This window comes from Maylandia zebra, linkage group LG3, assembly GCF_041146795.1.
Source record: "Maylandia zebra isolate NMK-2024a linkage group LG3, Mzebra_GT3a, whole genome shotgun sequence".
Lineage (NCBI taxonomy): Eukaryota > Metazoa > Chordata > Actinopteri > Cichliformes > Cichlidae > Maylandia > Maylandia zebra.
Window position 1 is genome coordinate 46,069,169 of NC_135169.1, and position 244,173 is coordinate 46,313,341.

Consider the following 244,173-nt stretch of genomic DNA (forward strand, 5'->3'; position numbering starts at 1 on the left):
AGAGGTGATAGATGGGAGATAGGGGAGGAGGCGACGGTGAATCTCAGACGTAGAAGGAGAGATCTGAATGACAGAGGGGGAGGAGAAAAGGGAGGGAAGAAGAGGAGCAAAGGGGAGGGTTTAGGGAAATAGATTTGAGAAAGAGTGAGGGAGGGAGTGTCTGTGTGTGTGTGTGTGTGTGTGTGTGTGTGTGTGTGAGAGAGAGCGAGAGACAGACAGAGCGAGAGGAGGGAGGGATTGAGCGTGTGAAGCACGCTGCCAGCACACGCTCGGTGAATGCACTGTGAACGGGAACATGCCGGAAAGCGAGTCACACATGCACACTCACACTTACACGACATGCTGGTCATCTGTGTCACACACCCTCGCACCCGTACACCTTCACAGTGTATACACATGCACACACACCCATCTCCCATATTCACTCCCTTGCACGTGTGCAATCGGGCTGAGAGAAGCCTTATACCGGAGACACAGACTTTCCTCTCACACGGACGCGGACTGTGCAGGTGGACTCGGCAGAACCACACCACACTGCTGTCACCCACCAGTAGACACTTTTGCATGCGCACCGGCAACACAGCACCCACCGTAAGGCAGAGCTACCTGCTTGCACACCCCCCCTTCCTCTGTCACTCCCTTCTCCTCATCACCTCTCCCTCCCACCGTCTCTCTCTGTCTCCCTCTATTCATTCATCTCTCTTCCCCCCCGCTGTGAAGTGGCATGAGTTTCTGAAGGACACAGCGCTCCGCTCTGCTGTGGTGTAGTGCACTGCTGTTAGAGTTGGAGAGCCTGATCCGACAGGAGGGATAGATAGACTCACTGCACTCCCTCCCTCTCTTTCTTTCCCTCCCTCTCTCTCTCTCTCTCCCCCCCTCTGTGTCGCTGTCTGTCTCTCTGTCCCCGCGCTCTCTCGTTCATGAATGTCACCTCTATCTCTGGGAAATGCTGGATTTGTCAAGTCTCCGTCTTTTTCCCTGTCTTCTCTCAGGGCGCGGGTGAACGTGACGGGGATTCCAGGGGAGCCTGAAAGATGCTGAGGAAACAAGCCGCGCTCCGTTCAGCAGAAGCCGCATCCCTTCATCAGCTTGCAGAGCTGATACCTCAGGTCGGACAGTCACTACTTCTTCCTCTACTTCTCTTGCTCTGACTGTGTTCGAGGTGGAGAATTTTTACAGGTGAAGGCAAAGAAAGGACGGGAGTCACAGGCTGTCCCAACAGTGATACTCCTGTCATTTTGGAGAGTTAATGTGTGGACCCCTTTTTTGTCCCAGTGAACAGCATCAGGCTTCTTATTTTTGGGACTGAGCAGGTGAAGAGGACTAAATTTCATTGTTTTTTTAATGGTTCTGGTTTTATAATGCGACGAGTCCCGTTTTGAGACAAACTTCATTTGTGCTTGGAGTACTCTTAGACTGGGACAGAGGTGTCAGAGGGATAGCGGCTACACTGCACTGGAATTTGGGTGGATAACAACATGACTCGTCCTGGCAGAGGTAGAGTGACATGTGAAAGCTTTACTTGAATCGGTCTCCCAACCACAACACACAAATCCCAGAAGGACATATAAAGGCAAACGACCACTCATCCAAACCTCCGTGAGCAGTGGTTGTCAGACTTGGGAGGGCTTTTAAAGGATCCACCCTTCTCTTTCCTCCACCTCCAACTCTTCCTCCCTTCCTCTCCTTCTTTTTCTGTTCCCTCCCAGTTGATTCGTCCTAGGAAGCCCCCTCCTCCGCTCTGCACCCCTCCCTCAGTGGTGCTCCGTCGCCCTGGGTGAGTGGGCAGGGGGGTGGCCCACGGTACCCCCCGACACCTGGGTGCCACCGAGCCGCCAGAGGCTGGTGAGGGGGCAGCTGGGTCAGCACTGGGAAGATGGCCGCTCTTGCCAGTTCCCTCATCCGCCAGCGCAGGGAGGTCAAGGACCCCCAGGCAAACCGGCAGATCGCCAGCAAGCGAAAGCCCTGCCCGAAGAGCAACAAGTCACTTTGCCAGAAGCAAATCCTCATATTAATATCAAAAGTTCGATTATGTGGCAGTCGAGGGAGAAAAATGGAGAAAAGACCAGGTGAGTTTGTAAAGGCCTTCCTCATTCAAATCCCCTTTTCCAGTTTGGCACTTCCCCTCTGTAACCCCCACCCAATCCCCTCTTTTTCTTTGCTCTGTTTGCTGGATAACTGAATTTTAGTTGACTTGCCAGACGACAGATTAATCCTCAGCTGTAAAGCCTGTAATTTCACAGTTCAGGACTTAATCTGAATCTGGGAAACATTCCAGCCCATCTTCCTGGTAGCTGTACCCAACATGTCCTGTGTTTATTGTAACAGGGCTCGTACAGGAAATGGACAGAGTAAATTCCAGCTAATACACTCAGCTCTGTAACACTCACCACAGGCATCAGCCAACCTGTGCTGTGACTTTAGTGATGACTTTGTCAGGGTGCATGTGGACACATTCACACTCATACACTGACACAGACACGCACACACACTCTGGTAATCTGCAAGCCTACGGTAAATGTGGCCCATGCATGCAGTGATTTACTGGGAAGTAAAAATGTCAAGAGGTCTCTCATTTGTAATTCTGACAGCCATTACTCTCCCTGTGCTTCCTTCAAAACAGGCTATACACACTTTGGACTAACATGTCTTGTTTGCAAGTTTTTTTTTTCACACTGAACTAAACAGTTGATTTGTTTGATTAGGGTGACCTTGCTGCACAAGTTGCACAAGAGGGTTTGTGCCCCTGATATAAACCTTTGGGGTCTGTTAGAAAATACTTTTCTAAATTTAGATAAAGAGAGGCAGGACTTGGTCGTGAAACACAGGCACACATACAAGTGGAGTGGACTTGGTCACTGGCAGTGTTGCCAACTCCTCAGTAAGGAAAATCGCTATTGGCTGTCCTAAAAGTCGCTAGAAGTCACTAAATGACGTCATCACCTAATTTGCATAATTGGTCATGCTAATGTAATTGTAACCTACGTTGTTGGAGACAGAAATGACATCGTGGAAGAGACATAAAGTGAGTAAAAAATGTCCTAAATGCACTTAGAATTTATTTAGAACTACAAATAAAATTTCTTTTAGCAGTTATTGTTTTTTTAATGTCACAATTCCAACCCTGCTCCTTTATCCGGGCTTGGACTGGCAGAAGTGACCCGAAATAGGCACTCTGGTAGAGTTACTTTGTGTGTGTTTATAAGTAGTTTTAAACCTTGTGATCCACATAACAGCAAAAGAAGAACTGACTGTGTTACAGTCAGTGCGCGATTCATTTGCAGTTTGGATGCATTGGTGTGAACATCTCCTGCCCTGATAGCGCTTTGGCACAGGCAAGGTGCCCACGGCAGTACCCGCCGCTTGTTGACTGTAAGAGTGATACGCGCTTTCACATCAAAAAGTCGTCATAAATAAGTCTCCAATAACACCAGAAAAAGTCGCCAGATTTGTTGCTAGTCACTTTTTAGAAAAAAAGTCGCTAAGGTGGCAACACTGGTCAACTGGTCGACTGACTTACTTGAGCCTTGAGCCTCACTGAATTAACAAAGGATTAGGAATAGGTGTAACTCTGAGGTTAGAGCTAGCCATATATGCTTTAGAGACAGGGGAAAAAACCAAAATAGATGAAGCACATCATTTTTCAGGTATGTCATTTTATTATATTTGTGCCTTGATTTTTTTTTTTCAGATTTAACCCTACCATCAGATTAGTATGGAATTAAAAACGTATCGATAACTCGAATTTCGAGTTATCTTTCTCGAAATTTTGACTTATTAACTCAAAATTTCAAGTTACTTTTCATTTTGAGAAAAGTAACTTGAAAATTTGAGTTAGCTCTGCCAGTCAGTAATCTACATGGAATGCCCCCTCAAAACCGGATCACAACAAATTGGTGCTTTCGAGAGTATGTTTGCTGATAGTAACGCCATTTAATTCAGCTAATAACACAAGGATTTCATCACTTGTGAAGCCACGCTGAAGATAATCAGCAATTTGTGCTTTCATGACTGGCTCTAATACTGATAGCTTAGCTGTAGTATTTGCAGCTGAGGGCTTCAGCTTCCGGGTAATAAGGAAATGACATCATTCACGTAATTACTGATTGGCAGTGCTAACTCAAAATTTTGAGTTATTAACTCGAAATTTTGAGAAAAGTAAGTCAAAATTTCAAGAAAATAACTTGAAATTTTGAGTTATAAATACTTTTTTTTTTAGTGGCAGAAATGGGCTTCCATAGATTAGGGATTTGGGGATCATAAAACTTAATTGTATATTTAATTATTTGTCTTTCTTATATTTTTTAAGCATCTAATTGAACTCAGATGATTGGGAACTACATTGAGGAATATCAACATTCTGCTGTCATTACTATGTTTCACATTATTAATAAAAGTTTTGACAATCTGAACAGGTGTGTGACCGGATGTGATAGTCGACTGACCAGTTTGGACATTGCCTTTTCCCGTCTACTTGCCCTCCGCTGTCCTTTATTGCTACTCTGTGCAAAGTATGCATGTTCCTGTGCACCTGTGTGATATTTATTAGCGGTATGCCGAGTTCTTTGTGATAATTACGTAGGGAAACCTCTGGCGTGTGAAGCAGCATCTGCCATAGAGGCAGCTGCTCTCTATATTATAATTATGGTTGTAAAATATGTTGGACAGGCCGTGGCAGTGCCAGCTCCTTGGGAAAAGGCCACGTGCGCTACCATTCCCATTGTTTAAAGCCATTTACATCCTGCTGGCTTCACTGCTTCTCACACTCCTGTGGATTTATTATCGTAATCACGGGCACGTATGGAGGCTGTGGTTTGAGACACATTACCAGCTTCTCCATTTCAAGTTATGATCTACAGAAGGCAGGTAGAGAAACACTGATCAACCCCAGAGCACCATTAACTCACTCAAGTTACACGTTAGTCCACAACTCACCAGAAAGCAGCAGTGAATCTTTAACTCCGAGCCAACGTTGTAACATCAGACCACTTGCAATGTGATCTGTGCTGCTTTTTCTCCTTGTTTTTTCCATTGTTCATTAAAAATCGGTCTCTGTCATCCTTACTTGTTTCCATCTGAAGTAACTGGACCTTTTTAGTCGCAGGAAGTCTAAAATGTTTGATGGGTCTTGTTGTGTGTTTAAAAATAAAGCCAATATTACTAGTCTGCTGGTTATTGAAGAGATTGCAGGGTTAAAGTGCTTCTACATTGACTTTACCTTTAAGAACCTGGAAGTTAATCTATCTTTGCTTCCTACTCTATAGCGAATGTTACACAGCTTGAGTTATTGTTGAATGTTCTGATACAACCTATTGGAGAAAAATGTGGAAAGGTTGGTAGTTTTGATACCACTTATGATGTGCTGCAGGTCTTTTCCAGGGAACCCCAAAGGAGATTACACAGCTTGGTGCAAATTTAGGTGGGGATTCAATCCTTTGACGAAGCACACAAAATGCCATATCCTATAAGTAAGCAGAAAGCATTAGTGAAATGATTTATTCAGCCTACCAGAGCTCATTTAATTATGTAATCTTGTAGTGCCATTTTGAATACATTAACCGATGGAAAACTTCAAATCTAGAGAGTTGTGTGGCATGAGTCAGCACAGATGAGCTGCTGTGTGCCAGTTTAACAATCTGCCCACCGTATTTACAGACCAGTGTGTCAGGGACTCTCCACAGACACCTCAAACGTGCACCTCAGTCTTTCCGTATGCCTGTAAGCGTGCGTGTTTACGCTATCGTGTGTCAACCGCTCTCTGCTAGTACGTCACTACATTGTGACTGGATACTTCAGGTTCCCTTTGTTGAAGACCATTTGAGGCTATTGCAGGAGAGGAGGAGGTGTACTCTGAAACAATTGTGTGTGCGTGCGCACGTATGTGTCCTCAAACATTCGCTTTGTACCTGTGCTGTAGTGACGGCCGGAGTGACGTGTGTTTGTGTGTCCTGGCCCGACCCACATACATCTCCCCCTTACCTTCCCTCTTCTACTGTCACCACATTTCTCCCGCTATCTCACTCCTGCACCTCCACACACACACACACACACACACCCTCTAACCCTCACCTAAACCATACTAATGATGCCCCAGCACTACAGCCCACTCAGCTTATAACAAGGTCATCTTGCCCCACACAAACACACACACTTACACACACACAAACCACCCTGAGCAGAGACACAATTTCAAGTACAAACATACAAACCCACACACTCATACAGGGACAAACACAAACAAATGATGAGATTTTATGATAATTTAGGTAGAGTGTGTAGGAGAGAGATAATTTCACCCCGGCTTTGTGCTTGTGTGTGTAAGCAGGGTTGATATGATCTAATGAGGATGTTAAGCCGCCTATTGGATATCAAAGCGAAACCAGTATAGCTTGTCTTGTCCTCTGACTGCCGGCTGGAGCTGCTGTGGAAACCTTCCTCTCTTCTGTTAACAGGATAGAATAACACTCGGAGTTGTTTCTGCAGCACGGGGGCCAAGTGTTCATCCAGCAACGGCAAATTGGTGTGTGTGTGTGTGTGCAGCACAGAGAGAAAATCTGCGTGCATTTGTATCAGAGACAAAAGAGGAATGACAGTGTGACAATAGTGGGCATGCACACTTCAGCCTGACTCTGTGTGTGTGCGTGTGAGTGTGTCCGAGGCTCATTGTTGTGTCGTGATACATCAGGGCACATCAGCTCCTCTCATTAACACACACTGATTTATCAATAACGTGCGGCAGCGTTTGGAGAGCACACATTGAACCGGGGCGATTTACTGCCTCGTAGACCGGACACTCTGGACAGGCCACACGAGGGAGGACTATATTTCTTTCTCTGCCTCTCTGTTTGTCTCTCTCTTTATCAGCGTTCTCCCTCTCTCCTCCTGCTGGTCAATCCATCAGCTTTCTCCTTCTCTCTCTATCTCACCTCTCTTTTTTTCTCTTTTCGCCCATAGCTTTGATCACCCCGATCTTCCTCCACACACACATACACTTATCTTTTCAAGGACATCTTGCTTTCTTATAACTGTCCGTCTCTCAGTGTCTTCCTGTGTCTAATCATCTTTTCTTTGGTCCTTTCTTTGTTTATTCACTGGACACTAGAGAGACTCTTGTTATTGTGAATCCATGTGATGTAACATGTGGTTGAGTTGTTAACTGATCACCAGTGGGTGTGATGCATGCCCTATACCAGCTTTATCTTCTAAAATTATACCGGTGTACTAATTTTCAGCAGATGATACATTCTAGGAAAAGTTCAACCCACCATAGACTGTATGGATGTGATAGACCTTGCCACTGTGACATCACTCATTGGTGCGCCACCGCAAGGTTGCATTTATCACTATCAGAAAACAAACTTATTATCCACAAAGACCAAAAATGTTGTTTTTACAAGGTTGTAAACTGGATTTTAACTGCAATGTTATTGGGCATTACAGATAAAGTGACTGGAAAGACAACATGTCTATTTAATTAACCCTTTAATGCATCAATTATGACAACAACAATCAGAATTTCATGCATGAAAGGGTTAAATAACAATAATTACAATGAAACACGTCATACATCTATAGTAACATTAAACGACCAGTGGGTGGCAGGATATGGAGTGACAGATCATTGCCCAATGTAATGGTTTATGTGCAAGTGCACCATCAACACTGACACAAATAGGAGAAAACAGCCTTTGAATAGCTGTCCACTGTAGTGACAACAATGCGTGAAAGGGTTAAAACCACAGTCCTTACCCAACATTAGAAAATGGCCCATGTTTATTAAAATGCAACTATAGACAGGAGTTTAAAAGACAACACTTCAAATATTTGTAGCTCTTTCAAGGGTCCCAAAAACACACTCTGATATCACTTGAATTAATTGCATGTTAAAGAAAAATGGATGGATGGATTTAATGGAGACATTGTTACCAGAAAAATCTCTGATTCAGCTTTTCATGTGGTGCGAGTTCACAGGAGCCATCGTAAAGCACTTTTTGTGTACCACATTTTTATTTTCAGTTTCTCTGTTACTGACAGTTAGTTAGAGATAACCAGCCTTCAATCTGCTGTCAGCCAAACTACTACTACCACATGCTTCATGCAGTGCATTAGTAGCTGATTACTAACCGGTTCTGCTCTCCGTCTTTGCCAGTGCGGCAGATGTTGTGTATGAAATGGGGCCCAGAATAAATGATTCAGAGATGCTAACATTTGCCCTGTGTGATGATCAATGTGGGCTTTCAGTCCCGCCCCTCCCAAACAATTGATTTATGGAGACAACCGGCGTTTGTTTTTGCTGCAGAGTTTTTTTGGATCAGCATCAATCATCATTATCAAACAAAATCGAATATTTCTGGTGGAAGTGCCCGTATCTGGGTGTGTGTGTGTTGTATTTTATCTGGCATCTGTCTGAACTGTGGGTGAGCGCTGATTGGAACACGTTTGGTTTATGAAGTCTAGTAGTTCCTACCCTAGTAGGAATAAAGCGAGCTGCTTGTATGGCATTTTGTTGGCACGACACGGCACAGCGAGGCACTGAGTGCGTCAAAGTGTAATTAGAGCAGGGCAACGAGTGCCACGATGAGTTTCAGATCTGAAGACGTTGCTCTTCAAATGACCTCCAGTTGAGATCGTATCACACACAACTGAAACTCAGTGTTTGTGTGTGCATGGGAAGACGTTTGAGTTCATCAATCCTAATACTCAACATCCTGCTTTGGCATCAGACACTGTGATTTACCATCTTGAGAGCCCGAGTAACAAATAACAAATAACGTCAAGCCAACGCTACCACCATCACCACCAACCCAACATCGCCTTTCTCAATGTCACAAACCCCTACAGGAAGACTGTCCCTTTAATCAATGCTTGTAGTTTAACCCATTATATTAACATGCTGAGGGCAGCGAAGCCATCATTTGCATTTGATATGCAATCAATTTGCCGCATGGTCTCTGTGCGGAGCCGGGCGAAACGTGCATCACATGGCGATGACAGTTTAGGGGTACAGGGAACACAGACAGACGTACGACTGCAGCAACAATCAAGCGGCACGAGACCCTTCTGTCTAACATGATGACACACAGCAGTGCAGGGAGATCCACATAAGCACACAACACACACGCACGTACATGTCGTGGTCACGCGTTCGGAGTCTGATCTCTCTTTCAGCTCCACCACACAGTGTCCCTGACCGAAGTGAGGCTCTCCAAAAGAAAACTCATGAAATCAGATGCCATTTTTATCTCCCTTTCTTACTCTCTCTGTGTGTGTTTGTGTGTATAAACCTCTCATTCTAACACATACGCACCACATCAAAAGTGCTGTCGAGTGATGTGCAAAGATAAGCTGGCCTTATGGGAAAAGTCTCTGTGTGCATGCTTTTCTGCTTGCGTCTGTATCTGATTACGTGTTAATGTACTCTGATCACAGGGTGGTGGTGTAGGATTTACTAACAGGTGCTCTGGCCCGTGGCAGATCAGCACACAGCACACACGAGCAACCCTTTTCTTTATAGCTTCTTTATATAATTCTTTTAAAATGTTGCTAACATGGGGTTAGACTTGTTATGTTTTCTTCTATAACTGGTCATAAGAAGTAGATCTCCAGGCTTTCTGAAGGTCTTTTAGAGTTTTTCTTTGGACATTTCTTTTCACTTATATCAGTCCAGTCCTTGCACATGATCATTTTCAGAGGAATAACTAAAAGGACGAACCAGTGTTGTGTTGCACTGACAACAAATAATTTTAAATTATTTTTTTGGGCACTTTGTTACTAATAACCTGTCATAAAAATATAATTTGTTCGATTTTCCTTTAATTGAATCAACAACAAAAAAATACCACTACCAACAAGATGATTCTTAAAGAGCTCTTAGCAGATTAGCAAAACATGCTAATCTGCTAGTAGTTTAGCATGTTTTGCTAATTGGCTAATGTCCCTACAAAATTTGAGAAACTGGTTAAGTGAAGGACAAAAGAAGAAGTGGCAGGCCTAAGAACTATCTGCGGCACATGAACAGCATAGAAAGTCGTGTCTTTAAGAAATAGGACAAAAGATCCAGCAAAGACCTGACACAGGGCTTGAATAGCTTCATTTATTAGCATGACAATCCCAAACACGCTGCCAGTTAAAGCATACCTGAAGAGGAAAACATACCATTGATCACTGAGAGCCTGGACATCAACATTAATAAAGCAGTGTGGGATTATCTTGACAAAGAATGAAAGAAAAGAAGAGCTTTGAATACCCTTTAAGAAGCCTGGAGAACTATTATTGAACACCACTTAAAAAAATTACAAGAAAACCTGTCTAGAAGAGTTCAAGCTGTGTTGTTCAGGTTTTTTTTTTAGTTTTTTTAGTTTTTTTTTTTACCTTTTTTATTATAGGTTAGCATGTTTTTCAACAAATCCCTGCACCTACCTCCTGTTTTCCTAGAAAAATATAAAGAGTGTGGTTCAAGACTTTTGCAATCTACTATATACCAACCAAAGTGTGATCTAGTTTCCAGTCCATAAACTTCAGCTTGCACAAGTCATTCAAAGTAAATTTATAACAGAAAACCTGCCCAATGAGCTGGGTTTGGACTTTAACAGCCAGGGGCTTCTAAGACTGCTATGAATGATATTAACCTAAATTACAAGATCCAGAGCTTCTGGCATATGATCCATCCAAAGAACTCAGTGTGGCAAGTGGACTACTGCTGCTTTCATTCCAATTTTAACTAAATTCCTCATGGAAGTGTAATACTGAATCAAGTGTCCCTTTTATTGATGTCTGAGCAAGAGCGGCTATATGGCAGCATACTGTATGATAAACAGGGCTGCTTCCAATATATTTGTATTTTGCAGTGAAGAGAAACGTATTCAGCCACAAACACAGGGAGACACAAGCACACGCAGGACCAAATCCCAGGACCCCCACAGATATTTACCACTTGTCCTGTACTGTATTTACAGTGCTGTTTCCAAGTCACTGCACGAATAATCCTGCATTACGCCTCTTACGAGTGTCTATAGAGAGGAAGCAGAGGCAAATGTCTTCCTTATATAATCATAATTGATTGTGTTAGTGTACAGACATTGAACAGGTACAGCTTTTCAGACAACTCTCCAACGGATACGCACACAATGTGTGCACAGTAACACAAACACTACTGTACTTGTTTTGGAAAGAAATGTGGCAAATTGCATAGACAGACTTGCAGTTTACATTTGCAGTACACACACACACACACACACACACACATACACACAGGTGATAAAAGAGCTGCAGTCTACACTGTATCACCCTCTTTAGGCAGGTCTGTAGTTTTAATACTGTGTAAATCTTAAACTGGAACCTACAGCACACACGTTTCTTATGTAAAGGATTTTCTGTTAATTTCTTTTATATGTCACACACATAATTCATATGTATATGCATGTGTTTGTGTGTGTGTGAGTCATCTTGCTGATTGCAGCATCCTGTCTACCTGTGTGTTGTTCCCCAGCGGTACACAAGCACAGGTGCATAACGTGCCCTTCACTTTAATGTGCCATCAATCTGGAAAGCTGGAGGCAAGCCAAAGTGCAACCTTCCCAAGCCACTGCACACATCACGTATGGACACACGCAGCCATACGTGTGTGTGCGGTTAATGTATGGTGGAAATGCTTGCCTTAACATGAGAGTTTGCATAGAATCGAGAGGAGAATTTCTTCTAATCCCGGGGCTTTCCCTGTGCCATTAAATTATCCATCATGCAATTAGGTTGTCATTCATCAGAAATGGGCAGAGACGGATCGAGAGTGATAGAAGGTCCTCTTCACCATTTATTAAGTCTGCACTGAGCATTAAAATCTTATAAGTCAAATGAAAAATTTCAATTTGTAGATCTTTGATCAGCCTACTCTGTTATTGTCCTTAAACCAAGCAGAAATATCACAAAAATGTCATCTCTCAATTTTTAGCAAAGATGAATTGGCATAATAATCTGCAACCAAATTTTTTAAGGTGTAAATTGGACACGAATAAATGCTACACTATATGGTTGAATTTTTGTGTGTATAAGCTGCAATAATTAGCACTCTTACACCAACTATGTTCTTAAGCATCTAAATCAGTGGTCACCGAATGGTGCACCGAAGCCAAGTGATTATATCATAATTATTATTATAAGTCATGGTCCTTGAGATTTGTTCTGAAGTGGTGTAATTGAAATCAAACTGAAACTGGTTCTTTGCTAATTAGCATACAAGATGCTTGCAGCTACAATAACATCAAATGTTTGTTTGGAAAAACCCGTTTTGAAACTGTGAAATGCCAAAATCCAAATACATGTATGCAATGTACGTTTATATGTAGTCTAATAATTTGCCTCAGCTGCTTTAGCCTACTTCCTTTTCACAAAATAAAAGGAAATACTTAGCTTATCCTTTACATCTTACAGGGCAAAGCTAGCACAGTGGGCTACTTCTATTTACTATTTCTCTTACTTCATCATGCAGCACATCTTGGCGAGCACAAGCTCTCTACAGGAGTGCAGGTGTGTTGCTTGAGTGGAACAGCTCGGTTATTAGTTCTTAATTTGCATACTTAACATTAAGACAAATGCATCAGTGGCAGCTGTCGTCGCGGGCCGCCTAACGGGTATTAGCGGTGTAGAAACTATTGGCGTTGCAACTGCTGTGTTTACACAACTCTGCTAGCCAGCAAGACAGCGGCTGGTCTAGCTGTACACTAACTGCACCTTGGGCCTGTTCTTCGTACCGCGCTAAGTGAGTTAGCTGGATGAGATTGTTGACGATTTCGCGTGATCCTGGATCGTTCGGTTCCCCGAAGCCCATCCGGGACTTGCTGTCATAGCAACAGAGCCGTAAGCGTAAACCTGCTGGGGAGCAGGTTTACTTTATGTAAACAGGATTAGATCGCGGCCACGCAGGTATGTCCGCGTCATTCATACGAAAGCAACAGCGATATTCCACCACTGTTTCACCATAAATAAATAACATCAATGTAACTAAAGATAATGCAGCACTTGATCCTTTTATTGATTTCACACAGATACATACAGGTCATTCCCTAAAAAAGGGAAATGTACTATTAACATTCTATTACATGTATGTGATTATTACAGATGTAATTCATATTTCAGAGTAGTAATTGTAAATTACTTCGTGTAATCAAGATGAGAGACCACGGCTATAAAAGCGAAGGTGGATTTGGGAAGTCTGTCGCAGTCATATCCTGTCCGTTTACGCGAGCAACCCATTGCGGAAGGTGCAAGATTGATAAGGAGAGTCCTCAGAATTCAGCGTATATTGCGGGACAGACAGGATCCTTTAGCTCAGCGCGACAGTGTGCTCATAGAGAGATATCGATTTTCCCGTGAGGGTATTAGTCACTTAACCAACTTGTTGACGAGGGGGTGCAGGACCACCACCTGTCTTCTTCTGCTCTGCCCTTTTCTTGGTTGCTGTTATGAACAAACAAACAGAGTATTCCAGGGTCTCTTTCCAAGAGACGACAAGCAATATAAGTGATAAATATTACCATTCTGTAGAATATTCTTATATTTCACTTTTACTTGTTCCCATGTTCTAGTGGGTCCTGTTGTGGCTCTAATGTGAAAGGGGATATAATATAACATATTATAATATAATATAATGTAATATAATATTGGATAATATGGTGTGATATGATAAATCTACCCTACCGCCTACTGGTGTTGGCCAGAGGGGCCGATGGCGCAATATGGCAGCCTGGCTTCTGTCAGTCTGCCCCAGGGCAGCTGTGGCTACAACCGTAGCTGCCTCCACCAGTGTGTGAATGTGAGAGTGAATGAATAGTGGCATTGTAAAGCGCTTTGGGTGCCTTGAAAAGCGCTATATCAATCCACTCCATTATTATTGTTATTATTGAATTACTTACGAGTTTGATTTGTCAGCAACTTTCTGCCAGCCCTCTCTCCTTGCTTTTGCAGCCTTTGCAGTGTTCCCTTGCGTTTTAATTAAACTCTGAAACTCCTGAAATCCCTCACTCAAGAGTTCTTGCTCTGCTGCCAAAAAATACCGAGCGCGCTCCTTCGACATTTTCGCCGACCAATCAAAGGGTTGCCGATCAATGTTTCTACTATCGATGCGTAGCCCCTGTTGGGCCACCCAGTGATCTCACATTACTTCATCCAGCTATACTAATCGTCAACAACAGGTGTGTTCGGGGAACCGGAATAGCGAGCTCAGAGTTAGCGCGATGATTTGGTCTTGGATGTTTCATTTAATCTTGGATGTAGTAAGCGACGTACGAAGCACAGGGCCCTTATCCGGTCTTTAAGTCTGACATCATTAGCCTTGTCTGGGCTCAAACTCCGCTGCAGGTCCATAAGTCAAACAATCACTGCGGCATCACTGAGAGTTGAAAACTGTCTAAATTCTTTCATCTGTGATAAAATGATCAGTGTGGCTGCTTTACCAGGTGTAACAATTACGTTTAACATCCAGGCATCCATGAAAACGGAATTTATGACATTTAACGGAGTTAGAAATTAGCAGGAAGTTAGCTCGCTACCTTCCATCATACATAAATACAATATAGCATGTCCTGACTGAGGGATTTTGGAAACAAATTAAAACGTACAGCTCTGCTATCACTTCCGACATAAATGAAGACAGAAAACTAAACAGCAGTGACGTTTGTAGGGTTACTGAAGTTTGGCTAGCTGGTATATAATGATGTGCTACGTGACCGCTAGTGACACAGCTATGTTAGCACGCAAACTTTTTTCCACTCAATAGTTAACATGAGGATTCTCAATGGTCAGCGACAAATGTAATCGCATGGCAGGATGCTGTAAACAGACCAAACTTCAGCCAGGAGAACAACTGAGAGAATCCATCCACAATATGAGGTTAGTCATTCATATAGTGCTGCATGAGCTGTAGTTACATCCAGAGATGGGCAGTAACGCGTTACTTGTAATCTGATTACTTTTTTCAGGTAACGAGTAAAGTAAGGAAATACTATTGCAAAAATGGTAATTAGATTACCATTACTTTCCTGCAGGAACGCTGCGTTACTGCGTTACGAAAACCGTGATTTTTTTGCGAGAATGTCTCATGACAGTGACGTAAGCGAGTGCGACGTTCGTGACAACAGCTGTGTGCAGATCAACAATGGATCATATATCGAGTGCGGGAGAGAGTATGAGCGTGCAGCGTTTAAACCGTGGAAGTACTGACTTTATTTTGAGTTTGATTCCATAAAAAGTGACAAAACATTAGCGTCCGTTGTGCGTGGGAAGAAAACTTCTTTTTACAGCGAAAAAAACCCCCTAAACTTCCAAGCAAGCACCGAGTGCGCAACGGCGTAATGGGAAACTCACAGAGAAACTCGCGGATTCTTCAACTGACCGCGGCACACCTGCACCAGGGTAAACATCCGCCTAACCCACTCCTGCTTTACAGGTGAAAATAGAGCAACAGGATCGCTAGTCTTTGATGTTATTTATTTTCAGCTGTGTTTTACTTGCATCTATTTGAAAGACTGAGTGTAAACACAAAAAAATATTTTATTTTATGTGCTGGAATGTGCAGAAAATAGGTTTAAATGTTAAACAAATTTCTTCCAGTCAGAGAATGGCGCATATAATTAAATTTTTGCTTGATGCATAAAGTTAAAAGGTTAAAACTAATAAAACAATTTTTAAAAAGTGTCACGGCTGGCGGAGTGAGCCGTGTGGAGTGGAGGAAAAGGAGGACCCAAAATGCAGCAACTGATGATACGAGTGAAGTTTATTTACACGGTGGCAGTGGCAAAAACAGGCAATGAAGCATGAGTAATGACAAACCTAAACTGGGAGAAACTAAAGAGCAAACCTGAAATCTACAAAACTGAGAGCGGAGCAGAGAGACGCAGACTAAGGAACAAGATACCAAGAAACACAGACGAGCCGACAACGAACAAAGACCGACACACACACACACACACACACACACACACACACACACACACACACACACACACAAGGTAATCGGGTAATCGCACACAGGAGGGAAGAACAGCTGATCTGAATACACATGATGACTGGAGGACACAAGCTGAACACAATGACAACAGACACAGACCTTCAGAATAGAACAGGAAATCTAGGGCACGAGCCTTCAAAGTAAAGCAGGGAACACAGACTGATTTACAACACGACACGGGGACATGAACAGAGCACCAAGGACAGACACAGGTAGGGCTGAATACACACCAAACTTCAGGTTCAACCCTAAACTAATACAAAATCAGAATAAACACGAGGCACAAAAATGACTTCAAAGAAACACAAAACTCTGGGTCAAAATGACCCAGGACCATGACAGTACCCCCCCACCAAGGGCTGGCTCCAGACAGCCCAAAACAAAAACAGATGACCAACCCAGGGCGGGCGGCGGGGGTCCAGGACGGAGGGACCACCACCGAACAAAAACAAGCTCCAGCGAACCAAGTGACTCGTCCAAAACAAACACACATGCTGGAGCACAAGAACAACAACACAGTTCAGGAGGCCGGCCCAGAGGCTGACAGCTCAGAAGTCCAGGACAGTTCATCTTCTGAGGCCGGCCACGTCGGCGACACAGCTCCGAAAGCCGACCGAGCGGAAGGCAGCGGTGGCGGAGCGGAGGCAGTTCAGGCGGCTGACCGTGCGGACAGCAACGGCGGCGATGACACAAGTCTGGAGGCCGACCGCGCGGAAGGCAGCGGCGGCGTCTAGGAGGTCGTCCATATTGACGATGACGCTCCACCAGCGGCCTGGCAGATGACCGCCGATGTCGAGGCGGCAGTTCGGAACTCGAAGGTGGCGTGGCCGTCGCAGCACCAGACGAGACCGAAGCAGAGGCTGGACCAGACGAGGCCGAAGCAGAGGCTGGGCCAGACGAGGCTGAAGCAGAAGCCGGACCAGGCGAAGCTGAAGCCGATGAGGAGACTGGACCAGACGAGACCGAAGCTGAAGCAGAGGCTGGACCAGACGAGGCTGAAGCAGAGGCTGGACCAGATGAGGCTGAAGCGGAGGCCGGACCAGGCGAAGCTGAAGCCGATGAGGAGACTGGACCAGGCGAGGCAGATGATGATGCTGAAGCCGGGCCAGGCGAGGCAGATGATGATGCTGCAGCAGGGGGCTGGACGGGCTCCTCGGGCCCCCCAGCGAAAACAGTCTCTGGACCAGTGGGCACCGGGGCCCCTGGAACACACAGGTCAGAACCAGTAGGCGCACGGGCCTCTGGCAGGCACAGTTCAGAACCAGCAGGCGCACGGGCCTCTGGCAAACACAAGGCAGACTGCAGCTGCACGGAGCATTGACTCAGCTCAGGCAGCGACAGCCGAATGCAGTCCTCAGCTGGCTTCTTAACCTCCAGGGGTCCAGAGTTGGCTGGGGGCTGGAACCCAGCCTCTGGGGAGGCCCTGGAGTGCGTCACAGTCTCTGTACTGGCCAGCTGTTGCGGACTGACTACTGCATTATGTGGTGTGTCTCTCTGCTTGACATGAACAGGTGAAAAATAGTTCTTTCTGGGTTGGATGGACTTAACTTGTTGTGCAGGAGGAGTTGGTGAAGATGATGGCTGAATAGGTGATAATAAGGCTGATGAGTCTCTTGCCAACTGAGCTATTGACTGAGCCATGGATTGTAACCAAGTGTCTAATAGGTCTGGCTGTGACTGTAATGGAGGTGACGGTTGAGTGGCTAACTGAGGTAGCGGCTGCAGGGCAGCTAACCGAGCTACCGGCTGGGCAGCTGGCTCAACAAACACAGCCCCGGAATAAACAGTCACACGAGCTGCCAAAACAGACGGAGTGTCTTTTTCACTCACCACAGCCGGCAGTTCCGAAGTCCTAATCTCCGGCTGTGGGGCGACGTGCCGACGGCGCGATCATCGCTTCCTCCCGGGCAAAACCTCCGGCGGGCCGGGCAAAACCTCCGGCGGGCCGGGAAAAACCTCCGGCGGGCCGGGCAAAATCTTCACCGCCGGGCTGGGTTGGGAAGCGGTAGCGGCTGGAGGGCGAAGGTGCAGCTCATGAAGGAGGAAGTCCTGTGCCAGCGGGTGAAGCGAGTCTAGCAGCCAGGAGTGTGCAGAGAGTAGCTGCTGTAGCCTGGCTTCTACAGCGCGGTGGAACTCTTCTCCCTCCTGCTCGAGCCACAGGTTTACCAACCTTGCGACCGTGTCGGTTACCTCCTCCCGAAACTCCTGGGTAGGTGCGAATGCTGCTGGGTCCATGTTTGGTCGGCTCGTACTGTCACGGCTGGCGGAGTGAGCCGTGTGGAGTGGAGGAAAAGGAGGACCCAAAATGCAGCAACTGATGATACGAGTGAAGTTTATTTACACGGTGGCAGTGGCAAAAACAGGCAATGAAGCATGAGTAATGACAAACCTAAACTGGGAGAAACTAAAGAGCAAACCTGAAATCTACAAAACTGAGAGCGGAGCAGAGAGACGTAGACTAAGGAACAAGATACCAAGAAACACAGACGAGCCGACAACGAACAAAGACCGACACCCACTATATATATACACACACACACACACACACACACACACACACACACACACACACACACACACACACACACACACACACACACAAGGTAATCGGGTAATCGCACACAGGAGGGAAGAACAGCTGATCTGAATACACATGATGACTGGAGGACACAAGCTGAACACAATGACAACAGACACAGACCTTCAGAATAGAACAGGAAATCTAGGGCACGAGCCTTCAAAGTAAAGCAGGGAACACAGACTGATTTACAACACGACACGGGGACATGAACAGAGCACCAAGGACAGACACAGGTAGGGCTGAATACACACCAAACTTCAGGTTCAACCCTAAACTAATACAAAATCAGAATAAACACGAGGCACAAAAATGACTTCAAAGAAACACAAAACGCTGGGTCAAAATGACCCAGGACCATGACAAAAAGAGACTTTTCCATTTGATTACATTTTGTATGATGAATTATGCAGAAAAAGTAGAATTGGGCTGAAAGATCTATTGCTTTATCACCTATTCAGGTTGTAAATCGTATTTTTAAAAAGTAACTAAGTAACTAAGTAATTAATTACTTTTGAAAATAAGTAATCAGTAAACTAACGGGATTACTTTTTTGGGGAAGTAATCGGTAATTAGTTACTGATTACTTTTTTCAAGTAACTTGACCAACACTGGTTACATCGTACAGTTTTAAAAACTGAGCTTTAAAATGATTAGCAGTAATAAAAGTTTTTAGGGGCTTTTTGAGAATAAATAGAAGAAAATACAAAACATTAAACATGTTAAAAACAGTAAAGCCATATTAAACGAGACTACTTTGGGCCCGGAAGCAGGATTTGTCACGTCATCACTTAAAGACCGGATACTGACAGACGATGTGCTTTGCTTTCATAGCTAGGGATTCCATGCCTTTTACCGTCTCAGTAAACTACGACCCATAGTGGTCAAGCAATACTAACTTAATTCTACTAATCTGAGTTTGACATACTTGCCTTGCAGCACTGAGTGGATGATCTTTCACCAACCTCTCTCTTCCACCGCGCTTTCCAAAAGCCATACCCGCAACCTTGTGGTTGTTAGTTCAAATTCATTGGCCAATGTTTAGCGTCATTTCGTTATGTGTCCCAACATCCAATGGCATGTCACATTGTTTTCATGACCGTGCCCTCGCCCCAGGTGCAGAGGCCTATTTCTGTTCAGGAATGTTGCAGTTCCTACCTCTACATTTATTTTTTAAAATATATAATTAGCACAGCGTGGCCGTGCAATGTTTAATGTTTTTTTTTTTAAGTTTTTATTCATATTAATTATATTTTCACTTATTACCTCTGAATTATTGAAACAGACCAAGATGACATAAAATTTTCAGCAAAATTATCATTCAAATACTCCTTTAATTATTAATTGTTCTCATTAATTTTTGATCATTTTATATATTTTTCCATAGTATTACATTTGAATTTAACAGTTCACAGTTAACAATGTAACTATGCATATGTATAAAAATATATTTAAAAAATAAGAAAATATGTTTTATTACATTTACAGTGATTTTATGTTATTTTACATTTGACATGTAAAATCAGTTTATTTATGTAAATTTAATGATATTCTAGAAAAACAGTAAAAAAAACTGTGAACTACACAGTAAAATAGAGAAGGTCTCTCCTTCCCTTCCCCCCCAACCAGTCACTACAGATGCCTGCCCCTTCCTGAAGCTGGTTCTGGTGTAGGTTACTTCCTGTTAAAAGGGAGTTTGCCTTTCCCCACTGTCACCAAGTGCTTGCTGTTAGGGGGTTGTTTGATTGTTGGGGTTTTCTCTGTGTTATTGTAGGGTCTTTACCTTGCAATATAAAGCTTGAACAGGTGACTATTGTTGTGATCTGGTGGTATTTAAATAAAACTTAGTTGAAGAAGCAGAAGAAAATGGATGGATTGACTTGATGTTTTATTCTGTATGACCAAAAGCAAGTGAATGGGCCCAAAACTCATCAGCAAAGTATTTACTGAGGTCAGGACCCTTTTTCCCCATTAGACTTCTATAGGACCAGAAGTGTTTGTGCAGTCACAGTTCAAGTCAGGTTTGACTTATTTAGGAGTTACTTAAAGAATCTTTACGCAAAAAAGCTAACGCAGTCTGCTTTAGTCTGATTCCGTCATTGATATGGTTAAAATATTTACCTGTTCTAAATTTGTATACAGATATAGAAATGAAAATTATACCCAGCTCAATGAGCTGCTACTGTTATGTGTGGTTATGTGTTTATGAAAGGCAGCCAGGGTACCTAGCTGTTTTTAATCCTTAACCTCCTAAGACCCGAACTCTTCCATGGCATGCATTTTTAATTTCTCTTTGATATTTGGGCATATTGAATGTAAAAACAAAGAATTACAGATTTGTTTTTTTTTTTTTACCTAATTTTTGTTTCCAAGAAAAACGAGAGCTACATATGAGGATATTTGTTTAAAATTTTGATAGAACAGTAGCAGTATAATGTCCTCATAAGTGGATATCAGGTGCTTGTAGAGCAAAATTGAGAATTTTGGTCTAAAAACCCAAAATGTGATGTCCACATATGTGGACGCCATATGCTGTAAGCCACCCAAGGCCTTTGCGCCATGAAGACAGCCATTCAAAGATATTTATCATCATTATTTTTAAACCATTTGAGTTTCATTAGACATGCTGAAGTGGTAAATGATGGGAGTGTCGGGTGCTGACATTCAGTAAGGTCACAATGCAGATTTAGACTCATGACGTTTTCTTCCATAATGACTCAAATCTCTAGAACATCAATCACGTCTTTAATAACTAATAAGTTAACCCATGTTTTCATGCAGGCATAGGTGGTGAAGCATTGAATACTTACATAACTTATAACTTATTTAACCCCTTTTTCATCACAAATTTATGTCCGTCTTCTCTTAAATGTAACCTCATCATTTCAACACACCTTATTGCAGATCTGCAATCAGTTGTAGGTTCATTGCACATTCATACAGGCTGAGGTATTTCACATATGTAGGCTTGTATGTTTATGACAGACTAACAAGCTAATGCCTAGTGCCTAATGCAGAGCTGAGGAAATTCCAGTGTTGTGTACCAACTCTACCCATTCACATAAGGCTATGCCAGCGTCTTATATGCTTTCTCTTGAGTGCAAGGACGTTTCTTGGTTGATTCTAATTGAAAAAACAAAACTGAAAAAAGACCTTGTGATTAGGGTTGGAAGACCTCTCAAACGATCAATTCTCAAAAAAGTGCTCCAGCTTACTACACATAAGTTCTTGTACAACTATAATCCAAGTGAAAATGAACTTTATTTGACTTTTTAAAATTGTATTTGTATAGCTCTCTGCCACACCTTTCAGATGCCGGTAGGTGCTGTTGTTACTTTGCTGTGTTTGGCTAAGTTTTGTACTTCTTCTAACAAAATGCAGAGAGCGTAGCTGAGCGGTGTATCGTGTGTCCGAAAGGTTTTCTTTGTGATACCTGGTTCAACAAAACCTAAGATCTCAAACAAAGATAATGGCTATCATGGCAGAAAAAAACCCTTTTCCGTTAAGCTACGATTTCTGCTTCAGGCTCAGTGCACAGAGCCTTAAACATGTCTGACACTAGGACTGACACTTGACTCTTCTTTTACACAAAACAAACCTATCAGGAAGAAACCAGAGATAAAACTTATTCTTGCATTATCTAAATTCCTGAAACAGAATTCATGTAAATTCCTTTGTGCTTACAGTTTGTGCTTCTTTAATGCGACTGCATGGGGCCATCTGGGTGTATCAGCCCCACAGGTTTCATGTATAATGTGTTCTGTGATCTTTTAGTGTCACTTTGGTGCTTTTTATAAAAGATTTTTTCCATGACTCTGAACACAACCTGGTCCACAGCTTGTTATATGTTCAGCATAAGTTACCACGGCAATTCTAGTGCCAGAGTTAGATGCCCCTCCCACTGTCATGGAGGAGATCTTTGCCTAATCTGGCAGATGATTGGCTGACAGATGTAAGGAAGCTCACAGGGGCGTACAAAACTACAGAACGTTTCTCAGATGTTCTCTGGTCGCTCCTTCCTTTCACCTTACGTCAACCTTCTTTGATCTTTATGTTAGTTCATGTTTAATAAATTATATTTTCTTAGAGTAGTTCTCTTGTGTTGGCTCCTTCTCTGTCATTTACCTCGAGCCATTTCCTGACAAATGGGGGTTCTCGTCATCTTGGGTGCAAGAGATCCAAGGCGGTGATGCTGGATGATTCTCCTATTTGACACAAATTTGCATGAGGACATAGACAAGTGAGAAGAAGTGATTGGACACAAGACAATTTCTTAAATAAAAATAAATAACCATAAACATAGAATGTGGGTTAATCCCCAGCGATACAGTTTCCTAATAGCTTGGAAAAATGTATTCTCCAGGGTCACATGCTTGCTTGTATGTGATTTGTTAGCACAGCTCCTTTCTCCAGTTGGAGAAATGATTGACCAGTTTACTATGGAGCCAGAATTTTAAACAGGGGAAACTACCCATCTGTATTCATTAGAAACTGCAACAGGGTAATGACCACAAAGATTGCATGTAGCAGATGGACAAAGCTGTCTGCCGGTTTATTGCATGCACTGGCAACACAGAGAAAACAATTTAAATTCAGAATATGTGTAAATAACATGAACAGCTGAAATCAGCAAACATGAACACAATGTTGGGCTGAATGAAGGAAGGGAAACACCAGGGCCCGACTGCACACAGGGCTGTCTCACAGAAGGCTGTGTCTCTGTCCATATATGCTACCATAAAATAAGTGTGATCCATGCGAATTACACTATCAGTACAGCTTCCTCAGAGTTCCTGGCAGGCGCATCGACACAAACATTTGCTGTTTTTCTAAGTGTGAAATGAGGAAGCCGCTGATTTTACTATAAAACTGTGCAAATGCTGTTTTTAAAAAAACAGGAATGTGGGCTATGAAGTGAAGCATCCGCTGCTTCCTCTTGCTCTCTCTTAGACTAAAATTGAGATGGGAGATGGTGTGATTAGAGCAGACGAGGACAGACTGAAGTTTGACCTCTAGCTGAGGATATGGAGAGAGTGGATGAGGAGGAGGAGGAGGAAGGAGAGATAAAGAGAGATGTAAGTGGGATCCCACAGGTCAGAGGTCCAGCCGAAAGAGAAACGATGATAGTTGTGTTTTTAATGTGATCAGAATTCAGATGGAGGGATTTTTCTTGTGCTGTGCTTTTCTGAGTATTGCTTCGTTGAGCATGAATTGGACAGAAAGGTCTATTTTAGTAGCTGCTTGTCATGTCTGGGTGCAGTAGGTGCGATTATTCTTACAAAGGTGGAGGCTGATGGAGGGTATTGACTTTTTGTCAGCTCTCGTTGAACTAGAGACTTTTTGGAGGGCTTTAACTTTGAAGAGCTGCGAAATGAAGACATTTCTGTTTGGACCTGGAGATAAAATAAAAAAAACCACCCTGACAAAGAGGGAGTGTTTGTTCACGCCAAATCTACTTGAATCTTTGAGCACACACACACACACAGGTCCTTTTTCATATACTGCTGCTTAACCTACACACTGTGCTGGCTGCTCTGCCATCAGAGGTAGAAGTAGAAAAAGAAAGTCTTAATCCAAGAAATTCAGCTTCATACGGACCATTACTCATTCCTGTGTTAATGGGCTAATAACTGAAAGCTTTAAGTTAAGACAGAATGATCCAAAACATGGCACCTCTACAGGTTTAGTAAGCTAGTTAAAACAATTTGATTTCTCTTGAACCCCAACACTGCTGTGACTGAGGGCAGGAGTGGGAACATTTGGTTTTCCAGGCTCTGACGCCTGTGCGTTAGCCCCAGAAATGACAAGATCTCAGCTAAAAGCTCATACAAACCATTTCTACGACCAACAAACGCAGCTAAACAGCAAACTATTAAGAGCGCAGGTAGGCACATTTTGCGAAATGATGCAAACACAAAGCTCCAAACACCCATTCACTCGACAGCACATAACGCAAATTAACTGGACCAGCCACAAAGACCAAAGTCACGCTTCTTGTTTGAAAAACAGTAGCATGAATTGAGCTTTCATTCCAAAACTTAAAAATTTGCGGTTATGTCTCATTCCCTGAATAACTCCATTTCCCACAATGCCTCAGAGCTGTTTCTCATCAAAACACAACACCAGTTTTCTGCCCAGTTACAGCGATTTAATTGGATGACAGCGAGTGTCTCGAATTTTGCGTCACATGGAATTCTCGCCTTGCAATCGGTGATTTATGGGATTGATATAAACGCAGGGATCTTACTGTAATTCTATTGGCTCATTTAATCAAGATCACGATTGGCTCAATCATGCTAATAGAAGCCAAAGTTACTGCCCCTCAGAATTTAAAGTCCCGGAAATTATTTTCACTGTGCAAATTACATTCATGCAAGCCACATTACGAACATGTGTGGGCAATTCTTTACAAAATATTCAAAGACAAGCATGTTTCAAGCAGGTAAATAAAGTAAAATAATTTCTGCTGTTCAATAACTACAACATTTCAGCTCTCACAGACTGAGCCAAATGTGCCAAACTGCAAAATGACTGGCTATGTCTTCACTAAAACCTCTGTAACTTCAGCCTCAGCCTTTGCATAGATAATTTCCACACATTGATTCATGATTTTCTGGAGTTTGTTGTCTACTACAGCATATTTTCAAAGGGGTTATATGCTATGAAATAAAATAAATAAATAAGCAAGCAAATCTTATTTTTCTGTGATCCATCCTCAGTTACCTTTATGTCTGTGAAGGTTCTCAGTCATCCAGGTCATCGTAGTCAAAGGAGCTTGCAAAGAAAAGCGTCTGGACTTCTTTAAGTTGCTTGAAGACGTTTCACCTCTCATCCGAGAAGCTTCTTCAGTTCTTAGGGTCAAATGGTGGAGAGTCCCAGATTTAAACCCAGTGGGAGTTTCCCCCCAAAGAGGGACAAAGGACCCCCTGATGATCCTCGACCTAATCACATGAGCCAAGGTGTGAAAATGGGTGTGGGTCACAGTCAGCCAGGGTTTCGGGTGAGCTCATTGTGAAACCTAGCCCCACCCTACACAGCCAAATCTCCAGTGTTAAATTAACACTAGAGAGTGTCTATATGGGTCCACACCTCTGAGTGTTAAATACAACACTGTTGAGTGTTAAATTAACACTTTTGACAGTGTTATATGTTTAAAAGTAACCTAGTCAGTTTTGAAGATTAACAATGGCTAACACTGAGCAGTGGTGATTTTCTAACACTGGAAAATAACTCAAAATGTTAGAAATATTCCAGTGTTAGAAAATCAGCAGTGGCTGTGGAAGTGGCTGTTTGGTCTCTCCAATGTAGAGGTCTGAGCATTCCTCGCTGCACTGTACAGCATACACCACATTGTTAAGTCTGTGTTTTGGAGTTATGTCTTTCGGGTGAACCAGTTTTTGTCTGAGCGTGTTGCTGGGTCTGAAGTACACTGGGATGTCGTGCTTGGAGAAAACTCTCCTGAGTTTTTCTGATACACCGGCTACATAGGGGATGACAATGTTGTTGCGTCTGTCCTTCTTATCCTCCCTCGCTGGTGTCTGATCTTCTTTTCTGTGCCTCTTTGCTGACTTATGAACGCCCAATTAGGATAACTGCATGTTTTGAGTGCTTCCTTTACATGTGTGTGTTCCTTCTTTTTCCCTTCAGGCTTAGAGGGAACATGTTCTGCCCGGTGGTGTAGGGTCCTAATTACTCCAAGTTTAAATTCCACTGGGTTTAAATCTGGGACTCTCCGCCATTTGACCTTAGAACTGAAGAAGCTTCTCGGATGAGAGGTGAAAGGTCTTCAAGCAACTTAAAGAAGTCCAGACGCTTTTCTTTGCAAGCTCTTTTGACCAGCTACCTTTACAAAATACCATCTTCTGTAATATTTACACCTCTGATGAAGTCTCACAAGCATTAGCTTTATTTTGATACCAAGATTGTTTATACAGAGTTTGTAATTGCAGACAAGTTGAGCAGGAACTTAAGAAAAAAAAAACCCTTGGGGTTTAAGAGGTTTAAAGAAAAGGGGTGAAAAAAAGCTTCAAGGACTTAAATTTTTCAGGAGCTAAGGAGATAATAAGGGTATAGGAGGAAAGGAAGCAGGAGGCAAAAGCCATATATCTTGGAAAGCCAGAGAGATACAAAGATAGGGAAGAGGAAGTAAGAACTAAAAGCACTCTAAAACAGTGAGGAGGAGATAGTGAGATAAGGATAAAGAAGGACAGAGATAGGCAGGTGGAAGCAAGGAGGGAGGTAAGAAGAGGAGGGGATGTAGGGATAGGAGGAGGTTTAAGGATGGAGAGGAGGAGAGAAGAAGGGAGGAAAATTGGGAAGGTGTAAGAAGGAGGAAAAGGTTCGAAAACTGTGGATTGAGAGAAGAAGGCAAGGCTGGGAATAGTGGTGGTGGTTAAAGGTAAACAAATTAGGCTGGAGTCAGTACATGACGCTCTGAGGAACTTTTATCAGATAGATTATCTGAAAAATACCCGTGTGTGTGCGTTTGTGTGTATTAATGAAGGTTTCAGCAGTGAGCAGGAGAGACCTACATGGATAAGAAACAGAACATGTGAGAAAGACTGGATGTAAATATGAACATGCCGTGTGTGTGCGAGCGCTGTCGTGTAGCTGAGATTAGAGTCCGGGGGCAGGGTCCTTTCTTTAGGAGAAGATAAGCAGACATAATTAAGAGGCCATCAATAAACTTGCTAATAAGCACTCCACGTAACAGACAGACGGAGTGAGCGAGGATCATGTGTCATCGTGCATGTGTGTAACGCAGGGAGGGAGGGAGCCGTGCTCACTTTGCGAGCGTCTTTCATTTTTCCTATCAGGCGTATCTGCTGGCTTAGATAACTTATCATTATGAGATATATCCTGCCTGTGACACATACACACTGTCGTCTCCACTCCATTTGCATAAAGAGGGCTTTTAGCGATGCCCTTGTACCCTCAATGACAGTATCTCTGCATTAGTCAGTGTTCACACACAGATATCCTCACGCAGAAGCATTGCGTATTAATTGCTTAACATTCTGCCACATTTCAGTGAAAGGATGCTAACGAGCGAAGCGTAATGTTTACCATGAAACGCAGAATTATTCAGCGGGACAACAGCTTCACAGACGGCCTCTCAGTGAGGTCCAGAAAGCCCAAAGAAGCTGAGGGCAGATAAAGAGAGTGGATATTTGGTAATGAGCCTTTTTAAGTTTTTTTTTTTAGCAAAGAAATAACATCAGTGGACGTTTGGTGCTTTGCACTGAAAATGAAAGTCAACAGAAGTATGACTGATTTATGTGGATGATAAAGAACAACCGTCGGTGGCATTTGTGAAACTTTAGATTTCAGTTTAGAGCGACAGGTTTAATAAAATGCATACAGACAGAAGAGTTTCTCTAAATACTGAATGAGAGTTACGTACCATTATTCAGCAGGATATACTGGATTTAATTCACACTAACTGAATCCTCTTCCTTCTTCTACATGTGAGCTCTCGAGCATCAGCGGCAAATATTCTAACCCCCTCCCACACACTCACCTCGTGGAGCGTGTTTTGCTACGTGTGACTTTCAGCAGAAGTCTAGATGTTAAGATTAATGTCAGTCAGGGAGCTGGGGAGTGCTTGTGTCGGAGAAGTAAACAACATGTTGAAGTGCATGTGTGTGCACGAATCACGGTTTACATTTGATCGTGTGTGAAGTTCAGGTTGCGTGCGGGGAACCATCCTGGGAAACACTGACTGGGCTGCAAAAAACGAAAACAGGAGGAGCATTGATTCTTCCTCCGCAGAGATCCGATCTGATACCGAGCTTGTGCCACGTGCACCGCTGAGCTGGAACTCTCAATGCATTTCATTCTTTTAGTTCTTTTAGTTTGAAAATCCAAAAAATGTCTGTCTATTAAAAGGCTCAGCCTGACATGCGAGTCAAAACCCTGCTGTGGAAATGCAGCTAATGCTCACATTACTGTATATTTTATTCTGTGAATGCAATTTCCAAAAGATTGGCATTCAATTTAAGAATGTGCACACGTTATACTTACACACTTGGACACTTGGGCAACTGCTTTATTGAAGCCTGACGTTGCAGCGCTCAGACTGTAATGTGTAGTGTCAGCATGATGTACAGCCTAGAGGTTGTCCACTGACAGTGATTTTGTGGACTTCCATGTGTTTCTGAATTTATAAAATCAAACTGGCTGTAATATTGTAATCAGTCCAAAAGGAAAAGCACTACTGAGAGCTCCTGTCCAGTGTCTGGTAGAGCTGAATGATTAAACATAAGCTGATAATGCTAAATGCAGCTTGGCAAAGTCCCAGCCCTAAAAGTCCCTTATGAATCCAGTATATTACGTACATTCATCTATTCATTTGTCACAGTTGTTTTTATAGGGTGTAATTATAGGAAAAACAAAATTAGCTGATTTGTGCGGTGCCCAGCAAATAAAGACTTCTGTCTACTTGCTGTGTAGTAATAAAGCTTTATGGTGACTGAGCACTATTTATTCAAAACAGACGGTGGGATAAGAACGTGGTTAAAGGAAAATTGAAGTTTATATATGTCAATTATTATAAAACTGCACTTAACAAAGGTATTTGCTGACGTTGCCAAACTCTGTCACTGCCCTTAACCTGCCAGGCAACCAGATTGTTTTTATGCATACATGAATGAATGTGCAGTGTTACTTACAAATTTCACAATATATATGTATTTGTTTCTCTGAAGACATATCCACATTTCTGTATATATTTTTTTAAATCCACAATTTTTTTTATAAAGATTCGTCTTCTTTAGAAATGTATGAAAATACATAATGACAATATATATTAATAAAATAGAGTGAATTTTAAAAATGTTGCCAACATTATAATACACTGACAATTTAAGTCAACTAATTTAAGTTTTTTCTACTTTACACAGCAAAATAGGAATATATTTTTATTTGATGATCGAAAATATAATTGTCTACCTACTAACTAGTAAAAGCAAAAGATTAGAAAGAGTAGAACACCAGGGTGAAAACAACATCCAGATAAAGGGGAAAAATGAATGTGATAGCAATAATATAATATTCTATCAATCATTTTTAAAATACTATTTTTAATAGTGTTGAACAAGCTATTCATTAGCTCACTGCTAACAAATGATTAGCTAAATGTCCATTTGAAACATGATGTCTGTGAAGTAAGATTTTGTTGCAAAGTTCTATTTTACATAATGGTTACACAGTTTATTTACAACGAAATCTGAATAGCACATTGATAGCTGTGGTCAGGGGTGGGCAACTCCAGGCATCAAGGGCCGGTGTCCTGCAGGTTTTAGAGATCACCCTGGGTCAGCACACCCGAATCAAATGATTAGTTCATTTTAAGGTATGTTGAGGAGGTAATTTAGCCATTTAAATCAGCTGTGTTGAGGCCTGGAGTTCCCCCAACCCCTGGCTTAGGTAAAGCTCAGATCAACACTGATAGTTCTGATAACCTCTTTACACAGCTGGTTTCTCATCACGCCCATATTACTGGTGAATTTAGCTAGTGAGATGTCATGTCTGACATTAAATGGCTGCTATTTTAGCCAGTTTACATTAATGTTCTGGTTGTAGTAATATAACTGTTTTACTCAAGGAACATAATTATTAGTTTAAATTAGTGCTGTCAGCGTTAATCTCGTTAAAATGACGTTAACGCCATAACTGCATTAACGCAGCAAATCTCCGTTAGCGCGTTAGCGTGGATCGCCCCTTGCGTGGGGCTGGATGGCACTAAGGCGTTAACAAGCTAACCGCGCTAACATGTTGATGCTGTGCAGCCCCACGCACAGGGCGATCCGCACTAACTCGCTAACGGAGATTTGCCGCGTTATTGCGGTTATGGCGTTAACGTCATTTTAACGACATTAATGCTGACAGCACGAATTTAAATTATTATTAGTATTAGCACTAATCAGTGTTGGGTAAGTTACTTTAAAAAAGTAATTAATTACTAATTACTTAATCAATATTGTATTTAAAATACTTATCTAATTACTGTGTCAGAAAAGTAACTTAATTACTCAATAAGTAATTTAACTAAATACTTCTCAAAATCCCTATAAACCTTGAGTGGACAAACAATAGAAATTAAACTCTTTAAATAATAAATATATTTTTTTAAAGACGGAGACTCTACAGTACGCAGTGGTAGCATCTCTTCCACAATGTAGCCTGCAATCATTTTTTAAGCTCACCTTTTTAAGCACCTTCCGTGCTGCTGAAGTAAAATCAAGTTTTGCCTGCTTAGCAGGAGTTGCCGCGGTGTTATCCATGGATGATGAACAAGGATCACTCAGAAGTGTTCGTCCATGCTCTCGTGTCAGGCGCTTCAGTAATTACTCGTGCTATTAACAGCGGCCGATAGTTTTTTTCTCCCCAGGACATAGCTTACATACAGTATTACTGTAATATTCTTGTCTGCTTGTTTCAGAAAAGTGAAGAGACGGGAATATGTCCATTTCATAAAACAGCCACTCGCTTCAGCCGAGTCCGACATACCTAAAAATGAACAGTAATCAGTTACTCTACTTTTTCAGTGGAAAAGTAATTTAATTACAGTAGTAACGTGTTACACCCAACACTGGCACTAATAACAGTACTACTCATGTTAGATTCTTGTTTTTTGCTCATAATTGTAAAACCAACATGTCACATCTTTAAAATAACAAACAAAAAAACTTTCTACACCTCAGCATCTTTTACTGACAATGCAAAAAGTGTCTCAAATCACAGTTTACTAGAACTGCTTTGTAAACAAGAGGTGAACAAGAGAGTGGTTTCAGATAAAACATATGCTTTCATACGTCCATGGATTGACAGTGTTTGCCGTGATGTTTGACTTTACTGCAAAGCTTGTGTTCCTCTTTAAGCGAAAGCATTTTGCTCTCCTCCCCCATTTCCACCTTTCCCAGCCTCTCCGCTCTCAGTCCTCCTGGCTTTTGGCTTAAATGTAATTACAAAACTCTACTCCCACACCTGCAGCAATTAGACCGACAAAATGGCTGAGGATCTGCTGCCTCCCACTCCCCACGCCTTACCAACAATTAAACTACAGAGACAGAGAGAGGAAAAATGAGTAAAGCAACACGGGAAAGTTGATCATGTTATTGAAAACCCGCCTCTCGCCTCTTTACTTCTCCATGAGCCATCATTTATGCACAAATTATTCCTGTTTTTCTGTGCTGTTGCATGACAGTAATGACTGGGCTAATGATAGCAAATATGGCTTTACATGTTGTGCCACTGTACAAACTTGCTGCCGGATCCTTTGCATTTTCATCCTTGGCCTTAAAAAGATATTATAATATTCATTGTCAATAGTTATAATGGCCTTTTGCATTCCTGATCCTGCAGTCCTCAAATACTCTGCGAATAATGTATGAATTTGACACAGCTTTAAACATTATTTAAAATTTCTCTCCACACTTAAAAACAGATTGTCATAATTGTCATTCTGTTATTATCAGTTCTATGCAGTGGCCCTGAAACACAACAAAAATAGAAATAAGTACTGTAAAAGCTTGTAAAGAAAACACAATCAGGGTACTTTCTGGTGAGACAACGGACCAACTGCAGAAATGACAAGCTAACAGTAAAGCTAAAAGCGAGCATGTATCTGCATTTTATATGAATAATGTGAATAAAAAACACATTACTTTAAGCTTTTTTTTACCTCACAACATCGATGAATCTTCCACTTCTTTTAAATTCTCGGTTTATTCAGCTGTTTTTTGTCTATTCACGTTGTGTTTTATTCAACATCCAATGTGGTTCTTGTGTTTCTGCAGCATTTTATTACTGGCTGGTATTTTCTTATGTCATAGAAAATTTGACCTCACAGGGCCACCATAGTTCTAACGTTTTACTTTCTCAGAGGCAGAATAAGTGCCTCTCTGCACTTATCATGCATAAGCAATTATCATGCATAAGCACTGTTACTACAGTAGCTGTAAGGGTGCTAAATTCCTAATATTTTGTCCAGCCAATGCACCTTTATTACTTCATGCATATAGTGCTGATTTTAAATTTCTTTTGTCAAAACTAGTTGAAAGTAATGAAAACATTTTGGCAAAAAGGCTTTAAAAATATCATAAAAGGTAGAATGTGCAGTGTCCATCGACTGTGTACATTAAAACCAACTTTTAATACTGTATAAGGTCGTGCTTCTGATTCTTGTCAAATGTGCGCACTGGCCTGTGTCCAACTGCCTCAGCCAACGGGCTCAGACATTATTTAGAGCACCGCTGATGGTGACTCAGGTTGATCGTCAGACTTTAACATAGACGCAATGAAGTGTGAGCAAGCCTGAGTGGGTTTTCTGTTTTCCTCGTGTGTGTGGGATATTTAATTTCATATTCACATGTGTCAGAAGACAAGTGTTATTTTCAGCACAATATGAAAAGTGGACAGAATTTAATTTAGACTCTGGCTTAATCTTGTAGTGCACCTGAACGCCTCATTAACTCACCCGCAGAAATACAGTCAGCCCTTCTGCGCAAGTACTTGGTTACTGCTGGATAACGCAGAGGACTAAAGCCAATATAAGCTGCGAGCTCTGAGGTGTATCACATGGATCTGTGGCCCCGTGGGCAGCCCTGCTCTGCTGCAGCCTTGTAGAGACACACGATTGCATGAAACGAATCACTAGCGGTGAGCCAGACAGACTGACCTACCAGCAAAAAGGAGGAAGAGATGTACTGAGGGGACGACTGGGAGAAGATAAGCGACAGATGAACAGGCGAACAGATGTAGGAGGACATCACCGGCTGGACATGATGGGGTTGCCCGGTTGGGTTTTAAAGGGGAGGCCTGCCTCCTTACGCACAGAGGGAATTATCCACGTCCAGTACAATAAAGTATGGTGTATAATTACAGTGCAGTTTAGTAGCTGGAAGGAAATTGAATCCTTCAGAACCGGGACGAGAGCAGCGAGGGAAAGAGAGGGAGGTAGATAAGCAGGTGAACAAAGGGGAAAAGTCTAAAGAGAGGAAGCCTACTGTAGCTTCACTTTTTCTATTATCTTGGAGGAGCAAATTAGACTCCGAGGCACCGGAGCTACTGTACAAACTGTGCCTGTGTGCTCTCTCTAGTTTCCTGTGATTAGCTGTGGCCACTTTAAAAAAATAAGAACGCTGGTGCGCTGTGAGGATATCCCCATCTAGCTGCTTTCATTTTAGCTGACAAATGAACAGCAGCCTGTGACAATTTCCCCTGCTCCACCCACCCCGAGGTGTCACTCCAGGACACTTTGGGTGGCTGTTTGTTGTTGAGTCATCGCTGTTTGGCGTCACCAATCAAAGCGCGGTTGTACTGGATGGGAAACAGCTGCTTTGATGAGATCAGGAAATAATTAGGAGTAACATTTTGCGAACTGCGTGGCATTTCGGTTGATTGCAGAACTGCCAACGAGAACATAGTGGAACGAGCGTAAGTGTGCATGTGCTTTGGTATGAGGGCACGAATGAATTGAGGACAGACCAGAGGAGAGAGTCTCTGCAAATCAGTTTAATTAAAGAGTACCGATGCATGAGATTAGATTGGGAGCCTATGGTGTAAAAGATATGATTACACAGTGAGAGAGACACAGAATAGGAGATGGAGGGAGAGGGAGAGAGAGAAAGGACAGAGTTAAAGAGAGAGAGAGTGATGGTGAGAGCTTGGGAACAAACACAGCGGCACACTCCTGTGGTAGTTGTCGCCTGTGGTGATGCACAGCATGCCGGTCCCACGGTGCTCCTTAGGTTACCACAGCACCCGGGGTGTTTCCTGTCTTGACGATTTGGTACCTCCCGAGTCAGGAGGGGTGTGCGTGTGTGTGGCTGAAACTTCTCTGGCTGTGCGGACTGTCTGTCGCTGAGAGCCTAATTAGTAGTGTCGTTCAGAATCTGGTGACAAGATTCAGCACAAGTGCTGCAGGATGCACAGTCACCCACACACACATGCAATGTCCTTGTTCGTGAGAGAAGTGAATCCCACGTGCACTTTCTTGGATGAAATCCTCAGACCTAAGGCGACTCTTTTAATGTCATTAAATAGAGAGCTTTAGTCAGAAGTCATGTTTCAGCTACCGTTTTCTACAGTCTTTGTTACAAATTGTTACAATCATTGATGATTGCATAACCTGAAATTCAGGTCTGAGTAATACACTGGTGAGGTGTATGACCACTGACATGTGGAGTGAGTAACATAGTAGAGTAAAATTATGTCTTCATCACGGCACCTGTTGGTGGGTGGGATATGTTGGGGAGGAAGTGAACATTTTGTGTTTCGAGTTGATGTTTTAGAAGCAGGAAAAATGGGCAAGTGGAAGGATTTGAGGGAGTTTGCAAGGGCCAAAGTGTGATGGCTAGATGACTGGGTCAGAGCATCTCCAAAACACCAGTGACAGGGTCATGAGTGGCCAAGTGTCAATGAGTTTCAGTTTCAAGTTTCAAGTTTGATTGTCATGTACAGATAAACAGTGTAGCCACACATTTATCCAATGAAATTCTTTGGCTCGTGCTCCTTAGCTTTACATGAGCATGTAGAGAGTGTGCAGTTATATTAAGAAGAAAATAACAGAAATTAAAAGTAGTAATACAAATGGTGATGCACGTAATGTGGTCCGGTCCAACAGACGAGCTACTGTAGCTTAAATTGCTGCAAAAGATGAGGCTGGCTTTAATGGAAAGGTGTCAGAATATACATTGCATTGCAGTTTGCTGCCTATGGAGCTGCCTATCTTCAGTCTGGTCAGGGTGCTGATGCTGACCCCTATCCACTACCGGATGTGCCAACAATGGGCACATCTGTATCAGAACTGGACCATGGCAGCATGATGTGGATGACTGGGTAAAGTGTGCATCACTTACCTGGGGAATACCTGGCATCAGGATGCACTATGGGGATATGGCAAGCCGGCAGAGGCAGTGTGATGCTTTGGGCAATGTTCTGCTGGGAAACCTTGGTTCCATTGGTCTGATATGTTGACTTGGTCTCCAAATTAAATTAAATTAAATAAACCTATATAGCATTGATCATATAACACTGATCATATTCAGAACAAAGGTTCCCTCAAGGTGCTTTGTATTATAAAGCAAAGATGCTACAATAAAACAGAGAAAATAGAAAAAATCTGCAACTTTCATATGACCCCTAATGAGCAAGCACTTGGGAAGGAAAAACTCTCTTCTAAACAGGAAGAAACCTCCAATAAAAAAGGCTCAGGGAACGGCAGCCATCTGTCTGGGGGTTTTCTGAAACAAATGCATGTGTTTCTGTTGACAGTAAAACTGTTAAAACCTAGCATCTGCTTTCTTGCTACTCCTCTATGACATACATTAGCAGCTAGTTTTTCTGTTTTCTTCTTATTATTGATCTTCTTACCCACTTTAGATCATGGTGCAGTGCCTTTAAAAAACAATGACTATGGATAATAAAGCATACCCTGCACTAGGCCAAGTCAGTTTGGACCTTGGCCATTAGCTGTGAACTAGCCAATTCCAGAACCAACAGTATCAAGTAAACTCATAAAGCCTCTAAAAACAGACATGATAATTTAAATAATTTGTAGAATACATTTCACATTACTATTGACATTGACCACATGATCTCTGCCACACATTACACTCAAAAAGATTCATAAACACGAAGCTAGCAGTACCTAGCTTTGTGCTAGCAGTAGCTAGCTTCATGTTTATGAGCTTTCTGTCTCGCTAGCTACTGATAGTGAAGTGGGAAATGAACTTTTTCTACATACAAGCGACAGTATCTCCACATTGTTAGTTGAATAGCTTTGCCAGGCTACAGCACACCTGGTTGACATCACATCACAAGTCATCATTATCACATTTATTTACTTATTTATAAAAGGCGCTGACCATAACTCCTAGTTAGCTGACAGCACCTGTTGAATTGTAATATTTGTGTTCTTGAAATTAAAAAAATAGGTAACTGCATGTATGTCATATGTTAAGAAAAATGTTGTTATGCATTTATTACTTTTAAATTTGACAAGTGTAGGATGCAGCGTCTCCACGAAAGACAAGATTTTATTGGCATTTAATGGCCGATATCAGCCTGATTTAGCACCACTGTTGTTCTGCTTGGAGTTAGAAATATCACAGCCAGCATGACAGATGGCTGTGAAGGATTACGGGTATAACCTGAGGAAAAAAAAGGTATTATAGTGGTATTATGGTTACATGAGTGCCGATGGCCTCATTTGGGACCTGATAAAGGGATAAGCAAGACAGGGGGAGGAAAAGTGAGGCCGCTACACTGCGAGGCAAAGTTTGTTTCCCTTTTATGACTTCAGTCACTTGTTAAAAGGAGTTTTTCTAGCTTGTAGGAGTAGAGAGAAAGTGAGAGGGAGTGTATGAGGGGCTGATTAGCATTGTGCCCCATGTTCCACTGCTGCGGCTTGGAGAGAGAGAGGGAGAGAGCATGAGGAAGACTGAAAGAGAGAGAAGTGCTGGCTCAGCACCGTACCAAAGGAAGAAGGAGAAGACGAGAGGAGGAGAAGGAGAGGAGAAAGGAGATGAGAGGTGTTAGTTCCATATGTTTAAAGATGACTGAGAGCAGAAAACAGTGTGGGGCAAAAAGGAGAAGCAATTAACTGAGATAAGGTGCTCCCTCTCTCTCATTCTCCGTGCACTTCGTGGTTCTGGGCTGTCCCAGATGGAAGCCCGACAAACGTGGAGACTAACCCTTGTTCGAGCCAAGGGAGAACAAAGGCAACAAAGGCCGTCTATTTCAAAACTTGAAGACGCAATTATCACATCGAGATTGTTGCCACGATCGACATCGACAAAACAGCCAGTCACAATGCAGCGCAGCCACACCGTCTGCTAATAAGGTTAACTTCACAGGCATGTGCAGAACGATTGTGTGAGCTGGAGGCATGTCTGCAAGATTGCAGACCACAGTTGTTAGCTTGCGCTAAAATTCATTCTGCATGTTACAGCGTTTGCGATGTAACTACCGTACATGTGGAACACCTTTACCAGACATGCTCATCATAACAGAATCACCGCAAACACATGCAAGATCTACTCTGAGCTGAAACCTCATTTAGCAGCACGTCAGACTGATATCCAATATAGTTCAGTTTATGAAATCTATATTGCCTGTATGATTCTGAGTAGTAGAAGTGAGTCCGCTCTTAGCATGTGGGGCTTTCTCTCGCTGTGAATTGTCTTCCAGATGTTGGCAAATAATCTGCAAAGAAATACAAATGTGATGATATATTTTAGTGTACTGATTATTCTGTCTACAGATAGAGTGCTAAACCATAGGTGGTTAATGGTGATAATTAACAAATGCATAATAGGATAATAATAGAATGTAATATGTTACCGTAGGCACACTTTGTTTTACTTCAGATTCGTTTTTTTCTCACTGACACTCACACTGTCTGTCACTTAATTTTCAGCTGTCAGCCTGAGTTTCCTTTCTCCTGGTTTTTAAATGCTGCCTCTCGCGTTACATCGTGCCATCTATACTGTGTGTAAGACACCCTTTATCATTATATTAACAAGATGTGATGATAAAAAGCACAAATGTCATATTTATATGTCATGGTCCTTTCGATTATGTGACTCATTATGTTTGAGATTACATGATGATGATCACTGCGCTCTAAAAAGCTTGTTCAAAAATGCTCATAATCTAGTTTTTCCTTCCCCGTAAACTAGACATAGGAGAGCCTTCAGCTCAAACACTTTTGTGATTTGTCTTTGAGTTTATTTCATTTATTAGGGTTTGCTTGTTTCATCTTACTTTTTTATTCTTCAAAAAAAAAAAAAAAAAGTTTAAGCATAGTTTTATTGTTAGCTACAGTATTAATATTGTTGTATTTTTATTATTTCAATGTGGATTTATTAGCTTAAAAATCTAATGAGCTAATCGATGACATTTTTTTTAGGACAGTGGAGTCATGATTATGGCTCAGTGGTTGTGGCCCCATGCCCCCCTTTAGACTCACCCCTGCTTTTCACAGAGCTGCGCTAACAATGAACAGCTACAAAGTTTGGTTTGCTTCATGTTGGCCTTTGTTGAACAGGTGGTTTGATTCAGCATTCCCACAAACTTTTAATGGGGATAAAACTAACAAGTGCTACAAATTTCTTTCACTTACTGTTAGGCTCACAGTCTCAGTAAAGGCTCCACCTCTTTAGTCTTCGTCGGACTCCGCCCCTATGTTAAACTACGTAGAAAGTGACCGCCTAGTGCTACAGAGTCGAGGATTAAATAAAGCAATGAAACAAAAAAATTTGCATCAAGACTTTTTTAAAATTGAGTTATTTGATGCATCGCTGGAACCCTAAGCTATAATAATCGTGTAGAGAGCCACATAATCACACCAGGTGATATTTCACCAAGTTCTCGTTACCACACAGGTTTGTACTGTAATAACTCAATCCCACACCTCCCTGACATTGTTATTAGTGGATTTATTCTCAATCTGCTACTTAAAATATTCCCCAACAAATCATTATGTCCTTCTGTTTGAATAATATTTGCATAATCCTGCACAGCCCGTCTGTGTTTTATGTTTCAAGCCTTAAAATATGAGTAAAATAGCCACACATCTATGAAAGGATCATTTTAGTTTCTCTGACTGCAATCCTTTGACATCTATTCTTCACCTTTTTTTAGTGATAGTGTCGTGATCTTCTGAAACATTGAGTAAGCTGGTCTTTACATTGAGACAGTGCAGTTAATTTCTCCCTGATTTCCTGCTTTCGAGGACCAGCACATACCGAGCTGTCAAGTCTCTCATAACAATGTGAGCGCAAATTGATTTGTCCTCTTTCTCTCAGCGTCTCTGCATGAGATCCAAGTGAAGGACTGAGCAAAGAATCCTTCTGGGTTGTTTAAATTCGTCAAGTCATTGTCGATTCACCCTTTCCCGCAGCCCATTATCCGTCTGCTCCTACGCACTCACACTGCTGCTACTTGAGGATGAAAAACCCACCTGAGTGTGTGTGTGTGCATGCGCGTGTGTCGGAAGGCAGGAAATGGTCATTAACTAATGCACGGTGGGGAAGCATGTCCACCGTTGCTGGCCTAGCTGAGGCCGGAGGTCACTGACGCAAAAGCACACCAATCCCTTGCAGGGCTGACTCTGTCTCATCCATCTCTGTCAGAGTCTCAGCCAAGAACACACACACAGACACAGCCACACACACACACACACACGCACACACCAATGCACAGAGACACATATGTAGGTTATCCTCAAGTCCATGTGTGAACACGCGGGCTCGCATGTCAGACGTGCGCACAAACACGAGCGAGTAAACATACATGGCCTGCGATCTCACACACACAGTGAGCGCACAGAAACAGATGGAGCATCCGCAAAGCATCTGGCATCACTTCCACGTGCGATTTCGTTGCGCTCTCATGGGAAACGATTGTGAAGCAGAATGACAGCAGCAAGTGTCATGACCCATTTCTATTTATTTCTTAGTGTAACGGGATCTTCAGCTGTACACATTCATGAACCCAAAGATACTTGATGAACGTTCATGACGCACCATGAAGATATTGAGCTGGCTCTCAGGAACACGGAGGCCTGCGCTTACTCTGGAGCATGATAGCATTGCAGAGATCTTCGCTTAATGCCTTTATTAGCGTCATTTAAAGCTTTTTTGCTGTCTACTCTGACTCTTTTGTTGGGGACATATAGCAAAGCAGTGCACAAAACAAATGTAAAGAGTCCAAGGTGCTCTCATATTACGTGAACTCATCCTTGACCTTTTCTTTGTGCGTCTACTAAGGTGCCCTAGTTTATCGGCACAAAGACAGGCGACATTAAAGGAGCAAAGTACAAATTCAGTGTTCTATAGATTTCAGTGCTTCAGCTAAAACTACCATGACCTGGTCTCACAGCGGAGACAGTGTGAAAACACAAGTATTATTAACATGTGTGCACAGAAATACTTCAGAATTCTGCCTTATTGTGCCAAAACATGTAAGATGGTAAAGTAAGAAGATATTGTGTAAGAGCAAAGAGGGTGGCATTTTTAAACCGTTTTATCACACATTACTGGTGATTCTACAATCGTTTTTTTTTTATAAACCAGTAACAACTGAGGTGTTACTAAGGCGACTAACGAGGGTAGTCTTTTTTTTTCCAGATTTACAAAGTTTGACTTACAGCTACAAACTCAAATTATATGTCAGCATCAACATAATTTGCAGCTGTAGTGTACTGGCGTAGCTCAGGAGGTAGCTCAGGGAATTACTGATCGGATGGTTGGTGGTTCGATCCCTGGCTTGAACCACCAACTTAGGGTTAATATCCTTGGGCAAGGTATTAAGCACTTAAAAGCATAGAAGATGTTGTATGAAGTGCTTTGAGTGCTCCAGGAGACTAGAGTCCAATCAGTCCATTTACCGAAACAAAGAATTTGATTGGCTGGGGCACAATTTTGTTAACCAACCAACACAGGATGCTAAAGCACAATAGTATTAGCAAACTCTTAATATCACGTGTGACATGAAGAGATGCAAATGAAAAGTGAAAACAGGCCAAATAAAACCTTTTATTGCTGATGATTGATTAAAATGTGTGCTTTGCTTGGCATGAACCTTTCCTGTTTCTGAAGTTGGACGTGCAAACATAATTCATATCGAATCAGATAATTTAGGGATGACCCCACGCTTGCCCTCGTTTGGGTTTCTGATGTTTCTCTGCATTTGTTAGTGTGTTATTTCCATCAGGTTTGGTATTGATGTGACTGTAAGATAAATTTCGGTATGATGTGGGAATTAATTTTTCATTGCTGTGAACAGATGATGCAGATTAATCTCACAGTGTCTACAACAAAGATTTATACAAACAAGGAAAAGATTTTGTAATGCAGAAATGCACCAATATAACTGTCATCCTCTTCCAGGTGCTTTTCGGACTCGAAGAGCCCCAGCTTTACACTTTCATCGGTGGGAGTTATAAACTTCAGAAATTTGGCCAATTTGTGTCTTTAGGGCTGTTTCTCGCACATTTTCATGCGTGATATTTATTTCTTCCACTTGCGCGTTACTCTGAGTTATTGCATAATGTGGTTTAAGTGTCATCCAGAGAGCTCCTATAGACAGGAAATTGGCTCGGATTTACCTCTAATGGGTCCAAAGGGAATATTCCTATTTATCTCCGTGTAGGTCAGCACTTACCAGGAAAGAGCAGAAATATAGCGTGGTGTTAAAAGGCTGAGAGATGTAAGGTGTTGTTAAAGGGAGCGAGGAGGAAGAAAGCAATAAAGTGAGGAGGACAGAAACACGTTGAGAAGGTTTTCCAGAGAAGAAATAGAGAGATGCTGGCGACGAAGAGAGAAAAAGTGTGTGGGTGGAAAGTTTGGTTCCCGGCCATTGACTCTTTTCAGTGTTACAACACCAGGGCCACTGGTGATTGATCTCTCCACTCGCCTCCCACCCTGCTCTCTCCCTCTGTGATGGCCCTCTGCTCCTTTTTCTCTTGCTGATTCACTTCTCTCGCTTTCATCCCCTCCTTCTGCAGATGTTTTCACATAGTTTATCTCTATCCGTCGCCCTCTTTTTCTCCCTTGCTGTTTACCCTGATTCCTCATTCTTCACTGTCCTTCCTTCCTCCTCTGTTGTTCCACTTTGTATCATTAATTCTATTGTTCTCTCATTACTTGTCCCTCCTCTCCTCTTCTTCCTTTTCATGTTGCACTTCCTCGTGGTGCTCTTCCCTTCTTTTCTTTCTCCTCCTCATCGTTTTCCCCCCATTGATTCTTCTTGTGCTTTCAAACTGCTCTGCCTTCTCATTTTCCTTCTCATTTTCCTTCCCAAGTCCATTGCACACGTTTGCAGTGTTTCTCCACAATAGTCCGCCCATCAGTCATTGTCACCCTCTTCTCTCGCTCCTTTCCCACTTCTCTCCTTCCTAACTGCTTAATTTTCTCCCCCTTGTTTCCTTCCTTGTCGATTGCCTCCTTTTCTTCCTCGCCCTTGTCTCTTTGTCCTTTCTCCTTCCCCCTCAGGTGATATTGGGTCCTGGCCTGGGTGGGCACAGTCTTCCTCCTGATCGTTACTCTAATTAACATCAGTAAAGAAGGGTCCTGGGATACTGAAAACCTCTGCACTGGCTGACTCACATTGCTCTCTATCTCTGTGTTGTCTTCGATCAGGCCTCTAGCGCAGGCATTTACAATAAAGACATAGTATTGGGAGACTGACTCATTTTAATCTTGCCGTTTTTATTTGATTTTATTCAAGAAATGCTGGTTTCCCTATAAATAGCAAAAGTCCTCAGTGTTGTGCAAGTTTCTGTAGCTCTAGTTTGGTTCATTAGTAGGTCTGGAGAAGAAAAAATGACGTTTTTCAGGAAATCCTCCAACACAACCAATCATCCAACATCTAAACTCAGCCATTCAGTAAAATCCTCAGTTTTACAATATTTAAGCACAGCAACCATTTTCTTAAAAGAGACCAGTTATGCTCATCTGAGGCTATTATTTGTTATTCTTGGACTCTAGAGCAGCTTGGCCTGGTTAATAGTTCAAACAATCCGGATTTATCTTGGACTACAGTTTGCATAAGATGATCATTCCGACATCATCTTATGTTGGAAGCAGGCTATTTTAGCTCTCTTTCTCTTTGCAGGATTTTCCAAATCAATGTTGTGTGCTTGAAATGAACACATTAGAGATATCTGCTGTCGTAGAGCGCCAAGAGTAGAAAAAACCCTGTCTAACGTTGAGTGTTTGCAGCAGTCATATGTCTGAGCTTTTGGGTCACATAGGTTACGTGCCCATTATGAACACCAACCCAGAACAGAACAGGATATTAGGATGTGTTAAAAGCCCATACACTACTCCACCACCAGCATTATTTCTATCTACTTAGCATTAGGCACAATTCCGGCTGTTGAACTGGACAGCACGTTGCTCCTGGTGTCCATGCTGGGATACAAGCACCAAATTAGTTAAATGAAATATTGAAAACCAGAGTCAACAATGAAGGAACCAATCATAAAATACCTTAAATGACCTGCAACTGCCTACTGAAAACCCAAGCTGTTGGGGCTCATTTACACCTCGTGAATATGGGACAGAACAGAAATAGCAGTGGCACTAAAACTCGATTTTCACACTTTAGTTTTAGAACCTGTAAACAGGACCTTGAGATCAGGTAATAAAACCGGAACCACCGTTTTAGTAGTTGGAGTGCTTTAATGTCCACTGCCAAGTTTTCACTTACTAATTAGAAACAATTTAAGTGCAGAACTTTTGAGCTTCTTGACTTTTGATTCGTGGGGTTATTGCCTGCTTTGCACACATGCTAATTAGCATTACCTAGCGTTTACTATCTATAGCTATATTTATTCATTCACATTTGTCGGTGGCACATTTTCATAATTTTGCCTCTGCATTGCACTGCAGTGGATTTAAGATGAATCAGTGGGACATGCAGCTGTTTGTCTTTAATCCAAAAGGGATTAACAAACATGTTATATCTACAGCCAACATATTTTACTCATTTTCGGAGGCCATCTACTGAGGATTTCTCAGTAGCAGATAATGGCCATTTAATCAACATTTTGAGTTTCAGATTCACCAAACATTGATCGCAGAATTGATCAGTCAGGATTTTCAACTCATTCTTGTTGTGTTTCACTGCCAGCCATTTGAAAATGGCTGGCAGTGAAACACAACAAGAATTGCACGACATTTTTGTCTCACTGCGCAATCCCTTACGTGCGCAAACCCTGCACCTCCTTGCAGGTCTACTTTTACTGCTGGTGGGCTTCAGTTCAACTTACGTTGACTGCCATTGACGTCAATGGCAGTCAACGTAAGTTTTTCAATTGACGTCTATAGACGTCAATGGCAGTGAATGAGTTAAGACACTGACAATTGACACATGAATTTTACTCAGTGGAAGAGGCTTCCTGGCAATATAATCAATGGTGATTTCAAATGTCTACGCATGTAAAGCAGTGTGATGTAGCGGTTTAGTTTGAATTCAGTTCCATTTTCTTTATAAAGCTCCAAATCATAAGAACAGTCACCTCAAAGTGCTTTATATTGTAAAGTGAAGACTCTACAATAATACAGAGAACGCACCAGCAATCAGACGACCCGCTAATGGCTCCAAAGGGACCCAGCAAGTACTTGACGACAGTGGGAAGGAAAAACTCAGTGTTAACAGGAAGACAGCTCCGGCAGAATCAGGCTTAGGGACGGGAACTGCTGGGACTGGTTAGGGGTAAGGGGAGACAAAAGACACATTATGGAAAAGAACCAGAGATGAATAATAACAAATAAATGTAAAGTATCATATAAACACTTACTAAGACTTACTGGTAATGTTGTATGTTTCAGTGCTGGGTATTTGGTAGCTTTATTTCTCTTTTCACTTCCGACGGTTTTCCTCTCTGCACCCACCTGGGCCCCTAACTTCTCTTTAACTTTTATGTTTGCCTTTCTTGTACTCCCCACATCTTTGTGCATATTTTGCAAACGCACAGACAGTGCCCTCCCCCTTCCTCCTCCTTCATCTTTGCTCTTTTCTTGATTTATGCCCACCGTCTTTGTCCCACTCTTTCTCCTTTTCATCCCATTTTCTACCTTGTTCTTTATCCCCTTTCCTTATCTTCCTCTCCATATACTCTGCCTCACTCATTTTCTGAGACAGCTGCTTTTGTTTCTGTCTCGTCTCGTCTCTCTCTCTCTCTCTCTCTGACTTAATCATTAGGCCATTCATTTAAGCTTTAAATCATTAAGCTTTGGAGTGCAGACTGAAAAAGTTCACCCATTGCTTTTCTAATTAATCCACAATGTCTCGCTCTCTCTGCCCTATAAATGTGTGTATTGTGTCGCTCTCTGTTCAAGTAGTTCCTAGTTCCTGGTCACCGTTTTTCTTGTTGTGTGCGTTGGATCAATTTGTGCTTGTCCAGGTGTGGTTGCTTTGTCAATGTAGTGAATCATTTTTGTAATTACTGTAGAACACAGCCAGCATTCATAGCCATTATATTCATATTGGAAAATCCTGGAGGGCACAATTTATTCGCTGTCCCAGTGTTCAGTGTAACATATTTTCTCAAAATGATTCTTGCATACTAATAATTTGTTCAGAAGTACAAAAGCAAATGACTTTTTCTAAGGGTAGAGAGAGGTTTTAGTTCATAGTAAATATTGCAACATCTAAAATATTCTGTCCAGTGTGTCAGTTGTGTTTTTATAATCTAATATGACCCCAGAAGCAGCAGTTATTTCTTATTAGGACATATAGGAAAACAACTTAATTAAACCATTTTACAGAATTGCATGCTATCATGTTTTGCTCATTATGTTTTGATTTGGCAAATAAGTAGATACAAGCCACCACAGGCCACCACTCATGCTCAGCCACAATACCAACGGCTCATCTGACGTTAATGCCAGCTCGCGTCAGCTGCTTGCTCAACCGACACCTACCGACACCTTCTATGCATCAGAATGTTAAATCTCATATAGGGTACACTGTTTAAGCTGCTGTAGATTGCATAAAGTTGGATCTGCAAGCTGCTTTGCAACCCACCGATACCAAGTGCATCTTTTCATGCTGTGACTGCCTGATGCCCGTTCTGTACTGTGCTGGAGTCTTGCTGATGCTCTCCCTGCATTACATTTTCCACAGATAGGGTTAACAGACTTCTTTTGGCTGTACTGGTCCTGAGCAATGTTGGTCAAGTTACTTGAAAATAGTAATTAGTTACTAATTACTGATTACTTCTCCAAGAAAGTAATCCCGATACTTTACTGATGACTTATTTTCAAAAGTAATGAGTCTCTTTATTGCTTAGTTACTTTTTAAAAACATGATACACAACCTGAATATGTAATAAAGCAACAGACCTTTCAGCTCAATTCTATTTATTCTGCATAATCCGTCATATAAAATTGAATCAAATGAAAAAAGTGTTAGCATGCAGAGTGCACAGCGGACGCTAATGTTTTTGTCACTTTTTACAGAATCAAACTCAAAGTAATGTCAGTACTTCCAAGCTTTCAACACTGCATGGTCGTACTCTCTCCCGCTCTCCATATTATCCATTGTTGACCTACATGTTGCTGCCTCGGACATCAGACGTTCGTACGTCATCGTCATGAGACACTCCCACAAACAAAATCATGGTTTAGTAATGCAGTGGGCTTACTTTAATTTTTTTGCAACAGTAATCCCTTACTTTACTTGTTACTTGAAAAAAGTAATCAGATTACAGTAACGCAGAACTTTTAACGCGTTACTGCCCATCTCTGGTTCTGAATAAAATGTGATTTATAGGACACAGTTTTGCAGATTGTCTGTGAGGAGAGTAGTGTGATCTTTCTGAAGCCAGCGTGAGGAGTAGGAAAACTAGCATATACACGAGGGTACGCATCGGTCTAAACTGGTCATCCACCTCTGCTCATGTCAGAAGAGAAAACACGTTCTTACACCGTTTATAAATAGTGTGAAGTATTCCCCATAGCTTTTAGTATATTCTTCTAAAGCAGCTTCTCATGCTGTGTTTGCTCGATTTGACTGTTGACTTGTTTTGTGTCCGAAATGTAATGAGAAGACTATCTCACACACGAAAAAGTAAAATTCATGGCTTAATTGTAGCTTCACTCTCACTCCAAAAAGTCCACGCATTACAGTTTCACACGCTAACTGTCTATCTTCATATCACAGCTTCCAAAAGACACACACTTAAGGTATAATAACTGGCTCAATAATGAGCTAATAATGATGATAGCGGCCAGCTTTTCGAGCCAGCTGACATTCTGTTCTCCTCAGCTCTTTCTGCTGCTGTTTGTGTGGGGGCATTGATCTCTCCTCTGCAATACAGAGTCTGACACATCAGAATCAGATTTTCACACACACGTTAATTTAATCTTGCCTTCCTGAGCAGTTACTTTCCCTGCAGATTTACTGGGTACCCACTTCTTCTCCATTTCTCAGCTAGCCACTGTGCTTTCTTGGTTTTCTTTTCTTTTTTTTCTACTTCCTTTTAAATGGTGTTATTTTTGTAATTTTAATTACAACCAACAGCATGTCTTAAGTGCGGGCCTGGTAAACTTTAAGCAGGATCGCAATTCATCGGTTTTGTCAGTATTGATTTTCCTAAAAGCTGAAGTTGGACCGCAGTGGGAGAGAGAGAGAAAGAGAGAGAGATTGAAGGGGAAAGAGGGAGAAACAGTTTGCTTTGAAGGCATCCCGCCCCTTTCTCGCTCTCCATCCTATGAGGGATGAGGCGTCTGGCGGTTTGGAGATGATTGATGCTCCTTGTAAATATGGCCATTACCATATAGGCTCTCCCCACCTCTATCCCCATTATTCACTGTCAGCTGGGGCCACCGTGAACCCCCTAATTTTATGCAATTTAGCAACACTCTTAATGTGAATATGAAAACACAGGAACTCGTGTGGCACTTTCTCATCTGAATGTTTTTCAGCTTTCTGGAGGAGCATTAAAAAAAAGAAATAAAAAGGCTTTTATTGTGATTTGAAAAATCATACTCCACTTGTTCCTATTTCAATACAGGATGTGTTATTGCTTTTGCGGCTGCTGCCGAGCGTTTACCAATGGCTGCAATAAATGCTGGGAGATGAAATACTAGCAGTTGTAAAATCCATATGTCCATGGATTAATAGCATCAGGCTTTCATGCTAGTGGTGAGGAAGACAATATTAGAGTCAGTGGGGAGTTACAAGCTTATTATCTGAGGAGAAGCCGAGGAGTGTTTCGGGGACCAGTGTGCAGAAGCATGACGTGTTAAGTAGCGGTGACCAAGGACTGAATTACAGTACCCACAGAGCTGTACATGATGGAAGAGAGATAGGAGGAAGTGATCCTTGCACACTGGATGGGATAAACAGAGAAACTGATTTATGGCATGAAAGAACCGAACAAACCAAGTTTGCTGATGAAGATGTGAGATGCAGGGCCCTGGCTGCAAGAGGAGTTTGGTTCACTTGTCTTGGCGAGAAATTACAGGCGTGAAATGGAACTAGATAAGATATTATGTATGTGTCTCTTACTCCTTTACAAAGGTGCACTTAAAACAAAGGATGTGTGAGACATTGTTTTCTCCTAATGCATGATTACGGAGGCAGGAAGTCTGTCCACAAACAACTCGTCAAATTTCTAACTTCATTTTTGTGTCTTGGCCTCACTGCCCTATTTACAAAATCCCTGGAAAAGCCCCTGGTACTCTTGCCACTGCATGACACAATGGCAAGAGCAAGCGTGGACGGTAAAGACGACACTCTTTCACATGAACAGCATGCAGCTGTAAATTACTGCTGCACTGCTGCTCAGCCTCGAGGAGTAATTACCTGTTTTTTGTTTCCACCTGTCACGCGGCACAAAGAACAATCTGTCAGCCAGCTCACTGAGTTACAGTAGGTGTTTCAGAGGCAATGCGACTTTACAGTTGCACTTGGAGGCTATGGATAGAAACAGCCCCGACTTTTAATGCAGTTCATTTCCCCCACTAAACTTTTAGTCACATCTTAATAAAAAGATGCAACTAAATTAAAAATATAAAGCTTTAAATGACTGGTAGTAAGTGGAAAAGATTCACACACTTCCTGTCAGGATTTCTGTACGGAGCCCCGCAGGGGACATGGGAGAAAAAAAATAATTAAGATGGACTTTTGCGAGATCTTGCAAAACAAACTCGGGATCTCGCAAAAGTTTTGCGAGATCTCGCAAAAGTTTTAGCCGCATTCTTCGGAGGCCGCCAGCTCGAAGCTCGGGAGGTCGAGGCACGATGTGCCGGGAAAGCGGTGTTCCTCCCGGCTGTAGTAGGTCTCAACCTCCCGTTAGCTTCGAGCTAGTGGGTGTCAGATTTCCGAAAACGTCGGACCACTTTTGCAAATATGTGATGTCTTGTAAACCGAGCAGGTATCTGACGTTTACACAACTACATTCACTCCTCAAAATATCTTAAAAGTGTATTTTGTGACCCAGAAAGAGTAATATTACAACTAAGTAGCTGCCGCCATTGTTGGAATTCAACTTTTGCGAGATCTCGCAAAACAAACTCGGGATCTCGCAAAAGTCTGTCTTAATTTTTTTTCTCCCATGTCCCCTGCAGGGCTCCGTATTTCTGGTATTAGTGTTCAACTAGAACTGCTATTTTTCTGTTGCTCGTACATACCACCGCTTGTCCAGGTTTAGCTTGACAGGTGAAAAAATGACTCTAGGTTATTTGTACAAGCAACTAATTATGAACCTTTAAGTTTTATTCACTTAACAATAAAACTTAAAAGTTCATAATTTGTGCAAGACAGTAAAAAGATACAAAGGCATGTTATTAACGAAAGACAGGGATAATTTAATATTTTTTTCTATTCAGTTCATCTAATAGAATGAAGGTTTTATATTCCGCAGGGTAAATGAATCCACTGTTGCATTCATAACATAACATGACATAATGCAATGCAACAACACATATTAACAAACTTCATCCTTAAATTAAAGCCTTGTGCAACATTAAGACGTAGGTTCATCATAGATGGTTTTTGAGTGTGTCTTTTTGAATGTGATGTATAAAGCTGCGGATTTTCTCCCAGGGAAGGTTTTTCTTTTAATTGTTCCAAGAGTTAATGAACTACAATGACCATATTTCATAAGTGATGTTGCACATCTGTGCTCCCTGGAGTTTGACTGTGCCGCTGCTGACAGAGACGGAACAGAGAACGCGTAAGAAGACGACTCAACAAACAGATGGAAGTATAATCATCAGCTCTCGCCGCAGTGCCATCAGCTTCAAGAGCTTTGGCAGTCTTTAATGTGCCTAAAGGAAAAGAAAAGAGTTACAGTGGAAGGATAAATGAAACATCAGTATCTTTAATGTTTCCCAGTGAACTTACTACCTGTGGGGAACACATGAAAACACATTATGGTCCAATCATAGATATCTTTCTCGCTCTTTCTTCTTCGCCATGTCTGCCTTGCTACATCTAACTCCTCTTCCTGCCCGCTCCTCTTCCTCTGAGTGACAGTCTGTCATTCAGCACTCTCTGCTGCCGATAAAGTGCTGTCCCCCCTTTTCCTCACTGCTTCACTATTTAAAAACAGCAAAAGTAAGGATTTCCCTGCAGGCTAGGCATGCAGTTTTTGGGGATGAGATGAGTGAAGATAGAGAAAAGCAAAGATGCAGGAAAAAAAGGAGCGCTCAAAGAAGAGAGAAGAAAAAGAGGGGAAAGTTAGAAAGAAATCTTTGAATTGACCAATGTAGATTGCTGTGAGGACACTTAAGATGGGAAAGACAGTCAAGGAGAGAGAAATATTTCTACTGTGTGTGTCTGGTGTGTGTTTGATGACTGAAAGACAGACACGATCCTTGGCAGACCATCTCTGCTTCTTCAGCAAAGTCCATTCTGTTGGAGCTGTCAAAACACACACACACACACACACACACACACACACACACACACACACACACACACACACACACACACACACACACACACACACACACACAAACTTTAAGAATTGCAGTGTGTAATGGCCGTGAAAATAACACTAGCTATTGCCCAGTTGTCATCTGACTCGAGGCATCGGGCAGCTGGAGGGTTCAGGGTGACTTTGATGGTTGAAATTCTTAATAAGTGAAATTAATCCCGCTCTTTATTAAGGTCACTCCATAATTGGCGTTGAATGTCTGTGGGATTACGAGCACAAATCCTCGTCTGTATAAACACACGCACAGCCACATGCTCTTGCGTTGCAGGATATGATTCGCAAACTCTGTTATCTGTCGACTAATGCTGCGATTTTCCCGGGGATACATTCTGATGGGACAGAGTGACTGCTGTCCGCACAAGCGCGAATTTGTTTTAGCTGTAAGAGGCTTTTCCACACTGCCAATAGAAATCCAAGGGAAACTCAGCAGAGTTGTAATTAAAACAAAAACAAAAACAAGTAGATGTCAGTAGGAGCTTTAAAAATGTCTCCTTCAGTTAAACCCAAGCTTGATTCAGTCTTTGCCCTCAACTCACCAGGAGTCCTGGACAAGTGGTACCACTTACCGTAAGCAGGATTTGCCAAAGTGTTTGCTTGCAGTCCTACAAAACCCAAGTAGTAGCTTAACAGGGATGTTCTTAGGTTGAATGCTGATTGGTTAAAAAACTGGCCTGAACGGGAAAGGAACTGACATTGGAGTTCAACACAAAGAGGCAAAAGGGTGAAAAGACAACAATGGCTGCTGTGGATGATTTTTATTGATTTGAACACACTTCGCTCTTTATAGGTTATAACTTTTCTCTGTAACTGGAGGAAGGACAAACAATGGCTCACGCAAGAAGAGCCCACACCACTTGTTTTCATATTTCTGTGACCTGCGTGAAACATCTGCAATCAGCTGTGTATAGGCTCTGTGAAGATGTCCTGGGGGACAAAAAAATTCAAAAAGATAGTCTGCATTACAAAGGAAATGAATAAAGGGACTAGAAGATGCTATAAAGTGTGCGTTTTTAGAGCTTTGCAGATGACTAAAAGCATTTTCACACCTGACTGGTTTGTTTGGACAGGTGAGATAGCTACCAATTGGAACCTGGTGAGAAACAACTGGACTGAGACTATATTTCCAAATGTCATTTTGTTTACTGTGGTGCAGTCTAAAAGCAAAAAGAAAACCACGATGTTATGTGATAGCAGATGTGTGATTTTAGCATGAGTGGAAAGCACAGGAAGAGCAGCGTGATCCGCTGTGAGTCATGAGGGTCCTGATGAGGCATCGAGGATGAAGGATTACATCAAGAAAGCTGCATTACTTAATAACTTTGTTTATAAAACATCAGTGGGAATATGATTCATATCTTTATATCTTTCCTTTGGTCTGGGTTAAATGAAGCACACTGCACCAATGAGGACATGAAAGTTGTGATGCAAGCTTGTTTTTTTGTCCTAGCTTGATGGGAGCTCTGCTGAGAGACAGGAAATGAGGGAGAAAGCTGAGGACTGACATGAAAATGTTCTCATAAACAGACAAAAAGAAACTTTTTTAATAAGAAAACTAAACTCTTTATAATCATAGCTCCAGGATTATTCATTTTTCTCTTTTGACGTCAGAGGATTATTTCAGAGAACTGAAGTTACGTCTTTATTAGCTGACTTGTCTGTCTCATTTACTGTGCTCATTTCCGTTTCTATGTTTTCTTCTTGTGGGCCTTTGTGCAGGCCCTCAGTTCACTCATTGTCTGAACCAACTTCATATGATCTTCTCTGCTGGCTGAACTGTAGGTTGTGGGGCTGCGGTGGAAATGACCACGTTAGAGACAACCACCCCTTCTCGCTGATGTCACACAGATCCAAAAGTAGAAAAAACTTTCTGAAGCATGAGCTTTTGAATCATTGAGAGTACTTGTACATAGACTGACCTCATTATTTGAAGCTATCTTTAATATGAGCATGCAGAGCTATAGCAGTATATTTATGACAGAAACTAGGTCCCCTTTAATAACTTTACAGCCACTTGCTGATTAATCAGCTGCTTGGCTATCAGCTGAGTGTAATCTTTAAATACCCTCAGGCATGCAGTGCAGCCATTATAAGTGCGTGATACATTCCTCCTTCGACTCTTAACTCGATCCAAGACGAAGTGTTTCAAAAACTAAATGTGTGATTGCATAAACGGTTTCTTCAGTATCAGGGTGAATCTTTGAACTGCAAACAAATGCAGCTTCAGTGACTTCAATTTTATTTTAAAGAGAAAATGCAAACCCTAATTTCTAAATATTATAAAAAACGTGTCTGTATTTAGTTTGACTTTGTTGGTAATGTTCGCCTTTTTCTGCAGCATCACTCTGGATCTGTTTCTAAGTGTGTGTGTGTGTGTTTGTGTGTATTTAAACTCTCGGTTTAACTAACATCCTGCCTGAGGTATGACTCAAGGCAATTTCTCCTCATTTTAGCTCAAGCGATGCTCTACGTGTGTGTAAATACAATATCTCTGCTCTGCACATGCATCAGCAGTCTCCTTGTGTCCAAGCAGCACTTCCTATGTTTTGAAACACAGCATCATCACCAAATATCCACACGGAGGCAGAGTCACGCAAAAGGTCAGCGTCAGCATCCCACCTCGTGCCCGTTTGTCACCGGGCTCTGCCCTTCCTTGTAGCAGATGTGTTAAGCAGCACATGGCCTGGTGTGTGGGCTGAAGCTTAATTTGGGATTAACACTCAGGATATTATAGATTACCTCACTCTGCGTTTGACCTTCTGTGTTTAGTCAGCCAGCGTTGGATGGATGAGCTCTTATCTTTTAGTAGTTACAGCGACTCAATCTCGCCGCTGAGGCCGGAGCCTCTAATGAAAAGCTCCCAAACATGTTGTGTCACGCTGTCAGCATGAAAGCAAGGATTACACATCACAAGTCTTTTGACTAATTCACAGATATAGTGGGGGTTGAACATTTAAGAAGTAATCAGCTTCAATTCATAGATTTCCGGAAAGATGTTCGAGTCACAAAGCAAACAAATAATTTCAGTCGCACACGGCATCGGTTTTGATCGCAGATGTACTACAAGTGTCAAAATGCTCCAAGCGTTAGAGGATGTATCTAAGTCAGTTGTGTCAATATGACGCTTTCCTGTTTTTTTTAGGAATCCATTAGTGTTGGACCAAAAAGATTGTGCCTCTTTTCTTTATTCAGCTCTTACTTCAAAACGCTTTAGTGCTCTGTAACTGCAAACAGTAGTTATGACAGGCTGAAATATCTACTGAAATATAAAAAAACGACTTTTTTTGATTAGCGAGGTTTGTTTGTGTTACATCATTGTTTCCCATGTGCTTAAACACACACACACACACACACACACACACACACACACACACACACACACACACACACACACACACACACACACACACATACCCCTGCTGTCAACTGAGGACCAACTGCCAGCTGCCCCCATACTTCTCTGTCCTCATCTATATTTGATGCACCTCATTAAAAGTTGATTGTGGAAACACTTCAGCATTCCCGACATTCCTTTTGATCCACTATTTAGTCTCCCTCAGCACTTCGGACCGAAAAAGTCCCCTCAGTCATGCGTGAGTCAGTTAAAGGCAGGAAACAGAGCGCGTGAGGAGAGCTGAAGACATGCCAACTTATCTGTAGTGCGACAGCTGGTCCAATACAGCTCATAGTTGAGAGCAGGCTAAACAAATGTAGGGAGATTGTTCCTTGCCGACTGTCAGTCATGTTGCAAAAACCAGTGAATTTAAATTTCCAAAGCAATAAACGTTCAGAGGACGGAGAGGGAAAAACAGATATGGAATTTTTGGATGGATCTAGTAACTTGTGTTAGTATTTAGCCGTCTAATCCTACCCTGCACTTTGGGAGATCAGCACCAACCACTGCTAGCAAACAGTGCTTTCCAATATCAAACTAAAACAAATACCTTTGAGAGTTAAAGTAAATTTAATGGTAAGGTAAGTAAAGTGCACACATATCCACCGATTAATCAACAGACCAACAGCATACCAGGTGACATTTAACTTAATATGTGGGTCTGTGGGGATTAACTTGCTAGGAAGCAGTTTTGAGTGGCCACCCAAGGAGCTACAGCTTCTAGTCTACAACAAGATTAGTGTTTCGGGCTGATATACCACTAAGGCTTTACCTCAGTGAAATTTACTACACGTCTAAAACAAATCTTTTGACAAAAATACTAATAAAAAAATTAATAATCCTGCTCTCATAGATATGTTTTCCTTTAGTATTCCTCAAACAGCTGACCTTGAAGTTCTAACACTTTTCTACGCGTGTTAGAAGTGGTCACCTTTTGAAGTGACGTGCTGCTGCGAGGCCTCTCGTGCACGAATGCAAACACGCACACGGAATAAAGCATCTTAAACAGCTTGCCTCCCTCGCTTGAGCCTCTCTGTGAAAGATGCATGTTTTAACCCAACGCCGAGGTCCCATCAATCGTGTTGAAGGCCACAGTCACACACGCATATACGAGTACACACACTTCACTGTTTGACTGTTTCGCTGGGTAAATATTAAGACCTGCCTCTTAGGTAGCCGTGTGCATTAATATATGTCACCTGATGAGAGTGTATGTGTGTTCTCGGACGTTAGCGTGTTTAACATTGTGTTTGCTCTGCAGAGCCTCAGCTGAAGGGCATTGTCACGCGGCTCTACTGCAGACACGGCTTCTACCTCCAGATGCTGCCGGATGGCACCATGGAAGGCACAAAGGACGAAAGCAGCTCCTTCTGTAAGTAAAGGAGGACAGACTCTTAGATATTGTTGCTGTACAAGGGTTCTATTTCATGCCTGAGTCAGTACATGCACCTCTAGGAGTTTCCCCTGCTTCCATGTCAAAGTGTGTTTAAATGGGATCTTCCTGGTAAGACAGATTAACATCCTGAGAGCACGCAGAGGCACGACAACCCTGCCATGCTTTCTGGTTTGATTTGCACCAGGATCGATCAGGCTGAAAATGCATGCACACTTGGCGAGGTGGACTAGGGGAACGGCAGCCAAATGGGATTCATTCTCATTGCATAATATATCACAGAAGATCTCTGGCACTGATTAAGCTCTTCAAAGACATGCTTTTAATTGTTTTGCTTACAATCATTCTGACCTTCAGGTTGTAAGCCTTATGTGCCTATGAATAACTCATCTGTGAGTATACACACTGCACTGTAAGTGTGCATGTTGTGCTCTCAGTTTCAGGCACAACACCCTGAATTATTTAGGCATATGTCAGAGTGCAAGTTTCCAACAGAGTTCAATGAAACATTAAAGGGTCTTTAACCTGCTGGGTCCATGTGCTGTTGGAAGAATCCGTAGCAGCTAATATTCTGGTGTATTTATCACTAGTAAGTAGATGTCATGTGATGTCTCCTAAATGTTCTATCCAGGCAGTTCAATCACCACACAGACTTGATGTTACAGTGGTCACAGCTGTTCATTGGAACAACGTGTCAATGCTGCCGCCATATCGCTCAAGGGGAGACAGGCTGTCTAATGCATGCACGTCTGCAGAGGCTGATGTCTTTACACAATTAAAAATCCTCATTAATCACTGATTTTTCAAGTAGCTTTCAAGACAATTTTTTTGTTGTAAAAATGGTTTTTTAGCAACAACTCTTAAACCATTGGAAGTCATGTTTATTTCCTATTAAATGGTGACACTTGTGAGGAAAATACATTTGTTAGTTGAGCAGCAGAGTTGTTGGTTGAAAGATGTGGGTTGCACCTATTAAAAACTTCCCAAATCTTCTCTGCCAATGCCAAACAGCTTAATCTGCTACTCCCTCTTCTTTGGCGTCGTTCAGTTGATTGGATGGTTGAAGTATGAAGAAACAAGACATTTTGAAAATTTTGCAATAATTTTACAATATATTCCTTTAAAAAATTGGGGCCCTCTGTAGCATGTGGAAGAACTTCTGGTGATTTTCGTTGGTAAGTTAGCCATTGTTTGTTTCTGTCTATCTGCTGGTCTGACTTTTCTCAGCTTCAATCATGGTTTTTAAGAGAAACTTAACACCCTTTAAGGCACAAATACTGTAACTGAATTATCCTGTTAAATTAACACGCTCGATCTATGGAAAGGATATTTCCTACCTAACTCTAATGTTATAGTTTTATTGTTAGCAATAGCTGCTAACCGCTACCCAATGATAACTTAATAGATGGCTAATGTGGCTACTGGATAACTGCTAACAGTCTTTACTGGCTGGGTTAATGATTATGATAACTGTTTAATGCTTCAGTGTTGTTGAAATGGGAGATTCTCTGACCTCTCGAAATTCCTCATGAAACAGCGTTCAGTGTTGTGAACACTGACTATTGTTCATGTGTTCAGCTGCTAGCGATTCAATTTCTAACTATAGTATTTCAAAACTACTTAATGGTATCAAATAACCACTCTGAAGATTTTATTGAAGACCTACAGTTCTTAACAGTCACACAAAAACCTGCTGTCCTTCTTTGGTTGCTGAGTTTGTGATTGTGCACACACACCTAACCCTGCGAGGGGCATCGCCTAGAACAGGGGTGGCCAACCAGTCAGAGACCAAGAGCCACTTTTTTTTTACTGTGTTACCGCAAAGAGCCACATCCTACACATGGGCACACATGGTCTCTGCATTAAATGGGTCGACGAGGAACGTAATCTGTGGCCTTTTCAATTGTAGATCATGGAACCCGGTCACAAAGCTTTCGTGCAAGTTTTCAATCAGCGTTGCATATCTGGCTCTTTGCTTACTCAGGGCAGCGCTGGTGACTTGCCCGCTTGGCTTTTAGCAGAGTGGGAAAATGCGTTAAATCTCCCTTTTGAATATGTGTCTTGAACAGCTTCAGTTTGTTGACAAACGCAAACACACTTTGCACCAGGTCAGGCAGCATTTTTAACTTACCCTGCAGGGTCAGGTTATGTCTGTCCAAGTGACACAGCATGTCGACCAAAAAGGCCAGATCCATAATCCACTTGAGGTCCGAGAGCACGGGATAGTCCTTGTCCTTCTCTTCCATAAACGGTTTCATGGCATCCAAAAGCTCAAAGAAGTGAGAGAGTACCTGGCCTTTTGACAGCCACCTCGCAGTGCAGCGGCAGGTCACCTGGAAGCCCTTGGTCCAGCTCAGCAATGAGATTCTTGAATTGACTGTGGTTAAGCACATGTGTGCGGATATAGTTGACGATTTCCATCACAGGCTTCATGACGTTATCTAAATTCAATGATTTAGACACGAGTTGCTCCATGTGGATGATGCAGTGGAAATTCCAAAAGTCAGGAATAGTTCGGTCAGCTTTGCACAGCCCCACAAGCCTGTTCACAGATCCCATCATGGCTGGTGCTCCATCCGTGGCTATTGCAGTTCATTTCGTTATGGGCAGATTTGCTTTTTCTAATGCAGCCATCATGGTTTCTTTCACATCTGTGCCACGGGTTCTGTCTTTTAATGGCACAATATCCAGGAGTTCTTTGATCACACAATCGTTTGACACAGACTGTGCAAATATTGCCAACTGAGGCTTGTCTTGTATATCACAACTCTCATCCAATGCGACACTAAAATACTCACATGCTTGAAGGTCAGAGTGCAACTGTGTTTCAATAGCCGTGTTAATGTCCGATATTCTGTGTTCAACAGTGTGGTGGGACAGTTGGACGTCTGATACCATGCGTTTTAATTTGTCGTTTTCAGGAGACAAGATTTCAACAACGTCACTGAGGCATTTTTTAACGAACTCCCCTTCATCGTATGGCTTTTTAGCCCGTGCAATGTTCCAAGCCAGCTGATAGGATGCGAGTGTTAAGGTCTCTGACCGCTTCGTAAATTTTTGGAAAAACTGTATGTGCTGACTTTTCAAAGTGGCCAACTCGTGCTTGCGAAGTTCAGTCCCTTTTGGGTCGATGGTTCTGGTCGATATTAGCATGGAGTGAGCTGAAGTGGCGCTGAAGATTTGAAGCTTTGAAATGCGCTAATGACGTCTGACATATAAGGCAGAATGGCTTGCCATTGCGTTCAACAAAAAAATATAAACTCTCCCACTCTGTTAAAAACATCCTGTGTTCATCTTCATATTTTCTTTTTGCTGTGTATTTTTTCCTTGCCATTTTAAGGGCAAACTTGCTCCTACTGGGAAACTTTGCGGTATTTTCATCTCACACACATGGCCATTTAATGAAAATACCGTATTGAACTCAAGCGAAGCGAACGTGCACATTTTAAAACAACAACACAAAAAAACCCCAAAACACAAACTTTGATATGAACGTAAGAGCCGCATGAAACCAGGCAAAGAGCCGCATGCGGCTCGAGAGCCGCGGGTTGGCCACCCCTGGCCTAGAACATTAATGACTCAAAACATCCTATCCCATGATTCCCTAGAGTCTCTGGATGGACTCCAACCTTTCCAAAGAGATCAATATTATATTACAGGGAATCCCTGATGTGGCAACACGGCAGCTTTTTTCTGTCAAAACACCAGTTTGGGTGGGAAATATGAGCTTAGCACAATTTTGGATTTACACTCTACACAGGGAGGGGAGAAAATCACACGTTGACACTCAGCTGTGGTTCCCCTGTACAAGATTATATTTCAGCATTCTATTAAGACGTCAGAATCCTTGTGGCTGCAGGATTGTTACTGGGTTGGAATAACCTGGATCTAACCTTGAGGTGTTCGTTGTGAGGTTTTCCCCTGGCATTTGTCCTGGAGACTAGCTTATGTAACTTGGCAGGATGATATTTGCTGATGGGAAACATAGCAGCGCATAAAGTGTTTATTTAGTGAAATAAACAATGAGTGAAATATTTCAAGACAACTCTCCAGAAGACTGATTCTCCAGATTCTCACATAACAATCCCCGGGACTGTTATCCCTGAAAGCTGGTTTGGCACCGAGGTTATGAATCCTCTAGCCCAAGGAGGTTGGTTAAACACCTCCATAAAGTGATTAGATCTGCACTCACCTCTCCCTCTTATGTAACTGCACACCTACGCTGAGGCAAATGTCGGCTGAACATTCTGTCTGAAGTGATCACATAATACCGCTGGGCACATCTGAAGGCGAACAGGGCTCATGCCCAGACAGATGTAAAGACGAGCATTGTGTAACAGCACCCCTAGCGTGCAGTGGCAATAAACTTCAGTCGGCGGAGGTCAGACCGCAACTTGTTTGCAGGGGTTAATTTTTATAACAACACTAATTCCATCAATGCCAGTATCTGGTGCATGGCTTCCCTGAGCTGTTACATTTTCAAAGGCGGCATGTGATAAACTCTGCAAAACCCAAACTGTGCACTTACAGATTATTTATTAATTCAAGCAAACAGTCTTCTAGAGATTGACATCAGTGAAATAGAGTATCAATCAGAGACACAATCATCCACCTGGCTGCACAGAACATTGAATGAGCAGAAATTGCTGTGTGAGCATCAACTCTTATAAACTGTATGAGTGTGTGTGCATGAGAATGTGTGGAAATTCAGACCATAAAATGCAATGTGACCGACAAACAGACACCTTTTGCTTTAACTCAGTTTCACTCTTGCATATAGAATTCACCTGTTTTTTTTTTTTGCTTTCTTTTTTTTTTGGTGATACATTGGGCTGATCTGACCATCCAATGCAGAATCACGATACAGCCAGAGAGAATACTCTTGAAGTCACGTTGATAGAATCTCCTCAAACCTCCTCAGCAGCCGCAGAAGGAAGAGTTATTGTCTCACTGCTTTTGTGACCAGCTCAGATCCTCACTGACGTTGAGCCCCGGAAACTTATTCTCTCCTCCTGTGGAGAGAGTAACCCAGCAGTGTAACCTGCTTGGTTACACACTGAGCCCAAAAGCCATTCGATTCTACCAACTCTGTTCAGTCTGTCCGTTGTTACTTTCTCTCTTGGTGCTGCTAAAAATGAATTAGCTGTGACACTGGGACTTTCTGTGTGCTTGGCCTTCTCAGATCCTGTTCTCACTCCCGAGGTATCAAATGCTATAGATGGTAGAAGCTGCCAGAATCACAGAGATACACAGAAGGCATCCTTTAGTGTCAGTTCCATGAACCACTGGCTGTGGCAAGAGTAAGATAAATCTCAGCGTCCCAACTTGACACATACATTTTAAAAACAGCTGATATTTTTTTTTGTTTAGGAAAATTCCCAGTAGCTAACTGAAAACTAGGAAAGCATATGAGGAACTAACTTTCAGAATAAAACATGAAGTAAACACAAAGGACAATCCCCCCGTAGCAGGAGGAGGAAGAGGACAGAAACAGGTATTATTCCCAGTCTTTTTACTTTACATCTATCAACAGATACCCCTTATCCCAAACTCTACACAGGTTACAGGTGATCTATCTTAAGAAGTAAATGTATTTGGACTTTGGAAATAGACTAATCACTGCCTAACATTTAAAGAAAAAAAAATCCTTATTGATCATGGGGACAAAAGCAAACCTTAACCCAGGTTTAGGGGCAAGATTAGGGTGAATTGTTGGAAGTTAAAGTATTTGTAATTTTTTTCTTATATCTGAAACAGATCAACCCTTATATGTAACAATAGCCACCTTCTACCACTCATCAGCCTCAGTTTCAGCAGTGATTGTGCACCCCACTGAAGTGTATAACACAAAAGTGTGTAACACCAAAAAAGGCCAAATCAGCATCAAATGGGATAAATAATTAAGGGAGGAACAGGGAAGTTCATATCTGAGGCGCTGGCCCATGCAGCCAGCTGTGATACTCATCGGCTGATCTCCAGGATGAAACTTTCGCCTGTGACCTGCTGCAGTGAACGACCTCCAAGGGGCAGGAGGGAGCCCGGTCCATTGGCTCCCTCTTGTCACCTCTCTACCTGGGGTACCAGGCTTTACAGCAGCTACCTTAACCTCCTGTTTCTCCTGGACCCAAATGTGTCAGGAAGGCAGGACACTGAAAGGAAAGCCAAATGGAGGGAAAGAAAAAGCTGGGAAGAGGTACAGAAGCCCTGAGGGGATGTAATAGAACAAAAAGTGACAAGAGTGGCTTTTGTATGGCCTTGGAATACTTTTATCACTTTTTTAAAGCAAGCGGCTTCAGGGATTTCGTAACTAGGTGACAGAGGAAGCTGTCACCAAAGCACACTATATTTTTGCAAGTGAGAGATTGGTGGAAACAAAGAGGATCACAGAGGAGTGGAGAATGGGAAGACGGGCCAGAGCAAACTGAGCCAGTGAGACAAGATGGGCTGGCAGAGAAAGAGAGTAAGTGAGACGGAAGGAGGGGGGGGAGACGTGAGGATGACGGTGAAAAAGGCAGAGGGACAGGAGGGAGTGATGGGGAGCACGAGGAGCAGCTGGCATACAGCTGATGGCTCCTCAATCACTGTGTCTCCCCCCTTTGGTGGGAGGTCAGAGGAGCTGCCCCCCTCTGCTCCTCCTCTCCTCTCTCCTTGCCTGTTCTTGGCTCTTCCAGGCTGTTATATAATAAAGCTGGGAGAGGAAAGAGGGGAGGGAAGAGGAGCAACTTTAAGATTTACTTATCTTTTCAATGGAAATGAAGTTGCTGTACTGTGTGTTGCTCTGACATGTTTTAGCCACTTTAATAGAAATCAATTACACTTCATAGTTGGTTGAACATTTGTTTAAGTGCAACGCAGATTCTTGGGTTTTTAAACTTTCCATTCATTTGAAAAGTTCATGGAGACTCTGAATTTAGTTGAGATGACCATTAAAAAAAGTTTAATTATTTCTGTAATGATTAGAATTTTCTTCTAAGTTGTAAAGATATGGGAAATAATTCTACGTCTAGTAGGGCTGCCACAATTAGTTGAGTAGTCACGATTATGCCGACGATTTTGTCGACGACTTAATTAATAACCCTGTTACCGTCGTTTGAAGCTCTGTAAGATCCTGAAAGACACAGGAATAAGTAGTAAGATTTAAGAGTGTAATAATGGACTGAAACAGAAGATGGCAGCAATGCATCTACAAGGATGCCAGCTGCCATTAAACGCCAAAGAAGAAGAAGCATTCCCCGGTATCATAGCTATCCCAGAATTCATAGCGCGAATCAGCCAGTTCCAGTTTCAAACAATTGCGGCAGCTACTTATTTTTAATTTGACTCTTTCTGGGTCTCTTAAGTTATTTTCAGGTGAGAATGTAGCTGTGTAAACTTCAAATATCTGCTTGATTTATCAAAACATCACATATTTGTAAAAGTGCTCTGGCATTTTTGGAGAAGTCTGTTAAGATAGCTGACCGGGAGGTCAATGTTCACCAGAGCCAGCAAGAACACCGAACCCCGGGCACATAGTTTTCAGGCCCCCTGCAGTCTTTCGCTACTCAGTTTAAACATGATATATAATTCACTTAGATAACTTAAAAATGTTATTGTTTGGCTTTTTCCAGTGTTTTATTTGTTCCTGACCAACTGAAAGTACCACCAAAGGAGCAAAGAATGCTGGTAACCGACATGTGTCTGTGCTGGAAATGTCAGATGATTACCAATTTGTCCAAAGATGCTAAGGACTAAATCCAAATCAAGGGGTGATGACCAAATTGCTTTCTACGTAAACAGTGTTTAAGTTATGGATAAAATTGTAACTTGAATAATGTGCCTCTTCAGGAATTTGAGTGGTTTGACTGTACTGCTGCCAAACAACTGTGGCTACATTTAAGTTACATTGTGTTTTTATAAATGGCCTCGGGCCATTTCGAAAGTGTTTCAAAAGGTCACATGTACCTGATGTCAGTACTGGTAAAAAAAAATCTGAGACAGGTGACAGAGCAAAGGAAGATTTAAAATACCTTAAAAGAAAGAAGGGAGAGAATAAATTCTGTGGATAGGTCATGAGGGATTGATCTTGATTTCCTTCGGGGGACGAAGAAAGCAAAAATCCCAGAAGGAGACAGATTGATGGACACAGAGAAAATGGAAGAAAAATGGACACAAGAGAAAGATAGATGAAAGCTATTGACTCTCAGCGTGTACATCGGGAAGCCATGAGGAGGAACTTGATTCCCAGGCTTTTATCCACTGTAATTACCATCTCCCACAGTTGGAAGGAAATTTTACTTATCTCGCTTTGCACTCTGGAACAAGTCTGTTCTTTTTTTCTTTAACTTTCCCCCAGTGCTCGATAACGCTCCTGCGCAGAGGGCAGGGAGGCAAAAAGCTTGAAAGGCAGATGAGGGTAGCTCAGCTCTGTGTGAGAGCTGAAGCATCCAAGGAGGAAAAGATGTGAAATTTGAAAGCCAAAGCTCCATCTGACAGATGAGGAGAAAGGTGGAAAGAGTAGCAGAGCGGGCTCACAAGGATGAGAAGAAGAGCATGAAGAATACCAAACAAGAAGAAGTGAGGATACGAGGCAGAGAGAAGAAGAGAGAGCGATGAAGAGCCAGACAGATGAGGCTGCAGGGTAAAATAGGACAAAGATGAATGGGAGAGCATTGGTTTCACAGGATGGGGAGAATGACAAGAGGCAACAGGGGAACTGAAAGGGAACAAATAAGGAAGAAAAATGGAGAGATGTGTAAAAAAAACAATAAGATAAGAAAAAGGGACGTTAATTCATGACAAAGAGGGCTGAAAAGACAAAAAAAACACCAGGGAAAGAGAGGAGAGAGATGGATGGAAGTGAAAGGAAGACAGATAAAGGCACAGAGAAATCAGTTATGGAGAGGAAGGTCTAGAGGGAAGAGGTGGAAGTTAAATAACAGGACTGTGAAAGTAGTTGTCTTGTCATCAGAGCCATCGACCACTGGGGAAATCAGGCGTGAAGCTCAGCTGCAACTCATTTAATCTGCTCTTGAGCCATTAAAGCTCATTTCTTTCCAACACAAATGACAACGTGCGAAGAGGCTATTTCATTTGTTGCCAATGCAAATCCACTTTTCTGTAGCTTTATTAGTTCAAGTGTCACATTAATGATCCCAGTGCAGTGGGCTGTCGGGAAAAGACTCCATTTCATATTCTTGCGACTATGTTGGGATTTTGATTATTTAAGTACAATGTTATTAAACAATGTTGTAAATTAAATAAGATCATGACTATCATCCAGTAGCTTTCAGTGCAGCTTAACTTTTGATCATTCCAGATAATAAGGAATTATTCACGAATACGTTAGAGTTCACAGCTTGACGTTAACGCTGAGCAAAAATACACGTTATTTAAAGTCATGTTAACATATCCAGTTGTAATGTGGTAGGTTACCACTGCTAGATATCGTTACCTTTAAAACTTGTTACGTTAAAGGATTACGGTCAATAATAAAATTAAAATGAAATTTCTGGTTCAAATCCACGTCAGTAGGTACGGAGGAATTCAGCGTCTAGAGCCACCGCCACTGTAAAGCACAGTGGAGGCTGTGTCATGGTTTCAGGCTGCATCTCAGCCAGTGGTGTTGGAGATCTTGTTAAAACTGACAGAATTATAAACAGAAAAGCACTGAAATTCTTGGTCAGCAATGCTTTACCATCTGACGAGCTTCTAATTGTCAGCGGCCTGGACCTCAACTTTATCAGAGGACTGGGGATGATCTTAAGAGAAAAAAAAAAGAGACTTTAGGGATGATTCATCCCTAAAATAAGAGCCTTTGGGAACTGACTCGATTGTGTAACCAACCAAGAACTCCAGACTTGTCATGTAACCATTGGCTTCATCTTTCAGCTGAGGAGGTTACTACTTGGATTAAACCATCATGGGTCCTTTTTATGTCGAGTTTGCATGTTCCCCCTGTGCTCAGTGTGGGTTCTTAGCTGTCAATGTAAACACAAGTGGTTATGTAGCTCTGTGCTGTACCTCTCGGTTTTAACAAGATAGAACCTGGATTAATATTCCAGGCTATATTCCGGTTCTCACTTGTTGTGAGTGGGGAGAACCTTCAGCTCCTCTGTGACTCCTCCTCACGACCACACTGGTACTGGGAATTCCACCGTGCTTGTCCTTTTGCTTGTCCTTTAATAAACACACTCTCCACCGGCCTTACAAGGCCCGTTTGAACGGCTGCTGGCTTATCATACATGAAGCGAGCAGTATTCATACAACCTGTAACATTACTTTGAGTTAGGGAGTTAAAAATATGAGGTCCATGCGTCCATGTGCAAGAACGTTTCTCTCACACTCCACAGTTAGCAGTGGTGCACACCTGCGACATCACCAAACACTAAACTAGTTTTCCCAAGGAGACACCACACAATTCCGACTATTACAATAGGTAGCATAGCAAATGGACAAAAGCTATAGGCAGGCAGCAGTGTGTCTCTGTGATCCTCTTGCTCTACAGTGGTAACACTGTAAAGAAAAGAAGCTACAATAATCTAAAATCAGAGTAAAACTGAGTATTTTGTTTAGAAAATATTGTATAGCCAAGATAATTGGGTTAATTTAGTTACTTATCTGCGCTTATCTCTTATAGCACTGGTAAATTGAATGATTCTACTTAAAACCTCCTTCAGTTTAAAATGCCTGCCCTCTGGAAAATCTAGCACCATATGCAAAAGCTATTCATGTGAAAACTTCTAACTGCTGAACTTTAGATGTCACCTACATCACCGAAAAGTTGCATCTGAGCGTATGTATACCACATTACACCAATCCAAATCATATACTGAGCCGTGACTGGCTTCTCAACCAGTGGTGATGTCACAAAATCAATATCTATAGACACAGAGAAGGTCAAACATCTATGTGTGGCACATTTTTAAGAAGCAGGGAACTTTAAATAACTGCAAATAGTAAAGACAGATGTGAGGTGAAAAGGGGAATGTTAGAAAGCAACAGATGGGTGAAAATATTGAGAATTACTTACTGCTGAAGACAAATCATTTAATCTAGTTTTATCTTGCATGCTAACAGCAAGTTCATTTATATGTTTGCTTGAATGAGCCTATAGGATTTTAGCCTAGTTATGGAACAGTCTGGACGACTTACAGTATTTGAGATGCATGAATGATTTGAGCTCACATTGTGTGTCATCACTGACGAAAACTTATACTGTATCTGTAATTCCCTCGATTTACTCAGTGACCATCGACATAACTCATAACTGAAGGGTATGAGTGGAACATGTGCAGGAACATTATAATCTTAATAGTGTAGGAAACTCAAATGCAAGAACATAACTCGTTCACAGTAGCTCAGCTTCTCTGTAAGCCCTGTTACCGTTTATGCATTCTTTAGTCTGTTCAACATAAGTAAGAAATAGTTTAGACATAACCTTGGAATGAGTCAGTTTTAGATGCATCAGCATCTCGTGACAGTGCTCTTATCCAACCAGCTTCACTGAGACTGGAAACTAAATGAAGCGCAGCTGTCCATAAGTTAAACTCTGTGTGACTTCTCAAAGATGACTGTAATCCTCTTCTCATTCCTGTAGAGACCAACTGTGCTGCACAATGCAACACTGCAGAGCAGCAGCGCAGAGTGCAGGCCTGCAGAGGCCCTCCTTACAGCTTAACTCTATGACCTGCTTCCCAGTGCTGAGCCGCCCCTCCCTTTCCTCTTCCCATCTCTACTTTCTCCTTGTTTATTTATTGTGTAGATGATCTCAAGCCTCAAATTGACTGTGGGATTGATTTGGCAACGGCCTCCCCTTCATTTCCCTTCCCCTCTTCTTCTTTCCCCTCCCCCAAAAGACTTTTGATTAATCTAGCAGTGTCCTCTGTTCTACTAGAAGCGACTCAAATGTAACGACGGAGAGGAAGAGGGATGAAATGGGATGCCTCCGCTATCCATGCAAACAGTTATGTTATACATGCGATTAGCAAAGCTCTTTTTGATGGAGGATAAGAAGGAAATAAACAATCTGAAGTGTGAAAGCAGGAAAAAAGAGAGTGAGAGAAGGAATGAAGCAAAAGCTAAAGCCTGATTGTTTTGACCTTCTACTGGTGTTGTCCAAATACAGCTTATAATGATATCAGGGACATGCACACACAAATGTCTTTGTTATTTTGTTGAGGGCAGAATATTATTTTTAATGGCTACTATCAATTTTGAGCCTGTCTTATTCCCAGGATGTCAAAGTATTAAAAGAATCAGCAAAAACAAGGCAAGTGCAAACCAGCCGCTGGACTGCTACCAAAGAATATCTCGTGTTTCATAGAGGCAGCTTTTGAAGTAACAGGAAGTAATGTCTGACTTTTTAGATTCATAATTCTGGGAGTGAGCAGAAATTGCAATCTCATATATCGATTTTATCACTTATAAAATATTCTAAATATTTTTGTCTTTTAAATTTTTTCCCACCTGACTACCATTAAAACATAGATCATGAATGTTACTCAAAGAACACTTAATAATTATACACATGATATCTTGCTAGAGAAAGATACAAGCTTCATGCTAACAGCATCTTTGTTCCTGTTCTGCATGTAGAACAAAAAATATTGTCAGCAATGTGAACTGACACTTCTATCACACTTTTGCTGCTTAGCTACATGACGTTAATCTCCAAATCCAACAAAACAGGCTAATGTTAGCCAAAAACTCTTATGCTGTAGCTGTTGACATAGACTGATGACTTTTATATTGTCACAGCTATAACCCTTCAAAATATCCTGTATTTTTACAGAACATCTAGTTATTTCTGTAGGTTGTGTGCTAGCTACAAATGCTAACTATAAACGTTTTGTATCTTTATGTTTGTAAAATGTAATACTGTCATGCAGGGACTACGGCTCATTTCTGTCTTTATTATCTTGGACAGTGTAGTCCACCTGCATGTGTTGTGGTGGTTTTCTTCCTGTGTGTATAGATAACATGCAGTTATCGCCACAACAGTGCACCTAGCACTGTTAGGAAGTGAGAAGCAGGAGTAGGAGGGTGACAAGAAGGTGGGAGGCAATGTGTGTGCATGTGCCCAGCTCTATTTGTCATCCCAGCCATGCTCATTGGTGACACCTTGTTCATTTGCGAAACCAACTCTTTGAAATGCAGGAATCGATTGAGCAAATAGAAGCAACATGCTGAAGATGGAGAAAGGAAAGAGAGAGAGAGAGAGAGAGAAAGAGTAGGGTGGGCTGTCTTTATATTCAGTGCAGGTGGTAAAAACTGTACGTTACAGTGACTGTTCTGTGGAAAGTTGGAATATAATCTAAGTTTTTAAGTTTTCCTCAACAAAAAGTTAAAGAGCATAAATGCTGCTCGAAAAAGAAGGAATGTGTTTTGTTTTCCAAGTTGCCGTACTAGAAAGAAAATCTTAACTCTTAAGAGGTCAGAGCTTAATCTTCATCAGAAATAATACTGACAAGTTGTTAGTTTTTAATCACGGCCAGCATTGACTTTCTGACACCATCTGATAACTTAACTTCCATCCATTATGTTGGCAGAACTTTTGATTTGAAATTGATTTGTCTATTAGTGGCTAATGGCTTCATGAATCTAAAACATGCTCCTTAGACTTCATTTTTCATCCGTGTAAGAAATCTGTCACTTTGACAACTGGGCTCTGACTTTATAATGCACTCTTGCAATTTGCCAAAAGAAGACGAAATCACTCACACATACTGCATCCCAATTATGCTTCAGTTTTTTTATTCTCGACCAGAGTTTAAACGAAAAGCTTAGCAGTGTTGTCTGCTTTGGCCTTTAGGACTAATGGCAGTATGGGAATTTTGCCAAAGTCAAAATCAACTTGATTGTAACAGACATTGTGTAAAGAAATGAGTAGTTGCTGGTAACTATGTGATGGTGGAATGCTTCACAAGACAACAGCAAGTAGAAGCTGATACTCTAAAACACAAAATATGAGCACCTCTCCTTAGCGTAAGAACTAGAAAAGTGAGACACAATACGCTGGTAGGTGCATGAGTCCAGTCTCTAAAACCCAGTTATTAAAATGTTCTGTACTATTTCTCCAATCTTTATACAACGTCTGAGGTCGTGTTTGTTGTGTGCGGCAGGCAGAACTCGACTCAAAATTCAGCTTTATTGCTGGACTCCAAAAGAACAAACAAAAACTGGGATACACATGAACTAAGCAGGCAGGCAGGCAGAACAACAGCAGGGAATGAGGGAGAAAGTGACACTGGACAGACGGAAACAGGGGGCTTAAATACAAGAGGAATGACGAGGGAACAGGAAACACATGCATGAGGCAAATTAGACACAACGAGACAGCAGAAGCAAAACTAAACACACCGAACATGGAACGCAAGACTGTCAGAATAAAACAGGAAACACTAAGACGTAGACTAACTCACAACATGACATTTTTTGCTGAGAGGAAAGAACAGTCAGGGAAGCTAGATGGATTAAGGAGGCAACGGGAGGAGATAACGAAGGGGACGCAGGAACAGTTAACGGAGACAACACATAGGGAGAGAGCGAGGGAGAGAGCGAGAGAGCAATGATTCGAGACAGCACGAGAGAGCGAGAGGAGAGGCATGATATGACGGAAACATGGGATAAACATGACAGGCAGGGGAGGCATGGAATTAAACATAAGGAGGAGAACATGGAAACAGAAAAAGGAAAGAAGACACAAGGACACTCACATAAACAGACACACACAGAGAGTTCACAATTAGCATAATTTCTGACAGATTTCAAAGGGAGCCTTCAGAAGTTGTTGCTTCCAGACAGTAATCCCAGCCTAAACACTCTTACGGCCAAATGGGCTTTAACTGAGTGAGCAGTAATTGATGCAGACAGGAGATGTTAATATGTATACAACCTGTATCCATTTGGTAGATTATACCAACAAAACCTTTGGTTTCCTGTCGGTGGGTGATGGTAATATTACTAGCTGTTCTATTAAAATGTCATTTTTACTGTGGCGTAATTTCTTTTTCTAGCAAAACTCAGAAATGAAGCAGAGTAGTCGTATCTGACATTGTTGACTAAAAAACATTGTTGAATTTCAATAACTGAAAGACATTGTTGTCCAGCAGTGTGAACACAGACGTGACATTTCTATCCACACTCAAACAAGACACACATTACACATTACTGTGACATGACTTCAGACTGTCAAGGAAGAGAGACTCCTTGTAAGCCATACCACCCATATATATATATATATATATATATATATATATATATATATATATATATATATATATATATATATATATATATATATATATATATATATATATATATATATATAAAAATGCCATCAGGTCACTACTGACCTATCCAGAGTTAGGGTTATTGTAGAAGGTTAGTTTTATTTTAGAAACCTGATAAATCAGACATATTAGAAAGTAGAAGTTGCTACATTTTGAATGAAGTCTCATATAGTTTATCTACAGAAGCATTTGGGTGTAACGTTCTCCTAATCCTAGATGGGTCACCACTTATCTGGTAGATTTTATGAGCTTAAGTGTTTTTCATAGTTATATTGTTTTGTTTGATCTTTCAAAACTCATGTGTATTTTTTTTGGCTCAATCCATGTGATTCAGGGGCTTTAATCATCTCAGTAGCATTTGGTCATCATGACACTGTGACCACAGAGCAGCTGGCAGCCACAGGCTGCTTTGTCAGTACCGTTCAGCTTACCATGCCACATCATATAAGAAACTTTTTTAGACACTCAGACACGATCTACATTCATACCAGAAAAGCTTGTGCATCTACAGGAACAAAAATGAGAAGGAAACAGTGACTGTTGTTCTGGTGTCCAGGCTGAAGTTAGCTCTTATGCAGAGCTATGCATGTAGGAGATCCAAGGTTTCACAGGAGGACATTCAGCAAACTACATTACAAAGTGCTGTTTAGTGTGTCGGGATGCAGAAAATGAATTCACTTTCTAATGCACGCTATTCTTAAAACTCTCTGCTGAGCTACCTTCTCTCTCTCCTTCTCGCTGTGTCTCTATCTCTCTGTGGCATGAATCTAGATTTTAGGGAGAATCCAAAGGCCTGCCCGGCGACCACCACCACACTTAACCTCTTCACTAAAAGACTATAAATGTCAAACTATGGAAAATTCTTTATGCCCTTAATGAGTTTTTGGGGGATTGCATTCCTCGCATTTTTAGCCTAAGCTATGACCTGCATTACTTAATAATCCGGTTCACTTTCAAGCTATATACAGCCTTTAAAATGTGTGGCACACCTTGGGATGCAAGATTACAGAGCTTTGATTAAAATGAGCTAATGCTGATTTTTCTAATAAAATGTTCAGGGTTCATGCACACGTTCTCTGTGAAAATATCATTATGACTGTCAGAAATCCCATTGATTAAAAAAAAAATTCACAGCTGCATGTTTTTTCTTTTCTGAATTTACTTCATTGTAACTGCCACGTTCAATAATAGATTCGTGTATTGCAAATGAAAGTATTCCTATGGCATGTAGGGCAATGTTCTGTTTTTCTGATGTACACCTGGTGTATTCAAGAACAGATAAAAGAAAGCAAAGGAATTTGCCAGGTCTCTGTCCTAAACAAGGCACTCAAATGTATCTCGATATCAAGCATTAAACGTATTGAACTCTTACTCTCACCCCAAGAAAGGTAAACACAAAATTTCTGTCTCCAAATCCTTTCCGCCCTCTCTCTTTGCCTTTTTCACAAACTTGCTTTTCTCACCTTTGACAGATAAACTGTACAACAGGGAGTGTGAAACAGGAGACAGCTGGAAAGCAATTGTCTTTTTGTGCCACGAGAAAGCACTGTGAACGTTTAAGAGACAGAATGATTGCTCTAACATCACTCCTCCCTCTCTGTGTCTTGCAGTGCAGTTCAACTTGATTCCTGTGGGGCTCAGGATAGTGGCCATCCAGAGCACCAAGACAGGGCTCTACGTTGCCATGAACAGCGAGGGCTACCTCTACACTTCGGTATGAATAGCAAACACACTGTCATTCCATGTTTGTTTGCTCCGATAGAGCTAATACAGATATATGCCCAAAGTTTACAGGCTTATCAAGGTCATCTGTAATTGCAATCGCTTTTCTTAAATTGCTGAGTGACATGTGATAGCTTAGGCCTCAGTCACACAGGAGTACAGAGTGGTTGGAGACTGCTTTAGGGAAAAATCTCCATTTGCAAGTGGTCGCTGGCAGTCACCGGGTAAAATTGGTCTTCCAGCAACCACTTGCCAACTACTTGGGGAATACATATTTTCTTTAGCGTCTGCAGATTGCCAGATGTGAATGTGGTGACTACTCTTTAAGGCATAATTAACACAGTTCTGCTGATCTATGTGCCAGTTTCCATTATAGTGGACTGATAGCAGTGTATTACTTCAGTGAAACATGAATCTCCCTCCATACACACAACTTTTCTAAATAACCAGCTTTGCTCACAGTCAGTGAGGCAGAGGTGGAGACGTCTGAATCTGCGCAGCGCTTGTAAAGATCTGTACATTAAACAGTTTCCTGCTCTCGGTCACAGCAGCACTTGTATGCCACCATTTTTTGAAAAAGCACAAACGACGCTCCCGCTGAGGTTTCGTATTGATGTGAAGACAGAAGCAGCAGAGCCACAGATTTGGAATAACAGGTGATCCGAGTGCACTCTATCAGGATGCAGAGAAAAGCTTTTCTTTTTTTTTCCAGCTGTTTTTTCGTCCTCTTGGCAAAATGGCAAAGTGTGTGAGATCTTGTTTGAAGTGCATCGGTGCGCTCACTTCAAAGTCCATCCAACGCTGCCTGCGCACATACTGCCAGAAATGAGGAGGGGAGGTAAAGGGTTTCTGTCAGGAGCAACAATGCAAAAACAAGCCTGGAAAGAGCGCACACACAGAAATCATCCCCCTGTGCTGCCACACATACAGTATGTGAACAGCAGTTTGTCCTTAATTCTAGCAGCTTCTCACTTTGTCAAACACAAGCTGCACTGAGCATAAGACACTTCTTTCTTTACAGTCATCCTGGCCTAGAAATTACATAATATTAAGTAAAGTTAGTTAATAGGTTTGTTACCTCATGTTTGCATGTATAGATAAGTTGAATGTAGCCTCATTGATACTATCTATTGATCGCTGGACTCATTTTGAAGCTTCAACATTAGCATGTTGTCTTTTTGGTGTCAGGAGTGACAATATGTGGATGAGAACTTGTCCACAACCACAAGCAAACTTGGTAAGTGAGCCATGTCCACAGACAGTATGGGTGCAATGCGCAGATGGATGCCTGCTAATTAGTAACAGCTCAATAAATACTAGAAGAAAAAAAAATAGGACCACAAAATTATTGGATGAGCTGTAACATGCAGCAGGTGATATTCATTGCCAGATATCTCTTGTCAAACACCACAAATATGGTGAAGAGGTCCAGTTCACTTACTTTAACTTAGTTTATTTTAGGTTTAGCACTTTAATATTAAAACAAAAACAACTACAAACATATTATATCGTTGGCTGAATTTGGACATTTTAATATGGAAATTGAACGCTTTGGAGACTACCTCAAGTGTCAGAGGAACTGGCACATTAGCATTTACTTAAAGCTAAACCAAGCTAGCTGTTTTGCTAGGTGACTTTGCAAGCTAATGCTACATTAATATCATTATTCATAATAATAGAGACCAGCTGAAAGATGCAATTATAAGTAACTGTAAGTTACTTATAATTATAAGTAACTGTAATAACATTTGTTTACAGACTACTTATAATCAGGTGGTTTGATCACTTGTAGTCAGTTGTCAAACAGACTTTGGTTGCTAGCAGTGTGGGGGACACATGAGGGGTTTGTCTAAATGAATCAGTTTATCTGATAATTGACTTCATTATTTCTTTATTAATTTTGTTTTATTATTATTTTTAGAATTTACCTGAATTAACCTGTTTGATAAACAATAACCAGCAAATGGACCAAAAAAAATAAAAGACTGGATATCTTCATGCTACACTGGAAGTCCCTGAAGAAATATACCTTCCCCCCAATGAGACCCAGAAAATGGTCCTTGCATGACTTTTCCAGGGCTTGGAACCATTTCTCGATCATAAAAAACCTTGAATACACACACACACACACCTCCAAACACACAGATGCAGAGGTTATACTTACCCAAGCATTCTCCTGACAAAAAGAAAGGTGACCCATTTTCACTAAGGGAAATAACCACAGGGAAAGAGAGTGTTGAAAAAAAATGTTTAAGAAAATCCCTCTGAGATGGGAACAGACGGAGGACAAAGGAGTGGTGTTGGATTTTTTTTTTATTTTTTTGCTCTCCCTCACCTTAACTAGCTGCTCTGCTATTGTTCTGCACAAGTGAGCCCCAAAGACAGAGATGGGGAAGAAGACCCAAGGCAGGTTTTGTGCTCACCGGCCTCGGGGTCTGGAGAGAGGGAGAGTGGAGTCTTGACATCCTGTTATGCAACCATTAGTGTTTTAGGAGCCTGCATAATTTCTTGAAAGATAGGGGAATTTTAGGAAGTGGTCTCAGAGAGAGAGTTTAATATGAACATCTAGTGGAAACTGCTGTGCGACGTGGGAGAAGGAGAAATACTCAGTTGTTGTTTAATTTATCTGCATCCTTTAAAGTTTCATTGTTTTTGGAGGTAATGCCTGTTGGTGGTTGGTTTGTTTTACATTTGCCTTGGAGCTGAAGTTGGAGTTATCTGATAACTGGGTATGAAACATTGGTGTCTCAGTTAAAAGACAATAAGTTCAATGAAAAATGAGCCAATGTTATTTTAACTGGCTGTGTCTAATAGTTAATGAATAGTTAAGAAAAGGCAATATAGAAAACATAATGTAGTAAGTTGATAGTAAGTAGTATAGAAGCTCTGCTTAACATAAGGCAACTGACAGCCATACAGCAATTAGACAGTAACTCTGCTATCAGTGTGCAATTCAATGAGGTCAAGTTTGCAATCACATGCTATCAGTCAGTGATAAATGTGGGATCTGTTGCTATCAGCTGCAAGCGTTGACATCTACATACACAGAAATTCACGATAACTACTTACATTTGGAGTCCAGCCAGAACGGATCCATACCATGTTTTTAATATGTGCATTTAACCCCAAACCACAATATGCACATGTGAACCTCAACAAAGCAGTTTCTGTGCCTAAACCCACTTGCTTTGGTTCCTGTATCTTATCAAACACAGAGACACGGATTAAAAATGAATATAAACTGTGTCTGAAAGGAAAACCTACAAACTGAAAACTGTAGCTAAAACACATTAACTGAATATAAAAACAAAAAACTAGAGTTCAGAAACGACTGAGTGAGAGCACGGTTGCTACGTCCATCTTTTATGTACTGTTTGTGGTTACAACAACATCTGCTGTGAGTTCTGCTTACACCAATTTGTATCGTCCAGAATGAGTTTCTGGCTAAAAGCAAAAAGGATCAGTTGATGGAAGCACTACATTAATGTGAAGAATCAGTTGAAAAATAGCAACTGCACAACTAGGCAACCAAGATGCTTTACAGAAGTGTATACAATATATTTATACTTTGGTTATATTAGTGTTGACTGAAGTATTCTCCAGCGGGATTGTAACCAAGGGGTGTAAAGTTGTTCCCGTCCTTCTCCCTTTTGTAAAATAAGAAAAGCTCACATACACGACATCACTGCAGTGGCTACTCAGCATTAATCTTTCATTGGCCTCTGTGGTAGATGTCATGTGCTCTGCAACATGCACGGTAAATAATTCCAACAGTTGTTTGAAAGACATGAAAATGAAGCACGTTCTGGGTTTTTTAGGCAACGGCTCAGAGAAATGAGAAAAGTAGTTTTCTGTTTTCTGCCTTGGTCTTCCCCCAGAACTGTAATTTATCTTTATTCATCAGTTGCATCCTTCCCATTTGTTGCTCCTTTGTTGTAATTTTCCTCAGTATTCTCCATCTGATCTGTTCTCATTTTTAAACTCAGCACTCCTCTGCTGCCACAGCTCATTTTCCCCACGAGGATCACCGGGATTTAATATAATCACCTAATCTAATTTAATGATGACACCATTTAAATACTTCAAATATTTGTGATGACCTCAGTTTATCTTGCAAGCTGTGTAAACAGCCTCAAACAAAGATTTTGTTTAAGTCAGTGTACTTAATCATATATTTTGCATTTAATTTGTTGTTTTATCTTGCACGCCAAAAGAGAAAGGAGCCAGTGACAGAAAGGAAGCAAGGAAATAAGTAGATACAAAACGACTGAGTCTCTTAAGCAAATTTTTCTCTTTTCCACAAACAGAAAGGTCAAAGCTTCAGAGCTATCCTTCTCTGCTCTGTAACGCAACGTGGCTTGGAACCAGTATTAGAACCACACTTTTTTTGAAGTAGAACAAATGCAGCAGTCGACCAAGTTTGTTGATTTCTGCGAATAACTCGTTAAGGAGCAGCATCATAGATGAACTAACCAATCAAGGGGACAGTAAATGAAAAGCTTGAAGTGGAGCTAGTGGAGCGCATGGCTTTGCCTTCTTCCTGTCTGATGGCAAAGTGTTGAAAATGCTCTGACTCTAGCAGGCACTTAAACCAGTATTTCTCAGGTGGCTAAAATCTGTTTTGCTGCTGTTCATAGCAGCACATGGCTTCACTTTCTAAATCGCTCAATTTTCTGTCTGCTTGGGGGGGAAGTTGCCTAAAGACATCTATTACTGCTAACGCACTCACTGTGGAACAGACAGCACTTCAAAGAAAGTGAACTGAGTGAAGTATCCCAGCTGAGTGGACAGTTTATCCTGTGAAATGGGTATTATTTTAAAAATCAAAAAGAAATATGACTCATTTCATGGAAATCAGTCAGGGCCTCCCACCTGAGCCCCTCCAAATCTGCTTTGTTTTGTACAATAGCTGTAGAACATCTAATGAAGCCATGCAGAGTTTTGCTTTCATATTATGAAAATATCCCAGTTACAGGCCCTGAAAGTGCACAAGGGTGCACTGAAATGTGGCGCTTTTAAGTTACTTTCAGCCCTCATCACTTCCTAAGCACAGGAGCTAGCCAGCAATGACTCAAATACCAATATTTGCCATTAGAAAACAGTAAACGTCTATATACAGTACATGAGGTTGATTGCTTTAGATGGCACTGTGCTGTGACACACACACACACACACACACACACACACACACACACACACACACACACACACACACACACACACACACACACACACACACACACACACACACATCATGAATAATACATATTTTTCATTATACAATGAACACCCAATTCCACAGCTTGTTTTGTTTAAACAGTATAGACATTCTCTGACAACCACACACAGCATTAATGAAAGAACCTTCAAAGGAAAAATAAATAGAAATGATTGAAGAAGTATTTTTCTCTCTCGAGTGTTGACTTACCTGCCTCAGCAAGAATAGGCGGCCTTGAGAGATATTTAAAGACCACCAAACAACTTTGCCTTGCTTCTTGTAGCAGTTAGCGAGGCAGAAAAGGCTGGGACGTGTGCACGTTGCTGCAAAGTAATCTGTTGTAAAAAAAAAAAAATAACACGCTTGTAATACCTTAAAGCATAGGTCAGGAAGTTGTTGTGCACGAGATAAACAAGGCAGTGTGGGAGCGACAGGCTAAATGATGGAGCGAATGTCCTTTTGTCCCTACATGAGCCTCTTGTTTCGGGAGGATAAAGTGAGATGATAATAGAGGTGAGAAGGAGAGAAGAGGAGTGAGTCACTACAAAGTATTGTATTTTTTTTTTTTTTTGCATTTACATAAAAATATGCAGAAAGGAAATGGGCTTTGTTTAAAAATGAGATCCTGACTTAGAAATAAGCTTAGAGATTGAATTGAAAGATGAATTAAAAGCTGATACAGATGTAACATTTTCAGGATTTTCTTCCATGCTAGGTGGTTTTCATGAAAATCAGTATTCAAGGCGAGGGCCCCTTAAACTCCTTAAGAATAGAGTGGCCGGTGGGGCAGTTTGATTGACTGGAATGGCTGAATCTTAGCACCAGTAATAACAAACTGGGCTGACTGTTGAAAGGAAGGAAGACGAAAAGATCGGACGATGCTGGGGAGAGAGAAAGGGAGAAGGATGGCCTGACAGCCCCAGACTTGGACCGAACATAACGTCCCCTCTGGGAGCAACAACCACGGCCATGCTCATCTTTCTTCCCCCACCCTCCTCCTTCCTTAACCCCACCCCCCCATCTCACTTGTATAGCTTTTACTTGCCTGTCAGTCTGTCTTACTCTCCGTCTGAACATTTGTGTCTGTTGGCGTCTCTTGTGGTTTGTCCTTTTCCTGTTCCCTCCTTGCTTTTTGTCACTAGCATATCACTGTCTTGATGTGTCCCTTATCTGCAGTCCTCGTCCTTGCTGTGTCCTCTTTGTCCTCGTCTCTCCCTTTGTCCCATTCCACCTCATCCTGAAACCTTTCCTTTCTGCTGTCAACCCTCCCTTCTTATACTTTTATCCCCTCCAAAAAATGCTTTTTATGCTTTGCTGCAGACAAATGAGATTTATTTGTATTTATTCTAGCATACAAATGTTGATGTTGAAAATCACGCAAACATTAGATACCATCTACACACAAATGCAGCATCTTCACTCTTACAGTCACTAGACTGACTACTGTGTAGGTTTAATTGTTGATTAATTGAATGTGCCAGAATACTGTTCCTGATAGTCCCTGCCCACTTTAACCCACGGCCCTATGAAACCTACATTGATGCTTTATCTCAGTGATAGCTAAAGCTTGACTCCGTGATCATAACATGCACAAACATAAACTTCGTTCCTTCAAGAGACAGATAGTCCAGCTGTATGAGGAAAGAGGCCAGATGGTCTGTGTGTATCCATCTGTCTTTACACATCCCCAGCAATACACAATTCCTCTTTATCATCCTCCTGTCGCCTTCACCTCTGCAGTACCTTTATTCATCTGGCCACCATACATCTCTCTTTATTTCCCCATCTAGCACTTCTCTTTCAGTCTCGTCTGACTGCCTACAAATTTTAAATCATGCATACTGAGAAAGCACTTAAGAGCAAATGAGCATGTTGCAGTTATCTGCCCTTCATCCATTCTGATACCAAGTAGTTAGCAAAGGAATGTTTGTTTTAAGTTATTAATATTAATTCTGGGACAGAGAGCAGGCTTGTGCAGGTTTGTGGAGTTCTGTGCAGTGGCTGGGCACTGCTCTTGGAGAACTGGGGCATGTGGTTCAGCTCAGCAGAGGTTAATGGCGAGGGGAAACTCCTTGTCATGGTTCTATTGTCTGAGGCGGCTGGGACCCGCTTACCTGTGGGCACCTCCTGAAAATTGCTTTCTGATAAAAATAGTGCTCAGCCGTGGACCTGGCCCACTTTATTAGTCGTATGCTCTGGAAAAGCCTCCGGGGTAGAGAGATGGCAGCGGAGAGGGATGGAGGAGTGATGTGTGAAAGGGGTGCGGGTGGTGTTTTGAGATGCAGTCTCACACACAAAGCAACAAAATGAACCTGTACACCACACACCCACACTCCCTTGTGCAATTTAGCCACCCTCCACATCCCCACAAACACACATGTGCAACCAGGTATAAACAATCTGACAGAGGCAGGCAGACATAATTGGGCCGAACGCCGATACCCGGGACCGGCTCTGGCCAAGCTTTCCGCAGTTAACAGGGGAAAGTTGGACAAAGTAAAACTTTGCTCGAATGACATTGCGAATATACACCCTGAGGATAAACGAGCAGAGCCCCACTTCTGTCTTCTTTCACATGCGAAACATATTGTACTATCTGAATAAGCTGTTATTGCAGGATCACGATTACACATAAGGAAGTTAAAGACATTTTCCAACACAGAGGTTTTGAATTTCACATTTCACAGCTTAAATTTAAGCTTTAAATACTGTAGAAGAACTATATAAAAAACACTTGTAGTTATGGTTTGGGCTAATATGACCTTCTAAAGTAAAAAGACTATATTGAGAACCTCTGCTAGCATAGTCTAGTTGATAAAGGATAATGGATGGAAGCAGCTGCATAGACGATAAAACAGTAGGTGTTTAGCTAAGCTGTGGATCCACACTGACCTTCTTCTTGCTCAGACCTTGTAAAAGCAACATCTCGGGATTTCCTTCTTTCCTCCTGCTAATTGTTACAAATGCTAAAGGACTTAATCACATGGTATTAGTCTGAGGTTATTCTTGGTACCCTTAAAATAATACAAATACAGAAAACAAAGAATGCAGCATACAAACTGTTTGTATGTTGTAAATTGTGTTTGTATGTAAAAGTTTGTGGATTGCTGGGAGAAAGGAGTCATAGCAGTGAAAATGTTTGTCCTCTTAGCAGTCAAGCTAAGCTAAGCTAAGCTAACTGCCCAACATGCTGAAGATTTGCATTAGTTAGACTAGTTTACCAGCTAGCCTGCTAACTAGCCACTTCTACATGTGTTTTTTACACTATGAGTTGACTGTCCCTAGCTTTTTAGTTGGCTGCACTGTTATTATCACCAATTATTTTTGAGAGTAGTTACAGAAATGCAGTTTATTTCTCTCATGTTCTTGTTCCTTTGTTCCTTCGTTCGTGTTCTCTGCACTGTTTGTGACCTCCTCTAAGCTCTCCACTGGGAACTTCTTTTGAAATGCATTGAGGTACAGGTCACTAAATTGCCTTTGGTCACAAGACCAACCCGGGAGAGGAGGTAACGAGACGTGAATTAGAAAAAGGAGAGAGGGGTGGTGACGAATGCCTGCAGGTAGGCATGTGGAAGAAATGAGAAAGGGATGGCACAGGAAAACAGTAAAGGAAGATTTCATATCCGCTTTATAATGCTGCAGCTACAGCCAGAGCAGGCACAATGGCCTTGCTATGATTTGACAAGAGTTACGGCCGTCCCAGTGAGCTGAGAGGGTAAATCCAAGTTCTGCATTCTGATCAGTACCAGCAACTAGTAAACACGCGCACACACAAAGGGGGTAACATGCACACAAGCAGACAGCTATATTTGTAGACACATTTTATACAGTAATTTATAGGATACAAAACATAATTTAGAAAAGGTTCAAGTAGCAAAGCCTTTTACTGTAAATTAATTCCTGTAAGAGGGCTTTCCTTTATAAATCTCATGCTGTGGCATTTTGCTGTCATGTCTCACAAAACCAGTTAATTGGGATGGATGGTCTTTGGTGATATAGAAAGTTACCACATCCATCATTGCATTGTGTTCTATAAGAGCAAGCAGCTCCTTTCTCTGTAGAGACTGGCTACGAGGCAGCGTGTGTGTGTGTGTGTGTGTGTGTGTGTGTGTGTGTGTGTGTGTGTGTGTGTGTGTGTGTGTGTGTGTGTGTGTGTGTGTGTGTTTCCCCCCCAAGATATTTAGTTCACTTTGTTTTCCTGCAGAGATGTTGTGAAGACTTCTGTGCGGGGATAACAACACCAATAACTTCTATGTAGCTCATGAATGAAAAGATTATGTTTAATTCATATTATCAATTTAGCAGTGTGACAAAGTGGGTGAGAAGACCATTTGTCTACATTCTTAGTTAACATTCTTGTTTTGATTTAACCATATTTCACATGTAATCTGCAATAGGCAAACATCTACTATCCTGGGTTTGTTTATGTTTTGCACTTTTACAGATTATATAATATAACATCTTGGTTTAAATCAAATCATGCAAGTTTGTTAAGTTAACATGTTATTTATTTCAACTGTTAATTTGTATTGTTTGAACTTACCTTTACCTACCTGTCTTCCAGAAGCAAAAGGAGGAAATGTAGTTCTACTTCCTGCTTTATACCTTCTGGGTTCATCTGAGGTCACAGGAAGAGACCAAGGGCAGGAGGGGAAGAATTCTTATAATTTAATAAAGTTGATTTTAAAGGGTTTATAAAGAAATAGATTTAATGTTGTGATATGTATTGATTACACCAGAGTTTATGTTGCCAGTCAAGAGGAGTAGTAGAGGATGAATATAATCATGTTCATCTCACCTACCTACTGAATGGAATAGTCCAGAGGAGAAAGTGTTTGATTAAGGGGACTATTTAAGCAGACGAACTCAGGTGTTTCAGAAGAAGGGTTCAGGTCAGTGTAGCTGTGTGCAGTTTGACCTTAATTGCCGTTGATTTAAGTTCAGTTATGTTTATTTGAATTGAGTTTATTATAGAGTTGAGTTTCTTATTTGTTTCTTTGTAAATATTCTTGGGCCACAGAATGGTGAATAAATCACTTGCTACACTGGACAGCATCAGTCTCCTGCACTTCTTTGACCGCTTAAGTCGAGTCCTACCACATTTGGTGGCAGCAGCAGTGGGATTCCAGGCCAATTAAGGAGTGGAGAAGATGTCTACCCGAGCAAAGAGAGGGCATGTTCCAGAATGTGAAGCAGATGATTTACAAGATGGCAGCGACCAACAAGGGGCAATAAGTGGCCATATTTCTGGACAAGAGAATGTGGCTGAATTGTCCAAACTTTTGCAAACTCTGATGCAACAGCAGGCTGAACGCGATGCTAAACTGGAGCAAGAGCACAAGCGCCAGGATGATAGATGGAGGCAAATCCGGCATCAGTTTGCCCAGCTTCAACAGCAGATGCAGCATGGCAATCTAGAGCATCAGTTACTTGAAGTACAAGCGTCTACATCGGCTTCTTCGAGAGCACCTACTCCAGAACCATCTGCCAGCACACAAGAATCAAATAGGCTTGACTTGGAGCCGGCACATCAACGCAGTGAGGCACAGCTTTCAACACTGGTGAGACATTCAGGCTGGAAGGGGCCAAAAATGCAACCTTACAATGAAGGTGAGGACATTGAACATTATTTAATCACCTTTGAAAGAATTGCTCATGCTTGCCAGTGGCCGCGAGATGAGTGGGCTCTTCACCTAGCACCACTGCTAGCTGGTAAAGCACGTTCCGCTTATGTAGCCATGGATATTGATGACACTATGGACTATGCAAAAGTAAAGTGTGCTGTCTTGCAGAAATATGAAATAAGTGACACCTATCGAATGAGGTTTCGTTCTAGTACCTTTGGAGCAGAGGAAACACCAAGGGAGCTGCAGGTCCGCCTAAAGGAGTTGTACATCAAGTGGATGAATCCTGAAACAAAGACAAAGGATCAAATCGGAGACGCCATCATCATGGAACAGTTTCTCAAGGTTTTGAATCCTGATCTTCGGACGTGGGTTAAGGAACGTAACCCAAAGACTTCCAAGGAAGCAGCAGAACTGGCTGAAGCTTTCTTAGCAGCTCGTCGACCATCAAAAGACTTCACACCAGTTAAGTCAAATTCCAACGTGCCATTCAACAAGTTAGGTGGTGGCCCTGACTTGAAAGTTAAGCACACAAGACAGAACTGGTATAACTCAGATCCTGCCAGATCTGAGACAAAAAATAAAACCAATAAAGCATGTCATTTGTGTGGTCAGATAGGTCATCTTAAAGCTCAGTGTACAAAGATGTCTGTTAGTAAAAATTACATGTGTTCTGCTAGACAAACTGAAGTCAGTGAGAATCACAAAAATGAAATTGAATGTCAGCAACGTGAGCCATCAATTGGGGTATTTGTTGAAGACAAACCCTGTGTAGCTCTGTTAGATTCAGGAAGTAATCGCTCTCTGGTTAGACAAGACAGTCTTCCCAGGGATGTGATCTTTTCAGGAGCAACAGTGGATGTGTGCTGTATTCATGGTGATAAGGTATCATACCCAGTTGCTGAAGTTGCAATTGAAGTAGAAGGCCAGTGTTACTTTCAGTGGGAGTGCTGCAAACGCTGCCTTATCAAGTGGTGTTGGGCCGTGATCTCCCAATACTCACAGAGCTAATAGCCAAGCATCCCTGTCAGACTGAAACCGTTTGTTAGCGGTCACAAGGTCAAAAGCTAAGGAGCTACAGGTTAATGCTTTGGGTTGGGATGAATTACCTTTTGCAAATGAGGATGCCCCATTGGACGAGTCTAGCACTCGTTCTAAACCAAAAAAGAGCAAGAGACAGAGAAGACATGAAAAGGTGAAGGGAACAAGAGTAGCTGAACACATTTTAGATCCTTTAAAGACTGAGTCTCTCCCCAGTGCTAGTCAGGTTGCTAGGCTTCAGAAAGAGGATCTAACACTTAAACCATTGTTCTCTAAATGTGTTCCAGAGTCAACTACAGTTGAGGGAAGGCAGGAAGTGTTTGTGGTTAAGGGAGATTTGTTGCATCGCCGTAGCAAGATTGGTGACCAGTTGGTGATCCCCCAGAGTTTGAGATCTACCATTTTGAAAATGAGTCATTCCATTCCCTGGGCAGGACATTTGGGACAATCTAAAACATTTTCTAGAATGATTCCCAGATTTTACTGGCCCCAACAGTTCAGTGATACGGTACAATACTGTAAAGCTTGCCCACAGTGCCAGTTAACAGCTCCAGGCAGGAAAGCAGATAGAGCTCCGCTTATCAGTATGCCCATCATTGATACACCCTTTTCACGCATTGCCATGGACATTGTTGGCCCACTAGAACAGAGTAAAGCAGGTCATAAGTACATACTTGTAGTTTGTGACTATGCCACAAAATATCCTGAAGCCTTCCCCCTGAAGAAAATAAAGGCTCGTCAGATTGTTAACTGCCTGATTCAGTTGTTTTCCAGAGTAGGTATCCCAAAAGAAATCATCACAGATCAGGGGACCAATTTCACTTCTAAGATGCTTAAAGAAGTATATAGTTTGTTAGGGATCCAGGGTGTCAAGACCAGTCCCTATCACCCACAAACTGATGGCCTTGTGGAGCGATTTAACAAGACCTTAAAATCAATGCTCAGGAAATTTGTGAATGAAACAGGGTCAGATTGGGACCAATGGCTCCCATTTTTGTTATTTGCCTACCGAGAAGTTCCACAAAGTTCTACTGGGTTTTCACCATTCCAGCTACTTTATGGGCATCCTGTCAGAGGTCCAATGGATGTTCTGAAAGAAGCTTGGGAGGGTTCGATGTCAGAGCAGAGGTTTAGTGAACTCTCACATGTCCTCAAAATGAGAGACAAGCTAGAACATTTCCAAGAACTTGCTAATAACAATCTGGCCCATGCGCAACAGCGGCAAAAACAAAGATATGATAAAGTGTCAAGAAGAAGAGTCTTCCGTGAGGGACAGAAAGTTCTTCTACTTTTGCCAACTTCTGAGAGCAGTCTTCTTGCAAAGTGGCAGGGGCCATATGAAATCACAAAGAAGACAGGCCCAGTCACATATGAGCTTCATTTACCAAACCGTCGAAAGAATCATCAAGTGTTCCACGTCAATCTTTTGAAAGAGTGGACTGACCAGCCACAGGACTCAACATCCATGTGGGCACGTACAGTTGTGGATGAGGAAGAGCCTCAGGAGCAGTACTTCCCTTCTTCAGCTGTCAAAACTGTGTTTCCAGATTTAAACCATTTGCCTTTGGAAAGACGTCAGGAGGTGCAATCACTTATGACCAAAGAACTCTTCAGTCTAAAGCCAGGTCGTACACACCTCATTGAACACAAAATCACTTTGCATTCTCCAGACCAACGGCCAATTAGAGATACCACTTGCCGTATCCCAGCTAAGCTATTGCCTGAGTTGAAAAGTGAGCTGGAGGAGATGCTGGCTGCAGGAATCATTGAGCCATCGCACAGTGAGTGGTGTAGCCCTGTTGTGCTTGTACCAAAGAAAGATGATCCTAAGCTTAGATTTTGTGTAAACTTTTCTAAGTTAAATTCTGTGTCTGCTTTTGATCCTTATCCAATGCCGAGGGTTGATGAACTAATTGATCGTTTGGGAAATGCTAAATTTCTGACTACCCTTGACCTCTGTAAAGGTTATTGGCAGGTTCCCTTGACAGACTCATCTAAGGACTTAACAACATTCAGAGTGCCGAGTGGACTGTTTAGATTCACAGTGATGCCCTTTGGTTTGCATGGAGCACCAGCTACATTCCAAAGGTTGGTGGATCGAGTGTTGAAGGGTGCAGAACAATATGCAGCTGCCTACATTGATGATATTGTTGTTTATAGTGGTACATGGGAAGATCATCTGAAACATCTTGCTGATGTGTTTCGACGTATCGCAAATGCTGGACTTGTCATAAATGCCAAGAAATGTCACATCGCCAAGCCCGAGGTGCAGTACCTGGGTTATGTAATAGGGGGTGGAGGCATTCGCCCTCAGGTTGGAAAAGTGGATGCAGTTGCTGCAGCACTCTTGCCAAACACAAAGAAAAGGTTGAGATCATTTTTGGGATTAGTAGGTTGGTATCGTCGACTAATTCCAAATTTTTCCTCAAGAGCAGCTTTATTGACTGACATGACAAGATCTAGTCCTACAAGGATCAGGTGGACGAAAGATGCTGAGGATGCATTTAATGATTTGAAAGACTGTTTGTGTCAGAAACCTGTTTTGCAGTGTCCAGATTTTAACCTTCCATTCACAGTACAAACAGATGCCTCTGAGGTGGGTCTGGGAGCTGTTTTACTGCAAGGAGAGGAAGGGCAGCAGTTGCCTGTCCAGTACATCAGTCGAAAACTTTTTCCAAGGGAAATGAGGTATTCGACCATTGAAAAGGAGGCATTGGCGATTAAATGGGCTCTAGACACCTTGCGATATTATCTTGTTGGGAAAGAGTTTGTTCTTGAGACTGATCATCGTGCTTTGCAATGGATTCATAATATGAAAGACACTAATGCCAGGATAACAAGATGGTATTTATCTCTCCAGCCTTTTCGTTTCCAGGTCCAGTATAGACCTGGACATAAGAATGTCATTGCTGATTTCCTGTCCCGTGACTCAGAGGAGTAACGGTCTTAAGGGGGGGGGGAGTGTGACAAAGTGGGTGAGAAGACCATTTGTCTACATTCTTAGTTAACATTCTTGTTTTGATTTAACCATATTTCACATGTAATCTGCAATAGGCAAACATCTACTATCCCGGGTTTGTTTATGTTCTGCACTTTTACAAATTATATAATATAACATCTTGGTTTAAATCAATTCATGCAAGTTTGTTAAGTTAACATGTTATTTCTTTCAACTGTTAATTTGTATTGTTTGAACTTACCTTTACCTACCTGTCTTCCAGAAGCAAAAGGAGGAAATGTAGTTCTACTTCCTGCTTTATACCTTCTGGGTTCATCTGAGGTCACAGGAAGAGACCAAGGGCAGGAGGGGAAGAATTCTTATAATTTAATAAAGTTGATTTTAAAGGGTTTATAAAGAAATAGATTTAATGTTGTGATATGTATTGATTACACCAGAGTTTATGTTGCCAGTCAAGAGGAGTAGTAGAGGATGAATATAATCATGTTCATCTCACCTACCTACTGAATGGAATAGTCCAGAAGAGAAAGTGTTTGATTAAGGGGACTATTTAAGCAGACGAACTCAGGTGTTTCAGAAGAAGGGTTCAGGTCAGTGTAGCTGTGTGCAGTTTGACCTTAATTGCCGTTGATTTAAGTTCAGTTATGTTTATTTGAATTGAGTTTATTATAGAGTTGAGTTTCTTATTTGTTTCTTTGTAAATATTCTTGGGCCACAGAATGGTGAATAAATCACTTGCTACACTGGACAGCATCAGTCTCCTGCACTTCTTTGACCGCTTAAGTTGAGTCCTACCACAAGCAGTTAAATACTGTAGTTTCTATTTGTGACCCACATATTTATCCAGGAAACATCAATAAAATATTTTGTTATTTGGTTTGTTTGTTCCACCACCTTTATAAAGTTACATTTGTATTCGTGTGAGTGTGAAATTCATTGTCTTTTACCTCTGCTTTGCTCCTACCAATAGCTGTGGGAAATGTTTGGTTAACCAGCTGCTCTATACTCTGTTTATGAGCTCTGATACATTCGTCTGTATTGTATGAAATTAAAACAGTGAGCAGAAAGAGACTACAACATACTCATTCTGAACAGCATTTAGTGTATACAAGTCAGACATCAGGTTAAAGTTAGGCAGCAAAAAACACCCAGGATCAGGCTAAGATACCTCCCGCTTATTTCTGGCAACAGATTCAGCATCTTCTTGCTTGTGGCACTGTGTCCTGACAATTATAACTAAACATCTTCAATTTTTTTTTTTGTCAGAAGAAAGATTATTTTGTCATAGCAAAACTTCCATGTTATCATATGTTTATTTGACCTCTAACAAATACGCTGGCTTTTGTTCAGCTATTTTTCTTTATTTCCCTGCCCGTGTTGCACGTTCACATTTTTTTAAACTTACAGAGCGTTATTGCCATTTTCATGAGTGTTGCAGGGCTTGAATGCATTAAAGACTTTCATTTCCAAAGAGGACTTTCTATTGTATTAGTCATGCACTGTTACATCAAAATATCATCAAGCCAGGAATGTTTGACTTGAATAAAGTAGCTACAGTCTTTTATCCATCCATCCATCCTCTAGACACGGGGAGACTCCACATAAAAAGGACCCCATCAGGTGGAGTCAAACTCAGGATTTACCTTCAAACTGTAACGTAAAATTAGTGCGCAATGTTAAAGGTCTACTGCACTTGTTGTGAGAATGACCTATTAAAGATTGAAAGCAAGTTACATCTCATTGTTTTTGAGATGTAACTTAAACCTACACAGTAGTAAAAACTGAAAAAATATAACAACCCACCACCACCACCCACACGCACACACACACACACACACACACACACACACACACAAAAACCCACTACAGGCTGAGAGGACAGACAGTTAGCAATAACCTGTTAAATACCTTTGTATTTCTCCCAGGTTGCAGCAAAGAAACCCTACATATCTCCAACAGCTGTTTAGCAATATACACCTGTCTCCAAGAAAAGACCAAATGTCTGTGAAGGGAGGCTGGAGCTGATTAATGAATGAACACAGGGCTTTCATATGAGTAATTTATGCCACAAAACTGCATAGTTAGACTTAGGAAGCATGACACTTAAGGATATTTCACAGAATTAGCCATGTTGTAGAAAATCATCTCAGAAAATCTTTCTGTCGATCTGTGCATCAGTGGAAACAGTATCTCATATACCATGCTGTATACACCAGGTTCTAAATAGCTTCAAAGCTGCAGCTTGGGGACAAATGTAAGCTTGCTTGTTGGTAAAGTACTGCTAAACCTCATTAGGATGCCCAATATGTATGTAGCATGTAAAATCATCCGCCAGCTTCTCCTCAGCCCATACTAATACATGTCTATGTGCCCTGTCACGCACAAACTGATGCTCCTGACAGGTGGCAAACTGGCAATTAGTCAGTTCTCTCAAAAAAGTCTACTTAGAGTATGACCTGAAAGCTGCCTGCCCACACACACACAAACACACACAAAAACTCACACACACTCCCAGCTCCTGTCCTCTGACCTTCCTCACCCACCCATCGAATCAGAAAATGCTTATGTCTTTTTCTTTGAGTCAGCACTCTTTTTTACCTTTCCACCTTTCTCTCTTTCTTTCTCTCTTTCCCCTGGTCTTTTGCATTTTGACCCCCACCCCACAGCCCAAACTAAGTCTCATCTGGCAGCTAAGATGTGCAGACACGTGACAAAGAAGGAATGGGGTGAAATGTGAAACAAGGCAGGAATGATACTGAGATAAAGAGAGGATAACAGGATGGTCGGGGGGTAGAAGCCTAATATAAAAGGAGAGATGAAAAAGATATAAAAGGCAGTGTACAGGTAAAGACGGGTTATCTTTGGTTGCCTTTGGAAAATCCCCAAATGCACAGCGAGGGTCTGGCACTCAAGGTGAGAAGCAGAGGACATCCCTCCCTCCGTATCCCTCTGCTTCTTCCCCCTCCTACACCCGCCTGCACCCTCTCCAGCTGTTCTCATCACATTCGGCTTTTTTGTGTGCGCGGGGTTTTTTTCTGCTTATTACGAGTCTGCTTTCTGCTTCATGTGCACTTGTTTATTCATCTTTTGTGCAGACAAATATCATGAACATGTGTTTACAGACATTCATGCTGAATATATTTTGTTCCGGTATCTATGTGTGATGCCACAAATGTCTGTCTGGATATCATGACCATTCATGCCTGATCGAGCTCCTTATGCCGTCCCCTGTAAAAACCAAAATATTATCAACAAAAAGACATTGCCAAAAAAATGTTTCTACTCTCCGTAGGATGGCAACCCAGATGCACGAGAGGGTTCAGCGAGAGGCCAAAAGGTGGAAAACAGAGAAAAGACAGAGGACAGACTTTTAGAAAAAGCAGCTGGGTTGTTATTATCCTGTCAGATAACAAAAAATTCACTGTTCCTTAAAGAGAAATAAGCTCGTTGTATCTGAGAGCAATCTGGATCATGACTTGGATATCCAAATCTGTGGCAGCTGGTGTTCCCCGGTGTCATGTTATTTTATTTATGTTGTCAGATCTCAGTACTTTCCCATGGTTGAGAAAAGTTAACTTTAAACTCAGTGAAGCAATAGACAAGTTTTCTTAAAAATAATCACTGTGGGCTGTAGAGGGAAATGATCCTTAGTTTACTGTGTGGTCAGAAGCCTGTCAGCATCCAGTTGCTGTATTAATGGCTTGGATGAACTTGTGGCTCAGGAGGAACAGCAGGGCATCTACTAACTGGAAGGTTTGTGGTTTGATTCTCCAGTCTGCATGACAATGTATTCTGATTCCCAATACTTTTGTGTGAGTATGTAAATGTTAGGTAGGAAGAAGTGCTTGTGTGAATAATGTTGTATAAAGTCCTTTGAGTGTTCAAGTAGGGCAGAAAAGCGCTATATAAGAATCAGTCTATTTACAAGAACTACAGTTATTAATTTAGGCAATGTCTCAATGCCAATTGATAATTATGAATATTTCTTTAAGTTGCTGCTTTTGTGCTGTTCAATTCAATTCAATTTAATTTATACAGCGCCAACTGACAACAACAGTCGCCTCAAGGTGCTTTATATTGTAAGGTAGACCCTATAATAATACATAGGGTCAGAAGAACCCAACATAAAGAGAAAAACAACAATCTTATGACCCCCTATGAGCAATCAGTTTGGCGACAGTGGGAAGGAAATACTCCCTTTTAACAGGGAGAAACCTCCGGCAGAACCAGGCTCAGGGAGGGCTGGCTATCTGCCGTGACCATAACATACAACCATCTACAAAAGCATTGGACCACACTTCTTAATGTTTGCATTCACATGTCTTCAGTCTCATTGCAACAAATCTATATAGTCAAGTATGCAAACTGCCTTTAAAAACATCTGTGAAAGAATAGCTCATTCCAGGACCACGATACTGTAATGGGACGCCACTGTTACAACAGGTTAGATCAGGAAACGTCTTCCCTCCTACATGAACTGTAAGTGGTTTTACTGCAGAGTGGAAGCGTTCAGGAGCCACGGCAACTCAGCCACTTTAGGAGTTGTAAGTGAAAAGACAGCTTGGATGGACAGTTATTGACCTAAAAATGCATAAATAAAATTAAAAACTGTCACTCTTTATTAATACTTTGAGTTCCCTCTGTCTGTCTTAATAATTACAATAGATGCAGCCTCCTCAGCATCAGCCTCCTCTGATCCAAATGCACCTGAGAATGTTACTGAGAGGCTGTTCAGAAGCAGCTTACACAGTCTTTTGTGAATCCTGTTATTTTTTTGTAGCATACTGTCCTACAGCAATAGAGCATACTTACACAGCTACAATGAGGATGACACATCCTTTTTTCAGAGTGAAGCATCTTTTCGCCTCTGAAAAAAAGGTCCTAACAGCCCCGAGTACAGTGGCAGTCCAAGTCAAGCAGAAAAATGCTGCTTTTAAAACTCAAGCAAACAGGCTCTTTTCTGGTTTGACAAAATTGCTTTGAATGTCAGAGCTTGTTTTTCATTTAATAGCTGTGGATGTTGATGCTTTTTAGCACTCGAGCTGACTAGTTTATCCGCTAGAGAGTACAGCGCTCACTTGGAGATGGAACTTTCCTTACCTAAAAGCTGAGCAGCTGCTTAAATGCACAGTTTGAAAGAATGGCGCTGATGATAGTGCGAAAGAGCAAAGCAGCAGGGCTGTATGTTGTCCATAAACGATATAATAAATGATAATTATGCCTATCTTTAGAGAATTGTTTTTTCCAAGCTCCTGTGATGCTTCCTCAGCTGTTTGTCCTCAATTAAAGTTGTTTTTCTACTCATTTGCTCAGAGAATAATCGGCTTTTCTCTAAACAAGCATTTGTGAGGCTAACCTTGCTCTGTGTGCAGATTGTTATCCTCCTGACAAGAGTTGCATCTGTAGGTAAATATTCAACATGCACTTTACAGAGACACAGTCATTGTTGTTTTATTCCTCTGTCACGTATGTCCTCTGCCAAAATGCTGCACTTCCATGGCTTTATTTTGTTAATAAATATTTGAGATTTGAGGTTTTATTAATCAGTCATCTTCATTCATCTTCAGAATAACAACTAAAGTAGAAATATGCACAGAACCAAGAGCCTTTCAGGTGAAAGAAAACAATTCCTGTTCAATTCAGAATATTTTACAACCCAGCTATCTTTTTAAACTTTTGTGCCCTGCAGGATATTTTTATGACACTTCTTTTTTTTTTTTATTCGATTGTGAAGTGAAAAGACAAGATAGATGTGACAGAGAAACGAGGGCTGATAATTTCAGCTGACAGTCGTCTGATGGACTTAAAGTTGTGAAGCCAAATTTGGCCTGTAGACCTTTGTGATGACACGATGCACTCGTCTACATGAAACACAAAGGAGATTAAAATAACTCGGTGTCACTTTGACGCTGATGAAAATGTGCACAGTACAAAAGTTTTGACCAAATACGTTAATGTGCACTCATCTTATAGTAGTCACATCTACTAAATGTAATGTGAATGGAGACGAACCCACAAAGAATTATCAGCAGATTTCTGTAGAGTAGCATCTGTTTACCAAACGCTTGCATGACTGTCCCGCCCTTTTAATGAAATGATTGTGTGAATGTTGTGTTTACAGTTTTTTTCTGCTTGCCCCAAGTGGCTACAGACATTGGTAATCCGATTTTTTTTTAATTAAGTTTTCTCTTGTGTGTGTTACGAATACTTGAATGTGATCAACTTAGCAACTGTGACTTCACACTTTAGTTTCTGGACTCTGGATTTTGAAACCTCATGATTACCATTTTGGTCAACACCATGTTAGCTGCATAATTCCAGTCAATGCAATTCCGTTTATTTATGTTTTACATTGTAAAGTAAAGATTCTACAATGATATAGTGAAAACTCCAATAACCAAACGACCCCCTAAGGGCAAGCACTTGGAGACACTGGGAAGGAAAAACTCCCTTTTAACAGGAAGAAACTTCCAGAACCTCATGGTGGGGCAGCCATCTGCTGCAACTGGTTGGATGTGAGGGGAGGGACACAGGACAAACGACACTGTGGAATAGAACCAGCGTGTAACTAAGGGTCACCTAATCCAGCCCCAACTATCCGGTTGTTCAGTCTGACGTCACTAGCCGTGTCTGGGCCTAAACTCCGCTGCAGGTCCATATATCAAACAATCACTATGGCATTACTGAGAGTTGAAAAACTGTCTAAAGTCTTTCATCTTTAATAAAATGATCAGCGTTCTGCTCTACCAGGTGTAACAATTGAGTTTAACATCCAGGCATCCATGAAAACAGAATTTATGACATTTAACGGAGTTAGAAGTCAGAAGCTAGCGAGCTAACTTCCTGCTATCTAAATACAATATAGCATGTCCTGACTGCGGGGTTTTGGAAACAAATTAAAACGTACAGCTCTGTTATCACTTCCAACATAAATGAAGACAGAAAACTAAACAGCAGTGACGTTTGTAGGGTTACTGAAGTTGGGCTAGCTGGTATATAATGATGAGCTACGTGACCGCTAGCGCCACAGCTATGTTAGCATAATATAAACAAGATAACTTTTTTCCCCCTCGATAAAAGTTAACGTGATTGTTCTCGGTGGTCAGGAACAATTGTAATCGCATGGCAGGATGCTGTAAAAGGACCAAACTTCAGCCAGGAGAACAACTGAGATAATCCATCCACAATACGAGGTTAGTCATTCATATACTGCTGCATGGGCTGGGCTGTAGTTACATCCTAAGGTTTTAAAAACTGAGCTTAAATAAATGATTAGTGGTAATAAAAGCCGAGGGAGGTCAACAGTGATCACTGACTGTTTTAGGAGCTTTTTGAGATCAAATATAAGAAAATACAAAACATTAAACATGTTAACAACACAAAAGCCATATTAAACACAGACTACTTTAGGCCCGGAAGTAGGATTCGTCACATCATCACTTAACGACTGGATAAGATAGATGCTAGAAGTTATGCTAATGCTAATACGCTTGGTTAGCAAGCTGCACTGTTAAGCTGTACAGCCTAAAATGTACATACTAATTAGTGTAAAACCAAAGCACAAACTGTAATACACATCAGACCACATTATTTATCAGATAATTCAATTCAAATGCTCCCAAAGGTGCCAACACCACAACCAAAGTTCAGTTCAGTGATTTCAATGACCAGAGATAAGGCATAGAGCAGGGGTCCACGAGGGCCGGTGTCCCTGCAGGTTTTAGGTTTAGTGTCCTTGATCCATCACAGCTGATTTAAATGGATAAATTACCTTCTCAACATGTCTTGAAGTCCTCCAGAGGCCTAGCAATGAACTAATCATGTGATTCAGGTGTGTTGACCCAGGGTGAGATCTAAAACCTGCAGGGACACCGGCCCTCGTGGACTGCGATTGGGGACCCCTGGCATAGAGCCAAACCTTTTTATATTTTTAGGAATATTTATTTATATACATATAACATATGTTCAGAAATTGTCCAAAGCTAAAATAAAAAAACAACTCCCTTCAAGTAGAGGAGGAGATGGTCTGGGCAAGCTTCGCACATTTCACATAACTTACTGTACGGGCGCATGAGGCGTCCTGTACTGTAGCTCTTTCCTTAACAGTCGCTGCAATGTTCAAATGAGGTCGCATTAATGTAAAAGTCACCCATATGTGAATGGCAAAGCCATCACTTTAACTGCCTAATGAAGCCGGCAATGTTACATAGTTGATGTCTTAAAAGGACTTTACTGGGTCACAGGAATTAAACACCTCAGCACCTCATCTGATTGGTTTCACTCCACCAAAGCTGTTTTTTTGTTTGCATTTTGAAACTAAGCCAAATTTTTGCAAAACTTTGTAGAGGGATGGTTAACGAGCAGTGAAAGTATCCATTACATTTTTATGCAGTTTATTGTGCCTTTAAAAAAAACAAAACAAAAAAAAACGGAAACTGGATATGATCTGGATCTGCTGCTGGATTTAAATGTAACAATATTTTTTTTAAAGAGATACTAATTCTCATGACAAAGGTTGTAACAAAATATAAGATATAGATAGGAAGAGCACATAATGAGTTGTGTAAGGCAGTCAAACTGTTTGCCCTTGACTCCACAGCCGTGACTTACTCCTGTTGTTATCCAAATGAAGGCTCATTATTTTAGCCCATATTCAGATTATCACAATTTTTCCTTTTAATATGTTAAATAAAACATGTAACACGTATCTCCGACCAGCAGCATCCCCAGGACACAATCCCTAAGTGTCTGTGGCTTTGATTGAGGGCCACTGATTAACCTGCAGTGTCAGCTCAGCTTACAAATTGTTTTAAGTTATTCACGCTTGGTTGTGTTGCCCTGCCGTGTCACATGTCGTATATGGAACCCTAATCCAGGTTGTTGTCTTTTTTCTGCACCAGAGCTTGTTGTCTTTTTGCAAAGGTCTCACATAAAGTCCCCCATCTAAGTGAACGTGAGGTTCATTGTTTAATAGCAGCTGTGTTGCTGAGAACAGGGCTGAATGATGTTTTTGATGATAGTAAGAGAGTATTCCTAAAATACTTTCTCAGTTTCTCCTTCCTCAGCTGTCATGTTAATCCCCTCGTTTCCTTTATCCTCATTTGCTTTTTTAAAATTTATTTATTTTATTTTTTTTACCACACCTCCTCCCCCTGTCCCCCCCCTCCCATCACTCGCCCAGTGATCTGTCCATCCGTCACTATCGATGTCAGTGTGGTGTGTGTATTTGTGTGTGTCTATATGCATGTCATCTGGCACTGGGTGGCCTCCCACTGATGTAAGAGGGATCTGTCATGTCTCTCTGTCACAACAGCAGACACGCATGAGTAGATGTACACACACACACACACACACACACAAACACACACACACACCTAAATGCGCATGGTGGACTTGTCTCTACTCAGTCTGTTCTTAGTGAATGCATGAGCAATTTTTCCTCTTTTCCTTCCATCCTAACCCCTGAGATTTACTAGACATTTATATTTTTCTGCTAAAACAACCTTCAAGGCTGCCAGTAGGTTGTGGAGTTGTAGAAGTTATTATTTGTTAGGGTTATATCCACTTCTGCATCCAGAGGTATGAAATACAACATAATGGGACATTTCAACTAAACTCTCCTTAAAATGTGGTTTGTTAAAAAGCTGCAGAGAAAGAATCCCTGGGTGGATTCGTGGCTGTTCTCCAGCTCGAGTGGTTTTTAGCAGGCTAAACGAAGCCCTTCAGGGGGTTACAGAGTGACAAGTGGACACCGGTTAATTTTGTAGCATCAGGAGCTACAGCAGCAGCAGAAGCCCCGGCTGTGTGTTTGGAGCAGCACCTGCTGAACACAAGAGGAACTGCACTGGAGATGCTTTAATGTAGTTTGTCTCTTGGATGAGGGGAATGAGGGGTTATTGGGCTCAGGTGACAGATCGTATTCTCTGTTATTAGACTGAGGCTTGTTGGTGTCCTCGGTGAAGAGATACGAGGATGGCTGCCTTTCCTCAGCATTGATGAAGGGGAAATGATCAGTTAGAAAATCAGCCTGAAGTCCACTGAGAGCAAATCATGAAGACAGATGCTCATCTGTCCCCTGTGTGTATGCTGCTTGAATAATGTGTGTTAGTGTTTAATTTTGAAAAGTCTAAACTCTATAAAACAGCATTGCTGATCTCTCCCTGAGTGCATGCTTTTAACTACGTGCACAAAGCTTTCTTCTGCGTACAATTATATGATTTATTTGATATGTTCGATACAGTAGAAGTCATTTTAATCTTTTTTTAGTCACTAATGTGAGATGGAGAAAAATATCTGTTAATTAACTATTTAATAGGGCTGTGATAGACTGGCGACCTGTTGAGTGTGTACCCAGTCTCTTGCCTTAGTACAGCGAGGATAGGGTCCAGTCAACTTGAGACCCTGAACAGGACAATGAACTGAGAAAATGAATGGAATATATTGTAAATATCTAGACCACTGGTGTCACACATACTATGACCTTGGCCTTGATTTGGAAAGTGTGAAATTTGCAGTGAAGTCATGAATTACTCATTAAAAAGCATTTCTAGCATTTCTAGGCATTTCTAATAAAATATGTGGAAAGTTATCCGTATTTTAAGTCTGTATTTTAAATCATTTAACAGGAAATAAAACCCTCTGCTCTCTGTTTTTTAAAGGAGGGGCTGACAGGTATCACTTTGGTTAGTCTTGGATTGTCAGCTTTTTCTTTCTTGTTTCCTTTGTTAGGTTTAAATCTTGGCTGTTTGGCAGGTGAACATTGTCAGGATGTACTTTTTTACACTTGAAGTAACTTGTAATATTTTTTTAACCTGTTATTCAAGATTTTTACTGCTCTGACTGAGTTTAAATCATATACAGGCATGATTCAGACAATCCATCTAACTGAAAAAAGAGTCTTATATGTGCTCATGCATGCAGATATTCACTTTAGTGCCCCACTCCAGATAGTGTGTTAGTTTGAAGGCTTAGTACACTTTTGTGTAGTAATACTGTATATACCGATTGTGTGGTACTGTAGTTACACTTTGACAGCACAGTAAGTGACTCAAATCAAGCTGTTCTCTTTAAACCTGACATTCTTCTTACGCTTTGGGAATGGACTGGCTTTTATATAAGCCAGTTTTCTAGTTGGACTACACTTACTATACACTTTAAGCACTTTATCTACCTCCCATCTACAGCCAGTTTGAAATAAGTTGATCTAACATGCATGAAACCCATACAGGCACAGGTAGAACATGCTGACTCATCACACAGAGGCACCAGCTTTCAAACCAGAAGTCTTCTTGCTACTTGTTATACGTTTAATTCTTATTCGTTTTCAGTGTTACTTTAATATTTTATATTTCTGTATTATTTTTATTGTAGTCTCTGGATTTTGTTTTGTCTCTAAGTTGGGATAGCTATCATTAAGGAGCAGACTGTAGTAAGCCCAGAGTGCCTAAATTGCCAGTGTAAAATGTGGGCTGGCAGATGCAACAACAACTTGATTGTCTTAAAACCATACTTGACTGTGTACTGAATGGAGATCTTTTTCCTTAACTAAGATTTTTGAAACCCATGTTTAAGATGTCAACACTTATTTTAGAAGGAATTCAAAGCACTGGCTAACCATATATTTGGTCTTACCCACGTCGAACTCTTAGTTTGTTTTTATTTTCTGTCAGCATAGACACTGAGTCAAGATGACAGATGAGGGAGCAGCCTGCCCTTTAACATCAGTCTGCACCTCAGCTTTGAGTGGACTTGGCATTTTGTTGAGGCTGAGATGTTAAGAAGACACCAGACACTCACAAGCACATTTTGCACATCTAGCAAAAACACAGTAACTGTTATAAGAAATGGCCCAAGAAATTTAAAATGTGGGGGAAAGTAGCCCTGATATCTGGTTTGCTGCTGACATGACACATGCTTAACAGAAAAGTCACAATGATCTCACACACATAACTGCACCATTAAGTTACAGTGAAGGTTTACCTCAAAGCAAACTTAAAATAGTTCGAGTAAAGGTCAAAATTTGAAACAGCTAAAATATCCACAAACCACCAAAACAATCTCTTTTCATATACAATTAAAACGCTTATATTCTCTGGTGTGGTTATACTGTAGTGTATGGTTTCAACAGAGTTCAACACACTGAACAGGAATATGTCATGAGTCACTCTTGTATGCTTTTCATACAAGTTTCACACGAGACAGATACAAACTTCATAAGATTTATATATATCTTTTCCATATGGGTAGCAGCGGTCCCCAACCCCCGGGGCCGGTCCGTGAGTCGTTTGGTACCAGGCCACGAGAGTAGAGCCTCGGGTGTGAAATTTATAGTTTTTTCTCGTGTTGCAGTTGTGTCTTATTTTGAAAGAAATAATTACGTGTTACTATAGCGACCAGAGATTAATTAAGGGGCAGAGAGGAGGATGTTACTCTCAATGTTGTTGGCAGATTTCAGGAGGACGCTGCTAATAAAGTTACACAATTACACAGCGAATTTGCGTTTATTATTATATAATAAATACCACAGTTTTTGTCTTGGGCGTATCATTTTATTGTGTTGTATTTATCTGCAACACCTTAAAGGCCGGTCCATGAAAATATTGTCTTACATTTAACTGGTCCGTGGTGCTTAAAAGTTTGGGGACCGCTGAACTATAGTGATGCCGTGAGAATAAAGGCATGTTAATTGTACGTGAAGAGTGAGGGCCTTGGAGCTGTTTTATGTTTTACCTGATATAAAATGCACCACCAATCCAAGTGCTCCTTTTAAAACAGTTTAAAAATGACGTTTGTTAGAAAGCTGTAGGGAGCACTGCGTCAACACACTGGTCGCTCAAAATGATTTAGAACTTTTTGGAAGTGGAAAGACTGTCGGAGAGGCAATGAGTGAGGATTGCTTTGATGCACCTGAAGTCATCATATATGTCATCATATATCTTCAAATGTAGATGTGCCTGCACATGATGGCACTCTGGAGCAGTTCAAGTCATTTCCATCAAACGTTCTCCCCTGAGGAAACTGAGGACTTCACAGTAGGACCCTGTGTTGAAAACATGGTCCTTGTTGGAAACTGTGATGTGGGCCAGTTCCACTTTTCAAAAAATGTAATAAATGGGGTGTCCCAAGAAAATGAAAAAGTAAAGCAGAAGAGTTTCCATGTGAAAATTATACCAGGAAATTACATTGACAGGAGTGCAAGAACACTGGGTATTAGAATACAGTCAGTTTATACATCTGTGTTCACAACCCTGCAATAAAGTCTTTAAAGATCCTGCACAGAAAAAATGTCAAAACAGCAGAGCTGATGAAACATCCACTGAAAACTATAACAAGTTAAAATAAGCCAGGGTTATCTTTAAAATCCTTAAAGCACACAATTTAATGCAATGTGATCACTTTGTGTTACTTCTCCTAATCATGTGACCTTTTGTAGCCTGCAAAATAACAGAGCCTATCACAGAAAAGATGCTGCATCTTACCACACTTGCTTACTTTTGAGGATCTCCTAAATTTGCTTATCTGTTTCAGGTTCAGTTTAATTCACATAATTAATCAATTAATGGTCTTGAGCATGCATGTCTGATGATGGTGGTGGTGGGGTGGTAATGAGCTGCTGATCAGCTTTAAAGTTACCTTACAATCCTTTAAAGTTCCTACACACACACTGCACAGAGAAGATGAGACACATCACACTGCAGCGAAACGCAGTTAATGATAGCAATCTGATTACACCTTCAGAGACACTGCAGACCTTTGGATTTCACTCTGTGCTAATAGAGCTAAGGTAATGGGTGGGCAAGGGAATGAATGGCTGTCTAAGTGAATGGATGTGTAATTAAAGAATGGGCGATACAGTCGATGTAATTAGCTTGTTTATGTGTGGTACAATGGATATGGGCAGGCGTGAGGATCTGGGCCTGGAATGGCAGACGGAGAGAGGGAGACGAGATAGGAGACGGCGAGGAGGGGCGAGAGTGGGAAGGAGAGAAAGAGAGGGAGCAAACTCCTTATTCAGGCCTTTTCTGCTCACCCGTCACATCAAGGCTCGAAATCAATCCTGCAAATTGGTTTGTTCCTGGACAAGGTTACCAAATGACGGAGGGATGGAGAGAATGAAGTGGAGGAGACACGGAATATGAGATAGAGAAGGAATATGTGAGAGCTGTAACCAGAGATTGTGGGGAGGACGATGAAGGGGAGGAGGGTGGGGATGTCCCGCTGTTGACGTATTGCCTAATGCGGGGGCTCTGTGTGTGTATGTGTGTCTGAGTGTGTGTGTGAGCTGAAGGCCAACAGCGACGTCATTAAACTATGAAGGAGGTGAAGGATCCAGTTGATTGTTGTTTGTTACAGGTAAACCGTAGAGACTGAGTTATGACCTGCTGGCTCACAAAACACTTTGTCCGTGTGGCAAAGAGGCATGTACATGTTGGGACTGAGTTTGTCTGTGTGTGTGTGTTTGTGTGTCTGTGTGCATGCCACAGATGTTCCTGTAAACCTGTCACAATGAAATGTGGAACCCATTTCCTCCCATTCCCAGCTGAGCCAGTGGAACCGGAGAGTAAATATATAAATAATAGAACAGATAAAAAATGATGCAATCTCCAAATGTGTTATTCTTCTCCATTGACCTGACGTGTCTTTTTGTGTGTGTGTGTGTTGCTTACAGGAACACTTTACACCTGAGTGTAAGTTTAAGGAGTGTGTGTTTGAGAACTACTACGTCACCTACTCGTCCATCCTGTACAGACAGACCCAGTCAGGGCGGGCTTGGTACATCGGCATCAACCGGGACGGCCAAGTCATGAAGGGGAACCGCGTCAAGAAGACGAAGGGAGCTGCTCACTTCCTGCCCAAACTTATTGAAGGTAAGCTTGTACGGTATGTACATGTAAAGCATGTTGCTCTCTATCATAAAACAATAAAAATTTCAATTTCAACAAGGGGGCAAAGAAAAAGATCTAAAATAAAAAGACAAAAGGTCATACAGAAGGAAAACCAAGGATAACACAAAAAATAGCAACTGTAACAAAGGAAGCAAGAAATTTCATCAGTCCAGAAAACTTTTTACTTTCCTTAACCTTCATGCAGGATATGAAAATAATAAAGATACAGGATAAGTTATAGAGATTAAAAGTTACATTAAAATGATCAACGTGATCACTTCACGTTGATCATTTTTCAAACCCCCATGAATAAAGTAACACTCATAATCTACTCATGACCTCAATCCATTGTTGAAAAGTTTGAACACATCAGCATGTCAGGAAATTACTATATCATCATAATCTGAGTCACAAATGTGAATCATGTCTTTTCTGTAAATGAGTTTTAGTGCAGAACATTAGATGCATGTATTGAGATCATATCATCAATTATTAGAGAACATACCGCTGAAACTTGTTATCATCCTTTTCTTCTCTTTTATGCTTTATGAGTAGAATTTATAACAGCAACAATAAAAACCTACAACGTTTTTCAAAAGCCATTTAATAGTGCATGATATTTCCTCGTTGCCCGGCACAGAACAGGTGCTGCACCTGCAGATAGTGAGCATGGACCAGTGCACACTCAGCGATGGTGGGGTTTATAACCCATGCCCACTAAGGCTTTATTTGATGATTTTCAGTGTTTATTTACTCCTGATTTTCTAACTGTTGTGTGTAGTCTATATTTTGTATAACCTGTACAGCACTGTGGTCAGCTGAGATTGTTTTGAATGTGTTATGCTGTAGAAATAAACTTTGACTTGATTTGACCTAAGACAGTGCAACCTACAAGGAAAAACACCAGCAGAAGTGGCAAAAATGAATAATAGAGGATCTATTGCTGCTTTTCTATTATGTTATAATGTCCACTCCCTAAGCCAGGATCTGGTTTCTTCCTGTTAGAAGGGAGGTTTTCCTTCCCACTGTCGCCAAATGTTTGATCTTAAGCTAAATTTAGACTTCTGCAGGAAACCTACGTCCTAGCTGGTAACCAGAAACTGCTTTAATCCCTACACCACAACCTTCCATGCCTTTAGACTTGTTGTGGTATACGTCATCCCAGCGTGTAGTTACATTTCTCAGAAGAAGCACTCAAGGTTACGTAGAAGGTTGCAGCGTAGGGTTAAAATAGGGTTCTGGTTATGGCGTCAGTTACTCTATGCCGCATTAGTATTAGTATAATTCACGTGTTATGGGGTCATCTGATTGTGTGTTTATTCTCTGTATTATTGTAGGGTCTTATCGTAGGGTCTTTACTTCACACTATAAAGGACTTTGAGGCGACTCTTACTCGACTCGATTTTCTTATTGTGATTGTATAAATAAAATTAAATTGAATTAAAAGTAATCCATATTAGCCAGTATACTGTATATATTCAGTTCAATTTTATTTGTACAGCCCCAAATCACAACAACAGTCACCCCTAGGCTCTTTATATTGTACACTGTAAAAAAAAAAAGTAATATAAAAGTATTTTACTGTGTATTTTACAGTTTTGTACTGTTCTTCTAGATTATCATTAAATTTACATAAATAGACTGTGATTTTACATTTCAAATGTAAATTAACGTAAAATTACTGTAAATGTCATAAAACATAATTTTCTTGTTTTTTAAATGTATCTGTCTGTACATGTGCATATTTAGATTGTTAAAATACTTTCACAAATGTATCATAATTTCACAAATATGTGTAAGTTATTTGAAAGATTGAACTGTTAAATTCAAATGTAATGCTATGGAAAAATATATAAAATAATTCCTATAAACTTTTTTTTTACATCAAATAATTATTATTATTGTTGCGATTTAGGGTGATCGTGGCTCAAGAGTTGGCAATTCGCCTTGACACTCTCGGTCGTTGTGTCCTTGGGCAAGACACTTTACCTACCGCCTACTGGTGATGGCCAGAGGGGAATTGTAAAGCGCTATATCAATGCAATCCATTATTATTTAAACCAACTGTTAACTGTATATTTCTGTACATTTAAGTATTATTATTCATATTGCCACATTCATTGACCTTGTTTATGGGTAATTTCATTGTTTAATCACGTTAAAATGTTCCTAATTTAATGTTTAAAAGCACTTGAAAAAGGCAAAATCCCATGTAAAATTAGGGCAACAAACTGTATTGTCATTACTGAAAATAACCGTATTTTTATGGGAAAGTTATTTTCTGTTATTTTCTGGTATTATTTTGGCGCCCCAGCTGCTGGAATATTACTGATTTTTTAGGATTTTTTTTTACGTTGTAAGGTAGACCCTACAATAATACATACAGAGAAAAACCCAACAATCACATAACCCCCTATGAGCAAGCACTTGACAGTGGGAAGGAAAAAGTCCCTTTTAACAGGAAGAAACCTCCAGCTGAACCAGGCTCAGGGAGGGGCGGGGCCACCTGCCATTACCAGTTGGGGTGAGAGAAGGAAGACAAGATAAAAGACATGCTGTGGAAGAGAGCCAGAGACTGATATAATATACTGTATGCATTTATGTGTCCAATCTTTCTAATTTTTCTTTCTCCCTCCCCAAAATAAACTTGCCTTGCCCAGTGGCTATGTACAGGGAGCCCTCTCTACATGACGTTGGTGAACAGAGTCCGCCCAGAAAAACGCCCAAGACCTCCAGTGATTCGCCTGTGCTCCAGAACGGCAAGAAAGATCCTCAATCCAAAACCAAAACCTCCTCCTCCTAGCGCTCAGAGACACAGGAGAGAGGAGTGGTAGACAACACGTGGACAATGGGCACCAGCGGACACCTGAACAAGTTTGTTAGGGCTACCCTCCCCCCCACATGCTGCCTGTAATACTGATCCCATAATGCACTGGTGACAAACTGGGTAAAAAGCAGAAGCAAGTCCAGGCAGAGTGGAGTTGGCCAGTGGGAGGCCCCTTTTACCTTTACAGAAGCCCATTCACACCAGCCCACCATGTTCTTATTTAATGACCTTTATGATTAGCAGAGCCTGGGATCTAAAAGCAATAACTCCGCAAAGAGGTGAAAAGTGGCCTAACATTGTACAGCATGTCACCACAGCGTGTTCAACCAGCTGGAAGGGAAAACCCCCCACACCCTCTAGACATCATCATTGAGATCCTTCCAGTCAACCAAATATCCAAACAAAGTCTTCCTGGGTTTAACACAAAGAGTGCACTGGGTAAATCTGTCCCTCTGCTGCACATGCTCCACAATTGGGTTACGTCTTTATTCCCTTATGGGGTTTAATGCTAAGGTTAGCTTGACAAAGAGTCATGCTAATGTGAGGCTGTCACACAGACCCTTTGGTTCTAAAGCCATCTGCTCACTCCACATCTTCAGCGTGTGCGTCAGCAACTTTGTGAGATAGCCTGAATATGAGTCAGTCCTATATGCGTGTGTGTGTGTGTGTTCCCTTCTTCCATTCACCTTTGCTACGATTTTATTAGTTCGTGACATGGACTCAATTTTCCACTCTGCGGCACAAGAAAGCCCCTCCCTCCTCTGCGGCTCCGTTAATGGAGTCTGGGACTGATCAGAATCTTTCGACCCTTAAACGAGGGGTCAAAAGCTCCCCCGGCACATTGCGTAACCGCATAACCCACACTCATTTATACACTTACATCTACACATGCATGTTTGTGGTTTGTGCAGCACGTGCACACACTTTAGAGCCCAGATGTCCATGAGCATCGGCCGCTGAAAACCATCTCACACCTTAACACACTTAGCAAAGTGACACGCACGCTCGTGACTGCGCCCACTAACATGACACAGTGGTGAGTGTGTGTACGGGTTCTGGGAGATGATGAGGATATCATCAGCGAAATGGGTTGGTAATGGAGCCTGGCTGTGCGGTTTGTGATTGTGCTGCAATAGCTGTTTTCACTGTGGCCGGCCATGCATTGCACAAACCCTCAAGGGCCACACACTATCTGTGCAAATCATCTTTTGTTTCACTGCACACACACAAATACACACACACATATATATAGAAATGCCAATTTTGTATTTTTTCATCATACTCTGCCATCATGTTCAGGGGGTCTGACTTGAGATTTTGACCTAATTTTGTGTGAAATAGTCAATATTCACACATACACTGATATTCCAGTGAAAGGCTAAAACTAACAGAACAACCTTTCATTGGATATAAATCACAATCAGTAATCCTTTTAATTGGATTTAATGTCAAGTGGCTGTCTTGAAACTAAAGATAAATAATATATGACAGCTGGCTACGCAGCGCTGTGAGTAAAGTAGTCTGAAAGTGTCTGCATTTTCTGAGTTTTAAGCTGTTTCACTAATTTGTCATACACTAAGAGTTATCTTGCATCCGTATGAGAATTACACTTCCCCAAATTTTCGCGCTGCATAGCATTGTTCAAATAAACCGTGTTTATTCCTTAAAGATAAAGATAAAGTTAGAAGACATTATGGAAAGCAGCTCTGGTGGAAAAAGCTCAGTTCCCCCTGAGCAATGAGGCAGCAATACTCAAAAAATAAAAAAATGCCCAAAATGCTGACTTTAAGTAATTTGATTTAATGTAAGTTTCCATCTATTATTTATTTATTTTATCATGTAAGTACAATGTAAAAGGTTCACTTTAATGGTCAAATGAAATTTAGTTGATTGATATACCTTCGGTTTATACCAAGGTGATCCTTATTTGAATAAAAACCTTTGATTTTAGAAAGATTTAAAAATTTTAATTTTAATTTTTAAACTTGTAGTTTTCAGGTATAAGTTTGGGAGTTTCAAAAGTTACATTTTCAGAGACTTTATTTGCATGTATTCCCAGATATCAGTTTGGGAAGCAGATTGTACTTTGAAAGAGTACAATTAAATGAACTATGCCACCAAATTGCATTATGGGAAATGTAGTAACTAATGATCTGTTTTGCTGGAACCAAAGTCAGGATTTCTTCAGCTTCTTCTGCACTGATTTTTCATATAAAGTTCCCATACTTCATACATAAATTAGTGTAGGGTACTCAGTTAAATTACTGTAACATTAACTAAAGAAACTAATGCCGGGGAATCATTTGTTAATGTAATTTTTAACATTTTTAGAAATGAACTCTGCAGTTTTTTGGGGGTTTGGTTTTATAGTAAATCTCTCCCAGAGAGTTTGATTTTGATGCAAAGAGGAATTCAAGCCTTCTTTACTTGTCACGTCCTTACAGTTATTATTTAGAGCTTATATACTGTGATCCCATGATATGACTGAGGCAAAAATAATTAAAGTTGTATGAGCATAGATGATGGTACAAGAATGATGGCTCTGAAAAAAGGAAACTTAAGCGTCTCACATCTTTTTGCCAGTGTTTATTTGTTAGCCTGTCCTGGTAAAGAAAATCACTAGCATATTTAATATTTCACTCCTTTCTTTCCGGAGACCTTGTTTGGTGCATTTCCATTTGTTGTTTCCATTGAACACAAAAAGCAATCATTTTTCATATCAAACTTGCTACAATATGCCAGGCAGGGTAATTGTTTCTGCCTTATGTTTATGTACTGTGGGAAGCGAGGGAGTCCTTTGTGTTCGGGAGGTAAAGGCGAGGCGAGATTGATGATCAGGGCAGAGGGAGAGAGAGAGAGAAACAAAAGAAATGAGCGAGAGAAGAAGAGAAAATTTTAGGGAGGATAATTATGATGATGAGCACAACAAAAAGAGATTTAAAAGGGAATTATGCTAAGGTGGACACTCTTGCCTGAAGACACACATTTACTAGCGCTTCTCCTTATGCGCGTAATCCTCTGCCCCCATGCAACCTGTGGTTGTAAATAATAATAGCTGATAACCCAATCAGGATGGAGGCGAGGGTGCTGAGCAATGTAATCTTCTACCTGAGAATTGAAGCAAATTGTACCTCTGCTTTCCTGAAGGAAGAAAGGAAGGAAGGAAAGAGCAATCCAGTGAATACTTAAAGGAAAGGAAGTGGTCTGAGAGAGAGGAAATAAATAAAAGAGGGGGTGAAGGATATAAAGGAAGGTGATTCAATACATATATGATTTAAAATAATATATATTTTTTAATTTATTGTACTTAAGCTACTGTTAAAACCTCACTTTCACACTGAAGACCTTAATTAAACTGTTAAATAGACATTCAGGTTGATGTGTTTGACCAGACACCCTCCCTGGATCACACGATCCAGAACACAGTGTTTGACTATTATTTGCAGAGTAATTAGTGTTTAATTAAAAGAGGCTCCCTCCTCCCAGAACTGAAGCAAGTCTGTCTGAGACTGGATTCTCTTAGATGGAGAGAGGAGTAACTCAACAAACAGAGCTTTTGTAACATCTATATTATGTATTTTAAGGGCTGGGAAATCTATGTTCCAATATTTTTTTATGTATGTCTCATGACTGTTGTTTTTGGGTTTTAAATAGGGGTTAAGGGCTAAAGTTTTAGTTTAAATAATCTTTGTGGAAGAGTTTAAGGAGCACGGATTTCGCACAGATTATTTTTACCATATAGATAAACAAACGTTTGAAAGTGTGTTCAGACAGAGCACCACCAAAGGCATTGGTGTTACGATGATAAATGACAAACTTGGCTCGTGTGTGCAAAGTTAAGCCGCTGTAGGAGTGCTTTAATCCTGCATTCTCTCTAATGGCCAGCAGGGGGCGACTTATCTGGTTGCACGAAAACGTCAGATTCTATAAAAGCCTTTGGGACAATGACCCAAAACCTCACTCCATGACGGTCTCGTTTGCTAGTTCCAAGATTTAATCCCATGTAGAGAGAAAAAATGCTAAAGCTCAAATCAGTGGATAAGAAAAATGAAATAATCTTTTCTCAAGCATTTTACAAAACTAACTATAAAGCACTATTCTACAAACAAGTAAAAAGCATATACCAGTTAAGGGCAAGCCAGTGCATCTCTTTATGTTTATGTGAGAGCTCAGCCATTAGCTCATCTTGCCAGGAACTATGCGGTCACCCTCTATTCTAGAATACTGTTGATATTGCTACATTCATAAAGGTAATTATAAAAGTGGCTTTTTTTTTTTTTTTAGCCCACAGCTGTTTTCATTTGCTAAACCAGTCCTCATCTCATCAAAAAGGTGCCCCGTGTCCTGTCTGAACACACCTCTGAGGGTAAAGTGACTGTGATGAAGTCTTGATCCACATTTTTAGGTTTGTGGTCTTTTGACAGAAAACCTTCGATACAAAGCTAAAAAGAACGTAAGAAGCAATGAAAGTGGAGAGGTGTCAATATGGGAAATGTGGGGTCCTGCTAGTTTGGATCTTGTCTCGTGAGAGTGAGAATATCTTTTTTAGTCCCTTTGTAATCCTTTCCTGACTCTTAAATACAGAAAATCACTGGAGGGGCCCTTTAACTTTCAAAATAAAAGCTGCATGAGAGCAAATAAGGAAAAAAATATTAAATTTTTATGGAGTAAGTGTAGGGCTGTGAACATTTTGTGTCATGCCTCATGTCATGTCATACAGTGACTTTAAAGCCAAACTTTTGTTAAACCAGTCCATCTTTGTCACTTCACTGACCCCACGTCAGTCAACACTGACATCTAGTGAATGATGGATTCAAAGCTAACTAAACTTCGGTGTGTTTTGCATGTGTGTGTGTGTCGATTCAGCAATTAAATGCAATCCATTAGAAATGATCCATCAGCCACTTAAAGCTGGATCAGACATCTGAGTGTCCCACTGTAAAATATGTAGACACGTTTGATTTTTATCCGACTGTTATTTAAATACTAGGTGCAGCCTGATTACTGATGTTAGTACCCATATTTTTTAAGTAACAACTCAGATTTCCAGTTAATAATATCATCGTCATTATTGTGATTTTTTAAGCTCAACTGAGAAGTAATCAGATTAATCCTGGAAGGTTTTATCTGTTATTTTTAGTCTATTTCAAGCTATGGTGGTGATCTTAAAGAGGATGTTGCTTTGTTTGCAGTCTTATTGATTTTACTTTTGCGGTGGCAGAAAAGTAGAATTACTAAATCATTTATAGCGGGTGGAAGGTTTGTGTGGCCACACGTGTTTGCACCGGTTTGTGTGTGTGTGTTTTATGCTGTGTTCGTACACACCTTCTTTTCCCTCCGTCTCTGTCCTGCGAGTCTTTTGTGAAGCCTGAAATCAGCCCGTCCGCTCTCAGCCTTCAGGCTTCACTTCAAACGACTCTGCGTAAATTACAGGATGTAAAGTTTGCCATTTCTCTCGGCGGCCGTCTCTCTGAGCACATGTTTGATTAGTGGACACCCCACTCCCCTCTCGTGGCTGAATTTACTGCTTTTAACTGGCTGATGAATGTCTCCGGATTCAGCTCTAAGCGTTAAATATTGGCCCTTTGGTGAGCTCGGCGTCACTGCTTCTTTATATATGAAAGGGATGGGGAAGGTGTGCCAGCTTGCGCCTAGATATCGAAGGGAGCTAAATGATGTCTATCTGATGCAGCTGCACCCTTCACACACACACACACACACACATACGCACACACATACGCACACACCTCTCCCCCCAGGGACTCCCTTCCCTCCCATTTCTCCCGAGTCAGGGCCCTCCCTGCTTACTGAGCGAATTACAACTGCAGTGAGAGTGAGAGGGTCATCTGGGGTTGTGAAGGACTCAGAGAGAAAGAGAGAGGCATGTGTCACATACTGTAGAGTGGCTACCTCGCGCCTCAAAGCCTCTCTTTGAAGTTCCATTTCCTCTCGGTGAGCCTTTTTTGCATACAGCTAATATGACTTCCCTTTGACCTGGAGGCAGCGCGTTTGTGTGTGTGTGTGTGTGCAGATATCCCACCTGCCAATTCTGGTAATCGTATGTAATGTTTGTGTAGCTGTTACTGAATATTTCTGTGTGTCCTTTATGTGTATCCAAGCAGAGAGAGAATAAAGTACAGAGAGCGAGAGAGAATAAATCAAGAGGCCAAATCAATAAGCATGAGTCCTTGGGCAGAAAGCAATAAACTCTTATTAACAAGGTGCAGCCACATTATCTGGGAGGGTGTGGAAAAAAGGGGAGAAATATTGATATAGAGAAAACAACTGCGTGTTTTATTAGAGCTTTTATTTTTCTAACACTTTGCCCTCTTTTGTGTGTGTGTGTGTGTGTGTGTGTGTGTGTGTGTGTGTGTGTGTGTGTGTGTGTGTGTGTGAGCTAGCAGAGCTGTTTAAGCGTGCGTGCGTGCATTACTTCGAGGTGGAGTCCCCTCACATCTGCAATGCAGCAGAAAACACAAAAAAAAAGAGAAAGGGAGGAAGAGAGAGACTCACGTGCTCTGACAAAAGAGTGACGCCTTCCTCGGGTGGTTTTTTTTAATGAAAAAAAAAAAAGCTTTTAAATTTGAGAGCTGGAGTATTCAATGTCACACCCTGAGAAGCATTAATGAAACTTCAGCTATAAAAGTTTTGCATTTTTGTTGTTGCTTTTTTTTCTTTTTTTTTAAAGGCACACCCCACGATCTCTGAACACATCTGCATTGCACACACACACACACACACACACACACACACACACACACACACACACACACACACACACACACACACACGCACACACACACAACCCCCTGCATAGCCAGCGCAGATGTGGCTAAATCGGGTGACCTTTACAAGCAGATCATGGAAGGACTTCACCTCTTACAAGCTAATGCACCATCCACGCTTTAGTGGTGACTTTACTCTGTAGTGTTTCTTTACCTGTTTTCTAAAGTGTCATTTGTCAATCTAAGTACTTTGGGTGACTCTCGTGGAATTACTGTGATTTATAATGATATGATGTGAGGTCACATGTGATCCACGTAACTCCTGGTTAGTCACATTCACGTGTGTTTGCTGATTTGATGTGGTTTTGTTGCTGTTTAAATACATATCTGTGTCTTTTACTCTCATGTTGTGGAACTAAAAAGCTAGATCTGTAAAGAATGAGAATTGTGGGGTTTCAAACCCTCTCCTTCCGATCCCCCAGAATCCACCTGTCTGTCACGTACCGCCTGACTGACCAACCTCTGACCTTCACTGTCATCTGTCCTTCAAACATGCACACGGACACATTTCACATGTGTGTGTGTGCTTGTGTCTGTGTGTTATTCTCTGATCAATCTGTCACTCGTTTTTTTTCCGTTCTGTTGGTTTTTATGGACGATCCAACTTATTGTGAGTCTTCCAGAAAGAATTTTAAGGAAATCATCTTAACATTATTTTAATGTTAGACATATTCTTGTCTTCCAAATGCAAAAAGAGTGCTTCAGTCTTCCAGCTATCAAAGCCACAATGACACTATTTTTGTATTCAAAATGGGGCAAAAAATATATCTATATATCTCTCTATATAAATATATACACGCAAATGTGGTTGGGGTGCAGTAACTCCCCCTGTTGCTGGCAAGGTGGAACAACACAACATTGAAACACCATCCAAACCCATGGATCGCTTGGAGGAAGGAGCTGAAAAGGACTACAGAGAGCCCTGGGAGTTCGGAGACTCAGACTTGTGGGCTGAGATGGAGGATCACAGATGGGCTTGACTACAAGCATGCATGCGCCAATCATTTACTGGACACCTTCAAAGAAACAATCCTTCCCCAATATTTACTCTTTGACACCCTTTAACCCCTTGACCCTCCCCCTCTTCAACACTTCTACTATCCCAAACTCTTCTCTCTGCATTTGCTATATGATCTGTATTTATTTCTATAATAACTTACCCAAAGTCAAAGGAGACATATTATTGGATATAATTGAATAAAACAAACTAATATATTTGTATGATTGTAACACTGGTCTCTGGAGTTTTTTTCTCTTTTTAATCAGGTCTTCTGTATCATTACATCTGCTTATTAGCTCTATGTTTGATTTATTAAAAAAACATCTAAATATCTACATACATATACATTCAATACATGCAAACCAAGTCAATTTAATGTCCATTTAATGAGCAAGAAGATACTTTTGGATGTGCCCTTATTTCCCAAAGTGAGACTGCAGCAGATGGCTCCACTACAGTTTACAATATGATATAGTATGGAAGATGGATGTAAATGCCCCTTGGTTATGTAATCCACACGTTAAAACCTCAACATTAGCCATTTTTGGGAGCTAAATGTTACCATATTTGATGGAAGAGTAGAGTGTGAATTTATCAGCTTGGTTAGGAAGCTGTCTTCATAAACTCTAACACTCACAGTCACAGCCAGTTGAAGTAATAGACTAATAAAACACAAGAAGAACTCGGAAAGCACAAACCTCTGCCAAGGTAATACTTACTTTTATGGGAACAACATTTTATTTATGTAAATTTATTTTGTTGCTTTTAAAAATACTTTAAAATTTCAGTGCTGTAAAAATCAGATAAAAGGAGCATGACAAACTGTTACTTTGATTCCACAGACATTCTGTAGGAGTAGTAATGGATAACATGAATAACTTGCGCTTATTAAATATTATTCTAAAATATATTTCTAACTAACTGGGCACTCTTTCTTTTGACAATACTTTCTTTAAAGATATAAAGCATTTTGGGTTCAGCTTGAAAGAAAGCCAGATTTAAAACGCACAAGTGAGATCAAATGTGATATGATTTTTTGAATCTTTATGCAGCATATGTTGATAATACACACTACAGTTATTAAGACGCTAGCTATAGGTTATAAGGCTTTTTGTCTGTTTTTGACCAATACATCATTGCTTTGGATGACCTTAGTGGATGTAAGCCAAATTTTAATGGACTGTTAACATGACCCTACTCTAGACCCCTAAAAAGTTTCATCATAATTTATTCAACACTTTTCAGGCTATGGTATTTACAAACAGAATAATGAGACACATCAAATGCTACCAAAGAACATGACCTCCTTGGCAGAGGTAACTAGAATTTCACTCGAGCACAGAAAGTAAGTAGCAAAAAGATCTGCATTGGCTTCATTTTTCTTCTTCAAAGGTTGCAGCTTAGCTTCAACATGCCAAGAAAATCACATCGTGTACTTTGTTTGCACTGTAAAAAATTTCCAATGTTTTTACAGTGCACTTTTAGTTGACCTCGGTTGGCAGTTGGCAGACTTTTATTTTGAAACTCTAAGAAAATGCAAAAATTGAAAGGATAAAACAAGATAAAAAGAAAATGATTAAATTGATGCTTTTTAATATACATACAGATGAACAAAAAGGAGGAAAGTTGACACTTTCAGTGAATAAACTATAATGACTTCCCCAAACATTTAGAATAAAGTTACACAACACAGGTTAACACATAATCTCTTTTTACTCATATTTGTAGATAAACAATCAATGTAATTTAGCTTAACTACTTCAGAATTAAATAATCATCTCTCATGAAGTCCTAGTTTGAGTTACTGCCAAAAAAAGCTTTATGCACTCTCCCCTGACCGGTGACGTGATGTGTGACTTGACACCGGGCGCTAGCTGTTAATAGTTAGCTTCTATGGTAATTAAATTGGCAGCAGGCCAAATGGCAGTGACAGTGTGTCATAAATTATGGTGGCGTGGATGGTCGACGAATGTGTGCAAGAGCAGTTTGGCATGAAGAGATGAGAGGAGGGACATAAAGACGGGGATGTAGATGTTTTACTGCAGGGGCAAATCAGAAAATACAGCAGTGTCTGGAGTGTTTCATCAACTTGACTTTATACTGAGAGAATAACAGCTGCTAACGTCTGGTCTGTTGGTTCTGCATGTGTCCTGTAGAACCAAAACATACATCAGAACTGAATGCACAAAAAGTTGAAATATAGTTTAAATAGGATCATTTAACCCCTCAGTTGGGCAAATAGGTTAAGCAATTAAAGGAAGTGATCGCAGCATGTGGGTGTAGGCAAGAGGAAGCTGGGGAAGAAGACTCAGCTGGAGGTAATGTCTCAGTGACATATTACAAAATAGGATTTTAGGTCAAAGGGTCATGAGATTAGAAAAAGAAAAGAGAAAGTCATTAAATAGATCAAATGAGCTGATAGTGAAAACTCTTGAGAACAAGAAGTTATTATTATTAAGATGGCAGCTGCCAGCGTGTTTTTGCATTCAAGAGTTTTGGAGCTGAGGAGAGCACTTACTGAAACAGCTTTCAAATCCAAACGTTTTCCAATTAATGTCTGATATACTCCAGGATTTTAGCATCTCAAGAGTTTTGGGCCTAATATTTTAATTTCATAAAGCACGACATGTTTTTGTTAGGTGACAGGTCTGGTCAGCAGGCAGCTTAGTTTAGCACCTATTTCATCTTTATATAATAATACATGCAGAATGCGGTTTGACATTGTGTTTCATCGTGTCACCTTTGGACTGGATGTTGCTCTAAAACCTGTAAATATTGTTTAATATGAACTTTACAGGTACAAACGTTATCCATGCCATTTGGACTGATAATAACCTGATTGTTCCCTTTCCAAAAAAAATAATTTTAAATTATTATCCAATAGTCAGATTATTTCAGATTATTTGAGGCCCATGCAATTTTGGACCTTGTTTATGTATGTTTTTTGTTCCTCTGAATTATAGAGTTTTATCTTATAATGTGGCTACAGAACTGGCTTCATGGTTTTCTGAAGCAGAAAGCCAAAACAGCTGAACTGTCATTCTGTCAACTATCATTTCATAGGTTTTCTTTTTTCCCCCCAAAATTCTCAGAATCTCTTTTAGCTTCACAGTTACATAAACAGCAATCTAACTTTTTGGGGAGGGTTTTGGAAGAGGAAATATACCAGAAAAAATTACACAATTTTTTTGCATATAAAACCTCACAAGAATTTCTGCCAGTTTGATGCTTGTGTGTATCCCCAACCCCTTCACCAAAGCCCCACCCCTTCCTGGAGGTAATTGGAGTACACAGCAGCTGGCATGGCTGCCTGACTGACAGACAACAACAGTACAAACTGAGTACTGACCAAGTCAAAGTTTAGCTGTAGAGTTCCAGTGAGCTGAACTGGTAAAGAAAGCTAAGCAGGGAAGAAGTTTGATTCACTCATTCAAGATCTATTTCCGGGGAGGACAAGAGTTTGGTTTTGGGCCTCATCATGAAAAGCCTGGATCTGTTCCTGCTGGCATGTTGCTTATACAGCCTGAGCACATTGGGAGGTAAGTACAGGCTGACACAGTATACTCATGTAACAAAGCGTTAGTTGTCATGCAAGGCCAACATGAATACTCGTGTAGTATCTAATGTAGAATAAGATCATAGAATGGAAAGTACCAGAAAAGAACAAATTCATAATAGAAAACTTTACAGTAATACTTGAGAATATGATTTCTCTGACACGATGTCAGTTCCTATTGGAATACTGTACAATAAAAATGTTTTATTAGCACGTTTCGACGTAGGCTAGACATTAATACAGGCCCAGCAGTTTATGTGTTTTCTTCTGCTCATGTTTCTTTAGCTTATCAATCTGGTTTGAGTGTTTAATGTCTTTTCCCATTCGTATTCTATTTTTATCTTATTGTATATTTTTATTCTATTTTATTCTACTGTATATAGTATATTATTTTATTCTATTCTGTACAGCTGTGTACTGTATTTATTCTTATTGTATTCTAATTTTTGCGTCATAACTTTTGCACTGTCCACTTCCTGCTGTGACAAAACAAATTTCCCACGTGTGGGACTAATAAAGGTTATCTTATCTTATCTTATCTAATTTAGAAAATGGCAGAAATCACAGTGAGTCATTTATCAAGAGAGACATGTAGCATATCGTGCTGGTGTAACTGTGTAAAGAGCACAGAAAGAGCACAGAAACATGGTCATTAAACATAAAAATGAGAACCTTCAGTGGCTCTGTGAGGCTGTACCTCTTTGATCTGTTAACATTAGCATGCTAGCATTTGAAAAGCAGACAATATAAAAGATGGATGTGGCTATTGTGATGTCGCTCACTGGTTTCTGAAGTCCCAATTTGAAACATTGAGCTAAACATTACTTCCCTCTTGGTTGCAATAAATGTTAAAAGATGTAAGAGTTTATTTCCAGATTGACAACAGGAGGAGGCTAGTCTTTGGTTGATTGGTGAGGGAAGAAAACTGTGAGAAGTGTTGTGGAGCAGCATGTAATGGAATGTACTCAGATAGCAACAAACGTTTGCAAACCTCTTTGGGCCACAACAAGTCGTGAATGACGGCATTGGCTCATCGGGTAAGTCTGACTGCCTTTAGTCACAGGGTTACCTTTGGTGGGTCACATGCAGGTACTGTTGCAGGTATGTTGTAGCTTTTGGGCCACATTACACTTCTTGTAGCCCATGTTAGGTCCCTTCAAGAACTTTGGCTCATACGAGTTTACCATTACTGTACAGTAATCGTGCTGTGCGTTCTGGAAGTAGCCCTAATTAGGCCAAGACGTGTCTGCTATTGAGACAAGTGACAAACTTATTTCATTAGCAGACAGGAGCTGATGTACAGCTAAAGTTGATGAGTTTAGAGGATCGAGGTGCGGCATCCACACGAGCTCCAGAGTGACAAACGTGGCATACAGGGACAGTTAAGCACAGGGATTATATCACGTAGGGAGCCATGACAGATTTATGATATGTACCTCTCATTCAAATTGCATCTCATAGCATCAACAAACTAATAAAACTCACTAATGAATTTATGCCGAAGACATTTTTGAAAGATAACAAGAAATGATGAAATAGCGAAACAAAATACCTGTAACACAATGGCAGATTTCATCTTTAAGGACTTGTGTTCACAGCAGTTATAAACTAAAGAAAATACGATCAGAGACACGACAGTCGCAGAGAATCACAGCCAGTTAAGTTGAACACATTTCTTCAGAGAAATCAATAACTTCATTTTTTCATACAACTTATTTGGTAAGTTGCCCGGTGGTTACTGGACAGTGCGCTCAAACCACTCTGAGAAGGATGTAGTGTATACTGAACTTTATTGCAGTCAGTTTCAATTTTAAACCATGTTTATCACTGCTGAGCCACTACTCACTCGGTGAGTTTATGAGAAAAAAGCTGAATAACTGGGTCTTTTCAAGCAGATACTCACATATTCTCTCCATAAAAGAAAAATATAGTACAAAATCTTTTTAATTTTAACTGGTTATACAACCATCCAGTATTTTAGTTTTAGCTAATTCTTTAGTCAGTCTTGTTATTTACCAAGTGATCTCAGCTGGGTAGTGAGATAAAAAATGCTAAATTCTGGCCTTCGATAGTCACCTCCCGTTCCATCAGCAGCCATGCTTCCTTGTGCCTAGCTAATGGGGTGCCTTGCTGGGTGATCGTCATCATTTATTCCTGTCAGGTCAGATCCTGCTGGGGCCACAGCAATGCCAGACGTGATGAATGCTGCGTCACAAGAGCTGCTGATTATAAATGCTTCTAACCTTCCAACACCAAGGAGGAAAATGTTGCAAGTAAATCAGGGATTACGCATGAAAATGCAATGGAATGCAAGTGTTTGAGTAGGTTTGCGATTATGCAGACCTGAAGCGAAACATTTAGCATTGATATAAAAACAGGACCTTAGAACCTCAGGAACTTATTTGAAATACATGTCTTTTACTTGTTTTAATTAGAGAAAATAATGTGGGAATGCACTACTACTACTTCACATGGTAAGCCAATCCATCTGTCAATCCTGAATTCCACTTAAAGCAGTCTATCCACATCCAATAGCAGTACAGCTTTTCTGACTGAAAGGTCTGACTGATTGATTCTGGACTTGAAGGTGGTAATTGTCATCTAGTCACTTTTTTGGGGGGGTCATTGGTCAGTGAAGTCAACAGCATAGCATAATTTGCAAAAAGCAGAAAGACATAGAGCTGACCTTTCACCCCTTGGCTGGACCTAGGAAATTGGTCTGTAAAAGCAGTTAACAGAATTTTTGGTATTAAACAATCAGGAACTTTACATTGAAACATTATAGTAATCATCAAAATGAATAATCAATAAATTTTTTATCAAACATCCACTTGTTGCACACTATTGACTTCGGTATTGAGACAGTCGTCGATTGATTATATTTTGATGCACAGCACAGCTTGCTCGGCGACACAGTGTCACCAGTGTGTATCTAGTGAGTGAACTCCTTTATTAATTCAGTGCATCAATGCAGTCAGCAGCTGCTGAGGCTTTTGGAGGGACATATCTAGCTAAATCTGAGTGAATGACTAGCAATTATTAAAGGACTTCAGTTTGAAGCCTGCCATCACAACTGACCTCTGTCAATGTGTATTACAGGTGCAACTGAATCAGAGAATACTCTGATGAAGAGCCTCTTTTCCAAATACAACCTTAAGGTCCGACCAGCTCGTACCCCTGAAGAGAGGGTGGTGGTTCGCGTGGGCATGATCCTCACATCCTTCGTCGGACTGGTGAGGCCCAAAACCCCAACACAAAAGTACACACAGTAAACAGCAGGTCACTGCAGATTTAAAAAAAATCTAAATTCTAGCATAGTAGAATAAATTTAAACAAGGGCTGATTCTAATGGATTATAAGCCAGGTCTCCATCGACCCCTTTCGAGAACCCAGGACTGACTGTAACCCAGCATGATGTAACAGAAGTTTTGACCAGTTTAATGCTGATTCCCATCACCAAAATGTTTGCCATTAGCTGACAATTCACAAGAACAGTCGCCTTAAGGTGCTTTATGTTGTAAGGTAAAGACCCTACAGCATTTGGGAGAAAACCTCAACAAACTATGACTGCCTATGAACATCTGCTTTGTGACAGTGGTCAGAAAAAACTCCCTTTTAACAGGAAGAAACCACTCCCAACCACCTGTCCTTTAAGTAAGACTGCAGTCTGAACAAAATGAAGAGAGCAAAGCACTCCGTTGGCTAATACGTTATGAGGTCATGAAGATACAATGGAGCTTAATTATTTAAGGAACTATATATGAGAAGGATTTTACTTCTAGTCTGGATTTAGCAGAAATCCAGTGAAGAGAAGTTAATACTACTAGACGCTGTTACTGCTCTTTATGCAGTGTTCTGAATCGACTGACGGCTTTTCAGAGAGCTTGTAGAACAGCCTAATCATAAAGAACTGAAACTGTCTAGCCTAGAAGCTACATTCCTTTAATATCTTTTCCAAGATCTGAAAAGATGAATCTGTCATAATCGGACACATCAAAGTCTGTGACCATGCTACAGTAACTTCATGCTGGAACTCTTAGCCAGAGAGACGATGGTTTTTCTGTGGCTTTGCCTCTGAAATGTAAATGTAAAGCTTATCTTCCATATTCTCCACCATGAATGAATCCCAGTGCCATCTGAATTTAAATTCACAACCAGATGGCAAAAATGAGTACTACTACTGAGGTGTAGTGAAGTACTGTAGTTTTATTCATTCATGCTGGGAAATAGTGTTTAGTGGCATGCACTGATTGGGCTGCTGCCTGTGTGACTGCATTAAAGGATAAGCCGTACACACACACACACTCACACACGGTCACTTTATGAGCTTTTTATTTTCCCCTTTACTCTCTTCTCCTAGGCAATCAAAAACCAACACACATAGTGCATCCACACACCCACACTCCTTACACCTCCACTCAAGGTCACGCTCTCTCTTCCTCTCTCGTCACGTGGATCATCTTAAGCTGTGGAGTTGACCTGTCCTGAAAACTAACCCACTTGGATTCTTAGTTTGACAAGTAACTAGTCCAGCTGGGTAACTGCAGAGTTATTATTAACACTGGGCCTGATGGGTATTGATATGCAGGCAATGACATGTGTGAGGTAGCAAGATGTGTTTGCATGAGGAAGACATCCAACGTTTGCTGCCCCCACTCATGCTTTGGTCCCAGCTGTCCCAGTTGGGGTTTTAAATAGCAGGCCGAGGAGCAGAGAAGCTTAGCCAGAATTCATGACTTGACCTTCACATCATGGGTACAACAGTCCCACAATGCAATATGTCACATTTTGTACATGCAAAAATGCCACTCATGCAGCAAATCCCCTCATGTCTCTGCCTCTTAGTCCTTTTGTAAAAGAGTTGTTTAGAGACTACATGTGTCCCCTGCTTGTTAAGCTAAACTAATATCCCAGTGGTTCCAAAAATTCCCAAAACATTAAAAATTCCTCTGCAATAATGTTAACTAGTCCAATAAAAGAAAATTCCAATAAAGTCTTGCAAAAAAAAAAAAAAAAATCTGAGTAATATTGCGATTTAGTTAATAAGTCATTTAGACACCTTTGTAACAACAAGAGGTCGCGCCTAAACACAAACATAAACTACTCATTCAACCAATAGATTCAACTCCAAACCCTTCTTTCAATAAAGTGGTATTGCCTATCGCTGCAACATCATGTCCCCTGGCCTCAGGGCTGGACTGGGACAAAAAATCGGCCCAGGCATTTTGACTAGAGACGGGCCAACCAGGTATTACAGGAAAAGGCATAAAGCCTTTGAATGAAAACAGACGCTGTGATGTACACCCTCTTGTTGGTATATGTATGATTTCTATACATTTTACATCAGATAAAAACTTTGGTTGTAAGATTCAGATAATTATTTTTTAAAAGCGAGACATTTTAAATGAGAATAAGAAAGAAAAGTATTTCTTTGTGCCCCCCTTTCCCTGTTAATGCCCTACCTGGCCCCCTGGCAACACTTTGCTAGACCCACCCCTGCACAGTTACCAACTGTCAGCTACTTAGAAAAGGATCCTGGTGTTATTTGTCTCTCATAAACAGTTCATAACTTCCCTTCAACTCATTCATGTCACCTAAAAGGTAAACCTGTTTCTCCATCACCTGTTCAGCTCTGATGATTCAGTAAGGACATCTCCTGGTTTCATCTTCATGTTTCCCTCTCACCAGATAACCAAACCATATCATGACCAGCAGCTTTTACAGCTGTGGCTCCAGCAAACATCAGCTGATACTAGAAATTAATATTAAATAAATTCTAACAACAGCTGATCAAGCTTAAACGTGCTGCTGTTGTTTACCGCGACATCCGCTGGTTTCCTGTTTCTGGCGCAAAGTGAGCGATAAACAAACAAGACAGAAAAGCTGATCAGCTGATCATTGATCAGTTTCATGATTGAAGTAGCTGTGCAGCATAAACACACAGAATAAATCCAGCTTTGTGTGTTTTTCCATTATAGCTAAACTACGGGACAAACTGTGTTCCTTCTCAGCTCAATACGAAACGCATAATGTTTTCTCTGAATGAGGGACCATTCCATTTTTTAAAGGAGCGGTTGGCAACTCTACTAACTAACCTTATGAATAAAATAAAGTTCACTATCAGTAACATCAAAGCACCCACCCAGCTGTATAGAAACTCCGTCATGCTAGCTAGCACGCAGTACGAGTTATTGTAACTGACTGTAAAAAGTCAGCACAATGAAAATAAACTGCACCTAAACTTGGTTTATATCTGACCCAGATAGACTGCAGGTCATAACTTCTTACCTGAAGTTCAGTTCACCTGACACTCGGACCGGCGGCCGCCTCGGGTCTCTGCTCCTCCTGCCTCTCCTTCCCTCATCCACCTGTTGCCTCTGTGGAAGCTCTGCCACAGCCACCACCAAACAACTGAGTTATTTTTACACATCAGCCAGCATCTGGCCAATCCATCACCTCTCATTGTTCATGCCGTTACAAAAACAAAACAAAACAAAACAAAAAAAACATCGGCCCATAAAAACGAAAAATCAAACGCAAATGATGCCCGATGGCCAGTCCAGCTATGCCTGGCCTGTTGGAACAAATGGTTTTAACTATATAAAGGCGCTTACTACAAAGTTCACCACTGAGTGTATGTCATGGCTGTCTGATCACAGTGATGTAACAAACACATTTCCAGAGGCAAAAAATGACACAGGTATTAACATTAACAGTATGAACTACTAAAACTTAACTTTTAACCTGGTTTTAACTTTGAACTGTATGTATTATTTAGATATCTTTTAGACATCACACTGTACTTGCTGTCCTTCCATCAAAAGGTTAAGGCTGAAAGACGAACAAATAAAAAATTTTGAATCACATTGAGGTTCGATTAACCTCAGTAGAATGTATCCTGACTGTGGGGGGAAGTCCATGCAGTATGCACACTCCACACAGAAAGCCCTCAGCTGGCAGCATAGTCTAAACCAGGGGTGGGGGAAGTCCAGGCCTCAAGGGCCGGTGTCCTGCAGGTTTTAGATATCACCCTGTGTTAACACACCTAACTCAAATGATTAGTACATTACCAGGCCACTGGAGAACTTCAAGACATGTTGAGGAGGTCATTTTGCCATTTAAATAATCTTTGTTGGATCAAGGACGTATCTAAAAACTGCAGGACCCTTGAGGTCTGGAGATCCCCCACCCCTGGTCTAAACCAAAAACCTTCTTATTATGAGGCAACAGTGGTAACCAATTCTTGCAATTAAATGCTTGCAACAACCTAAAAACCTAACTTTTCATGCAAATGGAAGGCTTTTCATAGACTGATGATTGACTAACCGGATTTATTCCATTAAACTGATGGATGGTGTTTGGTGGGAATGGTACTTACAGCACTTTTCTGCTTTTGCTGAGCACTCAAAGTGCTTTCTTATTATAAGCCCCATTCACAAACCTATTTCTACACCTAAGAGCTGTTTTAAAACCTGTCTTTCACATTTCATTGAATGCTTTGCAGGCAAATTAGGATTCAGTATCTTAACCACAGATACGTTGACATGCACCTTAGAGAAACTGAGGATTGAACCACTGACCTTCTGATTAGTAGACAACCTGCTCTGCCTCCTGTACCACAGCTGCCCTGAATACCATTTTTCAAACTCTCACCACCACAAAACCTGTAATGCCATTAGGGTGTTCTTTGTGCATAACTCTGTATCTGTATCCCTACAAAATGAAAAACGATCTGAAGCAAACAGTTATGAAGTACATACTGAAATGCATATTTTCGCATTTTTATAACAGAATATGAAAAATGAAGAAATGAGCACCACTGTTGTCATGAATCTGGTGAGTCTATTTGCATGCCTGCTCGTCATACTTGCAAATTGAAGTAAATCTTAAGCCGATAGAATGAATTATCCAACAGCTTTCTGAGTGTACTCTAACTGAAAAACTCTTTCACATCACACTGAGCAGCTCATCCGTGACTCCTACTCCAGTGGCAGTATGTTTATTAACACAGGGCCTCGTCTTTCGAGTACAGCTCAGTGCCAATGCACACTGTGCATATAATCAGTAGAACAGTTGGAGTAGTCATAATAGCAGGCAAAATGAAAAAATATGCAAATTGTGTTTTGTTATGCAAGGACAAATGCACAGGGAAGCCATCCCTGTGGAATCTAATTACAGAAGTGGAGAAATGAAAGATAAAGTGATACAATGACAAATTGGTTGCATTTGTTAAAGCAAAGTTTCTGCTTGCTGTCATTTTCTGCTTTAATCCCAACTCTTTTCATGGACTTGTGGATAATAACATCCCTACGTATTAAAAAAAAAAAAAAAAACTTTTATAAAAATGTTCAAACAGGAATGGACAGATTATCGGTTGTCATGGAAACCGAAGGAGCACAATGGGATTCAGGTGCTACGCATCCCCTCTGGGAAGGTTTGGCTTCCTGACATCGTCCTCATCAATAAGTAAGTATCAGCATTGCAACTCGCATTAGCATTAGCATTAACGTTAACATTAACAAAGACTTGAAAGGAGAACGTTTTTGATCTCTTTGTTCCATTTTCGTATTTGTATGCAGTGTTTGCAACCTTTTGTACTTACTAATTTACCCCTACCTGAGTGAAATAAACAAGTGTTGCCATATAGTAAATATTTTCATATCAAATCCGTATCCATCGTACTATATTGTTTTGAAATTGGACAAATTGCATACCCCTGTAGCTTGTAGCTGCAGGCCACTGGAGACTAGGTGATGGGCCAGGTAAATTATAGTAGTGCTCATGTGTATTGGAAAAACTATATAACACAGCATTAAATTAAAGATTTAGATACTCAGAACAGCAAGTTTAGTCTTTTCCCCATATTGGCTCACGCAGACACGCTCCCATTAACACCACTGTAAATATCCCCACTGCTCCATTCATCAACACTTTATAGGCAATTAAGCAGCATGGCTCCCTAATAACTGAGCTGATAGCACCGCTCAGCTACTTCAGCTTGTGAGGCGTTCATTTGGAACCGCACGGATACACACAAATATGCACGTCCACACAAATGCAAATTTGCGCGTGCTTCTCTTGGGTTGTTCAATGCCGGCCATTTTAGCAGCAGCACTTTCACAGGGACAGATTTTTAGGAGGGCCCGGGGTAAAGACACAAGCTTCTCATTGTTCAATTATCAGAGACATAAAACTCAAACACTGTACACTGACAGAAGGCTAAATCTGTGTCTAATTGACTTGATGTCTTTGTTGTGCATTGTGTTATGAGCCCGACAGCTTAGTATAGGAACAACATTAGCGCTGCACTTACAGTCAAAGTGCTCCATAAAAAGTGTGCAAAGAATCTCCATTTAATGCCAATTACAATGTTTAGATGTGGGAGTGGAGCTAAATGTTCATATTCTACACAGCCGTGACTTTGCCTTGTCTGTCTCTTTCTAAGCTTTGTCAGAGGAACTGAGATGATAACAAAACAAAGACTACAACTGAGATGCAAACTTTGATTGCTGCTATTTTGCAACTTTATAACTTAAGTCAGCAGCATAGAGAGTTGTTATTGCTTCAGTACTCTAATAATGCCTTGGTGGTGCAGCTGCGGAACAGAGACACCTCACTGTTTGTCACATTTTAGTTTATGCTGCCTGGATTTCCTCACCAAGCCCTCTCAGCTATCTTTGTAAAAGCAAAGTCACAATAAACCATCCATCTCCAGCACAAAATAGATTACTTCCCATAGTACGGAGGGAGGGGGGGTGTCTCTGACCTTTACAGAAAAGTGAAACCAAAAAGTCATTTCTTGTTACAGTTTTACTCAATTGCTCTGTCACATTTTTGAAGTTTTCTTAAAAACACATTTTCCAAAGCAGATCATACATGGAGCAAAACACTGTATAAATACAGACCTCTGATAAAGAAAAGAAAAAGTTTTCACAGAACTTTGTGGAGTATGTTCTTAGTGCATCTATAGAAATTAAGACAGTAAATAGCAGCCAGATGTCACCAGCCTAATGCAATTGAGGAACTGATCATCAGCAAGTGTCACCGTGTCTCTAAAAAGTAGAAGTTTTGGCAGTTTGCAGGTCTGGAGCATTCAGCTGTGTGTTAACACAATGCCAAGGAGGTAAAACATCAGCAACGATCTTAGAGAAGCAATTGTTGCAACACATATAAGTGAAACTAATGACAAATGCAGGGACTTTTCGTCTAAGAAGAGTCTTATTTAACTGTTAGACAACAGAACAAATGCAATTCATTTGACACAATACAATTTGTGCTATGTTTCAAGATATGTTATGGAATTCTGTGATATGTCACCATCCATAACATACTACAGATTACCTCAACATATAACATGTGATATAGTTTGATTTATTAACCAAAACTGGCTAATTTGTATTTCATGTTTTGTTTTCAGTAATGATGGACAGTTTGATGTGGCCCTGCATGTCCATGTTCAGGTTTACAGTAATGGCAGGGTAACCTGGACTCCCCCTGCTCTGTACTGCAGTTCCTGTGGAGTCAAGGTAATTTACACAGATCTACTATGTATTTATCTTCCATCCAGTTTCGTCTAAGCTTGGACGTTGTTTCCAACTCGTTTAAATGCCAGTTTTTTGTGTCTAGGTAACATATTTCCCATTCGACTGGCAGAACTGCACCATGCAGTTTCGCTCTTACACATATGACTCAACAGAAATCGACCTGCAGTATGCCCTGAATTCAAAAGGCAAGGAGATTCGGGAGATCCAGCTGGACGAGTCTTTCAGTGGTGAGCACTCATGACGTGATACATATATTCTTAAGTAGAAGTACTTCAGATGTATTTTCATGTTACTGTATATTCAAAGCATCGCATTTTTGCATAACCCCTTCTTGTGGTTTGCAAATGTGTTGCTAGTGTAATACGATTACTAAATGCGCTAAAATTAATAGAAATCTAAGCTGTGGATGTTTCTCTAGAGAGTGGTGAGTGGTACGTAAGACACAAGCCAAGCAGGAAGAACACATTTGATGACGAATATGAGGAAATGACTTTTTACCTGATCATCGAGAGGAAGCCTCTGTACTACATCATCAACATCATCATCCCTTGCATCCTGATTACTATCATCGCCATCTTCAACTTCTATCTGCCTCCCGATGCAGGTAAACACTTTACAGAAATTGCTTTCAGATCACTTGATGACTATGAATTAAAGCTCTCTTTATGTGATCGTTATCGTTATGTTATCGTAAACAAGCTCCACCTTGATGTAAAACTGCTAATACCATTTCCCAATTGAGTTTGTGTGGTCGGTTTAAAATGGGCAATCAGGCATTTAGCTAATTATAAACGGATCCAATTTCAGATTAGATAGGTGCTTCGTGGAACACAGTTGAATTGATAACCTTTAAAATGAAGGAGGTAGAAAAACAGCTTAGAGCAATCGGCTTGACTCTGTCCTTTCCCTTATACGCTTACCTTTATGTTTGGACAAGCCTGCTCATTGGGTACATTGATTGATTAGGACACACATATGCAAAATACAACCTGAGATATTAAAGTTTGACTTAGTACAAAACCCACAGATGTGCAAATATGCATGAACCTCAATAAGGTACACAGATCGGAACATAACATACTGCATTCCTGCATAGCTGCATTAATATTCATTGACATGATACTGTCATTATGCATTGATGTAGGCATGTATTTTAGTATATAAATATATTAAACATTGATAAAGTTATTATTTTCTTGAACAATGATGTAGGCCTATTTTTAGGAGTTTAAAATAGCTATAAAAAGTCATTTTAACACTCTGTAATATTTTTATTTAAATTTTTTGGAACGTGTGGGAAAAAAGTATTGCAGAAAATGTCTGATTAGGATAACTGCTAAACGTATCATAGTTTACTGACCAGTGTGTGCCATCTGCTTTGTTCACTGAAAAAAGCAACCAGGCAAGTGACCTTTAAAAACAACCACTTAGAGTCTTATTGGGATGATCAAGCAAAAGCTTCTTTTTGCTGCTCCCGTATTCACAAGTGGTCGCCACCAGAGATGTATCTGCATATTTGATTGGCGGAACTTTCTGCTGAATCGCCTTCCTGATGCAACCCTCACAGGGATTTGTGTCTCCTACTAGTCTTGAACCAGGGTCATATGAAATGACTGATTTGAACACGCAGTAAAGGGACACATAAACAGCACAGGGAATCGTAGGGTTTGTTTTTTAATCTCCTCCAGTTTTACATTAATTTTCCAGTGATGCAGAAAGAGATGCTTTGCTTCTCAGTGAGAGGCCACAAACTGCTCTCTTAACCTACCAGCTCAACCCTTCTGGGCCCTGTACTATGAAGCAAGTTCAGCATACCCAGGATGCCTTTCTGTTATCTGGATTCATTTACCCCAACGCTGACAGTCAGGATAAGCCGTCACACGGAGTTGGTTAGCAACTTGCTAAATTAACCCTGGGTCTTGGTGTAAATCGTTTGCAGCCAACAGAAAGAAATCCATGCATCCATCCACTCGCTTCCGCTTGTCCTTTTCAGGGTCGCGGGGGGCGCTGGAGCCTATCCCAGCTGTCATAGGGTGAGAGGCGGGGTACACCCTGGACAGGTCGCCAGTCTGTCGCAGGGCCAACACACAGAAACGGAAATACATTAAATTTAAATAAAAAAGTTGTCTCTAAGAAACCAAGAGACATTAGATGCTACTGGAAAACCTTAAATCTTCCTATTGCATGTGCACAGAGGTCTGAGGGATCCACCAGGACTGGTAACGCAATTCTATTGGAGAACTAAGTTGATCTCTAATTTTGCAGGAGATTAGATAAGCATAAAGCATAAATTATCATGTGATGCACCCAGGTAAGACGTGAACCACTTTTGCAGTAGATAAAACTGCAGGTTAACCCCGAAGTTACCTTGGTGATGAAATCTGGCCTCGTAGTACAGGCCTGTGGTCATTTACAAACACAGTTCGTACACAGTTTGTACGTGACCACGGAATGAACTAAAGAGCCAATGCTGTGTCACCCAATCAGCCTCACTTAGAATGGGAGATGAATTTTTCATTAGCATCATTGCTAGTAAATTACATTCACCAGATGCTCCTCGAATCTCAGTGAGTTGAAAATGGAACAAACCTTGGCCCGGTAAAGCTTAATGAGTCGTAACACAGGAACAAGAAATGCGCTGTTTCTGACTTTCCTAAATAATTGTGTTTTTTTTTCTTTGCAAGGTGAGAAGATGGGTTTGTCAATCAATGTGCTGCTCACCCTCACCGTGTTCCTGCTGCTGCTGGCTGATAAGATCCCCGAGACCTCGCTGGGTGTTCCCATCATCGTCAACTACATCATGTTTACCATGGTCCTGGTCACATTCTCTGTCATCCTCAGCGTAGTTGTCCTCAACCTCCACCATCGCTCTCCCAACACCCACATGATGCCAATGTGGGTCCGCAAGGTGAGCGTACATTTCAGGGTCACACAAGCTTAATTTTTGCCTGCTTGGCACATCATCATACAAGACTTCTGAAAGGAAATAATATCTGTGTCTCTTAAGAAATAGTTTTTGTCTTTCTAGCATGTGTTGTTACAGTGTCTTGCATATATACTGTAGGTTGTTCATTTGTGCCAGAACAGCCCAGAAGCACAAGCAATCTTTCTTTCTGTTGTCAGAGGTTTTGTCAGAATACCACCTTTCATTTGCATTGTGAAAATACGTTAAGGCAAGTCATTAAGTGGCCAGCATGTCTGTGAGGAGAGCTGGAAAGGACAGGGGGATATTGGGAGGCTATGTGATAAATGAAAAAAACTTCTAAACATTGAATTATCTGTCAGCAAGGAAGTAGAGCAAGCGGTAGGTTAGGACCATCAACTCTAATTAGTGTGACCCAAGAGACCATCTATCTATCTATGCAACTCCAAGGTGAGTTGCATTTCCAACTTCAACAAGACTTCAATATGTTATATGTTTTGTTTAAATTACAGTTAAAAAACACCAGATAATTGCAACAAGACATTGCACGAATGCTAAAGAGACTTTAATGTAATGTCCATATTTTTAGACACACATTTTTCCATATTAGAAATTGGTTGAATGTAGTGAATCATATATACAACCAAGCTACACCTACCAACTTCCTTCAAGCATGACTACTCCTGATAGTCACAGGCCAAGCAATGATCTTTTTAGGACACTTTTATTACAAATCTTAGAAAGTAGATTCAGTCCATTTGCAGGTTGCGTCCAGATCAACAGAATTAACTTTCTGTGAATTAACTTTATTTTGTACTCAGTCAGATGGTCATGGAATATATGTCACGACTGGGGCAGCAGCCATGTGATGTGTGGAAGGAGGACTCAAATGCAGCACTTATTCAGATGTGAGGGTGATTTATTAAGAATACCGAACATAAAGTGGGGATGGCAAAACAGAACTAAGGATGACCTAAACTGGGAGAAACTGAACCAAAGAGCAACAAACCTGAACATGAAGGGAGGACAGCAGGGAGAGCACGCAGGGGATTCACAGAGTAATGCAGAGGCAAACACACACTATAAATACACAGAGGGACACTGGGAAATCACACACACAGGTGGGAGACACAGCTGGACCTGATTAACCTGACGAGACAGGGGAACACTAACACCAGGGACCAACAGGGGGAGCACAAACCCAGAAACCCACTATCTAAAACACAAAACACAAACCATTCAAAAACAGCCCACAAACAATAATGAAAATAATAACAATAAATACACCAAACACAAAATCACTGAGTCACGGACTCAGGATCATGACAATATAAAAGGCAGAATCTCCAGACTGATCAACAGCTTCCTCATACAAGCTGTTAAAATGTTGAACTCCTGATTAGGATATGTACAGTAAATGCACTACAAGTCAAAAGTTTGGACACATCTTCTCAGTTAATGGTTTTTCTTTATTTTTAACACTTTCTACATTGTAGATACAAACTGAATACATGAAAGATATGAAGCAAGATATATGGAATTATCTAACAAAGAAAAAAGTGATAAATAACAAAATGTGTTTTATAGTTTAGATTCCTGAAAGCAGCCACTCTTTGCTTTGTTGACAGCGCTGCAAACCCTTGGCCTCGTCTCAGTGAGCTTGATGATGAAGCTGAAATGGTTTTCGGGGTTCATTTGTGGAATTTGTTGGCTTCTTAATGTGTGACCTAAACCCAATGGAGATGGTTTGGGGTGAGATGGACCCCAGAGTGAAGGCAAAAGGACCAACAAGTGCTCAGCATCTCTGGGAACTCCTTCAAGACTGACGACCTCATGAAGCTCATTGAGAGAATGCCAAGAGTGTGCAAAGCAAAGGGTGGCTACAGGGTCAGGCTGAGTTCAGACACTAGATTGTACATGAAAAGACCAATCATGAGATGTGGCTCACAGAAAAAGTACTACCTCTACTCCATAGTACCTCTACTTCCCCTTTAGTAAATTAATTGGGGAAAAAAATTTACTAATTTGATACAAAGAAGCTTATGAGTAACCTGAGGGTTAGGAAGTATATTTCTACATTGTGAACATGCATGAAAACTAAAATCAAGACTCCACCTCAAAAAATTATATTTTACCAGCAGTTGTTAGCATCTTGAAAATGGTCACTGTCTTGTATATTCAAATGGCTAATGGGTCATCATGTTAAAGACTGTGCACCTGAAATACATGAATTAAACTTTGGCATTAATTTGGCTTTGAAAGCTGTGTTAGCGTGGGTCGAGGCAGACTACTCAATTAGGTCCACATAGTTCTCGACACTTTAAACGTCATGTTATACCATTAACCTCCATCAGTTGCTGTTGCCCCCAGTGTACATTGTGTGAAGCTAATTACAGGCGTAAGTAGCAGCTCTGTGCTTTGGTCCAAGTTCTGTCATGGTTTCAGGGTACATTCACCACAGAAAGGCTCCCACACACTGGGCAGATTGAACTGCTTGGCGCCGGATTGATGAGGAAAAGGAGGAGCATAGATTCTGTTTCACTCCTACTCGTGGGTAATTAAAGAAACAATAAAATGTGAAAGGAAGACATTTTTGGACGCAAAACATTAGAAAGAAACGAATGATTAATTTTGTATTTATTGTTTCTGTGTTTCAAAAGCCTAATTTAAGGCTGGTCAATCAGCCACTAAAAGAACAAATATTTAAGTTTAAGGAAAAAAACTTCCTGTAATGGCCACCAGTCCTAAAGTGAGTGTGTCTCAGAGAAAATGACCAAATTTATGTAGTAGGCTGTCTAGAGCCTGTTAAATGGTGTTTGTTTCCATATCTGATTTCAATATTAATCCCTATTAATGACTAGTATGAAATGTACTGGGGTAATTTTTTTATGGCCTAAAGTTATGTTTCTCCTTCAGCGTTTGCTTGTATTCAGACACAAAGCAGCTGGCTCTTCAGATTTCTGCTACGTATGCTTTTTGTTTAATCCCATTATTGCTTGCTAAAATTTGTTGCACATTTAATATCACAGTTAATTACTGATGCACCTGGTGACACAGCTAACAGTGACACTCCAAATATGGTCATATCCTATTTCAGCATTTCAGCCCATCTCTAGGTAGACATTAACTGTGCTGCTCTTTATTCCACCCCCATCTTGGTGGCTGAATTCAGTGTTTCGTTTTCTTTCTCCAGACAGTCACTACAGACGACTAGGACACCTCCTCCTTCTGTTCCATCACCAGGTGATGCTTTAGATGCTCTCGAGTGCAGAGCTTACGTCTCTCTGTGGTGTCTGCCCGAGCACCACACACACTCAACAGCAATACTATCAGAGTTTTAGCAGCCATTGTTGAGGAATACGGTCTTTGTAGATGAAGTGCTGCTCTCCGAGGTGCTGTTTCCTCTCTTATTTTCACTGCTCATTGTCAGCCAAGCTGTGGGAAATCAGACAGATGTCACACAGTATCAGTAAGGAAGACAGTTGAGAGACAATTGGGGATTTTCTGACATTTCTCTGCTTGATCTATGATAATTACTAACAATATTTTGAATGTCTAATTGATAGTGCCATTGTATCATTTCTATGGAAAATGTTCATAAATGTCCCAGTCAGTCCGTCTGTTTCTTTCGGCATTTCTGACTTGAAATCTCACACATTCCACTTCCACTCTGGCCTGAACAAACTCCTGAGAGAAAGATTTTCCTATAAATGCTCCATTTTCTTCACCAACGACTGTCTGTGACCATCTACTCTTTACTGCTGCTGTGGGAGTGAACAAAAATAGTAAAGTTTATTAAATTTTATTTAAATTACATTAAAAAAGGACCCTCCATCATGTCTCAGAGCTCTCAGTCAAGTCTATCAGGCTCCAGCGAGTGACTCACTGATGTGCTGCCTCGGACTGAGAGCTAGGAAACATGGCAGAAACAGCAGGTGAAACTGACGCATACTGGAAGTTGTATAAAGGCGTGGACGTTTGGTTGTAAATGAACTCAAAATCACTGTTAAATTCGCTATTGAGTTTTTGCCAGTTTATGTTCCTCGCCAGGGGGCTATTATTGACATCCATCTGTCAATACTGGTGAGCCAGGAGTTCTTTCACAAAAAGAATATGAAAGCACTTCAAAGCGCAGATAGAGCAGCCATTTACAGCATTTATGATATTGATCAAGGCTAAAGTTCAACCCTGACGTGCTGTTTTATCATTGACTCCCTTGATATTGATATCAAAGGAGCTCCAAGTCCGACAGCTTCTGATGAAGACTCAACGCACTTAATTTTTATCATGTCCTATCAAACTGTTTTTTCTGTTTTAATTACACTCCCTTGTGCCCAGGACAGCCTGAATCCTTTACTGAAGTGCTTCACTGAAGCACACAGACTTATGTACTGTGTTCGAAGAAAACCTCGAAAGGAGACTTTGAAGAACTGGAAAGCATTACCCATTTAGTTTCTCCACCCACATCATTCAGCAGCAACTGCTTTCAAAGGTTATCTTACTGCAAAATTCAATATTTAGAACTATTTGTCATCTCTAATAGGCAAATACAGGGCAAGTGCACTCCAGCTGTCCCCTTAATCATGAAACAAGAATCCTAACAAATGGACTTTTAATGCCAGCAAAGATGATGGATCCATGAGGTGTGAGTGCTAACAAGCTATTGACTGAAAATATACAGCAAATAACCTTCTGTGGTCTTTTTTCAGCAAAAGAAATGCACATCTACACATTCATAAATGAATGCTATGAAATGTGTTTTTTAACATCTCGAAACTGCTAAATTCTGAAGATGAGCATAGAGTTTGCTCAGACAGGCCACAAAGAAAAGCCTAGCAACAATTCCAGCAAATGAACCAATCTCAGAGCCAGTCCACAGCATCTGAAGGCTAAGCTGATCTTATATAGGGTGCACTATTTAATCTAGAGAGGGCAGGAATCACCAGACATGCCACAATATGATATTAACACAATATTTCATTCATGATTCGATATTAATGTGACTTTTACTGTGTATTGAAATAACATATATTGCAAGTTATCAACTTTTTCTAGTCCAACTTATGCCCTTAAATTTAAACTAATCAATTAGCCAATCAGACAAAAGTTATCTTACTGAGATGAGATTTTTAAGCATACCAACCAAAAACCTGCCAGAAATGTTGCATGTTGGCAATTGCATGCAGTCTTTTTCTGATAATACAGCAATTCACTGTGATAAATTGTAGAAAATCAAATACATGTTAATGTCTACATAGTCAGAAATTCAAATTTAAGTAACTTCATAGGAATAGGAAATCCCAGTATCACATTTGCAAGCTGCTTTGCCACCGCCTCCACCCCAGCTCCTGCTTCTACATTTATCACTTTATACTTTGCATGTATGTGTGGAAGAGCAGGAAAACCCTAGAACAGAGCCATGCTGACAAATATGATAAATGGTAAATGGACTGATTCTTATATAGTGCTTTTCTACTCTCCCGGAGTACTCAAAGCGCTGTATACAACATGCCTATATATAAATGACTGCGCATGGAAACATGGTGTTTCGGCAACCCTGATGAAGGCCACAAGCCGAAAGTGTTGGTCTGCAAATAAAGCTGTTCCCTTGTGTTTTAAATGTTGCTGGAGTCTTCACCTCACCAGATCATTGTCCCCCTCCACGCAGTCTTGGAAGTAGGTGAGGTTGTTCCTAAAACCTGGGGATCTCTCCACATGGAAACAGTCTTCTGGCCGAACTGTCTTTAATGGGAATTGTAAAAGTATCTCTGTTCTTCTTTGCCTTTACTCTCCACCTAGATCTTCATCCACATGCTCCCTCCTTACCTGGGCATGCTGCGGCCAAAGGTGGAGACCCCCCTGTCTCTGGAGACCGTACCCCGCCGGGAAAAAAAAGTCACTGCAATTAGCATAGCTTCTGACGAATACTTCATCCGGAAACCTGACTCTTCCATTTTATTTCCCAAACCCAACAGGTAAAGCCAGGCTTATACGTGCACATGCTTGCTCTCGTGGTTGTGAGTGTGCCTGGATTTGGTTTAGCCTGCATGTTTGAAGAAAAAGCAAATGAACCCAGAAACAGCATGTGTGAAGTGGAGCAGGTGAACAGTTGTTGATTCAGGCAAAACCCGGACAGATGGATATGAAGAGATTCCATTCATCATTAGTAGGATGAGAAGCGACTGCTCTTGTCTCTGTTATGTCTTATGGGATTCTTGAAGTGAATCACATACTGGTATATAAGTTTAATTCCATTATATATATATATATCATTAGATGCGTTTTCCAAATATTACTTTAGAAACAATACTTGTGCAGTAAAATAAGATCAAATACATTAAGAATAAACAAATTTGATTTGATGTCATGTCGAAATGGATTCAAATATATATCACTTTAGTGTCTACACAACCTTGCACTCATAGAAGTTCAGGTTTCCTCCTTAGCGCTTACCACCTCAACTTAAGACGAATTAAAATTCTGTTATATTTTAGGTGCTTTTTTCACTTTGAATTAAATTCAACAGTGTTTAAAAGCACAGAGCCTCTTGAACAGACATATTTAAAGATACCAAATGCTACCATAATAGCAGCAGCTGCAGCACAAGAAGTAATTCCTCTCCTCTTCTGTCACCTATACGTGCACACATTTATTACATTGTGCTGCATAATATATTCTCTCAGTGAGGCCAACGAAATCTATCCAATGTTTTTTGGCTCACAATAAGGAAAAAGAAGAAGAAGAAGAAGAAGAAGAAAGAAGATCCCTGTTCATTAGCTATAAGGGCTTTTCTACACTACCTGAGAACATTTATTCAGAATATGAGAACCATCTCCACATTCTCACATATTTAGAGTCATGTGAAAACGAAGGTACACCCCGTTTCAATTCTAAGGTTCTATATATCAGGACATAATTATAAATGGTTCTAGAAATATTTAAATACAAGCTCAGATGACAAAAATACAACATATTACACAGTGTCATTATTTATTTAACAAAATCAAAACCAAAATATGTGTAAAGGAAAGTTATGGATGCACTTTAGCCCACTCATTTTTTTACAAAAATACTTAATTTTTTTGTGGCAGTTTTCCTGATGAGAGAATTGAAAAGACAACGTATATAAACACATGTGAAACGCCTGTATCATCCCATAATCCAATACAAGGTTTAACTAACTAAAAAAAGAATTGGGTCCAAAAACTATTTTCAGGTTTCTCTATTCCACACGGTCAGAAGTCTGCATACAGACTCAAATTAAACACTTAAATTGTTTAATAAACGGAGATGGAGGTTCCACATTGTCTTTTAACTTAACAAGGCTCGACTAAAATTTGCAGCTGTTCACTTGGACAAGCCGAGCCAGAAAGGTTTTATGGTCCAATGAGACAAACACTGAGCTATTTGGTACAATGACAGGAGGCATGTTTAGAATAAAGGTGAGGATTTAAAGGTAACACTGTACCAGCTGTGAGGCATGGTGGTGGTAGCATCATGCTCTGGGGCTGGTTTGCTGCCAGTGTTACTGGTTGATTCCACATTAAATGCATTAATTAAGGCTCAAGTTCATATAGTAGGTTATGTCTGAAGCCCTGGTTTCCCCAGCCTCCATCTGTCATTGCTCTTAATAAACGTTTATCACATCACATCTGTTCCTTCTCCTCCTGCATCTCCATTTTCATCTACACTGAGAGATCCAGGCAGTTTGTGTGTGTTTGTATTTAAATGCACTTTACTTCATCCACTATACTTTATGTACTTTTGCTATGCCAAAATATTTTACTAAATGCACTAAAATATCTTCTTTGAAGTCTCATATTGTCACATATTGTATCGATGCCCTTTCTACTGAAGCTTAAACTGTCAAATCATCATTTATGGAGCTGTTGCAAAGAAGGAACAGATTGGCTGTTTAAGATCTCCTTCTGTGAGGTCTTTCTGACCTTTGTTTTATTCAGTGACAGATGTCTGAGTGTCAGTAATGACTACTGCCAAGGTCTTATCTTTATTTAAAGTACTCTGAGATGTTACAATATATATATATATATAGCTTTATAAACCCAAACACCTCCACTGAAACGCAGTTTGCAGGTTTACATCAAAAGTTCCACAGAGGGCTGCCGATGATGTTGAGTAAAGAGCTGGATGCAGGCCAGTGTTGCACAATTTGGCAACAAATTGAATTACAGTAACCCCAGTCTCGATCCTTTGTGCATGAAAATTCTTTGACCTTCCTTAAGTAGTTACATAGGGTGGGGACCTGTATGTCTTCCCAATCAGCCATACGACACTGTCAACTAACGTGCATTCCTGCTGCTCTCACAATACACCATGAAGTTTGCTTCACAGTGTAGCTGTCCCTCAATCTCTACTCCTGGGAGAAATTAGATATGTCTAGAGGGAAAGAATCTTTGCTAAAACAATAATGACCCACCCAAATGGACTCTGACACATTAGAGTCACTGTCTAGGTGAATGAACAGTGAGGGGGGAGGGGCTCTGTTAGAGGAATTTGATGAGACAGCAGTATCTCTCTTGGGTCCACACGTACATTCGCGCGCCTCTCTTAATTGGGTTTAGTGCATGTCTTGGCACCAGACGCAGCCAGTTTTAGTTGAATTAGTCTCCTGAATACTCATTTACTTCTCGCTGATGAAGTGCTGCTTTGAGCCGTACAGGAGGGAAAAGGGAGGAGGGGGTTAAGAGGCCACACTGTGTCTCCCCCTCCCTTTTTCCTTTCTCTCTCAACCTGTTAGGACTTCATCCTTCTTAGGTCACAGATTCTTCACCTGCCACACTCGCAGGATGAGCAGCGGTGGCAGCGCTGCGTTGCAAACCTCTAATTTCATGCAAAGAATACCAAGCAGCTGTCTCCTCTGTCCTGCCTGAGAGGTTACCACTTTTAACGTTGTGCTACACTGCCCTCTGGTGGATACCTGCCTATCTTGTCAATCTTTTTTGGTTTTTTTTGGTTTTTTGCAATGTTTTTTAAAGGAGGTGTTTAATATTTGAGGTGTTTCATAAGAAAAGCAGCTGCTCTGCCTTTGTAGAGGTTATTGAATGTCAGGTGAAAATCCACAAAGTTTTAGGCTGGAACTTAAGCAATGCTACTCAGAAAAGCACTTCAGCTGTGATGTGCTTGCATGCTGTATGACTTCGTAAGTTCATAGAAGTATAGGAGGTCTTAGTGTGTCTTTCTGCTGAAGGCAACAAGGACATAATTAATGTGCCATTGTTGAAGGACATGCTGCATGATTCCGTGCAATAATTATTACCGAAAAATTATAGAATGAGTTATGTAATGTAAATGATCAACTGTGTGAAGCAAGACTATATCAGTGTTCAACAAGAAGTCTGAATTCCATCCTCCTGATGATAACAAGTTGAATTCATAAGAAACGGTCTGATCTGAACAGAGGTTTGTGAAATAGCCACGAAAAAGTAAAATGTTTTTATGTTCATGACAATGAATTGTTAAGTTATGTTTTTTTTTTCATGGTATTGAGCACATATTTGAAAGTAATACATTCCAGGAGCATACATTTTTGGGGGGTAGAAAAAGAAGGAAAGTGTAAGACTTGTTGTGTTGCTAGTGCGAGAGTGTGCTGACTAACTTAGAAACACGGTCTTTCTCTTGCTTTTAAATCCAGACACATGAGAGCAGACTGATAGAAATAATGCCACAATGCCCATTTTAGTACAATTAACATTTTTGATACTAGACTGACACACTTGCTGTTGTTTGACCAGATGTTAAAGCTGGCTAACATTCATAATTATAGTGCTAGTAGTAACAGGGCATTCACATGTGTACGTTACTTCTTGGCTGGATGGCGGGAGCTCTTGATTTTTAGTTGAGCACATTTACTTCCAGATTGTCATAGCAACGGTAACTCATCAATGACAAGGCAGGCTTCAGTTAGCAGTTAGCATGATCTAATCTAACTATATATTACAAATTTTGGTCATATTTAACGACTTGTTTGATCATATTGTTATGGTGCTGATGACGAATTAACTTCTAATAACAGGCTTGTCTGAGGTTATTGGTGAGAGTCATAAAATTTCATGCATTATTTATTCAAAACAATGTTAAATACCCTTTAACAATAAATTACTCACATCATAAATACATGTATTTAAATATGTAAACTACATATGTATTAATTTGTATAAATATAAAATGTTTTGTAATTGTAAACAATTGTAAAAAAGCATTTTGGATATTTTGTTTTAACTAGTCTGAAAGCAGACATGATAATAATAAAATAAAATAAAATAATAATTGCAAATTATAAAGTTCAATAATAGTGCCTTCGAAGATTGTCTTTTTGCGATGTAACTAACTGACGTAACACATTTTTTACTTTCTATGTTTTGAAAATAAAGAAATGAAAAATAACTTGACCTCTAAAGTTAGAACTGTCACGTTAATACAGTATTTATAACTGACAGCAGAGTCACACAGGTACACACAACACCTTTCTACTAGCTTCTCCCAATAACTCCTGGCACCCAGTAGCAGCTGACAGTTGGTAACTAAGGGCAACAACTAAACACAGAAACATGCACACACGCACACACACACACACACACACACACACACACACACACACACACACACACACACACACACAGAGCAGCTTGGTCAGCATGTGAAGGGCAGCGCCTTGTACAAACTCGCAGAGGGGGACCCGGGGAGCTCCTCTGACCTTCTCATTATTCCTCTGTGGTTGACAGTAAAGTGCAAAGGAGACGCGCAGCCCAGCTCATAAAAGCTGAGCTATTTTACAGCTTTTAATTAGCGTGGGCTGACACCTGCTCACACATCGCTACATTCTGCACGCTCGTGTGCATTTGTTGTCTTTGGGTGTTGACACTCTGTCTTTTTCCTGAATCCGTCCAGACATATATATTTACCATCACAATATTTTGTTTATTATTGATACTTTTCTGTAACATTATTATAATTGTGCTGTCATGAAGGTACCAGCCGGATGGCATATGCACAGACCTGAGGAAGTTCATTGATGGCCCCAGTAGCTACCTTGCACTACCTGATGAGCTCAAGTCAGCCATAGAGGCCATCACATACATAGCCGAGGCTCTGCAGGCTGAAAAAGACTATGAAGCGGTAAGTTTGAATGTTTGAGCACGTTTAACCTTCTAAGATCCACAAGGTCACATCTGGAGTGAAGGGCAGGGTTTGATCATTTCGAGCATTCAACAGATAAAGCTTAATCACTGAATATCTAAGTTGTCTTTAGTGATGACCCCTAACCCTAAACATAAACCAAGCAAACGTGTTTTTGTAATGCATATCACTTAGAATGACAGTTTTCTTTGTCCCCTAATTGTCAAGATTTGAGATGACATTTTTGAGGAGAACCAACATATTATCACAGGGTTAGGGTTAGAGCTATCATTTACTTAAACCTTAGAGCATTAATATGTTTATTGTCCTTCCATTTTTTCTTCCTCTCTACTTTTTATCTGAACAACATGGCTTTATTTCTGACGTTTGTACTGTTGTCTTTTTGTCTCTTGTGTCTGTCTGTCTTTTGCCATTTTCCCACTGTTTTCCTTTCCTTATATTCATTTTCTTTCTATCGTACCCATTCTTTCTCTTTTTAATCTCTTGTCTTTCGCTGGCCTCTTTTAGCTGAAAGAAGATTGGCAATATGTGGCAATGGTGGTGGACCGGATGTTCCTGTGGATTTTCGTCGTTTTCACCACTGTGGGCACGCTGGCCATCTTCGCCGATGCTAGCTTCAACCATACCCCTACGGACCCCTTCAAGCCCTTCTGAAGCACAGGGGTGTCTGATTTTCATGAACCATGTTGCTGGAAGTTACGAATCCCTTGATGTACATGTAGAGGAAGACAATTGTAACTGTTAAAATAAGTACAGTTTCCAATACATTGCCTCATCACAAAACACACAATGCCTTTTTAAATTATAGCTGTACTAGTACTTAAAGGGCCAGTAACTGACAAACCATATGGATTTTATGGTGTTCTTTTTAGATTTGTAGAATTTTAAACTTTTACTGTGTTTGTTAGATTTGGGAGAAACGCTTTCAAAACCCCAAATTCATATAATGTACTTTGCAAGCCTACGATTAGGGTTATAAGTTAGGACTAAATAAGGTCTATGGTCTAGATAACCCCAACCCTAGCTCCATTCATAGGCAATTACAATATGCAATTTTTGTGTTTATATAATTGCTTTCCAAGTTTTCTCATTATAGAAACAAAGACAATAATCGGACACACAGAAATCAAAAACAGCTGAAAAAAAAACCCCAAACAGTTTTGGCTTCAACCAAAATAAATGGCTAGGTTTCCACTGTAAGGACTTGGATACCAGAATGTTAACAGGGTTACACTCTGTTGCAGACATGGACACACCCATCATCCTATGGTGAAATTTAGTTAATTTGGGGCGATAATTTTCATCGATGCTGACTCTACCTGACTCAACCAGAATTTGTAAAAGAAAACAAAGAAAATAACAATTCTGATGTACATCACATGAAAAACTACTTACATTTCACAAGTCTCCAAACTATTTAGTCAGGGTAGGTTTACCTCAGAAGATTAATCTGGCCCAAAACCTTCTCCTAATTCCAGATGTGTTGCCAGTGACAGTTTGTATGTTAAAATTTTAAAATAATTAAAATAACAAAAAATAATAAATGCATTGATGAAATTGCATGAAATGTAACTACTAAACCAATGTTAGCATACCATACATGCGTATAAATGCTACAATATAAACTACCAGCGTGGGATTTTTTTATTTTGTTATTAGCTGTAGTAGGGTTTGAAGTGTGGCTCCAGGACTGGGTGTTCATATGTGGTGTTAACACATAAACACCAAGACAAACCAGGCCCTATAATGAGCGTGCTGCAAGCCCATGTCAGAATGTGCTGGAGAGTGGCACATGCTTTGCGGTATATTTCTGCAGACACAGTAATCCTCTGCATTTCAGGCATTGGTGTATGTAACGGAGCAGCACACCAACCCCATTCATCTGCTGCACCAACAGCCAATGGAATTCCCAATAATAGAGAAGACTCGTGCCTCTCGGTGCCTCGTTTTGTCTGGACACACGCATGCTGCATGTCCCTTTTACCACACCTGTCCTCTTGGTCTTGTGCTTTCATTTTGCTTTTGTCTTTTAAATAGAGATCTGAGGGGAGAATATCAAAGGCTCCATCTGTTCTCAGAATGCTATCACCTGCCCACCCTGCTATTAATATCCCCACATGTTGGCACTGGTCACCGGACACTACTGCATGGGCTTCCCTGTTATTTCTCTGTGTAAATACACTCTCTCACTGAGATCTATTAGCGCAAGTATTTGGGGGCTGAAATTCTGCCAGTCCACGGCAGCCCACCTTGGCGACAGCACTGATAGCCCCTCAGTATTATAGACCACCATATGTGACGTTATCGCTACACTAGTGGTTGAATTGCACTTGTTCCCTTTCCCGTCTAACACATAACCTTCTATGAAAGAGTAGCTTTGAGAAGCCAGGCTGCACAAAAACAAACACAGAGGTCATTCTGAATGATGTATTCACGCTGAGAATGGCAGCTCAGAGGAGGTCAAGTCAGAGGCATTTTCCCCTCACTTAAGTTTCAATCTGCTGTTGATTTATAGTTTTATGTTTTCACACTGGAAAGGCTCACCAGCATGAGGGAGAGAGGATGGAATGACCCAACTGAGAGGAGAGAAATTTAAAGGCAGAGACAGAGAGTAGGGGATGGAGGAAAGATGAACTTTATGAGGCTTGAAATATAGACATCAGCTTCGTAAAAAGCAACACGAAGGATCAGAGATAGAGCAGATTCCGGAGTTCACTCGGGGGCCTTTGCTTCATCGATCATTACGCTTGTAGTCCTCGCAGCCCTCTATGGCAAAAAACATCCATCTCCATTTTTATACTTTCATCCACATCTTTTCTTGCCTCGAGCTCACATCAAACTCAGAATCAGCAATGCTGAGGTGCTTTTTACTAAGACCTCTCCATCAGTATTGGCATCACCTCCCTGCTCCTGCCAAGAAGTTTGGTAATTCTAGATTTCATCACGCCACAGTATCTGTGAAGCAGAGCCTTTCATTTTCAGCTCCTTAAATCACAGTGTGACTAAAGCCATAGTTTTTATAGGAATTTGTACCTAAAGAACAGACAAACCCCATCACTTGTGCTGTTTAGAAAGATTCTCAAAACAAGTTTATTTCATAATTTAATCAATTTAGGTTTTTTTTTACCAGAACATCAACATTGTTTTAAACAGTAAAAAAAAATATATTTCACTATTTCTATGAACATAAATATAAATAAGCATAGCATTAACTGATGGAGGTCACAAAGTCAAACCCAGTCTACAATCCCTGCAGATCAGCTGATACTGTTCTACGCACCCAACTTTGCAAATCTCATATATTGTAGGGATTAAACTTTAGCCTGTCTATGGTTGCTGTGACACTGCAAGTTGCTTTGCAGCCCCCCTCCACTCCTGCTCTTCCTCTTCATGTTGTAGCTGACTTAATCAGTGTCAAATCTGTGAATGCCTGCTTTTGTCTGTATCTCTGTGCCACTTCCTTCCTTCTGTGTGGAGATGACCTTTCTAAATGTTGATGGGTTTGTACGCCATGTCACGCAAAAAACGTTGACGCACATGGAAATAACAATCGTCTTTGACAGGCACGGCCTTGAAATATTGTTTTGGTTTAAAATCATTTTTTATTTTTAAATTGCATAATCGATTTTGCTACTTTTGATTTGTAGGAAAATTAGACAATAAATTCAGTGTTTGTGGTGGTTCGTCGCTGTCTCTCTCTTTATATTCAGGATTACTCAAAAAATGGTGGATCTGCGTAAAAGATGAGCTTGGAAGGATTCTATATCAATGCAAGGACACAGACAATATTAAGCTGAAATTAAAAACACTGACCTTCTGGATCCTGGGGCTCAGTTCCTGCATGATATGGATGAAGTTTTGAGTCTTGGTGGATATAAACTGCTCTTATTGGTGTCACACCACTAGGGGGCAGCAGCTGGGAAGTCAAAATTCCACACATAGTGCCTTTAAATTACTGCATTTTCCCCCCAGGATACTTTTGCACACCTGTTTAAAGGACATAAAATAAAACTTTGATGACAAGCTATTCCTGTAAAACTAATGAGCTTAATAATTTTTTCATTGTCCACCTTTTCAGAAAACTGCTTAATATTTGAAAACCAATTTAACTCAGGGATATAACAGCCAGATGATACCACACACAGCACAGTGCAATGGGTATGACTGCAACAACCCCTAAGGTGGGAGGCTGAAAATGAATATTTAAAGCCTGAAGGAGGTAGAGAAGATTTGATTTACCAGGGAAGATGAATAGCTGAAGGGATCAAGCAGGCATTAAAAGTTAAGAGAGCCAGAGAAGCCACCTACAGCATGACCCACGTCAGCTTTACAGCACCACCAATCATCCTTCGCCTACCGACAACCCCCCAATCAACTTCCCAAAAATATCTCCATTGTCATAACCCACAGCACATAGCCATACCACCCCCTCCACTTCCTCTTACTCCCACACACAATCCCCGCAGTGCTAACCTCAGATTGGTGAGCACCAACAGGTGCCTGCCCCTCAGAGTTCCTAGTACAAGCGCACCCCCCCAGCACATCCATCCAATCAGGTCATGGTTTCACCCAGAGAGTCATGGCCACAAAAGAGACGAAAGGACAGGAGACAGGGTCGTTAGCTGAAGAGCGTGTGCCGTTCGGGGTGTTAACTAGCTGTAACCCAGCTGGAGCAGGGCACTGATTTTCCTGAGCTTTTAGGGGGTGACCATTCATCTTGTATCCAGGTGAAGGTGGGACGTGACTGGCTGTGGCTGCTAGAAGAGCCTTTGGTTGGCTAACAAGAGTCCAGAAGATGATATGATTGCCATTATTGGACAAATGAAGATGTACCTGAGCACTAGCATGAGGATGAATACCTTTCTCTTCGTGTGTGGCTGCTTTTGCCTTACTTTCACTGGTAAGGACGTTTTTAGGAATGCCAGTGTGTGACACTAGTTTTCATGGTTTGAGGATGTTTAAAAATAGATTTTAAGATGAATCATGCTAAGATGATTAAATGTCGCATAATCTGGCCACATAAATCTGGCTAATGAGCATTCCTGGAACTAATAGCAGCATGTTTACTAATAAGTATTTTCAGAAGAGAGACATGATGTTTCTCTTCCATCTAAATCAAAACCTACATAGTGAAATGTTCATTATACTAAAAAACAAACAAAGGAACAACATAAAAAAATGGAAAACTGCCGTTAACTTTTAACTTCAACTAAAAACAAACAACCATGGTTGCTGGTGACCTGCGGTGCAGTGTTCCTATTCGTCTATGTGTCCTAACTGCTAACTATTTCCTGGTGGGATCGAAGGGAATCTGTTTTCATGTGGAGGAATCGAGGCATAATTTGAATCAGACAGCTCCAGTCAAATCAGATAACACACAAGTATCTCACATCCACAACTTCACCCTGTCACTCCAGTTAAATTGCTATTGATTCCATCTCCTGTTTTTTTTCTTGATGTTCTTTTTTTTAATTCCCCCATTTTTGAGTGGGAAAGGCTAGGCGTTAAAATCATGATTAAAATTGATTTAACCAGGTTCAGCTCAAGGTCAGTTTCATTTATATAGTGCCAATTCACAGCAGCAGTTCCCTCAAGGCGCTTCCTATAGTAAGGTAAAGACCCTACAATAACCTTGACCTCCTGACACCATAATGTGAGTGAAAAGCAAAAGAAATAAATGAATGACAAAAAAAAAAAAAAAGCTGCACAGGTGAATTCCACCATGATTGTGGCCATTTCTTGACCTTTTGTCACACAGCCAGTGAGAATTTACAGGTATGTTTCATCAGCGATAAAACTGCAGTCCCAGGGGAACAAAGCCTGTATTTTATGTCCTTCCACAGATGTTGTCCACTTGAAAACAAGAGTGGCCTCCTTCTTCTCCTCTGGAACATATAATGAATCACATTAACACATCATTGTTTGTTAATCAGAATCTAATTTTGTCCCCGATGGAGCTGGTATCTCAGCCATCCCTTTGATCCTATTCCCTTACTACATATCAATTACATTAGCTCAGTCACCTTTGCTACCCATCGTACACCACCAGCACCTGCCCTGCCTCTCCTGCGTGTCCCGTCTGTCCTCTGTCTTTGCCACATGCTGTTTAATCGCATATTTGGAAAGAAAGAGTCCCTAATGCTGAGCTTTCTGTGATACATGACTTCTAAGACATTGTCTTTTTAAAACATTATAACTTGACAGAGATTAAATGACAATAATAATAATAATAATAATAATGTCTAAGTACAATTCTACTGATGCAGTTAATTTACAGTACTGCGCAAACGTTTTGAGCCGCCCCTAATTTCTTTATATTTTTGTTTTCAAGAACCAAACCTATGAAAACTTTATTTTTTACATATCTTCTCCTTTCTAGTGGAAAGTTTAACATGGCTTTATCTGTGTTTCTTTTGGTTTGGTTTGTTTTTTCCCTCAGAACAATTCTTTTGGCATTTAAGAAACTGATGTTGATTAATATTTCTTCATGTTTATCATAATTGTCTCCTCACGGACACAAACTAAGAACAAAACAGCTTTGGGTTGAGCGAAATCTCCTTTATGTGTGTTAATCTGACACATGCATTCATGTCCTGGTTTGAGCTCCAGCATAGGCTGATTTCCAGTTTTCAAATATCCTTTCTTTTCAACAGATGTTGGATACAGTATAACAGTATGACAGTAAATAAATTAAGTTGATTACAAATTTTAATTTATGCCTCGGTTCATTAAGTATACAGTATTTGTAAAACTTGTGTAATGTGTTTGTATGATGACATTATAGATTTCATTACTAATTTAGGTGCCTGGGCACAAGTATACAAGAAGTACACACCATGACATGCATATACAAATCAAGATCCTACATCTTCAGCTTAGATTTGCGTTGACAGTTTTAGACACTTTCTGCAAACTTTACCTGGAGATCTGTGACGGCACAAGTAGAAGGATGGATTTCCTAAAAAGCATAGTTAAAAATATGATTGTCATGGTCCTGGGTCTCTGACCTAGCGTTTGTGCTGCCTACCTGTGGAGTCTATCATGTCTTGTTATGTATGTTCAGTTCTGTCCCTCGCTCTCTTGCCGTCACTCTGTGTCTCCATGTCTTGTCTTGCTCCCTCGTTCCCCAGTTCCCTGTAGTTAGTCAGTCTGAATCTCAGTGTGTGTTTCTCATGCTTCCTGTTTTATTTTGACAGTGTGCTTCATCCTCATGAAGTAAAACTGATGGTTCATGGTTTGCTTCACTCGCCTGTTAGATTATTATCCAGCTGTGTTTCCCAGGTGTTTCCACTCTGCCTTGATTCCCTGTGTTTATCCTGTCTGCATTTCCTTGTGTGTTTTGTCGTGCTCTCCCTCATTCCCTGGCTGTGTGTTCTGCCTGTGTGTTAGTTTGACTCCTAGCATATTCCCGGTTTAAGTTTGTATTCTGTAATTCCAGCAATAAAGTTGTGTTTTGGGGCCTATCCTGCCTTATCTCACACTGCTGTTATGTCTTTTGCCCCTTTATAATCATAAACTTTAGATCTATCACTTTTATTTGCTCATGTAAATCGACCATATCTCACAAATGCAGTATTGATATTCAGAATAATTGTAAATTCTAACTAATAATAATAAGTAGCCTGCTGATACGTGTTTGAGTATGAACAACATAACAGCGCAGCGGTCTGTCCACAATATAGATTAGATGATATTTTTAGCGTAGCTAATCTCAGTGGGAACTGAACCTCAAACCACTGCAGGCCTGACTCAGTGATTCCTGAAGAGCAAACATGCTGTGGTTTGGTGTCAGTGACTCAAATCCACAAATCAACATGTGACTTGCTTGTGTTGAACTTTATCTCACTCACATACACTAAGAATTGTTCAAGCCTTTCGCTTTTTTTTTAGTCAATTAAACCTTACTTCTATAGCACCTTTGAACATGCCAAAAGTATGCAAGTGACTGACAATCTAACAAACGTAAAACTTTTAAGTGGTAATAGATCTAAGGTCAATGTTTTATTTTAATTTGTAATAAAATAGGCTATACAACATTTACATGCATTTATAGACATTATACTAATTCCCAGCTCTGCTGTTTTGTAAGATTCACAGTTGAAACTAGTGGATGAGAGACAGAGCTGTTGGCACACAGAGATCACTTAAACACACACTGACATCATTATTTGAGACTTGTCCAGGTTTGATATGAGGATCTATCACTGTAGTTATGTGACAGAACAGAATGATAACTTTAGAACATAGATGAAAAAGTCCGGTCATCTTCTTCTAATGTAAAGTAAAGAGCTCAGATTTCTGCATCTTCTGCTTGCTAATACTAGAGTAAAACACAAATCTGGAAGACGCAAAAACATGGATGAGGCATTTCTAATTTTCTACAACTATGTAACTGTAGTAGCCTGCACAGTTACTACAGTTGCATAGTTAAATATGAAACAACAGGCCTGATGACGGACTCTTTAAGGGCATTGGTGAGATAACTGCCATCTATGCCACTGCAGAATTTTCATTTGTGACTCCAGTGCCATTTCTTTTTTTGTGATTTCATGTATAAAATGCAAAATTTCACATTGAAAGATCTATTTGTTTTATAGGATCTCTAAGGCCTTGCTGTCTCTCTTTATTTTACCACTTCTTCCCTTCACCAGATTTTCATCCTTCCTTTTTCTTTGTTGCATTTTTGTTCTTAATATCACTGCTGTTCCTTTTGCAGATGTTTTTTTTTTTTTTTATCATTTTCTCTTCATTATACTATGTGTCTGCATTCATGCCTTCTTGCAGGAGCCTCTGAAACAGAGAGAAGGCTTCATCAGAAGCTATTTGAAAACTACAACATGAAAGTGAGACCAGCTCGTTACTGGGAGGATAAGGTGACGGTGCGGGTGGGGATGACCCTCTCTCAGCTTGTCAGCTTGGTAAATGAACAACATAAACATAAATATTCCCTCAGACATGCAAACAAAATATTCTACATCCTACCAGTTAAGGATTCCGGATAGGGCTGGCTTTATATGTACCAGTTTAAACTAAATTTTTAGCTATTTCAAATCCAAAAATATTACAGCACAATAAATGAAATGCCAAATCCCTTTCTTAATCTGTAACAAGACTATCCAAACTTACTTGGCCCTACGTGATCTCTCAAATGAAGAAATCACTTAAATGGAAACTCTGACAAAATGAAGTAAGCTAAAAGATCTCAAACAGCAGCACAACATGCCAGGATCTAATGAAACCATTGACATACAAAGTCGTTGACATCAAAGCCATTTCTAACTGGTTGACCTAACAAAATTACTCCAAGACCATACTGACAACTCATCAAAGAGATCACAAAAGAACCCAGAACAGTATCTGAAGACCTGCAGGCCTTACTTGTCATATTTAAGTTTAGTGTTCATGTTTCAACAATAGGAAAGTGAATGAGCAAAAATTGGCATCCAGGGAGAGTTCTGAGGAGACAACAACCACTGCTGACCAAAAACAACAACAACAACGACACCACAGGCTCATCTCACATTGTCCTTGAAACATATTTTCTGTAGACTGACGAGACAAAAATGGAACTTTCTGGAAGGTCTGAGTCTAGTTACATCTGTTGTAAGATTAACAGAATTCATGAAAATAATCGTACCAATAGTCAAACATGGTAGGGGTAAAGTGATGGTCCAGGGCTGCTTCAGGGCTTGGATGACTTGCTGTAATTGGTGGAACAATGTCCAATGCTGAAGCATATTTGAGGATAATGATCCAGAATACATCCAAGTCCAACTCTGACTGGCTCAAAGAAAGCAGTCTGAACTTATTTCCAATTAAGATGCTTTTGAAAGACTTTAAACTTGCCATGCATTGTTTGAAAACCCTCTACTGTGGCCAAGTCAAAACAATTCTGCAAAGAAGAGTGGTTTAAATTTCTACACAGTGTTGCGAAAGACTCTTTGCCAGTTATCACAAACGCTTGATTGCTGTTCATGCTGCTGAGGAGGGCATAACCAGTAATTAGATTTAAGGGGCAATTACTTTTCTTTACATAGCACCGGGTAAAACTACAATTTGTATTTATTTTCTTTATCTAATAATATAATTATTTTAATGATTGGAAATATGTAACTGTGAAAAAAAATATGCTAAAGAAAGGAAGGAAACAATTACTTCATAGCATTGTATGCTTCTACACCATGTCTAAAATACATTCGCACTCTATCTTTTACCTAAAATGTAATTTGATTGCTGAGTTTGAATAGAACCAGGATCACACTCATCTGTCTCGATTAGTTTCAATAGAGGAGGTCTGAAAGTAATGGTACTGTCATACACAACAAGATATAGTGGCATCACTAATGTACATACGTCCACCCCTCTCCCTGTTATTATCCCACTGCAGAATGAGAAGAACGGCGAGATGACGACTAACGTGTTCATGAATCTGGTATGAGCATGAAAACATTCATCTTCATTAGTGAGCCTTGCTCTGATGCCTCTCTCCTGTGCTCCTTCGCTCTGCCCTCAAACGGACTTGTCACTTTTCATAACTACAAATTATTTCATGTTTTATCTCTCTTTTTCTCTGACTCACTGTCTCAGTTCACTCCCTCGCCCTCGCTGATTAGATTTCAGGATGGCTGCTCTGTTTGTGACAGTATGTGTGCTTGATTGTGAATGTTTATGTCAGTGGGATTAAATGACTTGCCAAATGCTGGAGAATCAAAGATGGGAATGACAGGGACATCACCTGTTGTCTGTTCGGCTGTTTACTCTTTTTCGTGATTCACTTTGCCTTTCTCCTTTTGTTCATCCCTGCAGGAATGGACAGACTACAGGCTGTCCTGGAACCCAGCTGAATATGACGACATTAATGTTCTGAGAATTCCTCCCAACAAGGTGTGGCGACCTGACATCTACCTCATAAACAAGTGAGTGTCCTGACTGCACTCACACTTACAACATCTTGCATCATGACTAACAGAGTGCCTGCCCTAAAGACGAGGTTGGTCCACCACATTTGGCCAAGACTTAGAATATCTCAAGTAGTGAGTAGTACTATCATGTTTCTTCTTGGATGATTTATAATAAGTTCAATGATCCCCTGACTTCCTGTCAAGATGAACTTTTTAATTTGTCTATTTGGATTATAATCAAACCAATCATAGTATTTGTTTGGACACGCCACATCGTGTCAGATTGATCAGCACCAACATTGGTATTTGTTTGATGCTGTGATAGGATAGATACTTTGCCTCAATAAATGTCACGTTTCTCTTCCTTCAGTAATGACGGCCAGTTTGATGTGGCTCTGTACGTCAACGTCTTGGTTTACAGTGACGGCACTGTTAACTGGCTTCCACCCGCCATCTACCGCAGTTCCTGCTCTATAGAGGTACAGTCTAAGCTCGTTTCCATTGAAACAGTACCAGTGCATAGACGGTTCCTCCTTGGAGCTTTTTTGAGAGTCATCTTCAAAATGATATGTTGACTTTAACAATCTATAGGTGGCGTACTTCCCATTTGACTGGCAAAACTGCAGCATGATTTTCCGCTCGTACACCTATGATTCCTCTGAGGTTGACCTGCAATACTTTCTGGATGATGACGGCAAAGAGATCCAAGAGATTGTAATAGATGAGAACGCTTTCACTGGTTGGTGCACGTAGTGATGCTTTTCAGTATTTGTCCTGTTTTTGTGAACAGGGTGTCGAACTCCAGGCCTCGAGGGCTGGTGTCCTGCAGATTTTAGATCTCCCCCTGGGTCAACACACCTGAATCACATGATGAGTTTATTTCTAGGCCTCTGGAGAAATTCAAGACATGTTGAGGAGGTCATTTAACCATTTGAATCAGCTGTGTTGGATCAAGGACATATCTAAAACCTGCAGGACACCGGCCCTCGAGGCCTGGAGTTTGACACCTGTGCTTTACGTGTTCTGTACGTACATTTTTTTAAGTGGCTTCATTTTTTATTTACCAGACTGTGTCTGATTTAGAATAAATCCTCTTTACATTTAACTTCTTCTCCTTGCGCCTCACCTTGGACAGAGAATGGTGAATGGGCCATTTGTCACAAACCAACAAGAAAGAACGTTAAGGAGGACCTGTATGAGGACATCACCTTCTATCTCATCATAGAGAGGAAGCCTCTTTTCTACATCATCAACATCATTGTGCCCTGTATCCTCACCAGCGTGTTGGCTATATTTGTCTTCTACCTGCCTCCTGGAGCAGGTCAGCACATGTGACATGTTGTGACATTATGACTACACATCATTGCCAAGAGCAAGCATAGGAAGTGAAAAACTGCCTAATCTCATGACAATAAGCATGTGTCTAATTTGAGCTGCTCTGTAAGTCAGGGCGACCTTTAAAGAACTGTATTGATCTACAATACATTGAAGGTGAATGATGGATCACTGTTATTAACTGTCGTTTTGCAGACACATTTCATAATAATGCTTCACTGCCAATGAAAAAACAAACAAAACAGCAGAACATATTCAACGGAAAGCTTCAGGGTTTTTACAAGTGTATAACAAACCTAGCAGGCTGCTCGGCCTAAGATACCACTGACTAAAAGATAGCAGTTTGATATAGTACCTCAGTGTATAACCAGATTAGAGCCAATTGCTAAACCCTGAAATTGATGGAAATCAGCCTGAGTCTGATAAATATCAGCAAGTCTCTTGATAGCAAGTTCCTTAATGTCTTGAATTCTGCTCTTGTTAGTATAACACTGTCTACAGACAAAATGTTTTCTACCTTACTGTCATAATTAATTTGTCAACTTGTCCCTTTTCTTTACAGGAGAGAAAATGACTCTTTCCATTTCCGTCCTCATTGCTCTGACTGTCTTCATGTTGCTGCTGGCTGACAAGGTCCCAGAGACTTCCCTCGGCATCCCAATTATTGTCAACTACGTCATGTTCACTATGATCTTGGTGACCTTCTCTGTCATCCTAAGTGTGGTAGTCCTCAACCTGCATCACCGAACACCCAGCACACACATCATGCCAAGCTGGGTCCGAAAGGTATTTAATAATCATCTAAAATGTTTATGTAAGAATTTGAAATCATGGATCACATATAATTTTTTTTATGAATATACTTAAACTTTGAGGATATCATAAAGGTTACTTTATATGTAATTTAACTGTCCTGTGATGTCAGTTTCTCAGGTGCAGCAATGTGTTTTGTGTTCCTGACCCAGGGCATGTTTAGTTACGGTCTTATAGGTCATGGTTCAATGAGAATATATTTTTACAAAAAAATGTAAATCATTTTTTTAAAAGTACGCTGGAAAGACCTATATATAAAATATAATAGTTTTTCATGACACCAATTATTAAAAAAACCTCTTTAACATTATTATTTTTTTATGGGATAATAATAACTGTCACTGTATCTGTCTCCCATCTGACAGCACTCATTATGAAATGGGAGAAAATACTGAGTCTCCAGAGACGTTGTAGTACACAATATACTGTAGATCATTTCACACCAGAATGGGTCAATTTGACAGCCAACATAACAGGAGGGTTAAGAAGACTTTATTTAGTGTTTATTTTTCTCTAACTGTAAGCTCACATTTACACTGCTGGGCCATCTGTGACTACCCTAGCCCCGCCCAACCCTAATTTTAGCCAATCAGAATATTTCATTTGTGTTTTTAGAAAATTGTTCTTTCAAGTCTTGCAAACAGACAACAAAAAACAACTTTTCACATTTCCCCCCCAGAAGTAGTACTTTTGTCTTTCTCCCAAAAAATACTGGGTTAATTTTCCTAAATATGATGCCTTAAACTTTAGAGCGTTAATATTATCAAAAAACGCAGAGGGGTGTATAGTGTTAATTTATTATTATACACATGAAATGTGATTGATAATTAATGAATAAAGGTTCATTATGTTTAACTGCATTACCAGAATAGCAGAACAGCAGAATAAGCAGGTGAGAATTTACTAAACCACGTTCCACAGATTCATTAAAAAGGGTTTTGTGCACATTATAATTCTATAATTTGAAAGTATGTAAGCATATGATAAAAATACAAAGGTCAGTATGAAATTTGGTTGGATAGGACATAAAAATGCACCACTTACAGATGGCAAAAATGGATACAATTGAATGAGTGTTGACATTCAAAGTTAACAATCTAATAGCAATTAGCTTCTGAATTTTTGCTGACTCTTATGATTAGGCACTTTGCAAAAGTGTGTTAAATTAAGTAGTTGTTGATTGTAGTTTGTCTGAATTCATTGTTTGAAAAGTGACATTACATGTAAAGCCACAGAGTAAAACAGATACCTTCTATAAAGTTGTAATTTATGCTTGGGTTAAGTTGGGTCAGCTTGAAACAAAAGTACAAACCTCTGTGAAACCACTGAATTCCTCCATTTGATTTTTCAGGTGTTCATACATTTCCTGCCTAAATACATTGGCATGATGAGGCCAAAACCAGAGGAACCCTTTTTGGAAGAGGAATCTTCTGATGACACACCTATTCAAAGCTACAATGGGCGACAGCTGGGAGGAGAGTATTTCATTCGCAAGATCAACCCTGATCTTGTCTTACCTTGGCGAGGCAGGTATGACAAAGAAAAAAAGCAATCTATTAGAGGTGTGACTGTGTCTAAATGAAATTGTATGAGTATCCAAAAATATCTACTTCATTTTCTTCGTATTAATAATTCACAAAAGCTTTGTTCATCTATTTGTAACCTTCCTTGACAATCGCTGAGCCAATATACTTCAAACTTCTTTGGTTTATTGCCAGGAAACAGCAGTTGGCTTGTTGTCATTTTGATTAGCTCCTCTCAGATCTCAGATTTTGTGCAGAAATCATGTGGATACTGCCTGCTCTGGTGTTTGTGGAAGAAGCTTAACTCTAACCCACATATATATAAATGTACAGGTATGGCTGTAAGGCTCTCTCTGAATCAAAATGTACTGACATTGATCCTCAACCTCAACCCCGACTCCATTCTGACAGCAACCAAAACGTACTTTTGGGAAGAATATGAACATATTTTGATGGGTGCCAGTTAGAATTAATATTTTCTGTTTCCCTGAAAACCAACATTTAAGTGAATTGTTTTTAATATAAGTTAAAAAAAAAGAAGACATATTGCACCAGAATAGGGTTAGGGTTGAATGCCACAGGTTGAGCAAACAAAAAACATCACAACTATAAAGGTGAAACCTTTCCCCAACCCTAAGCTAAATTCTAACTTTAACTATTAAAACAAGTCTTAACCAGCGAATAGGTCTGTGAATGGTTGTGAAAAAAATGAGCGGGCAGTTTTTTTTCAAGGCATTAAATAACTAAGAAATAGAAATAAGTGGAGTTTGTGTTATGCACATCAGCAAAGTTGGTAAGACAGACTCCACACAAAGTTTTCCACTAGCAGAAAACTTTTACAAATATTCATTTTTCTTCAGGCAAAAATGTAACATGTTTGATGGGATTAAATGTATTGGTTTATATCATCAAATAAAGACAGACTGCCAAAAAGTTCTAGCGCCTGTCACGAATATTAAGAACCACAGAGCTGAAGTATTGACCCTGAGGCTAATTCATCCTGATTCAGCCTCTTTCTAAGCTGAGATGTGCAGATCCTGATGGGGAAAGCTATTTCTATTAACATTAATAAAAGCCAGTGTGGGCATGAATCTCCTTTGTAGAGTGTGCCAAAGTGTGAATGTTGGATCTGGTGCCAGATCAGCTATTATAGTAAAGTACACTGTGTGCTGGAGTTGGCAGAGTTAAAGCCATCATTGCAGAAGCTCAGAGGATCTGTCAAGGCTGCAACAGTAAACACATCTCCTTGAGCCTTCTGATATCATATCTAATAAGATTGTGTTAAAGGTGTTTTTAAGAATTGAATTGTCGTACTAATTCAGAATGTATTGGATGCTTCAAAGGCATGACTGAAATGCAGAATATATATTCAAATCTCCACAAGTTGGATTATAACATTATAACAATCTCGTTAAAATGACATTAACGCCATAACCGCATTATGCAGCAAATCTCCATTAGCGAGCACCTTGAGGCAACTGTTGTTGCGATTTGGCGCTATACAAATGAGTTGAGACTGAGATTCCACTAATCTGGTCTGCTTCTGTAGTCCTGACTGAAACATTATAATACCTATTACCACTGATGAACTGCAGAACGTGCAATGATAATCACTGTCAGATGATGAATTTGAGCAAGTTTTGGTAATTATTTTATGTTTTCTGAAATGCATCAACAATTCAATCCAGATGCTCAGCTTACTGTTTTAATAAAATGACTAGAATGTGCGTGTGCATGTTAAAGCCGTGTCATAATGCAGTTTTAGGGTTGTTCATGTTTTGCTTCATACTGTCATTGGTAGTAGTTAAGAATGGGTGAGATAAGCTACTCAAGATAACCAGAAAGAGTGTAGTTGCTTAGAAACATGATGTCTTTATGTTACCTGCTTCATTCTGGCTAATCAGCTGGTACCTTGCCTCGTGGGTCTTGCCTCATAACCAGCTTCACAGTCCCATGAATGAGATCTTGTGCTGGACAGCTCTCATCCTGTTCCAAAAGCATCACATTCAGCCCCAGCTAAGCCCCACACCCACATCCACAGTCGCCAGCCACTAAGCCTCTGTTTAGGTTTGGCATTAGGGGGTAATCCCACAGAAAGGAGCTCGAGGGACAGTGAAGAATAGATGAGTGGAAGGGAAAGCTGGTGCTGAGTGATAGAGGCATAGGAGGCTTTTGTCGTGTTAGATGTGGGAGAGATGGTGGCTGTGCTATCATAGAAATACAGACATGATTCATCTATATGTCTGTTGCCTCATCCGGTTCTGTGAAAAATGAGGCAACACACTGTAACTTGATTTCACTTATCAGTTGACTATCAGACTTGTTGCTTATAAGAATTTTTTTGAATAAGAATTTTGTGGATGTTTGGTGATATGAGACAACTTTATACTATTCCAAACTCTGTGTGCTTGTTATAAAGTGCATACATGTTCAAAAGTTGATTCTGTTCATCTGGACGTAGCGTTTTGTGGGAGAAAAGTTTCGTCACTCATCCAAGTGACATCTTCAGTCTCAGCTGACTGCAGGTTTCCCCAAATCTTATAAACAGCACATTTGCATAATGACTGAAACCAGCCCACTGAAGGAACAATGGGCTGGGAGGTCAGTTCCTTAATCTTAATTATGCAAATTCTCATGACCATTGATCAACAACCACTGATCAATGGCCATGAGTACCATTCACAGAGAGTATACATATGCATACATATATGCATACATGTTCTATTCCCACATCTTGAAGCAAGCATGCAGTTTGGGCAAATTTCTTTTATTTTGTTTTTTATGTTTTTTCCCCTCTAATAAGAGTTAAACTCAATATAGATATATTTACATGATGGTATAGTTACAGTCCCAATGTACAGTACATACATGTGCCTGTGTGTGTTTGTCACAGTGAGGACTCCGTGAATCTGAGGTAATGAATACAAGCTGTGGAATGTGGGTGGCGTGTGGACCACTACTTACCACACACACGCACACACACACACGCACACACACGCACGCACACGCACACGCACACACGCACACACACGGATGCATACACCAGCACCAGCCTTCCTATGGGAGTTGATTCATTTTTACTGTCCTATCCATCTGTTGTCATGCTGTCTTTCTGTAACACGTCCTGCTTCCTTACTGACGCCGTCCTCATTCTGGTGCTAGTTATCGACTCTCACACTGAACAACTATAGACCATATACATAGACTGCAGATATGTAGTGATGGTGCCAGTGTGACAGGTGCACTGTGGTGCCCAGCCAGCCTGTTACATGATATGCATCCATGATATCTACATGTTTTCATATAATGAAGAATGAAAACAATGTGAATCTAGTGGGTGCAAAGAAAAGTTGGAGCACAGCATAACTGTTCTCAAAAGAAAGGTATGAACTCTCTCCACCATTTTCCATCCCCAAATTTAATAAGTGGGATAAAAGGCATGGATACATCACACTCAAGTAGAAATGCTTTATTTAATACAAAGGATGTGCAAAATACAGGTGACAATCTTAATTTTATAGACATAGATAGATTGCATAAATCCCTCAAATTTGTCATTTCATAATCTAGTCTTTTGGTTTAATTATGAAGTTTAGTTTGTTACGAAGCAAGTGAGTTACAGAGCAGAAGAAAGAAGAAAGATCCTGCCTGGGTCTCAGTATAATTTGGTGGTTTGACCCTTATGCCGAATGGCTGTAACAGCGGTTTGACTCTTCCCTGGTCCATTTCCTGCATGTTATTCCGTCTGTCTGTTCGACCGTCCTATCACAAAAATAAAAGAGGCCTAATATAAATATAAAGATTGTGTCAGCACATGTGTTTCGCTTCATGGAACAGCTGTGTGAGACAAAGAATGAAGAAGTCAAATGTTACTGCATCACGTAAACGTTAACCCCTCTGCTTGGAGTTTGCTGCTGTCACTCAGTGTTTAGAGGAGCTGCAGGAAGCCTGCCTGGGTCAAGGACACACAAAGACACATTCTGTATGTTATAAAGAGACAAGACAGATGTGTCTAAACAGAGTCATGCTTTGTTTTAGCAGAGATTAACCACGCTGCACAGTGACTCGTGACATACGCAGCATAAATCTCAGGTTTTGAAACATTTATGAGGTTGTTACTACAGTTTTTAACTTCTCACAGAAGTGTTTTTGTGACAAACTCGAGCGGCAAGATATCCTCCAGGTTAGAAGGTGCTTTCTTTGCAAAACACATTGTTCTTTGTCTTATACAGTAAGAGGGGTTTTGAGTTGAATCTCATATTGTAATTGCTATAATAAATATTAAACCATGCATGGGGTTAGATTAATTATGGATTCTAAATTGGGACACCAGTCAAAAGCACACAACTCCACCTAGGACATGCTGGGCTGACTGGTTGTGTGTTTATTCAATTTATTTTATATTGGAATCAAAATGGTCCAGATTAGTAGTAGCAACTGTTATGATTGTTGAGATCTACACAGAGCCCAGTCGGTAGTCTGTGTATGTTAAATATGTTGAGAGGATGAGGGTTAATGCTTTGTGCTATAATTACCAAATGTTATCACATTAACATGCTAAACGCTTAAGGCTACGTTCACACTGCGTGAATCCGATTTTTTTGACCCTATGCGACCCATATCCAATCATGGTATGACAGTGTGAACGGCACAAATCCGATATTTTCAAATCCGATCTGGGTCACTTTCGTATGTGGTACTGAATCCGATACATATCCGATGTTTTAGAAAGCGACTGCTGTTTGAACGGTCAAGTCGCATTAAATCCGTCTTTTACGTAACTGACACAAGACAGATGCCAATTATCAGCTCCGGAGAAGCGCCCGAGAAGACATCGCGAACGCTTCCTGGCCATCCCGTGTAGATGTCAGTGAAACTGCTGGGAAGACAACGTTGGAGAAACGTGAACATTTTATTTGTACTGTATAATGTTCAGATTCTGACAGAAATCTGCAACTATCCTTTGAAGCACCGCTCCTCTCTTAAACAGCAGTAAGGATAATTATTAGGCTATTTACATTATTATGTAATGTAATTATTATGTATGCAAAAATTGGAAACGTAAAGTCCGAAGTCTTTATATTAAGGGCCATCAGTCAAACAATACTGTTTGCTTTGGGTCTAAACAGAGCGTGTTGTGTGTGACGTCTTCTTTTGCGCATGCGGGCCGCTTTGAGCGTTCACACTAGAGCACGTTTGCTGTCGCATTTTATTTGTAGTGTGAACGAGCAGACAAAAAAATCGGATTTGATCAAAAAATCGGAATTGAGCATTAAGACCTGCAGTGTGAACGTAGCCTAAGACAGTGTGAAGGGTCAAAAAAAGCTCTAGCTGCTACACATTAGCGTGTTAGCATTGTCAGTGTGCGCATGTTAGCATAAACTAGCAAACACGAAGGCAACTACGAGCATGACTGCAGACTCTTAGTATTGCTTTTTAAGCTGCATAACATATAGCATATAAAAGCTAGTTAAATGGAAAACTTCCACAACAGGCAAAAAAAAAAAGCTTTTTGCTAAAAAAAAAAGAAGATTTAAAGCAGAAGTTTTTTGCACTGCATTTTAAAATGAAAACATATTGCATTTATTTGCAATTAAAAACACACAGAGCAGAAAGTGTGTTACTGTTTTACATCCACAGACACACAAGAAAAGAAGCAGGCAACATGAGGTCAAGTTATGGCAATTTTATTTTTGTATGTCAGTACATGCATTCAGAATAGAGTTTTTAAAAAACAAACAAACGTCCCAAGTAAAGTTTGGGGGGATTTTTGTGAAAGAAAGGTTGAGAGAGGGGGAAGGAGGAAGATGCTGCTGGGTCAGTTCTTTCTCAGCAGTCTGCTCCAGAATCCCCTCCTGTCCTCGGCTTGCTTTTCTTTTGCCTTCAGCTCTTTTAAGGTTTTGTTGAGCTGCTCCTCGGCATCTTTAAATGTTTCTTTCAGCTGCTGTTTGGCCAGTTTCCCTTTGTGTTTGAGGAGCTCTTTAGCTTCCTTTTTGTGCTTTTGTATTTCTTTAAGTTCATCTTTGCAGCCTTTCTTGGTCACCGTCGTTTCTTTCTTGAATACCTTCAACTCAATTTTCCCTTCTGCAAGTTCCTCTTGCACTTTCATCAGTTCCTCCTTCATGTTTTGAGTGTAACTCTTTGTATCTTCCATTTCTTTCTTTGCTTCCTGTATTTTAATTTTCTCTTCCTCCAACACTTTTTGAGCTTCCAACAATTCTTTCTTCATATTTTCAATCTCATTTTCTGTCTCGTGTTTACATTTTTTCTCCTCTTCAAGTTGTTGCTTCACATGCAGTAATTCCTTCCTTAGTGTTTCAGCTTCAGCCATTACATTTGCAGCGTCTTGTGTTGCCAACTGCATTTTGCTTTTTTCCTCCTCAAAAGCTTCCTGCACCTCCTGTAATTCCTGCATCACATTTCCTGCCTCCTTCTTTGCAGTTTGATATTTATTTTTGGCTTCTTGTGCTGTGCTTTTCTCTTCCTCCAATGCTTTTTGAGCTTGCAGCAGTTCTTTCTTCATGTTTTCATTCTCGTTTTCTGCCTGTTGTTTTCTTATCTTCTCTCCTTTAAGTTTGAGACCCACATCCTGTAATTCCTGCAATACTACTTCAGTTTCAAACTTTGAATTTTTAGCTTCTCCTCTTGATTTTTCTGCCTCTTCTTTTAATTTGACATTTTCAGCCTGTATCATTTGAAATTTAAAATGAATCAGCTGTACTGTATTGTGAGGTGAAGCACTCGCCGATCCTCTTCTCGATCTCCCTTGATTCATTTTGGCCTTTTAAACAAAGGAACCAACGTTTTGTAGAGGAGTGAAGTGAAGTTTTCGATGTTTCTTCGTCAACTGTCGTTTGTCCTGCACAGAGATGCTGCTGTAGATGTGTCTCTAGCTGTGTCTGGATACAATGAAACATGCTGGAACTAAGTGCTTGTGTTGCACAGTTCTACTAAACATTCCATTTCATGCATGCTCCGCCCACATGGTCAGGAATGTCAGGTGCTGCATCTCCAAATGCTGCTCCCGTTGCCTAGCAATAACAGCTGTTTACTTTTTGGGGTCTGGTTCATTGTTTAATAAAGAAAACATGTCCAAGTATTGGGTGCTGAGGCTCAGCGCATATTCTAGCCTGCTGTGTGGGTGGGCAGCTAGAAATCACTGGTGGGCAACATGAGTGAGGAGAAAACTGGAGCAGCCAAGCAGGGAGCTGCAGGTTGCTGGTTTGAGTCTCTGTTCAGATGCTGGTGTCTCCTCTCTCTGAGATGTCTGCAAACAGTCCCAGATAAAACAATAAGGATAATAAACAAACACGTGACTAAAATAACAATTATGACTCTGATGTGTTTCATGTGTAGCAGGATGGCCTCTATACAGCAGTCGCTGCAAGCATCCACATCGCCACACTTACTATTCTTTAAGCAGGCGTGCTGGGCTCCTCCTAAGGAAAGTTTGAAACTTCATTTCCTTCATGCTGGTGAACTTTTTACCAAATATTTTCATCAAAGCTTCTCCATCACTGACAGGGATTGTTTGGATCTTCACACTCATCTCCACCAACCCTAAAAAATGAGTCTCACTTTGCTCATATAATGCCAGGAGTGTCTCCATATTCCACAAAAGTCTATGCAAACATGTAACAGTATCCCATATTCATAGAAATATTATTGATATTATAACAAAAGCTGTCACCAACACAATTGTCCCAAGTGCTTTTTTTTTATTAGTTATTGCAAATGCTTGACTGCAGTTCTTGCTAGATGACAAAACCACTTATTAGGTTTAGAAGGAAATGACTTTTTCTACATGAGGTAAAGTTGGAGAGCTGTTTCCCCAAACTAAATGAAATCATCATTTGAAAAACTACAATCTGTATTTACTCTGAACATCTGTGTTAACATTTGAAATTGGAAACATGTAAGTGTAACAAACATGTTAAAACATAAGAAATCAGGAAGGGGCATGTATAGGAATTTCTTTTACTTATGCATTAATCACATTATTTTATTGTATGATACCTTGGTGCCACTGGATTTTAACATGTCTCACACTCATACAGTAAGACAAATGCTGGGGGTCTAGTAAGGAAGTTGGGGGAAGCAGACAACTCCACAGGAAGAGTCTTTTGTGTCTTTGAGGACTCTGGTAGGAAGCAAGGGAGTGTGAACCTTAAGGTGTGAAACAGCTGTGTACTGCCTTTTGTTCCTGGAGAAGGTATTTAACTGAGAGCCATGCTAGGCTCAGGGAGACTCTGCTGACCGTCTGTCCCGCGGTCATGCAGGGACTTCATCAAGCTTGCTTGTCTGTTCTTTGTGTGTTTTGATTAAAGAATGTTAGCTACCGCTCACCGCTCGTCTGCAGGCTTTATTTAAATGGAAAACTTCCACAACAGGCAAAAAAAAAAAAGCTTTTTGCTAAAAAAAAAAAAAAGATTTAAAACAGAAGTTTTTTGCACTGCATTTTAAAATGAAAACATATTGCATTTATTTGCAATTAAAAACACACAGAGCAGAAAGTGTGTTACTGTTTTACATCCACAGACACACAAGAAAAGAAGCAGGCAACATGAGGTCAAGTTATGGCAATTTTATTTTTGTATGTCAGTACATGAATTCAGAATAGAGTTTTTAAAAAACAAACAAAGGTCCCAAGTAAAGTTTGGGGGGATTTTTGTGAAAGAAAGGTTGAGAGAGGGGGAAGGAGGAAGATGCTGCTGGGTCAGTTCTTTCTCAGCAGTCTGCTCCAGAATCCCCTCCTGTCCTCGGCTTGCTTTTCTTTTGCCTTCAGCTCTTTTAAGGTTTTGTTGAGCTGCTCCTCGGCATCTTTAAATGTTTCTTTCAGCTGCTGTTTGGCCAGTTTCCCTTTGTGTTTGAGGAGCTCTTTAGCTTCCTTTTTGTGCTTTTGTATTTCTTTAAGTTCATCTTTGCAGCCTTTCTTGGTCACCGTCGTTTCTTTCTTGAATACCTTCAACTCAATTTTCCCTTCTGCAAGTTCCTCTTGCACTTTCATCAGTTCCTCCTTCATGTTTTGAGTGTAACTCTTTGTATCTTCCATTTCTTTCTTTGCTTCCTGTATTTTAATTTTCTCTTCCTCCAACACTTTTTGAGCTTCCAACAATTCTTTCTTCATATTTTCAATCTCATTTTCTGTCTCGTGTTTACATTTTTTCTCCTCTTCAAGTTGTTGCTTCACATGCAGTAATTCCTTCCTTAGTGTTTCAGCTTCAGCCATTACATTTGCAGCGTCTTGTGTTGCCAACTGCATTTTGCTTTTTTCCTCCTCAAAAGCTTCCTGCACCTCCTGTAATTCCTGCATCACATTTCCTGCCTCCTTCTTTGCAGTTTGATATTTATTTTTGGCTTCTTGTGCTGTGCTTTTCTCTTCCTCCAATGCTTTTTGAGCTTGCAACAGTTCTTTCTTCATGTTTTCATTCTCGTTTTCTGCCTGTTGTTTTCTTATCTTCTCTCCTTTAAGTTTGAGACCCACATCCTGTAATTCCTGCAATACTACTTCAGTTTCAAACTTTGAATTTTTAGCTTCTCCTCTTGATTTTTCTGCCTCTTCTTTTAATTTGACATTTTCAGCCTGTATCATTTGAAATTTAAAATGAATCAGCTGTACTGTATTGTGAGGTGAAGCACTCGCCGATCCTCTTCTCGATCTCCCTTGATTCATTTTGGCCTTTTAAACAAAGGAACCAACGTTTTGTAGAGGAGTGAAGTGAAGTTTTCGATGTTTCTTCGTCAACTGTCGTTTGTCCTGCACAGAGATGCTGCTGTAGATGTGTCTCTAGCTGTGTCTGGATACAATGAAACATGCTGGAACTAAGTGCTTGTGTTGCACAGTTCTACTAAACATTCCATTTCATGCATGCTCCGCCCACATGGTCAGGAATGTCAGGTGCTGCATCTCCAAATGCTGCTCCCGTTGCCTAGCAATAACAGCTGTTTACTTTTTGGGGTCTGGTTCATTGTTTAATAAAGAAAACATGTCCAAGTATTGGGTGCTGAGGCTCAGCGCATATTCTAGCCTGCTGTGTGGGTGGGCAGCTAGAAATCACTGGTGGGCAACATGAGTGAGGAGAAAACTGGAGCAGCCAAGCAGGGAGCTGCAGGTTGCTGGTTTGAGTCTCTGTTCAGATGCTGGTGTCTCCTCTCTCTGAGATGTCTGCAAACAGTCCCAGATAAAACAATAAGGATAATAAACAAACACGTGACTAAAATAACAATTATGACTCTGATGTGTTTCATGTGTAGCAGGATGGCCTCTATACAGCAGTCGCTGCAAGCATCCACATCGCCACACTTACTATTCTTTAAGCAGGCGTGCTGGGCTCCTCCTAAGGAAAGTTTGAAACTTCATTTCCTTCATGCTGGTGAACTTTTTACCAAATATTTTCATCAAAGCTTCTCCATCACTGACAGGGATTGTTTGGATCTTCACACTCATCTCCACCAACCCTAAAAAATGAGTCTCACTTTGCTCATATAATGCCAGGAGTGTCTCCATATTCCACAAAAGTCTATGCAAACATGTAACAGTATCCCATATTCATAGAAATATTATTGATATTATAACAAAAGCTGTCACCAACACAATTGTCCCAAGTGCTTTTTTTTATTAGTTATTGCAAATGCTTGACTGCAGTTCTTGCTAGATGACAAAACCACTTATTAGGTTTAGAAGGAAATGACCTTTTCTACATGAGGTAAAGTTGGAGAGCTGTTTCCCCAAACTAAATGAAATCATCATTTGAAAAACTACAATCTGTATTTACTCTGAACATCTGTGTTAACATTTGAAATTGGAAACATGTAAGTGTAACAAACATGTTAAAACATAAGAAATCAGGAAGGGGCATGTATAGGAATTTCTTTTACTTATGCATTAATCACATTATTTTATTGTATGATACCTTGGTGCCACTGGATTTTAACATGTCTCACACTCATACAGTAAGACAAATGCTGGGGGTCTAGTAAGGAAGTTGGGGGAAGCAGACAACTCCACAGGAAGAGTCTTTTGTGTCTTTGAGGACTCTGGTAGGAAGCAAGGGAGTGTGAACCTTAAGGTGTGAAACAGCTGTGTACTGCCTTTTGTTCCTGGAGAAGGTATTTAACTGAGAGCCATGCTAGGCTCAGGGAGACTCTGCTGACCGTCTGTCCCGCGGTCATGCAGGGACTTCATCAAGCTTGCTTGTCTGTTCTTTGTGTGTTTTGATTAAAGAATGTTAGCTACCGCTCACCGCTCGTCTGCAGGCTTTATTTAAATGGAAAACTTCCACAACAGGCAAAAAAAAAAGCTTTTTGCTAAAAAAAAAAAAAGATTTAGAGCAGAAGTTTTTTGCACTGCATTTTAAAATGAAAACATATTGCATTTATTTGCAATTAAAAACACACAGAGCAGAAAGTGTGTTACTGTTTTACATCCACAGACACACAAGAAAAGAAGCAGGCAACATGAGGTCAAGTTATGGCAATTTTATTTTTGTATGTCAGTACATGCATTCAGAATAGAGTTTTTAAAAAACAAACAAAGGTCCCAAGTAAAGTTTGGGGGGATTTTTGTGAAAGAAAGGTTGAGAGAGGGGGAAGGAGGAAGATGCTGCTGGGTCAGTTCTTTCTCAGCAGTCTGCTCCAGAATCCCCTCCTGTCCTCGGCTTGCTTTTCTTTTGCCTTCAGCTCTTTTAAGGTTTTGTTGAGCTGCTCCTCGGCATCTTTAAATGTTTCTTTCAGCTGCTGTTTGGCCAGTTTCCCTTTGTGTTTGAGGAGCTCTTTAGCTTCCTTTTTGTGCTTTTGTATTTCTTTAAGTTCATCTTTGCAGCCTTTCTTGGTCACCGTCGTTTCTTTCTTGAATACCTTCAACTCAATTTTCCCTTCTGCAAGTTCCTCTTGCACTTTCATCAGTTCCTCCTTCATGTTTTGAGTGTAACTCTTTGTATCTTCCATTTCTTTCTTTGCTTCCTGTATTTTAATTTTCTCTTCCTCCAACACTTTTTGAGCTTCCAACAATTCTTTCTTCATATTTTCAATCTCATTTTCTGTCTCGTGTTTACATTTTTTCTCCTCTTCAAGTTGTTGCTTCACATGCAGTAATTCCTTCCTTAGTGTTTCAGCTTCAGCCATTACATTTGCAGCGTCTTGTGTTGCCAACTGCATTTTGCTTTTTTCCTCCTCAAAAGCTTCCTGCACCTCCTGTAATTCCTGCATCACATTTCCTGCCTCCTTCTTTGCAGTTTGATATTTATTTTTGGCTTCTTGTGCTGTGCTTTTCTCTTCCTCCAATGCTTTTTGAGCTTGCAACAGTTCTTTCTTCATGTTTTCATTCTCGTTTTCTGCCTGTTGTTTTCTTATCTTCTCTCCTTTAAGTTTGAGACCCACATCCTGTAATTCCTGCAATACTACTTCAGTTTCAAACTTTGAATTTTTAGCTTCTCCTCTTGATTTTTCTGCCTCTTCTTTTAATTTGACATTTTCAGCCTGTATCATTTGAAATTTAAAATGAATCAGCTGTACTGTATTGTGAGGTGAAGCACTCGCCGATCCTCTTCTCGATCTCCCTTGATTCATTTTGGCCTTTTAAACAAAGGAACCAACGTTTTGTAGAGGAGTGAAGTGAAGTTTTCGATGTTTCTTCGTCAACTGTCGTTTGTCCTGCACAGAGATGCTGCTGTAGATGTGTCTCTAGCTGTGTCTGGATACAATGAAACATGCTGGAACTAAGTGCTTGTGTTGCACAGTTCTACTAAACATTCCATTTCATGCATGCTCCGCCCACATGGTCAGGAATGTCAGGTGCTGCATCTCCAAATGCTGCTCCCGTTGCCTAGCAATAACAGCTGTTTACTTTTTGGGGTCTGGTTCATTGTTTAATAAAGAAAACATGTCCAAGTATTGGGTGCTGAGGCTCAGCGCATATTCTAGCCTGCTGTGTGGGTGGGCAGCTAGAAATCACTGGTGGGCAACATGAGTGAGGAGAAAACTGGAGCAGCCAAGCAGGGAGCTGCAGGTTGCTGGTTTGAGTCTCTGTTCAGATGCTGGTGTCTCCTCTCTCTGAGATGTCTGCAAACAGTCCCAGATAAAACAATAAGGATAATAAACAAACACGTGACTAAAATAACAATTATGACTCTGATGTGTTTCATGTGTAGCAGGATGGCCTCTATACAGCAGTCGCTGCAAGCATCCACATCGCCACACTTACTATTCTTTAAGCAGGCGTGCTGGGCTCCTCCTAAGGAAAGTTTGAAACTTCATTTCCTTCATGCTGGTGAACTTTTTACCAAATATTTTCATCAAAGCTTCTCCATCACTGACAGGGATTGTTTGGATCTTCACACTCATCTCCACCAACCCTAAAAAATGAGTCTCACTTTGCTCATATAATGCCAGGAGTGTCTCCATATTCCACAAAAGTCTATGCAAACATGTAACAGTATCCCATATTCATAGAAATATTATTGATATTATAACAAAAGCTGTCACCAACACAATTGTCCCAAGTGCTTTTTTTTATTAGTTATTGCAAATGCTTGACTGCAGTTCTTGCTAGATGACAAAACCACTTATTAGGTTTAGAAGGAAATGACCTTTTCTACATGAGGTAAAGTTGGAGAGCTGTTTCCCCAAACTAAATGAAATCATCATTTGAAAAACTACAATCTGTATTTACTCTGAACATCTGTGTTAACATTTGAAATTGGAAACATGTAAGTGTAACAAACATGTTAAAACATAAGAAATCAGGAAGGGGCATGTATAGGAATTTCTTTTACTTATGCATTAATCACATTATTTTATTGTATGATACCTTGGTGCCACTGGATTTTAACATGTCTCACACTCATACAGTAAGACAAATGCTGGGGGTCTAGTAAGGAAGTTGGGGGAAGCAGACAACTCCACAGGAAGAGTCTTTTGTGTCTTTGAGGACTCTGGTAGGAAGCAAGGGAGTGTGAACCTTAAGGTGTGAAACAGCTGTGTACTGCCTTTTGTTCCTGGAGAAGGTATTTAACTGAGAGCCATGCTAGGCTCAGGGAGACTCTGCTGACCGTCTGTCCCGCGGTCATGCAGGGACTTCATCAAGCTTGCTTGTCTGTTCTTTGTGTGTTTTGATTAAAGAATGTTAGCTACCGCTCACCGCTCGTCTGCAGGCTTTATTTAAATGGAAAACTTCCACAACAGGCAAAAAAAAAAAAGCTTTTTGCTAAAAAAAAAAAAAGATTTAAAACAGAAGTTTTTTGCACTGCATTTTAAAATGAAAACATATTGCATTTATTTGCAATTAAAAACACACAGAGCAGAAAGTGTGTTACTGTTTTACATCCACAGACACACAAGAAAAGAAGCAGGCAACATGAGGTCAAGTTATGGCAATTTTATTTTTGTATGTCAGTACATGAATTCAGAATAGAGTTTTTAAAAAACAAACAAAGGTCCCAAGTAAAGTTTGGGGGGATTTTTGTGAAAGAAAGGTTGAGAGAGGGGGAAGGAGGAAGATGCTGCTGGGTCAGTTCTTTCTCAGCAGTCTGCTCCAGAATCCCCTCCTGTCCTCGGCTTGCTTTTCTTTTGCCTTCAGCTCTTTTAAGGTTTTGTTGAGCTGCTCCTCGGCATCTTTAAATGTTTCTTTCAGCTGCTGTTTGGCCAGTTTCCCTTTGTGTTTGAGGAGCTCTTTAGCTTCCTTTTTGTGCTTTTGTATTTCTTTAAGTTCATCTTTGCAGCCTTTCTTGGTCACCGTCGTTTCTTTCTTGAATACCTTCAACTCAATTTTCCCTTCTGCAAGTTCCTCTTGCACTTTCATCAGTTCCTTCTTCATGTTTTGAGTGTAACTCTTTGTATCTTCCATTTCTTTCTTTGCTTCCTGTATTTTAATTTTCTCTTCCTCCAACACTTTTTGAGCTTCCAACAATTCTTTCTTCATATTTTCAATCTCATTTTCTGTCTCGTGTTTACATTTTTTCTCCTCTTCAAGTTGTTGCTTCACATGCAGTAATTCCTTCCTTAGTGTTTCAGCTTCAGCCATTACATTTGCAGCGTCTTGTGTTGCCAACTGCATTTTGCTTTTTTCCTCCTCAAAAGCTTCCTGCACCTCCTGTAATTCCTGCATCACATTTCCTGCCTCCTTCTTTGCAGTTTGATATTTATTTTTGGCTTCTTGTGCTGTGCTTTTCTCTTCCTCCAATGCTTTTTGAGCTTGCAACAGTTCTTTCTTCATGTTTTCATTCTCGTTTTCTGCCTGTTGTTTTCTTATCTTCTCTCCTTTAAGTTTGAGACCCACATCCTGTAATTCCTGCAATACTACTTCAGTTTCAAACTTTGAATTTTTAGCTTCTCCTCTTGATTTTTCTGCCTCTTCTTTTAATTTGACATTTTCAGCCTGTATCATTTGAAATTTAAAATGAATCAGCTGTACTGTATTGTGAGGTGAAGCACTCGCCGATCCTCTTCTCGATCTCCCTTGATTCATTTTGGCCTTTTAAACAAAGGAACCAACGTTTTGTAGAGGAGTGAAGTGAAGTTTTCGATGTTTCTTCGTCAACTGTCGTTTGTCCTGCACAGAGATGCTGCTGTAGATGTGTCTCTAGCTGTGTCTGGATACAATGAAACATGCTGGAACTAAGTGCTTGTGTTGCACAGTTCTACTAAACATTCCATTTCATGCATGCTCCGCCCACATGGTCAGGAATGTCAGGTGCTGCATCTCCAAATGCTGCTCCCGTTGCCTAGCAATAACAGCTGTTTACTTTTTGGGGTCTGGTTCATTGTTTAATAAAGAAAACATGTCCAAGTATTGGGTGCTGAGGCTCAGCGCATATTCTAGCCTGCTGTGTGGGTGGGCAGCTAGAAATCACTGGTGGGCAACATGAGTGAGGAGAAAACTGGAGCAGCCAAGCAGGGAGCTGCAGGTTGCTGGTTTGAGTCTCTGTTCAGATGCTGGTGTCTCCTCTCTCTGAGATGTCTGCAAACAGTCCCAGATAAAACAATAAGGATAATAAACAAACACGTGACTAAAATAACAATTATGACTCTGATGTGTTTCATGTGTAGCAGGATGGCCTCTATACAGCAGTCGCTGCAAGCATCCACATCGCCACACTTACTATTCTTTAAGCAGGCGTGCTGGGCTCCTCCTAAGGAAAGTTTGAAACTTCATTTCCTTCATGCTGGTGAACTTTTTACCAAATATTTTCATCAAAGCTTCTCCATCACTGACAGGGATTGTTTGGATCTTCACACTCATCTCCACCAACCCTAAAAAATGAGTCTCACTTTGCTCATATAATGCCAGGAGTGTCTCCATATTCCACAAAAGTCTATGCAAACATGTAACAGTATCCCATATTCATAGAAATATTATTGATATTATAACAAAAGCTGTCACCAACACAATTGTCCCAAGTGCTTTTTTTTATTAGTTATTGCAAATGCTTGACTGCAGTTCTTGCTAGATGACAAAACCACTTATTAGGTTTAGAAGGAAATGACTTTTTCTACATGAGGTAAAGTTGGAGAGCTGTTTCCCCAAACTAAATGAAATCATCATTTGAAAAACTACAATCTGTATTTACTCTGAACATCTGTGTTAACATTTGAAATTGGAAACATGTAAGTGTAACAAACATGTTAAAACATAAGAAATCAGGAAGGGGCATGTATAGGAATTTCTTTTACTTATGCATTAATCACATTATTTTATTGTATGATACCTTGGTGCCACTGGATTTTAACATGTCTCACACTCATACAGTAAGACAAATGCTGGGGGTCTAGTAAGGAAGTTGGGGGAAGCAGACAACTCCACAGGAAGAGTCTTTTGTGTCTTTGAGGACTCTGGTAGGAAGCAAGGGAGTGTGAACCTTAAGGTGTGAAACAGCTGTGTACTGCCTTTTGTTCCTGGAGAAGGTATTTAACTGAGAGCCATGCTAGGCTCAGGGAGACTCTGCTGACCGTCTGTCCCGCGGTCATGCAGGGACTTCATCAAGCTTGCTTGTCTGTTCTTTGTGTGTTTTGATTAAAGAATGTTAGCTACCGCTCACCGCTCGTCTGCAGGCTTTATTTAAATGGAAAACTTCCACAACAGGCAAAAAAAAAAGCTTTTTGCTAAAAAAAAAAAAAGATTTAGAGCAGAAGTTTTTTGCACTGCATTTTAAAATGAAAACATATTGCATTTATTTGCAATTAAAAACACACAGAGCAGAAAGTGTGTTACTGTTTTACATCCACAGACACACAAGAAAAGAAGCAGGCAACATGAGGTCAAGTTATGGCAATTTTATTTTTGTATGTCAGTACATGCATTCAGAATAGAGTTTTTAAAAAACAAACAAAGGTCCCAAGTAAAGTTTGGGGGGATTTTTGTGAAAGAAAGGTTGAGAGAGGGGGAAGGAGGAAGATGCTGCTGGGTCAGTTCTTTCTCAGCAGTCTGCTCCAGAATCCCCTCCTGTCCTCGGCTTGCTTTTCTTTTGCCTTCAGCTCTTTTAAGGTTTTGTTGAGCTGCTCCTCGGCATCTTTAAATGTTTCTTTCAGCTGCTGTTTGGCCAGTTTCCCTTTGTGTTTGAGGAGCTCTTTAGCTTCCTTTTTGTGCTTTTGTATTTCTTTAAGTTCATCTTTGCAGCCTTTCTTGGTCACCGTCGTTTCTTTCTTGAATACCTTCAACTCAATTTTCCCTTCTGCAAGTTCCTCTTGCACTTTCATCAGTTCCTCCTTCATGTTTTGAGTGTAACTCTTTGTATCTTCCATTTCTTTCTTTGCTTCCTGTATTTTAATTTTCTCTTCCTCCAACACTTTTTGAGCTTCCAACAATTCTTTCTTCATATTTTCAATCTCATTTTCTGTCTCGTGTTTACATTTTTTCTCCTCTTCAAGTTGTTGCTTCACATGCAGTAATTCCTTCCTTAGTGTTTCAGCTTCAGCCATTACATTTGCAGCGTCTTGTGTTGCCAACTGCATTTTGCTTTTTTCCTCCTCAAAAGCTTCCTGCACCTCCTGTAATTCCTGCATCACATTTCCTGCCTCCTTCTTTGCAGTTTGATATTTATTTTTGGCTTCTTGTGCTGTGCTTTTCTCTTCCTCCAATGCTTTTTGAGCTTGCAACAGTTCTTTCTTCATGTTTTCATTCTCGTTTTCTGCCTGTTGTTTTCTTATCTTCTCTCCTTTAAGTTTGAGACCCACATCCTGTAATTCCTGCAATACTACTTCAGTTTCAAACTTTGAATTTTTAGCTTCTCCTCTTGATTTTTCTGCCTCTTCTTTTAATTTGACATTTTCAGCCTGTATCATTTGAAATTTAAAATGAATCAGCTGTACTGTATTGTGAGGTGAAGCACTCGCCGATCCTCTTCTCGATCTCCCTTGATTCATTTTGGCCTTTTAAACAAAGGAACCAACGTTTTGTAGAGGAGTGAAGTGAAGTTTTCGATGTTTCTTCGTCAACTGTCGTTTGTCCTGCACAGAGATGCTGCTGTAGATGTGTCTCTAGCTGTGTCTGGATACAATGAAACATGCTGGAACTAAGTGCTTGTGTTGCACAGTTCTACTAAACATTCCATTTCATGCATGCTCCGCCCACATGGTCAGGAATGTCAGGTGCTGCATCTCCAAATGCTGCTCCCGTTGCCTAGCAATAACAGCTGTTTACTTTTTGGGGTCTGGTTCATTGTTTAATAAAGAAAACATGTCCAAGTATTGGGTGCTGAGGCTCAGCGCATATTCTAGCCTGCTGTGTGGGTGGGCAGCTAGAAATCACTGGTGGGCAACATGAGTGAGGAGAAAACTGGAGCAGCCAAGCAGGGAGCTGCAGGTTGCTGGTTTGAGTCTCTGTTCAGATGCTGGTGTCTCCTCTCTCTGAGATGTCTGCAAACAGTCCCAGATAAAACAATAAGGATAATAAACAAACACGTGACTAAAATAACAATTATGACTCTGATGTGTTTCATGTGTAGCAGGATGGCCTCTATACAGCAGTCGCTGCAAGCATCCACATCGCCACACTTACTATTCTTTAAGCAGGCGTGCTGGGCTCCTCCTAAGGAAAGTTTGAAACTTCATTTCCTTCATGCTGGTGAACTTTTTACCAAATATTTTCATCAAAGCTTCTCCATCACTGACAGGGATTGTTTGGATCTTCACACTCATCTCCACCAACCCTAAAAAATGAGTCTCACTTTGCTCATATAATGCCAGGAGTGTCTCCATATTCCACAAAAGTCTATGCAAACATGTAACAGTATCCCATATTCATAGAAATATTATTGATATTATAACAAAAGCTGTCACCAACACAATTGTCCCAAGTGCTTTTTTTTATTAGTTATTGCAAATGCTTGACTGCAGTTCTTGCTAGATGACAAAACCACTTATTAGGTTTAGAAGGAAATGACTTTTTCTACATGAGGTAAAGTTGGAGAGCTGTTTCCCCAAACTAAATGAAATCATCATTTGAAAAACTACAATCTGTATTTACTCTGAACATCTGTGTTAACATTTGAAATTGGAAACATGTAAGTGTAACAAACATGTTAAAACATAAGAAATCAGGAAGGGGCATGTATAGGAATTTCTTTTACTTATGCATTAATCACATTATTTTATTGTATGATACCTTGGTGCCACTGGATTTTAACATGTCTCACACTCATACAGTAAGACAAATGCTGGGGGTCTAGTAAGGAAGTTGGGGGAAGCAGACAACTCCACAGGAAGAGTCTTTTGTGTCTTTGAGGACTCTGGTAGGAAGCAAGGGAGTGTGAACCTTAAGGTGTGAAACAGCTGTGTACTGCCTTTTGTTCCTGGAGAAGGTATTTAACTGAGAGCCATGCTAGGCTCAGGGAGACTCTGCTGACCGTCTGTCCCGCGGTCATGCAGGGACTTCATCAAGCTTGCTTGTCTGTTCTTTGTGTGTTTTGATTAAAGAATGTTAGCTACCGCTCACCGCTCGTCTGCAGGCTTTATTTAAAGATCTTGAAATGGACATGTGTTTCCTTGAGAAATAAAATGATTATTGTCTCATCTTTCAATAATAAAGTCTTCTAAAGGAGAAGTTCCTGTGGGGGTTATGAGAAAAGGTCCACAAAGTTGCAGTGACTTTACTTTTATTCATTTTTGTTTTTGCATCTTCTTTGCTGACGTTCTCCCTCTCTGTGTTTCAGGTGTGAGAGCACAGTACAGCTCCAGAGAGTCCCCAACACTGACAGTTTCTGTCTGATCCTCCCTCCCAATCTGAAGTCAGCCATCGCTGCTGTGACATACATGGCCGAGCAGCTGAAGAAGCAGGACACGGATGACTCGGTGAGTGTCAAGCAGCTTGTTATTCACTCTGCCTACAGTTCCTGAGTACAGATTGTTCCAGACATGCCCTAGCGATGTTCTTGTGTCATTACCTACTTACGGTACATTGCTGACTCAGTTTTGTGTCTACGTGTGTGCGTTCTCTGCAGCTGACAGGAGACTGGCAGTTCATCGCCCTGGTGGTGGACCGTCTCTTCTTGTGGTTGTTTGTCATCATCACCACCCTGGGAACTCTGGCTATGTTCCTGGATGCCAGTTTCAATTACACACCTGACAACCCCTTCCCATAGTGAATTCCATATGCACAGCAGCTGGAGTTTGATTCATTGTTGCCACTTTACTTCTACTTCTTGTTGGTGCTTTCCGAGATCCCCGGATCTAACTTTCCATAATATCTATTCCATAGGTGTGTAGTCAGCCTCTGAAATGCTTTGTAATTAACTTAACAAGTAGAAGCATGCCTGTGATTTCATACCACAGAAATCGTGTAAAACAGTGATTTCTCTAAATGATCCAAATAACTATATAACAATGTGTGATAGTTTTTTTCATTTTTTTTAGTCTAACACTTGAAATACTTGTTTGTTTGGTTTTTGTAACACTCATGTTTAATGTAATTTGAAATACAGTAGTTAGCTTTTGACTCTGTTGCCCTTTGACATGTATCTTTGGTCAGATTCTGGGACTGTAATGTTGAACTTTTAGCAGTAGAGGGCAGTGACATAATGTTCAAAGATAGAGTCACTGCTGAGGAAAGAAAGGTATTTTTAAAGAGGCGTGTTTTTGCTTATGCCTTTGCATGTATAATTTAAGAATATTTAATTTTTAACTACAACTAAATATTAAGATATATATGTGCTCTGTACTTATGAACTATGCTTTTAACACAGTGCAATTTTCCTAAAACCCAAATAAGTACATTTGACTCTGTAGTGTTTAAATCATTTATCTAGCATTAATGATAATTTTTGTATTTTTTATTTACCTTAACCAGAAATGTATGACTAATTTATATTGGTGAAGAGAAAGAGTATGTCACTTTAATACTTTTAATATTCTAAAGGTTCATAAGACTAGATAAAGAAGGAAAACATATTTATAGAAAATACAGAATGCTCAGTTTATTATGTTCTCTGTGGAAGGAAGGGAGGAAGGGTTAGATGCAAAGAGTTTAACTATTTTAGCATATTTCTTTAGCCCTAATCCGAATCACTGGGGTCCATACACCCCAAACCCTACAGGAATATTTTCGTAATATCTCGCACGTGTTTTTTTTTCTATCATTCCGATTTTTATGATTTTGTCAGTGCCGTGAAATCATTGTTTTCTATTCTTGCTTTGCTTAGTGCTTTTTACAAATACAAATGTTTTGAGGTGCCAGGGGACCCCAGTTGAAAGCACCCAATTCCACCTCTGCAGTTTTAATAAACGGAAGTATTTGTTTACTTAATATTTGTCATGGGCTCTAAATTAACACACCGTGTCCAGGGGACTAGGTGCACACTGACAGTCGTTTTTAAAAAAAGAAAGACTTCATTGCTGACTTCATTACCTGGATGGGAAGTGGGAGACAATGCTGGATCTACTGTACCTGTGAGAGCTGCAGCATGCCTCGGTCATACCACACATGAAAAGGAGAGCAGATACTGCTACATTGCATGTTTACTCTGAGCAGCAATGACCTTTCTAGGAGTTAGGAAACCTCCACCTGCTGACTGACAAGTACGCTGTTGGAAGATCTAGTTAACCAAAGAGTTTCCTTTGCCCCTGATTCACAGACAGGAAGGTTGAAACTATTTGCTCCTTTTTTCATTGCTAGCATAGCATGCGGAAAATACTACAACTGCCCATTCCGTCTGGCTAGCTTTAGTCTAATTAGATTGTTTCTTGTCCCTTTACAGCCACAGAAAATAAAAACTCTGTTCATAATATTTGCAGACAAATGATGTGGTTCTGTTGGCTTTGTCAAGTCATGACTTCTAGCTTGCACTGGGGCAGTAGGCGAGGGTTAGGAGTTTGGTCGTTTGGGACTCAGAGTAGAGTAAAGCCACTTCTACTCCACATAGAAAGGAGCCAGTTGAGGTGGTATGGCCATCTGCACAGGATGCCTCCTGGGTGAGATGTTTTGGCCATGTCCCAGGAGGTGGTGAGACAGCTCCAGGACAGACCCAGGACCAAGATTACATATGTGCGCTGCCTGGTGTTTATTTTGCTAATTTCTGTGGTTATTTCAGTTATTTTATATTGGGGTCAAAATTACCTCGACTGGTTCATCATATAAATCACAAACATATTTAAAATGACAGAAAACCACAGAAGTGGTAACATTGCCTGATAAAAAGCTGCAAGTTGCATTAAATATATTTTCATTTTGCATAATGGGCAAAACTAATGACATTAGTTGCATTATCAATGATGCTTTGGGAAGAAATAAGTTTTGCTTTTGTTATTATTTTGCTTCTCACAGCAAACGCCCCCATGGACCCCACACATACATACATATATATGACAGATGGATGAGGGTTAAACCAACAACTAATGATTATTGTTGAGATAATGTTAGTTAAGCAGTTTTCCAATGCATGTCTCCTTAGAAACGTCCTACTAATTCAGTTTTGGACAGATTGTTTGATAATCAAGTTTTAGTTACTTTCAAGTTGAACTACTGTAATCATATTCAATAAGAATGTGCCTTTAAAAAAACCTTTTAAAACTGAGACTCATCTCCACAGTCAACAAGACATATTCTGTAAAGGAATAAAGTGAAGTGTAGAGGCTATAAACATGACTTGAGTATAGAGTTAGTTCCACTTTAACAGGAGAGTTTGCTCAGTCCACAGTCCCAACTCAGCATAGCTTTTTTTTGTTGTTGTACTGTTGCCAATATGACCTCAACTAAAAATATGTTAGAGTCGGTTTTAAATTCATGGTCGTGCTGACTAAGATTTGGCAGTTGAGAAGGTTTTAGCCTGTTGGATTCAGTTTTAGTATCAGAATGCCCTTCAGTTAACTTCTCCTGAAATTTGTTGTAGTATATTTGTAGTAATAAAATAAAGGCAAAACCACTGGAAACACAGCTTACAGTTTTCATATAGCAGTGTGTACTTTTAGAAAATCAGCACATTCTGGATCTTGCAAGTACAGTTTAAAGACAAACTAATCTAGCTTTCTAATCATTCAATTGTCATTCATTGTCAAGAACTTTTCAAAACTTTAGTGCACACATTACACAGTTAACAGTGACCACGTATGTGTTCTACCTAAAATGCACAGGAGAGATATAAAACTGAGAAAAGGATGCCCCTCTTCTTCAAATCCTCCTGCTGATAAGGCTCTGTACATCCTGCAGATAACTGTCTGAAAATGTTTCTGTTAAGAATGCAGCTCCTAAGAGAAAACAGTGTCTCTTTCATGTCGTGCTACCTACAAGGGAAGACAAAATAGAAGTCCACAAGACCAAGAACACAATCTATTTGTCCTGTCCTGCTGTTGCACAAAAGCCGAGACTTCTTGTATAAGGAAACTGAAGGTGGAGAAGAGAGGGGACATGTAGAGACAGGCGCCATCCCCTCATTTATGCACTGAGAGCCTTTCAGGGAAAAGCTGTGGGCCCACTGTGTTTTATTGCTAATGCCTCAGTGACTTCCAAGGGCACTTAGAGTTTAATCCTGGGATTTGCACTCCACTTGCTCACTTCAGACCCAAGCAAGGCCTCAGTAACAGGAGGGAGGGCCCCTGAGAGAATGTTGTTAGTGCCCCTTGTTGGTCTGATTTAGCTGTTTTCTTCTTCACCTCCTATTGAGCTTTGAGCAACGGCTAAACCGGCAAGACGAATGTGTGTTTACGCTTTTAAAAAAAGAAAGTAGTAAAAGAGAAAGGAGGAGATAGAGAAGAGGGGTGGAAAGAGCAATGTTCTTCCTTTTATTTTTTGTTCTTTGCAGTCCAAGACCTGGGTGGAAAAGCAGCCAAGAGGACATCATATAAATCAGGTTACCAGTAGCAACAGCACTGCTAGTGCTGAGCCCCTAACCGTCTTCCCGCTCATCTTCCTCTTCCACGTATCACCCAGCGCTCACCTTTTCAGATGTTTGTCTTCCACCCCTAAAAACCTCCTGCCTCATCCTCCTCCTCCTCATCAGCTTCTACTGTATAGAAGAGAGAAACAGAGAGATTCTTTATGTGTTCATTCCTCCCCAGCAACAGTGAAGCATTTGGTGGTCTTAACAGCAGAGCCCTGAGGCCAGGATACAGTAGAGAAGAAAAGAGTTATGAGGTGGTTTAAAGTGGGCAGAAAGGGCGAGAACGTGACAAAATGTAAAGTTCAGAGGAAGGCCGAGTAAGGGGGGTAACAGAGCTGCGAGAGCAATCTGAAAAGCCTCATTACATCTTAAATAGGTAATCCAGCCAGTAGGTGAGCACATTCCCATTAACCTGGCAGTGGGAATAACTTCCTCCAGGCTTATGGGTTATTACTTCCTTTCCCTTTACTGTAGGGCTATTGTTTATCCCCAGCTTGAAGTCATACACACTGCAGTGCTGACCCTGACATCTGACCCGGACAATACGTGCTATTGTCTCTTGGTTTCTGTCCATTCACAAAAGGAAGTGGCTAAAACTGGTATGTTAAGTGGACCTAAGAGAATACATATATTATGATATATTATTAAGAACCCCCATGAAAAGTTTTTTGAAATTTAATAAATGTACATTTGTGACATTATTTGAGTCCAAAGTTTGGATTGGCCATTGTTGGAAGTAATTAAAAGGCCAGTTTTTAATGTTTTTTATATGTATGATTTTTTCATTACTTATTATAATTGTACTAGTAATTATCTTTAACATGTAAGGCTACAAAAGTCCTGAGAAGTTCTCCAAACATGAAGTGCATGCTCTTCTGCTAACTTTTCTGATTAGATATTCTTCTGTTTCGATGAATTTTCCTTTTTTGTATGAAACTGCCCCATGTGGACTTTCTTCTTTTTATATTCTTAACCTACTGGTTATTCCTCTTTTTTTTTTTTTTTTTTTTTTTTTTTAGCTTCTTTTCAATCCTGACCTCATTAGCGTGGTGTTGAACACATTAGTTTAACAAGTAAAAGGTTTGATTCCAGCAGGAAACACAAATCCCTTTGGGGCTGTGTCAGTGAGGACATCTGGGGCAATCATGTACAGCTACCTGCTGTGATAAGCTTCTATCTCACTGTAAGTAGGAAATAAGTTAATTTGGAAGTCAAAGCTGTGGATGGAGAATCGCGTAAACAAGATTAAAAATCAAAGTGAAGTCATGTAAATTTAAGGAAAATACTTAATTTTCCGCTTTTGTGGTGATATGAGTTGTGATTAAACGTTTGGGTGAGCCACATGTCAACACAGACTGCAGTGAATTGAAGTTTAGGATTTGCAGTTCTTGCCCTTTTTAGATAAGATAAGATAAGATAAGATAAGATAAGATAAGATAACCTAAAACACTAGAATAGGATAAGATAACAAGAATAAGATACTATATATATACTATATATAGAATAAAATACAAAGTTGTCAAAAAAAAGAGAATTGCACTTAGTGTTATTGCACAAGTGTGGATCTGTGTGTTTGGTCAGCAGTGAAGTCCTTGTTTTGGGGTCTGACAGCAGTAAGGAAAGACCTGATAAATACAGCGAGATGGGAAATCCTCATCAATAAAGAAACATAATTTTCTCTCGTCATTCAGACTAAGGTCACACATTTCTCAAGGCTTCCTTTTTTCAGACATAGTAGATGCCGCTATGAAGCTTTAATTGTTTTGTTGAGTGAGAGCAAGGTTCCTCTTTGGGTATGTTTTGGTACTTCTTGCATGCACTGCATACTTCTGTAAAGAATTTACTTAAAACATTGTTTTAAATAAAGCAAGGCCAAGACACCTGCAGGTACAACTGCTACACAACGGTACATTTAACTCTTACAGTTAAACTTACTATAGGTTTGAGTCATATCATCAAATTGTGTCTCCAACATACACCTGCACACACTGACATACATAAGCAGAAAGAGCACATTCAGCAGCCTGTCACATATTTGTTCCTGTTTTGATCTTTAATAACTTTCTTAGAAAATGTTCAACAGTGTTTTTTATGTTATTTGACGCTTCAATATGCCCTTTCAGTCTCATACGTTACCACAGAAAAACTTTTGAGAAGTTAGGTTTAAAAAAACAAAAAAACAAAACAAAACTAACGTTGACTTCAGACTACTCATCCTGAGTGATGGCAGCTGAACAGCGCAGGAATTCACAGAGACGAATTGTCGGGTTGAAAGACGACCTGTGGCTTTGCTGGAAGCGGTGGGGGCATTTCCCAGCAGAGCACAGAAAACTGCGACTCCATGCATCAGCGGGCATGATAATTACACACCCACTTCCATCATCACCAGCAACTTAGATGCCCATCCCCAACTAAAGACCCCCGCCACACACTTCTGCACGGACACGGACACTACCTGCGACTTTTGCATCATTTCCTGACTAATAAGAACAGACACTTTAGAAGTTCTGTAACTCGAGCAAAGTGAAACGAACACCGGATCCTGTTAGAGGTTCATTAAGAGCATGGCCAACTCCGGGATCCAGCTGCTGGGATTTTTCCTATCATTAATAGGTATTGTCGGTCTGATCATCGGGACTATCCTGCCGCAATGGAAGATGTCCGCGTACATCGGAGACAACATCATCACAGCTGTAGCCATGTACCAGGGACTCTGGATGTCGTGCGCTTTCCAAAGTACCGGGCAGCTCCAGTGTAAAATCTACGACTCCATCCTTCAGCTCGACAGTAAGTGGCGCATTTTTACCCCCTTGGTTTAAAAAAACCACTGAACAGGTTTAGTTCCTGCAGGTGCAACCTGCTCATCACAAATCATTATTAAGTAGTCCTTGTTTATTGTCTTGTCTAGTCATCATTTTATATGGAAAGTTTAAAAAAGAGGAAAATGACTTTAACTTTTAAAAGGAAACAACACACTGGCACGTTCTAGGAAAACCTTTTTTAACCACATGCCATTTGCTCCAGGAATGAACCTGAGCCCTGCATCACCACAGAGATCCTTTAGAACACATGTGGTCAATCTCATGGCTGGAGGGCCAAATCCAGCCAGATGCTAATTTTAAGCAAATTTTCCAGCTTCTTCAGGTCACAAAACAATAAATTTAAAGGTTTTTCACACTGAAAGGAATACCTTTGCGCTATGATACATGTAAAATACATGATCCAATTTCTATTTTATTTTTGAATATAGTTGTCATATCAAGTTTTTGTATTCACATGTTGACTTTAATGTCAAATAAATGGATGTGACTCCAATTGTATACAAGAAGGATGTTAATTACTGATATAATGAGGGGATTTTTTATTTTTTTATTTATTTATTACAGTTATGAATTACATTTTTAATTCCCAGCGTGTCTCTTTGTGAAACTGAGTCCGACACCCCAGCTGTAGAATATCACATATGGTGCAAACAGTGCAGGAGTGGCTGCTGCCAAAATAATCTCTTTCATACCTCAACTGTAGCTTCCCAAGAACAAGTACAGAAAAAAATGATTTAAATACTTGATATCTTCAAACTCACAGGAAGAGACGTGACCTCTGTTTGTAAGCTGGCTACAAAAAGAAAAAACAAGCAAAAAACTGACAGACAGTGCTGCTTCTTTACTGATGATGATGAAAAATGTAAATGTTTTCACATCTGCTGTTATAGTTAGTAGAGGACACATTCTTAAATGAAGGATAACACACTGTGGATACTAAAGCTGTGCGTGATGGGTGTGTGTTGGCCCACTTCAGTGGTTTGTTGTAATGCTGTCATGCTGTATTAGCTGAAATGATGATGGCCTCAGGCTGTTCTCTGTATCTGTCTCTGAATCGGTTTTTGAGGTCGCACCCCCCCCCCCCCCAAAAAAAAAACACAAAACAAAAAACAAAAAAACAACAACAACAACAACAACAAAACAGAAAGAAAGAGAAAGAAAAATGGTTTGTCTAATTATACCAACACTGAGAAAAGTGGCCTGAATTGGTTTACTAAAGCGTAAAGCTTTATTATACAAATACAGGCCATTTACCATTTTTACTATGTAATTAAAATGTTATTTCTAAGACACCTTTCAGGATAAACACCCTACACAATAAAATACCAGAGGATAAATTCTCTGATTCTTATATAGCACTTTTCTACTCTCCTGGAGCACTCAGTGTTCACTCATTCACTGTTTTCTGTGCTCTTATGTGCATAGAAAACACATGTGCATCTTATGTGAACACTGTGACGGAGAACAACTTGGGGTTAGCGGCCTTCACTGGCATGCAGGCTTGGAGAGTCAGGGATCAAACCATGAACCTTCCAATCAGCAGAGCACCTGCTCTACCTCCCTCCTGAGCTACAGCCACCCACCGCAACCTATAAGATAAAAACAGAGCTAACCAAATGCATAATGGCCTTATACAAAATCTATCATTGTACATGGTGTATAAAAGGTATACAACTTTATTTATTATGAGATAATTTAGCTGGGTTTTTTTTTTGAGAACAAGAAAAGCTACAGTGTCCTACAAGCGTCCCATTGTAGAGTGTAATCACACGGCCAAACATTATTAGCATATGTGAAACAGCAGACACTCCAAGCCAGGATACAGTGTATCCTTCTCTGCTCTCATTTTACTGTATAATGACCCTGTTGCTTGGCATTTCCCACTGATTTATATTCTGTTTCTGCATCCTCCTCTCCCCTGCCTCTCTCCACCCATCACTCCCTCACTGCAAAAGGTTTTGTTTGTTTGGGCAGAGCAGGGATGGCCTAGACTGGCACAGACTGGTTCTACCGTAGGTGGACAGGGGGGAGAGGCAAAAGGGGTCTCACCCTGTGATAGGTTTATAGTGTGTGTGTGTGTGTGTGGGGGGGGGGGGGGCACTGACAGATGAGAATCATGACAGCAATGTTTCCACGGGCCTCCTCAAAGGGAAGACATTCGAGGGTGTAAGATGTGTTCCTTCATACTGTTTATGTGTGCTCATGTGTATCCCATGGTTTCCCTTCCAGGAAAAGCTCACATTAAAATGTCTTCACAGGCTAATGCAAATGTAATTCACAACCTGGACAGCCACATAAAGCCTCCTTGATATGTTGGAGGCTGTTTGTTAGTCTTTATTATGTTCTGTTTTGTGACTCCTCATTTGCACTTTAACAACAGGATTATTATAAATGGTCTCATTTTAGTTTAGTATTTTTTAGACATTACTGTATGAAACAAAACAAATTATTTTCTTAAAATGCACACCCACATTCCACAACACAAAAGGTCATTTATTCTCAGGCTCCACACTGTTCTGTTACATTTCCTCTGCTTCATCGTTTTCTGTTGCCTTTCTTTCTCTTCCTCTGCTCCAGGTTCGCTCCAGGCCACTCGTGCCCTGATGATAGTTGGCATCATTGTTTCCATTGCAGGTCTGGGTGTAGCCTGCATAGGAATGAAGTGCACCACTTGTGGAGGAAGTGACAGACTACGCAAGGCCCGCATTGCCATGACAGGAGGCATCATCCTGTTAGTGGGAGGTGAGGGAGCTTACCAAAGAACCTAATTTGGCAAAGACCAGTGAATAGAACAGAATAGAATTCAACTTTATTGTCATTGCACATGTCACAAGTACAAGGCAACAAAATGCAGTTTGCATCCATCCAGAAGTGCTTTAGCCATGATATAGATATATTACAAAATATATATTAGCAATAATATAATAATATAGGTATATAGATATATATGACTGATTGGTGTAAGATTTAAACTGTCAAAATGTTATATCATCCAAAGGTTTTCACATAGGGTCATGTATGGTAATACAATGATGTTGTGCAGGGTAATTTAGCTTTGAAAAATATCTTGTTACATTATAAGATTACCTCCAATAAAAAGTAATCTGTCATGCTACAGCATTACCTGATGAGAAAAATAAATCTTCAGAGTACTTTGGCATTACCAATAATGCAGACGACTTGCTAATTTTATTCAGAAACCTTTATCTTAAAAGCTTGCTGTTGTGTTTTCTGAGCTTTAGCACATGTGTCAGTTATTAAAGCTATTTACAGAACCTTGTGAAACACGTCTGATCAGGAAAAAGTGTACTTTTTACAACGTTTAAATATTTTTAACGTTGTAAACGTTTTAAATGCTGATGTTGGGTAGAGTCTTTACCATATTAACTATCTTGGTTTAGCCAGTTAGCATGCTAATATTCGTGAAGAGCATGCTAATATTCGTGAAGACAGTTGTTGGATATTTGGTGAATGTGTGGTGAATTAGCTTTGAATTAGCTTTCCAGATAACGTACTGCAGCTTTGCTAGCTACCATATGAGACGGCTAATTGTAAAATAGCCCGTTTAAACCCAAACGTTTGTTTTTGCACCAAGAAATGAATGACACTATTATAGTTAATGTTCAGGGAAAAACTACATTTTAACATTTACCTTTCCATCCATGTCCTGGTTGACGTGAAGCATTACAAATAGTAGATATGTTACAATAACTCAAAGCAACACTCAACACGAGCTTGCTGGAAGAACATGCTAATATTGTTGTCTTCCTTTCCAAATATATTTAAAAGGGATGATTGTCACTGATTTGTGTTTGTAAGTATTTCATCACTATATTGTATAAAACATACACATTCAGTGTAATAGCTTCCTGTGATCCAATAAATAATGGAATCCATTTATGTAATTCCATCAAAGCACAATTGCCTAGATGTCCTGCACATCATACAGTAGGTGGGAGGAGGTTTGATCCCCACTCCAAAAAGCTTTCTACCCACTGATCTTCTCTGGCCCTCCAGAGGTCATTAGAATGAATGAATCCTGGCACTGAATCTAAGATCAGAGCTCTAACTGGCTCTGAAGAGAACAGAAACACTAAAAGCTAATTGTTCTGGAGTCAATAGCTAGCCGCCTGGTGACTGTATAAAGGGAATAAAAGCCTGGCTGGGCTTTTTCTGGCTTTGACGATGTGTTGATTGACTTTTGATCTTGCAGGGCTGTGTGCTATCGTAGCGTGCTCCTGGTTTGCTCACAATGTCATCAGGGCTTTCTATAATCCCTACACTCCAGTCAACACCAAGTAAGCAATCTAAAAGCACCCATTTCTTCTTTTTTTCTGTTTTACTGTTATTATGATTTATGTATTATTTATGTATTATTATGCATAAAAATTGTTTTTCCTTTAGTACTGTAGCTAAAACTGGTGTGAGAGAACAGTGCATTTTATTCTTTTACAGCAGTGATAAGCTAGTTATGTGACATAAAAATCTGGATGTCATCTGATCAGCTCAAACTAAATCTGTGTTTATGCTACTGGGTGAATGAGGCTCATAGTAGAAAAGGTTTTTTTTTTTTTTTATCTCTCACTCCGGCTTATAGAGCTCTGGGGACAGTCCATGTCTATTATCCCTTAAAAAAAACCCTTAAAAACGCCAATCTTGTGATTTAATGCTATTTTCATACTATATGTTCTTTCTCTTACTCTCTTTGCATTGATGCACTACTTGCTTTTGAAACATAACAACTGCATAAATGACACCAGTGCAGGTTACTTTATTAACACATCAGTTTTGCCTTTGTTCGTAATATTGAAGCTGAGGATTGGGGTTGCCTTGTCTTTCCAGGTTTGAGTTTGGTGCGGCCATCTTCATCGCGTGGGGCGGTTCTCTCCTAGATGTCTTAGGTGGGGCCATGTTGGCTGCTTCTTGTCCAAGGAAGAAGCAAGTGTCCAAGTACCCAGCCATCGGCAGTACCCGCTCAGGCCCTCCAAGCAGCACTAAGGAATATGTCTGAGATTCCCCAACCATGTAGCCAGGAACTTTAAAAGAAGCTGAGGAGAATGATCCTCTTCAGCATCAGCGAGGCGGAAAACCGAAGATGTATGGATGATTGTGAATCACATGGAGGCAGGAAGTACTGAAAAAAGACTTTCTTTACTTTGTGTTCAGGCCTTTGATGACCCTTTGATTATTAAGCAGCACCCTCAATTGTTTAATGACGGATGTCTCTCACCCAATCCATACATTCCTCCATTGTTTACAAGTAGTCTTCACAAATACATTATAATTGGATGTCCTGACTTAATAGACAAACCCTCTTGGGCTAGCTCTTGAATTGCAGCCTAAATGGTGGGTTATAGCCAATACTTGCGCCCTCATGTTAGAACCAGCATTTATTAGCATTTGCCATGTAATTGAAAGTAATCAATTACAGTTTGGTGAGTAGTCTGCAAGTCAACACGCTGTCCAACACAGGAACACGGTGACAATACAGCATTTTATATCAACTGTTAGTACCAAAATAGATGTCACAATGAGCAGGGTGTGATTTCACACACTGCGATGACACAGGCCACTTGCTACAGGACTCCCCACAGCTTTTCATACCAGCATGTTACAAAGCCTGTTCAGATATAAAATATCTGATGTTGTAGTCATCACGCCATTATCGCTCTATTGGCCTTTCTATCAGCCACTGAGGTTAAACTGCAACTATTTATTTTGTCAACTGTAGGTCTTTACTCGTGTAGATTTGCACGATTGTTAGTTCACTGTAGCTTCTTGTAGCTTTCACAATTTAGTGTTTTTTAAATGTTCTGAACAGTTGGTTCTATGTTTGTAAATGCCATAGGTTTATATACTTTTAGCAGATAACAGCACCATGGAAAATATATGAAAGAATATTTTTAACATGTCCATCAGTACTTAAATAATAAAGATAATGCAACATTGTTAACTGTGTCATGGTCCATCAAACTGGTTATATGGTTGTTTTCTCCAGTGCAGTAGCACAGTAACATTTCTACTGACAGTCTTTTCATAGATTTTGCACTTTCTGTTTCATTTGAACTAGTAAAAGTAACCTTTAGGGGACATTTCATGAATGTTTTTGAAGACATTCATAACATTCATCAAAGCTTATGTTGTGTAAAACCTTTAGAGAACCTTCATGGAAGACTGGATAATGGTTCTTTGAAGTGTGTTTGCAGCTTTAAAAAAAAAAAAAAAAATCTGCTAGGATTCTCAGAACCTTTAGGGAACCCTGAGGTGACATTTTCCAAAGCTTCTCTGAATGTGGTCATTTTCAACTTTTAAAGAACCTTAAAGGAACATTTTATAAAACACATTTAAGTGGAACCTTTAAATAACCTTCAGGGAGCAGTTTATTAGTAATGAACTAGTCGATACTAAATGTTAGTAACTTTATCAGAGTTCTTAATGCTTTAAGTATGTTGTTTAGAGTCTTAATTTACTCCTACAGACACCTAATTGATGAAAACATTTAGAGTGATGTTATGCGAGTTACTGTATGCATCCTTTGAGCTTGAAGTAGTCTGGCTATTCTCCTATGAACTCTGACATCTACAAGGTATTGTCACCCAAAGAACTGTTGCTCACTCTTCTTTGGCAATTCTCTGTAAACCATAGAGATGGTTGTGTTAAAATGCCAGCAGATCAGCAGTTTCTGAAATATTCAGACCAGCCTGTCTGGCACCAACAACCAACCCACATTCAAAGCCACTTAAATCACCTTTCTTCTCCGTTTTGATGCTCTGTTTGAACTTCAGCAGGTCATCTTGATCACGTCTACATGCTGTTGAGCAGGTGTACCTAATAAAGTGGCTGCAAGTTTATCTGCGTGATAAAAGGAGTTCAGAGTCAGCTGAACCACAGAAACACAGAGATTCCACAAAGATTCATGTTTTATTTCCCAGGATGCTTTATGAAAAGTTATTTCCATGCAAAGATCAAAACAACTATCTTTGAGTCAGAGAGCAAGCTGTGAGGTGCAGTGCTCCCATGACACCAACAAATTAAGTAACGAGCCAGCAAAAAACAGGAACATGACATCAACATGAGCCGCCTTTTATAGACAACACCATCTGAACCCGAGAGAGCCACTGCCAGCTTAAAAAAAATCCAAAGATTGTCTCTGCAGCGAGGGTGCTCGTTTCTGTGACCTCACACTGTAATTATAAAGTCTGACACAATAGTTCACCTAAACCTGAAAGACATTACCACACCACGTGGGTGTAGTTCACAAAGCAGATTAGAGCTTTTTTATAAATAAACATAAATACAATTAAGTTTGACCTTTACACGTCGGCATGCCAATCAGAGTCAATTTCTTTAAGCATCAATCTGATGTAGCATCAGGAATCATTTGGCAATTTCATCAAAGTCATTTACTGTACACATTTTGTTTTTATTGTCCTCACAGTCATGTAGCCAAACTGGGAAAGCCTGCATTAGGAAACACACACAAAGCTCTATGAAGCCGTTGTTGTTTACTGCCGAGTCAGCAGCTCAAAACCACCAATGAGCTCAGGGAAACGCTGACTCTACCAGATTTGAAGAGCAAAACGGTGGTTTGGTTTATCAAAGTCTACTACGTAGCCCTTAAATAACAGGATGCCAGTCACAGGTTTTGATGCTTCATGCATAGAATTCTGCAACATGTCACTGCACATAACAGGCATTCCCACAAAGTGCACCATTTGGAAACATAATAAAAATCCCACAGACTGAAGCGTTACCTGCTCAGAAACAAGTAAAAAAACAAAACCAAACAGATGCCGTAACATCACAACAAAGTGTCTCATTTTTTAAATAATAAATTATTAGCATTAGTTTTTCTCCTTTGTTTTTTGTTTTTTAAAGCAACTAGCGAGCTTTCATCCACTGGATAATAGTACACCACTTGAATCAGTGAGAGAGTAGAGAATGATAGTCATTGCACAACCAAAGCTTAACAATTCACCTGTCCGATACACATTAACAGGCTTGTGTTCCAACACAAGCAGCCCACGGGTAATCAGTAACCCTCACCAGTAAACAGGCAGGCGAGAGGATGCTTGTCATCTAACCGTTTGCTCAGTGCAACTTTAAAAATGTAGCCCTTGAGAAGAAGCTCTGAAAAAAAATATAGACACTTCCTTCAAATCTTTCTTAAATCCTGATAGTCCACTACCTACCGAGGTATAGTGTAGAGAGCAATGCAATACGAATTCATTCACAGTCTGACCAAAGTTAAGTTAAATAAGCGCTATATACACAGTCAGGGCTTCAACAGGCGATAAATGAGCCGTTTTTTAGCCTTGAAGAAGCTTCAGTAGGACACTTGACAGGAGCAAGGACAAGATCGCTGTCAGAGGGTGTGGGGGTGGGTTTGGCGACCCAGGGGTTTTCTTTGTTGGCACTTCTTGGTGAAGCTTAGGAGATGGGTGACAGGGATACAGGGCACTGCCCGTTGTTGTTCATGATATCATCCAAGTCTTCATCATCCAGGTCCACTGAGGAGGAAAAAGCAAACAAGCAGTTATTATAATAATCACATATTAGCTACAATTCAGTTCAGTTTTATTTTTATAGTGCCAACTCACAACAACAGTCGCCTCAAGGCGCTTTATACTGTAAGGCAGATCCTAGAATAATACATACAGAGAAAAAAACAAAAATATGACCCCCTATGAACAAGCACTTTGGCGAGAGTGGGAAGGAAAAACTCCCTTTTAACAGGAAGAAACCTCCGGCAGAAGCAGGCTCAGAGAGGGGCAGGGCCATCTGCTGTGACCGGTTGCGGTGAGAAGAACAAAACAGGAGATTAGCTACTTAGGCAAAATGAAATTTAAAGGGGCAAGAAGGGTAAGTTCAAATCAAACATTGCTTTTTTTTTAATCATTTGACAAAAAGATTGACCACCCTTGTATCTATATGTTAAAAATAAAGCCACTGTGGGTAGCCAGTCAGCTTAGCATAGCATTACCACTGGAAATTGGGGTAAACAGCTAGCTTGCCTCTAAAAACAAATGTTCCTAAAAGCTGTTTGACACAGGGTTACATGCTAGCCATTTCCACTAAGCTACGTTTTCTGCTTTTTATCTTAGCCAGGCTAAGCTACAGTCACGCTGTATTAAAGACGTAAGGGTGATGTCACTTTCTTTATCTAACTAGTTACTTATCTGTAACACCTAATTTTCCATTTACAGATATCACGGTGAAAGGCACAATCAGTGTATCGCTGCACGCCTACTTGTGGTTTTTTTTTTTCTATAGTTGCTTGATTTTGTTTCAGTGGAGTTTGATTTGTTTTTACTTAATTCTTTAATTGTAACCTTGCTTATGTCTGCCCATTGACTTGTTCTGCATTATCTATGAGACATCTTTATTTGTATACATCACTGCTGACTGAAACACACATACAAATATAATAGCAACATTTTATCCACCTTATAAATATTTATGACTAATCCAATACAGTTCAACAGCCAATAAGGAGCTCTGACATATCTACTGCTACTGTTATGTTTTATTACATATGTGCATAGAACAAATGCATATGCTGCCTGCTATACTGTCATTGTGTAATTGTAAACTGTGTAGGTGGGGTCATCACTTCATACTTCTATATGGAGCCTCACCTTTCTTGGACCGACCGATCTGGCCTAGTTTGGGTGCCCTCTGTCCGAGTCTCTGAGGGTTGGGCCCGCCACCGTGACCGTTGACCTGGGGGTGTCCCGGGTTGAACTGCCCCGCCGGGCCGGGCTGCCTGGGCGGCCCGCTGGGCGGGATGAGCTCGGGGATACCTGAAGCACCGTACATCTCTGGGAGGCGTCCTTTAGTGTCTGACCGCTAGATGTCCGCACAGCCCAAGCTTTGTGTCGTGATGGAAAGCTTCGCACTTCCGCAATGGTATTAACCGATGAATGTATGGGCAACAGACGACTAAATACTGGAAATTACAGAAGGGAAGTCCGCCAAACCTGTCAACCAAAGTGAACACGTTTGTCAAAAAACGCGAGTGAGAGAGCGAAAAGCTCTGCCAGTTGTCTCCCAACACTTCTCGGCTGTTTACACTACAATAAGCCGTGTACTCGTACGTGTTTTCAGTTGTATTACTACTATCAGGTGTAGCAGCTCCCTTCCTGCCCACTACAACAGCACAGCGACACAAAGCGTGTCTTCGGTCATTCTACTCGCTATAGTCAGAATAAGAAAAGCTTTTCCACCCGTCTCTAAACAACAGTAACTCAGCGGTTTCTCTACAATACGCTTAAAATATGACTAAATATAAAAATACGGCCTCACCTTCGTTTCTTTGAGGCCGCAGTAAAGAGCTGAATTCGGTAAAAGCCGCTTCTGAGAACCGTGTTGTTGTTTATCAGCGCTGTTTCTCTCTCTCCCTCTGTTGGCACGGCGTTGAGGAAGCGTCGATTTAAAGGGGCCTCTCAGCGTTTTCTCGGCCTTGGGGATTTCCTCGTATTGTGTCTTGACTCATAGCGTCTTGCGGACGTCACCGTGCGGTTGACAGCGCTGAACTTCAGATTATACAGTGGAGGTGTGCCAAAGTTCCGAGGGCTCAAAGCGTAATTACGCACCTCTTGTAATGAGAGAGTGACTCTAGAGCCAACCAATGACGGACGGTGTTCAATAACACCCCTCCCCCCCTCCACCCACCCCATACACACCACATAGAATGCTTCATGTCGGGTACTTCACGTCAACCCCCTCTTCCAGAGACTTTCATTTCATTTTATATGGGGAACATGAAAGTGTTTACAGGAAGTTGTTATTTACCACAAAAGTACACAACTTTTTGTCCGCTTTGACACTTTGTTCTTTTTTCAGGTTACTGCAGTATGCTGTGGCCTTGAGTCAGTGCCCCTGGCAATGTCTGAGTTCACCTTCACTTATCTAAGCAACCTGACTCAACCCCAGCCACTTACCTCTGCCACTTATTGACTAAATGAAACAGACAAAAACAAATCTTTAACTTCTTAAACAACACTGTCAGTGATTACAAATTCACTGCCCTGCATTTGGATCAAACTCAAGTGGTCTTTTGTTTATAGTACAATGGAAATTCAAGAGAGTCCAAACACACCAAAAATGTTATGCTAATTTTGACAATACATCTTTGACTCAGTGGGAACTTCATAAGTTCAGTGAAGAAAAGGCAGACTAGGCTTCAGTATGATACCATTTCCATTTTCTTTAATTAAGCTCATATCAGCCATCAACTAAAAATCATTGGTTTTCAACCAGGGGAAATATTACCAAGTACACACTTTGGTGTAGATGCAGCACAAATACTTTGTTTTAATAATCAGTGTTGAGCAGTTAGGTTATTATAGATGAAAGAATCCTGTCCCAAAGACTAAAAATAGGTTTGGAAACATATATTAATTAACTGAAAAATAAACACTCAACTTAAAAAAAAATATAAAAACAACAAAAAAAAAAAAGACATTAAGCACTTGCAAAACTGACTAAAACAAAAATATAAATGTTTAGTTTTAGATTGAGTCGATGGATAAAGTTTTGTTTTGTTTTGCTTGAGACGTTTGCATAACTGTGAATCACCTTACTTTGTAAAATGTATTGAAATACTGGTTCTGATTTGGTCAAATTTTACTGATGGACAGCAAACACAAAGGTTCTTCTACAACCCCAATTCCAAAGACGTTTGGATGCAGTGTAAGCTGTCAATAAAAACATAATGTGTAATTTGTAAATCCCAAAAACCCATATTTTATTCACATGTTTGAACGGAGAAAATTTACCATTTTATGGAAAACTGAATTCATTTTAAATTTCATGACAGAAACACATCTCAAAAAAGTTTGTGCTGGTTCATGTTTATCATTGTGTAGCATCCCTTCTCCTACTTAGGCAGTCCATAACAATCTAGGAACTGAGGAGGCCAGCTGCAGGACTTTTGGCAGAGGAACGTTGCCCCATTCCTCTTAACAGTCGTCTGCACTGCAGGGTACGGAAGATACGGAAGAGGATTAGGGCCACTGGAAAAAAAAAAAAGAATTCTGACTTTAATCTCAGAATTCTGAGATTAAAGTCAGAATTCTTTTTTTTTTTTTTTTCCAGTGGCCCTAATCCTCTTCCGTAGCAGGCAGATCAGTTCAGCACCTGGAATCTTTCACTATGAAGCCATGTTGTTGGAGTAGATGCAGTATGCAGTTCGGCATCTGGCTGTGAAGATATGTTGCTCTAAAATATGCAAATACTTTTCAGCATTGATGATGCCTTTTTAGATGTGCCTGCCTAAAACGGCATAGCCTGCATTTATGAATGACACGGTGAACTGCATTCATAGATAGTGATTTCTAGAAGTGTTCTTGGGTCCATGCAGTGATTTCCACGAGCGAATCATGCCTATTTTCAATGCTGTGCTGCTCGACGGCCAGAGTATCACAGACATCTAATGTTGAATGTCTTCTTTGGCCTTCTTCCTTGCGCACAGAGGTTTCTCCAGATTTTCAGAATCTTTATATATTATATAGATGATATATACTGTATTTAAATAATGTATGTTTTTTCATTCAAATACATTAAGTCAAATTCTTTCTAAACAGACAGTTTTTGTTTTATGGCAGATTCGAGAATCTTAATCTCTGCTTTCTGTATTCTGTTGTTAATAAGATATGTGCTTATAAATCATTGCATTCTGTTTTTATTTACTTATATGCAATAACCCAACTTGTTTGGAGTTGGAGTTTACATTCCCATGAATAGTAGGGTTAGTTTGTTTTCTCTGTTTGTTATTGCAAACCAGTTAACAGGGGTTTGTTTGTTTATTTGTTGCAATTTCTGCTAACATTTCATGTCATTAATGTATCAGCCATATTTGTGTAAAGCCAGAAGTCAAGACTGTTACATGAAAGCGGTAAAAAACAGTTTATGTTTATGTACTGCTTAGAAATATCAGTAATAGTGCAGTGGTTGTTAAACACCCATACTAATCTTTAATCTGACCAAATAGCCTCCTGTGGTGTAAACTAACAATTCTGTGGTTTTAAATGCATTAAAGCTCATGTTTGGTGAGGATTAACCCCAGTAAAGAAAAGAAAACAATACTCCGGGTCACTTGCATTCAGCTCACAGTTTTTGAGAGGGTGTTATCTCCATGTTTATCACATTTTACAGGTGAGCCCATGCACAGTTGAGAGATTATCCAAGTAAAAAATTCTTAGACATGCCGAGACTGATCTGAAACACAAACTGTAGACCCCACGTGGATGCACACCGTCTGGGCAGCTATATAACTGTCGGCATAAGCAATCACCAGACTCAGAGTTCCTCGTCGTCCCAACGAACACTTTAAACACTTCGGAGTAAGAAGAAACACCTTTGGCATCATGTCCAGGATCACCGCGGTAACGATCTTGCTCGTCATTCTCGTCAACAGCTTGTGCAGCAGCGCAGGTGCGCAACGATTATTCTTTTTCACTTGTTCTGCAGAGATGTAGATGTCACAGTTTTACTCTGCAACATGGCTGTAAACAGGTGACTCTGTTAAACTGTAGACTGTGACACTGGTGTTATACAGAGCTGATGGGTAAGGTATCGCTGCTCCACATGACTGATGTCTTATTTGTTATCTTCTTCCACTGCAGCTCCTTCCCATGGAGTATCCCTGTATATTCGCAAGTGCAGATGCACAGGTGAGTGACCAGTGACCACTTTCATCTTCTTTGCGTAAAAAAATGCAAAACAAACAAAAACAAATTTAAAGACACAAAACAAATATCTTAGTTCTTTGTGTTGCTATGGGCGTATGTGATGGTGTTTCCAATTGAACATTTAGGGAATTTTCTCCTAAGTTCTCTGCTATTAAAAACATTCCTTTTTTATGTGGAGACAGTTACAGTGACCAGCTGTCTTCTCTTGCAGAGATTTCCACAGGCAGGTTTAAGTGTCCCAAACCGCTCGTGCCCACAAACTACAACAAGCAGCGAGATGTGTTTAAATGCGCCTGCAAAAAAATACAAGAAGAGAGTAAGTGAAACACAATCCCGTCAAGAGAGATGTTTCTCTTTCCTGTGATAATATTCAGTAAATATACGAAGTTGTCATCATTTTTTTTCTTTTTTTGTCTTGTAGAGCGTTCAGATCTTCTGCAGTTCTGCCGTGTGATCAAGAAATACAACCTTGCTGATCTGCTCTGAGATAAAGAAGTCCAGACACTGACTAACCAAACTTAATATCCTATTACGTATGACATTAATCTTGTTATGTAGATGGTTGTGATTTTTTCTGAAATTGTAAATAAAGACAGTTATTTTTTTTATTACATAGAGTCTCGTCTCCTTCTGTGTTTCCACATATTTAACTGAAAAAGCCCTCAACCTTGAAAACAAATAAAATGAACATTTTTAATATCCTATTATTCATTTTTTGTCCTTTTTTTAGTATTTTGAAATTTTAAAAACATGAAAGAGAAGCAATTATTGTTATATATGATCTGGTCTCACTCTGAAATGTGTTCATAGATTTCACAGAGACAATGACATAAATACACTGATTAATAGTGAATCATTTCTATGGAGGATTACTTGTTTCCCAGCTGCCTGGCCTCCAATCTTCATGTTGAACTATAGTAAAAGAAGTTCAGCACAAAAGTGAGAGTGGTTTCTATGTCACCCAGAGTTAAACAAGACATTAAATGGACATTTTTCCCTAAATATCATCAAAGTGTGTGTTGCTTTAATGGCAGGAATGCTTGTGAAATAAATGACTCATTTCTTCAATGCTGTTACAAAACCCTCACCACACAGGCAGGAATGTCCACTGATATATAAACTGATGATAATGTTCATCTTCTTTTTTTTTTTAAAGGTTTATTTTTTTATGCCTTCAACTGAAAACAACAATAAAACAACAAAATCAAGACACAGAATCACTTTTCACATGTTAGCCTCACACGTCCTGTTCTTGTCTTATTGTCAGTTACTGTTAATAATCAGGTCCTACATTTCTGAGCAGACATAATATATTTTCAGGCTGCAGTATTTTTAATGCTACTCGAGCTGATTTCTGTTAGCTGTGGCCCCTGAAGAAGTAGACAAAACCTTTGTTTGATGGAGGCATCGATTCACAACTTTATCTGCCAAGACAAAGAGAAATTCAGATATCAGCACACCAGCGCTGCATATGTGGACAATAGGACCTGCCTTTGCAAATCATTTTGTGTAACTTTCAAACTTTAATAGTCATTATTTCCTTGAGTTGAAAGCACTAATGAAAACAAATGACATTAGCCCATTGTGCCAACACAGGCACACTCTCTGTCACTGAATAGTGAAGTAAAACCTGTGGGTTATAAGTCCTTTTAGAGTTTTATCTGTGAACTCCAAATCCTGCAGGTCAGCAGTGATAGCAGTCATGGGAACACAGAGGCTTGTTTTTCCAAACAATACGATCTATCTGATTTCAGATTTGTAGCAGAACTCTGCAGGCAAAGCACCATTTTGTCTCTAATGTTCATCAAAGGCTTGTAGAAGCAAGTCCACTTGGCGGTAGCCATCTTGGCAACAATTTCATGTAGTTTTTTCCAGCTAAACAAAAAAGAAGGGGTCATATCCAGAGCATTAAAACATTAAAACTCCATATATGGAGCGTCCAATCACATCTAACAAATAAATTAACCAATAAACAGTCCAGTGCAACAACATGTCTGGCTCATTATCATTTAGAATGTACTACCAAATGATTCTTTGGGTCTAGTGGGTCTTACACTAAACTCTCCTACACACATCTGTTCAGGATCCATTGAGTCTCTCTCTGATGAAGCCTGGTTTTAAATTTACACCTCAGTGATGCCACCGTGCAAAAATTGTTGCCAGCACTCAGTTTTCCAACGATTTGGATAAGTTCTAAGATTTTACAGATGAATCCATGCAGAGCTGAGATAGCATCTGAACAAACAAACAAGAAAACATCCCCCTTAAACATGTCAGGACTGATCTGTAAGTTCAAGCTCCTCACACCGTGTCAGCGTGGACTCACTGCGGGGGTATAAAACTCAGATCCTCGTCTTCTGCAGAAGAATCTGAACACGTCAGACGGAACAGACGAACCTTCGCCACCATGTCCAGGATCACAGGGATGACGCTGCTGCTCATCATTCTGGTCAGCAGCCTGTGTGATAGCACAGGTACATACGAGGATCATTAGTTTTGAACTTTATATGCATGGATGGTTATGTTGCTGTTTTACTCACCAACGGGACGATAACTAACTGACTCATTTTAAATGTAAACTATTGTGCACCACTGCCCGTGAGTTTGAGAGGAAATGTTACACGGGGTTGATGGATAATGTTTTACGTTCGTATAAATGATTTCTCACTTGTTTGCTTTTCTTTTTCACTGAGGGCAGAGTCTGCTGCTCAGTCTGGTGTGACCAAACAGGATATTCTCAGATGCAGATGCACAAGTAAGTTACCAGCAGTTTTGGCCTGTATGGCCTGTATTTGTATAGCGCTTTTACAAAACCCATTACAGTTTTGTTTGGTAATGTCATTGTTGCAGTTGTAACTGCAACAAAACACACAAACACCAACATTGCAGTCCTCAGGGCTGCTATGATGCTACATTGAAGTGTGTCCTATCTTGAAAAGATCGACTGCAAATCTGTGCCGTTGTAAACGTTACCATGATGCCACATAAAGTTGGTTAACTGGCAATGACTGGAGTGAAATGGTTTCAGTGACCACCTCTATTCTCTCTTGCAGAGTCTTTCAGGGGCAAACTTAGGTGTCCCCAACCACTCCTACCCATAGACAGCAAAGAGAAACAGGCTCTGAACAAATGCCTCTGCAGCTCAGGAAAACAAGGCAGTAAGTGAAATGCAGTCATGTTTGTTTGAGGTTCATGTTTCCTGTAATAATGTTCAGTAAAGATATTTAAGTTGGTGTTGTTTAATTTTTGTCTTTTGTAGAGCGTCCAGACCTTCTGCGATTCTGCCACAGAAGTGTGTTTGGGGGAGCTGCTACACCCCTCTGACATAAATCAGTGGAATTATAAACGAACTTGATATAAAATTACATTTTGTATGATATTAATCTTTTTATATGTTTGTGAATTTTCTACTGCTGTAAATAAAAAAACAGATCTTCATCAGAGTTTTGTGTTCATATTGTTGTATGTATTATTATATTATTTTTTTGGTTCCATCATATATTTACAAAAAATGAGATCAGTTTCAGTTCTTCCATTCAAAATTACATTAAAGTTAAAGGAAAAGGGAAGGATTTTCCCTGATGTCATTAAAGCACGTATAGCTTTGAAGCCATGTGATGGTTATGAAACTGTGGTTATGTCTCAATGAAACAATCGCCACTGTTACATAGAATTATGCCTTTTTGTCTCCACACTGCATTCTTTTTCATTTTTCTAATTATTCAGTTCAGTTATTTTATTTCTATAGTGCCACAAAGTTGTCTCAAGGAGCTTTATACTTTTTTATAACAGGATATAGAATTATTCCAGCCTGTCCCCCTTTTCAGTTCTCATCTTGTTTCTTCTTGTCAGTTCATACTGTTAATAGTCAGGTCGTATATTTTTAAAGAGACGACTATGCAAAAGGTTTGAGGCTCCTCTCATTTCTTTACATTTTTCAAGGAAAAAAGGAAATAGTCATAGTGAGTTGAAATATGTTCAAACATAGGTGGGAACACAATATATACTTGTATACAATATACAAGTCAAACTAAATGAGTCAAAACCAGATGACAATTCTAATGAGCTTGAAAGTCAGAATTTGGTATGGCTGGTTTTATCCTTCAACACAGACTGAACTTTGTTGGGCAGCTTTCTTGTAATTTCTTTAAGTAGTCTTCAGGAATAGTTCTCAGGCTTCTTGAATGACATCCAAAGCTCTTCTTTGGATGTTTGCTGCCTTTTGTTCCATTCTCTGTCAAGATGATCCCACATTGTTTCAGTAATGTTGAGGTCCAAGCTCTGGAGAGGCCAATTCATGACTGATAGTCTTCCATTGTGTGTTTCTTTCTGTCCAGGTAGGCTTTGACTGGATTAGATCATAATCATGTTGCAAATTATCAATCAGTTTCTTTCCAGATGGCCCCAAAAGGTTGATTCTGTTCATCTGGATGTAGCATCCAATGAATTGTTTATGAGGTTGGGGAAACCTGCAGTCAGCTGAGACTGAAGAAGTCAATTGGATCATTTAAGAAATGTTTCTCCCACTGAAAACGCTACGTCCAGATGAACAGAATCAACCTTTTGGGATTTACTTACTTAGATGATTGAGCATGCATCAAGAGTGTCTAGATGCTCTTGCATGTTAGATTAAAGACTGACAGTAAATTTCAATGTTTATAATTCTGTCAATTTTGAATAGCACCAACACCACTGTCTAAAATGCAGCTCCAAACCATGACAACCATGGTTTACAGATGGCTGTAAAACCCTGTTGTGCCTCTCCTTCCCTTTTCTGTTCATGCTAAAAATTTTGTTGCATTTGTTGAACTACATTGGACAGTTTTTGCTGTGACATTTAGATGGTAGAGTCAGAATTTGATATAAACACCATGAAATTGGGGATTTTACTGGAATTTTGCTTTCTAAGTTTAAACTAAGAAAATAGGTGTTTCCCAAAATGACAAAGTCTAGCTTTGCTTTATTTCACAACTATTGCGTTTTGGTTGTGAAATGAGAACATTACTCTGTGGGCCTGTGAAATATTAAGTACAGTATTACAACAGATCACCACAGTATAAAACACAATATGAGACTGAGTTATTTTTAGTGCTTTCTATCTTCTATGAAAATATTAACGTCCTTCTCACCATCCCCCTCTCTTCTTTTCTAGCTATTTCTTGTCAGTTGTGCTGTCAATAATCTCCATTTTCTTATATTTTTCATACCCACCTGTTTACTGCCTACGAGGAATGTCACCTCTTTTAATCTCTTTTATGATCATTCGTCTCAGCTTTAGCCCTGATGCAAGAGAAGAACAGGTTCTGTGTGATAAGGGTAAGCGTTAGTGAATGGGCCTTTCCTGTTAAATGTTTTGCACACTTCAACAAGAAATGAGAAATCAGATATCATAGTGGAGACATTGTTTGTGGTGAAATGGTTTACCAAGAAGAATCACTGGAAACCCTGTTCGGATGGTGAAATTCCAAACTACTAATTTTCTAAATTAGAGGTGTTGAGTTATGCAATCGTTTTATTTTACACAGCTTCCTACAAATTTTCGTGTCTAAACTACTTTTTACACTTTAACCAACCTCTCACTGGACTCAGCACACTGCAGGTCAGCAAAAAGGCCTGTTTGTCTCGTTTCACCCATATTTACACCAAAACATTACAGTCAGGTGGTGACTTATGAGCAGCATTCAGATATGTAAGTAAAATAGGGAAGAGTAAAAGAAAGAAAAAGTGAAAAAGAGTAGAGCACAAAACTTGGCTTACAACAGTTTGGATAAGGTGAGTCATCTATTCTATCATGTCTGGTTGAACATTTCCACACTCTCTGGAACAGCGATGTGAATTATTCCTCAGACGGAAGGCTGCCTGTAACCCGGTCTGCTCCTGAGCAGAGTTCTAGTGGAATATTTTATCTCCTCGGGGACTGAAATGTGGCTGAAGAGATAAAGCTAAATAACAGCTTATGTTAGAAGACAGCAGTGTTTAATACTTTAATGAGTGAGGGACAGCTTGCTCCTGAGGTCACAAACAAAAAGTTTGCTAGTTTGTACATCTGTACCTGTTTTTTTGTTTGTTTGGGGTTTTTTTTTTGCTGCTGTGTAGAGAAGTTAATCTGCGTGGTTTATGCTGGGGCATAAATAAACAAAGTAAAAAATAACTCATTGCTACAATAACTGCAAAAATGTTCACAGGTGTTTATTTTCCTAATTCCTAAGCTATTGATAATATAATTTCATTTTTGAATGAGGGAATGTCTCATTTCTGTGGTGACCTCCCGACTCAGGGAGTTTTATACTTTGTGGATCAGGCAGGGGTCGGGGTGGAAATCCTGGTGACCCTGAGCCTGGTTTCTGGTTAGATCTGGCTTTAGGAGTATGAAATATGACTTCTGGTAGAAGAGGTGGTGAGCAGGAGTAGGTAGACTTGTATTTGTCCAGTTTGGTACCTGCAGATTGGGTTTTTCACCCCCACTGGATTAGAGAATTGCTTCTGTGTGCCTTGGACCTGGATCCTGGAACAGGTCCTGACTGTCATTTGTGCTCATGTGCCATATCATGTTTGTACTCAACCTTCTTGGAGTCCCTGGGCAATATGTTTGAAGGTACGCATGATGGGGACACTATTGTTCGGCTGTACTGCTTCAGTGCTCACATGGACAATGACAGTGTGATTAGGAGGGAAGACCTGAGTGATCTGAATTCACATGGTGTTTTCTTGTTCCACTTCTGTGCTAACCACAGTGTGTCAATTACAAACACTGTATTTGAGCATAAGACTGTCCATATGTGCACTTGGCACCAGGATGCCCTAAGACACAGTTTGAGGATTGATTTTGTAATCTTATCATTAAACCTGCGACCATGTATGTATTAGACATTTTGGTAAAGAGAGAAACAGAGGCATCAGCTGATTGCCACCTGGTGTTGAGTTGGATCAGGCGGCAGTGGGAGATGCTGGAGAAACCTGGTTTACTCTATGTACAGTAAAGGCTCTTAAGGAGTGTCTGGGAAAAACCTGCTCCACAGGATCTTCAAATCCCAGCTTTGGTAAAGCTTTGAGAGCATTCCAAGGGTCCACAATGAGTCCCTCATATCGTGCACCTCTGTTGCCAAAGCTGATTTATGGAGCTGTGGCTCCAAGATAGTTGATGTCTGAGTGGCAGTAAAACCCCAAACCAGATAGACCACAGAGGTGAAGGTAGCAGCTAAGATGAAGAAGGAGTCCTGTGAAGCGTGGGACTCTGGAGGCAGTTGACAATATAACCCTGGCAGTAGCTAAAGCAAAGACTTGGTCAACTTCAAGGTATTTCTAGCTAATCATCAGATGAAAGAGGAAGGGGTAGTGACTTCCTCCTCACACTGCATAGAGTGGGCAAGGACAGCTAACCTCAAATTAGAGAGTATAATTTGGTGGTAGAAAGAATGATGTCTTCAATCCCACTTACACACCTTCTGCAGTGGTCCGGGACAAAGGGAGATGAATTGAACCTCATGTTCAGAAGGAGCAATGTAGTCCAACCACCCTTTGTAGCTTGGTCATATGGGAGGGGCTTAGAGTAGAGCCAGTACTCCTCCACACTGAAAGGAGCCAATTGAGGTAATTAGTGCATCTGATCAGGGTGACTCCTTGATGCCTCCTAGGTGAGGTGTTTCCTACCATGTGCTACCGGGAGAAGGATAGAGGGCAGATTCAGGATAGTATCTCTCCACGACGCTGGCAAGATTAAATCTCTTGGTTGGCATGGGAATGCTTCTTCAGTGTCCCCACAGATGATCTTGGGAGAGGAAATATCAGGGTATCTCTGCTCTGACCCAAACTTGAATAAGCAACAGAAAATGGATAGATGGACTAAACTTCATCATGTAATGAGCATCGTCAAGGAATTTATTTGCAATTATAATATAGTTCTCTTCTTATCTTTTATCTTCTAATGTTAATCCACTTTTCTTTTGAATAGTTCAATAATGTTGCGACAGGTGGTACAGGTTCAGCCACAGAGCACGGTTCAAGAGGAAGGGCAATGGAGCACTGGTCTGTGTGAGTGCTACAAAGACATGGGCGACTGTAAGTATATTAAATTATTACATTGTCTTTGCTGATCCCCAGTGATTGACTGATAGTTGGATTGAACTCTTATTACCTGTCAGTGATTTAATATAGTGTATTTATGTAATCTATGCAGGCTGTTTTGCCCTGTGCTGCCTCCCAGTCTTTACCTGTAAAGTGACCAGTGCAGTGGGAGCTTGCCCCTGCCTACCTCTGCTGGACTGTATAGGCTGTGTACCACCAGCCTCTCTTGCCATGAGGGCGTCTGTCAGGCAGCGATATGGCATAAAGGTACTAGAAAACAGCATAACTGTTGCCTTTTTTTTTTTTTTAGAAAAAAACAAAAACAAACCCATAAAATTGTTTCCTGATGAAATTCTAAGATATACCACACTCAAATCACATGAGATTCACATGAGATTTTAAAATAAAACCTGTGAGGTCTAAGCATCTCTAATCGCACTACCCACATAGCAAGCAGGTCTGACCCAGATCTGGCATCAAGCTGGCACTTCTGACTGATCAGTGTTATGGCAGGATGTTATGTCAACCAGATGTGGGGCAGGTCTGGCAATGATGGCACTATTTATGTTCCTATTTTCCTATTTTAGTTAGAAGACCCAAATGCCATGTTGCAATACTGTACTGCTACGGTAGCCAACGTTTCAAATGCAGGTTGGACAGGTTTGTGAGTGTACACTTTATCAAAAACCTAGTGACGGTTTACTCATCTTTGCTAGTTGGTGGCTGTAGCTCAGGCGGTAGAGCAGGTTGCCTACTGATTGGAAGGTTAATGGTTCGACCCCTGGCTCCTCCAGTCTGCATGTCAAGAGTGTGAATGTGTATGAATCTAGTTAGAAAGTAATCCAGGAGAGTAGAAAAGCTCTGCGTAAGAGTCAGTCCACTCTACTCTGTCTGAATAGAGTTTCATTGTGTTACTTTTGCATTATTATGTTCCGGCACATGTTGTTATTAGATGGCTTGATTAAGGTAAACATTAGGCTGACATCTGGGGCCAGAACTGAAATTGTTCTGGGCCAGCACAGGGCTAGCAGTATGTCTGCAACTGGCCCGTGGCTGCACACAACTTACACATGGCCCACATACTGCAATGAATGATGGCCCTTTGGTGGCCCAGATCAGGTTTGCCAGAGGTAATCCACACATGGGCCAGCACAGGACCACCAGTGTGTCTGCAACTGGCCTTGTGCTGGCCCATGTGTGGGCCACCTCTGGCAAACCAGGTCTGGGCCGCCAAAGGGCCATCATTCTTTGCGGTATGTGGGCCATGTGTAAGCACATTGTGTGGGCCAGATCCGGCCCATACCAATTTTGCTATGTTGGTAGGGGCAGCTAGCTTCTCTGAGCCTCACCAAAACATTAATAATAGAATTAATAATAAAATTAAACATTAATGACAAAAAAAATCTCAGTATATGTATATTTGAAATAAGTAAACCTCCAGTAACACTCACATAACACTTACATAATACAACCTAAAGAAATATGCACAAATAGATATTTTAGTTCATGTCTTCCAGTCAGTCTCAAATTTGGAACTTTATAGCCTAAGGCGCTGGAGAAATTGTGCCTTAGACTGTAAAGTTCCAAGGTGGGTCTTTGTAGCAGTTTTGTAATTATTTGATTCAAGTTCTTATTTCTTCCAGTGTTTGGGCTTAAATCCTATCCAAATCAATTTTTAATGGACAATGGAGTGGTGGCAAATGTTTTTTCTTTCTTTTTTTGAGGTAGAAATGACTGTCTTTGACTGACAAGATGAAGTACTAAGCTAAAGTTATAACTCAGTGCTAGCAAGCTTTGGTTTCAAAGAGACAGTAACTATTTACTGCTAAGATACAGATAAAATACTCGATACTCACATTTTAGTGAGTCCAGAGCTCCAGAGGTTGCTGCTTAGTAAACACAAATGGTTAGTTAATGAAAAGTAACATTTTGCTAATGCTAATAAGGCTAACAATCACATAGAAAGGCTACATGTCTCGTTGTCCTGGACACTACAAGTTTTTTAAATTCCCCTAAAAAGACTGACTCCATGTCTTCCAAAATATATTTTCCCATGTGCTTCACTGGTGATAATATTCGAAACTACTATCTGAACCTGGGGAGCTGCTTTTCACTTCACACAGAGAGGACAGATGGTTTGAAAGAGGAGTGAAAGAAGCCATCTATGTCCACTGTGAGCGACCATCTTTGAACAGAGGCGGGGGTTTACGATACCAACTCTCTGCCATCTATAATCCAGTTTTGAGATCCCTTCCCAGACGCCTTAACGCCCACTCACATCCTGGGCCATCTGACCTCAGGAATTCGCATGATAAGGTGGGGCCAGGTTTCACAATGAACACACCCGAAACTCTGGCTGATTGGGACCCACACCCAGTTTCACACCTTGGCTCAGGCGATTAGAGGATCATCAGGGGGTCCTTTTGTCCCTCTGTGGGGGGAAACTCCCACTAGGTTTATATCTGGGACTCTCCACCATTTAACCTTAGAACTGAAGAAGCTTCTCGGATGAGAGGTGAAACGTCTTCAAGCAACTTAAAGAAGTCCAGACGCTTTTCTTTGCAATCTCCTTTGACTACGATGACCTGGATGACTGAGAACCTTCACAGATGTATTAATAAAACTTAGCTGTTCTGCAAAACATATGTGGGTCTGTATTGTTGTATAAGCGGGTTTCAGTGTTTCCCTCACTTCTTCTGTTGGCCGTATTTAACAGGATGTAGGCATATTCTGTTTAAATTCAGTGTTGGACACTGATGTGATTAAAGCTTTTGTCACAGTTTCCTCAGTGAATAAATGATAGAGCCGTTTACCACAGGGCTCTTCCATGTTCAGTCTGGAAGACAAGTTAAACTTTACTCTAACTGTTAGCGATTATAAAGTCTTTCATTCAAATGAAAGAATCTATCCCTGCAGCTGTAGTTGATGTCATGATAAACAGAATGTGACTGATTGCTTCCCAATGCAGCGCATTGTGTCCCCAGCTCAATTACACAGAGCTGCTGGGCCTTTGCATAATTCTGACTGTAGCTGAGGAGATTGAGGTATATAAGTGATGAATCACAATAACAGCACACAGGAGAAATAGATCCAACGTCACTACGTGCTATCGTAATGACACCAGTTATTACTTGAGCAACGCAAACATCATTGTTAGTCTGTGCGGTAACATTAGATATTTGTTAATTATTAAATAAATAAGCGTGCATAACTGCCATGAATAAACAAATGAATAAACAACTAAGTACTGAATTGCTCCGGCACCCACCTACTGCCTCACTGCTGTGTTTGTCCACACTGTGCACTCATCCACCTGGATGTGTGAACACAGACTCCTGATAGACATCAGGTCGCCGTCACTGATCAGTGCTCAGCTAATATGAAACAGCTGTTTCCCATGCAAACAACAAATGTTCAGTTTGATGTGGGATAAGGCCAGCCTGTCCTTTCTGGGACAGTGAAGAAAAGGAGAGATATGGTGGGAGTGGTTGAAGGCCAGCAAGGCAGATGCTGGAGCGCTGCCATCGGAGAGAAGGAGGTGGTTGGTAATGTTGGCTTTAATGGAGGTGGAGTGGGCTGTCAGTGGCTGTCAATACCGCAGAGCATGAGCTAGGAGGGTGCCAAAAATTCTTATGAAAACAAGTCCCAGCATGTAGGCTGTTTGTGAAACAAGGCAACTATTCTCTCATAAGAGAAAAGAGATAAGGCCTTAACGGTACATACCATGAAAATAAAACTTCCTTACATACGCTGACGTTCAGAGCCATCTTTCTTAAAAAATTAAATATATTTATCCCGCTATGTTTCTTCAGTTACCCCCAGTTTCACTGTTCATAGACATTCATGGTTCCCAGAGAATCACTGGAGTAGACACTGGTGATTGCCAAGGCCAGCAGGATTTCTTGTAGTGCTACTATGAGATTCGCATTTTAGATGAACTGTCTAATAAATGGACTCGCATGGAATTTGGTACAACTTGTTCTCATTATTTTTTGGGCTTGAAAGTGAAATATCTTAATTTTTATCTGATGTATTGCCAGGGACTTGTCAAAATACCCGCAAAAGTCTTTCAACTGCGGAAACACATCAAACGTGGCCGAGCTGTTGAATTCTCCAGTTTTTCTTTCACTTGTCTTTTATCATTAGCATGACACTGACGTAGTTTATAGCGAAAAATCTGTCTGATGTGTACCCTGAAAGTGTTTGTAATTTGTGTTTATCAGATGTCGGTAACAGTTTATGGCTGGCATGAGCATGAGCTGGCAAGTCTTCTAACCAGTGTCTTAGTGTTAAAAAGGTTTAGTCTGCTTTGCTGGCTAGAAACAAAGAGTTGAAGGGAAGACAAATGCTCTTTTGGAGTTTTTCTGTAGGAGTACAGTGTACTTTCCTCCTTTTGTCAGTTCTGTACAAAAGGTTTGCATTGGACTTCAAGAATTCTGGCCCTAATCTATGAGCACATGCAACTAATAGATCACTTGATGATCTACAAAGCAAAAACTTGTTTAGCTGTATCCATAAACCACAGAGGTGCAGTGCACAGACTAATGTATCTGTTAATCAAAACAGAAGAACAGGACTTCATTTGTCAAAACTTCCCAGACCCACACAAAACTTCCAATTAGGCCTAATGCAGTCTGTCTGTTGGTAAAGGTCATATTACATCATAATCAAGCCAAAATGAAGTTAGAAGTTTAACTTACACAAGGCTAGACCTGCTGTTCTAGAGTGAGGAGTGATAGTAGGGAAAGAAAACCGACAGAAACTGGCCTCAAAGTTGCTCTGCTGACTCAGTATCATGAAGGGAAAAATCACATGCCGTAGCTGTGCATGGAATGAACATCGGCTGTTTTGCTGTTTCTCAGACTTTATTGATTTATCAAATCTCACCCACCAGCATTTTCATCCTGACATTACTGACAAGTCCTTTCTCTGTTGCTATGAGCAAAGACTTGGCTGCAAGAAAGCCGATGTCCTCAGAGAAAGGATTCTCACTGAAACACAAGAACACTTAGTACTCATGCACTGACAAAGATACTGCCTGCTTTTATCCACACTACATGCATTTTTGAAATCTGGCCTTCTTTGTCAAAAAGAAATGTTGCAAAACTATAATGTAAATATTTGACTCTATTTGTAGTCTAACTTTAAGTAATCGTGCTGGTTTACTGCAGTACCAATCTGCTGCATGGCGTTTCTTTCACACCTAAATGCAAATGTTCACCTTTTGTTTGAGCCTCCCACTTGCGTTCAGGCTTCTCTTCGTGTGTCTCACAGGGGAGTGTGTGGAGCGACTGTCTGTATGGTTGCTGCTGCTATCCGCTATCTTGGCTCCAGATCTCCAGAGAGCTGAAAAGAAGAGCAGCATCCCACGCCTCTTCTTCTTCAGCCAGATACACCCATCTAACATCCCTGCAGGGGGCGCACTTGGTCTAGACACATCTAAAACTGACTTTCTCCCCACAGTGTGTCCTCCAGAGTACAGGAGTTGATTTAATCACATTTCCTCTGCTCTGGAGCCACTCCCGGTTACCTCAGAGAATTCAGCAGGGACACAATGCGTCCTGCGGAGAGGAAAGTTCAGTTTGTCCCAAGATGAAGTGAAAGAGCTGTGATAAAAAGGCATTTCAATATCAGAGCCGGGGCTTTGTGTTCCTTTAAGTAACTACTTTGATTGTGAGATTATATTCTTTCACTGGTGGAAACTAATAGAGCTCAACTCTACAAACAATTTCTTTTCAGTAACCTTGGAAGATATAGCTTCTCTTATGATGATAAGTGTATGTAAGAAAGTGTTCTTCTCTTTCCTAATGATAAGGTAGATTTGGGGGTTTCAGGGATTTCAGGGTTCAGCTGGCAGTACTTCTGTGCACATAGCGAGTACTATTTATGCACATTGCTGTATTAATGTAGCATTTTTAGTGAAGTGAAACTTGTTGTTGTTCTATACATGCAAGACACTACAACATACTGATGGTGTAAGCACTATAAATACATATATGGATATGTAAACACTGGACATTGTTATCATAACGTCACCATTTGGTTTCATTCGAGGTGAGAAGTTCACAATGTGCATCTTTGTTTCTTTAAACCTTTTTAAGTGACAGACACTTGTGAATCACAAGGTAGCCACACGCTAATGCATGCTTCACTTTATTATTTATTCTACTCTAAATCGGGCCATAATTTACAAAATGAACACCATGCTGCAATGTTACGTCGCAATGTTATGTACAATGACATGAATTTTATCACTTGAGAAAATGTCTTTATAAACTGTTATTATGGGTTTCATGCAAAGAGAAGAGAGCTTTTATCTACAGTCCTAATTTAATGCTATTTTTGACACCATCTTCATATTAAGTGCTCACCTTCTAGAAGAATGAAGGAAACACAAACTACACAGAACGTTATTTATGAGCAAAAATGCATCTGTTTTTGGTTAATAATGATTATATGGCAATGCTGTTTATACTGAATGTACATATCAAATTAAGATTTTGAGATGAAACCAGTCATCCATATTTGTGTCTTCTTATCCAGTTCAGTTTGGTTTAGTGAGTGGGCTGTTGGGGAAGAATTGAAGAATGTCAAATATTTCCATTTTGCTTCTGTAAACTCTTTGATTATTCACTGTAAATATTCTGTTTCACCGCTAATATTCCATTTCCTGTGCATATCTATTTAGCTGATCTCTGTGTCGCTGCTAAATATTTAGTGTTGGATTGTTTCAGTGACTCGTAATAAATGCTAAATGTTGTAAAGCTGATTTTAAAACAATAGTGTGATGTGAATCCAAGGAAATGCCCAAGTCAACAACTTGTCAGTGAATTTGATGAAGAACACTTGCAGTATTCAAAATATGGGCACGGAGCCACATGCCACTGCTCCGCAGTACTCCTTTGTTCTACTCTATATCCCTTTAAAGGTTTAAACATGTAATTTTTATCAGCATTTTACGCGTAAGCATCAACTTTGAGTTGGATTTTACCCACATGCTAAATCAGCATAATTTGAGAAGCTGCTGATTTAGCAACTCTCGTTCATGCATTTTGACCTTAAAGTTTTTCTGTCTTAATGTTTTGTCAACATCCTTAATCACGCCCGCATGGTTAAAAACACGGGGACTCAGGGGCTGGTGTGTGTTGTGGTGTGACAAATATTGAATAAAATGGCTCAAACCTATGATCCCTGGACCCGCCGTGTCTCATTCACACCACATGTTTCTATTTAGGGACACCAGTTCCATTTAAGAGGAACATTCCAACCTAACCTTTACCCTAAATGGGTTACTGGGCGATTTGTTAGATGTTAACGTTAAGTTCTAACTATTTATGATGATGAGGAGGGTATGAATTAGTGTATTTCTCTGATTTACTCACGTTGCCACTGCCATGTGTGAACACATAGCATTAAGGTTTTGAGGGCACCTTTGCCATCATGTGAAGCATCCACCAAATATGGCCAGATGGTCATTACATCCCCCGGCCTCTGTCATGACCTCTATAACCAACCTGTGAGCCTCTGGCATCTGCAGCTGTTTTACGGTTCAGTATAAATACAGGATCAGGACATAAACTGAGTGCAACTGAGTGAGGTAAACAATAACTGTGTTTACTTTTAAAAGGTGTAAAAGATCAAAAGGAGGCATTTGCACATATCTAACAGCTAAAATCTCATTGATGTGTACCGACTGCTTTGTTTTTTGGTGCCTTAGGTAATGCCTTTCATGCATTACCTGTAAGATAGCAGGAAAAGTTTGGGAGTATCTGCGTTTACCTGCCCTGGATCCTTCTGGACTCATCCCATGGATGACCACAGTTGTCAGGGTGTTGACATGCCAGTGATACAGTATTGAGGCGCAAGTTCATATGACATTTATTATTACTGAGGCTTTTTTTAAATAAATAAATGGCACCGTAACTGCGTCAATACTTAGCAAACCATCACAAAAGTCACAGCTGCTTTCACGGTTTATCTGATTTGGGATCAGCTTCGACGTGTTCAGTCTGTTTTTACTTTCTCAGATTCCGTCTGAGAAAGCTCGTGGTTGTTTCAGAGGGTCGTACTCCACTCTGCACTCTACTTTTGTTCCAGGCGTTTTTGTTTAGATTGACTTGGACTATGTTTAATGACCACAGCCAAGCAATCAGCTGTGTTATAGAGCTGTTATAGCTTTGAACATGAACTATTTGATAACATTTGTTTCTTCTGTATATTTAACTCCCTTGATCCTTGCCCCTAGCTCGTGTCTGCACAGGGAACGGTATGCAATAACTGCATGTACCACTTCTTTCTGCGGGCCTTGTACATGGCGCCAGATAGCAAGAGGGAGCCAAATGAGGAAGAATACCATCACTTTTGTCAACATGTCCCAATATGAATCATTAACAGAGACGTCACTACCATCATTCATGCTATTTGAAAAAAGCAAGGGCCATTTAGATGGATTTCTAATTCTGCTTCAAGCATGACACTTCTAAGAAAAGGATTAAAGATCAGCACATGACAGCCATAAATCATCAACATGGGGTTCAGCAGACACTGGGTTTCTGTTATATACACCTATACAGCCTATGGAGGCATGCTGGTAAACTGATGATGGCTATTTATGTGCACACATTTGCAGTTATTGTTGTTTTTTATGTATTTTTGCTTTGCTTTGTATTTGCTTGATTCTTATTGCATTCTTTAAAAGTATATGGATGCCCTTCAGCTTGTGGTCTCTGCTCAATGTCTTGTTATAACTGAATAACGATTCCAAAATGAAAGTTGGATCAAAATCAGTGATGTTACTTTGACATCAGTTGCAGATGCAGGTCCGACACCTGGATTCTTATTAGACCTTCTAGCAAGAGAAATCCTTGCATTCAAGGATTGCTTTTTATGCCTATTTATCAGTGAGAAAATAAACAAATAAACAAATAAATAAACAAAAAAAATGTAAAAGTGTCTAAAGAAAAAAAATGAAAAGAACAAACATGCACAAACTCAGTGGCTCAAACACAGTACTTCAAAGATTTTGATGCTTCACTTGTCTTGCTGAGCTAAATGACTTCATGTTTAAGTGTTAGCATTCCTGAGTTTATGATCTTAACAAAGCTTGGATAACTGCAAAAGTCTAGTGTGTTAAGTTCACCATGCAACAAATGAAATGGAATTTAGATGAGCAAAACAATAATACTTTAGTGTTATTTTATGTGGAGGAGACATTTTTTCATAGCCATGTAGTAACCATAGCACCTTAATTACCTAGGAGATAAAAGCCACTGACATCAGGACCAGGAAGCTCCTGACCATGCACGGAGGGTTTCACCCCAAGTCCAGCACTCTGAGCCTGTATGCTAAGCCTCCAGCTGCTTCTCTGTCTGCAAAACCACCCATGAAAGCATTTCTGTCTCCATCTGCTGGATGTGCTGCAGCGTGCTGCGGATGCCAGATGTTGTTCGTCCCATCGCACCCTCTGCATGATTCTACGTATATTCAGACATATGCCTTGCTCCTTTTCTCCCTTGAGACATTTTGTGTCTCTACTTAGGGACACGTGACAGCTGACTATATCCACAGGCCACATCCTGCTTTTAATCCTGCTCAATCCTTCCAGTATTTTAGGCTTCTGGGTTTTTATGATATTGAAATATCCAAAACACATTACTGGATGTCTTTGTCTGGATATCTCATCTCAAAAATCCGTTCTGGCTTGCTCAGCATTCTCAAGCTGATGCATATTTGGTTCTACTTTTGGATGTGAAAGTAAAATTTTATCAGCTTTCCTAATCCAGGAATATCATCCTATCTTTTCCATGGTATGAGATATGTAGTGCTGCCCAAACCTGTTAGGAGGTCATTTGTGAGAAGACGGGCGTGCACACGGAATACATGGATTAACATGAATGAAAGTGGTCTAAGGAGATTGCAAAGAAAAGTGTCTGGACTTCTTTAAGTTGCTTGAAGACGTTTCACCTCTCATCTGAGAAGCTTTTTCTGTTTTAAGGTCAAATGGCAGAGAGTCCCAGATTTAAACCCCGTGGGAGTAACCCCCCAAAGAGGGACAAAAGGACCCACTGATGATCCTCTACCTAATCACATGAGCCAAAGTGTGAAAACAGGTGTGGGTCACAGGATGTGAGTGGGCGTTAAGGCGTCTGGGGAGGGAACTCAAAACTGGATTATAGATGGCAGACAGTTGGTGTCGTAAACCACCGCCTCTGTTCAAAGATGGTCGCTCACAGTGGACATAAATGGCTTCTTTCACTCCTCTTTCAAACCATCTGTCCTCTCTGTCCAAAATGTGAACATTGGCATCCTCGAAAGAGTGACCTTTGTCCTTTAGATGCAGATGGACTGCTGAGTCTTGTCCCGTGGAGGTGGCTCTTCTATGTTGTGCCATGCGCTTGTGAAGTGGCTGTTTGGTCTCTCCAATGTAGAGGTCTGGGCATTCCCCGCTACACTGTACAGCATACACCACATTGTTAAGTCTGTGTATTGGAGTGGTTCACCTGACTTCTTTATGAACGACTTAAAGAAGTCCAGATGCTTTTAAATCCAAGCTCCTTAGACTTAGACTTGACCTGGATGACTGAGAACCTTCACAGACATGAAGGAAAGTGATCGTGCCTCAGAGATAAACAGCATGTGTTTGCATGCTAATTTATCAGCTAACACTGGAAAACTTAGTTAGCAAGCTGCATCCGCGCTAATTACAGTTAAAAAAATTACTCACCAAACCCAAGGCACAAACCACTTGTAGCACACAGTGTACTATGTTATTTACAATAATACTGCCACATAAATCCCAACACCACAAACGGTGAACCTGCCCGCTTGATGACAAGAAATGACATGAACCAAGGTCGGGAAATACAGGTTGATATAATTCCTAACATTCGTCTCCACAAACTTATTAGAAAGGACCTGTATTCACAACCGCAAGTTTCAAACGCTTTTCACACCTGACGTTAACTTTATTAATTTCAGTGGGAAAGGCATTGCTTGGAGAATGCATAGGTTTGTTTTCGCAGATTGAGCTAACCAGAGACCGAATCCCAGTGCCTCGTTAGTTGTTCCTGCCATACACATGACGAACCACATGTGATCACATTGGAGCAGTGCTTGCAGGTTAATGCTATGCTTTGGTGTAAGTAGAATTTACATGCTTGGTAATGGGATTTATCTGCTGCTTTATGCAAAGCTTTTTCTGTTGTGGACTTCGGAGGTTGATTCTGATAACTGCTGAAGCCTGACCTGCACAGAAACGGAGCTTGGAGCTAGTTCTCTCCTCAGCTGAATGAATTTGTGTTCTTTTCAATTCTTCAAAGCTGCATACGTCTGTACGTCTGTGGGCCGCCTATACCTCCAACTGACTCCTGCTCTTTGGCCCAGGTTTATGTAACTCCACAGAGACAGAGGATAGGTGGGGCAGGCTGTGTTTCACTGATATGACTGCTGAACACTGAATCAGGCTGTTATTGTAACTACTTTATTATTTTCCCTCCGGTGTGTGACCTTGCTGCTTCCTTCTTCCCTCGTTCCCTGAAACACCCATCTCACACTCAGTCACACTCTTGTGTTCTACAACTTTGCTGCCTTTGCAAACATTAAAGAAACATTATTCTGTCCCTTAAACATGGGTCTCTTCTACTTTAATGTTCCTCACAGCTTCATTCAAACAGTCCTGTTCCTCTCCCTGTGAAAATGATCCAGAGTACTTGCAGACATTTGTGATTGTAAATGTGCATAACTCTGTCACATTGGCTGTCTAATCAATCAGCTTGGGATGAGCTTGAGGGACCTTAAAGAATCAGGCTCACAGAGTTTATGCTCTTGCTTCACCTGAGCAGTGTCCATACTACCAAAATATACAATCTCAGCCAGCTTTTCTATCAAAGTGTTGTTATCATCATCAATAATATAATCTGAATCTATTTTTGGTCAATTTTTTAGGCCCTATATACCTCGAACACCTTGAAATGTCAATATTGACATAGATTAGCAGTTAAGACTGAAGAAGTAGGGTAGGTTGTCGGTAAATTTCAAGGTCAGTATTTCAATACCTGCGTCCCATCTTTCAGCTGCACATAAACTGCATGTATAAAACAGAACAATGTGTGTGTGACTTAAAGAATAAAGTGTTTTGTCAGTGTTTTGATTGGTCAGTAAGTCCAGAATGCACTAACTAAATGTTTGGGTTTTGTTTGACAGCTATGTTCTGGCGGACGCATTATGGTTGTCATGGTTACAGGGTGACGCTCTCTCTGTGATTGTGTGTTTCCTGGGTGAGAGAGCGTGTCACTACCCGATCCGAACCAGATACCCGATCGGTACCACACATGTGCGAACGGTGTCTACTTCCGGTCAAAGCCTTTTACGATAGTTATGGGTCAGAGTATCTGTTAAGATGTTAAGAATAATAAGTATCTCTTAAAATGTTTGCAATAATGAAGCATTTCAATATAATGTAGACAAAAATGAAAAATAAAAAGATAGTTACGGATCAGGATTCCCCGATCCTTACTGTGCATGTGCAAAGTCGGACCGTACAAATCGGGTCTACCCGATCCGTACTGCGCATGTGCAGATTTTTTCTTCTTCTTCTGTTTGGTTTAATAGCAGTTTACTCCCCAGTGTACGAAGATACCGCCACCTGCTGACCGAGCAAATGAACCGTATTGTAAACTTAAGTAGCGTCATTACAAATGCATGTTTAATTTGATTTAGTGATAGTCAAGTGTGTTTATGCTTGTCTGTGTGGAGAGAATTGTTGGAATAGTGATAATGATGTCCACTATCACTGTCAATTGTCAGTAAACACTTATTCTGGCTGATGAATCTTCACATGACACATTACTAAGTCTGTAATTCGGCGCCGCCTCCTACCACTGTGCAAAAATGAAAAATGAAGCCAAAATATCCCGCTTGTGGAGGCTGCTATCTTGCAAATTTGGAGCCCGAGTCTGCGCAGTAGTGACTTGAGGTGGAGCGACTTTATAACGCTCCCGCCCACACCCCCGCTGGACATGACCGCAACACGCCCCTCTACACTTTTTACGTAGCCTGGCGGCTCGAGTTTTTTGCTGGTTTACCGCGACTGACGACTCGTTTAATTAAGGTAAATACAACCATGTCACTGTTATTAGAAAAAAAAAAAAAGACACACAGCTTATCATCTTATAGTTCTAAAACATCTAAAATCACTCTGTTGTTAATTCGTTTGCTAGATTAGCCGCAAGCATACGCACTGTGTTGGAGGCTTGTTGCTAGCTAGTTAGCGATGCTACACACCTGTTACTCTAATAGTCTGTATTATTGAAGGATTCAGCACATCTTAGTTTGATTTTTATCCATTTTTAGACAGCGATGAGGTCATCTGCACACTCCACAGAGGCCCAGAGTTACTGTTAATATTAAAAATGTAATTCTGTCCTTTGAGATTTTAACATTTAAGACTGTGAGTGTAATGGATCTAAAACTGTTTAAATCTCTACAGCCTGGTAACATGGAAACTTTAAAAACATCAGCAGAACGTTTCAGTAGTGTAGTCTAATTTGTTCTTTTCGTTTAATAATAGAGTCCACATTATATCAACAGCTACATTCACCCTGAAGAGAAACTGGTGAGGGAGACCATCAGGACCAAGCTGGGTTTCCTGGGTCCAGAGGTTTGGAGAAACTTCTTGCCTTTCTTTCATCACAGCTGTCCTGTACCAGAAGTTCTGTTGACCCACTCAGAGAGGCTTCATTTAAGAAACACCAGGAACACTGAAGCTCATCGCATTGATCAAGCAGGACTCATCATCTTCACCAGCAGCTCCCTCACAGGGAAATCTTTGCACTCCTCCGTAGGCCCGCCCCAGGAGATGGATAAACCCAGCATTTCATGAATACTGTGATGGAGACCTTTGGTTTGTGTAATGTTATAAATACTCGGATACTCCCCAGAGGCTCCAGGCTTTTACATAAAGATATTATATTCAGTCCTGTAGAAAGTTACATATTTAAAAATATATGTACCAGAAACCCGATCGGTACCCCGCATGCGCAAATCTTACGTCATTTCCTCTCTTTGCCAACATTACGACAGTTAATGTATTTGAATGACACGGTTAGCACCCAGTTAGCTCCTAGCATTTCTCAACAGCTCTGCCTCATTTTCGACAGTGGATAATCCATTTACAAACAAATTTATGCTTTTCTCCTCAGCAGAGAGCGTCCCCCGATTGAACAGCGTTAAATAAGAAGAATGGTGCCGAATTACAGACTTAATAATACTGACTTAGTAATGTGTCACGTAAAGATTCATCAGCCAGATTAAGTGTTTACTGACAACTGACAGTGATAGCGGACATCATCATCACTATTCCAACAATCCTCTTCACACAGACAAGCATAAACACACTCGACTATCTGTGACAAAGTGGCTAGGACAGAATTCATTTGCCATTTGTCACTTGCGTATATTGTTATTCTGTGTTCTGTTATTTTACAGTCAGCCATAATGCTTTAATTTAGACAGTGCTGGTGTAACTTCTCTTAACACACAATATCCCGGGTTTTGTTTGTGGTAGCAGTAGTTACATTCTTTACATCCATGCATGTGTTTTAAAGCAAACACTACTAACTAGTGATGGGACGTTCTGTATCGAGGCTTCGGAGCGTGTGTCGAGTAATGGAGGGGGCGTTTCCACGAAGCGCGTATCGAGGCTTGCTTCATTTATGGGAGGAGCTGAAAATGATGACGTCCGAAGCCTCGCTGCCCGGCTGTACCACGTGACTGGTTCATGAAGCGGTTCGAACTTTGCCGCAAATAATCATTTTCCATACTGCCAGCATAAATATACACAGTATACTGCCATCACTACAATATACATGTTTTACACACTCCTTTTGTTGTTGACATTTACAGGCTGTGTGCAAAATGCCACACTCTTCAAATTCATGCCAGCTATTATTTTTACGTCCAGTAGGTGTCCTGCTAGAGCAAATGAAGCTTCATGAAGCTTCGCGTTGGGGTGAACCAATTGGATGAAAAGCTCCAGTGCTTCATGGGGCTTCATCTGCCCATCACCACTACTAACCATCAGATCATCTGAATTTTCTTCTGTTTACAGACACATGTCTAGTAAATTATGTTTCTTTATGTTGCTTTGGTTATACTTACCATGGTGTCCATGTTGTGCATTCAGGTCCTGTATGTGAGACGGGTGTATGGGAAGGGCCGCCCACTACTTCCTGTTTATATAGGGTCATGAGGTCAATGATTGGATCACTGGGTGTAACCAAATGGAGGGTTTTCATTTTGTATAGTATTGTTTGTTTTCTTTAAAGTAGCCTTTTGAGTTATATTGTATGCAGTGTTTTACTTTACAAACCATTTAGTTGAGTAAATGAGTTTGTCAGTTTCATGCATGACTTTATTCCTGTTCTTTGTTTAGAATTGTATTATTTGGTTTGACCTATTTTGTTCAATGGTAGGGGCTAACGAGGTCAGGTGTGGGCAAAGTCTTGTATAAAGCCAGTGGGATTTTTGCATGCCTGATTGATTGTTTTATGGTAAAAGGGAGATGCTAGCAATAAAGTATGCTTAAAAAGAACTTCAATTGTCTGCTAATGCTATTTACTTATCACCTTCCTTGCTGCTTAAGTTATGCTACATCACAAATGGTGGCAGCAGTGGCTCCAGGCCAATAGGTTATAGCAATGCAGAAATCAGCCAAGTCAAGGAAACCTCAAGGGCCAACAGATTTTCCCCCAGAGGAGGCCCAAGATGATGGCAACCTGCCAGAAGCTACAGGTGAGCACAGCACGGAAGCACAAAGTCTCTCAGAGCTCTCAACTTTATTAAAAGGCCTGATGCAACAGCAGGCTGACCGTGAGGCAAAATGGGAGCAGGACAGACAACGCCAGGATGAACGGTGGCATAGAATGCAACACCAGTTCAGCCAACTGCAGCAGGAGGTCCAGTCGGAGCGCCGGGAGCATCAGATGCTGTGGGAAGGTGCAGTAGCTGATTCCGGAGTGCCTCTGAGTTCCTCAGTGCGGCAAAAGGTGCAGCAACCTGTTCAACAGCGAGGAAACCCCCCTGAATCTTCCGCAGCACCACATTCATCCAATCTGGGCAGAGTAAGCGGTTGGAAAGGCCCGAAGATGCAGCCCTATGGTGAGGATGAAGATATTGAACATTATTTAACCACTTTTGAGAGGATTGCAACAGGATGTCAGTGGCCACAAGAAGAATGGGCACTGCATCTGGCTCCACTTCTTAGTGGTAAAGCACGTGCGGCATATGTTGCTATGGACACTGAAGAAACAATGGACTATGATAAGGTAAAAACCGCCGTTCTTGAAAAATTTGAAATAAGTGCTGAGACTTACCGAACCAGATTTCGCAACATGACGGTGAAGGACGATGAGACACCCAAAGAGCTGCGAACCCGCCTTAAAGACCTATATGAAAAGTGGATGCTTCCAAAGGAGAAGACAAAGGACCAAATAGGAGATGTCATAGTGATGGAACAGTTTCTCAGAGTTCTTAACCCAGAGCTGAGGACCTGGGTGAAAGAGCGCAACCCCACCACTTCAAAAGAAGCTGCAGAGATGGCAGAGGCTTTTCTTGCAGCCCGACGCCCACAAAAAGGGTACATGGTAGGAAAACCCAGTTCAGCCAATGTTTTTGTGGGTAGGTCAGGGGGTGGGAATGGGTACAAAGCTAAAAGCCCTAAACAAAGTTCCCCAATCACTAGCAGTAGCCGCGCTAGAGAAGTAAAGCAGAGAGGCCCGTTGGTGTGTCATGCCTGTGGTCAAGCAGGTCACTTTAAGGCAGATTGCCCAGGTCAGCAAGTCAGTAAGACTTACATGTGTCTTTCACCACAGTGTTTTGACTTGCTAGAGGAAGAAACAGAGTCTCTAGTACCCTCCAGTGATCAGGAGCACACCATCTGTGTTTTCATTGAGGGAAAACCGTGTGTTGCCCTCTTGGATTCAGGCAGTAACCGCACACTTGTCAGGCAAGATTGCCTCCCTAGCGACACCACATTTTGTGGTAAAGTTAAAGTCTGGTGTGTTCATGGTGATAATGTTGATTATCCTATTGCCAATGTTTGCCTTCAAGTTAATGAAAAGGAGTACGTACTTACAGTTGGAGTAATGGATAAACTTCCCTACCAGATTGTGTTGGGCCGGGACATGCCAATTCTTGGGGAGTTATTAGCAAAGACAGAGAAGGACAGAGAAGAGAAGAATCTGCATGTTGCATGTGAAGGTCTGCTAGTAGTCACTAGGTCTGGTAATAAAGCTTCTCAGTCAGAGCCAGGTTTGAGTGAGTTGCCCTATGCAGACAGTGAAATTCCAGATATTGACAGACCAAGTAGGCCGCATATAAAGAAAAGTAAAATGCAGAGAAGACAGGAAAAAGTGAGGGGGACAGAAATTGCTGAGTCACTTCCTGAACCAGAGATCGATGAGCTCCTGGTTGTCCCGAGCAATATTGTCCAACTCCAAAGGGAGGACCCCTCTTTAGCACCTCTGTTTGCTAAGAGCACCCAAGAATCAGCACAGATTACAGACAGAGTACGGGAAGTATTCATTGTTAAGAATGAACGACTATATCGTCGTAGCAAAGTTGGTGACCAGTTGGTTGTTCCCAAAAGCTTAAGACCTGTAGTCTTGCAGTTGGCTCATTCAGTTCCTTGGGCAGGCCACTTAGGACATCTTAAAACCTTTTCCAGAATGGTAACTCGTTTTTTTTGGCCACAGCAATTTTCAGACACTGCCCAGTTTTGCAAATCATGTCCACAGTGTCAGTTGACAGCCCCAAGTAGGAAAGGAGACAGAGCCCCACTCATTCCTATGCCTGTAATAGACGTCCCCTTTTCTCGTGTTGCCATGGATATTGTCGGCCCATTGGAGAGAAGTGGTTCAGGGCATAGGTACATTCTAGTGATTTGTGACTATGCAACAAGGTATCCTGAAGCTTTCCCATTGAGAAGGGTCAAAGCCCGCCAAATAGCTAATTGTCTGATACAGATGTTTTCAAGGGTGGGTATTCCCAAAGAAATCTTGACAGACCAAGGCTCAAACTTCACTTCCAACCTGTTGAAAGAAGTCTACAAACTTCTGGGAATTACCGGAATCAAAACGAGCCCTTATCATCCACAAACTGATGGACTTGTTGAGAGGTTTAATAAAACCCTGAAATCAATGCTGAGGAGGTTCGTAAGAGAATCGGGAAAAGACTGGGACCAATGGCTTCCATTTTTGCTTTTCGCCTATAGAGAGGTACCACAAGCATCAACTGGATTTTCTCCGTTTCAGCTCTTGTACGGCCATAATGTCAGAGGTCCACTGGATGTACTTCGGGAAGCTTGGGAGGAAGCTAGCCCTGAAAAACAGTGCTCTTCCCTCTCTTATGTGTTGAAAATGAGGGACAAGCTTGAACAGTTTCAGGAACTGGCTCATTGTCACCTAGTAAGTGCCCAGCGACGTCAAAAACAGAACTATGATAAGACAGCTCACAGGAGGACCTTTAAAGAAGGACAAAAAGTGTTGCTCCTTTTGCCAACCACTGAAAGCAGTCTCTTAGCCAAATGGCAGGGGCCATTTGTGATAAACAGGAAAGCAGGTCCTGTCACTTATGAGCTCAACATGCCGAATCGTCGGAAAAAGCAACAGGTGTTTCATGTCAACATGTTGAGGGAGTGGATTGAGAAGCCAGAGCAATCACTTCAGTTGTGGGCTCGTGTTGTACTGCAGGAAGAAGAGCCTCAAGAGCAATTCTTTCCCACCAGTACTGAAGAAAAGCTATTTCCGGATTCGAGCCATCTATCACCAGAACAGCAGGAGGAGCTCGCGGCCATAATGCCACAGGAGCTTTTCAGCACAAAGCCAGGCTACACCCATCTTATTCAGCATGACATACACCTGCGTTGTTCGAATCAACCACCCATCAGGGATACCACCTCCAGAGTTCCAGCAAAGCTAATGCCAGCATTGAAACAGGAGGTGGAAGAAATGCTTGCAACAGGGATTATAGAGCCATCTAGAGGTGAGTGGTGTAGCCCTGTGGTACTCGTCCCCAAGAAAAATGATGCAAGACAGAGATTTTGTGTTGACTTCTCAAAACTTAATGCTGTCTCTGCTTTTGATGCATATCCTATGCCAAGAGTGGATGAATTGATTGAGCGCTTGGGTAATGCCAAGTACCTCACAACACTCGACCTTTGTAAAGGTTATTGGCAAGTCCCCCTAACAGAGTCCTCAAGGGATTTAACTACATTCAGGGTTCCCAGCGGACTTTATCGTTTCACAACTATGCCTTTCGGACTACATGGAGCTCCAGCCACGTTCCAGAGGCTGGTGGACTTGGTTCTGAAAGGAGCTGATGGCTATGCAGCAGCGTATATTGACGACATTGTGGTGTTCAGCGAGACATGGGAGGACCATGTGAAACATCTGGCTGATGTCCTGCAACGCATCAGAACAGCTGGACTAGTCATCAACCCTGGGAAATGCCACATTGCACAGACCGAGGTGGAGTACCTGGGATACGTCATTGGGGGTGGGGTCATCCGCCCTCAGGTGAGTAAGGTCGAGAACCTTGCCTCTTGTCCTCCTCCGACTACAAAGAAAAAGTTGAGATCCTTCCTGGGTTTAGCTGGCTGGTATCGTCGTTTCATCCCTAATTTCTCTACAAGATCAGCTATTCTTAGTGATTTAACTCGTAAATCATGCCCCAACAAAATTAAATGGACTCCAGAGTGTGAGGCTGCATTCATGGATTTGAAAAACTGTTTGTGTAATGAGCCTGTGTTGCAGTGTCCAGACTTTACGTGCCCGTTTATTGTACAGACTGATGCTTCAGGAGTTGGGCTGGGAGCTGTGTTGCTGCAAGGTGATGGAGAGGACCAAAGACCTGTGCAGTACATAAGCCGTAAGCTCTTCCCCAGAGAAATGAAGTATTCCACAATTGAAAAAGAAGCTTTGGCAATAAAATGGGCTTTGGACACTCTGAGATACTATCTACTGGGAGGTGAATTTGTGCTTGAAACCGATCATCGAGCTTTACAGTGGATGAGCAGAATGAGAGACACCAACGCAAGGATCACGAGGTGGTATCTTTCATTGCAGCCATATTGTTTTAAGATTCGATATAGGGCAGGGAAAAAGAATGTTGTGGCAGACTTTCTTTCCCGTTCCTATGAAGAGTAACGGACTTAAGGGGGGGGGGAATGTGACAAAGTGGCTAGGACAGAATTCATTTGCCATTTGTCACTTGCGTATATTGTTATTCTGTGTTCTGTTATTTTACAGTCAGCCATAATGCTTTAATTTAGACAGTGCTGGTGTAACTTCTCTTAACACACAATATCCCGGGTTTTGTTTGTGTAACTACTGCTACAGTAGTTACATTCTTTACATCCATGCATGTGTTTTAAAGCAAACACTACTAACCATCAGATCATCTGAATTTTCTTCTGTTTACAGGCACATGTCTAGTAAATTATGTTTCTTTATGTTGCTTTGGTTATACTTACCATGGTGTCCATGTTGTGCATTCAGGTCCTGTATGTGAGACGGGTGTATGGGAAGGGCCGCCCACTACTTCCTGTTTATATAGGGTCATGAGGGCAATGATTGGATCACTGGGTGTAACCAAATGGAGGGTTTTCATTTTGTATAGTATTGTTTGTTTTCTTTAAAGTAGCCTTTTGAGTTATATTGTATGCAGTGTTTTACTTTACAAACCATTTAGTTGAGTAAATGAGTTTGTCAGTTTCATGCATGACTTTATTCCTGTTCTTTGTTTAGAATTGTATTATTTGGTTTGACCTATTTTGTTCAATGGTAGGGGCTAACGAGGTCAGGTGTGGGCAAAGTCTTGTATAAAGCCAGTGGGATTTTTGCATGCCTGATTGATTGTTTTATGGTAAAAGGGAGATGCTAGCAATAAAGTATGCTTAAAAAGAACTTCAATTGTCTGCTAATGCTATTTACTTATCACCTTCCTTGCTGCTTAAGTTATGCTACATCACACTATCACTAAATCAAATTAAACATACATTTGTAATGACGCTGCTTCAGTTTACAATATGGTTCATTCGTTTGGTCAGCAGGTGGCGGTATCCTCGTACACCGGGGAGTAAACTGCCATTAAATCAAACAGAAGAAGAAGAAAAAATCTGCACATGCGCAGTACGGATCGGGTAGACTCGATTTGTACGGTCCAACTTTGCACATGTGCAGTAAGGATCGGGGAGTCCTGATCGGTAACTATCTTTTTATTTTTTGTTTTTGTCTACATTATATTGAAATGCTTCATTATTGCAAACATTTTAAGAGATACTTATTATTCTTAACATCTTAACAGATACTCTGACCCGTAACTATCGTAAAACGCTCCAACCGGAAGTAGACGCCGTTCGCGCATGGGATCGGGTTTCCGGTACGGATCGGGTAGTGACAGGAACTAACTGGGCGCTAACCGTGTCACTCAAATACATTAACTGTCACAATATTAGCAAATAGAGGACGTGACATAAGATTTGCGCATGCGTGGTACTGATCGGGTTTCCGGTACAGATCAGGTAGTGACAGAGCGCCCTTTTGTTGTTGTTGTAGTGTTAAGCTAATAGGCAGAATGCTACAGGCATAGGGCTTTGGAGTTGACGTAACACTGCAGTGCATTGTGGGTTCACAGCACCATCTTAGAAGGCCACAAATCAAAACAAACACACTGTGTTGGAAGGACAACTGCCAGAACCATGCTTAAAATCAGCTCAAAAGTCAAAGGACTGTTTCGAGACCGATTGCGCCCAGACACCAAGAGACGGTACTTGGAAAAAATAGCATGCATCGGTAATGTGGACCCGTATGAAATACGGCAGTGGAGTAGAAACCCTAAAGACCTACCGCCATTGTCCTACCCTGATACCTTTTCGTACCTTGTCTGTGGAGTCAGCGCATACACGGCGAATCATTTTCGGAATTATAAATCCCTGGAGGCGTACATCTAATTCACAAATGGTTGGGCACAAGATTTGGCCGTTTTTAGAATAGAATAGAATAGAATAGAATTCAACTTTATTGTCATTGCACATGTCACAGGTACAGGGCAACGAAATGCAGTTTGCATCCATCCAGGAGTGCTTTAGCCATGATATAGATATATTACAATATATATTAGCAATAATATAGATATGTAATTATATTACAGAAATGGGTCTATTACGGTATGTAATATGTACACGGTATAAAGTATGTTATGAATATGCTATAACTATAAGTATGTACAGGCTGTAGTGAGTACAAACTATGTACAGGCTATGAACAGGATATAAATATGAAAAAAAACTATACAGAATATGAAATAAAGAACTATACAGAAATATGAGATATGCAGCTATACAGAAATGGGAACTATGCAAGTTGTAAACAGTTGTAGAATTAAAAAATATCGTATGATTATTTACACATAACTATACAGTAGTATAGTTAAGAGGCTATATACAGGGAGTGCAGAATTATTAGGCAAGTTGTATTTTTGAGGAATAATTTTGTTATTGAACAACAACCATGTTCTCAATGAACCCAAAAAACTCATTAGCTGAATGTTTGTGGAAGTAGTTTTTAGTTTGTTTTTAGTTTTAGCTATTTTAGGGGGATATCTGTGTGTGCAGGTGACTATTACTGTGCATAATTATTAGGCAACTTAACAAAAAACAAATATATACCCATTTCAATTATTTATTTTTACCAGTGAAACCAATATAACATCTCCACATTCACAAATATACATTTCTGACATTGAAAAACAAAACAAAAACAAATCAGCGACCAATATAGCCACCTTTCTTTGCAAGGACACTCAAAAGCCTGCCATCCATGGATTCTGTCAGTGTTTTGATCTGTTCACCATCAACATTGCGTGCAGCAGCAACCACAGCCTCCCAGACACTGTTCAGAGAGGTGTACTGTTTTCCCTCCTTGTAAATCTCACATTTAATGATGGACCACAGGTTCTCAATGGGGTTCAGATCAGGTGAACAAGGTGACCATGTCATTAGTTTTTCTTCTTTTATACCCTTTCTTGCCAGCCACGCTGTGGAGTACTTGGACGCGTGTGATAGAGCATTGTCCTGCATGAAAATCATGTTTTTCTTGAAGGATGCAGACTTCTTCCTGTACCACTGCTTGAAGAAGGTGTCTTCCAGAAACTGGCAGTAGGACTGGGAGTTGAGCTTAACTCCATCCTCAACCCGAAAAGGCCCCACAAGCTCATCTTTGATGATACCAGCCCAAACCAGTACTCCACCTCCACCTTGCTGGCTTCTGAGTCAGACTGGAGCTCTCTGCCCTTTACCAATCCAGCCACGGGCCCATCCATCTGGCCCATCAAGACTCACTCTCATTTCATCAGTCCATAAAACCTTAGAAAAACCAGTCTTGAGATATTTCTTGGCCCAGTCTTGACGTTTCAGCTTGTGTGTCTTGTTCAGTGGTGGTCGTCTTTCAGCCTTTCTTACTTTGGCCATGTCTCTGAGTATTGCACACCTTGTGCTTTTGGGCACTCCAGTGATGTTGCAGCTCTGAAATATGGCCAAACTGGTGGCAAGTGGCATCTTGGCAGCTGCACGCTTGACTTTTCTCAGTTCATGGGCAGTTATTTTGCGCCTTGGTTTTTCCACACGCTTCTTGCGACCCTGTTGACTATTTTGAATGAAACGCTTGATTGTTCGATGATCACGCTTCAGAAGCTTTGCAATTTTGAGACTGCTGCCTCCCTCTGCAAGATATCTCACTATTTTTGACTTTTCTGAGCCTGTCAAGTCCTTCTTTTGACCCATTTTGCCAAAGGAAAGGACGTTGCCTAATAATTATGCACACCTGATATAGGGTGTTGATGTCATTAGACCACACCCCTTCTCATTACAGAGATGCACATCACCTAATATGCTTAATTGGTAGTAGGCTTTCGAGCCTATACAACTTGGAGTAAGACAACATGCATGCAGAGGATGATGTGGACAAAATACTCATTTGCCTAATAATTCTTCACTCCCTGTAAAGTGCTAGTGGTTGTGAGTGGTGGTTCAGTCCATGTTATTATTGTGTGTTTGAGGGTACAGTTGTCCATTGTGTGTGTGTGTAGGTGGTTGTGGGTGTGTGTATGTCCAGTCCATGTGTTAACGTGGGTCAGATGTCAGGAGGCAGAGTTCAGGAGTCTGACAGCTGTGGGGAAGAAGCTGTTCCGGTACCTGGTGGTCTTAGTCCGGAGGCTCCTGTAGCGCCTCCAAGAGGGCAGGAGGGTGAAGAGTCCATGTGATGGGTGACTGGGGTCTTTGATGATTTTCCCAGCCCTTTTCAGACACCGCTTCCTGCAGATGTCCTTTATGGTAGGAAGTGGTGCTCCGGTGATGCGCTGGGCAGTTTTCACGACCCTCTGCAACGCCTTCCGGTCCGAGGCAGAGCAGTTCCCATACCAGACTGTTATACAGTTGGTCAGGATGCTCTTGATGGTGCAGCAATAGAAGTTCACCAGGATGTCTGAGGACAGGTGGTTCTTCCTCAGAGTCCTCAAGAAGAGGTGCTGGTGAGCCTTTTTGACCAGCTTGGAGCAGTTGGTCATCCAGGTGAGGTCCTCGGAGATGTGGACTCCCAGGAACTTGAAGCTGCTCACACACTCCACGGCCGTCCCCTTAATGTAGATGGGTGGATGTGGGTCAGCATTCCTCCTGTAGTCCACGATGAGCTCCTTGGTCTTCTCGGTGTTAAGCAGCAGGTTGTTTCTGTCGCACCACTCAGCCAGACGATCCACCTCCTCCCTGTAGGCAGCCTCATCGTTGTCAGTGATGAGGCCAATCACCGTGGTGTCATCTGCAAACTTAATGATGGTGTTAGAACCATCAGCAGGTCTGCAGTCGTGGGTGAAGAGGGAGTAGAGGAAAGGGCTCATCACACAGCCTTGAAGTACACCAGTGTTCATTGTGATTGTAGATGAGCAGTGCTTATCCAGCCGGACATGTTGGGGGCAGTTGGTCAGGAAGTCCAGTAACCATTTGCAGATGAGGGAACTGATGCCCAGGTCTGTCAGTTTCCTGATGAGTTGTGAGGGGTGGATTGTATTGAATGCTGAACTGAAGTCTATAAACAGCATTCTGGCGTAGGTGTTGTTGTTGTCCAGGTGTGAGAGGACAGAGTGCAGTGCGATGGAGACTGCATCCTCTGTGCTCCTGTTCTGGCGGTATGCGAATTGGTGGGGGTTCAGGGTGGGTGGGAGACAGGATTTGAAGTGTGCTAGGACCAGCTGCTCTAAGCACTTAGTGATGATGGGGGTGAGTGCTACTGGGCGGTAGTCATTGAGGCTAGATTTGGCTTCTCTTCATTGGTTGCCTGTAAATTTTAGGGTTCATTTTAAAATTTTAGTTGTAACTTTTAGAGCTCTGCATGGTGAAGCTCCCCAGTATATCTCTGACCTGTTGAAACCTCATGCTTCATCCCGAGCACTTAGGTCTTCAGGTCAGAGGCTACTGGTGGTCCCACGTAAGAGATTTAAAACACGTGGGGATCGGGCTTTTCAGGCACTGGCACCTAGGCTGTGGAACTCTCTGCCGTTGTCTTTACGCTGTCTAGACTCTACTGACTCCTTTAAAAAGCAGCTGAAGACATTTTTATACAAACGGGCTTTTAACTAATTTAATTAATTTTAACTTGTATGTCTGATCTTACTGTAAAGCACTTTGTGATTTTTATCTGTGAAATGTGCTATATAAATAAATTTTACTTACTTACTTACTTAGATGGGTTGAAGTTTTTGGGTATCGGGATGATGGGGGTGGATTTGAAGCAGGCCGGTACCACAGCGTGGGCCAAGGACAGGTTGAATATGTCTGTGAGCACTCCTGCAAGCTCCCCAGAACACGCTCTGAGAACACGCCCGGGGATGCCATCAGGGCCTGCAGCCTTGTGGACATTGATCCTGCACAGCACCGCTCCTACATCGGTGGGGGAGAGAGTCAGAGGTTGGTGGTCTGGCGTCACGTCTGCTTTGGTTGTGGTTGTGGGGTTCCCTCGCTCAAAACGAGCATAAAAGTTGTTGAGCTCGTTGAGGAAGGAGACATCAGAGGATGCGGGGGAGGGTTTGGTGATCCTGTAGTCTGTAATGGTCTGGAGTCCTTGCCACATGCGTCGGGGGCTGGAGTTGAAGAAGTGTTCTTCTACCTTCTTTTTGTAATGGTGTTTGGCTTTTTTGATACCCTTCTTTAAAATGAAAACGATGGAATTTGAATGAAAACAACAGAATTTGAGAACAAACAATGGAATTTGAATGAAAACAATGGAATTTGAGAACAAATAATGCAAATTGAATAAAAAGAGTAGAATTTGAATGAACAGAACAGAATTTTCAAATTCAAATTCAAATTTTATTTGTCACACACACACAACCATACACAGTATGACATGGGGGTGAAATGCTTGTAGCTGTACAATGCCCGACCATTAAATGACAGAAGAAAAGTTTTACAATATTTACAATTTACTACAAAAATTTACAAATTAACTTAGGAATTTACAGTAAAGAATGTGCAAATAGCAGAAGAGATTATAAAGATAAGGATTATAAATTATAGGAATTATAGGATTATAGGAAATGTGTGGTGGTGCGTGTGGTGACGTGTGTGAGAGTCCAGTCTTATAGTGACGTGTTTGGGAGAGTCCAGTCCTACACCTGGTTCAGGGCCCGAATAGCCTGGGGGAAGAAGCTCCTCCTCATTCTCTCTGTTTTGGCCTTAAGGGAGCGGAAGCGCTTCCCAGACCTCAACAGTGAGAAGAGTCCATTGTTGGGATGGGAGAGGTCCATCATAATCTTCCTAGCTTTGGACTTGCACCGCTTGGTGTAGATGGACAGCAGGTCAGGGAGCTCTGATTGAATGATGCGTTCTGCCGAGCGCACCACCCTTTGCAGATCTCGTCTGTCCTGCTTGGTGCTGTTCCCAAACCAGGTGCAGATGTTTGACGTCAGGACGCTCTCGATGGTGCAGGAGTAGAAGTTCTTGAGCACCTTCAGTGGCAGATGGAAGTCTCTAAGTCTTCTGAGGAAGAAGAGACGCTGACGGGCTTTCTTAACCAGGGAATTTGAATGAAAACAATGGAATTTGAATGAACAGAACAGAATTTGAATAAAAAACAATGGAATTTGAATAAAAACAACAGAATTTGAATGAAAACAATGGAGGTTTAAACAAATAACAGAATTAGAATGAAAACAACGGAATTAACATGAAAACGACAGAATTTGAGAACAAACAACGGAATTTGAATCAAAAGAATGGAAATAGAATGAAAAGAACAGAATTAGATTGAAAACAACGGACTTTGAATGAAAACAACAGAATTTGATGAAAAACAAAATAATTTGCATGAAAACAACAGAATTAGAATGAAAAAAACGGAATTTGAATCAAAACAATGAAATGAGAATGTACAGAACAGAGTTTGAATGAAAACAACGGAATTTCAATGAAACGAACAGAATTTGAGAACAAACAATGGAATTTGAAAGAAAAGAACAGAATTTGAATGAAAAGAACAGAATTTGAATCAAAACAATGGAATTTGAATGAAAACAACAGAATTAGAATGAAAACAATGGAAGTTTAAAGCAAACAACAGAATTAGAATGAAAACAACGGAATTAACATGAAAACAACAGAATTTTAATGAAAACAACAGAATTTGAGAACAAACAACGGAATTTGAATCAAAAGAATGGAAATAGAATGAAAAGAACAGAATTAGATTGAAAACAACGGACTTTGAATGAAAACAACAGAATTTGATGAAAAACAAAATAATTTGCATGAAAACAACAGAATTAGAATGAAAAAAACAGAATTTGAATGAAAACAACGAAATGAGAATGTACAGAACAGAGTTTGAATGAAAACAACAGAACTGAAATGTATAGAACAGAGTTTGAATGAAAACAACAGAGTTCTAAAACAAACAATAGAATTTGAACAAAAAGAGTAGAATTAGAATGAAAACAAAAGCATTTGAATGAAAATAACGGAATTTCAATGAAAAGAACAGAATTGAGAACAAACAATGGAATTTGAATGAAAACAACGGAATTTGAATGAACACAACAGAATTTGATCAAAAACCAAAGAATTTGAACGAAAACAATGGAATTTGAGAACAAACAATGGAATTTGAATAAAAAGATTAGAATTAGAATGAAAACAGAAGCATTTGAATGAAAATATCGGAATTTGAATGAAAAGAACGGAATTAGAAAAAAAAACTGAATTAGAATGTACAGAACAGAGTTTGAATGAAAACAATGAAATTAGAATGAACAGAACAGGATTTGAATCAAAACAATGGAATTTGAATGAAAAAAACAGAATTTGAATGAAAACAATGGAAGTTTAAAACAAACAACAGAATTAGAATAAAAATGACGGAATTTGAATGAAAACACCAGAATTTGAGAACAAACAATGGAATTTGAATAAAAAGAGTAGAATTACAATGAAAAAAGAAGCATTTGAAGGAAAACAACGGAATTTCAATGAAAAGAACGGAATTAGTATGAAATGAATAGAATCGGAACGAAAACAACGAAATTTGAATGAAAACAACGGAATTAGAATGTACAGAACAGAGTTTGAATGAAAACAACGGAATTAGAATGAATAGAACAGAATTTGAATCCAAACAATGGAATTTGAATGAAAAGAACAGAATTTGAATCAAAACAATAGAATTTGAATGAACAGAACAGAATTTGAATCAAAACAATGGAATTTGAATGAAAACAACAGAATTTGAATGAAAACAAGGGTGTTTTAAAACAAACAACAGAATTAGAATGAAAACAACGAACTTAACATGAAAACGACGGAATTTTAAAGAAAACAATAGAATTTGAGAACAAACAATGGAATTTGAATAAAAAAAGTAGAATTAGAATGAAAAGAACAGAATTAAAATGAAAATGATTGAATTTGAATGAAAACAACAGAATCTGATGAAAAACAAAATCATTTGCATGAAAACAACACAATTAGAATGAAAACAACGGAATTTGAATGAAAACAATGGACGTTTTAAACAAACAACAGAATTTGAATGAAAACAACAGAATTTGAATGAAAACAATGGAAGTTTAAAACAAACAATAGAATTAGAATGAAAACAACAGAATTAACATGAAAACAACAGAATTTTAATGAAATGAACAGGATTTGAGAACAAACAATGGAATTTGAATGAAAAGAACAGAATTTGAATGAAAACAACGGAATTAGAATGAACAGAACAAAATTTGAATGAAAACAACGGAATTAGAATGAAATGAATAGAATTTGAATGAAAACAATGGAATTAGAATGAACAGAACAGAGCTTGAATGAAAACAACGGAATTTGAATGAACAGGGCCCTATTTCAGGAATCCGGTTTAGAAAACTCAGAGTGAAAAACGATACTCAGGGTTGAGTAACCCCGAACTGTCCAACTCGGAATATTCGGTTTCAGAAAGGCTGATAACAATTAGTTCAGTCAACGCGGAGTTGCTTTAACCCCAAGTTAAGCGCACGCACGAGGACACATAAAGCCCTGATTAGTGGAGCACAGATTAAGCGAGTCACCATGGAGACGGAGGGAAAGAAGGCGCGGTCAATGTATTTTACAGCGCTTGACGCCGAAATACTGATGGCAGTATATGCCGATAACATGCAAATTCCGCGGAAAAAAAGTAACACAGCCTCAGCTGCAAAAGAAAGGGAGCATGCATGGCAAAACAAAGCCGACAGAGTCAGTGCGTGAGTGTTAGTTTAAACATTGATCTAGGGATTTCCACCCATTTAACACGTTATTTTATTATATTTTATTTAATTTTTTATTTTATACATTTTATTTTGTGACGTGATGTGAGCGCAGGTGCAACCCAACAGGCCCCAAACGTTCCTGGCAGCAAGTACAAATGAAATATAAAAATATAGTCCAAACAGGTAAGGTGTAATTGTATTATGAGCCATAGTGCTTGGTCTGTTTGTCCGATGTAAATCAATTGCAGTTAGAGGCTACATTAATTTTCTTTCTGTAAGCACTTATTGAAATTATCTGAGCACATTACAAGTACATATTTGCTTACTCTGTATGCTCAAATGTGACCCGTTATAGCCAACAGAAAAAAAGCGGAGGCCCGAAAAACAGGTGGGGGTCCTCCACCACCACCACTCACAGAGGCTGAGCAGTTGGCCCTCAGCCAAAACAGTGGGCGCCCTGTGGCTGAAGGCATCTCTGCGGGGACATCCTCTGAGTCAATAACCCCGCAAGACACAAGTGCCTACATAGGGGGTAAATTCAAAATAATACATGATGTGCATACATCCTTTCTTCACAGTCACCTTTGCAGTGCTGCTCATTCATTTGATAAACTCTTTACCATAATGGATTATTTTGTAGTGAAGTTATTTTCCTACTGATTTTGCCTTCCCTCAGTCTTGGTTGTCTTTGAGAGCATAATGACAATGAAGTGTAAGGTGCTTGGTATGTTTGTTAATTGCCATTTGGTCCCTTGTAAGTTATAAGTGACCTGTATAAACCTCATATTCTATCAGTTGATGGTGATGGTGTACTGCATCTGGTGCAGCCTCCTGTTGAGCCAGACCAACATGCAATTGTGAGTACTCTTAATACTCCACAGATTATATGAGTTTACAGTAGAACAGCAATGTTGTTAATTTCTTTACTGCAGGAAAATAATGAAGAAACATTGACAGCTGTTACAGAGGAGGAAGCAACAGAGACACTTTATGAGGTTTACATCTTTTAATACTTTGTGTACAGGAAACACAGGCGACCAATAAAGCCAGTTGAACAAAAAATCTGTTTATTCTTCTTTCAACATGTTGAGGTGATGGGTCAAAAGAAATGATTGTGACATATGGTGTCTCTGACTGCTCTTCCATCTTGTATGTCCGTGGGAGGGTCAGGATGTTCATGGTTTGGATCACTGCTGATGTTTGGTTCAGAAGGACAGTGTTCTCCTCTAATTGTGGCAATGTTGTGAAGAATCACACATGCCACAATAATGTCACATGCCCTTTCTGGGGTGACCCTGAGTCCTTGCAGGCACTGGAACCGGGCCTTAAGCATTCCGATAGTCATTTCAATTCTGGCTCTTGTCCTGCAATTAGCCAGATTATATCGCTGCTGTGGGCCCGGTTCAGGGTCAGGGTAAGGGGTAAGCAAATAGGGTAAACATGGATACCCCCTATCACCAAGCAAGTAGCCAGTGAACTCTCCTAAGACAGAAGGATACACTTCAGTTCAAATGTCCCTGAAGCAATTGGTCTTTATATATTTTAAAGTATTCTCAACTCACCATGTCCAAATTTTGTGCTCAGTGTACATTCACGGAATATTTGTGAGTCATGGACAGAGCCTGGCCACTTGGCTTCCACATTTGTGATAATGTTGGCAGCATCATATATGATCTTCACAGTGCAGAGAACACAAATTAGCATCCATTACTATAATGAAATAATTTGTTAGTTTGAAATGCTACAGGGAACTATGTACCTGTACATTAATGCTGTGGAAAGACTTCCTGTTCACATAGTCTCCTTCATTTACTGAAGGAGCAATGATTGGAATGTGAGTGCCATCTGTACAGCCAATCACGCCTGGGAACCCTGAAAATAAATGTAAAATTTAAGTAGTAGTTCAAGTATCACCACATCATAAATTAAGTTTTGGTCATCCTGATACCTGCAATTTTGTGGCATCCCTCTTTGATAAATCTTGTGGGTCTATGACCGGGGAACACCACAGACGAGTACAGGAGACGTTTCAGTGCAACTGTAACATTCCTGACCGCCCGACAGACGGTAGCCTTGGAAACGTGCTCAGCGTCACCAATATTATACAGAAAGCTCCCGTTTGCAAAAAACCGAAGTGCAATACAAATAATATGTACAGAACTGAGAGCATGTCCGCGATGTGTCACATGCGTAATATATGGCCTGAGGATGTTATCCAAATAACTTATAGATTGTGCTGAGAAACGGTAACATTCGCACAGAAAATCATCAGGTAATGATAAAATGTCCACACGCGCTCTGATCACTCTCTCCCGGCGGAGAGCTCTGCGGAGGATTTGGGCTTCACGATCTACTGGCTCTTCAAGGACGGGGCAGGCCATGTCCGACACTTCCTACTGTCAGGTTTCCGACAAAGGGGCGGAGACAGTCAGGGTTAGTTGTAGTAAACCTGCTAGGGGGCAGGTTAGCTTCACGGCGTGTGTCGTCATAGTGACTCACTCAGGCTTCAGCTGAACTCGCTTTGTGAAACCGAAAACCCAGAGTTTTCGTTAACTCACGGTATACTTACTCAGATTTTGCTCTAAACCGGCTTCCTGAAATAGGGCCCAGAACAGAATTTGAATGAAAACAATGGAACTTGAATGAAAACAACAGAATTAAAATAAAAATGACGGAATTTGAATGAAAACAACAGAATTTGAGAACAAACAATGGAATTTGAATAAAAAGAGTAGAATTCGAATGAAAACAAGCATTTGAATGAAAACAACGGAATTGCAATGAAAAGAAAGGAATTAGAATGAAATGAATAGAATTTGAATGAAAACAACGGAATTAGAATGAACAGGGCCCTGTTTCAGGAAGCCGGTTTAGTGGAAAAACTGAGTAAGTATACCCTGAGTTAACGAAAACTCTGGGTTTTCGGTTTCACAAAGCGAGTTCAGCTGAAGCCTGAGTGAGTCACTATGACGACACACGCCGTGAAGCTAACCTGCCCCCTAGCAGGTTTACTACAACTAACCCTGACTGTCTCCGCCCCTTTGTCGGAAACCTGACAGTAGGAAGTGTCAGACATGGCGTGTCCCTTCCTTGAAGAGCCAGTAGATCGTGAAGCCCAAATTCTCCGCAGAGCTCTCCGCCGGGAGAGAGTGATCAGAGCGCGTTTGGACATTTTATCATATCCTGATGATTGTCTGTGCGAACGTTACCGTTTCTCAGCACAATCTATAATTTATTTGGATAACATCCTCAGGCCATATATTACGCATGTGACACATCGCGGACATGCTCTCAGTTCTGTACATATTATTTGTATTGCACTTCGGTTTTTTGCAAACGGGAGCTTTCTGTATAATATTGGTGAAGCTGAGCACGTTTCCAAGGCTACCGTCTGTCGGGCAGTCAGGAATGTTACAGTTGCACTGAAACGTCTCCTGTACTCGTTTGTGGTGTTCCCCGGTCACAGACCCACAAGATTCATCAAAGAGGGATGCCACAAAATTGCAGGTATCAGGATGACCAAAACTTAATTTATGATGTGGTGATACTTGAACTACTACTTAAATTTTACATTTATTTTCAGGGTTCCCAGGCGTGATTGGCTGTATAGATGGTACTCACATTCCAATCATTGCTCCTTCAGTAAATGAAGGAGACTATGTGAACAGGAAGTCTTTCCACAGCATTAATGTACAGGTACATAGTTCCCTGTAGCATTTCAAACTAACAAATTATTTCATCATAGTAATGGATGCTAATTTGTGTTCTCTGCACTGTGAAGATCATATATGATGCTGCCAACATTATCACAAATGTGGAAGCCAAGTGGCCAGGCTCTGTCCATGACTCACAAATATTCCGTGAATGTACACTGAGCACAAAATTTGGACATGGTGAGTTGAAAATACTTTAAAATATATAAAGACCAATTGCTTCAGGGACATTTGAACTGAAGTGTATCCTTCTGTCTTAGGAGAGTTCACTGGCTACTTGCTTGGTGATAGGGGGTATCCATGTTTACCCTATTTGCTTACCCCTTACTCTGACCCTGAACCGGGCCCACAGCAGCGATATAATCTGGCTAATTGCAGGACAAGAGCCAGAATTGAAATGACTATCGGAATGCTTAAGGCCCGGTTCCAGTGCCTGCAAAGACTCAGGGTCACCCCAGAAAGGGCATGTGACATTATTGTGGCATGTGTGATTCTTCACAACATTGCCACAATTAGAGGAGAACACTGTCCTTCTGAACCAAACAGCAGTGATCCAAACCATGAACATCCTGACCCTCCCACAGACATACAAGATGGAAGAGCAGTCAGAGACACCATATGTCACAATCATTTCTTTTGACCCATCACCTCAACATGTTGAAAGAAGAATAAACAGATTTTTTGTTCAACTGGCTTTATTGGTCGCCTGTGTTTCCTGTACACAAAGTATTAAAAGATGTAAACCTCATAAAGTGTCTCTGTTGCTTCCTCCTCTGTAACAGCTGTCAATGTTTCTTCATTATTTTCCTGTAGTAAAGAAATAAACAACATTGCTGTTCTACTGTAAACTCATATAATCTGTGGAGTATTACTCACAACTGCATGTTGGTCTGGCTCAACAGGAGGCTGCACCAGATGCAGTACACCATCACCATCAACTGATAGAATATGAGGTTTATACAGGTCACTTATAACTTACAAGGGACCAAATGGCAATTAACAAACATATAGCACTCAGCTTACACTTCATTGTCATTATGCTCTCAAAGACAACCAAGACTGAGGGAAGGCAAAATCAGTAGGAAAATAACTTCACTACAAACAAATTCATTATGGTGAAGAGTTTATCAAATGAATGAGCAGCACTGCAAAGGTGACTGTGAAGAAAGGATGTATGCACATCATGTATTATTTTGAATTTACCCCCTATGTAGGCACTTGTGTCTTGCGGGGTTATTGACTCAGAGGATGTCCCCACAGAGATGCCTTCAGCCACAGGGCGCCCACTGTTTTGGCTGAGGGCCAACTGCTCAGCCTCTGTGAGTGGTGGTGGTGGAGGACCCCCACCTGTTTTTCGGGCCTCCGCTTTTTTTCTGTTGGCTATAACGGGTCACATTTGAGCATACAGAGTAAGCAAATATGTACTTGTAATGTGCTCAGATAATTTCAATAAGTGCTTACAGACAGAAAATTAATGTAGCCTCTAACTGCAATTGATTTACATCGGACAAACAGACCAAGCACTATGGCTCATAATACAATTACACCTTACCTGTTTGGACTATATTTTTATATTTCATTTTTACTTGCTGCCAGGAACGTTTGGGGCCTGTTGGGTTGCACCTGCGCTCACATCACGTCACAAAATAAAATGTATAAAATAACAAATAAAATAACATATGATAAAATAACGTGTTAAATGGGTGGAAATCCCTAGATCAATGTTTAAATTAACACTCACGAATTGACTCTGTCGGCTATGTTTTGCCATGCATGCTCACTTTCTTTTGCAGCTATCGCTGTGTTACTTTTTTCCGCGGAATTTGCATGTTATCGGCATATGCTGCCATCAGAATTTCGGCCTCAAGCGCTGTAAAATACATTGACCGCGCCTTCTTTCCCTCCGTCTCCATGGTGACTCGCTTAATCTGTGCTCCACTGATCAGGGGCCTGTTCTTCGTACCGCGCTAAGTGAGTTAGCTGGATGAGATTGTTGACGATTTCGCGTGATCCTGGATCGTTCGGTTCCCCGAAGCCCATCCGGGACTTGCTGTCATAGCAACAGAGCCGTAAGCGTAAACCTGCTGGGGAGCAGGTTTACTTTATGTAAACAGGATTAGATCGCGGCCACGCAGGTATGCCCGCGTCATTCATACGAAAGCAACAGCGATATTCCACCACTGTTTCACCATAAATAAATAACATCAATGTAACTAAAGACAATGCAGCACTTGATCCATTTATTGATTTCACACAGATAGATACAGGTCATTTCCTTAAAAAGGGAAATGTACTATTAACATTCTATTACATGTATGTGATTATTACAGATGTAATTCATATTTCAGAGTAGTAATTGCAAATTACTTTGTGTAATCAAGATGAGAGACCACGGCTATAAAAGCGAAGGTGGATTTGGGAAGCCTGTCGCAGCCATGTCCTGTCCGTATACGCGAGCCACCCATTGCGGAAGGTGCAAGATTGATAAGGAGAGTTTTCAGAATTCAGCGTATATTGCGGGACAGACAGGATCCTTTAGCTCAGCGCGACAGTGTGCTCATAGAGAGATATCGATTTTCCCGTGAGGATATTATTTACTTAACCAACTTGTTGACGAGGGGGTGCAGGACCACCACCTGTCTTTTTTTTTGCTCTGCCCTTTTCTTGGTTGCTGTTATAAACAAACAGATTATTTCAGGGTCTCTTTCCAAGAGACGAAAAGCAATATAAGTGATAAATATTACCATTCTGTAGAATATTCTTATATTTCACTTTTACCTGTTCCCATGTTCTAGTGGGTCCTGTTGTGGCTCTAATGTGAAAGGGGATATAATATAACATATTATAATATAATATAATGTAATATAATATTGGATAATATAGTGTGATATGATAAATCTACCCTACCGCCTACTGGTGTTGGCCAGAGGGGCCGATGGCGCGATATGGCAGCCTGGCTTCTGTCAGTCTGCCCCAGGGCAGCTGTGGCTACAACTGTAGCTGCCTCCACCAGTGTGTGAATGTGAGAGTGACTGAATAGTGGCATTGTAAAGCGCTTTGGGTGCCTTGAAAAGCGCTATATAAACCCACTCCATTATTATTGTTATTATTAAATTACTTACGAGTTTAATTTGTCAGCAACTTTCTGCCAGCCCTCTCTCCTTGCTTTTGCAGCCTTTGCAGTGTTCCCTTGCGTTCTGATTAAACTCTGAAACTCCTGAAATCCCTCACTCAAGAGTTCTTGCTCTGCTGCCGAAAAATACCGAGCCGAGCGCGCTCCGTCGACATTTTCGCCGACCAATCAGAGGGTTGCCGATCAATGTTTCCACTATCGATGCTGTTATGATATTTTGATACCATAGTAGCATTTACAGGATATTGTTTTATACAGGAAAACTGTTACTCAATAAGGCCCAACTACTAGTTGTTTTTCTCTTTCTCTGTGACCCAAGAATTAATGTGTAGGACTCACAAGCTGGTACCCCAAGGTCGAAAACACCACAGAGATGAGACCACTTCCTTACTCCCATCCTCCCTTTTTCTTTATCTCCTGGAAAAGGCTCGTTAAAGGCTAGGTGGTTCGTTTCAGAATTCACTAATGAAAGAACTCTGTATTTTATGTCTAGGAGTGTATTTTGCTGGGATGATCATAAATTATAGCTGAACTGATAAACTACACACAGGATACTTCTTTGCTCACAAGGCAGGAAGACGTTTCCTTATTTAGTCTGTACCGGTTTGAACTGGGAAAGCTGACACACGAACCTTTTTTTTCATCTATATAAACTGCTGTGTATCAAATAAACCTTTGAGTCGATTGGGAAGGCAACCTAAAGCAGTCTCTGTTTCCTTGTTCTCCCAAGCTGCTCCCGGCGCTGTAACTAACCCAGCTGAATGGCATACCTGAGTGTTACTTTAAATAATTAGGAATCTTAGAAGGAAAGGACAAAACTCTGCTTATCGCTCACGCCACGGAGGAAACCCGGGAAGGCAATTTCCTTCAGATGCGTAGCCCCTTTTACGACACCCAGTGATGTCACATTACTGCGTCCAGCTGTACTAATCGTCAACAGCAGGTGTGTTCGGGGAACCGGATTAGCGCGCTCACGGTTAGCGCGATGGTTTGGTCTTGGATGTTTCATTTGATCTTGGATGTAGTAAGCGACGTACGAAGCACAGGGCCCAGGGCTTTATGTATCCTCGTCCGCGCGCTTCACTTGGGGTTAAAGCAACTCCGCGTTGACTGAACTACTTGTTATCAGCCTTTCTGAAACCGAATATTCCGAGTTGGACAGTTCGGGGTCACTCTGAGTTTTCTAAACCGGCTTCCTGAAACAGGGCCCGGAACAGAATTTGAATGAAAACAATGGAGGTTTAAAACAAACAACAGAATTAGAATGAAAACAACAGAATTAACATGAAAACGACGGAATTTGAATGAAAACAACAGAATTTGAGAACAAACAATGGAATTTGAATCAAAAGAATGGAAATAGAATGAAAAGAACAGAATTTGAATGAAAACAATGGAGGTTTAAAACAAACAACAGAATTAGAATGAAAACAACAGAATTAACATGAAAACGACGGAATTTGAATGAAAACAACAGAATTTGAGAACAAACAATGGAATTTGAATGAAAACAATAGAATTAGATTGAAAACAATAGAATTTGATTAAAAACCAAAGAATTTGAATGAAAACAACGGAATTTCAATGAAAAGAACGGAACTAGAATTAAATGAATAGAATTTGAATGAAAACAACGGAATTAGAATGTACAGAACAGAGTTTGAATGAAAACAATGAAATTAGAATGAACAGAACAGAATTTGAATGAAAACAACGGAACTTGAATGAAAACAATGGAGGTTTAAAACAAACAACAGAATTAGAATGAAAACAACAGAATTAACATGAAAACGATGGAATTTGAATGAAAACAACAGAATTTGAGAACAAACAATGGAATTTGAATCAAAAGAATGGAAATAGAATGAAAAGAACAGAATTTGAATGAAAACAACGGAATTTGAATGAAAACAACAGAATTAGAATGAAAACGACAGAATTAACATGAAAACGACAGAATTTTAAAGAAACGAACAGGATTTGAGAACAAACAATGGAATTCGAATGAACAGAACAGAATTTGAATGAAAACAATGGAACTTCAATTAAAACAACAGAATTAAAATGAAAATGACGGAATTAGAATGAAAACAACAGAATTTGAGAACAAACAATGGATTGTGAAGAAAAAGAGTAGAATTAGAATGAAAACAAATGCATGTGAATGAAAACAACGGAATTTCAATGAAAAGAACGGAATTAGAATGAAATGAATAGAATTTGAATGAAAACAATGGAATTAGAATGAACAGAACATAATTTGAATGAAAACAACAGAATTTGAATGAAAACAATGGAGGTTTAAAACAAACAACCGAATTAGAATGAAAACAACAGAAATAACATGAAAACGACGGAATTTGAATGAAAACAACAGAATTTGAGAACAAACAATGGAATTTGAATGAAAACAATAGAATTTGATTAAAAACGAAAGCATTTGAATGAAAACAACGGAATTTCAATGAAAAGAACGGAACTAGAATTAAATGAATAGAATTTGAATGAAAACAACGGAATTAGAATGTACAGAACAGAGTTTGAATGAAAACAACAGAATTCTAAAACAAACAATGGAATTTGAATGAAAAGAACAGGATTTGAATGAAAACAACGGAATTAGAATGAACAGAACAAAATTTGAATGAAAACAACGGAATTAGAATGAAAACAACAGAATTAAAATAAAAATGACGGAATTTGAATGAAAA

At 40.6% G+C, this 244,173-nt stretch overlaps 4 protein-coding genes and 6 long non-coding RNA genes across 10 annotated transcripts; 6 read left to right on the forward strand and 4 right to left on the reverse strand.

Annotated features, from left to right (window-relative positions):
• Window positions 1-747: 747 nt before the first annotated feature.
• On the forward strand, window positions 748-113,386 carry fgf11a (fibroblast growth factor 11a). The gene is made up of 5 exons (XM_004571016.6): window positions 748-2,069; window positions 55,695-55,805; window positions 72,706-72,809; window positions 102,328-102,526; window positions 105,205-113,386. Exons 1-5 carry the CDS (start codon window positions 1,877-1,879, stop codon window positions 105,345-105,347), a joined length of 750 nt encoding a protein of 249 aa, XP_004571073.1. The 5' UTR covers window positions 748-1,876; the 3' UTR covers window positions 105,348-113,386.
• A 3,072-nt stretch (window positions 113,387-116,458) lies between these two features.
• Window positions 116,459-145,128, forward strand: chrnb1 (cholinergic receptor, nicotinic, beta 1 (muscle)). Its single transcript, XM_004571015.3, has 11 exons — window positions 116,459-116,695; window positions 119,812-119,945; window positions 124,504-124,548; window positions 125,069-125,178; window positions 127,130-127,238; window positions 127,339-127,483; window positions 127,675-127,860; window positions 129,941-130,164; window positions 135,979-136,154; window positions 141,168-141,315; window positions 141,844-145,128. The coding sequence occupies exons 1-11, from the start codon at window positions 116,635-116,637 to the stop codon at window positions 141,988-141,990; spliced, it is 1,485 nt and encodes a 494-aa protein (XP_004571072.1). The 5' UTR covers window positions 116,459-116,634; the 3' UTR covers window positions 141,991-145,128.
• A 697-nt stretch (window positions 145,129-145,825) lies between these two features.
• Window positions 145,826-177,596, forward strand: chrnb1l (cholinergic receptor, nicotinic, beta 1 (muscle) like). Its single transcript, XM_004571043.2, has 11 exons — window positions 145,826-146,236; window positions 150,121-150,254; window positions 151,724-151,768; window positions 152,143-152,252; window positions 152,608-152,716; window positions 152,829-152,976; window positions 153,373-153,558; window positions 154,135-154,358; window positions 155,737-155,915; window positions 176,053-176,191; window positions 176,341-177,596. The coding sequence occupies exons 1-11, from the start codon at window positions 146,137-146,139 to the stop codon at window positions 176,479-176,481; spliced, it is 1,515 nt and encodes a 504-aa protein (XP_004571100.2). The 5' UTR covers window positions 145,826-146,136; the 3' UTR covers window positions 176,482-177,596.
• Window positions 177,597-182,542: 4,946 nt separating this feature from the next.
• cldn7a (claudin 7a) lies at window positions 182,543-188,981 on the forward strand. Its single transcript, XM_004571014.3, has 4 exons — window positions 182,543-182,997; window positions 185,610-185,774; window positions 187,246-187,330; window positions 187,875-188,981. The coding sequence occupies exons 1-4, from the start codon at window positions 182,775-182,777 to the stop codon at window positions 188,041-188,043; spliced, it is 642 nt and encodes a 213-aa protein (XP_004571071.2). The 5' UTR covers window positions 182,543-182,774; the 3' UTR covers window positions 188,044-188,981.
• A 953-nt stretch (window positions 188,982-189,934) lies between these two features.
• LOC143416552 (uncharacterized) lies at window positions 189,935-193,600 on the reverse strand. The gene is made up of 3 exons (XR_013096944.1): window positions 193,338-193,600; window positions 192,671-193,012; window positions 189,935-191,542 (listed from the first exon to the last, which is right to left on the reverse strand). It is a non-coding gene; the product is annotated as an uncharacterized LOC143416552 (long non-coding RNA).
• A 2,752-nt stretch (window positions 193,601-196,352) lies between these two features.
• On the forward strand, window positions 196,353-197,414 carry LOC143416554 (uncharacterized). The gene is made up of 4 exons (XR_013096946.1): window positions 196,353-196,469; window positions 196,661-196,708; window positions 196,938-197,042; window positions 197,148-197,414. It is a non-coding gene; the product is annotated as an uncharacterized LOC143416554 (long non-coding RNA).
• On the reverse strand, window positions 196,887-220,435 carry LOC101476598 (uncharacterized). Its single transcript, XR_013096947.1, has 3 exons — window positions 219,947-220,435; window positions 199,053-199,184; window positions 196,887-197,019 (listed from the first exon to the last, which is right to left on the reverse strand). It is a non-coding gene; the product is annotated as an uncharacterized LOC101476598 (long non-coding RNA).
• On the forward strand, window positions 199,041-200,135 carry LOC143416553 (uncharacterized). Its single transcript, XR_013096945.1, has 4 exons — window positions 199,041-199,200; window positions 199,425-199,481; window positions 199,780-199,884; window positions 199,986-200,135. It is a non-coding gene; the product is annotated as an uncharacterized LOC143416553 (long non-coding RNA).
• Window positions 220,436-220,617: 182 nt separating the features above from the next.
• Window positions 220,618-225,395, reverse strand: LOC143417117 (uncharacterized). Its single transcript, XR_013097331.1, has 3 exons — window positions 225,318-225,395; window positions 221,161-221,250; window positions 220,618-220,940 (listed from the first exon to the last, which is right to left on the reverse strand). It is a non-coding gene; the product is annotated as an uncharacterized LOC143417117 (long non-coding RNA).
• A 10,508-nt stretch (window positions 225,396-235,903) lies between these two features.
• On the reverse strand, window positions 235,904-236,917 carry LOC143417118 (uncharacterized). Its single transcript, XR_013097332.1, has 3 exons — window positions 236,376-236,917; window positions 236,179-236,290; window positions 235,904-236,098 (listed from the first exon to the last, which is right to left on the reverse strand). It is a non-coding gene; the product is annotated as an uncharacterized LOC143417118 (long non-coding RNA).
• Between the last annotated feature and the right edge of the window lie 7,256 nt (window positions 236,918-244,173).

Excerpts from the sequence above, each read along its gene's own strand:
- fgf11a (XM_004571016.6), top strand. The coding sequence starts at position 1,877 with ATGGCCGCTCTTGCCAGTTCCCTCATCCGCCAGCGCAGGGAGGTCAAG. Across the intron at positions 72,810-102,327 it reads AGGGCTACCTCTACACTTCG|GAACACTTTACACCTGAGTG; the intron begins GTATGAATAGCA and ends TGTTGCTTACAG. Across the intron at positions 102,527-105,204 it reads CCTGCCCAAACTTATTGAAG|TGGCTATGTACAGGGAGCCC; the intron begins GTAAGCTTGTAC and ends TGCCTTGCCCAG.
- cldn7a (XM_004571014.3), top strand. The coding sequence starts at position 182,775 with ATGGCCAACTCCGGGATCCAGCTGCTGGGATTTTTCCTATCATTAATA. Across the intron at positions 182,998-185,609 it reads CTCCATCCTTCAGCTCGACA|GTTCGCTCCAGGCCACTCGT; the intron begins GTAAGTGGCGCA and ends CCTCTGCTCCAG. Across the intron at positions 185,775-187,245 it reads CATCATCCTGTTAGTGGGAG|GGCTGTGTGCTATCGTAGCG; the intron begins GTGAGGGAGCTT and ends TTGATCTTGCAG.
- chrnb1l (XM_004571043.2), top strand. The coding sequence starts at position 146,137 with ATGATTGCCATTATTGGACAAATGAAGATGTACCTGAGCACTAGCATG. Across the intron at positions 146,237-150,120 it reads CTTTTGCCTTACTTTCACTG|GAGCCTCTGAAACAGAGAGA; the intron begins GTAAGGACGTTT and ends GCCTTCTTGCAG. Across the intron at positions 153,559-154,134 it reads CTACCTGCCTCCTGGAGCAG|GAGAGAAAATGACTCTTTCC; the intron begins GTCAGCACATGT and ends TTTTCTTTACAG.
- chrnb1 (XM_004571015.3), top strand. The coding sequence starts at position 116,635 with ATGAAAAGCCTGGATCTGTTCCTGCTGGCATGTTGCTTATACAGCCTG. Across the intron at positions 125,179-127,129 it reads GACATCGTCCTCATCAATAA|TAATGATGGACAGTTTGATG; the intron begins GTAAGTATCAGC and ends TTTTGTTTTCAG. Across the intron at positions 127,484-127,674 it reads GCTGGACGAGTCTTTCAGTG|AGAGTGGTGAGTGGTACGTA; the intron begins GTGAGCACTCAT and ends ATGTTTCTCTAG.